The following is a 266402-nucleotide window of genomic DNA, read 5'->3' as shown; positions in this document are numbered from 1 at the left end:
TGTTGGGACTGTTGGGACTAATTAGTTCTTATCCATGTTACAGTCTCACCAACCCCTGAGCTCTGCAGCACTTCACTCCAACAAACTAAAAATGGAGCCCCATCTCTCTCTACAAGGCCTTTGAAGGATAACTTGTCAAATTAACAAATTGCACCTAAATTATTTTTACTTTTAACCCAATAACCAGCCACCCATGCCCCACATTGTGGAATTTTTTTATCCAATTACACAAAACCACCCAAACCCATGGAGGAGAAGGTGAGGAAGAAGGTGAGGAAGGTGAAGAAGAAGGAGCAGCCTAAATTATTTTTACTTTTGGCACCTAAATTATTTTTATTTTTAACCCAATAACCAGCCACCCATGCCCCACATTGTGGAATTTTTTTATCCAATTACACAAAACCACCCAAACCCATGGAGGAGAAGGTGAGGAAGGTGAAGAAGAAGGAGCAGGCTCCACCCTAAAAGCTCCATCTTTCTTTATGTATATTACTGTATTCTAAACCCTTAAACTCTAAGCTTCCCACCCTGTGATGTCCCACACTTCTAATCAAACTCCACACCCACAATCCCTGTTCCATCATTCCATTTGGAAGCTTCTCCACAGCCTCAGGTCAATGCAGTGCTCTCCTGCGGGTCAGTGCCTGTGAGCACAGAAATCTGGAATTCTCAGCAGCTGAGAGGTCACCACATGTGCCATGGGACATGGCCACAGTGCTGCCACCACTGTGTGACAACTGGGGACATCCAGGAGCCCGGGATGAGGAGCCAGCTGTGGCTGTGCCCATCTGGCTCCCAGGGTGGAGGACAGGGAACCCCTGGAGCTGGGGCTCAGAGTGCCAGGACTAATGAGAAGCTGCTCCTGCAGCAGCGGGCAGAGATTAGGAGCCTGTCAGAAGCCATCACTGGTGGTTTGGGGAGCGCTTTCTGAAGTCAGTCTGAATTAATAAATAAAGACAAGCTTCCTCTTACAGCTCTTTTATGATGGGGATGGGGCTGCATGAAAATCAGCCAAAAAGGGAACAACTTTGGATTATTAATGGTCACTTTTGTTTAACAAATGTTTTTTGTACAACCACCTTGTGCATCCTGGGAAGGAAGGATGTTCAATTATTTAACTGAGCATTGAATTATTTCTCTCTTTCGTTTGTTTTCCCAAACTAAACAGATTGTGTGTAGAAAATCACCACTCCTAGGGTTTTTATTTTGGTTTTGCACACCCATGCTGATTAAAATACTGCAACTGTCTGAGCTCTGTCACAGTGGATTGCTCTTTTTCCTTCCCAGAAAGGTGCCTTTTTCAACAAATCATGTGAAATTTAGACACGCCTTCGGATAATCCCAGTGTAATTAATATAAAATTTTATTCCTGAGGAAAAAAGAACAAAACAACAACCCACACTGAAATTTGGCTTAAACCAACAGAGGACTGGCAGTCTCTGCAAATTATCTGGGTAAATTAGAAAGTGTTCCATTGTACCTCCACAGCTCCCCGTTGGTGCAGCTCCTGTCGGATTGTATATGGCTGAGAGCAAGATATCTATTTAGTCATGTTCACAAAAGTGCTGAAACCAAAAAGTGGCAAACCAAAAGGAAGAAATAAGAGGTGCTTCAAGAGATTTGCCTTGGAGTGCTCCAGAGCAGACGTGGTAAAAGATTTTCCAAGAGAAGAGGAGAGAGCCAACAATGCCCTCAGGAGAGGATGACCCAACTTTGGGTCTGCCAGCACTCACAAATAATAAAACAACTGCTTCCTGCCACAATGGTGAAGAAAACCTTGAAAATGTGTCCCAGTTCAGTATTTTTTACAAGAGCATCTTGTGCCAGGGCAAGGGGGAATAGCTTCAGACTAAGGGTGGGTTTAGATGGGATAGTGGGAAAAATCCTTTCCCTGTGAAGGTGCTGAGGCCCTGGCACAGGGTGCCCAGAGCAGCTGGGGCTGCCCCTGGATCCCTGGCAGTGCCCAAGGCCAGGTTGGACAATGGGGTTGGAGCAGCCTGGGACAGTGGAGGTGTCCCTGCCATGGCACTGGGTGGGATTTAAGGTCCTTTCCAACCCATTCCATGATTTCTGTCTGCCTGGGTTTGCCTGAAGTGACACAGGGTGACAGGCTGGGTGCTGACCCAAGGAATCACACTTGAAATTTCTGAGTGGGACCTTCTTCTCTGCTCATCAAAGCACAGGAAAGGAGGAAATCCCATCTTGTGGAAATCTAAAGCAAAACTTCCCAAAGCATAGAAATGGAGCAAACTACCCAGGAAGGAGGGGGAAGGTACAACTTTGGGAGGTCAGGTCTTGGTGCACAGGATGCTCCAGAGTCACAGAGAGCAGTGTTGAGATGAAATATCAGCAATATCTCCTTCTCTACAGGTGTTCAAAAGCCACCTGGACACCATCCTGAGGGATGTGTGGGATGTCCCTGCTGGAGCAGGGAGGTTGGACTCCATAATCTCCAATGGTCCCTTCCAACCTGATCCATTCTCTGATTAACACAGCGAAAATACTTCCCAAAATTATGAATATATGAACGCCAGGCATTCATCTCAGGGATTCCACACCTCCACACAAGAAGGTGACTGCACCCACAGCTTCTGATGTATAATTTTTTTTCCATCATTCCCACAAAGCTCAGGACAGCTGCACATTCCAGGTTTACCTCCAGCTGCTGCAGGACACTTGCTGTTCTGTGAGTCTCTCCAGCCCAGCTGAGCCCTCTTTCACTCGGATAATTAATTTGAAATTAAATATTAAATATTAATAAATATAGCTCAGGTAATAAATTGCATATACTAATTTAATTAAAAATAGATTATGGCATATTTTACAAATGGGACATTTTTGTAAGGAAATATAATGGACTTGTTATGTTTCTACTTTGTCCTAAGAAGGAGCAAGCTTCTTGTGCATTTAGTCCTTATTGTGTCTCATTAAATTTTTAAAAACAGCTATTTTAATTGTCAAGTATTTGACAGACTGCTCGAAAAACCTGACACTTAAGTTTCAATTTTACAAAATGCATTTTTAATGAGGACTTTTGCATCCTACTTTATTATCTATAATCATTTTGAAGGTGGAAAGAAGGAGGGGAGAAAGGGGGGAAAACTCAATCAATCATAACAGAACTTCCATACCTGGCCAAAGAATCTTTTTAAATTGAGGGGCTCATTTGGGGTATCTCAGGCAGGATCTGGGATTTGCTGTGCACAGTCTGATCAGCAAAACCCACAACTTGTCCTCAAATCTGTGAGAGCTCACTGAGACAGCCTCACATTGGGGCTGGCGGGTTCTGATCCTGAAAAAAGTTTGAGTCAGGAATGCAAATCTCACAGCAGGACTGAGAGTTGTGGAATCTCCCTCTCTGGAGGCATTCCCAACCCACCTGGGCACAGGTGTGTCCCCTGCCCTGGGTGGCCTTGTCTTGGCAGGGCTTTGGACTCCATCTCCAAGGTCCCTTCCAGCTCTAACAATCCCATGAGGGTCACGGTGAGCCTGAACCATCCTGCTCTCACCAGAGGCCGTGTTTGGAACAGAATGGGTGCAAAAATTGATTTCTAGAACATGCCCTCCACACCGAGCCCCGTGGCAGAACAACGCCACCTCCTCCCTACCCGCGCCAGCGAGTTCCTCCTTCCTGAGATGGGATGGGCACAGGAAAATAAAAAAAAATAAAAAAAAAAAAGAAAAAGAGCTTTGAAGACAGGTTTAGCCCAAGAAGCCAATTTTCCCTGGAGAAAAGTAGCCCTTCCTGCTGGCAGCAGCCATTCCAGGGCACAGGCAGCACCCAGAGCCAAGGGAGAGCAGAGAGCAGAGATAGAAAAAAAAATACCACAGGGAATGACTTGGCAATGCACAAAGCAGAGGGGATTCACCCAGCCAGGGCTGGAACTGGCCTTGTAGAGGGAGAAGCATGGAGCAGCAGGGCATGGAGGGAGGTGGGGGCCAGCTCTGTGTTCCACCCTCCCTGCTGCTCTCCTGCCTTGCTCATCTACAGCTGCTGGCAAGGCTGGCTGAGCGGGATGGGATGGCATGGGGTGGGATGGCATGGCATGGCATGGCATGGCATGGCATGGCATGGCATGGCATGGCATGGCATGGCTCAAAGCTGAGCCATTCCATTCCCCTTCCTCACTTTCTTGTGCTTGTGCTGCTATTTAACTCTTTCTGGGAAGTGCATCTGCCATCAGAAGCTTCTGGGCTGCTAAAAGCAACAGTGGACTGAAAAATTTCCCCTCAATACAAGAACATTTACTGGCTGAATTCCCTCTGGGAAAAACCAACCTCACTGCCCTCCTTAAGATCACAGCTACGAGCTTCTCTTTGATCCTTCTTTCTCAGAAGGAAATGTTTCCATGTGGGCAAAAGTCTCTTTTTCCCCCCCATTTTACCCAGCTGAATGGAGTTGAACCAGGCTATGAGCCTGCAGAACTGCAGACAATTTGGAGGGAAAGGCTTTGGACATCACACCAGCACCAGGGGAGATGCAATTGATTCACTAACAAGTTAAATGGATTTTATGTACCAATTTTCCACGTGTTAAATACCTGGCAACCCACGAGGACACTTCTCCTCCTTAAGGGAGGGAGAGTCACACCCTCAAGGAAGGCACAAACACACCTACAAATACTTTATGCTGTTTTAATGTGAAATACATGTTGTTCCAAGTTAACCACTGGCCACTAATGTCAGCAGAGGACCTGTTGCCCTTCTTGGCAGCCTCTCTGATGGCCTGGCCTCATCCCCTTGCTCCTGCTTTCCCTCCTCTCATCCCTCTCTCCTCCATTACCTGTGCCCTGCAGCACTGAGGTCTGTGCTCCCAACACATGGCCCGTGGTTGAACCTGGGAGATCAAAACCAGGTCAGAGATTTCTGCCTAAATTGAAAGCTCACTAAAGATGTCATCTGGCACCAGTGACAAAAACCAACTCACTACTACACTGCTACCCAAATAATCCTGGTAAAATTCCAAGCTCTGTGAAGACTTTGTCACAGAATCTCCTGTCCAGTTTGGAGCCTGGAAAGGTTTCCCATCACCTGCACCCTGTCTAGGTTCAGGTTGCCAGCATTGAGGATTCCCTCTCTGCAAACTCCTCAGCAGGACCAGACTCAGCACCTGGCTGAAGTGTTTTACAGCCCATCTGCACCTGGAGATGGTGCTCAAAAGGCAAATCCCACAAATGAAGGGAGGGAGGGAGGGATTTATGGCAGTGTCCCAAGCCATGGAAAGGTTAGGGATTGCAGCTCATCCCCGGGTTTCTGTTCTGAAGGGATTGTAAGGGAAGCAGGGGTGCCCAGAGTGCACAAACACCCCACTGTAATGCACAAAATAAAACAAGTTTACTGATAAATTCCCACTGATTTAATCATACTCTAATCCAGGCTGTGGTGGAAACAGGTTGTCCCATGTCCAATCCACAGAAAGAAGGGAATGAACGAGAAAGGAAAGCTCCTCAGTCCTGAGCTCTGTCTCTCCCTCATCAGAAGATGCTTCTGGGCAGGAGCACCACCAGCTCTCTTCTCCTCCATCCCAGGCACTCCAGTTACACCTTTACAGTCACCTTCCATTCCGATTATTTTATAACTACTATTTTTTTTAGTCTTATTGCTAGACCTTTGTGGCTGTACTGACATCATGTTTGTCCTTGCCAGAATTTCCAAATAAAACCAGAGGCAGAGATACCCCTGCCAAACAGAGTGCAGACACCCCAGCAAGCCAAGCAGAGCAAACCCCCCAAACCTGTTCACTCCACCTTCCTTTTCCTAAGAATCACCCTCACCTAGGGAGCCCTTCATACCTGCAAACATTTCCACCTTGCAACCAAACCCCTCAAAAACCAATTCACCACTCTCTGTGTTTGATTTCCACCTCTAACCACACGTTTTGCTCCAGCCCTGGTCACATGCCAGCACCCATCTGTGTAAATACACAATTTTTCTAGCTGAATTGCACATCCACAGCCACGACTCAACCATAGAAAGATCATGTAAATAATGGAAGCTGACAGCATAAGTAATTTTTTTCATGTATCAGACGCCATGGTTGACTGCTGAACTGTGAGATCTGCTGTTTTTAGACTGTGCTAAGTTCTCCCCTTTCACCCCTGAAGACTCGAGACTAAAGGCTGGATCTTGAATCACAGGCTTCAGATGTTTTTCTTATCACACAGCTCAGTCAACACTTGTTCACATCCTGTGACCTTTTCCTGCATCTCTCTCCTGCCTTTCAGGGCTGCTTACCCAAACAGTCGCTGGTGGAACTGGGGACACAGGCAGTGACCATCACAAGCCACGTGTCCTAAAGGAGAGGGTGCCTAAGGAGTCACTAAGCCCTGAAAGAAGGAGTGGAAGCTTTGGAGCTTTTAGCATTAGCAATAGTTCCCATTAAGTGGAGAAATCCATCTTGCAAACAGGAGAAATTAAAGACGGCGAGTCCAAAGGCAGGGAGGGGCAGGAGGCTTTGGGAAAAAAAAGTGTCAGGTCTCTAGCACAATGGCCTGTGTAATTGGTTCTTTGGAAGTTTCTAATCACTTTTGGAAAGATCAAGTGGAAGTGACAAGTGAGGCTATCGGAACAGTGACTCCGTACAATGGTGGCACATGGGACTCAAACTGGTTTGTGTGGTAATTGTTAATTGTTTGGGGGCTTCCTCTAAGCACAAAACATATCTGAAGAGCTGCTATTAGGAAAAAAAAAAATTTAAAAAAAAGTCCTCACAGTATAAATTATGTGGTCAGTGTTTCAGATCTCATACAAATCATTTGCCTGTGAAAATGTTATCAAAATATGAGCTATCCCTTTCAAATATATTTTAAACAATGTTAATGTATTTTCACATGTCATCAGTTGACAGCTCCACCATCGTCGCTCGTCAGCCACCAGGGAAATTTGCATGCATTTGAATTCACCCTGCCAAGCACAGGCAGCCCAGACTGACAGCCGATTTAACTGGGTGATAAGTTAATCTGTACAACATTTGATAGATTTCTGTCTTTTACCTAAGCCAGAGTTGGGGGAAATTATTCAGTGAGGGGATTTGCAAACGGGTCGTGTCTCTGTTGAGTCTCGGTGGGAGGTGTTGTATTTCTTCATGGGTAGTGCTGATCTCCACCTGAGCTAGCCACATCAAGCTGAACTAAATACCACCCCAAACTCACCAGGAATCACTGTTTCCAGGCTTTTCCTTCCACAAATCTGAATCTCCAGCTAAAACTCAAGTTAATGATGAACCCCGAGATGGTTTTACAAGGATGGCCAATGATCTCCATCGACCACCTGCCTGCTCCTGAGGTCCTCCCTGTTCCCTCAAGCAGCACGGCACATCCAAGGGTTGGATTAGACCCTGGGGCAGGTTCACCCTGTCCCAAGGCTCAACACAACATGAGGTGGTCACTGCACACCACAGCATCTAAAATTCCAGCAGAAAGCAACACCTACCAAAGCTCTGCCGCAGCCCCCCAGAACCACACATCCCTCAGATGCTGGCAGTCATCATTAAACCAGACACCACCAGGGTTTAGACACATCCCTTGCATTGCCAGAGCTTTTCATTAAAAACATCCCCCACGTCCAACAACACCTTCTGCTCCCTCACAGGAGCCCTGATTACAGCAAAATCAGAGCTATTCATTTGCAAGGCCACCCAAACAGGGGGCTCCAGGCTTCTGCTGGGGTTGTGTGTTTAACCACAGCAGAACACAGAGGGCATTTTGATGTTTGGAAATGCCCAGAAGGAGATTTCTATTTACTTTCTCTTCCACAGTACATTACCAAAGCCAGGAGCCTCAGTAGTCAGCAAGCCATTATTTATTTATTCAAAACATCTTTCATTTCCTGAGATGCAGCGTGTTATTTACAGGGCACACACTGTGTTGGTACATGAAGTAAATTTCAACGGGCAGATTAAACTCAGGATACTTCACCCATAATGATATATCCTGATAATGGCCATTTTCAAAGAGTTGCTAAAATGTGAGTAAATATCTCTCTGGTTTCAGGAGGAAATGCTCTGAAAGGGCAGGCAGGGCAACGGAGCTGCTGCCATGGGCAGGCAAGTTTGATGAATGAAATTTAATGGATAGACCCTTTATTCCAAAGTTGATGGAGAGCTGGAGAAAGCTTTGGAAACACAAGAGATAAATCTGTGCTGAGCCCTTTGTTCAGATGCAATTTCAAATAAAAGTAGCCCATTTGCAGCTTTTGGAAAGGAGCCTTCCCTCATCAAGGCACAGGTACAGGCTTAAAATATTAATTAAATAAAACTCAGGTCTACATAAGCCTTGAAAGCATGCAGCAAGCAAAGGAATATATTGAACTTAAAGGTAGGATAAAAAGTGGGAATACCCACGAGCAAGTTCCAGTGGGGAAATGTAGGTCAGGATCCTGCTCCTCAAAATGCATCACCATAATGCTCCCTATCTAATGTACAGAGTGTCAGTTTTAGAGACAATTAGATTTTATACATTTTTTATGTGTAGAAACCCTTGATGTCAGCAACCAGACCCAGTTATCCCTCCCCAGTATTGTCACGAGTCTTTCCTGATTTCATAAGTGATATAAAGGCTGATAAAATATCCCTTAAAACTCTAATAATTGCCTGAAAAATCAGCAAATTAACCACTTCATCCAAGACAAATTCACTGTGGACATTGAACTGTCACAACTCACCACAAAAATCCCATTTCTGTTTTTGTGGTGCACACCTGTAGCTGCTCCCTGGGCAGAAAGCAGGCATGGGAATAACCTGGGAATTCACAGACCACAATAGCAAAAGAGGTGTTTAACACCAAAGTGGAGGTAATTATGATAAATTTATGAAATCTTCTATTCAGAGACCCCTCAAAATCACCCTGAGCAAGGGAGGGCAGGGACAGGGCTGGAGGGGTGGGAAATCCTTAACTGTGACCCAGGAGAGGCAAAATTCTTAAAGAAAATAACTCCTCTGTACTGGACTTTTAGAAGCACAGGGCAGGAAAAAGAAACCTGCATTGTTAAATAATGATAATAATGATAAAAACAGCACCAATAAAAATCCTCTAGGAGCAGCAAGGAGGTCCTGGGCTGCTCTGAACTGCACACACTGAAACCTTTGCAGCAAACTCAGGAAAGTGCGTGGGTCCATCAGGAAGCCACTGCTCTAAAACACTGAGGCACTGCAAATCTGAGCCCTCTGGACTGCAGAAGTGATGCTGGACAACTCAATTCACACGTCTGAGCCTTAATTTCTCCCCAAAACAGAGACAGGAGCCCTACTTTTGGCTCTGATGGTTCACACAGACGCACAAGACCTTGTACAGAGGGACCCAGCTGCTGCTTTAACAGAAATAATTTAACAGGGGATAAGAAGAGGTTTTAGGGGTGTGAAAAGCCAAGAGGGGAGGCAACACGATGAGGGTGATGGGTAAGGAGGTGCCTGCAGGGGAGGGAACGGGAGCAGGGCCAGGCACAAAGGGTTTGTGTGGCCCAGGCAGAGCAGGGAGGGAGGCAGGGGGTCCAGCACAGCTCCGGAGGTGCTGCCCTGATGCTGAGCTGTTCCCAGGGTTGGGATGTGCTGGGATGTTCCATTTCCATGTCTTGGTCCTGGGAAAGCTCCTGGCACATGGCACAGGCAGCAGCAGGACCCCAGTCCCTCTGTGCCCCCCCAGACAATGGACAAAGCAGGGAAGCCCTCGGAGCAGCTCCTGCCTTTTATCCCTCACTGCAAAGGGCACAGAGGGGAAAATAGAAATGCAGCTCCTCAAAAACCCCACAGAACGTTTGGTCCAATGGGAGGTTTCACCACTGTCAGCTGCAAATCAAGAATTAGGATTTTTTACCAAAACTGGAAAATTTCTTGCACTTACTTTTGCTTCATTCACTCCACTTCTTTAGGATAATGATCAATTAATCAGCTTTTTGCTCCTTCAAAACACCCACAGAACCTTTGATTCAATGGGAAGTTTCCCTACAGTCAACTGCAAATCAAGAATTAGGATTTTTACTAAAACTGGCAAATTTCTTGTGCTTGTTTTCACTTAATTCACTCCTCACTTCCTTAAGATAATGATCAATTTATCAGCTTTTAGTTCCCTCAAAAACTCAGAGAATGTTTTATTCAATGGGAGGTTTCACCACTGTCAACTGCAAATCAAGAATTGGGATTTTTACCAAAACTGGAAAATTTCTTGCAGTTACTTTCATTTCATTCACTCCACCTCTCTAAGATAATGATCAATTAATCAGCTTTTTGCTCCTTCAAAACACCCACAGAACCTTTGATTCAATGGGAGGTTTCCCTACAGTCAACTGCAAATCAAGAATTAGGATTTTTACTAAAACTGGCAAATTTCTTGTGCTTGTTTTCACTTAATTCACTCCTCACTTCCTTAAGATAATGATCAATTTATCAGCTTTTAGTTCCCTCAAAAAACTCAGAGAGTGTTTTATTCAATGGGAGGTTTCACCACTGTCAACTGCAAATCAAGAATTGGGATTTTTACCAAAACTGGAAAATTTCTTGCAGTTACTTTCATTTCATTCACTCCACCTCTCTAAGATAATGATCAATTTATCAGCTTTTTGCTCCTTCAAAAAACCCACAGAACCTTTGATTCAATGGGAGGTTTCCCCACTGTCAACTGCAAATCAAGAATTAGGATTTTTACCAAAACTGGAGAATTTCTTGTGCTTGTTTTCACTTCATTCACCCCTCACTTCCTTAAGATAATGATCAGTTTATCAGCTTTTTGCTCCCACGGTGAGACTGCATGGGCACAGTCCGTGTTTTCTGCACCCAGAATTCCATCTTGAGGCACAGATTTGTCTCTCCTGCAGCCAAAATTGCAACATTAAACATTATAATTGTAATCTCCTGGCCACAAGACCAGATTTTCCCCGTTTGCCTTGACCAGGGGTCAACACTGATGTGCAACTCTTCATCCAAAGTGTTTGGCAGCAACTACTGTGGGCAAAAAAAAAATAATAATTCCACTCCGCAGGATTTTCAGCCAGGACAGAAAAAATAAAGGGGAAAAAAAAAAAAAGGTGCCAATATGTGAAAAAAAATATGAAGGCTGATTTTAGATAATTAAGACTTCAGTCCTCTCAGCTCTTTGGAAGACAGCAGAAGAGTTTCCAAATATTTTCTTCTCTTTTCAAGCCTATTAAAAGCACGCACAATGTAAAATATACACACACAGTGGGTGTTTAGGATATTTTTCAAACTGATATCTCGAAATTCAGAGGGACAGAGAATCACAAAGCCTCTCTTTCCCTCCCAACAGAGCTGAGTAAATCAGGCAGCTCTCCCGAGAGCCAGGGAATGTGTGCTCCCCATGGATGCCAGGGCTGGCTCCCCCCGTGGTGACCAGGGGCAGGCACTCGCCCCCCTCTCCCATATGGCACAGCAGCCCCAGCCAGCTCAGGTAGCAGAAGGCACTCCAAGAATCCAGCCTGACTTTCCAGCACATGAAGCATGGAAGGGTCGAGCTGTGCCTCATCTGTGTCCCTACCAAACCAGAAGCCCTGGCAGCTGCAATCCAGAGCATCATTTGGCACAGCGCGGAATTTTAAAGTAATTTTCAGGTTCTTTGTGTTGTTGGTTTGGTTTTTTGGGTTTATTTTTTTTCCCCCATCCTCTCCCCCCTGCCAGTGCCACATGGTGATTTTTGTCCTTCGGAGAGGCAAAGGCAAACACAGGCACGCTCACCCTCCACTGTCAAAGGGAGAGGTTTCCTAGCAACAATGCCGGCATGAATGGAGCCCAAGTTTCCTTCCCAGTCCCTTCTGTGGCACCAGAGCAATTTGTAACACACGGGGAAGGGGGAAAGAAGGATCTGAGGAGCCTGGCTACGCAGTGTCACCCAAATCTGCAAATCACTTGGTCAAGTTTTGTTGGCACCACAACTGCCAAGCGCTTTTAAGAGTTTTTTTTTAAGGTACAGGCAGGAGAAAATCCTGGAGTCTGTTCCCATCTTCTGTCCCAGCCCCAGGAGGAGGGAAAGGATGCTGTCCACAGCAAGGAGAGCAGCTACCACCTCTGCTGCTGTGCTCTGCTTCTCAAATCACCATAAAAACTCTGCTTTGAGCAGGCTGAGCTTCAGGCAAGCACCACTCATCCAAGGCTGGCAGGATATTTGGGCTGTTTTGGCAAGAGCTGTGAAATGTGCACTCAGCATCTCCCAACTGCAGCCACGTTATTCCCTACAGAGCCCTCCCATGCCAAATGGGAAGGTGTTGGAAACAAGGGAAAACAACACTGGAGCTGGGGAGCCCAGAGGAAAAGACAGAGGCAAAGCAGCAGGAGCTCCTGGGGGCTCCCAGCAGCTGCTGCCCCTCCTTCCCTTCCTGCACAAACCCATCCCCACTGCCCAACACCACAGCAAATCCCTGCTTTGATGGCAGCAAACATCCCTTCTCCCCACACTCCTTTGTTTTCACCCCTCACTCAGTCAGGCTCCCCAGAGAGACAAAAAGGCCTCTCCAGGAAAGGAGCTGTAACAGAAATCAGAGATTTAAGGAGCCACGGAATGGTTTGGGTTGGAAGGGGTCTTAAAGCCCACCCAGTGCCATGGCAGGGACACCTTCCTCCATCCCAGGCTGCTCCCAGCCCCAGTGTCCAACCTGGCCCTGGGCACTGCCAGGGATGAGCCACAGGTGTCCCAGCTGCCCCCAGCCTCTGCTTTTAATTAGTGGTGTATGATAGGTTCCTAAATTAATCCTCTCTTCTGACTAAGCAGGAGCCAAAGTGCTGCACTGAGCCACCAGCTGGAAATGCCCAAAGTTCCAGGGTTTGAATGCTGCCCATCATGTCTAACAAGGGAACAATGACCCCTCTTATCCAGAGTGGGCCCAAGCTCCCCATATCCCAAATCCAATTGTGTGCTGCCAGCTACAACTCAGGGAAGGGAGCACCCTGCACTTGTCACATCCAGGAACAGCTTTTGGAGGCTGCAGCTCATTGTGAGCTCCAGAGCCCCGGGATGTTTATTTACAGGGCACCAGGCAAGACATCTGTTCTGCCTGGCTCTTTAACTGGAAGGGAATTTATCCTTGGCAAATCAGTTTTGGGAGTCAGGAGCTGGTTTCATGGCAGGCCGAGGGCTTGGCCAACACTATCATTTAGTTTGATTTTTGTCCCTTCTCCCAAGCACTCTGCCACAAAGAGGCCACGCTCAATCATCCGAGATGTGCAGCTAGAAGTGATTAAATAAAATTAAAACACTGATCTGAGCAGCGGTGATGCTTCTGACAGATGAGGTTTGAAATGCTTTCTATGAGTTCAACAGGGAGTAAGAATTCATGAGGAATATTGCAGGGCTCAGACCTGGCCAGGTGCCTCGTGAGCTTGGCAGGGTGGCTTGTGGGGACACCACCCTGCCCTGAACATCACAGGGACCAGGCAGGCCAGGCCAGCTGGGCCCAGCACAGCACAGAGCCACACCAAAATTGCTGCTAAACCACATGGAAATCTTCAAAAAGCCCCAGAAATAAATCTGGAGGATCTGCATTTTCTTTTTGCCACGTAAGACACAGCCATGCTCCTCTTTTTTTTTTTTTTTTTTTTTTTTTGCTCATATCTGTGGGGAAAGGGGAGCAGCCCTGCTGAGGGAGACACCACTGGGCACCAAGTTTTCCTCACCATGGCAAGTGCCAAACCCAGCCAGATGTGAGCCAACATCCCAAGGCAGAACACAGTACAAGAACCCAAATAAAGGTCATCATTCATCAAGGCATGGCTATCCCTTTTCCACTTAAAAAAAAAAAAAATCATCTAAAAGCATTCAAGAGATATAAATATTTACTTTCATAAAACATTTACATTCATTACCAGGCAAGACTTAACAAACAATCTAAGTGAATTTTAGCTGAACTTGGGAGCTGTGCAGGGTAATGACTCTGCTGACCAGCTTCAAACCACATTAAGACTACTGATTATTTATTATAAAATGCCTGCACAGAGGGAGAGACCTAATTGTGTGATGAAGATCCCAACCCCTGTGGGTATCACAGCACACTGTACCTGTAAGAGTCAGGGCTCATTAGCCTAATCACAAAGAATAATACTGGGAGCAGAGCTCTGCAAAGCCACTGATTTTTTACATCCTGCGAGTTTCACAGAAACACCCTTTTTTTTCCCAGTTTGGTGGAGCCCTTTATCTTCTATCCCTATCTGGCAACTGAGATCCTGGCCCCAAATCCTCACTGCAGACAGCAGCAACCCCAGGCTCTGCAGGGCCACAGACATTCAGCATCTCCTGCAGCCCCTGATTAATCATCTCCATCCTCTCTCCACTGGAGCCACGGAGCCCGAGCAGGGGAGGGTGCTCAGCAGATGTGTGGGTGGTGGGCTTGGACAGGGAGCTTTTCCTTTGCATTAATCTTGTGCATACAGGCACGGGTGCAGTAGGAATTTCTTTTTTTTTCCAGTCTCTAATCTGTGTCACTGATGAGATGCTTCCCTGTTATGTTGTTTTGGAATAGAGATACAAATTGGTTCAGTTGGAATCCTTGTGCCTTGCTGCAATGAGTTTGGAGTGTGTGTGAATGCATCCAGGGTAGGATTCACACCTGCATGTTTCATTTTCCTGCCCTTCTCCTCAGCCCTATTCCCTCTTCCTCCACTGAACAAAATTAACACTCATTTTTCATAAGGAGAAATATTGCCAGGCTTGTCTAATCGGGCTGGTTATCTATATCCATGTTGGAAACAACACAGGGCTGCATTTTCACCCTTTCCCTCCACCTTTCAAATAAAAAAACCTCCTATTTGCTCATCAAAGCCATTTGGCCATCAGGGAAAGGTCCCATCCTTTACTCTTGCTTCATTCACTGTGGCTGGCACACAGTGGCACAGGGACAGAGAGGATCCCAGGACACGAGGTGGCTCCTCCAGGACAGCCCAGCACTGCCCCATCCTCCCAGCACAGAGAAGGGCACTGGTTTTTGGGAGAGCCACCATAAACATCCTGGATTATGGGTCCTCACTGAGTGCAGGGGGATTTCCAAGCAAAGGGCAGAGCTGGTGTAGAATTTTTTGGACTCTGGTGCTGCTGTCACCCTTGGGGCACGAGTGCCAGGCCAGCAGGGACAGGCTGTTAACCCAGCCCCTGGAGACACGAGGAGCATTTCACTCCATATCCTCCCACCTCATAAATGCCTCTTTAACTCCGGGTTAATCCCCAACAACCCTGCTGGTGCACTTAAATCCCAGGAACGAGGACGTGTGAAGCCATAAACCCGCGGCTCCTTGGCCGGCGGCAGCGCTGGAAAGGCTTCACAGGGACCATGTGCTTTTGCAGTCAGGAGCTTTTGGCCCCTGCTCCTGGTGTTCCCAGTGCTGCCGGGGTTCCCTGGAGCTCAGAGGCAGCCTGACCTCCCTGGCAGCTCTGTGCAGCCCCCTGAGCTCCTGCCCCTCCGCTGAGAACAGCTTGGCACCACCAGCCTGACGCCCAGCCAGCCAAATGCATCCCTAGGTATGTTCACAGCCCCTGCTGCTGCCTTTGGCTCGCTCCAGAGGTGTCCCCAGGGCTCTGTGCTGCTGCCAAGAAGCCATGACATCACTTACAGGATTGATAATTGCAATGTATTCACTGCTATGTTCACAATACGCTCACAGACTCGTATGGCGGAGTTCTGCTCAAAGCCAATGCCTTCCTTATCCTCCTTCCCACACCCCCAGCTTTCCCATTTGCTCATCTATTCCCTCCCAGGGAGGGAAGGTCAAAGTTTGGAGTAGGATTTAGGAGTATTTTTCCTCTTAAACCAACAAAACCCACATCACTGAAATGATTCTTCATGTTGAACTCCAAGCTCTCTGCACAGCCCTTACTGAGAGTGCAACTTATGAATTCCTGAAGAAAGAAATCACAAAAAACTTTGCTCCTGTTACAGGATTTAGAGAAGAAAGATTCTCCCATTGAAGTTTTGGAACGGGGAATGCAGAGCAAGAGCTGCACAGAGCCAGCCCCAGTCACCCTCAGGTTGGCCTGAGTTATTTCACAGTGGCCAAAAGTCTGTGCAGAGCAAACAAGCAGAAAGACACAGCTCCTGCTGGGCTGTAAAGAGCCTGGCTCCTGGTTTTATGGCATGGAAAAACCCAGGGAGAGGAGGGGAGGGCTGGAAGGAACGGGGGCTGGTGGAGACAAAGACCATGCGAGGGTATGAGCTCACCCAGGCAGTCACAGTCTCTGTCCCAGGGCCTCCAGGAAAACACAGATTTTCAGGGGTGCAGTGGGTGCTTTCACACCCAACCAGAGGTGTTTTCCTGGATGGAATGGGGGACAAGCACAGAAAAATTTGGAGCCCATCACCCTCAGGTACATAAAAGGAGCTAAAGACCAAAGCATCACCTGCTCCAGGAGGACCAAACCCATCTCCCCCTGCCCCAAGCACAGACTTGCTGCATCCTGCCTCCAGCTCAGAGGACTTTTGGGCTGAGCTCAGCACCCCTGAGCAAACCCAGCCCCTTTGGTGGCAGGAATGAAGCTGTACAAATCCCCATTATTCCCCCAGAGTCACGGAGGGGGAGCCAAACAAGGCCCTGCTCTAAGCAGAGACTCACTGAACGTGTCTTGGCAAGTCCCAGCTTTGGTAGCCACCTTCACTCCGAGGAATTTCAACAGATTTTTGTTAGAAATTACTAGAGAGTGATTTCCCCCTCCACTCCACTCTGACCCAGCTCTGGGGTCCACAACATCAGAAGGATGTGGAGCTGCTGGAGCAATCCCAGAGGCCATAAAGATTTTCCAAAGGCTGGAACACTTCTGTTATGGAGCCAGGCTGGGACACCTGGGGATGCTCCAGGGAGAGCTCAGAGCCCCTGGCAGGGCCTGAAGGGGCTCCAGGAGAGCTGGAGAGGGACTGGGGACAAGGGATGGAGGGACAGGACACAGGGAATGGACTTAAGGTGACAATGGGTGGATTTAGATGGGATATTGGGCAGGAATTGCTCCCTGTGAGGGTGGGTAGGCCCTGGCACAGGGTGCCCAGAGCAGCTGGGGCTGGCCCTGGATCCCTGGCAGTGCCCAAGGCCAGGCTGGAGCAGCCTGGGGCAGTGGAAGTTGTCCCTGCCATGGCTGGGGTGGAAGGGGATCAGCCTTAAGGTCCCTTCCCACCCAAATCCTTCTGGAATTCTATGAAATACCTGCAGCCACCTCATTCCTGAGCTGGCTGTGCTCTAACCCATCCCAGGACACTCTGAAGGAAACCCCTGTGCACAGCCCCACAGCAATGGCAGGTGCCCTTGGGTGTGCCCCTGTGGGGTGGCACCAAGGTTCCCAGCTCCCAAAGTCCTCCCAACACTAAATCTTGGAGTGCTCCTTTGAAAGCACAAGAGTGAGAACATCTCAGGGAGATGATTAGGAAAGCAGGCAAAGAGGAAGATTACATCTTTGCTCATTAGAGAAAGAAAAGTTCGTGCAGGTTTGCAAGAATTAACATAAAAGTGTTTTCTTTCCCTTGACAGTGGGTTTTTTTTTTTCTGAAAAAATAAAAAAATAAAAAACCAAAACAAAGAAAACATCTTGCACACCTCAAAAGCAGACAAATAAACAAACATCCGAGTCACCTTGGGTTTTGGGGTGGTGGTTGTTTTTTCCTTTGCCTACTGCTGGCAGCATCACAATTTTCTCCGAGCGTGAAAATAAAAATAATATTTTACATCAAGAAAGGAGACAACTTCAGATTTGACAAAGCTCTTTTTCTTAGTATCGACAAGCAATCATCATCCATCTTACAAATGGGAACTTGCCTCAGAGCACATCCACACCATCACTGGATTTCTGGTCCTCGGAGGACTGGGATAACAAACGAATCTTCACCGGCTTCAATGATTTCAAAGCTAATCAGAAGATAAAAAGGCTGGCAGGACAGCTGACAATACATTACCAACCAACAACAGATCTGTGCAGGACATTTATGTATTTAAATTCCAGGCGTGGGGGAGCTTGGAGACATTCCTTGAATGCAGGGATGCTGGAGTGAGGGGAGACAAAGCAGGGACACCACCCTGGGACTGGGGTGCTCTCCCTGCATCCCACAGGGCTGTGCCACCAGGATGGGACCCACCCTCTCCATCATGACAGCACCCCAAGGTCCCAAAGGTAGCCCTGTCTTTGTATGCAGGAGGGTAAAACAAATAAGAGATGGCAAATCCCAACCACCCCATCCAAAAACTTCCAGAATTCCCTGGGAGATGGGAAGAGTTTCAGGATCAACACATTGCATGGCACATCAAAGAATAAACCACAGCCCTTCCCACGGTCTGAGCAGCCAGAGCAGGAGGAAAACTTCTTAAATGCAATTAAAATTTGGGCAATGTATCAAAAAATTCCCTGATTTTCCATGATCTAGACCTTGCTTCCAGGGAATCTTTTCCAGTGCCACCACCTGAAGCCCCTGCTCGTTCTTTCCATGGGGTGTGGATATTTTGATCAAGGGCAAAGGTTGAAATCCTGACTCTTAAATCAAGCACAGCTTCCTGCCTCTCACAGAGGCCCCAAACTTCTCTGCCTTAAGGTCAGCAGCCAAATTCCCATAAAACAGGCTCTGCAGAGGGAAACTGTGCTGGATCCCCATCATCCTGACACTGTTTGTATTTGGGATTCTGTATTTGGTGGCCAGAAAGACCAATTTAAGTGTTTTTAACAGATCAAGCTTTGTGCAGTAATCCCTGTTCAGAATCTGATGTTCTTTCTTGTACCTTGATAACAATGAGTAGAAATCATGGGATGGTTAAGGCTGGAAAACCCCTGGAGGTCATCTCATCCAACCCTTCACTCAAACAGGGTCACCCGTAGAGGACATTACTCAAAACCTTGTTCAGAGAGACCAGATCAGCCACAAATGCTGATGGAAAATACAAATGCTCCTTCAATATTTACTGGAAAGCTCTTAAATCTGTGGATAGCTCCCTCTTCCAAGGAATTTGTTCTTCAGAGCAAATGTCTGCACCTGTCTGACCCAAAATATGAGCAGCTATAGGAGACCCCAGTGATCCAAAGGAGTTCCTCAAGTGGAGGCACTGCAGGAGGAGCAGCCTGCATTCCCCAGTGCCAGGAGCTGATGAGAATCCTTGGAAGGGGAGCCCAGGGAGAGGAGGTTGGGGCATCTGAGTCAGCCTTTGATGAGAGACCAGCTCCCAGAGAAGAGCTACAATAACCTCCTGCCTCTGGAAAAATGGTAAAACGTGGCTCAGCAAGAACTTCCCATTGTTCCCCTTCTCCTCCTGACTCCGGAGTTCAAAGCAGCAAAGCCATTTCAAAGACAGAGGAATAAATTTAGATTTTGGTGGCTGATCCCAAGTTCCCCAAAAGCTTCTGACAGGAGAGGGATCACCGAGGGCAGCTGTAATTGGTGCAGGGGCATTTGGATTATCTGCACGTTCCCTGTTTATTGATGCAAAGAAACCTTGGCCAGTTTGCTCAGAGGGGCTCAGGAGGAATTTTGGTGGGAGCCCAGGATTCCTGATGACCCTTTCTGGCACCACAGCTCCACCACTCCATGGAGCTGGCATGGAGCTCCTCTGCCCTGAATAAACCCCAGCTCCTGAGGAGAAAACAAACACCAGCCCTTTATCACCCACAGGTCCCCTCACATGGCACTAAGGACCTGCCAAAAAAACATCTGGAAAAGCACCAGGATTGCAAGGGAAAGGGGCTGATGGGCTGAGGGAAGCAGCTCTATCCCCACACACAACAGCTGCACTAATTTATTACATTTTAGTCTTCGGTCAACTTTGAGACAACAACTGAAGAGCGAGTTTCCATTACAACATCCATCATTGTATCAACCTTATTTTTTGTGATATTTTGTAAATTACAATAAATTTGCTTTCTTCTGAATATTCAGATGCTTCAAAAGGTACCCAAAGGATGCAATTAGACCCTAGGGAAATATGCTATTATGTGCACATATCATGTTTTGCATAGGCTTTCCAGCATCTACATAATTTATGTTTTTCTGCATAATTTCCCCTTTTTATGTTTCCTATGTGTTTGTGAGATAATGCAGGAGTCGGTGCTCTCCCACCAAAAAAACACAGAGAGAACTCAAGTCTGCATTCTTACTTCACCCAATCTGCTTCCCTTCCCACAAAACCCTTGGAGAAACCCCTGGAGAAATCCTTTCATGTGCGCCAAACATCAATGCCCGAGGAAAAACCCAGAAGGTCGAGGCAGCTCTCTGAAAGGAACCAGAACCTTGTCCACTCCCAAATTCAGCTGGGCATTCCGAGGGGCCTCTGACAGAGAACGTTGGGATGGGAAAAGCTTTTAAATGGTTTCTAATCCTCACGGAAATAATTCCCCCAAACTTTCAAGTCGCTTTTCAGCTTTCCGCGCCAGCCGCTCGCGCGCGGGCTGGCTTTTAATTAAAAATAAAATAGGGAGAAGGATAAAAAAAATAATTGAAAAAAGAAAAAGAAAGGAGGAGAGTTTTCAAGCAGGATGCAGGAAAAGGTGATGCCTACTCTTTCCTTTTTAGCTCTGTTGGGTGGAATTTCTAATTTGACGATTTCAAATTGATTTGAAAAAAAAAATTGAAAAGGGAAATAAAAGTGTGGGGAGGGATGACTTCATGCAGGTGATGGCCACAAGATGAGACCCCCCACTAAAGTACTTAAATGTGGATATTCCTCATTTTTAGGATGTGATAAACAAGTTATGGGCTGGAAATTGATATTTAATGTCTTGGGTTGGAATTTTTGTGCTCTCTCTCAGGTACTGCCCAGGGATTTCTCTTCCCCAGGAGGTCAAGGACAAGAAATAGGGAATTCTCTTGCACCCCCAAACCCCATCCTCACTGCACCCCTCAGCCACAGTGGTTGCACCACATGCCCCAGGATGTGGAGTCATGGAGAGACTGAGAAAACTTCCTAAAAAGTCAATAAATACACTGAAGAATAATAATAATAATAATAATAATAATAATAATAATAATAATAATAATAATAATAATAATATCCTTGTTTTTGCATTTATATATTCTATTAAGTGCTCAGAAGACTGAGCCCTTCAGCCTTAAAAATAAAAATCATGACAGACAAATACATAATTCACCCTTTCTTGTCCTCCTCCAAAAAAAAAAAATCCTAATACAAGCAGCCACTCCCAAACATGCTCCCTGCAGGTGAAATTGGGAGGAAAAAACCACATTTCCCTTTGTACCTTCCCCAGGATATTTTGGGCTAATCCACTTATTTAAAACTCACTCCTGAGTCCGTGTAAAATCAGTCATGGAGCAGCAAGGAGACATTGTAAGAATGTTTTCTTCTCCACAAACCATGACAGCCTTCAAATTGCCAACCAAAAAAACCCGAAAAAGGTCTCATGTGAATAAAAGAAAATATTTCTGTTGTGAAACCTGCAGTGTGAAGCAGCAGGAATAAAATAATCTGGTAAAATTTAAAGAATAAGATTCTTTGTAGAAGACATAAGAGAACACCTGCTGCTTTCCTTATTTTTTATTTATTCTAATTAATAAGTTCAAACCAAGCAGTATGCAGATGTGTAAAAACAAACAGCCACCAAAAAAAAATTAAAAATGAATACTTGTCATTTAAAAAGTTCATTTGAAGCTGAGAAACTGTATGATTAATTAATCAGAACAGAATCTGCTTGCTTAAAAGCCTTTTGACATATGTTTTGAAATAATTTGTGTAATTCAAGATAAGGAAGAGCAAGGACCACGTGCTGGATTCTCTCCCAGAGCCACCACCCCCATGAGCGTCAGAGACATGATCACAGTCACTTGGTGCTGTAAAGCTTATTTCTGAAATTAAAAACACCAAAGAGCAGGAAAATGCCTTTTAGAGAAGATTTCTGTGTGCTGCAGCACCTCTTTCTGCAGGAATCAAACCCAGTGGAGCTCACTCATCCTCTCCCTCTTTTCTATTTATTTGTGAGCAAGCTCAGGTCTCCCACCTCCCACCAAACACTGATTGATTCCATATATCCAGCCTGTATTGATCAGAAAATTCCTAAGGAGCTGAAGGACTTGGCAAAAGCTGAAGGTTTGGCCAGGGCAAAAGGCACTACAAGGAATTATTTTATTCTAATGAAAGCAAACACAGTGGGTCTGGGTTTGGGGTGGTGGGGAAAGTGAAATAGCAAAAGAAATTAATTCAGGAAGAAAATCCCAGGTAGAAAGGACAGTGATGGAGGGAAGACAGGGTTTGGGAATGGGCTCATGGTGTGCCCTCAGTCCCTGCCCTCAGACCTTTCTCCAAGCACTTCCCAAGAAAACCATGGAGCAGTTTAAGCTTCCTTTCCCCACGCAATGAGTAGGGATCACCCTTCCTGCCAGCCGTGCAGAACAGAGAGCTGCTCACACTGAAATTGTTTGGGCCCAAATTTGTACCTCTGAGATGGGAAGCCAGCTCCTGAAAGCATCAATCCCCTCTCAACCCCATAAACATTGCTCTAATTTTAAATTCTTTTCAAAATTTAGTGGCTCAGGAGTCACCAGAGGCTGGACAACACCTCCAAGATCGAGTCCAAGCATTAGCCCAGCACGGCCAAGGCCAGCACTGGACCTTGCAGCTCTTCCTCCAAAGGTCAAACTCTTAAGTTTCCCTGTAAAACTGGAAAATCAAACAAATCCATGAGGATTCTGCAGATAAACCCCATCTTTCTCTCCAGGGGCAGGGCAGAGGAGGCTGCTCAGCCTCTCAGGGAGCACCCAGGATATTCCCAGCCCCCTGAGCCACGTGGGTGCTCCAGGGCTGGGATAATCCCCTGCTCACCAACAGCCCCAGAGCAAACCTGGGACAACCCCCAGCTGCCCCTGGAGGGGCATAAATTAGAATTAATCTCTTTAAATGGATTTATGGATGTAAACTACACCAGAGAAGCTGGAAAGGATGAACTTCCTTCCACCTCTGCCCTTCCCCAAAGCACTTCATTTCTGCTGCTCCTACTGCAGCATCAGCATCCAAACCAGAGCTCACCTAAATCATGGTCATGCAAGAAATAAAAATCCCTTGCAAATCTCTTTACACAAAGGAAAACAAATTTCAAACCAAATTCTTTTGAGCAGCAACCACCACTGAAATTATTTGGTGTAAAATTCCACAGGGAAAAAAAAAAAAAAATAAAAATCAACACAGAGAAAACAAAATACAACTGAGTCCCTCAAGCTTCCTGGTACTGCTTGATCATCTCAGATACATCAAAACTGGCTTTTTCTTGTGAAAAAAACACTCCAATAAACTGTAAGTTTTCAGTCCAAAAGTGTTGGTCACAAAATTCCCAGGCCAAGACAGTTAAGGCACGAAGTCAGCACTGGGAATCAGAAGCCAAGGATGGATTTCCTTTCTCTCTCTATTTCTGTGGCACCTGCGTGGCATCTCCAGGTCACCAGGATTTACAACCCAAGGAGGAGCAGCTCTCCATGTTTTATGGAATGTACACAAAGATGTGTTCCTGGCTTCCAGAGGGCTGGGGGAGAGATCCCAGGCAGTTCTGACCTCTGCTATTTACAGAGACCTTTCCTGGCAGGGGCTGCGCTCCCAAGAACAGCCAAGAGATTATTTTCTCACTCAACTTTTTTATTTACAGTATTGTAAAAATAAACGTGACATATTTAGGGGATGTGTCATATTTCATAAAAGCTCAGCCAAGGCACATTTTGGACTTTTTATTTTTAAAGTTTGTCCTTTTTAAAGCATAATTTCCTACATGGTTTTCGGTTTTCTGTTATCAAAAATTTATCTCAGTGCCCAGTTTTTTGTACCCCTTCAGTTACCATCTCAGAAAAGCAAATAAGCAGAGACCTTGTCTTACTGGACCAAGAAAAAGAATAAAATTCCATTTTATAGTAAAAAGGATCATCCTGAAAGTTAAACCTAGCTCTAAAAGGAGCTGAGCAAGTACACATTTTTTCAGGTTCCTACTCACAGTCCCCCTCCTAAGCATACAATTAAAAAGGAAAATATAAAACCCAGTTTTAAATCCAGCTGAGGTGCAATGAGTTCATCTGCTGGATAAAGATAAGTATCTGACCCAGGCTGGAGGGATCCAGCAGCTCTTTGAGTGCAAGTATCACCTTTAATTTTGGTGGGTGCAGAGGAACCTCAGGGCAGCTCTGAGAGGGAGGGGGTGGGATGCAGACTTTGGAAAAGGGATTTCTGGCCATCACCAGGGTAAATTCCCCCTGAAATGACAGCAGTAGGCTGGGCTAGGGCCATCCCTGTCCCCAGCACACTTCCACCAGAACCTCTTAACTGATGGTACATAAAAAATGGGTATTTTTAAAATATCCATGTAGGAGGGGTCTGTGGCTGCAGTGCCACAAACCCCAGGAGTGTAAATGTCTGCTCCACTCCCATCCTGCCCTGTTTGCTCTGCTCTGCCTTTGAAAGTCCCCAGCGCTGATATTTTCCCTTTTCCCTGGAAATAAGGGTGGGTTAACAGCTCCGTGTGCCGGTGCTGGCACAGCCCCATGGGACCAACCAGGACCCAGGGGTCACTGCAGGGGTAAAACCCTGCTCAGGCCTCCCTAAGCCAAGTCTAAAATCATCAATGTGGACCCCCTGGAGAGACACTCAGTGTGTGAGAAGCCCCCCAAGTCACCCAGGCAGCCCTGGCACATCCCACTGACACACCTGAAACACCCAGAATGTTCTTTTAACAATAAATCCACCCAGTCAATTGCATTCCCTGCTTTTCCAAGTGCAGATATATTCCAAAGTTCACCTGGAAAATGTGGCACCACGGCTCTCTCTGCTCGCTGTCTCTGACCAAATTTGCTCAGTTTCCACCCAGATGTTCCCCTCTTGGCTTTTCCAACAAAACTCAAGCTGGGATGGGCCCTGTTTGGATCTTTCAAAGATGCTTCTTGCATGTTACCAACACCCAGGGCTTCATTTTGGGACAGAAAATTGCAAAGTCTGACATCTCCTGACTCAGTAAATTCTCATTGGCACACGTGGGGTCATCTGGTTTTAATGTTAACAGAGAGCAGGTCCTGGAATTGGGAGCACAGGACTCCACAGTGCCCATTGCAGTGCTCAAAGAGCCTGCACAAAGTTACCCACACCTCCTCACTGACATGAAAAAAGAGTTCCTAATCAGAGCCAGTTGTAACAAAGCAGCGTGTTGAGGGGGGGAAAAAAAGTAGAATATTATAATTGATTATTTAGTGCAAAAAAAAAAAGGGAGGAAAATTATCACAGGTGGTGATGGCAGATGCGACAGCCCAGGAAACTTGGCAAAATATGGATTATATTTGATTACTGACATGGATCCTTCTATGGTGAGGGTCCAACTTCTTCTAAACCCATCCAACAGCAAGGAGAGACATATTACAACAAAAAATTGGAGTTACAGCATTCTCTCCCTTTCTTTTTTAAATGCCCAAATCAGGGCAATCAATGCCAGCTGCTGTGAGATATTCACTGCCCCTGAGCAAGGCAATAAAATCCCTTCTCTAAACCAAGGGCAGCACCTGAGTGTTCAAAAACTGCTCATCAGTGTCAGGTCTCAGACTGGGTGTGTGACCACAGGAAAGACTCCACCATGCAGAATTTACCATGGCATGGGGCCAAAGCTACTGGATTTCCAGGCAATGAGTTAAATTATATTATTATGGTGAATTAGTGATGATAATTGATTTTTAATTTTAATTTTAATTTCCTGTTCTGCAATATTTTAAGATTTTTGGCTGGTGGAGTTTTAGGGAGATGCTGGTGAGTAACCTCACCTGGGGACAGAGATTTCATCCTGATGGGTCAGGAACCTTCCAGCATGTCCCATCCCTGGCAGTGCCCAAGGCCAGGTTGGACACTGGGCTTGGAGCATCTCTGGGGCAGTGGGAGGTGTCCCTGCCCATGGCAGGGGTGGCACTGGATGAGTTTAAGATCCTTCCCCACCCAAAACATTCCAGGATTCTTTCGTCCTCTGCACTTTTGATGGACTCTTCATCCATTGTGTTGCACATTTGAGGGGAAAACCCCTATAAATATAAACTAAGGCTGTTTAATCTTTCATGTGGTGTTTTACAAGACAAAGCAATGAGAAAAATTTCCTTCAGTGACAAACCTTTTCAAGGCTGGTTTGTCCAGCAAAACTAATTTATCCTACACTTTTTATTCACCTGAAAGTGAATAGCAAACAAAGGGTTTAAGTTTGGAAAACACACATCACCAGTGCATTCATTATTATTTTAGGAAGCTTTCCTGATCTGCAGACAGGGGAAAGTCTGGGAAGCACGAGAGCATCCTTCAAGCAGTGAAGGGGACCTGAGCAAGGGCTGCAGGACAGGCACGTGCTGAGCTCTGGAAAGAAATGACTCCAAGCCCCCCAGGTTGTGCTCACCCACTTTGTCTGTCTGTGCCTCTGTTCAGAGCAAACAAATTGTTCTTCAGAGCTCCAGCTTCACCCCTAACCTCCTGAAGGATCACAGGAGAGGTGTGCCACTGGTGCCCAGCAGAACTCCCAGAGGGTTATCTGTAGGAGGTTCAGCATTTTATTTCAGCTCTCTGAAATACAGACCAAATATGAGCCCTCACCTCACACAAATCTTCTACAAATCTCCCTTTGTTCCCAGCCTTTAGGAAAAAAACCCCTAAAATTTAATACAATAAATCTCCAGGGAGAAAGGGGAGGTGGAATGGCCCAAAACCAACAGAGAAAGGTAATTCCAGGCCACAATTCCAGACCTATGTCCATCCACAAAGAAACACCTACTCTTGGAGCAGGAGCAGACAGGGTGGGCTAATCAGCCTCCCCCTATAAAATAAATAAAATAAACCCCACATTGGCCTGGACACAAGACAACCTCCATCTCCCATCACAAAGCATAGAAATAAACTGCAATAATATTTCTATTTAAAAAAACACGGTGAAAGCCCTTGAGCCATCCCTCCCCTTGTGAGCACTCGGGATGTTTTTCTCTTTCATGCTCTGCTTTTCTTTTCTGTGCCATGAATTTGCATTTTCTCGTCTGCCTAATTCCAGCTGAATTTTTTTGTTGTTGTTGTTATTTTAATATAAAATCTCTGTGGTTGGTGGAGGAGGCAGAAAGAGAAGATGCACTTCAACTCCTCATGTGTTTTCAGCATCCTTGTGGTGGAATTGGCCTCTCAGAGAATCAACTTCTGACCTGCTCTAAGCTCCTCTTCACAGAGATACACTAAAAAAAGCCAAATTTCCTCATTTTACAGCATCTTCTTTGACCCAAATTTGATTTAATTTTCTTGTTTACCAACATTCCCCCTCACTTCCATCCACACCCAGTAGGGAAACCCCTCCTTCATTTTCTCACCACTTCCATTCACTTAAGCCATAAAAGATCTTTTAAAACCCCAGAATTCTTGGACATCTCCTTTTCCACCCAGAGGTGAAATCCCTACAGCAGCACAGGGTCACTGGAGGAGCTTGTCCCCATCCTTACCTACATTACATGTTAAAAAAACCAAACCAAAACAAAACAAAACCTACCAAAATTGTGGTTTTTTCCCAAATTGAGAGCAATGCAGGGGGAAGGAAAGGTGTCTCCTGCAAGTCAGTAATTACCCCTTAATCCTGAGACATCCTTTATCCCAGAAAATTGATGTAAAGGATGTGAAGGATTCACATGAGACAAATATACAGAAAAACCTTGTCCAAATGAGGCCTACAATAGTGCATTTCCCATTATCTCCCCTTTATTCATGTCTGAAAACACTGCCCAAAAAACAACTGTGGATGTTTAACAAACCCCCAGCTCTCCTCTTGCTTTGTGGTATCCATCTCATTCCTGCCAATATCCCCCTTGCAACTCCATCTGAGCCAGGCACAGCCATTCATTCCCCTGAAAAAAACATTTTTGGGATGTGAAAACAGACTGTGATTTTTGAGCAATTTAATATTGAGTGTTTTGCTAGCACCAAATGGAGTTCTTGTACATAGGAGCAGCCACTGCCCCACCATTCACTGATAAATGACATTGAATTAACAGCAATCAAATCAGGGCTTCAGCTGGCACCAAATTGTGAATTAAACACCAGTTCTGGACTTCACTGGGCAGTGGCTGAGCAAAGGAGAGGCAGAAAATAAGGAGAAAAATGAGAAAAGAAAGTGAGAGAAAAAGAGAGAGAGGGAGAAAAGAGAGAGAGGAAAAAGAGAGAGACAGAAAAAGAGAGAGAAAAGAGAGAGGGAGAAAAAGAGAGAAGAAAAAGAGAGAGGGAGAAAAAGAGAGAGGGAGAAAAAGAGAGAGGGAGAAAAAGAGAGAAAAAGAGAGAGAAAAAGAGAGAGAAAAAGAGAGAGAAAAAGAGAGAAAAAGAGAGAGAAAAAGAGAGAGAAAAAGAGAGAGAAAAAAGAGAGAGAAAAAGAGAGAGAAAAAGAGAGAGAAAAAGGAGAAGAGAAAAAGAGAGAGAAAAAAGAGAGAGAAAAAGAGAGAGAAAAAGAGAGAGAAAAAGAGAGAGAAAGAGAGAGAGAAAGAGAGAGAAAAAGAGAGAGGAAAGAGAGAGAGAGAAAGAGAGAGAGAAAAGAGAGAGAGAAAAAGAGAGAGAAAAAAGAGAGAGAAAAAGAGAGAGAAAAGAAAGAGAGAAAAAGAAAGAGAGAAAAAAGAAAGAGAGAAAAAAGAAAGAGAGAAAAAAGAAAGAAAAAGAGAGAAAAAAGAGAGAAAAAAGAAAGAGAGAAAAGACGAGAGAAAAAAGGAGAGAAAAAGAGAGAGAAAAAAGAGAGAGAAAAAAGAGAGAGAAAAAAGAGAGAGAAAAAAGAGAGAGAAAAAAGAGAGAGAAAAGAAGAGAGAGAAAAAAAGAGAGAGAAAAAAGAGAGAGAAAAAGAGAGAGAAAAAAGAGAGAGAAAAAGAGAGAGAGAGAATAAAGAGAAAAAAGAAAGAGAGAAAGAAAGAGAGAGAGAGAGAGAGGAAAGAAAGGATTCACATGGCTGGGCTTGGAGCAGCCCGGCCTGTGGGAGGGGTCCCTGTCCATGGGGTGAGGTTGGCTTTAAGGTCTCTTCCCTCCCAAACTTTCACCATTCTAAAACTGAGCCCAACCTGTCACCACTGCCAGGTTTTGTCAGCTTTGCTTTCCCAAATATGACATTTTCAGCATCCCCACACCCCAGCCAGAGGTTGCAACAGCTCCTGGAGAAATCCAGGTAATAAGCAGATGTTTTTCAAAACTCCTCTGCTCTCTGTTATACTTTTGATGCTGGAGGGAAAAAAAAAAAAAAGGAAATTGAGAGAAAACCCCTTCTTTTTTTTTTTGCCTCATACAGAAACCAAGGATTTGCTGGCTCTGCAAAAGTTTGGGGAAAGGATTTTCTTGTCACTGCCCCCATAACTCCTGCTGGCTGCTCCCCCTGATTTTGGGGTATCTTTAGCAAGGCTTTGCCTGGATTGATTTCCATAACACACCTCAGCCTGGATGCTGCCACTTCCCAGGACAAACCCTGCTCTGCTCTGCCACAGAACCCCTTCAGCTGATTCTTTCCCTGTGCACTGAGGAGCAGAAGTTCCCCAGAGCTGGGTAAAGCAAGGCCACCAGCAATCACTGCCAGGGAGCTTCCAAAAGGATTTTAATCCTCAGAATAAGGCTCAAAATAACACAAAAATTAATTGTAACCTTCCCATGCAAGAAATAAGGAATCTGTGTGTGCTTTCCTACATCCATGGAGAAGGAAATCCTTGGATTGCAGTGCCCTGGTGCCATTCCTTCCCAGGGCAGGGTCTGCTCCAGCAGGGAACAAGGAGCAATTTCTACCCTATTCCCAACCTGGCAGTCTCCAAAGCTTCCCAATGTCATATGTGCACCTGAATTTGGGAGGTGTTTTCTAAAATACAAGGGGAGATTTTCATAATAAGCTGCCCAAATGAAATCTTCCACCAGATAAATTTTGATAAATTTCACATTTCTTTTTAATGCACCCAGGAACTTCAAAAATGGCATTTTTCCCACTTAGAAAGGAAGGGGAAAGGTAAACAAAATGCTTGAAAAGCCACAAAAAACACAAATCAAGGGAGTTTTTGATTGTTCTATCAAAATTAATTTCTTTCATTTCTAAGCCAGGCAGTTGTGCTTGCACCCACCAGCTCTGAACTGGGCTCAGGAAGATCCCATGGAGGGAGCAGTTATCCCTCAAAGGTCCCCTGCTGATGGCTGTGAGCAGAACTGAGGGGAAAAAACTGGCAGGAAAGATATTTGCAAATATTTTAATAGATGCCAATTTTCCTGATGTTGCAGAGAGCGTGGCTGAGCTGGAGATTTTCTCCAAGCCTCAGCTTTCACTGGCAGTGATTAAATGAGAATCAGAGCCTTCCTCCAGATAAGCAAGGAAATCACAAGGCCCCAAGTTGCAAAAATTCTTGCAAACGTGTTCCAGTGACAACAGAGACTCAGAAATAAAGGGCCAACCATTAAAAAAATAAATAAATGAACAAAAAACCCCACAACCTAATTTTTTGCTACTAAGTAAAATTATTTTTTAGAAGTTATTGTTGTTATCTTTTCCACTTCTTTTTTTTTTAAAGAATTTTTGGGTTTCCTTGCAGCCTGCACATATGAACACTAAAAAAAAAAAAAAAAAATAATTATCAGGCCAGAGAGTTTCTCAGTGAAGAAGCTTTTCCACAAGGAGCAGAAAGAAGGGATTTACATCCCTTGGTTTCTTCTTCTGTATACAAGGTTTGTCTTGGGGCTTCCACTGTCAGTGGGGAGAGGGATTTCTCCAGAGGAGAACCACAGCACCATTGGAGGGAGAAACCTGTGCCTAAAGCTGCTCCTTTCCTTCTCCCTGCTGAGTGCAGGAGAAGCTGAAATCCCATCCCCAATTCCCACCTTCCCAAATCCCAGCTGCAGGGACCCTGCCTCTGCACCACCTGGCACAAAGAGGATCAAATTGTCCAGTCTGGGACTGAGAAGTCACAGCCTGAATAACCAATGGCACAGACAGTGACCACTGAGTTGGGATGGAAATACAGCAAAACTGGAATAATCAACAGGGAGAAAAATCCCCAAAATTCATTCTGCAGGCGATTTCCATGTGCACAGCACTGTGCAGAGCTGGGACAGCTCCAGTGACAGATTTAAATGTCTTCCCCTCTTCTTCCCCCAAATCCCAGCTGCAGGGACCCTGTCTCTGCACCACCTGGCACAAAGAGGATCAAATTGTCCAGTCTGGGACTGAGCAGTCACAGCCTGAATAACCAATGGCACCAAAGGTGACCACCAAATTGGGATGGAGATGCACCAAAACTGAAATAATCAACAGGGAGAAAAATCCCCTAAATTCATTCTGCAGGCGATTTCCATGTACACAGAGTTGTGCAGAGCAGGGACAACTCCAGTGACAGATTTAAATGTCTTCCCCTCTTCTTCCCCACCTTCCCAGCTGCAGGGACCCTGCCTCAGCATCACCTGGCACAAAGAGGATCAAACTGTCCAGTCTGGGACTGAGCAGTCACAGCCTGAATAACCAATGGCACAGACAGTGACCACTGAGTTGGGATGGAAATACAGCAAAACTGGAATAATCAACAGGGAGAAAAATCCCCTAAATTCATTCTGCAGGTGATTTCCATGTGCACAGAACTCTGCAGAGCTGGGACAGCTCCAGTGACAGATTTAAATGTCTTCCCCTTTTTTTTCCCCCTATAATCTCATCTTTATCAGCTCAAAAAGTCCAGAGATGATGGGAATTTGCAGGGTCCTGGTGACAGGAGTGCTCAGAGCGAGCCCCTGCTGGCACAGGGGGTGGGATGTGCTGCAGGAATGTCGGGGGAATGCCTGGAAGCCATTGCTCCTGGCTCAGCTCCAGTCAGCCACTGAAGAACCACTCCCAGAAAAGTTCACGCCATGAGCACCGAGATGGGAAGAACAGGGGAAGAGCAGGGGAAATGTTACATCTGCAGGGAAGGAGATTAATGAATGTTTAAGGGAATGGCTTCTCCCAAGACCCTGCTTTTCCCCATGAAATGAAAATATCACTGGGATTGTGCCGTGGCGTTTGTCGTCTCCCAAACTCCATTGTCTCAAGGAATTTGTGGGGTCCTGGGTGATCCTCCCATGTTTACCCACCCTTGAATCCTCTCCAACCCTTTCCCTGCTCACACAGAAAACGTCTTTAGAAGTGCCTTTATTTCCAGCTCAATTTAGGCTGACGACCCCATGCAGAATGCAAATGGAAGAGTCTTTCTGGAGACACCTTTTTCAGATTTTACCCCTTCCAGATGCATTTGTGTTGGGATGTTTGTTAGGCAGAGCAGGGCATTTATGGGGAAAAAGCACATTTATGCTAAAAGCACAGTCTGAACCCATGAGAGCACATTGGGATGAGCTGTGTGTCCCCAAGAAGCCACATTGCTGTCACACAGAGCCACAGCCACGGCTGTGCCATCCAACCACTCATCTGTTAATTGTTCAGCCAGAGAGGGGCTTAGAAACAGCAGAATTCATCTGAAATTGCTAAAATCCTCATCCAAGCCAGGCTGGATGGGGCTTGGAGCAACCTGGGGTGGTGGAAGGTGACTCTGCCCATGGCAGGGGTTGGAATGGGATGAGATGAGTTTTAAAATCCCTTCCCACCCAAACCAGTCCGGGACTCCTTAATTCGTGACAAGGATATTGAGGGGCTGGAGAATCCCTGAGGAGCTGGGAAGGGGCTGAGCCTGGAGCAGAGGAGGCTCAGGGGGCCCTTGTGGCTCTGCACAGCTCCTGCCAGGAGGGGACAGCCGGGGGGTCGGGCTGTGCTCCAGGGAACAGGGACAGGAGCAGAGGGAACGGCCTCAGGCTGGGCCAGGGGGGCTCAGGGTGGATATTAGGGAAAATTCCTCCATGGAAAAGTTTGTCCAGGCCTGGCACAGCTGCCCAGGTGGAGTCCCCATCCCTGCAGGGATTTAAAATCCATGTGGGTGTGGCACTTGTGGACATGGGGCAGTGGTGGCCTTGGCAGTGCTGGGAATGGTTGGACTAAATTAGAGAGAGCTTTTCCAGCCTCAGTGAGTCTGGGATTCTGTCCTCTAAATCAAGGAGTGCCACTATGCCAAGCTATGAGAGTGAGACAGATTTAATTTCTGAATTCACTAAACCAGTACAATCAGACAATCTCCATCAATGGATTCTGCCTGAAAGGTACAAGCAGTGCAGCCAACAATTTCACAGCTGTGTCTGGATTACACATCCCTGCACCAAGTCCTTGTCCACCCTGATTCTGTGGATACATCTTCAAGGCTTTAGGACTTCATGAGCTCCCCAGTCAGTGAAAGTTGCTTGCAACCTCTTTGCCTCATGTGCAAAAATAAAGCAATATTTGGGGAAGTTGTATCTGATACACACAACACAGAACTGTCAGCAGCCCAGGAATGTGCAATCAGCAATTAGGACTATTTAATACTCCCAGATAGAAAGGAAAAAAAAAACCCACACACATGGAAAAGTGAGATTTATCAGGCAGTTAATTGCCAAGCATTTTAATTTAAGAGTTAGGAAAATGTAATTCTAATTATTACCGAATTATGCAGTCATACATTTTCATACTCATGTAATATAGGACCCTCGGAATGACATGACACATTTTAATTAAAACACAATTACTTATTGACGATTAGATCTGTTCAAACAGTGCCTCCCTTCCAGCACCTTTCCCTGTGATTTTCACCAATGAATGGCACAACAGAGACAGGAAGAGCTCAGATGTGATGGAGCAATTTTTTTGAGAGGTGTTAATTCCTTTTCTTTATAAGTTTATTTTTTGAAGCTGTCTCTCTATATCTCTGGAATGACATAAAGAGCTATAAATAATACAGATTTCTCCTTCAGTTATGGTTTTATTTGTGACTTTGTTTCTCTTTTTGCCAAATAAAAGTCACCCAGTCTTTCATTTGTTCATCACACTGAGCACACGAACCACCATAAACTTCCATTTTTCTTTTCCAAGTTAAATTTTCTGTTCACCAACAGCTCCTAAAACAAGCCAAGCTTTAGCAGGGGGAAGTTTTGGACCAAAACAAAAGAGCCAGGTGAGTTCTGGAAAGACATTTCTCCACAGGAATGTACACAACCCACACTTTGTCATCTTTCTTAGTCAATTTTTCCCTCTCTCCAGCCAAAAACCTATTTTAGATTTTCTTCGTGAGCACATCAACCTTCAGATTTTCCAGCAAAACTAAATGAAACAGATTTTTAAATATGTCCAAACCAACATAGCTTGGTTTTTAGCTGTAAGCAGGAAAAAAATGAGACACCAGAATTTTAACCGATTTTTCCCCCCTTAGTGTGTCATAGAGCACTTAAAACAGCTTCAAGACAGAAGAATAAATAAAAACCTTACAGCCAGTTAACTGAAAATCCAACAAACACGTGCAGAGGACCACTGTGATTTCCAAGGAAGTAAAAATTTAACCTTAAATTTCGTAAAACCACAACCCAAATGTTCATTGTTGGTGGAAATCCCACACTCTTTCCCATGGAAATTCTGTTTTAGTTGTCAGCCAAGGAAAGGAGCAAAAGAAACTGCAAATATTTCCTTCCTTACCTCTGGCATGGAGGATTCTCTCTCCCTGACAGCACCAGGGAGTATGAACATAGAGGAGAACACCCCAAGTATGAACACCTCACTCTTGGGGGGGTTCTCCTCCATTCAGGGGCTTGTTGCCACTAATTAAGGCAGATTCTACCTCACACTCCCAATCAATTAAGGTAATGAGCAGGTTCTACCCCTCTGCTTAAAGAGCTGTACATTAGTTAGACTTTTCAGCAGTTTAAAATCCTGACTTTTTTTTTTTTTTTTCCCTCTGTTTCATTGGTTTTTAAGGTGGTGACACTTCGGCCTGGCATGTTAAATATGTTACCATTTTCCCACCAGGTCACCTGCAAGAATTTCTGGTCTGTGTAATAACACTCCAAAGAAAATCCACCTTAGGTTAAATGTATTTAATTATTAATTTATGCTTTGGAAGCTCACACCAAAATAAAAAATATAAATTAAAAAATCCCACGCTTTACTATTTTTTGTTCAATGAGATTTTTATTTCTTTTATATATTTTTTTTTCTTTCTTTCTTTCTTTTTGGTTTACACATATTCCTTTTTTCCCCAGTCATTTACCAGATGTTTTGGTGTCCAATCCCTGGAAAACCACCCAAAAAAACCCTCCCACCTCCTCTGTTCCTTCAGGAGTGGGAGTGATTTAACTTCCATCACAAATTCGAGGTTCAGTCTGTAGGGAAAACATTTATGGAACCACGGAGCTATTCTGGGCTAAACGACAGACCTGAACTTCCCAGTGACTCAGAGGCTCAGCCAAACCTGTCCTAATTATGGAAGAGAGAATTGTAATTTCTTGGGAGATGACAGCTGTGCTATAACACCAGAAATTCACCTTTCTGCTGGGGCTGCAGATAATCCTGTTCCTGCTCTGCCAGAGAAAACTTGGGGAGCCACAAAACAGGAGTGGAAGGGAAACATTCAGGAGCACAACACCCTGGAAGTCTCCAAAGGCAGCAAGGAGAAGGGGAGCAGTTTTCCAGGGTGATTTTGGCAAGAGGGAGGATGATACAAACCTGGGAGGAGATGTTGGCTCCCTGGAGGGCAGGGAGGTCCTGCAGAGAGACCTCAACAAATCAGAGGGGTGAAAAATCACCCACCAGGTGAAGTTCAGAGAGGAAAAGTGCTGGATTCTGCACCCAGGGTGGGACATGCCTGGATTGATGGACAGACTGGGAATGAGGGGCTGGAAAACAGGGCAAGGGAAAGGGACCTGGGGGTCCTGGCTGAAAGAAAGTTGGATCTGAGTTCAGCAGTGCCCTGGGGCCAGAGGATGTGGAAAAGGTTTTACAGTGATTTCTGTGAGCCAGAGAGAAGTTTGATGAGAGGATCCATGTTTGATGAGAGGATCCATGTTTGATGAGAGGATCCATGTTTGATAAGAGGACCCATGTTTGATGAGAGGATCCATGTTTGATGAGAGGATCCATGTTTGATGAGAGGATCCATGTTTACCCCTGAAATGAAAGAATGGTCACTGACATAGAAACCAAGAAAGGAAGAAGGATAAATAAGAGAAACCTGCAACTCTGTTCCAATGAGCTCTTGGTTTGTCTTTCCTGACCAATGAGTAAAGCGTAAACTGCTGAGTTTTGCAGGAATGTATAAAAAGCAGGCATACCAGAATAAAAACAGGTTTGAAGCCTTCTGAAAATGGAGTGTGTTGCTTTGTGTTGTCTCCATCTCAACCACAACAAGAGGGGACATCCCTGCCCTGGGGGATCAGGCCCAGCAGCACCAGTGGGACAGGAAGGGATTGTCCTGCTCTGCTCTGGGCTGGGGCAGCCTCCCCTCGAGTTCTGGGGCAGTTTTGGGTGCCACAATATAAAAAAGACATTAAACTGTTGAGGAGTGTCCAAAGGAGCCACGAGGATGGGGAAGGCCTTGAGGAGAAGCCATGTGAGGAGCAGCTGAGGGCACTTGGAATGTTCAGCTGGAGGAGAGGAGACTGAGGGGAGACCTTGGTGTAGTCACAATTTCTCCTGAGGGGAAGAGGAGGGGAAGGCAGCAATCTCTGCTCTCTGGTGACCTGAAAGAATGGCTGGGGCTGTGTCAGGGGAGGGTTAGGTTGGATTTTAGGGAAAGGTTCTTCCCCCAGAGGTGCTGGCACTGCCCAGGCTCCCCAGGGAATGGGCACAGCCCCGAGGCTGCCAGAGCTCCAGGAGCCAGGGATGCCCAGGTGGGATTTTGGGGTGTCAGTGCAGGGACAGCAGCTGGACTCAATCCTTGTGGGTCCCTTCCAGGGTATTTTGTGATTCCTTGATCTTCAAGCTGGTGCCAAGGACACACTGAGATGTCACAGTCCAGCAAGTGCCACCAGCTCCCTGCAGCATCTCCTGGCTGGGATCCTTGGGAACATCCCATGGATGTGGGGTGGGACATTCTCTGCCTGCAGGTGTCAATTTTAAACTCCTCTCACTAACCCCACATCCAGAGGGTAGGCTCATGGAATTCAGGGCAAGGAGGGGAAAATAAAGAGAACATGGAGAAGGGGGAGAGAGGGAAGCTTATGGAATATATTCATTTTTGAGATTCACAAAGGGGCAGTGAGAGCTGTAGCCTGGCTGATTTCACCAGGGCAGCAATGCTTTATGGAGATGGTTTTGCATTCTCCATGTGCAGAGAGCACTGAGGGATGATGTGTTTGCAGGGATTGCATTTCTTAAAGGAAGACAAAACCAATCAGCGATTAATATATAAAAGCCTGACACTTGATATAGGGATAAAAAAGAAATTACAGCTCCCACTATGCAAAACCTGTGGGGAAGCTCTTCAGTCTTCTCAGCGTGAACAGGCTGGTGTTGAATATTCCCTAAAATCTGGTTTTACATGTTTATTTCCAGCTCCTCTGAAAATGATGATGCAGGACATGCTCCTTCCCTGGTTTCTTTCATTTAAGTGTCTCTTCAGTTGCTGATGCAGAAATTTTCCCCTGTATTTAAAGAGCTGAATGGGTTGGTTGTGATCTGCAAGATTCCCCTGTATGAATTCCAGCTCTCAGCCATTTTCAGGAAAAAATTCCTTCCTATCAGGATATTTCCTCGTTTTTGGGCAATGAATCCAGTGCACCTGGAAAGAAATGGTCACACAAACATCCTTGGAGAGCTGTGCCTGGTGGGAACATGTGCAAACCCACTTCAGCCAACTGGAAATTTGATTTTAATTGATTTAGAGTTCATGTGTGGGAGAAGTGAGAGGACTGAAAAATGGACTTTTGAATGTCTGAGGAGGAAAACAGTCAGGTTAATTGGGATATGACATCACAGTGGTCTGGAAGGGATGTGATGTCATATTTTGTCTCCATTACACCCTATCCTGCAATGAGAGGGTCAACAGCACCAGTTGTTGCCAATACCCCACTGGAATTGGCTCCAAACCTCAGGAATTTTCACCTAAACCATGTGGATTCAATACTCAGTACAAGTGTGGAGAGGGGAGAAAGCAGAGGTGATTATAATAGTTAAAATAAAAAAAAAAATTCAAAAGCAAAATGTACTGATTACTGACTAGGTTTGATTAAAAATGAGAAATATGCCCAAATAATCCCCCATCCCACCTCTCCATGGGATGGGGAATGGGGACATTGATGGATAGCTCTTGGGAATGTTTCACCTGAGAGCTTGGAGCAACCTGGTGTGGTGGAAGATGGCCCTGATTGTGACTGGGGAGTTGGAACCAGATGGTCCATGAGGTCCCTTCCAAAAATCAGCAATTTTCAGGTTTTCCACTCTGCAGCCATGGATTCCAGTGAAATCCTTCCCGTGGTTAAAAATGGTCTCTAAGCAACAAGCACTGAAATGTTTCCAAATCTCTTTTGCTTGACCCAGGATTTGTGCTGAGTTAGATGAGTAAACACTGGCATGACGTGACATTCCTGTTATTTATGTTCCATCCAAATAAGTGGAAGATAACCTAGGCAAATTTCCATTATCTAATTATAAAAACCTCCTCATATTCCCATGAAACTAATTTTAATTTGATGAAAAACAGACAACTTGGAAATGGATTTCCTACGATTCGAGAGATAAGATTCTTTCTCAGTGTGTTCTCAATTTACCAAAGACTCCAAAATTGGAGATCTCTATTAATAAACATTGCTGCTTGCTCATGCAGTGACTTTGTGTTATTACACACACACAAAAATAAAAATAAAAGGGAAAAGCTCCTCAGCTGCATTCCAGGGAAGGAGGCAGGAACTGTGCCTTATTTTCAAGAGGGAGCTGCAGCAGGTGAAGCTCCTGCTTTGTTCAAAGCTGCTCTCACCATGTGATGGTCACAGGTGCTTAAAATGTCTGCAAGAATTCCACAAAAAATTGCCTTTGGAGAGCAAACCCCTCAGCAGGGGGATTGGAACTGGATGATCTTAAGGTCTTTTCAACCCAAACCATTCTGTGGTTCTGTGAATTACAGGAAGTTCCTTATAACCACGATGTGCAGGGAATTATCTGCAGCAGGAAAAAACTGTGTTTTGACAATTCTTCTTTCTTAGAAGTCCCAATCTCCTTTTCCTTACTCCTGGAAATTCCATAGCAGAATTCACTGCATGAGTACAGGTTTGTAGGACCTTTCCTGAAACTTGTGACACTGCCCAATGTCTAAAAATCCAGAAAAAAAAGGAACAGCAGCAAAACCCTCCGTTTTTGCTGCAGTCTGGACCCAGGTTTGACCACTTTTCTTGTAAACTAAGCCACAAAACCCCCCAATTTCCTGCAAAATCTAAGAGGAAGATCAATTTAACTAATGATGTGGGGGTTCTGTGTCCCCATGGATCTCACACATATTATTTATAGAATGCATTAATATTTCATTTTTCCCATCCCTAAACAGTCTTTGAGGGCAAGCAAAAAAAGGAGATAGCTGGAGACAGGTAACATTTTAATTGAAATTAATGGGATTGGTTTGATTTCACCTCTGAGGATATAAAAATCATTCATTTTTTTGTCATGAAAAGGATCTTTATGTCTCACCAGTGCCCTGACAAGCACGACAAGCTGTAGATCACACTGAGAATCCACCTCCCACCTCTCACTAACCTGTGCCGTGTAGACCATCACCCTCCAGTGAGAAACCAGCCAGGAAAAAATGCAGAGATGATGAAAAGACAGAGATAAAACTCTGCTTTTCCTTGGGTTTTTTATGCCAGCACAAGGAAAAGCCATCCCTGGGATGGGCTGGTGCCCAGGCAGCTGCCTTGCCATGTTTCCATCAGTGCCTGTCAGCAGCTGTAACCCCTGCCCAGGAACAGGCAGTGTGAGGAGCATTTTCTGCTCCCTCTGTGCTGGACCTGGGCTGCTGAACGTGCCAAACCCGTGTGCTGAGCAATTTTTGTTCTCCAGAGGCTTCTCTGGAGTGGTGTTGGAGCCTCCACAGGAGCTTGGCCGAACGGCTGCGGAGATGAAGGGACAGCAAAACTGGCAGTGCCAGCCAGGGGCAGGAATCAGCTCCCTGCAGCCCCTTCAGCTCTCCTCAAAATGGTTCTGTGCTGCCAGAGTGGGTGCAGGAGCCTCTTGGCTGTAATTTACAGCATGAGTGTTTATTTTTCCTGTCATGGGGTAGAATGAGGTTGTGTTTTCTGAAGCACCTGAGCTGCTCAGCAGGACAAAGTGCTGAGATTTGGGCTTTGAGCTCCTCTCTGTGTTTGAAAAGCTGAGTCAATGCAGCTCATGCTCCTAAGTCACCTAAACCTCTTTCATAAATCACATTAAATCCCAATATCTCAAATCACAATAAATCACATATAAATTTAAAATGGAGCACAAACAGATCACCACCCCAACCCCAAGTTGCCTCTCAGCTCAGCCCCAATTTTCCTCCAAGCACCCTCTTTCTCACTATCCATTATGGAATAATTTTCCTTTTCATTAAAATCTGTTTTATAAAACTTTTTACTGTCCATTTTCCAATGACTAGCGCAATCCAAAAGGCCAGCAGTACCTTGGCTGACTTGCACCTACATGAATTCAGTCCCAGTGCAGAGGAAGGTCTTGAAATTATTTCTCTTCTGCTGTAATTTGCAAATTTTAAATGGGAAAATAAAATGCAACTCACAGGCAAAAGTGAGGAGTGAGTAAAATCCCACAGAAGCTGCAAGAGAGTAAATGGATGGGTCAAATATTGCATTTACTCATTAGAAGTTATAAGGAGGGCTCAAAATTTACCTAAAATTTCTCTTTATTGCCAGCAAACTACACTGAGGATAAAAAGGAATCCTACAGGATTTTGTGTTAGATTTTTAATTGTTGGGGTGGAAATACACATAAAAACACCTCAGGATTTCTCTGTGAATATCAGGATTTCCTTCCCTCAGTTATCCTAGCCTGGTTTATCAGAGTTGGGATCCTGAGCACACAGCACAGCTACTGAAATACCCCAGACCCCAGAAAACATGGAAAAATCTTTCAAAACCCCCTCAGCAGATGGTTTTGGTTTTGCTTTTATTTTATTTTGTTTTAAATTTCAAGCCACAGACCAGGTTAGTCTAATTCCTTTCAAGGAATTAATAGATAATAATAACAACTGCTTCTTCTGAGGAAAAGTGACCTAAATTCCAGGTAAGGAAATATTCCTCCCAAGGAGGAATTTCACTGGCATGAAGTGCTCTGCTAATAGCTACACTTGTATTATTTTTCATCTGGGTGCCCCAAGGATCTTCCTCCCCTATCCCTATGCCCAGGGCAGGGCCACCCTTTGTTACAACATTAAAATCTACTTAATATTTTTTTATCATTTCACATCACAGCCCCGGTAATTGCACCCTCAGGAGCAAGGCTTCTTCCTGTGTCTGCTTTTCAATATTATTGGCATCTCCCTCATTTGGGGACCTGGGATGATCTTTTTTGCATTTTCCCCGTGAAATGACAAACACTGCTGGTTGTGGCTCAAGCACTATTTGGAGCATGACCCCCTCGGCTCCTGGTGTTATCCAAATTAGATTTTGATCTTTGTCAATTAGGCTTTGCCACTGTGGACCTGCTGTGCCATTATCAGGAGAATCCCTGTCAGGGTTGGGAAGTCAGTGAACTTTGGAAGCCTTTCTCCACCTTCCAGGGATGCACTTTTACAATTGGAGCTGTTTGAAAATACAATAATAGAATAAAATTTTCTGTCCCCAGCCCCTAGTTCTGGCAATCTTTGCACTGTTTGTCCTTAAACCAAGAATCACTCGCAGCACAGAGAGCTCTGCCTTGCCATGGCAAAAGAAAATGCAAGCAATCTTGATTTCCACAAGCAATTTGGCTTTCCTTTTTCTCCTTTTAATGTTCCTGCCTTTGGTACCCTGCCACAGATTTGTCTGGGGGCCAGTTTTGCTTCTGGGGACAAAAAAAAGTAGTGGCCAACTGGATAAAAAAGGTGAATGCCAGGAAATCTTCTCAGGTTGTCACTCGGTGGGTCTGGGATGCTGCTGCAGCCCAAGGGCTGAGTCAGCTGGTCGGGTTTAAACTGGGCAGGAACTGGGGCAGTGCTGGGCCTGGCACAGCCCCTGGCCTTGCAGCCACTCACCTCCCAACAGAGCCAGCCCAAATCCTTTCATGTGGGGAGGCTGCCTGCCAGAAAACTTCCTGTTCATTGCCACATTTCAGCTCTGGGGCACTCGCAGGGTTTGGTACAGAGCTGCTGAGTGGGCTGAGGGGAAGGAAAAACCTCCCTGGCACAAAGAAATAGTGCTGCACACCAGGATTTTCCAGCAGGACAGGACAGTTCATAGGTTTTAAGGCCAAGAATGATCATCAGGACTGACCCTGTGTGAACCAAAAATTAGCAAGTTTTGCTGACTCAGTACCTGTTTGAATTACAAGCAGCTATCAAAAACTGGTTATGAGTGAAATCTCCCCAGGATTAAAAGTCTCTTATCAACCAAGGGATGGAGGGACAGGACACAGGGAATGGCTCCCAGTGCCAGAGGGCAGGGTTAGGTGGGATTTTGGGAAGGAATTGTGCCCTGGCAGGGTGGGCAGGCCTGGCACAGGGTGCCCAGAGCAGCTGGGGCTGCCCCTGGATCCCTGGCAGTGCCCAAGGCCAGGCTGGACACTGGGGCTGGGAGCACCTGGGGCAGGGGAAGGTGTCCCTGCCATGGCAGGGGTAGCACTGGGTGGGATTTAAAATCCTAAATCAACCCAAAACATTCCATGATTCCATCACCTGCTCCTGTTTTACAGCACTGAGAGCTGAAGGACATTTAAAGGCTGCTCCTGTTTCCCTGAGGGCAGCCATTCCCTCCCCTTCACCTCAGTCTCTGCTGCAGACCCAGAGCTTGTTCTGCCTCAGAGGCCTCCAACCCAACCCATTCCAGGATCCTGGGTAACTCTAAGGGCCCTCCAAGATCCAGGGGATGCAGCTTTTGGCACTTTTCCCTCTGCAGTAATTTGGGGGTTAACCCAACATCAGCATTTTTCTTTTCCCACCACCAATTACTTTTTCCAAGCTGGTTCCATTCCTTCCCCCGTGTTTTGTTGTTGAAGGAAGAGCAGAGCAGATGAACCACACGGGGTGACTTCCTTGGGAATGCTGCTGGAGCCCAGCGATGGCCAAACGAGCCCTGCAGACGTGGCTGGGGTTGGTCCCTGGCTGCCCCCTTAGCAGACAGCTCCTCTGACCAGAATACACAAAATCTGAAGAGAGGAGAGTTTCTAATACCTGCCAGCAGGGAGCTAAATGTGGGAAGAGCACTGGGAGCCAGCCTTGCACAGAACACTCCCACCCAGGGAGGCTGGGGATAAACAAGCAGATGAAACGGCTGCTTGGGAAAAGGGTTTCCACCAACTGCCCTGGATGGACAGGATCGATCTGACACGACTGGGAGGAGGCAGGGATGGTTTGAAATGGTTTGGGGCATTTTCATCCCTTGTCACTCACTGAATCTTTTCAACCAAGCCAATTTAGCCTCAATTTTTGCTATTACTATTTCTGTTTTTCTATTTTTTTTTTCTATTTCTATTCTATCTCTATCCTTTTTCTATTTTCATCAAACAAACTTGTTAATTTTTCTGCTGGTACAGAGAAGAAGAAAATATTTTTCTACAGGTTATTTTTGATAATAAAACCAAATCATTAATCCTGAAAGATCTTCTGAAAGGTACAAATTCAGTATTACTCAAACCCCATGCAAAAAGCAAAATAAGGCCAAATTTTGAAGAAACCTGGGTTTTAATTGATGAGCATGTTTGGGTTTGATCCAGTGCAGTTTGACATTGGAAGGGTTTGGTCCAAGCCCTTAAAATACACACTGCTGATAATGTTTTACCTCTCAGCTTATTCAGCATGTTCAAGAACATGAACTAAGCTGTCTTGACTACAAATTAGCTCGATAGAAAAAGCCAGGAGTAGATTTTTAGGATATTTTATTGTACAGCCTGCCTAAGACGTGAGGCACAGATTGTAAAGTTCATATATCATTTGGCAGGATTTATTTATTCTTTCTTGCCAACTCAGCTCCAAAGCCCAGAGGTCAAATCCTACAACTCTTGACATCCATAGTTTTGCCACTGACTTCACTGATGGCATCATTTCAGGCATGAAGACAAAGTTCTTGGTTGAGGGTTTTTTCCTTGTAATTTTAAAACCTTTCCAAAAAATCTCTATTAAAATTAAAATGAGGATTTATAAAAATGGCTCTCCCAACTCAAACCCCAACTATCTAAAAAATGCATTGAAGAAAATGAATGGAAAAATATCCAGGCCTGGCTTTGTCATTTCATGCTCAGGGCTCACAGCATGGTTTGGAATGACTGAATCAACTTTTGCAACAACTGCTGCACTTTATATTCTTGAGTGGTTTAAGCTGTTCTTGACAGGGTGAGATATCCAGAGCCATGGATATGAACAGTCCTGATGGAAGATTATCTTCTGGAAATTTATATTTTGCCTTCCCAGCTCGCTCCAGCCCACACCAGCAATGGAACAGGATGTCCACACAAACCTTTTGTCCTCTTTAAATCCTCTTTATGTCTTGCATGGCTCTTGGAAGTGAACACTGGACACTGTAATTCAGGGTAATTCCCACTCCACATCCCAGCATTTAGGGAGTCAGTTTCCAGATATAAGCATGGACTGAGGAGAATACTAAATGTAAAACTGATTTTCTCACACACCTGCACATACTTGTGTGGTTAAGTCCAAAAAAACAAAAGCCAAGTCAACTTCCAAATATCCAAGTGGAACTCAATAATGTGGAGGCCAAGACTTCTACCTTTCTGAAGATACATTTGATTAATTTATATTAATAAATTTAATTAATTACTTTGAAATGATCAGTTTAGGAAAGGCAGAGTACTATAAATTTACTTAAATCCTTGGTATTATTAAGAGATTCCCTCATTACAGGGAGATTATGCACACACATACAATTACATTCATATTTATATGTTTTTATAAACATTATAAATATATATTTGTGTGCCTATAAAAGCATATTCAGACTTTTATTAATCTAGGACCACACAAAACCACAATATATCTCCAGTAAATAAAGCTCCAATTCCAATGTTTTTTCCTGCATTTTGCTGATAAACAGGGCTGGATCCATTCATACCTGCTTGAACTCAACAGCAGCAAAAACAATTGAAAAAGTGCAACATCACAGCATAAAATAAAAATAAAATTAACTAATCTTGTTGCCAATAACTTCAAAATATTGGATAATTATGGCAACATTCTGGTCCATGCTGGGAAATCCTGATCCATTTGCCACTGACCAACGACACCAAGATTTTGGAGTGAGGAGCTGATCCTGCAAGTGATTTGTGTGATCTACACAAATCCTCCTCAGCAGATAAAAAAATGAGTGGACCTGGCTACAACTCAAATTCTGCTTAGTCTGCTCTGACAGCATAATCAAAGCTATGCTAGAAAGCAGGGAAAAATATACAAATATATATACATACATATATATTTTCTCAAATGACTCTAAAAACCCACAGGAAATTTTTTTTTTTACTTAAATGGGAAGGAGAAAATCTATATCTCGGAGAGTGAAAAACAAATTAAAGGTTCTTGAAGGGTGTTTCTTAACATTTACCAGTGTTTTTCCCCATGGAAAAGATGAAAAATTAGCTTGAACCCTAGAGCTTTTGGTCTTTTGTAATATTTTCCTTTTTTTTTCCCCCCTCCACAATGAATATAGATTTTTTTTAATCCTGTATGCAGCGATGTCACATATTTAGATTTGAAAGCTTTCTTATTGTTATATGAGACAATTTTAAATTAAAAATGCATTTGGGACTTACCTGTGCAAGGAGGATGGGGGAGCACACAGGCATCAGCAAACACATGAATCTGAGTTATTTTTGGAGTCCATAACAAAATAATCCTGAAATCAAGAGAAATACTCTGCTGTCAGGCTTCCCATGCTAAGATAAGGATCTTTGCTGTCTGCTCCAATTTGGCTCCATCCAGGAAAACATCAGCTGCCATTAAGGAGAGTTTTGCCTTCTCCCATCTGGGTCTCATCACGTACCCTAGAAGAGGAAATAAAGCTCCAGCAGCTCTCTGGGCAGGGGGACAACCAGATTTTTACTTATCTGTATCAGCAAAATCACTTCTGAAGTGAGATCTTAAGCTTAAAACAGTGAACAGGGGTTCAAAAATTGGGGTTCATTTCTATTTTTACCTAAACTCATCTTTAAAACACTCAATTCTCTGCTGGTAAAGCAGGCATGGTGTTGTTTCCTCGCTCTCTCACCCTTTCCCTTCACTCCTTGTTCAAATGTAAAAATCCTGAGGAAGAACTTCCTCAGTCTTTATGTTGGTGAAACCTCACACATGGTAAAATACTAATTTGAAGCCTAGAAATATGAAGCAAATAATATTAATAGATAGATTTATGAATCCCTTAATTAAAAAAAATAGAGTGGTCAAAGGAATTTAAATTTTCAAGCTGCTAAATTAGCTAAAAACAAAATTATTAGTGAGATAATCACTTTTTGCTTTTTCACACACCTGTTTCAAATCCATATTTTGATGAGAATTCCTCTTAGAGGTTTCCTTCACAGGGATATCTGTGAAAAATGAGGACCAAAAAAGGTCTGCCCCATCCCTGGAAGTGTCCAAGGCCAGGCTGGACAGGGCTTGGAGCACCCTGGGACAGTGGAAGGTGTCCCTGCCCATGGCAGGGGTGAATTAAATGGTTTTTGTGGTCTCTTCCAACCCAAACCAGGATTCTGAGATGGATGCCAGGATTTGGCACTGCTCACCTTGGTCTCCAGGAGCTCATCACTGCAGTTGGAATGACAGAGGGGATAGAAACTACTTTGGGAATATTTGGCAGTAGTGAAAGAGATGCAAGATGAGACCTGGATGGAAATAAAGCAGAGCCGCTCCACTTTTTCATGCATTATTAAAATTGAGATTTTAAAAATTCAGACTTTATTTTTACCTTTAAAAAATGCAACAGATGTGCATGAAGACAAAGCTGGTGCCTGCTCTGCCTCGTGGAAGGTTTTATGGTTGGGGGGAGCAGATTCCAGAGGAGAGCACGGCGGAACGGCCGCGAGTATCCGTCATGTGTTAATTGGGACAGAGCCACGTCTTACAACCCTGCTCCCTGTTAAGAGGTTTTTACACTTACTGAAGGCATCAAAACCCAGGAAATGCTGTGGGGATTGTCCCCTGAATTCTGCACACTGAAATCTTACTTGTGGGGCTTACAGGGAGAGCTGATTTTGTTTTGCTATTTGGCCATAGAAGGACATGGGGCACAACAAGGGATAAAACTGCAAAGCAGAGCTGGGGCAAACCACGAGGCACTCAGCAATAAACCTTAATTTGACTGCAAAAAAGCAATTTATAAGAGAGCTCTCTTAAATGTCTCTGGTTCCCCTAATCAAAACTGTGGATTGGTAAGTTCTCCATGTGGAACATCAGAAACGTGGTGTGTCCAAGGCCAGGCTGGATGGGGCTTGGAAAGACCTGGTCTAGTGGAAAATTCCCTGCCCATGACAGGTGAGTTTTAAAGTCTCTCCCAACCCAAATAAATCCAAGATCCCATTATTCTATGATTCTGTAAATTCTTGAGCAGCCATGGTGAAACTTTGAGCCCTCACTCTGGCAAAATCCCACTTTAAATCCAGCTTGTGCTTTGCCACAGGACCACAGGTCAGATCCCAAGGAAAAAGTGATCTTGGTGAAATGCCTTGGATAACAGAGGGTTGCCCTCAGAGCACCAACATCAGAGAATGAAATGCTGCAATTTTCAGGTGGTGGTTACAGCAGGAAAGACCACATCCACTTTGTTTTCCTCCTAGGAAGCATCCAATCAGCTCCAGGGGGTTCCTGCATGTCTACAGGGAGTATAAAAAACCTCCTTCTTCTGCCCAAGACCTTTCCCGTGTGGACTGGCACTGCAAGGGACAGAGAAGAGCCACCACCACCACCCCACTGTCCCACAGCACCCCTGGTACCTCCCAAAATCACAGCCAAGCTGTCCCGCAGCAGCTGGAGAGGTTTCTCCTCTGCTTTTTCACCTCCAGGTATCCAAAATGATCATGTAATTCCCAGCTGAAGACTGGGATTTTGCGAGGAAGCTGGAGATGAGGATGGAGGCAGGACCTTCTCCCCAGATGATGCAGGATGCGCTGAGGACTGCAGAGAGGAACTTGCTGGGTCTTCAGGGAGAAGGCAAGAATCAGCAGAGAGGAAAAGGTCAAACCTTGGCACTCTCCACCCACCCCCAAGGGTCACCCAGAAGGGTGGCATTGGTGGTGGCACAAACCACCAGGAAGGAAAGAAGTGACCACAGTGAGTTATCACTGCATAATTCCTGGACAAAGTCAGTTAATAAAGCCGTGGCCTAATTAAACCCCGTCCTTTGCTCCCTCCCCTCTTCTCCAGGACAGGGGGAATCATGCAACATTTTCACCTCTGAGAAGGGAATCCTGGAGCTTTTTCCCAGAAAATAAAATTCCCATTACAGCATTTCTGTATTTCTTCAAGCTGGGTCCTGCAAGACCTGCAGCTGAAATAGTCTGAGTAAGCAGAGAAGACAAAAATAAACGAAATCAACACACAGTCAAAAATTTTTTGTCACATGGTTAATGGTTACTTAATAATTGTATAATAATTTGTATAATAAATATTATGCTTAATAATTAAAATTGGGCCAGGTTTTCCGGTTAACTCCACCAAAAGTGTTCAGACCTGTGATAAGGTTTGAATGAGCATAAATTTTAAAATAAGTAGAGTTGAATACACAAATCAGGAGAGTGCTATGCTATAGAAATTTCATATTGAAATTCATCTGATATAAATATTTCAGATATATCTGAATATATCTGAAATCTCATATATCTGTGAATATGTCAGAAATGTATTCATACACACACACAAAAAAAAACAATTAAGATTTAGCACACCACCCTTATTTCAGGAGATTTAAAATGTAACAGCAACAAAGAACATGTTTTCCACAAGAAAAATGTGAATCAGCAGCTCGATCTGTTCCCTGTTTTCACAAGCAAAGTCCTGTCTATTATAATCTTGTTTTTCTCAGCCATAAACACAGCATGAAAAAAAAAAAGAGAAATTTATGTTGAATATGGTTATAGTTATTATTTCCCTTCTGGGGAATTATTAAGCATGTGTTAGGAGTTTAGGTATAAAATGAAATTGTTTTTTCACTACATGGATGTCTTCTGTGACTATCTGTAAAATTTCATTAAGGTGTTAGACTTGATATTGCAGATCAAAGTAATCCCAAGAGATTAAGGAGACCCTGCTAATTGACTAAGGTCATGTACTGCACTTCCCACTGGCACTTTGGCCTACATTGACAACAGAGGAGCAGCCCCATCTCCAAGGACCAGTCTATAAAAATACCATTTTCTTTATCTCTAGTCCAGTTTTCACACCGCTACAATAACAAGGGATTTCATAAATCCAGGTGGACTGATTAGAGTTTTGAGTATGTAACTTTCTGAGTAAAAAATATACATGATACTTTTGAACAATTTTGACATTTTATCTTACCCTTTAAAACTCCCGGGAACAGATTGCACGTTCGGTGTTTAAGAATAAAAAGTGTCAGCACATATAGTGAGTTCCATCATTCAAACTTGGCACTAAAGAGGATATTGAAAGCCTTGCTGCAGACCATTAAAACCAGCTAATTTACAGCCAAAGACATTGTTGCTTGAAGTGCCAATTTGGTCAATAATTAAGGTTTGGAATGTATATCCAGCTGAATTCCTAAAAACCTTTCCCTGTTGATCCAAACATACAATATATTACTCTCAATTGGACAGTGGCTCCTGGTTCCGTGTTGTGATATTATTGAAAATAATGGATTATCCAGAGGTGTGGGGAGGAATTATTGCTGCTGTCAGCCAGATTTGTGAACCCAGTGCTGAAATATCTGCTCCCCCCCTGGATCCCACGCCTGGAAAAGTGAATCTTGGAAAAGTTGGAGGGAATTTGCAAAAAAGCTTTGGAAAATATGGCTCTTTTCTGTCCTCATCATGGGAGAAGTAAGAAACTCAAAGCCAATTGACCAGAAGTTTAAGGACAAGATTTACAGGGAAATAAACAGGAGAACTGGGATCTTACAGCCATTAATTTAGCAGAGTATGAATTAAGAGCACTGACAACAGCAAGCTGAGTGAGAAAGATGCAAATTAGAATTTACCTGCCATGATTTGACTGATCAAGTTACACACCAAGAGATTTTGCCACTTTTCTTTCACTAAAGGTTTAAAAATCAAGTTATTTGGGTGGTTTTTTCTAAACATTATGCAGTTACAAAAAGCTTGCGGGTTCTTTTTTAGGTTTAATTCACTGATTATTTTTTGCCCAAGTTTATCCAAGTTCTTCCTGAAGGGAAGACTCCAACTTGAGGCAAAGTCATAAGCCATGGGTTTACTGGGTACATTTTAGCAACGTTAATGGATGTAACAACCACCCTCCCATTCACCAGATGAAATCCCCATCAAAGCAGAAGGATAGTAGGAGTCTTATGACATCCATAAAATGGGTGTCGTTTGCATGGAGATGAATTTCAGCCCCTAGAAGCCAACAGAATCACATTTTCCATTATGTTCAGCCAGCAGAACGGATTTCATTAATCAGCCTCTCATCAAGGGCTCAGTCCTACCACATTACTCAAACTAAGTAACACCTAAGATGCAAATAGGCCCACTAAAGCAAAGGAGGCATCTGGAGAAGTTGTGTCGTTCTCCAACTAAAGGTGCTTTAATGGACTTTGAGAAATCCCACATTCCACAAGTGAAATCCTCGTACCTTTCCAGCTCTTCAGAAATGTCCCAACTAAATAAGTCATTCCACAGAAGTATTTAATCCCTCAAATGCTAAAGAACGATGGCAAAAGTTAAGTTGTTGAAGGCTGTTGAAGAAAAGAGGTAAAATTTAGCATTTACTGCTTTTTTAGCTCAAACAGAGAGCTCAGAATTCTTTTTCACTCAGCAATTGATGTTGATCTCTTTAAGGCAACATCTTGAGTAAGATACAGGAGGCCTTAAGTCCAGGAATATGGAAAGAGTTTATTATCCTTGATTCACTGGAATTCAAAGTCCTGTCAGTATTTTTAATGTTCTCTATATCCATTTAACCATCTTATTTGATGGTGTGGCTGAGTTTAGCCATGAGAAGGGATACTTGTCTTTGTACTGAATAAAATCTTTTTTCCCTATCTTATTAATATTTTCCTGAAGTTGGTCAGATGCTGTATTTTCCTTGCTTTATATCCCAAGCAGAATCATAAAATTTGAATGACCAAAAGGACTAAACAAAGCAGGAGAAATCTCAACTTTTATTTTTGCATGGCATTGTGATTTGGCAAATCCAATGAAGATTTTTGATCTTCCTTTTGCCAAATGCAAATGAAAACTAAAAATATTTATAATTCCCAATGAACTGAACACTTGTGTATTATTCCCTGTTAAATGCCTGATGGATGTTAGTTGATCTTTATGCCCTTTTTTTCTACTAGATTTAGTTTGTTTGTTGTTTCCTATCATGATCAGTGAGAGACTCTTTGAGTTAAAACGCGGGAAAAGAACGATGTATTTGTTAATTGTTGCTGTTCTTGCTATGATCTTTGGCAACACCTGCTGGTGGTACTCTGCAGTGCTGGAACCACTCTACATACATGCCTTCAACATAAAGACCTTCAACTGGCCACACAATTCCCCTCTCCACCTGCAAAGAGCATGGACGTGGCCAGTGGGCTTAAAAACATCAGCCCAAGTTTGTGAAAACACTTGCACAGGCTTTGCAGTCTCAAACACTCTCATATTAAAATGTGTTTGGTTTTGTTTGCCAGTCCAGCTGCCATGAATTTTACAAAAGTTGTGATTTTATGGCAACTTAATCCAAAGAGAATTTTGTGCAGAACATCTCCCATCCGCTCTCTAGTAACGAGGTATTTTGAGCATCAGGATAAATAACATTTAGGCATCTAATAAAAACTACTGGGTTTTTTCTGGTTTTTTTTTTTAGGTCTCAAATCCTCTTTTTTACATAGCACAGCAGCAAAGCCTCGCATTGTAGGTGAAAAGTCTGTAAATTTGCAGTAACTGAAAAATAACAGAAGGCGCAGCAGCATTCTTTATGTTAGTCTATATTGATCGGCTCTAATGAGCACCAGTGGAGCTGTAGCTAATGGTGGTATGTCTGGTGTTAAGGGCAAATGTGGGAGAAGATTATCAACCCAAGGGGTTTAACAGTTGCTGGACTGCCCTCAGCCCTCAGGGCAATGATGCACTTGAGAGGTCACTGTATCAAATGAGGGAAAAGATTCAGCTCGCGCTGCTGGAAGAAATGCAGCAGGAGCTGTGCTTTAGCCCACACTACCGGCATCAATAAAACAGTTCTTCTCTGCCGGCTGTTTCTTCCCCTCTCCTTTCCCATCACCTACCTAGCACTGCATGGCTAATTAAGAACCCCAACACAGGGATCCAGGAAGGGATGGCACTGAACTGCTCTGAATTAGGTTGGAAAGCGCGCCTTGGCACCATCCGCGCAGAGAAGGACGAGTCGTGGGACAGAACGGTTTTACACCTGACGTCTGCTCGTTACCTGGGGGGGTCATGCTGCCATTTGATGGGAATTTGCTTGATATTTCATTCAGTGTGTTGCTGCCACCCCCTTCTGAGATCTGAGAGGGCCGAGATGAGTGACCACCAGAGCAGAGAAGGCCACCGGGCTTCAAGGGGAAGTTAACTGGCAGATCCGAGAGAGCGCTCGCAGTAAAATGTTTGTGCAGAAAGGAAGCTACAGGTATCCAAAAAGATAAAAATGAGCAGAGAAATGCCTTGAGGTGGATGGCATGTTGCACATTCCATGCTTTAATAGCCTAATGGAATAATTTTAACTGTGTGAGGCTCTGAAACACACCAAGAAGCTCTGTTGAGAACTGAGCACTGAGATTTTGAATAATTGTCACAATAAAGAGCAACATATTTTTTTCTTTTTAAATCAGAAATAGAATCTTTTACTCGATGTTGTAAATAAGCAAATTAAATATTACTTTAGCTCCATTTTGCCTCAGTAAAATGCTGTGGTTATGGAAAATTATTCATTAGGTCTTTAAAAATTCTAAGGCATGGATTCCTCTTGTTCCTTAGAGGCCGATAATGGGTCAGATTATTAAAAAAATCTTCACATCTCTATTTTTTTTTTTGCAGTGTTCACATGGAGCAAGCTGGATGTGCAATTCTTTGTTCCAGTCAGAGATTTTCCAACTGGTTTTACCTGAACAAGAAGGAAGAGTCAGGATTTGGTCAAAGAAGAGTATTTCCTACCACTATCAGCAAAAAAAAAGCGACATTTTTCGACTGTTACCGGGCTGTTGACACAAAAATACCTGAAATAAGTGGAGCAGGCACTAAAGCTGGCATGCACACTCAGTGGGAGCAACGGGGCTGGAGACGAGGAGAAACATTTTCCGCAAAGAAGCCGGAGTTGACACATCCGCCGCTCGCTGCCTGATGGGCTCCAGCTCAGGGGTTTGATGTCTGCAGCTCCCACCACTGTCCATTAGACAGGCGCCCACACCAGGGACGCTGCAGCCACAAGTGACACTAATGTGCTCCACTGCTGACACTGGGGAGCCCACAGGAAAATGTGTTCATCCCCCGGCTGCTCCACGGTTAAAAAGGGAACCAGTCTGGCAAAACGGACTGAGGGAGTTTGCATCCCCGACGCTTCATCTGTCCCCATTCCTGTGCCTTGTGAATGCTGAAATTTCTGAATATCCTAAGGAAAAAATAACCTGCATTATTTTTAAATTGTGTCCTGGAAAGCATTTGTGCATTTCCCGCTGTAGTTTGAATTCCAGTTGGTTTAGGCAAGGCCAAGCTGCATCTTCACAAAATGAGCCTGTGAGCAGACTGGGGCAAATTCTTGGCATTTATTTTCTACAACTTAAGTTCATAAGTAGGACTTGATAAATTACACAATTACTGAGATTTCCTTCAGTCATAAATGCTCAGTTGCCATGGGATGTGAAGTATGAGCGGAAGACAACCATTTTAATTAATGAACTTTTCTAATACTCTAAAACTCTTCTACACTCTGTTATTTTAGTTTTGGTCATAGTTGAGCTTAAGAAGGTCAGAGATTAACTTTCAGATGCTTTTTCTCTTCTAATGACAGAGGTAACAATCAAATTCCTAACTCAGTAGCAGAAAGTTCCATAGTGCAGAAGGATATTTATATAAATATATATTTTTAAAAAAATATCTCTATGCACTTAATTGGAAGAATTTGGTGAAATTATTATCAGAAAAAATGTGGCTAACAAAACAAGAGCTGTTCTGTAATGACTTTTTTCTTAAGGACACTACACAATTTTTTTAAGTATTATATAATTATTTCATACCTGTTGTTCCACATGCTATACCTTTGGACAGATGAATGTGTGAGATTTGAAAGAATGTGGTGGAAATGCCCATCACAGCACTGGCAGGACAGTGGGTCCAGACTTTGGACCTTGTCATATTTACCCAGCTCATGGATCTTAACTCCACAATCAAATTAGTCCAAAATTCCCCAACCAAAGTTCCTCAGAGTTTACTGATATAGGAATCTAGCTAAGGAACCTATCTGGGATTTTTTAATAGTTGGTATTGACCAGTCATTTTGAACTGTTTGTTTTGAAAAGGACATGCTATTTATTTTTTCTTTCCATTTAAATATCAAAAAGAAAGGATCTTGCTCTAGTTCCAAACGATAATCCATACAATGAATAATCACTCGGTGGCATAACAAATTTTCTCACTTCAATGAAGAAATATTTCCAGCTCTTGAGATTTAGCATCCACAAAATCTACCTCCAGACCCATCAGTTTCAAAAAATCATACCAAGTCATTATAACATCAGTAGCAAATAAAATTTTCCTGTGTATTTTCTTCCATATGCATTCATTGAATGAAGTGCAGCTGTTTAAGGGGTTCATAAGAAACGCTCCTTATTTTCTTTGCACTGGAGGTTTTCACTGTGCAGTATTCTGGCCTTCATCCCTTAAACACCACTAAATCCCATAAGTGATTCCAAGATGATGTTGTTTAGCACAGTAATATTATTTTCAATGAAGCAGCAAGTAGGAGCCCTTGGAAATGGATGAGCATGAGCACTTGGAAATGCAGGGGTCCTGCCAGGTTGAGAGAGCAGCCCTAAACTTGACCTTTGTGCATTTTATAGGAAAAAAGAGAAGGAAAAAAAAAAGAGAGGGGAAAAGGTTTCAAACCCCAAAATGTGTTAATTTAAAGACATTTTAGAAATTAGTCTGTATTATCATGAAATCTGTTTCTAGCTACAAACCATATGGAAATCTTCAGGTTAAAGCCCCTTTTCTACTTACTCATTGACCTGCTCTTGGTCATTCACTCTACTCCTTGAATCCTTACGTCTTCTGGGGGAATCCAGCTGCAAGGATCTTCCCATTCCTCATGGAAATTCATCCACATTCCAGATCACCCATGGAAGAAGGAGAAGGCTTCTTGGTCCTGACTGTCCTCTTGGACCTTGCTGGTGATTTAAAACAGATAAAGTGTCAATTGAACCATTCAAACTCAAACCAGCACAGCTGGCCAGGGCTTAGCAGCCTAGATGTTTGATCACTCACCTCCAGAGGATCTTGGCTGAACTTCCAGCCTGTTCCCCCATCACAAAACTATCTGTGACATCTTTGGATGAAGGAAATCTTTGAACCTTAAAAAGCTCTCACGAATCATTTGAGGAATATTTAATAACAACATTCTTTGGTTGCTATTTGAGGGAAATAGCCAAAAAATTCTGAATTTCTCAGTGGAACATGACCCAACCTTTTTCCACTCATGGCTTCACTTGGTTTGATCCTCTTTCATTTTAATTCTTTGCATTTCTGTGGTTCAGACCCAGCTAAAAAGAATCTTCATCCTGTGGTATTCCCTAAGTTCCCAATTCCAAATTTTTAAGAATTCAGTAAGGTGATGGTTTCAGGCCAGATCTGCAGTGGGTCTCAACCCACTTCACTAAATTATTTGAGGTAAATCTTAGTTTTTTTATCTAAACAACACTCCTTAACTTTTTGAGATAAATATAATCCCATAGTAGAAGGGTGGAATTTGGCTGAGACATGCATTATGTGACCGGACTGTTTGGCAGAGGATGGGATACTCTCATTTTCAGGAACTTTGTCCATTCTCACTTCTCATAGCCAAAAGAACAATATTTGTGCATCTATTAAAGCTCAGCATGAAGACCCCTGGTAACACCTGTTAAATGAAATTACTACCACTGGCTCCCACCACAAGTTTTGACCAAAAAATTTTCTGTCTTCCAGATTTATCCCTACATTTTTCCTTCCAAACGGTTTCATGTGGGTTTGTTTTCGTTTGGGTTTTTTATTGTTGTTTGGTTGCCTTTTATCTGGTTTATTTTTTGGTGGACCACCTCTACAGTTCTTTTCTCTCCATCCAAATCAACTAGATTTCTGCTTTTACCTTCTCCCTTTGTCCTCTGCCATCAGCTTATCAATGAATATCCTTCCAGTGAAAATTTACTGGCATGTCTTGCAGGTTTTTTTACCACCCTTCTGAAGGCTCCATATTTAAGCCCACTGCCGCTTGGTTTGGTCACTGAGCTCAATAATCTTTCATTTACCTTTCCTTTTTTTTAGCTATTTCAGAGAAAGAGTAGACTCAAAAACATGTCTTTTAAAAAATTCTCACAGCATTCATGCACAGGTTTGATGCCTTCCCAGAATATATTCCTGGTTCCCATGTACAGAAATGTTGCCTAAAATTGAAGGGTGATTATTCGTATTTAAAGAATTATCAAGAGCAGTGTCACTAATAGTGCCTTGACACAGAAAATAGCAAAACCTAATTCAACATGGTGAAAATTTTGTTGATTGGAAAACAAAGAAATGTATCACTTCCCTCCCTGATCATCTAAAATCATTATAAATAAAAGGAGAGCAAGGAGAGAAAAATCAAGTGCTGAATCATGAAAAGAGTCAGCAGATCAAGGTCTTTCTTCTAAAAAATCTTTAGCAGGGAAAAGAAGAAACAGTAGATATTATTTCCAATTATCTCTCAAATTGGAACAGAGAAAGGAAAATAAAAAAATACACACACACACACAAAAAAAAAAAACCATCCCTGACTTGGTGCTACTGGAGTTTGTAGCTGGAAGGAAAGTCCTTGCTTATATTGAAGTAAAGTTCTGAAAATAAGCAAAGAACAGATTTATTGATTTTTGGTGAAGTCTGGGTGTAAAAAAGAGAAAGAATAAAGAAGTGCTCTTTGCCCGCTATGTCCAAATGACATCCCCAGTGGCCTTCTTAATGGTGGGGGAGGGGAGGGGGCAGGTGCCTACCCCGGCACACGGCCACAACTGCCCTTAGGCAAGGGCTAATGGTATTGGCTGAGCCTGCTCTAAGCCTCTCTTTTCTAATAGCCAACTTTCTCTGTGCGAGAAGACAGACAGATATTGATTGGTCCAAATGCCCTTGAGTTGACAACATCTGAAATGAAAATCCACAAGGCTAGCACAAACTTTCTGCAAGTTCAATTCCTTGGAATCTGATTAGGAGGCTGGCCGGCACGAGCGTTTTCATGGAAAAGGTCTCCTTTTGTCGCTGCCTCCGCGCGCGTAATTAGCGCCGCGGCTCCGCCAGGTCCGTGGCACAAATGGCAATTTTGGGAAGCAGGTTAAGGATAGCAGAGGTTTGATTTAGGAAACAAAGCCAGCCCAGCCCGCCGTGAAGTTTAACAACAAATTCGCAAAGACACGGGTGCCATTCCCAGCTCTGAGCATTAATTAGGCGTAGAACAATAAAATACTCATTCTCCTTTCATCTGCTCCCAAAAGTTGTAGAAAAAGTGATAGAATTTAAAGAGTCCACCTTTCAGGGAAGTTACTTCATCCAGACTGAAGATCTAACACCCAGCAAGTCCGGGTTTATTTTCTAATGACTTTGTTTTCCAGAATTAAAATCCTGGAGTTACAGTTTGCAAATGTTACAGATAAGGAATGCAGAAGGCTGGAGGAGTGTATTTGCACCTTATTAAGGATTCTTTTTTTATTCTACAAATTCCTCCTAAATCAATACATTGACTACTGTATAAAGCTTAAATAAAGCATTATTAAAGTGGAAGCAGTGTTCCTGTCCTACTGGGTTATTTAGAAGCATAAAAGATACACTCGTAAGAATCAGGATCATGCCAGGTAAAGTACAGCTGGAATACACATTAAATTTATTCAGGCATTGATTTGTAATGTTGATCCTCCATGGCTTCATGTTTCTTTTCTCATTAATCTTAGTTAACCCTCTCAAAACAATGCCAACGTTGGCGTTTGATGTATTGAAGATCCAACCTGCAGAGGATGCTGCTTTCTGGACTGTGATCCTTGCCATCAGTGGGGATAAAGCCACAGAACCAGAGAATGTTCTTTGCTTCATTTTGTGTTAAGTATGAAAAAGAGAAGGTTTTTTTTCTCAGAGGAAGAAGCAAACAAAGAAAGAAGATGCACAGTTCCATCCCCCATGGTTGGAATGAGGTGATCTTTAAGGTCCTTTCCAGCCCAAACCATTCTAAGATTCTCTGCTGACCTAAGATAGGGAATGTGAATCTTTTGGCTGCAGAGAATTGATAGATCTGCTGGAGGTGTCCTGTGGGGCAAGGAACAAACTGCTGTGGTGTTTCCACTAACAAACAATCAGCTCAGGAGAAAGTCGCTGCAGAGGAAGGCAAAGCACTGCAAAGAATCCTATTTTAGAAATTAAGATCTCTGCCTCTAAAGCCAATAACTATTTTAGCTGCAGACTCTACTTACTAAGGCATTTCCATTTTCTGCCTGCCCCTCCCTCCCTACCCACCTGATAGAGGTGTTTTTGTAGAGAGGCTGGCTGAAGAGGAGGGGCAGGAGAGGTCATCTTTGGAGAAACCAGCAGCAAATACACACAAGTGTGCAGAGACTCAGGAGCCTGGGGCGTTTGCCATGCTGCTGGAGGTGATGCCTGTCAATAAAGCCCAGTCCATTCCTCTGTGGGATGAACTGGGCTTATCCATCACTCTCTGGACTGGATGCTGCCTGTGCTGCACCTGTACTCAGGTGGCTACCAGCCACTTCTGAAAGTTTTGCCCCATCTCCTTTTGGCAAATACTAATGACAACAAATTTTTCATTTTATGTCATGACAGAGGTGTCAAATTTCAGCTGTTTAGAACAAATGGCCCCTCCTATCCCATCTCTTGCTGCAAAACTGTAACTGGATCGTAGTCCTTCCTGAGGATGCCAGTGGTTTTCTTATGGAACAGCTCCATGGACTTGGAATTTAGCGCCCAGTTTGCCTTAAAATCCATTCATATTTTAATTATCAGGTCCACACTTCCTCATCTGATTTTTTAACAAGTTTAGAATCCCAAAGATACATTATCAATACAGGCCAAAAATGATAGATAGATAGATAGATAGATAGATAGATAGATAGATAGATAGATAGACAGACAGATCCCAAGCTACAATTTCCCCTGCAATTATTTACTGCCTGTAGGAGATCAAGACTGGGATGAAGAATGGCCACCCCCTTTCATATCCATAGAAGTTACACCCAGCATCAAGGGGGTGATGATTTAGCTGAAGACAGACTCTGGGGCAAACATTAGCAGCAAATGTGAGTCTTGTTTGTGGTAAATCCATCCCTTGAAACTATTTCTTCCTTCAGCACCAAATAGTCTTTCTAATCTTTTGTCTTTTCAAATAGCTGTGATAATATTAAAACCATGCTTCATGGCAAACAGCATTTCTGGGATTTTCCTAAGAGATGTGGCTTCGGATAAGAAAGTGCAATTGAGTTAAAGCAGTAGGAGAGCCCAGAGTCAGTGGGGTTTGTTGTGATCCGCTGACCACTTCCCAGTAGGCATCTCTGCAGTCGCTGAGAATTACTAAACACCATTTCAAGGAATATAGGTAATTCAGTCAACCAAAAAACCAAACAAAATAAGCCCAGCATAAAATACATTTTAAAAAACCCTACTGGCATGTGAAAAGCAGGAATCTGTCGAGCTTGCTTTGAATCATTCCTGGTGTACTTAGCTAAGGAAAAATCAGACGGATGAAATTTCTCAGTGTGCACAAAGATTGGAAAATAAATATTTCTGCTAGCACAGAAATGCTTCTGAGATAGAGAAATGACAAAGCTGGCTTTTTTTTTTGTCCCAATGCTTAGAAAGTGTCACACCTTTCAGGCTAATATGACACAACAATTAAGGCAGTGAATAAGAATAAAGTAATAGCAATATTTTTAAAAAATTACAATTGAAGAACTTCCTTGCTGTCACATAGAAGAGTGGCACAATTACCCTATACCAAGCCTGTCTCTCTGTGGCCAGGATTTCTGACATATTTTCCTAAAATTTTTCATGAGGAATTGAAACTGATAACAGCCAGGACAAACAGCTGAGGAGCTCTCAGTACAGCTGCCCCAATTCTCAGCCTTTTCACTGAGAGACCCTGACTTATCATCAAAAAAAAAAAATCTGTAAAAAAATTCTCAGCCGGATGTTACGACCACTGTTGTCAAGTAAATATTTATCTATATATTTGTCCCTCCAGATGTCATGGAGTTTACTAAAATACCTGTGCATGCAAAGAGGAAGGAAGAGGTTCTGCCCGTATTTTATCATTATTGCACTTCTAAGACAATACCCAGGCTCCCTCTCTAAAGAATGATAGGATGGGCAGGCTGGAGTAGCTGCAGGGGATCCTACGCCTGTTGCCTGCCAAAGCTGCTTACTACTTAACAACTGATCAACTGGCCCCCAAGGCAACAGCTTAACAAGCCCCAGTAGAAGTGGACTCAAGATTTCTTCCTCAGCAAAGAAAATGAAACCATTTACCAGGTATGACCAATATCCAGAAATCAAGGGGAGCAGCACCAGCAACACTTTATCTCCCCAGCTCTTCAGAAACAGCAAGGTGTTTTTAGGCTAGAGCCCTAAACTTGAGCAGGGTTTTATAATATTGGGCTAAGAGAGGGGAATGGGGTCCAGGGTTGCTTGGCAGGTTGGTTGTGCCTTGCACAATTCCTGCATCCCACACTGCCAGAGAGGAGGGATGCTCGTGGGTGCTCTGGGGCAGTGCTGTGCCCTGTGTGAGTGTGAAGGAGAGGCAGAGAGAGATTGAGGACTGAGCTGCAGCAATTCCTCTGGGGTGAGCTGTGGCAGCTGTTTACCAGCACAAAGCAATTCTGTGCCGCACTTTCGGGGAGGAAATGAGGAATCCTGGACTCGGCTGAAACTACAGGGGGGATTTTAGGAGAGCAGAATTTAATTACCCAAGCTGGAATTTGGCCAGGACACCAGGGCTCACACCTCTGCTCTTGTGAAAAGTGCCAAGAGGTCTTTAATAGTAACAAACAGTCAAGATTTGGGGTTAGGGTTCCACCTGAATGCCTCTGCCTTCAGTAACACTTTGCTCCTTACCAGTGTTATCAAAACTTTATCCAAAAGTCCTCGGAATTGCAGTGGGGTTACCATGAAGAAAAGCTCTTCTTATGAAGTTTCTGTTTATCTCAGGATCATCCAGAAAAACCACCTCGTAACAAGTCTTCATGTCTGCTGCAGGAAATGAAAGGAATATTTGCCATGCTCAGGTGGGGTAGACCAGGGAGATTTCCCCTAATACATCCAGATTAGCTGAATCAGCTCCATAACCTCCCAAAATCCTGACACATTTTCTGAAGAATCCATACCCCAATTCTTCCATCCCTCAAGTCATCAATGTTCTCCTTGGGAGATTTTTTTTTTTTAAAGCAGTATTTCAAAAGGAAACATGAAGCTGGAGGGAGGGTTGGCATTTTCCAATTTGTTTCCATGACCTGATTTTTTTATAGTCTTAATCCTGCAGCCATCAGGAGAGGTGTGAAGAAAACCTGCAAGGACAAACCTCATTTGAAAATTGGAACGACCTGTTGACAACTGCCCTTCCTGCACACGGATTTATGAGCACAAGTTGCTGAGCATATTTAGTGGGGGTTTACCTAGGTGACTGGGAAAATGTTCTCCAAATTTCTTCTTGTTTTCCCTGCTGCCATTTCTTCCTCAGCCATGTTCCCCAAATTAAACTTGCAGCTTTTTGAATGTTGTCTTATTCATGCCTCCAACTGTAGGTCATTATTCCCCTTCTCCCTCTATGAATGTCCTAAAGAACTTCACAATAATGAGGCTGCAGATTGCTGAAACCCCCTGTATAATGTTTACCAGGGTCACATCATTTCCTTCTGTTTTCTACTTGTAACGGGTTCTTTCTGCTTAGATTGCATTCTTCCTGAAGAAGAGCTCATAAACACTTTTGCAATGACCAGATTACTGTTTTTAATGAACAAGGTATCAACTCTGGAAGTCTGTTAAACATCCAGCCATTTGCCAAAGCTTGGAAAAAGCTAAGGTACAAAAGCTGTGTCTCACTCTTAAATGTCTGTGATGACAACTAAAAGGGTGAGAGACCTTGAGAAGAGGATATTGAATAATTTTGAGGTTTTGGAAGAGCTATTTGAGACCTTCAGAAGGTTTTATGAGGAAACTCCAGAGCTCTGAGGAACCTGGTCTAGTGGGAGATGTCCCTGCCCGTGGAAGGAGTTGGAACAAGGTGATCTCTAAGGTCCCTTCTGACCCAGACCATGCCATTCTTACAATCACATTCAACACAAGAAGAAAATATTACATCCTGTACATAAAATCATCAAACCACAGATTGGTTTAGCTTGGAAGGGACCTTCAAGGCCTTCTAGTCCCACCCCTTGCCTTGGGCAGGGACACCTTGCCCTAGACCAGCTTGCCAGGTATACAACAGAACTCAGTAAAATAACCTAAGTACAAGAGAAAGGAACAAAACAGAACAGATTCACTCAACAAAAAAACATAAACAGAAACTTTCACTCGAAATTCCAGGCATGACTGCTCTTGTGCTGCTGCAACAGTATGTGAAATGCGAGCTCCAGGTCTGCCAGCACCAAGAGGATTTCAATATCACAAGCCCTAATGATTTCTATTGCCTCATTGCAGCATCCTCTGAAAGAAAACACAGCCCTGGATCAATGCAGTCATTGACTGACTCAGTGTATGGATAAGTGATGCACATTAATACAGCCTGCATTGAACTGGAGTGGCCCTCGGAATTACAACTAAAGGTAAAACAATGCAGTCTTCCCTTTAACCTGAGCAAGAGCTGCATTGACTTTTCCAGCTCTGTTTTCCAGCAGGCTCTGCCAGAGCTGTTGCAAGGCAGCCTGGCCAGCCCCTGAGCACTTCTGCACAAAACAGGGAGCAGCATTAGGTGAACCAAGCCTTAAACACAGCCCAGCAGACAGCTGCACCATTTAAAAGCACTTTGCACTCTAAAACATCTCTGCAGAGCTCACTGATCTATAGGTGCTTCATATATTCCCTTAAAAATCTCACTGGAGATTGTGAGAGATCAGAATCAATATCTTCATCTGATAGATGAGCAACCAGATTAAACAGCAAACCAAAGGCTGCACAACTTTTTGTACCACGTGGTGCTCATCTTGAATCCTATTCAGGGGCTGGGATGGATGTAGGATTTTCTCCTGAGCTATAAAACTCCTCTTTCTCTCCACCACACTGAACTCGCCTGTAGCACAGAACTGTTCTGCAACTGTACAGCTCCTTTTTTTTCTCCTCTTTTTTTTAGAACTGACCCAGTATCACCTCTGGAACGTGGAAACTCAGCCAGACAATCAAGTCCTGATTTCTGACACAGCGGAGCAAGGGGATTAGAGAGTAACACTCAGGCTGTACAATTAAATTATAGATGCTGTCCATGCCATGGCCCATTCCATGTGCTGTGGGAGGGATCTGGTGCAGCTGAGGCCCTACATGTTCCACACTTCATTTCCAGGGAAAAGTGACCAGGAGGAGGAAATCCCAAGGCTTAATAAAATTAACACTGGAATTCACTAGTGCCCAGAGGCCAATGGCAACCCACAGGGCTTGGATGGATCCCTAGGAAGCAATAATTCATCCAGCCAGGACAATTATCCAGAATAAACAAATGGAGCCCCAAAAATAATTTTTACAATAAATGAAGCCCTACATACCTACCTTCCAAATGTTCATCTTCAACTTCCATTGATTCAGTGTTTGGTCCCACTTTTTAACACAAAAACAAACAAAACCTAACTCTCATCCAGGGGATGATTTGAAAGAGAAGTATGAGGAAACGTACAGAACTGAAGCTTTCAAGATGCAGATTTTCAGAAAGTTGTGCTTCAGTGCAATTAAGCTGCATTTTTGGATGTTGGTTTGGTACATTTCAACAGAGAAACTTTCTGTGTAATGAATTGAGAGAGCAAATTAGCAGGGTGAGATCAAACATGATTACCATTATAAAAATGCTAAAATATTTACTGTTGCAGAATTTCTTATTTGGTGAATTTATCACCTATATTTGTTGCTGATGCCATCTGGAAAATAATTAATAGGTAAATTCCTCAAAGTAAGGTTAAACTTTCGATATTAAAAAAATATTTTTAAGTAATTTAGTAAAAAGAAATCTTTTTTTTTTCTTTTCCTTGGTTTTCTAACACAGAAAACTTGTTTCAACTCAGTTGATTCAGCATGGACTGATTCAAAATTTCAAGCTGAAAGACCTTTTTCTTGATGCCACAAAAGGTCTACCAAGTTTAAGCAAAAAATATAAGATGCAAAAGCGAGTTAGAAATAACTAAATCTCTTTCCCTGGGCGAAATTTTTTAACATAGAGTCTGAACAAGTCTTTGGGGAGTCCTGTTTTCATGTAGGTACTGTGAGCCAGAGATTCATCAAGTAACACAATACACACAGTACAAACTTCAGCTCCATTATTCTTTCTAAGGAATGCTGAGAAATAATTTATCATGATCTCAGCTCTAAAAGCTTTTATTTCTTGAAAAAAGTCTCCTCACATCCTTTAATTTTTTACTTGATGTCATTTCAGAAGTTCTCAGTAATCATTTCCTGGTTATTAACAACTCTCAAGTGAGACAAAGTGTTATCTACAAGGCTAAAATACAGGTGAAAATCATACATTTAAAATTAAATATCTATTTTCTCTTTGCTTCTGTATCTTCCTTCACAACGAAAAGAAACCCCAAATATCTGTTGTTAAACACCCTGGACAGATGATATGTTGAAAACTTGTTGAAGATTTTAAAAAGAAAAAGTTCATGAGCATTTTCATGTCTAGGACTACCAACATTTTTTTCTTTTCCAGCGCAAGAATTTCACTGAACATCACAGGTCAATCAAGTGTTTCAGTCTCTGGAGAAAGTGGAAGAAATCACTTGAAAATGGCTGGAAAAAATCTTGGTTCCAGAAGGAGTTTTGAAAAGGTGGACTCAAGGTCAGCAAAGTGCTAAACGCTGTTCCCGACTCCCGCGATCCCTTGGCGATCCCGCTCCTGCAGAAGTGGATCGGAACAAGCCAGGCTCAGGATGCCTTGTCATTGACCACAGTGTGCCTCTTGGACTTGTTCAAAAAGGGATATTTTAGGGGAAGCCAAAGCACTCTTGTTTGTACAGCCTGGAAGAGGAAGAACAGATGCTCGATGCTTCGAAAGTTATAAATACATTTGCTGTGATTTAAGTCATAAAGAGGCATCAACACATAATTTTTTTAATCGTTCCCGATTTCCCTTGGAGAGCTGAAGAGCTGGGCAACTTTTCTGTCTAATTGGGGAAAATAGAAGCCTTTATATCATAAAACTATTTCAAAACAAGAGTTAACCATAGAACAAAAGCATTTCTTAGTTGGGTTGGTCCAATTTTGTTATGAATTAAGCACAATATTCAAATTACTGAATGCTGGAGGTGACTCTTCTGTCAAGAAAATAAATACAATTATTGACCTGAATCCCAATAAAATGACATCCTCATGTTCCAACTGGTCATTTTTATATTAAGAATAAGTTGGTGCAGGTAGAATTGATTATAAAAGAGAAAAGCTCTTGGGATCCCCTGCACTGAAATTAAGCTCCACAAGCTCCTAGGAAAGCTGAACAAACTGTCCAAGCTTGGGAGGCTTTGTGCACGATGGAGATGCTGGGAAAAAGGGAAAAGAGGATTTTTAGGTTTCGAAAAATATCTTTCCAAAGGATCAGGTCTCTTTTTAAAGCACCTGTTGGATTCCTTAGCTAAAAAGAGGTTAATTTTCACTTTTTTCCCTCTATGAATATATTTATTAATTTGATATATTCAGAACTAGTTCAGAATATTTTAGGCTGCAGTAGTTGACCTTGCAAATACTTAATTGCACTAAAACTCTGATTTTAACACCAACTTAGCTTCTTTTTAAATTTCAAGGGGTTTTTTACTTCTGTAGATGATCAAAGGTGAAGTCGTGTACATGAGATCGTTTGAAGACAAGAGATTAAATTTTTAAACTACAGAAGCCCAATGTATAATAGCATAATTATAATCAGGGATCAATCAATCAATACATTTATTTTTACATACATTTATTATATCTTTTCTAGACCCACGCTGTAGCTTTCAACAATAATTTCAGAATTTTTGTCCCTAAGAATTTCAGGCAAAGTTCCAAAACATATTAAGAGAATGAAATACAAGAAAATTAATATTTTTCCCGAACAAATTAATTTATAGTTTAATTAATTGGAGTCGCTGGATTTGCCACATGAAAATTCACAAACTGATACAAATTTAGGGAGTCTACAAAAGCTAAATTCTGAATTCTCCAAAAGGAATCCTACAAAGACCAACAACCCCTGAGGGGCTGCCTCAAAGTGTGAACATTCATGTGCTGATGAAAAGTCAACTCTAACCTGTCTAACAACCTAAGATGAACAGGTTTAATGGTTGGACTTGTTGATCTTAGAGGTCTGTTCCAACCTAAAAGATTCTGTGGTTCTAAGAATGAGAGTTAATTAAGCTCATTTGTACCTAAGTAGAGCAGAACAAAATTAAATGTGAGCATTTTAGGATTGCAGGGGAAAAAAAAAAAAAAAAGAGAAGTTGTGTTTGTCCAAACCAAATATGAGAAAGCTTACATAGGGATTTTACAGATATATTAAAATGTATCTAATTTAGAATTTTACGAACATTTTAGAGTGTTTAAGGGTAGAGCTAAGGCTGCAGATACCACATTGCCTTGAGAGCTTCTCTCAGTGGAGATTGGAGCAGAAGCTGCTCCTAAGAGCTCATATTTGTTTTCTTCTAGGACAATACACACACACTGATAGAAAGGTGTATTCAAATGCAAAATTCACTCCAGGCTGATAGTTCTGATCTCCTTTAATCTTCCTCTCTTGATTAACAGTAAGGGCTTCTGTGAAGGACAATTGATGTGGTGCAATAGGTCGCCTTCTGGTCTCAACCTTGGCAGAGTAATCAGATACCTGGCAAGCTTAATAGAGGTCACTTAATGCAAAGATTAAAATTAACTGGAAGTCAATAAGGGAATAATAAAGGAAAATGATCACCTTGTTGCTCCTACTTTGTAAAAGTAAACCTCACATTGCAGGCCAGGAGTGAAAAGAAATGGAGTGGCAGGCGATCCAACAGGCCTTCAAAAGCCCTCAAGCAAACAATTTAATGATTTCAGGTACCCTTTAAACTAAGTGGCCAATCACTGTTAAATCCTTTGGTATTCATTGTAATAACTCTGATCATGATGAACTCTTTTGGTATTAATGTGGATGTAAAATATACGTTTTTAATTATAGAACAAGAAAATCCAATTACCCCTTTGCCTCATCAAAGTTCTTTGCTAGCTGTGACTGTTTAAACATACATTATGAAACATTCAAACTGAGGGAGGTTTTTGTGCAAAGCAAAGGCCAAATCCTGCCGGGTGCTGACCACTCCTAACTGGCAGGAATTCTGGGAGAAGGTCAGTGAGCCAAGCACCTCCTGCTCTTAGCAGGATCAGGCCTGGATAGAGCATGGAAAAAAGCAGGGAATGCACTGATCAGCTTTGGGAAGAGCCTTTTTGAAAGGCAGAAAGAATTCATTTCTACAGTGAAGCAGAACCTGCTCTGAACAGTTAAAATGATCATCAGGTGGGACGAAATTCACTCTGTAGAAGAGGGAGGAAAAAATGATGGATTGAGCAAACTGCTTTGGTTTTATTCCGTGTACCACAGGCTGAAGTCTCCACATTCAATTCCCGTTCTCTGGGAAAACTTTGAATATAGGCTGGATATAGTGTTTAAAATTTAACTATTGGGAGGTGATAGAAGCAGAAAAATTCAAGCTTTAGAGTGAAGCAGAAGCAGAAAAATTCAAGATTTAGAGTGAAGTCCTTTTTTGAGCTGATATTCTGCTGTAAATAAAGCCACCTTCAGATGTGTAGTTATGGGGTGTGTCAGTCAGGTCCTATAAGCAGTGGGAGTCAACCTTTTGGAGGATGAGATCAGCCCATACTCAATGATGGCACTTAATTAGTTTAGCAAAAATAGGGAGGTTTGCTCAAATACATTTGTGGTTGTCCCTTCCTAGAAATTGCCCAAGCAGATGTTATGATAAGATATTTAATGTCTTAATTTTTTTTTGCCCACCCTGTCAGTTCAGCGTCATAAAAGCAAAATTTGCCAGAATGCTTTCAGAACTTCAGAACCTTGTGGAGAATCCAAAATATTGCAGAGCATTGCTGTTGTAGGGAACCTATAAGGTATTTCTCCTATTCCGATTGAAAACTACCACAAGATCACACTCCAAAGAAAATTTTTATGACACCTCCAGCAGATTAATCTCAGCACAGCTGTCCCACAGGTGAGCTACAGAAGGGGTAGCAAAGCTCAGTGCTAGCACGTAGGAGTGCTGTCTGAGTAGGGATCAGGGGAAATACAGACCACTCTGGTATATAAATATACTTAAACAACAAATGCTTTCACAGCAAAATGGCTCTGTAATCATGTCAGACGGTAATTTGTAAGATATCACTGAACATTTACGAGATAATTGCCCAATTTCTATAGTTCCATTGCTGCTACAACCAGTTCATCACAAAAGGAACATTCAGAAGGAACAAAACCAAATATTCACAATGCTTTAATGCTACATGAGGCAGTATAGGATTAATAAAGATATTTTAAATGCATTAAATGTTGCTCTTTCTTTAAAAAATTACATTATAAAAACCTTTCCTAAACATTATTTGAATAAAGCCTCATTACTCACAGTCCAGAGAAGTTCATTAGGAAAAGATCACTTTGGAAAGCATTCAACTAACTAGCCTTTCTTCTCAGCAGTGAATTACATTAGCTACTTCCTAGTTATTTAAATCTTGAAATAAAAGATGTAAACGCTACAGTGACATCTTAAGATCATTGGTAAGGCAGGTCTTGCATGCACAAAAATGCCCAGCTGGTCCGGAGATAAAACAGATTGATAATTAGTTGCAAAATGTAACATTTCATCAGGAATATTTTGAATAATCCAATTTATCTTTGTCAGATATGCGGCACATATTTTTCCTTTGGAGACTCTTTGTTCTTTAACACAACATTATAATTTCAGCCTCCTAATTAACGCGCTCGTCGGTCGGCCCTGCCTTGATGTCCCGCCGCCGAGCGGGGGCCAGCGGGCCTGTGTGGAGAGAAGGTGGCTGCCCTGAGCCACAGGCCACCAGTGGCTCCCGCTGCTCCCACCACCCTACTGGGGCCCAACTGGTTTGATACTGGCGAGATCAAAGCCCGCGGCTGCCAGGGAGGAGGGCCTAGCTCTGCCAGGCCGGCGGGGCCCGCGGAGCAGCTGGGATTGCTCAGTGCTCTCCAACAGGCTCCCAGAGCCTCGGCTTCCTAATTAACTCCTGGAAAACCGTCCTGGCCACGCTCACGGCCCGGTGGTGCGGGGGTCCTGCCGCTGCTCTGCCGCCTTTGCCGCGCTCGGCCCTGCGGCCGTGGGTGGCTGGGTGAGGGATGGCCGGCCTTGGGGAGCGGCCTGAGGGGCACAGGAGGGTGTGAGCGCTCCTGGCACTGCTCCAGCGCCATCTCCATGGGCTGGCACAAGGCAGTTCCGGCCTCACGTGTTGGCATCACCGCTCTGGTAACCTCACGAAAGGGCTACCGGTGTTTGGAGCCCCTTCTGTGACCTGGCTCCTCACAGGAGCACAGCATCTTCACACCTCCAGCTGGATGGGGTGAGGCCCGGTGGTGCAGGGGTCCCGCCGCTGCTCTGCCGCCTTTGCCGCGCTCGGCCCTGCGGCCGTGGGTGGCTGGGTGAGGGATGGCCGGCCTTGGGGAGCAGCCTGAGGGGCACAGGAGGATGTGAGTGCTCCTGGCACTGCTCCAGCGCCATCTCCAGGGGCTGGCACGAGGCAGTTCTGGCCTCACGTGTTGGCATCACTGCTCTGGTAACCTCACGAAAGGGTTACCGGTGTTTGGAGCCCCTTCTGTGACCTGGCTCCTCACAGGAGCACAGCATCTTCATGCCTCCAGCTGGATGGGGCAGAGCTGAGGTAAAACCAGCTGGAACCTCCAGGAACCAGGGCAGGAACCTCCTACCCCTCCTTCACTGGTTCCTCTGCCTGAGGGAGGGGTGCCATGCCCAAACACCAGTGCAGAGTCCACCCAGAGCCACCACCTGCAGAGCCAAAGCCATCCTCGAAGTTCCACCAGAGCCTTATTCCAGTCCTGCACAGCCAGCTGATTCCTGCAGCCCCAGTTAAATCCCTTCTGTCTTCCACAGCTCCAAATGTCAGCCCTGACATATCCCAGGGTGTTTTTTAAGGAAACACTTCTTCCAGACACAGCCAGCGTGGAGGTCAGGTTTACTCCAGAGGTACCAAAGATTTACTTTGGCAGCTCTCAAGGCAATCCTGCCCAGCACAGTCTGATTCCCCAGGCCAGATCTGCAAATGCTGCCCCACCAAAAAGCAGCTTAGAAACGTGAGGAAGTTTCCAGCCACATTTTAACAAAGTGGTTGTTTCAGAAGCAACAAACATCTCACCTGGCAGAGAGAAGGCTGGAGGGTTTCCCATCAGCTTTTGTAATAAAATATTGGCTTTTTGCAATTCCCCCTCTGCCTCAGGATTTGAGTTCCCACTGACCCTGTGGAAGGAGGTGCAAAGTGCCCCTGGGTCAGCGAGGCTGGGTCTGGGCTGACCAAGCATTTGTGACCTTCAACAACAACAATTTGTCCCCACTGCAGGTGCTTTAAATGTTCATCACCCTGTTGGCTTTACCTCATTCATTCCATTCAATAGGTGCATCTTCACGTGCAATGATTTGACTTTTCAAATTTTCAGCTGGCGTTTAGGAAAATAAAATAGTTTGGAGAGCTAGATTAAAGTTTTGTGTGAGTTTTTTGCCAAACTCTCTTCAATAAGAGATGGAAGTCATGCAGCCTTATCAGCCTGCACCTCTGATATGATAATGATATCTGTACCGCCCAGAAAGTAGGTCACACTAATTCTTCATAGCAGTTTTTGTAACCTACTCAGGGACTACAAGGCCAGCTATTCTAAAGATAATTCTGAATTTCTTTAATAAGATTTTATTGGATTCAGATAATTGATCCGATTATTGAAACCTGGGGAAAGCGCTATTGACCTGAATTTATACATCAGTAATTCATTTTTAAATGAATTTAGGTCATCACAAAGTTATTGCCTCTGCTTAATGTCAGGAAAGGTGCTCACTACAGGCCTGGCAAACAGACACAGCTCCCATGGTCCTGCCCTTCCCAAAATCCATGGGAAGCTCCTTCCTCCACCCTCAAGAGGGACTGAGGGACTTGAAGCCTGAGTTAAGCACTTTGAGACTGCTCTGACTTTCACAATGAGGATCATTTCTTTTGATTTCTTTAATTTTTTTCCCTTGTCTCTCTTTTTAGTCAGCATCAGGTGATGTCCAGAGTTTTGCAGGTGCCTGTCATCCTCCCCGTCCATGGCAAGGGGTTGGAACAAGGTGGTCCTTAAGGTCCCTTCCACCACAAACCAGTCTGTGATTCTCCAATTTCATTATTGATAGCACAACTGTTCCTGATCATCCAATTCCAGACAACTCCAATTAATTTTCCACCTTACTCTTTGCTTACTTTCCACACCATCATCTACACAATGATATTTATTCCCACAGCACTGAGCCCAACCAGCCCTTCCACGCTCCTCTTGGAGAAGGAGAAACCACTTGGAAGTAATTTTTAATTACCCCTCCATTAATTATGCCCGTTACCCACCTTGCTCCCAGCCTATTGCAGTGTGGAGACACCAGCTCCACCTTTTGCAGACCCAGCAGGTGTCCCTGGGAGGTGACAGGCAGAGTTTCAGAGCAGAGGATCCACGGCCATCCTGCCCTGAGTGGGTGGAAGAGCTCTGGCTGTGCTTCCTTTCCCGCCTCAGTGCTTCTCACACAAACACACACGGATAAAAGCTGTTCCTAGGAAGGAAAAAAATGACATTTCCCCACTTCTTGCAGTTTATAAGTCTCAGCTGAGGGTGGCTGGGCTGCTCTGATTGCCTGGAGTGCCCCGCTGGCTGGGCTATTGCTGCCCCTATTTCCTTGCTCTAATGCAATGATGTGATCTCCCAGGGCAGAGCTGGCAGTGCTGGGTGTGATGGAAATGCACCTGGAGACAAGGCTGGGACAGCCTCATTGCACTGCTCATACAGAATGGAACAGAAATTATCTGTGCAGCTGAGCTGGGGACCTGCCTCTATCATCCCCCATCAGCTCCCAGCGACTGACCTTCCACAAAATGCTGTGCTTCATTCAGGAGGAGAGAGAAGGAAAGGCACATTTTTCTTCTTTGTTATTCTTTGCACTCCTCAGCAGCATAGTTCTCAAAACAAAACTTATCCTTGACCTTACTAGCCCCCCTTTTAACATGACTATGCAGAGCATTTCTTTCCACTTGGATTTTGCTTTTTACAAATATTTTATTCTTTCTTTTGAACAAATTCCAAGCCACGCTCTTGCTACTTTAAGCTTTTTTTTCAGATACTCTGAAGCAAAAATTTTCTCCAAATAGCACAATTTTAGCCCATTAGAAGCTTGAGGTTGGTGGTGGAATTACCCTTACCTCCTCTACCAACCTCTTGGAACTGCATGAAACTCTGAAACCATAGGAAAACTTGTCCAAGTGGGTTTGAACACCAAGCTGGAATGTACACAATAATTACCAAATTCAAATTAAAGAGAATTAACAAGACTTACATTGCAAATCTTTGGATGTCTCTCTGAATCCTAGTCCTCAAATGCTGCACAGATCGCTCAGGAGCTTTTCCCTCAGCTGCACGTGGTGGTGGTGGAGGAAATCCCTGAACAGGATCTGGGGGATGGAATTGGGATTGTTCAGCGTGGAGAAGAGAAGGCTCCAGGGAGAGCTCAGAGCCCCTTGCAGGGCCTGAAGGGGCTCCAGGAGAGCTGGAGGGGGGCTGGGGACAAGGATGGAGGGACAGGACGCAGGGAATGGCTGTAAGCTGGAAGAGATTTATTTTAGATGGGATATTGGGAACGAATTGTTCCCTAGCAGGGTGGGCAGGCCCTGGCACAGGGTGCCCAGAGCAGCTGGGGCTGCCCCTGGATCCCTGGCAGTGCCCAAGGCCAGGCTGGACACTGGGGCTGGGAGCAGCTGGGACAGGGGAAGGTGTCCCTGCCATGGCAGGGGTGGCACTGGAGGGGCTTTGAGGTCCCTTCCCACCCAAACCTTTCCATGATTTCATAAAGTCCCGCCCATGCTGGAGACCAGCTGGTGACCACCACCTGCAGAGCCAAAGCCATCCTTGAAATTCCACCAGAGCCTTATTCCAGTCCTGCATAACCAACTGATTCTTGCCTGTGCTTTCCCATGATTTCTTTTGTTGCTGCTTCTTCTTTCCCTTTGCCTTGTGTGGAATTACGAGCTCTAATTACGTAAATAAACAGCCAGGAAACAAACCAAACCTCTGGGAGTCCTGAGGGGATTCCCTTCCCTGCAGACACACTGGCCATTTGCAGGTTCCCACTATCTTTGCTTTCCTCTTTTTTTTTTTTCCTTGTGCTGCCTAGAGGGGAGGATTTGTCACTGAGCAAAGCAAGTCTCTCAAACTTCTGAGAAAATCATAAACAGGCTGCAGTCCCTCATGAAAGCAAAGAAAACAAATGTGTGAGCAGCAAAATCAACTATCTCTAATTTATTTATCATTGAAAAGCTAATTGCATCCTCCTTAGAAGCATCAAAAAAGCCTCAAAGTGCTGCAAAACACACGAGCGTTTAGGGCATCCTCTGGGATTATCCCAGGCAGCTCCTGTTATCCTCCCTCTGATGCTCAACGAGGTGGCTCAACCCTAAGGGCTCCATCCTCCCAAAAAATCCCTAGATGGGAGTGCAGTTTCCCAAAAATCCCTGGATGGGGTGCAGCTTCCCACCCTCCTGTAGAGGTTGTGTATCCCTCACCAAATTCCTATCAAATATTATTTTTTTTCTCCCCCAAGACACTGTTAGATGTGAAAATAATCTTCAACATCATGAGAAGGGTTGGGATTTTTCCAAACCTCCTGAGGAATCAACTTTACCCTTGGAAGAGTCCTGTGTCATTCAACAGGTGCAGCTCCTGGAAGTATCTAAACAAAAAAATGAGTCAATTCCGCAGCCATTCCTTAGAAAAAGGACTGAACAGAAATCATAATGTTTCCTGGGATTTTTATAAAAAAACCCAAATTTCTATGGCAAGATAAAACCCTCAATTAAATTTATAGTCTGGTATAAAAAGTGCTGTCTAAAGGTTGTTATTTTCTATTATCAGTGAGTTTTCTTGAAGACACTGAGATAACTCAATGGGTTTTTCCTTAGCTCTGATTTAAGACAGCTGGAACTGAGGAAAATTTTCCTGGAAGTGAAGTAAAACATCAGAACAGAAGAGCACTGACACAGCAGGGATGATAATTTTCTCTTTCCCTGTCTTCTATCAGTATCCAACTATGAATTTTTAAGGATTTACTGCAAGCTCACAGAACTTTAATTTTCCCTCACACCATTTGATAGTGAAAGTGTTACATATAAGCTGTATCAAAATAACATCTTTTAAAATTATCACCATTTATTCTGTTTTATCTGTAAATTATCTTGCTGTAGACTCACCAAAACAATATCTATAGACTTCTAAATTTGGTTTTTTAGTTTCTTTTAGTTGCTCTTTTGCAGTGAAATTATTGCAAGTAGAGTTTGTTTGTGGCTAATCAATATCCTGCTGCCAGTGTTAAGGGGACATGTGACAACATAAGGACAGTCACCCTCCAAAACTAATTCCTGACAATTACTATTAATCATTTCTGAAGGGTTTGGGTTTTTTTTCCAAATCAAAAATAAGCCAGGAGTTTGTTTTTGGTGTGCACAGTCATAAAATGATTGTTTGGGAGAGCTGTAGATTATCTGTGAATAATCCAATCTTTCATCACAGGTTTATTTTGGGTTCCTAGAAACTGTAAATGGTGAATTTACAGTTTCAGCTGTGTGTTCAGATGTGTTGGTGAGTCTGCAGATTAACAATGTAAATGTGTGAATAGGGGAAAATCCCCCTTTTTTCACCAGACAGAAGCCATCAGCTCTTCATACTCTCAATAAATCTCCAACCTTAAAAGCTCCTTTTCAGTAAATCCTCAGAGCACAAATAACAACAGTGAATCACAGAATCAAAGAATGGTTTGAGCTGGAAGGGACCTTAAAGATCACCTCATTCCAAACCCCTGCCACGGGGAGTGACACCTTTAAAAGATTCCTTAAAAATAATTATCTGTAATGGCTTAGCAATCCTCTTTGGAAAATCCCTTTTTTTTAATAAATAAAAAGCTTCATTACTCCAATAAAATCCTATTTCAATAGATTCATTTAACAAACAGGGACACAAATATTATTTATGCCAAGTGGAGCTGACATCACCCCTTGATACCTCCTAAACTTGTGACCTTGAGTTAATTGTGAAGCAACAGCAAGTGAAAATCAGTGGGAAAAGGAACAAGTAAGAAAGAAAACAACCCCTAAATTAAAGACCTTTTCCTCCCCAGCAGTCAGGGCAGCAGCTCGGACTGTCATCAGCAGATAAATCAGTGTGCAGGGCTGTGGACAGCTCGTTAATAAGAGTTCTGAATGGTTTAATTGGGGAAGTGTGGGAGAAGCTGGAGGTGCAGAGTCAGGCTGAGTTTGGGGAATGTGTGTGTGCAGGGGTGGGCACGTGGGGCTGGGTGTGCTCCTCCAGAACTTCTCTGCCCAGAATTCCTGGGCTCTGCAGCCACCACACACCTGGCTCTGCTCATCAGTGACACTCCCAGGTGTTGCTCCTACCTGACTTCTCAAATAACAGGGAAAAAATGATGATGTGGGTTATGAAACTGATTTAAAAGTTAAATTTTACTTTTTTAGCAGAGCTTGGGCCTGTTTTCTCCTTTGAGGATGGTGCTGCTGGACGTGGGAGGGCTGGAGACAGAGCACAACTTCCAAAGGCCTTGGAAAAGATTCAGGAGTCAGCAAAGGGATGAGGCAGCCCTGGGAAACACCTCCCTCTGTCCCAGGAGCTGATGTGGAATTAGGTCCCACCTCAAGCTGCATCAGGGGAGACTCAGGCTGGATATCAGGAAAGATTTCTTCATGGAAAGCAGGGTCAAGCATTGGGAAAGACTGCTCAGGGCAGCAGTGGAGTCACATCCCTGGAAGTGTCCAAAAAGTGAGTGATGTGGCATTTTGTGACACGCTCAGTGGGCATTGGTGGGGTGAGATCAGAGTTGGCCTTGATGATCTCGGAGGTCTTTTCCAGCCCTAATGATTCCATGATCCTATCCCTTGGTTTTACCTGATCTAATGTAAACAGTGCTGCCCAAATCTCTAATTCCTCATTCTTTAAACTCTCCTGATGTCCCAGACTCCTGTGGCAGTGATCCCACATCCCAGCCCAAAGCTCTGTCTCTTGTCACCAGCCTGTGCTGTGAGCCCTGCCACATCCAGGCTGCTCCTGAATTCTTGTGTCAGCAGAAAGTGGAGGAAAAAAGGTATCCTCAACAACCTCCTGAGATATTCCCTATCAACTCTTCTTTATCTCATACATTTTTGCCATTTTCATCCTTGTTAGCCAGGAAATTCATGTTCCAAACTTGACAGGCTCTCGTCACAAGCACATCTCACCCTCTGTCTAATCATTTCCATCAGCCCTCTCTGAACTTTTTACACTTCAGCTGTGCCTTTTTTGAAATGGAAATGAAAGCAGCATTCAAGGCAAAGGCTCATCACCCCTTTATGTAACAGCATTCAAATATTTCAGCCCTGTTTTCTCTCACACATCCTGTGCTGGGGTTTGCTTTTTATCAGGGAAAAATGGGATCAGTGAAGGGACAGCAGGGTGGTGCCATGAGTTGGGATTGGTGGAGAGCAAATATCTGCTTGTCCCTGCTGTTGACCACGGCTGGGCCATTCATTTTTTCCAAATTGCAATTTTATCCTCAAAGTTGACAGTGAAATAAAGATTAAATCTTGTTGGTGAACTGCTCTGGACCATCTCATATTGGGACTGTGGGATGTAATTATCACAGGAATATAAATTCATGGAGTGGTTTGGGTGGGAAGGGACCTTAAAGCTCATTCTATTTCACCCATCCCCATCCCATCCCATCCCATCCCACCTCCCACTGTCCCAGGTGCTCCCAGCCCCAGTGTCCAGCTTGGCCTTGGGCACTGCCAGGGATCCAGGGGCAGCCCCAGCTGCTCTGGGAATTCTATTCCAGCTCCTCCCCACCTTCCCAGGCAACAATTCCTTCCCAAAATCCCATCTAACCCCAATGGTTTGAAACCATTCCCCCTCTTCTGGGCACTCCAAGCTCCTGTCTCTCCACCTTTCCATCTTTCAGGACACACATCCTACAAGGAGTAAGTTACTCTGTATAACCAATGCTTACCTTTGCCCAGGGAAGGAGGACAAGGGCTGGGTTATTCCTGGATTCAAGCTCAGATCTCCAGTATCCAAATTCTTGTGCTCCCCTGGACCCTGCAAGAAGTAAAGCCCTTTATTCTGCTCTAAAATATTGACTTTATCCCACAAATAACCCTCTCTGCTGGCTGGGAGGCCACGCTCTGTCAAAATCCATTTGTTTTCCAATGTTTAATGGAGGGATTTCAAAAGCTGCTCCTTTCCTCATCAATGGAAGTGACAAAACAATATTATTTTTCCCAAATATTGGAACCTCAATAAAGCATCCCACGAATCTCCCAGCCACAAAGGTATTTTAGAAGTAAAGCAGGGTGTTTTTTATGGGTCAGATGTTGTTGTCCTACTGCACTGGAGCTTGTATCCTCCTGATACCACACATGTTTGTTCTCTACTTAATTTTTAATGTATGAATTTGTTTTTATATTAAAATTCAATAAAATTTTAATTATAAAACATAATATATCACACTGAAGTGTATATATCTACGGAGAGGAACATCTGTGGTTTTACAACAGATATGAGGAACTCTGCAAATATTTAAGATGCAGATTTTAGCACTAAAAGGAGCTCAAACCCAGCTTGCCTGCAGATGAAAAACTCAGGTAGGCCCAGGCTGAGTGCACCTAAATGGGTCCCTGATCTCAGTGGAAGCAGAAAGTTGATGAGGAGTTACTGACTATCACCAGGGAGCAGGAGCAAAATCAGAATTGGAGTCACAAGAAGCTGAAAGAAAGGGAGAACCTCTAAGGTGCAGAACCATTTTTTTCCATAAATAAGGTTTTATAGTTCTGAATCCTTTTTAATTTGTGCCTTTTCTGACCTGTAGATCTCCCTAACATTCCCTGGCAGAAGAATCCTCTTTCTGAACTCGTGTAAGGTCTGCCCAGCAGACTTTTGTGCAATTTACTTGTTGCCAGTTGCCATTCAGGACTCTCAAGATGAAGAAATTCTCTATTTCCTTTTAATTTTTTAATCAGAATTTTTTCTGCTGCACTTGCCATGGCTGTTGTGCTTTAGAAGTTATTCCCATGAACCTTTCAACAAGAGTAAAGTGAAACAGACAATTCAGGAGAAACCTGGGGTGAGAAGAAGGACATTCAAATAATAACAAAAGATTCAATTTAAAGACTGGGTTTGGTACTTGCTCAAAGTAGTCCAAAGTGAAATTCCCATGTAGATAATAATCAAAAGTGAACAAATAAAAGGGATGGGAAGAGAAGCAGGTCCTATGAAGAGAAATAATGCAGAATTTATTAGAGAAAACTTCTATCAGGAAGGGTTTTTTTCATTTTAAACACCAGCTTTGCAGTTTTGGTGCAATTTTGGGGTGGCTCCTCTCCCCCAGCCTCAAGGTCCACACAAAGCCATCAAGGATTTGGGGCTTGGCCAGCACAGAGAGGCCACTGGAAGTTCTTCTGCAGCTCCTTTATCTCTCTTGTCTCACCAAAACTCTCCATTTCTCAGCTTACACTTGCACACAACAATGTGGAATATTGGATTCCCAATCCGAAAAATAAATGAAACCAAATCTCCACGAATTATCCAGAGGAGCTGAACTGCACACTGTAACTTGCTTTGCACTACCTTGAGCACACACAAACCCCTAAATTGGCACCCTAGATGTTGTTGCACTAAACATCACCAGCATTTTCCTGAAAGACATGGAAAATTCAGTGCCTGAAATGCAGCAGATTTTCCTATTCCCTGCCCACATCATAAGGCTGACCCACATAATTTTGAGCAAGGAGCTGAAATCTCAGCCAAACTCCACAGAGATTCCACGTGATATTGTTTTAACTGTTTGCTGAACTCTTTCTAGAATTATTTGTCCTGAGTTTTGGTGACATGAAGTGAATAAATAATCACGTCTCACCTGGGAGCAGGAAATCTGAACAATGAGTTTAAAGCAGCAAAACCATTTTTGGGGAGGGGAGAAAGGAGAAATCTGAGTCGAAGAGCAAGGTCTGCAGGTTGTCTACATGCTTAAAATATTAATCAGTTGGCAACATTTCTCCTCTGGAAGAGAAAAAAAAGCAGGAAAAAAAAAGACATTTCACAGAGCAAATAACACTCACAACTTGAGAAAGCGTAAGATGATCCCTTCCTTAGAAAAATCCATCAGCAGCTAAACTCCTAAAGCAGGGGGAGTTCTCAGGATTGGGGTTTTTTTGGTTTTTTTTTTTTTTTAAACCAAATGAAAAAGCTGCTGGTTCTCCTAAAAAAAGTAAGGAAGGGCTGATGCTAATGATTGCTTTCTGTCATAATTGCAGCGAGCTGTCATCAACAAGGAATTGCAGCTCAGAACTCCTGGGAAGTACAGCAAGAGAGGCAAATCTGTGTCAAACTTCTGCAGATGGTGCAGATTTATGCTCTCTATTAGACTCCAGTGGAACATGCTGTCTCTCACCTTTTGTTTTTTTAATTAAATTTTTTTTTTAAAAGGAAGAAAAAGGGGAAAAGAAGTGCCATTATTAGTAATCTCCTTGGCATTTTTCACTCTGCGATTTGCTTTGTAAAATGATGACTCTGCCTGAAGTTTTTAACACCATAAATAAACTGAAACCTTTCTGCTTCCAGAATGTCACTGCTGTTTGTGAGCAGCTTTCCCTTTCTTCTTTCCTTTTGCTTCTTGCAGGGAAAGCTTAAACTCCATCTCCTTGGACTTTCAAAGGTGTCACTCAGATCTATTTTTAAGCATCTATTTTCAGATGCAGAAATCAACTTCTTATTCATTTCCTTTTTTTGTTTAATATTATGGGGGAAATGTTCCCTCCATCTTCAGCACTCAGTGCAGCGCTGCAGACACTGGAAATTCTGGATGTGGGGTGAGAGCAAAGCCCAAAGTTCAGTGTCCCTCTGCAGAACAGGACAAAGGGAAATGGTTTTAGCTGGGAGAGGGTAAATTTGGATGGGATATTGGGCAGGAATTGTTCCCAGGAGGGTGGGGAGGAGCTGGGATGGAATTCCCAGAGCAGCTGGGGCTGCCCCTGGATCCCTGGCAGTGCCCAAGGCCAGGCTGGACACTGGGGCTGGGAGCACCTGGGACAGTGGGAGGTGTCCCTGGTGGAATGGGATGAGCTTTAAGTCCCCTTCAACCCAAACCAGTCTGGGGTTCTGTGATAACAAACTGGGGTTTGCCACAAGCCTTTGTCCCTTGGCAATCTCTGGGTCACAGGTACCACAGGTTCCTAAACCATCATTTTCCTGTTTCTTTTCTTCCAAACTGAAAACTGGACCCTCAAACCCCTTTGTAATTCAGTCTAGCAGCCATGCAAATACAAATATTTCCATAATCCAAGTATGAATTAAAAGTCAAATTACTTTATGGATTTATTTATATTTGCACACGAGGGACTTCATCAAAACAGACCTCAAGAGCTGAAAAACAATTTTATTTTTTTTTAAGCACAGCTTTTCTCTTTCAGTGTTAGGTTAACAGGTTCAGTTCTGTGATATTGTAAAGCCAAGAGGGGAAAAGGAACTGTGCTCTGTGAATTTAATGAATTCTCTCCTTGTGGTACAAGGCATCTAAATGGCTGGGAAGGAAGCACGAACATGTTACAAGAGTGTTTTAGCAGAATTGCTCTTCTTGGAGTGGTTGGGCAAGGCTGGAGGTGGGATTTGTATGTGGCTATGCCATTCCAACTCTGGAAAACCCCACAGTGATGCTCCTAAACCAGCCTGGGCCCAGGGCCTGGACTTGTTCCCCTCCTGCACACAAAATTATTTCAGTCATGGCTTTGTGGTGATTTGTTTCTTCTTGGTTTTTTATTTTTTATTCACAGCTCTCCTTCCATGTTTGGGGGAATTTAGTCTTTTTCACTGATTAAAATTTGGGATTCTGGAAAAAAATAATAATAGTGACCTTTTGATGCAGTCTACAAAGTACTCCCACTAAAGAGGCAATAAGTGAATCTAATAGACACCCCAACCCACGCCAAGTCCCATAAAATCAGGGTGTGAAGCATAAGGGAGAGAGGGATTCATATTAATAATTCATTCCAAGCAACCCCCTGGAGCAGTTTTACTATGATATGCTATGCAGAATGCTTCAACACACTAATTAATATTTTCAAAGTGTTCCACGAGCCCCTTTTAAAAGCACTTTTGCCATTCATTGAGCATCCTGCACTTCAGAAGGGGAAGCTCAGGCCTGGCCCCCAAACCCAGGGTTGGGCTGCAGGATTGGGGTGCACAGGAAGAACCAGCACCCCCCAAAGCTGCTGCAGCCCCACAGGAACATCCTGGGCCTTTTGCTCCCCAAATGCAGAATGAAGTGGGATCAATTCCCCTGCCCAAAATTCAGGTGACCTCCAGAGAGATCAGTGACTGCTCTGAGTCCCTGCCACACTCCCTGCCCAGATTGTTCCAGGGAAAAGCTCTGCCAATAACCTGAGACAGCACCAAGTTCTTCTTAGGCACAGATCTATTGTTTTTTTACCAGATTTACAAACCAACCCAATTTCCTGCTTCAGTTAGCAAGAAAACACAGTGAGGATGTGCCCAGCAATGAAAAAAAGTGGAGTTTTAGAACTAATGAACTTAACCCAGCGTTGGAATCTCAGTACTAAATTCTATCTCCAGCAATAAATCTCTCCAGTAGATTTCTAATAAACACACTGGAACACTTAAAAAATAAATAAAAAAGAAAAAAAAAAAAGAGCCAGAGATGACACTTGACCTGCTCGTGCTCCAAAAATCAAAACAAAAGGATCTCTTTAGGAAAAATGAGGCAGATCATACCCAGAGGGTGAGCTCTGCCCAAATCATTGTTTCCTGGTCGGTCCAAATAATCTCTTGTCTAATTAAGAGCTGAAAAATTCAAGGAGTGAATTATTTTTGACCCCTGGAATGCCAGGGATTGTTTTGTAAAGGTTGGGGGTATTTCTTAAAAAGTGACACTGAAATGAATTTCAGCGAAACCTGACTGATTTTAGAGGGAAAATGCAGAGAATTAAGGTGCCTGGGATACATAGGAATGCTGGAAAAATATGCCCAAACTTCCCACACCCATCTAAAATACAGGTCCTACCTCTCCTCTGAAGATCCAGGAGATCTACCCCAGGCTCAGTGCATCACATCCTGGGGCCAGTGTCAGGATTTGCCCCAAAGAGGTGCCACTAACACAGATTGCACCACAAACTCTCCTAATATTTGGGAAAACACCAAAAAATGGGATTGTCCAACAGCTGCTGCTCCACAGGCTCAGCAGCCGTGCAGCACCGAGCAGGGGGGGACTGTGCTTCCCCACAAACCCACAGCAGTCCTGCCAATGCAAATATTAATAATCAAGATAATCATGTTGGTTTTGGACACTCCCTTGAGGATGCCCTCTAACCCCAGCTTGGCAGATCTCGAGAGAGATGATCCAGCACAGCTCAGGAGCCTCTCTCCCCCCTCTCAGGAGAGCCCCTGTGGGTGCTGGGGGACAGCAAGCACAGGACCCCAAGGCCACAGACACCCAGAAAGCAGCAGCAAGAGTCACCAGGAAGGAATCTTCACTCCCAGCTCCTGCCCTGCTTTCCCCGACACCCCAAAGCTCACCAGGACTGGGCACATCCCAGCATGGGGGAAGAGCTCTGTCATCTGCAGAGCCCCAAACTGGTACCAGTCCCTCTCCCAGTGTGCTGGGACCTTCAGGGGGTGTCTCACCCTGGTGCCTTCAGGATGTGCATTGTGTTGGGACCACCAGTTTGTGCATTTTTGCAACTTTAGGATCTGCATTATTTTGGTACCTTTAGGATGTGGGTTACACTGGCACCTGGAAATCATCCACACAAAGGGCTCATTTGGTGTAAGAGTCAGAAATTTGTCCATTTTTTTCTAGGATTTTGTGCTCTGGCTGCCCTGATTTGGAGCTGCAGTGACCCTTTGCCACTGAGGTTTTAATAAGGGGTTGTGCCACTTTCTCAGGATTAATTCCCACTCCTGCAGCAAGAGCTCCTTGATATGAGGACAGCTGACACTGGGGCTCTGCTGGAACCTTCCAAACTTCACTCCTGCTCCAGCTGCTGATGAAATGCCCTTTTCTTTTGGATCAGTGAAAGGGTGAGGAGAAACTCTTCCCTGAGCAGCTTGGCACAGGCTGCCCCAGCAGGAGCAGGGGCTTTAACACGGGTGGTCAAGACCTGGTAGAGAATTTGGAGCTCTGTATCCAAAGGCAGAGGATCCTTTCAGGTGAAGGAGGAAACAAAGGAGCAAGGTCTTGTTTTTTCCCCTGCCAGGGAAACACAAGAGGTCAGCAACCTGTACCCAACCCCAGGCTGAGCTTTGTGAGAGGGCTCCAGCTGCTGCCTGGGCAACCACAGCAGACAGGGAAGGTGGGAAATCCTCCCTAAGCCCTGAGCACAAAGCCCAAACCTGCCTGGCAGGAGGGCAGAGGGGAGAAAGGAGCAGGAATTGCTTCCATGCCTGTGCTGGTGTGCAGTGATTTGCTGCATTTTCCACCATCCCTCCTGGCCAGGGTGATGCAGCCTTGGCATGAGAGCGCTGGGAAGGGCAGGATCTGCCCCAACACCCCCCTGTGTCCTTCCCTTCCCAAACCTTCCCTTCCCAAACCTTCCCAAACCTTCCCAAACCTTTCCTTCCCAAACCTTCCCTTCCCAAACCTTCCCTTCCCAAACCTTCCCAAACCTTCCCAAACTTTCCCTTCCCTTCCCTTCCCTTCCCTTCCCTTCCCTTCCCTTCCCTTCCCTTCCCTTCCCTTCCCTTCCCTTCCCTTCCCTTCCCTTCCCTTCCCTTCCCTTCCCTTCCCTTCCCTTCCCTTCCCTTCCCTTCCCTTCCCTTCCCTTCCCTTCCCTTCCCTTCCCTTCCCTTCCCTTCCCTTCCCTTCCCTTCCCTTCCCTTCCCTTCCCTTCCCTTCCCTTCCCTTCCCTTCCCTTCCCTTCCCTTCCCTTCCCTTCCCCAAACCTTCCCTTCCCCAAACCTTCCCTTCCCTTCCCTTCCCTTCCCAAACCTTCCCTTCCCTTCCCAAACCTTCCCTTCCCTTCCCAAACCTTCCCAAACCTTCCCAAACCTTCCCAAACCTTCCCTTCCCTATGGAATTCAGAGCTCCAGACCGACCCCCAGGACTGTTGTTTTGGAGCCCCCTCAATCACAAGCCCTGCTGAAGGCAGCAGCCCACCACTCCTGACTTTTGTACAGCTCAGGCTGTGCAGGGAAATCTCCCACCCCAGCTCTGACCTCTTCCCCACCGAGCCCGACAGGAGCTGGCTCTGGGGCTGGGGGCTCTGTGCCCCCCTGCCGTGCAGAAGGGCTCTGAACTGATTTTTGGGTGCAGCTAGAGCAGTACCTCCAGGTGTCCCTTCCCTAGCACCCTCCAGCCAGCCCAGGGCCACAGCCTGTCCCTCCCTGCCCTGCAGGGTGTCCTGCTGTCCCCAGATCCTTTGGGATGCAGCTCCCGCGGCCCCAGCAGGGGTGGGATGGGGACAGCTCGGGACTTTGGGATTTCAAGGGGGACTCCAAGTTCTGGGCGTTCTGTTCCCCCCCCCCTCCAGCTCCTCCTTGGCTTTTGGCAGGGGAAAAACTAGGTTTGGGTGAAGTGTTGGGAGCTGGGATGGAATTGTTTGAAAGCTTAAGAGTGCCATCGTGTGGATCTGGGATTGGTGCTCCCGCTCCGTGGAGCTCTCAACCCTCCTCTTTCCCCCAGAAGACACAGTTATTTTAATTCCCTAATAAATCTGTTCTTTGGGGTCCCACTGTCTCACCCACTCTGCATTTGTAACTCCTCACCATTCTTTTCTTTTCGTTAATCATCTTTTTTTTTCTTTTTTTTTTTTTTAATCTTCGTTATTTTTTATTATCATTGCACTTCATTACTGGTTTAACCTTTTCCCTTTTTTTGTTTATAGAACACACTTTGTCCTGGCACAAATCACATGAAACTAAATAAACCATGGGACAAGAAAGCAAGAAGAAAATAAATGTCTTCATTCTGAAGCCATTTCCTTTGTGCTTTTGGACTCTGGGGCTCTTTCCATTTCAGAGTTTCATGTTTTACTGGCTATTAATCGCCAAATTTAAAAATAAAAAGATAAACTGCTCTTTCTGCCTGTGGTTTAGGAACACACAAAATATTATATTTTGAACTTTACAAATCTGTAAGGATTTAAATTCCTTACATCTCTTAGTTAAAAAAAAAAAAAAAGGAAATAACTGAGATTTCCCAAAGTGAGTTACATTTTCACAAAAGAAAACCACAGGTAAGGAGTTTTTTATATTCAGATTTGAATGGGCAAGCAAAGACGTTTTCTTTTTCAGGAATGCAATGGATGTTAATTAATCAAATAGTGTTAATAAAGTATTTAAGGGCATGGAACTGATCCTGCTCTAAACTTGATGGTCTCACTTCCACCCAGTGCAGCAGCTCTGGGCTAAAATCTGTGTGGGATTTTGGTCAGAAAGTTTTTAATCCAGGTTATTGGAGTCAGGAATGACTCCCACTGCCATGACCAGGGTGGTTTGGAGCTCCCCAAAAACTCTTCCCCCTAAATATCCTTTTGGAAACAATTCAGCCCCAAAACTGACCTTGACACTGCTGTTTGCTAAAAAGCAGCCTCTGAATCCCAAGGATTTGCTCCTTTTTTAAAGAGCATTCAAACACCGCAGGGGAGTATTAAAAACATCCAAAGCCACACTCAAGGGGAAAAAAAAAAGGAAAAAAAAGCAGCTTTTTACCTAAAATATTGGTGAGGTTTTGTGTTCCAGGTGTGAAACAGCAGCTCCAGCACCAGGGCAGGTGAGGCTTGTGTGGATCTGGAGATTTCAACAACAAGAAGTGAGAATATCAGGGCAGAAAATTGCATCTAATTTGGTTAAAATTCACAGAAGTCTTGGTCTTTTGGGACATATTTTTACTTTACATATTTGTTAATGTGAAATGTTCTCATCACCAAACATGCTTTACTATTCAAGGGGAAACTGATTCTGCTTTTGCCTCCTTACTCTTCCCAAACCAAAAATAAAAATAAAGTTGGTTTTGCATCACCCAGGTTTCCCTCCTCCCCCCATCCTTCAACATTTCAGCTGAGAAAGTAAAAGCAGGAATAACCCCAGGAAATTGGGATTTTTCTTTGTTAAGAAATGTGCCAGAAAATTCCTGCTTTTCTCACCAGATCTCATTGTGGATTTGGGAGAAAGAATCCAAAGCTTTTAAAGCAGGGCACATTTATTTCCAGTGTTAAATCTCAGCCCCTGCAAGTGGCTCTTACAAACTTCATTTTAAAAGCAGGCTGGAGGCAGGCTCTGGCAGCCCTGTGGTTGAATAATTCATATTATTTGCCATCATTTAGGGAAGCTGCCGAATGCCAGGGAATAAATATTTGGAAAACTAGGGAAATCTGTCCTTCAACACCAGGGGAAAGGGAGAGGTGCCAGCAGCAGGGACCAGCCAAGCCTGCACCTTCTCTGGGTGGGGTTTGAAAGACCACATTTAAATACCAGTAAAGAACCAGTTTAAAGGACCTGTTTAAAATACCAGTTTAAAGCTCATCCACCCAGCTCTGCCAAATAAAAGTTCAGTAGGAAATCCTCCTGGACAAGCCCAAATAAGCCAGGCTTGAATTGAGCAGCAAAAAGCCCAAGTGAGGGAAAATCCTTCCCCAGGAAAAGCAATCTGTCTGCCTAAAACATCCCCCCACTTGCAAAGATTTCCCATCCAAAGCATTTGGGGTGTGGAAAAGGCTGGGTGGGGGTTTAAAGGATCAGTTTGAAGGAGAAATTTAAAATACCAGTTTAAAGGACCTGTTAAAAACTCATCCTCCAGCTCTACCAAATAAAACCCAATAGTAAATCCTCCCTGGACAATCCCAAATAAGCCAGGCCTGAACCTAGCACAAAACCCCAAATCAGGAGAAGTCCTTCCCCAGGAAAAGCCTAAAATGTGTCCCCAGCAGTGAAGTTTGCCATCCAAACATTTGGGGTCTGGAACAGGCTGGGTGGGGGTTTAAAGGACCAGTTTGAAGGAGAAATTTAAAATATCAGTTCAAAGGACCTGTTAAACACTCATCCACCAGCTCTACCAAATGAAACTCCAGCAGAAAACTCTCAGTAGAAAGGTCTGTGGACAATCCCAAATAAGCCAGGCCTGAACCAAGCAAAAAACCACAGGTGAGGGAAAATCCTTCCCCAGGAGAAGCCTAAAAGGTGTCCCCAGCAGTGAAGCTTTCCCATCCAAATATTTGGGGTGTGGAACAGGCTGGGTGGGGGTTTAAAGGACCAGTTTAAGGGACCAGTTTGGAGGACATGTTTAAAGGAACAATTTAAAAACCCAGTTTAAAGAACAAGTTTAAAGGACCTGTTAAAAACTCATCCACCAGCTCTACCAAATAAAACCCAGTAACAAATCCTCCCTGGACAATCCCAAATAAGCCAGGCCTGAACCAAATCAGGGGAAGTCCATCCCCAGGAAAAGCCTAAAATGTGCCCCCAGCAGTGAAGTTTGCCATCCAAACATTTGGGGTCTGTAACAGGCTGGGTGGGGGTTTAAAGGACCAGTTTGAAGGAGAAATTTAAAATACCAGTTCAAAGGACCTGTTTAAAACGCATCCACCAGCTCTACCAAATAAAACCCAATAGCAAATCCTCTGGACAATCCCAAATAAGCCAGGCCTGAACCTAGCACAAAACCCCAAATCAGGGGAAGTCCTTCCCCAGGAAAAGCCTAAAATGTGTCCTCAGCAGTGAAGCTTTCCCATCCAAATATTTGGGGTCTGGAACAGGCTGGGTGGGGGTTTAAAGGATCAGTTTGAAGGAGAAATTTAAAATATCAGTTTAAAGGACCTGTTAAACACTCACCCACCAGCTCTACCAAATAAAACTCCAGCAGAAAACTCTCAGTAGAAAGGTCTGTGGACAATCCCAAATAAGCCAGGCCTGAACCAAGCAAAAAACCACAGGTGAGGGAAAATCCTTCCCCAGGAGAAGCCTAAAATGTGTCCCCAGCAGTGAAGCTTTGCCATCCAAATATTTGGGGTCTGGAACAGGCTGGGTGGGGGTTTAAAGGACCAGTTTGAAGGAGAAATTTAAAATATCAGTTTAAAGGACCTGTTTAAAACGCATCCACCAGCTCTACCAAATAAAACCCAGTAACAAATCCTCTCTGGACAATCCCAAAGAAGCCAGGCCTGAACCAAGCAAAAAACCCCAAATCAGGGGAAGTCCTTCCCCAGGAAAAGCCTAAAATGTGTCCCCAGCAGTGAAGCTTTGCCATCCAAATATTTGGGGTCTGGAAAAGGCTGGGTGGGGGTTTAAAGGATCAGTTTGAAGGAGAAATTTAAAATACCAGTTCAAAGGACCTGTTTTAAACGCATCCACCAGCTCTACCAAATAAAACCCAGTAACAAATCCTCCCTGGACAATCCCAAATAAGCCAGGCCTGAACCTAGCACAAAACCCCAAATCAGGGGAAGTCCTTCCCCAGGAAAAGCCTAAAATGTGCCCCCAGCAGCAAAGCTTTCCCATCCAAACATTTGGGGTGTGGAGCAAGCCCCCTCTCAAGGAGTGACCTCCCTGCTGCCTTTGCCATCAGTCACAGGATGGCAATAAAATCTGGAGCTGTTTCCTCACACCAGCACTGCGATTTACCTACTCTAATAGACAATGCAAATGCTAAAAGGCACATATACATCTTCATTATATAAGCTGGTGCCTGAGTCATTTTCCTCCAGAGACAGTTTTATTCATTTTTATACAATTTGCCTACTGTACAGTGCAGATGGTTTCTATTAAGTAAAATATCTGTTTGCTTCCAAATTTTTAGTTTTCGTGATTAAATTACTTGAAAATGATGGTACATTGTATTACCCTCCTTCATGACTTAATGCACTTGCAATTGCACCAGGCTGAACTGGAAAGCCCAGTTTGAGCCACTCAGAAAATGGGGTTTTTTTTAGCCACATGCTGGGAATTTCTGAGGGCTGTTTTACATGTGCTGCAGCGTTTTTAGCAGAAGGCAGAACTATGGGAATTATTTAGTAAATGTATATATCTCAACAAGGAGTTTAAAGGAAAATATTGGATAGCATGATAAGAGATAAATTTAAAAAAAATTAAAAAACAGATTTATTTTTTTTTTTAATTTTCATTGGGTTTTTTGGTTGGGTTGTTGTGAGGTTTTGGGGGCATTTTGGGGGATTTTTTTTTTTTTGCTTATTTATTTATTTGTTGGGTTCTTCTGTGTTTGTTTGTGGGTTTTTTTGTGAGGGTTTTTTTTGGGGGGAGTTTTTGGGGGTTTTGTTTGTTTGGGGTTTGTTGGGGTTTTTTCTGATGGGGTTTTTTTTTTGTTTGTTTTTTTTTTGGGATTGGGTAAAAACTGCTGCTTCTGTGGGAGCGAGGGTTGGGAGGGAAGGCTGGGAGTGTGACATCCATCGCTGTGCTGCCATCGGGTGGATGGCTGGGAAAGCTGCACATTCCCAAAGAGCTGCAGGAGCAGGGAGCCAGGAGCAGCAGCCCCCAAAAATTCCCTCCCAGCCTGGGAACAGGGACATTCCCTGCACCAAGGATGGGATTGACCTCAGCTCACCTGGCTGCCCGCCTAGTCAGCATGGCCTGGGGGTGCAGCAAGGCAAAGAATCCTAAAATAGAAATGGTTTGGTTGGAAGGGAACTTTAAAGGATGTCTAGATGACCTCAGCCACAGGGACACCTTCCCCTGTCCCAGGTGCTCCCAGCCCCAGTGTCCAGCCTGGCCTTGGGCACTGCCAGGGATCCAGGGGCAGCCCCAGCTGCTCTGGGAATTCCATCCCAGCTCCTCCCCACCCTGCCAGGGAACAATTCCTGCCCAATATCCCATCCAAATTAATCCTCTCCCAGCTAAAGCCATTCCCTGGGTCCTGGCCCTCCATCCCTTGTCCCCAGTCCCTCTCCAGCTCTCCTGGAGCCCCTTTATGCCCTGCCAGGGCTCTGAGCTCTCCCTGGAGCCCTCTCTTCTCCAGGCTGAACAATCCCAACCCTCCCAGCCTCTCCTCACTCAGGAGCTGCTCCAGCCCTCAGGATCCCCAGGTCCTGCTGCACCTTCACCAAAAAGGAGCCAATCCCTCACTCCCAGGTACTCCCACACCTGGGCAGAGCCCAGAGCCCATCCCTGGGGCCTCCCAAGCCCCCTCTGCTCCCCTACAAACACCAAACGAGGCTCAGGTGTCCACAGGTGTCCCAGGACCACCCCACCCCCGAGGGTTTACCCTGATCCCTTGAAAGGACAAATCCTGTGGAGTGTGCAGGAAGTGAAGCACCAGCATCCCATAAAAAGCAGCTCTGGGACATAAATCCTCCATGTTCCACTGCTTCTGAGATTCCAGAAGTGGGAAGAGGTGCAGGAAGATGATGGGGATGGGGAGAGCTGTCCCCTGGGAAGTGACTTTGGGAACAGCCAAAAACTCCCTGGCATGAAAGGCTGGAGCAAAGAAATAAGTTAAAACAAGCTAAGGGGGGTCTATCAGCCAATGTTTGGTGCCAAACACCTGAAAATGAGGTGACAAAACATTCAGAGCTCTTCTGAACATCATCAGTACAAACTGGAGAGGAATAAAATTTCCATTCCAGGGACTGGAGAAGAGAAGCAAATCCTAAGGAAGTGGCAAGCCCAAGGAAAGCTGCTCCAGCTCTCATGGCTCATGCAAACAGTAGCATAAACCCTTCCTGTGCTCCTCCCAACCCAAAACAAAAGCTTGTGGTGTCTGCCAGGATGTGCAAATCTTCTGGAGGAGCAGAGGAGAGAGAAATAAACGTACATCTGTAACGAGTCTCCACTATCTCAAGTGAAAATCCATTTCATCTGCTGGCATTGGCAAGGCACATCCATAAATCAGAGAAAGCAAAATATTGCCTTCATATCTATTGGAGATGTTCAGGGAAATAAGGATCTCATCTCTTGGGCTGCCACAAAAATTATCTGTTCCATCAGAAATACAGATTTTGAATGTCAGCAAAAGCAACAAGAACATCTGTTCTATTCAGCTTGTCCACTGCTTTTGGCCTGGAGAGCAATCAGGGGACAAACCTCTCCTGCAGCAGCTTCTGCTGGGGCACAGGGTGGACAGCAGAGCCCAAAGGCCACCCCGAGGACACAGGAACCCCTGACAGCACCAGCAGTGACCACAACGTGCCACGAAAGAGAAAAACTGGGAGTCAAACCTTTCCTGGGTCTCCAGACTGGGAGGGCAAAGGAGCAGTGGATGAGTCAGGGAGTTGTGGTCACACACACAAAGAGCAGAAAGCAGCCCCAAGCAGCCATCAGGAATCAGGTTCTGATCTTTCCACTGTCTCATCCCCAAATTTAGAGATTTGTTGAAGATGGGAAGCAGGACATTAACATGTACAACATGCCAGCTATCACTGCAACATAAAATTCCTGGTTTTCCATCTGCCATCTCTCAACAGGGTAAAGGAATTCCTCCTGCAACATATGAGCAGTTGTCTCTTTTATGGCTTTTTAATGGAAAGCAAATAAAAACTCTCCAACTCCGAATTTATCAGAACCATCTTGAAGAGTCTTTCAGAAGAGTTTTTCAGCCTTTCCAAGAGCTGCAGCAGCTGCATCCAATCGTGGCCAATAATTCCTTCCCAGCTATCCAGTGAGCCTGGGAAGGAACCAGAGCCTGCAGCTCCAGTCCAGGGAGGGTTGGTAACCCAGGGAAGTGGGATTTCCCCCTGGAGTAACGCTGCAAACAAATTGCAGGTGACTGATATCAATAAGGACAAGGCTTTTAAAGAATTGAGTTCCATCAGGTAACAACAACAGAATAAAATCATTTCCAGGCTCTAGCACAGACCTCATTCTCTGACTATGCTTTTTTTTTTTTTTTTTTTTTTTGCAAGTGCAGAACCCAAAATCTGAACTGGGAAATTCCTCAGAAGGGTGATGTCACTGCTTCAGCTGAAGCCCAGTGTGAGCCCCATCGCTGAGGAGGAGAGGGAAGTGCTGAGTTTATACAAAACCAGCACCAAAAAACAGTGTTGGCCTCAAACTCTGAAGAGACCACTCCAAAATTTTCATTTCTGAGCCTCTGTGCTCTCAAGATAAAACTCTGAGCCACTTAAGGCACTCCCAGGACTCCCAGAACTGCAACGCTTTTGGAGGTCTCTGATCCCTGGAGTTTGCAGCAGTTTGGGCTCTAAATTCACCAGGAAGTTCTGAATGTACTAAAGAAATGGATCCTGCAGAATAAATGGAAAATACTGAGATGTCACCACAAAAACACTAAAATAAATCAAGTGTTGGCACAACAACACAAAGCACAAATACAAAGTCTTAATGCACAGAGCCCTCAGAGAAATCTCCAATAATTCCTTGGGGCAAGTGAAAGGGAAAGAAAACAACAGAGAAGTTTTACCCTGGTTTTCAGATTACAAGGAAAATTATGATGAAGGAAGGAATCAGGATTATAAAGAGGTGTGGAAGGTGATTATCCAAAGGATCTCAGCTCCTCCCCCAGAGTCCCTGGATAAGGAAAATCACAGAAATGAGGCCCATGAGTAAAACCATGGACAGGTTTTCTGGAAAAGAAATGTCATGTCTGTCCTGGAATCAATTTATTTATTGAATCTAAGAGTTATATAAGTATATAGAATGAAAATATACAGAATATAAAAATATACAGAATAAAAGCTGATGGCAAAGGGAACAGTGCTATCAAACCATCCAACCATGGGAAGGGAACTCCTGTCATTCTCCTTCCATAAAACCATGAAGGAATCAGAGAATTGGGTTGGAAGGGACCTTAAAGGTTGTGTTGTTCCAACCCCCAAGAGGACAGAAAGCCAACACTGGGATAAAGCAAGTCCTTACCTGAGAATGTGGGGACTTCTGAGCATCTCTGAGCCCAGAAAGAGCAGAACAGAACCCAATGGAGCTTTCAGTGAATCCAGAGCAGCAAAGTTCTCCCTGCCCAGCTCAAAGGGCAGAGAACACAATCACTGGTGAAGTGCTGGGGATAGAAACCACAGTCACACCCACAAAACCCTTCCCCAGCAGAAATGCTGTAAAAAAGGTGCCTTCATGGCTGCTGTCATTGCATCTGGAGTGGTTTTAAGGCATTTTTAATTGTTTGTACTTGGATGGAACAGGAAAGGGAAGGAGTGTTAGGATTTGGTGCTGTTCATTTTCAGCCCTGTCTGAGTAAAAGTCCATCTGCCAGTGAAGAATGGGCGCTGGCTGGAGAAAAAGCCCAATATTTCACTGCACAGGCTTCCTGTGGTGCTACACCATGGTGAGGATTTGGGGCAATAATGCACAAATTGGAATGTAAACACAGAGGTGGAGGAGAAAAACTGAAGAACAGAGGGAAAAAGGAAAAAGTTTAACATGATTTTAGCAGCACACACATCACTCTACTACAGCCATGTCCAACAGCCTGCAGCACTGCCAGTGGCCAGGGAGGGAATTCATCCCCAGTTCAGAGCAATCCCTGAACTGGAATCTCAGCAGGACCATCCCTGTGCCTTTGGGGCCAGGATCCTCAAGGGAAATCAAGTCATGATCTTCAAATATTGAAGCTTGAGACAAGAAACATTTTCAGGCTCTGCTCCAACACAAGTCCCACAGATCAATGAGAGCCTTACCAAACCTCATCACTGCTGGGCTTGGAGGCAGAACCCAAACACTGAGGGGGTCAGGAGGCTTTTAAGGTACCTCCTGTATGGAGATCCAGTTTGGGTTGGAACTAGAATATAAAGAGCTGCCCAAAAATAAACCCAGACCAAGATCAGAGGAGTTCTGCTGCCCCATCACAAAGGTGAATACACACCCTTGTTCACTGAATTAATCCAGGTTGGGGAATAACTTTATATATATCCAGATTTTATCTTTTATAATTATCCAGATTTTATCCTACAATTAAACCCATGATTTTCCCTTCAAGCTGTCCTGTCTTCTGCATCTTGGACTGACAATTCCAACAGTTGGGAGTTCCCCATCTGCTGAATATCCCAGGTTCCATCAGAACAAGTGGATCCGTGCTGGCTGCAGGCCAGCTGAGAAGGAGGAAGATTTATGCAAACTCTCAGGAAAACATTTCCAACAGCTGGAATGGAAAGGAAATCCAGGCAGCATCTGAATCACAGAGTTATTACTCTGCCACTCCACACAGAATCACCAGGGTCCCTCCAGCAGCCACATTATTTAATAGACCATTTAATAGACTATCAAAAATCCAGTTGTCTTCATTACAGCAAACAGGAAGCTGTGGGATAATGGAGGGATTTTGTGAGTGGAACAACTGCTGAGAACCAAAGGTGGAGCAACACAGAGAAGTTTCACACTGACAGAAAAAAGGATGCTGCACACAGGCTGAAAATTGGGAAATTTCAGGTCCTGAACAGCTTAAATCTTGCATGAATAAATAAGTGAATAAATATAAATGGGAGCATGCTGCCATAGGTCACATTTTGAAGTGCTTGCACAGATGTTGAACATTTTCCAGGGTGAGCTGAGGTGCTGTTCTTCAGGACAGGCCAACATCTGCAAGCAGTGGAGGTGGAGCCAGGGCCCAGCACTGCTCCCTGCTCCTGCAGAACCTGGGCAGTTCACATTTGCAGGGTCACAAATGACTCAATTCCACAGTGCCTGATCCCAGGAGATTCCAGACATGGACAGAAACCAGGGAAAAGCAGCTCTGGGGCCTTGCAGGAGTGCCCAGCTCAGCTCCTAAATCCCCTCAAATCCCCCCAGCCCTGCTGAGGAATCCCTGGGTTCCCTGGCTGCAGATGACCACAGGAACTCCTGGGAGCAGAGCTGAACCTAAATGCCTCAAAAAGGCAGCTGGGGTAGCCTGGAAGTCTCTCCCTGATGTAAAAACTTAAATGTTAAAAAAAAGGGTTTTATCAAATATTAAAATTGCAGCACATTTCACAGGGGGAAGTTTAAAGGGTCACTAGCTGAGAAAACACAGACAAAAATATGAATTTATAAAGAATAATTTCCTCTTTCACTGCTTCCCCCAGAGCTCAATTTAAATATTAACAAATGACCCCAAGTTAGGAGCAGCTGTCCCAGAACCAAGGGCTGGCCAGCACGACCTGGGAAGCTGTGCCAAGGTTTGACAACCCTTTCCATTCTGGAATTTCTCCTAATTTTTCCTACATTTTTCCCAAGCCAAACCTCTCCTGGAGGAGCCTGAGGCCACTTCCCCTTGTCTTATCCTGAGGTGGATCTGCCTCCCTTCCTGGAAACCCAAATCCCGTTACCAAAGGGTCCTGCAATGATACTTCCTGATAATTTTTACCTAACTAACCAAACACCACAATACTTTGACCTTTTTTTCCCCACTTTTAGTACTTCACAAAGCACATTCAAGATGACCTTAGCATTTTCTACATTTTAAAGAAGCAACATTCCAGGAATTTATAACACTTCCTTTTCCCTACAACAAATAACACAATTCTTTTTCCAGATCTGAAATACTCACGTGTTTTATGTTTGAACTCTGAACTTTTTCCAGATTTTGGAGTGGCTGCTCCATCCTGCTGGGATACCTTCCTTAGGGTTTTATGTTGAGGTCTGTGATGGGTGAGACCCCAAATGACCTGGGGCTGCTGCCAGCAGGGATCCCAAACTGTGGGGGAAAGCAGGATTCTTTTGTTGATGGTTTTAAAAGCAACATTTCAAAAGAATTACAAATTTTATAAGAACTGGTAAAGCAAAATTAGCCACTGGTTTTGGGTTTCCACTCTCCCTGGTGTGAAATAAATAAAGGTGCTCTAGTCTAGGAGTGTTTCCTCCAGGTAACCCTCTACAGCCTCAGACCTGGAATAAACAATTTGGATGTTGGGGAAAAGAAAAAGGGGAGAGGGGAAGGGAAGGGAGGGAAGGGGAGGGGGAAAAAAGGGAAAGGAGAAGGAGAAGGAGAAGGAGAAGGGAGAAGGAGAAGGAGAAGGAGAAGGAGAAGGAGAAGGGAAGGAGAAGGAGAAGGAGAAGGAGAAGGAGAAGGAGAAGAAAGAAAGGAAAGGAAAAAAAAGGAAAAGAAAAGGAACAGTAAAAGAAGAAGGAAAGGGAAAAGGAAAGGAAAGGAAAGGAAAAGGAAAAGGGAAAGGAAAGGAAAGGAAAGGAAAGGAAAGGGAAAGGAAAGGAAGGAAAGGAAAGGAAAGGAAAGGAAAGGAAAGGAAAGGAAAGGAAAGGAAAGGAAAGGAAAGGAAAGGAAAGGAAAGGAAAGGAAAGGAAAGGAAAGGAAAGGAAAGGAAAGGAAAGGAAAGGAAAGGAAAGGAAAGGAAAGGAAAGGAAAGGAAAGGAAAGAAAGGAAAGGAAAGGAAAGGAAAGGAAAAGGAAAGGAAAGGAAAGGAAAGGAAAGGAAAGGAAAGGAAAGGAAAGGAAAGGAAAGGAAAGGAAAGGAAAGGAAAGGAAAGGAAAGGAAAGGAAAGGAAAGGAAAGGGAAAAAGGAAAGGGAAAAAGGAAAGGGGAAAAAGGAAAGGGGAAAAAGGAAAGGGGAAAAAGGAAAGGGGAAAAAGGAAAGGGAAAAAGGAAAGGGGAAAAAGGAAAGGGGAAAAAGGAAAGGGGAAAAAGGAAAGGGGAAAAAGGAAAGGGGAAAAAGGAAAGGGGAAAAAGGAAAGGGAAGAAATGGAATTTGGGGTGTCACAGATCTATTGCCACTCAAAGGGAGCAGATAAAGGTGTGTTAATGACTGGGGGAGTCAAGGCAGGCTGTTCCCAAAAGGGATTTACCTGGATTTACCTCAGGAGCGTGGGGACAGCCAGGCTGTTGTAACAAAGAACACGAAACCCTATCGAGCACAAGAAAACATGAACCACCCCACAACCAAAGAAGCAAACACACAAAGGGGAATCACACAGCCATTCCAACTGACATCTAACACCTTGTGTCTCACCCACACAAAACTGTGAACCTTAAATTTCCTTCTAAGTGTAAGAGTCGGTAGTGTTGTAGAATTTTTTTGTTAGATAATAGTTTAAGAAAAATATAGAGCTCAATCAAATGTTATGCTTCTAGTTTTTTACTTTACCTACTTTTAATAATACAAATTTACCAGTTAGCCAACCTAGGACCAATATTTAGGTGACTTTAGCTAATATATCAAGTTTAGATACCATATGTCTGTCCACCACAACCCCAGAAGAACTGTTTTCCACCTCTCTCTTTAGTGTACCAGTAGATGCTTAACCAATTCCAAAAGAAATTGTTTAAGCCATGCAAAGCACATTCACAAGATCATCCACTGCTGGGCTTTGGCTTATTTTTTCTACCTCTGTGGAGGTTGGGATTGAAGGCACTTGAGAGGATAGTTCACATTCAGATTCAGGTGTTTATTATTTGTTATCAATGTTGCAATCTCTCAGCAGTGAGTTCTGCAGTGTTTCACTAACAAGGCACAAAATGCCCAACTATCTCTTGTTACAAGGCCTTTTAAGGCTAAACTGTCCAATTAAGAAATGACACCTGAATTATTTTCACTTTTAACCCAATAACTGATCACTCAGAGTCTGCACTGTGGACTTTTCTGTCCAACTACAAAACACCACCCAAAACCCATGGAGAAGAAGGAAGAAGGTGAAGAAGAACAACCTGTCTCTGTCCTAAAACCTCCATCTTGCTTCATATCTATTTCTATATTCTAAAACCCCAAACTCTATATTTCCCACCCTCTGATGTCACACACTTCTAATCAAACTCCTCACCCACAATCCCAGCTCCATCATTCCATTCTGGAAGCTTCTCCATGCCCTCAGGTCAATGCAGGGCTCTCCTGGGGGGTCAGTGCCTGACAGCACAGAAAGTCTGAAACTCCCAGCATCCAACAATCCACACAAGATCTTTAGTCCCCAGACCAGAACCAAGAGCAAACAGGCCTGGCTTTGTCACTTAGGCAGGGCTGTTAGGCTGGGTCCTGGGGGTTTCACAGGCAGAGGAGCAGCTCAAGTTCTCCAAGGGCTCGCCCTCCTCAGCACAGCCAGTGTGGCACCTGGGGTGAGGTGGATGCTTGGAAGATACTTCTCACTAAGAACACATCAGCCACATCCTCTTGCTGCCCAAAGAACAGGAAAGCTTCTCTTAAAGTGGTTTGCTGACAGGAATTTGAGTTTGTTGAAGACATGTGCCTTTAAACCACGCCGCCAGAGGAAAGCTGCTTCCACAAGTTCATCTTTTATAATAAACACAAGGAGATTCACAGCCAGGAAGGAAATTGTATTTAGGAATAAATTTGTGTTCGGATTTTATTACTAATTCATTACATTCTTAATCTGAAAAATCCTGAAGCAGCACAACTGCTTGAGAATTATCATTAATAATTACATTGATACTGAATTCTTTTATGCAAATAGTACAGTAGACTTAGAGATAGGACTCCTTGTAAACCTCCTGAGTGTTTGCAGGAAGTTTAATTCATTCCCTATCTCCTTTAGTTTGCAAATGAGGTGTGAAACAATTGCCTGCTCCTGGAAGGTGGCAGCATTCGAGTGCCACAAGCAGGACGTTGATGGGTGGGGTTGTCTCCAATGTCATCGAGTGAGGTCGCCCAGATATCATTAATTATTCTAATTTATTGAGTGCTGGCACTGCAGGGATGCTCTGGGTGGCTTTGGAGCGTGCCCAGGTCTGTAACTCACCTTTGGATGCAGAGGATCCAACATCCAGGGTTGCTCTGGGGCCAGGGATGGGCTGTGGCTGAGCAGGACCCTCCTGGTAACACAGGGAACACTTTTGGCCCATCATTAGGTCTTCTCCTTCCCCAAGGGAGGAACAGCTCCCAGGCAGGTAAACATGATTAACAAGATGCCATAACCTCCCAGACACCTCTGGTTTTGTTTTTTTAAAAAAAAACAATACATGCTGCTGCTAAATATCTCAGAGAAAGCAACAAAACTATTCTGAGAAGGAGATTTCATTTGAATATGTTGTGCCTGAGCCTCATCCTGGAATCTCTCAGCTTTCCTATCAGTTTCTGCTAATGAGTTTAGCTCCCTGGGTAGAATGTGTCTGGTAAATTTTTCAAGAACTGATCATTAGCAATGTTTTGTATATTTTATTTTCTTGTTCTTGCCGTATATAGAGTTGTCATTTTTAATTCATTGCCCACCGGAATTTTACGAAGGAAAACTCACATTCACTTAAAAATGAGATGAGGAGGTTGGCACGGATTTTAATAGATGCATGTTGTGCTGCAGGTGAAATTTTCCAATTCTAATACAAGTGGGTGAGGAACAAGGAAACACTGAGAAAGCAAAGTGGTTCTAGAGATAAGAAACTCACTCTTCCCGTGGCAGGGGGAATGGAGCACTGATAGTTTAAGGAAAAATTCCTAATTTTTCCAAATACACAACATGGTTGTTGCAGTTTCCAAAGTGCATCCCTTCTTCTGGCATCAGATTAGAGAACTTGAGCTCAGCAAATTGGGGATTTTGTTGGCACAAAACCCTGAAAACACCAGTTTAATCCTGATTTATGGGGAAGGGGGTAGCATAATCTTCTTACTTTACAGCACTTAAAAGGGCAGAGCAGAATCAAGTGGTTTAGCCTAATTTAGCTGGGGTTTTTCTATTAGATTTGTAAAACAAGATGAAATAAAATGAGCATGTCCACGCACAGAGCTTCTTCTAATGAGTTGAAAAACTCTACTGATGAAGAATTCTAAGTGTAAAACAGGGTCACAATGCAGTGAAATGCTGGTTTGAGTCATTTTACTTTTGAGTATTCTGTGACATCACAGCCCTGACCTTTTTCTATGTGACATCATAGAGATGTCATCATCTCTGAAATGTGCTCACCTGTGTGAGCACAGGAAATGTCCCCCCTCCAGCTCAATTCTTCTATAAAATTAACCCCATTTAACCCTGAAAATAACCCGTTCCAGCCAATTTTCCATGATGGAGGAGGAGGAACTCCACCTCCTGCAGATCTGACCCCTCAAGTCAGGGTTAAAAGCAGACACAGCTCTCCAAAGCTGTTTTTGTCTATACCAGGAAACTTTCCCCTCTCTTCCACTTTCTCCACTCATTTTACCTTCAAGGAAATGTTGAGGCTCATGGAAGTGTGAAGGATCCCAATCCCACTCCTTTCCATGCTGTGGGAGACCAAGGAGGAGTCCTGCTGATGCATCCCAGCCTAGAAAACAGAATCTTGGTCATTTCTTGCTCCTCCTGAACTAAACCACAGCAGCACAAAACACTGGGGCTCCTCACAGAGCAAACAGCTCTGTTCATGGAGAGTGAAAATTCACACTCATGGAATCACAGAATGGTTTGGGTTGGATGGAACCTTGAAAATCATCCCCTTCCACCCCCTGCCATGGCAGGGACACCTCCCCTGTCCCAGGTGCTCCCAGCCCCAGTGTCCAGCCTGGCCTTGGGCACTGCCAGGGATCCAGGGGCAGCCCCAGCTGCTCTGGGAATTCCATCCCAGCCCCTCCCCACCCTCCCAGGGAACAATTCCCAATTCCCAATCTCCCATCCATCCCTGCCCTCTGGCACTGGGAGCCATTCCCTGTGTCCTGTCCCTCCATCCTTGTCCCCAGTCCCTCTGCAGCTCTCCTGGAGCCCTTTCAGGCCCTGCCAGGGCTCTGAGCTCTCCCTGGAGCCTTCTCCTTTCCAGGTGAGCACCCCCAGCTCTCCCAGTGTGTTAAATTCCTACCAGACCTCAGAAACACTGACAGGATTTAGTCACTGTGCCCACCACTGAATTAGAAATTAAATTTAAAACCCATTTTTCTCTCTCCACACAGCCAAGGAGAACCCAGACTGGCCTGGAGATGCTGGTACCCAAACCGTTCTCAATATCCAGTGAAAATCTGCTCTTGTCCCATCCCATCCCATCCCACCCCAATGTTCTCATAAAAGGACCCAGATTTCACAGACCTCGGAGTGTCACAAAGGAAAGGAAGAACACCCAGGACCTCCTGCAGAGCATTTCCTGGCTTCCCACTTGAAATCAGGAATGCATTTGATAAGAGGCATTGAAAATATTGCAGCAAAATATCCTGACACCTCCAGTGTCTCTCAAGGAACATCCAGAGCAGAACCACATGGACATTTTGCAGGAAATTGTGCATTTTGAATGGCAGATAATATATTTATCTGCTTTTGTTCCCCCTTTACTTGTGCCTGTTGAAGGTGGATATGTGGGATCAGTTATGGGGTAACCAAGCCCAGATATCAGGAGGACAAGGAAATATTTGACATCCTCGTGGTAATTTTTAATCAGAAAACCTGCACCAAAAAGAAAGGAATACATAATAAAATGATTCCACAGGAGAAAAATGCCTGACTTCAGCCTTACCCAGAGCATTACAAATGGATTTTGTCAGCCTGCAGCCTTACAAGGCTCGTTGGTAGTAAATTAAATTTGGTCAGTTTATAAAGGTATTGCTTTCATGTTTCTCTCCCAAGATCTTCCATCCCTCGGAGGTTTGGAATCACCTTGCTTCTCCTCGCTTGTCTTCTATTCTTCATTACACAACAGATGACCTCTCAGATATTCTTCTTCTACTCCAACAGCTTTCCCGTTGCCAACCTTCAATGAGAATAAAGCCTGCAACCCTTTTTATCTTCATTCCACTGCTGCTTCCATCAGGGGGTTCATTTTTTTTTCTCCTCCTAAAGATCGTTTGCCGACGTTGCTTCCTCGGTTTTACCCAGTGGAACAAGCAGTGTCTTCTGAACTGACAATTCTGACTTTTTGCTGCTTGTGATTTTTCTAAAGCATGACAAGTGCTGGCATGAAGACATGGCAAACCTTTTCAGATAAGGAGCTGGGAAAAAAAAGCACGGCCTTTCCAGGAGCAGTGGTAGTTACTGCACAACAAAACAAGTCTCCCATGGATTAATTTAATTCAGCTGCACCTTTTCCATGGCAGCCACAATTAGATCCAGCACTTTTTAGATTAATTTTTTTTAAAGTCTATTCTAGCACAAAATAAAACTTTTTTTTTCATGACAACATAATTAATATTTGATAAAAATAAGCCTGGATGAGGAATGGAAATAGAAATAGACAGGGAATGGATCCCTGCAACTCTGTTAGAGGGAAAGGCAGATATGGGGGGAGATTTGTAAAAAAATTTCCACCCTGTGTGTCTCATTTTCTACTTTGCACGTTGTTCAGAAGATCATCCCAGACTGAGAATGAATAGAATATTGCTGATTTGTGAATGAAAGAAAAGGATTCTTGAGTACCTGCCCAGGATTTCAATTTCTCCCAGACGAGCTGAGGCTGCCCCTGGATCCCTGGCAGTGCCCAGGCCCAGGTTGGACACTGGGGTTGGAGCAGCCTGGGACAGTGGGAGGTGTCCCTGCCATGGCACTGGGTGGGATTTAAGGTCCCTTGCCCCCAAACCATTCTGTGATTCCATGGCTTTGGGAGCTTGCAGAATCCTAAGGCAGCAGCTGTGAGTGGGTGAGACAAGGCAGGCTGACACTGACAAATAAACAAAATAAATATGAAAACAGAAAAACAATAGATACATATAAAAATAAAAAATTCTAAAAGTAAAAATAAATAAATGAATGAATGAGCAGTTCTCAGTCCTCAGAGCAGTGGGGGTGGTCTGTGCCCACAGAGAGCTGGGCTGGGGCTTGGATGTGGCTGAAGGACAAGCTGGAGGATCCCTGGTGGATGCTGGTGGAGGGAGGGACCCAGCCAGCACAAACCTGCCTGGGGTTTGCAGCCTGAGAAAGGGAAAAGATGATGGATGGTGATGGCAGAGATGGAGTTGGTTTTCCTCCAGCCTTAGTACACACCGTGGAAGTTGCAGGCAGAGGGCTGGGTGTCTTTCCAGGGCAAAAGGCATTGCCCAAGGCTTTGTGTGTGCTCCTCAGAGCAGCTTCCATCAGTGCCCCAGCTGTGAAAGCCATGAAGACACCCAGGAGTGGGGACAGCAGTGCTGTGGGTGCAGCAGGGTGAGTCGATAGCTCCTCACACACAGAAACAAAACTCTTCCATCCCTGTTCCATAATGGATCAGGAGAGCAGCTATCAGGGTGTATTATCTTAGTGCAATGTGAATGGAGGCTAATAGCCTGCTCCAGTGCTGAATTAAAAGGAGGATTGAATCAATAGATGGGAGCAGATGAATCAAGTGTCCATTTCCTCCAGCTGATAGCAAGAATAATGTGATAATGCATGAGGAGCTCTCCTCTGACATCCCTGGGCTGTAACTGGAGAGCTCTCACTCAGTGCCAGCCAGAGATGAGGCTCCTCTGAGTCAGGGGGTCAAAACCAGCACAATGCAGAGAGGAAGGAGGGTTGTGAATCCAGCCACTCACCAATAACTTCTGCTCAGCACCAGCTCTGCTGCCTCGTTTGCTGCTCTCTCCTCCCAGCCTGGGAGCATGCAAAACAGATGCTCTGGAATGATTCATTTTCATATCTGCTGCTGCTCACTGGCTCTGGCAGCACCTCCACCCAAGCAATGGTCCTGGAACAGCTCCAAATTGGCTTTAGGAGGTGTTTTGCCAAGCTGAAAGGCAGCAATCAGAAATACATCACTGCTCTCTGCCTTTCCAGGGCTGGCCAGGACAGTTTAAAGGTGAGAGAGCAGAAAATACAGCTCAACCCCACCTTAGCTCTTCCTGAGTTTGATGTCATCAGTGCCTTTAATCACCCTCTTCAATTTGAGGGAAACCAGCAATGACTGCAGAGCAGGAGCCTTGTGCCCAGTGCTGCTTCCAGCAGCCCTGATTAATCTCTCCAGGATTTTACAAATGAGATCCTCACTGAGGTAATGCTGCAGGAGGTGAGGTGGCCATTGGTGTTATTAATATATAATATATTGGTGTTATTAGTACGTTGACTGGGGGAAAGAGCCTGGTTCTGCCTCCAGCTCTGCTGCTGGCCCTTGATGTCACCTTGAGCTTCTCCCTTTCTCCATCCCATTTCCCCACCTGCACAGCTGCAGGAACAACTCCTCACCCCTCATCTTATTGCTGGGATGGGCCACAAAGATTCACTTTGGACAGGACACTGAAGGGTTTGTCCTGAGCCCATTTTTGGTATAACACAGATATCACATTTCTGCTCTGAAAGAGAGTTTGCCTTAAAAAAAAAAAAAAAAAAAAAAAAAAAAAAAAAAAAAAAAAAAAGCAGCAAATAAATGAAAATTCAGTAGGAGAATGGCTCAGAAGCTGCTGAGTCCTCCACATGCCCTCCCCATGCTCTGATATTTTTGGTATCTCTGAGAGCCATGCAATAACTGAGCTGGCTGAGGCTGGATAATCCACCCAGAGCAACAGCTGGCAGCTTCTATTCCCACATTATACCAGTGCAAGGTTTGCCTGTGGGTTGATCAGAAATGGGCCCAGAATGGCTCAGGCAGGACAGTGCTGAGATCCAGCCCTGGGAAAAGCTCCTTCCTCAGGGGAATCAAGGGCAGCTCTCCAGCTCTGTCTGTGTCCATCTGAGTTCCAGCCCAATTCCAGCAGCCTGTACTCATCCTCTGACCAAAGCCCAGCATTCATGAGCTGCTCTGGAAATTTCTGCACCTGTTTCTCTTCCCCTTCAGTTTTATTTTCCTCTTCCATCCTCTTCACCTTCTTCTCCAGAGTATTCCAAGACAGACCTCCTGCTTCTCCTGACAGTGAGGGTGAGCAGCTGATTCACACAGGTATTTAATGTCTATTTTTACAGAAATGACTCTCAGATCCACCTCCCTGCTCCCAATTTGTCTCCTTTCATTCAGCCTTGCCTTTCTCTCTCTCTGTTGACACCTCTTCCTGCAAATTCTAATTTAAGCTGACCAAAATTGGAGTCTTGCTCCTTCCTCTTAAGCACCCTTCCTTCCCAAATTCACTGTCAGCCCTGTCAATACTCTCATTTTCCTGTCATCCAGGGCTATAAATGAGGTGGTCACAGGTGATGACAACCCATATTTAATGTTTTAGCCAATTAATGGTGACTTGGCTGACAGAGATATGAAGATAATGAGGATCTGTGCTATTATTTGTAAATGCAGCCACGAAACTTTGATTTTTATCAGTAAAAAAATGTTATGTCAATAGGAACTTCTGCTTGGATGTGCTAATTCCAAAATCTGGAAACAAGTCCTGTTACCCTTCTCCCACACACAACTCCCATGTTCCTGGTTATTAATTCAGGGTAAAGAGCAGAAAATCTTGTGAAAAATTCCAATTTAGATTAAACCACAGATCACCAAGATTTTCTGGGAAAAAAAAAGAAAAAAACAACAGAGAAATATTGGGAAAAATATCACAAGTTTTAGTGAGATACACTTATTTAACGTCCCTAATTAGGAGAGGATGCCAATGGAGGGTTTATAAGATGAAATATGAAAGTTTAAAGGTTAGGTTTGGACTTTCAGGAAGGCAATGCATTCCCAACCCCCAGGTGCATCCCTCTCCTGCTTTCCCAGCCCCAGGAGGGTGGGACAGAGGAAATAAACTCCACGCTGTATTTTGGGCAACAATCAAACTGTAAATTTTATTCTTGCCCATAAATTCACACCCCCCCAGTAACAGGGACCTAATCCAGGTGCTCCCAGCATACCAAATGAAGGGGAATTCTGTGCCCCAGGAGCTGCCTGCTTTGCTGGGAGCAGCATCAGGAGCTCAGTGGGCAGCCCAGCCTCACATCCCTGCTGGAGCATCTGTTCCTGCTCCTCAGGAGCCCAGCAGGAGCCTTGTTCTTCCCTGCTCCCTGCCCAGGTGCAGTTGTCAGGCCCAGGCAGGGAAAAGGAAAGCTCATAAATCACCAGGAGCAGAAGGAACATCAGCCAGTGTGAGACCCAGGCATGGCTCTGCCCACCTTGGGAAGGACAACTCCAGGACACTCCTGGCTATCAGGGCAGGGCAAGGAGCAGAAATTCCTGGGAAAACTCCCATTTCAATAGGTTTGTTTGTAAAGCACAGCTGCTGTCAGAGCTCCAAGGTTCTCTGCCTCCCCTCCTGCTTGCTCCTGCAGTTTTTTAAGGATGATAATTCCTGACTTGGCCTGCCAGGCTCTGTCTCATGGAGGGGCTCCTGCTGCACCTCTCACACCCCTCCTGGCTGGAGAAGCTTTTTTTTTTTTTTCAGGATCCCCCAAAGGCCTCTCCACTCTGCCAGGACACCAGTGAGCTTCTCTTTTTATCTGTACAGGATGCTGGTTTTCACACCTTCCTTTTGAATTCAGGTCCTGGAATGAAGGAAGGATTGTCTGGGAAAAAGCATCCACTGCTCTCTGCCAGGTCTTGAGGAGCATCAGCTGAAGCTGGACTTTGGTTTAAAGAGAGTTCAAAATTCAAGATAACCATGAAATCCCCACTGGCAGCTTTGCAGAGGTCGTTTCAGTCCTGCAAAGACATTTGACATAGATGAGCCAATTAAAAATCTGAGCTGGCTGATTTCATGCCCAATACCTTCAAACAGTCTGGGTGGTGCTGGCAGGGAGAGAAAGGAGGAAACACAGCTGGAAATCAGGAATGGAGCTGAGCAGCCCTGTGCAGTCAGACTGATTTGGGATCCCAGCCACGCTGGTAGCACAGAGAGAAGTCAGGTTTGTCCTGTTCTTTCCAAAAACAGAGAGCACACCCTGGCACTGCCCCAGGATGATCATTTGGTGACAGTCCTGAGTCCCTCCTGTGATCTCCTGGTGTCCCCAGTGCAGAGTTCCAGGTGTTACTGCTCAAACATGTCCTTGAGGGCCACATCCAGAGGTACTTTGAACACTTCCAGGGATGGTGAATCCTTGATCTATGTGAGGATGCTCAGGCAGTGACTGCTCCTTTAACATCAACAAAATTTATTATTATTATTATTATTATTATTATTATTATTATTATTATTATTATTATTACTAGTTAATCTCACTAATACTATTAATGTTATTCATACTACTATTTTAATAATATTAAAATATTCATTATTCTAACTATTTAAACTATTATTCATATTATTATTATTTAAATAATATTAATGGTATTGGTGACATTGACATAAATAATAATAATCATCATAATAATAAATAATAGTAATAATAATAATACTAATAATAGTAGCAATAATAATAATAATAAATAATAATAATATTAATAATAATAATAATAATAATAATAATAATAATAATAATAATAATAGAAATTAAAAGGAGAGGGAGAAGGAGCAACAAAATCCAGCAACAAAATCCAGCAGAAACAAGTGATGCCCAACACAATCTCTCAGCAGGCACTGACCAATCCCCAGTCCATCTTCCAGCCTCAACTGGTGCCATCCAGCCAGTGTCCCCAGTTTGCATTCTGGGATGCTGTTCTGGGATGTGGGACATCCCTTCCAGCCAGTTTGTGTCACTGGGAGGCCTCTCTGCCATCTCTCCATGAACCCAGAGCTGTGGCATCACTCACAAATCCTGTGGGATCAGCTGAGGGAACAGCTTGGGAAGCACTGGTAGGTGCCTCACCACCACCCACCCTGATGCCTCAGGTTTGGCTTTTCTATGTGTCACATTCTGTGCTGCTTTAGTGGGTCTGGATTCATATTATGGGATGGTGAGCTCTGTGCACAGAGCAGGGAGACAAAACAATTCCTGCTCCAGCTGGGCACCAAGGACAAATGAGCCAAATCTCAGCCCAGGAGCACAAACCCCGTGGGCTGGAGAGAGAAAAACAAGGATGGGACTGGCTGGGCTAAAGCTGGGCTGGGACAATGAACTGCAAGGTGCAAATGGAGCAGAGCTGATCCCAGGGAGAGACCCCGTGCCCGGCCGTGCATTTTGGGGCCATTTTGGGTCATCTGGGTGCAGCCCTGGCTGGGCTCTGGTGCTGCCCAAGGTGGATCCATGGAGGAGATCCTTGGAATCAATCCCTGCTTCATTCTTTAGCTCTGCCCAGCCTCTGTTCTAGGGCAGCCTGCACAGGGCATCAACCCCACAGCCCAAATCAAAGAAACCCTTGGGCTTTAGGGCTGCTGCTGGGGCTGCTGTGCCCTGGAGTGGGTGTGAGGCCCTGGAGCCTATAAATACACTCTTGCAGTTTATTCCATATCAGAGCACTTTGATTTACTCAGGAAATAAAGTGTCTCCTCCTGCTGCATTCAAATGTTATATACAGATTTAATCACAAGCCCCACGATACTTCACATTACTCACAAAGCTGAGCTTTTGTACTTCTCACATTTCTTCCCTGTTTTTTTTTTCTTTAACTACCCATAAGATTAAACTTAAAAAAAAAACCTAAAAAAATCCCCCAAACTTAAAAAAAAAGGCAGCAACCAAATACAAGGCTGCAAATGACATTTTTCTTTTAAGAATCTAATTTTTTTAGACATGATCTGGGAGACTCACCTCGATTCCTGAGTGCTTGGGACTGCTTGTGCATTGTGAGACATTCTCTGCCATTGGCACAGAGAGCACTCTAAGAAAGGACTGAACTCCATGAGTGACTCAACAGTGCAGTAACACAAAGGTGCAGTGCTTGCTGGGGGGGAAATGGGCAAAAGGTGCAGGAAGGGAGCAGAAGGAAGACCTGGATTCGATTTAGGAGAAGAATGGGGCACCCTGGAAGCAATAAAAGCTTAGGAAAAGGAGTAGAGAAAGAGGGGGGAGAGAGGAGAAGGCTGAAACCAAGATTTGAAGGGTCACACCTTTCTAAAGATACTGATGTGAAGCACCAAAGCTTTGTCAGGGTTGAACTCTGGGCTTTCTGAGGTGCCAAAAGAATCTTTCCCTTCCCTGGGCTCCAGCACCCTCCTCTGCAGCCCTTCCTCCCTGGTCAGCATGCAGGTGTGAGCTGTGATTCAGCTCCAGGAGCTCTCCTGGAGGAGCAGGAGGGAGGCAGCAGAAGGAAAAGCAGGAGCAGCAGCAGAGCTCAGCCCTGGCTGCTCCCTCTGCAAACACAGAGTTTGTGCCCTCACAGCTCTGCTGGAAGCCTGGGGGTGCACAAGGCACAGTCCCAGGAAAAGTTCTCCTGTGCCTTTATGGAGGTGTTGGCACAATGAAGAGACTGGGGGAGGATGTTGAGAAATGCCTCAGCTGTTTTCTAATTTATTTCCTACAATCACAGAATCCCAGACTGGTTGGGGCTGGAAGAGACCCTAAACCCATCTTGTTCCACACCTTCCCCTGTCCCAGGTGCTCCCAGCCCCAGTGTCCAGCCTGGCCTTGGGCACTGCCAGGGATCCAGGGGCAGCCCCAGCTGCTCTGGGCACCCTGTGCCAGGGCCTGCCCCCCCTGCCAGGGAACAATTCCCAATTCCCAATATCCCATCCAGCCCTGCCCTCTGCAGTGGGAGCCATTCCTCCTTTTCCTGGCTCTTGCAAATCAGTTGAGGTGTCCATCACCCTCAGCTGTCCTGAGCTGCCCTGGAGATGAGCTCTGGTGCAAGGCCACAATCACCCTGTGAAAAATGAGCATTAAACTATTGCAGCATTAAATGAGCATTAAACTATTGCAGCACCCCTCAGCAAAGGCTCTGCAGGAACAAAATCCTCTTTTGGCAACGAATATGCCCAAAAATCCCCCTTAGGAAAGACCCCAAACTCGGGCTGGGATGGTTTAAATCCTTCCCTGGCGCCATGGATAGATGCCACCACAAACCCCCTTGGAGGAGAACAGGGGGAAAACCCTCAGTGGAACCTTGGGCTGGCCAAGGTGCCTGGTTAGAAGATGGCCACGCCACAGAGCCAGGTTCAAGGTATGAAAACGAGAGGCAAGGATTTCAAACTTTGCTCATAGATATTCTTCGAGTGGTGTTTAATACCGCTCCTTTTGTTTGTTTTGACAATGGATCTTATCTTTTGCTGAGGGCTGTGTTCAGGACTATTATTACCCTCTATAAAAGCCTCCCAGCCTTTCTTTCCACTTGTTCAGCACACCAAAGTGGCACAGCAAATTTAATCGAAGAACGCAGCTCCAGGGAGAGCCTTTGGAGACTCTCCCCTTTTTCATAATGCCGTTATCTCCCTTTCCTTGTGTCGGGGATGCATAAAAATCACAAAAAAGTCATTCTGAGTATATTCTTCCTGATAATTATTGTCAGACTCCGAGATAAGTACCCTACGTGATGTAATGTGTGTCAGACCCGGCTCTCTGAATGCAAATCCTGCCACCCTCCAGGCCCAGACAATGGGCGCCCTGAACACCAGGGCCTGGTATTTTGCCACAGACAAGAGAGAGCTTTGATTTTTTGTGTTTCGATAAGGCACAATCTGGGTGCCTTTATCTCAGCTGTTATATTTAAAGATGACATTCTAGCCTCGCAGCCTTGCCTATTGTCTTGACCCTGATTATCTCCAAATGTTGTTGTTTAGTCAAACTCGCCGCTTTAATGAAAGGCCTGCTCCCAATTTAAGGGGAATTATTTAAATGCAGAGTATCCTATACACTGTGGTTTCCAAAAGAACTAGGCGGTTAATCAAAAGTTAATTGTATAATTCTCATGCAGATTAGGGCCTCTTGCAAATGAATCCCAGGTTGTGATTATTAAAAAAAGGGAAAGTGCTGGAGTAATGCACAAGGGTCTTCAGTCTGGTAAACAATCAGCTAAGGTTTAATTTGTGGTAAACAAAGTGCTGATACACCAGGGGTCTCCAAAGGAGACAAAAAGGTGAAAATAAATTAAAAAACAACATACAGATATGATCTTTTTGTTTTTAGGCATCTTTCAAAAACACAGGCTAAACGAACAAAAAGTAATCCATTAATATTTACTGGCAGCATCCTGGCAATATGCAAATGAGAGCAGTCCCATAATTACGCCTCAGCCCTCGGACAGGGATCCTGCTCACACAGGGTCCCTGCCACCACCTCCAGTCACCTCCTCTGTGGTGCTCCCGTGGAAAATAAACAGCTCTAATGAACACTTTGATTAATCACAAACTGCTGCTCCCCGTGCCAGCCAGCAACCTTGGCAGAAAGGGGCACCAGTGGCAGGGTCAAAGCTGATCTGTGTGCCTTGGAGTTATCTGAGGGAAGCTGTAAACCAGCAGTGATGTCTCCATGCCAAAAAAGTCATGGCTCAGCTGAAAAAAATAAAGCAAAGAGGAGTTGGGGTTCCCACGGAACTCGGGCTGGATAAACAGCTCCAGGTTTTTAACCAACAACCTCAAAAACTGAATTTTCTTACCTGGATAACAACCCAATGGGGAAGATGCTTCTGTTTCCAAACTTTCAAAGGAAGCTCCTCGTTGGAACCCTGGATGCTGAGAATTTCAGACCTTCTGTGCTGACAAAGTCTGACCCCCAAGAGAGCACTGCATTGACCTGAGGCCCTGGAGAAAGATTCCAAAATGGAATGATGGAACTGGGATTGTGGGTGTGGAGTTTGATTAGGAGTGTGTAATGTCACAGGTGGAAAACACAGAGTTTGGGGTTTTAGAATATAGTAGTATATATATAGAGAGAGAGAGGTTTTAGGGCAGAGGTTCTTTTTCACCTTCTTCTTCATAGGTTTGAGTAGTATTTGTAATTGGGAGTGATCCAATAACTTGGAGTGATCAGTTATTGGGTTAAAAGTGAAAACAATTTAGGTGTCATTTCTTAATTAAATAGTTTAACCCTAAAAGACCTTGTAAAGAAAGATATTGACAGAGGAGAAAAGAAGCCAAGAACCAGCAGTTCCTGCCCCAGGCTGTGGCCAGGATGGAAGTGGATTTCACACCTAGCAGGGTGAAAGGCAGCTCTCTGGTGACCCTTCCAAGTGGGAGCCAAAGTGAGAGCCCTGGGCTGTCCTGGGATGAGTGGGAAGCTCAGGGCTGCTCAGGAGGGTGGCTCCAGGCACCACTGAAAGCCTTTTCTATAGAAATGGTGGAAGTGGCACTGACTGGGCTGTTCTGCCTCTGATGAGCAGCAGAAGTGACCCCAGCACAGCCAGTGGAAGGTCACAGAGCTCCCTGCTGCCACGTGGGATGCAGGACTGGAAATCCCTGCCTGCCTGCCCAGGAAAAACACATTATCAGCTTAGTTATTTCCTGATGACAGCATGCTTGGTCCTGGATGGAATGAACAAAAATAAATCTTGGGAGCAAGACATGAGCTCCATCCTGGGATGTAGGTGCTTGGAACTCACCTTCCTGCTTTTCTCTTTCTAAAGGGAATCCAAGCTGTGGTTTTCTTCTGCCATGAAAGGATTTATCCTCTAAATTTAAATTAAGAGCAGGAACTTCAGCCAGGTATGGGTGATTCAAGGAAAACTTCATAGCTGGCCACACTTGGGCAGGCAGAGCAGGGTTGGATGGGATTTTGGGAAGGAATTGTTTCTGGGAGGGTGGGGAGGCTGGGATGGAATTCCCAGAGCAGCTGGGGCTGCCCCTGGATCCCTGGCAGTGCCCAAGGCCAGGCTGGACACTGGGCTGGGAGCACCTGGGACAGGGGAAGGTGTCCCTGCCATGGCAGGGGTGGCACTGGGTGGGTTCAGGGTCCTTTCCCACCCAAACCATCCCAGGATTCTAAAGTTCCATAATTATACATGTAAATTAAACCAAAATAATCCTTTAGGCTGCTCTGCACAAACACTGTCAGATCCACAATGGGGACGTTGGCAAAACTGGCTCAGGCTCTCCTGGAACTGGGCTCAGTTTCTGAAGGCATGAAATGAAATGAAATGTGGGAGAAGGGATGGAAACAGGGACCAGCTGCAAGTCTCTGTCCTTCTGCACTGTCAGAAACTCCAGTTTCAAAAGAACTGAACAGAAAACACCCCTAAATATTCAGAAATTTTTTTAAAAAATTGCAATAGTCTGCCACTTCCTATGATTTAACAATTGTGATATTTTAAAGGGATTGTTTGTGTAAAATTTGACCACCAAAGCATCCAAGCCTCAATAGTGTGAGCCACCACCTGGAGGTGAAGGGAATGCTATTTGACATTAATTAGGAATTAAGGGCAATTAAGGACACTCATGTTTATTTGCCATTAATTGAAAAAAAATTACTGAGAATGAGCAAATTTGTTTCTAAAGGGTGGTGGGGTTTTTTTGATTTTCACTTTATTATCATTCTTAGAACATTTTGTTTCAAAGGAAATGAGGGCAAATGTTGCCTTAGAAATAAAAACCTAGGAGCCATTAATTATAATGAGGAGGGGGATTAATAATAATAATAATAATAATAATAATAATAATAATAATAATAATAATAATAATAATAATAATAATGCCAGGGTGTTGCTCTGTGTTCCCAAGAGCGGAACCAAGAGAATTTCCCAGGAAAACTGAAAACCTGGAGTGCTGAGAGCAGCTCCTGGGGCAGCAGGAGCCCTGGTGTCAAGCTAGGGGGGCAGTTTTAAAGGATCAGGGAATATCAGCCCATTTCTCCACTACTCACTCCTCCAGACATGCCCAGAGTTTGGAATTATTGTTCCCTTTGCCTCAGGAACCCCAGACCAGCAGAGACCTTCCAGCTGCCCTGCCTGGGGTGCAGGTGAGGGCAACGTTGACTTTTCCCACCTTTCAATCAGCCTATGGCAGATCCCAAATAAATCTTTCCATCAGAGACAGACTTTGGGAACTAAACTGTTCAGTAATTTGCATTTTCGATCAAAACACAGGGGAGGCTTTAAAAATTTACTGAGCATAAATAAAAGATTTGATGGCTCTGATTCCCATTTTCCAAACCCTCACAGACACTCCATACTAATATTGACATTAAACTTCAGTGTTGGTGTAGGATGAGAACACAGAACTGCTCTAAATACTGGAACAGGATGCAGGAGGAAGTTTTGACAAAAGTAGGGGTTTTCCAAGAGGTTCTTGGGATTATTTCTCCTGTTGGGAGGCACAAATAGGCTCAGGGGGCTGTTCCACACCTGAGCAGGACACTGGGCTGGGGCCACAAGAGCCAGGTGAGGCTTCCTCTGTCATGGAATTATGGAATGGTTTGGGTAGGAAGGGACCTTAAAGTTCATTCCTGCCATGGCAGGGACACCTCCCACTGTCCCAGGTGCTGCCAGCCCCAGTGTCCAGCCTGGCCTTGGGCACTGCCAGGGATCCAGGGGCAGCCCCAGCAAATCTGGGAATTCCATCCCATCCATCCCCACCCTGCCAGGAAACAATTCCCAATTCCCAATATCCCATCCAGCCCTGCCCTCTGGCAGTGGGAGCCATTCCCTGTGTGCTGTCCCTCCATGCCTTGTCCCCAGTCCCTCTCCAGCTCTCCTGGAGCCCCTTCAGGCCCTGGCAGGGCTCTGAGCTCTCCCTGGAGCCCTCTCCTCTCCAGGTGAGCCCCCCAGGTGCCCCAGCCTGTCCCAGAGCAGAGATGTCCCAGCCCTGGAGCATCCACCCCATTTTGGTGCCCGTGTCCCAGCCTGTCCCTCTGAGCACCCCCAGGAGCTCAGAACAGCCTGGGAGGGTCTCAATGCCTCACCTGGAGACCAGGCTCAGGCTTCAGGAGATGTTTGCAAACCCCCCAGCACTGGAAGGCTCCTACCTTGAGAGTCTTGGTGCTGCTGGAGCATCCAGGGGCTCGCTGGGCTCCAGCCCTGGCCTCAGTCAGCCCTGGGAGCAGGAGCACCATCTGAAAGTTGTGAATTCCATCCTCACATGGGGCACCAGGTGTGGGGGTCCCAGCTGTGGGTTCCTCTGGGTCTGGACTGAAGGCACTGGAGAGGGCAGTTCATGTTCACACTCAGTGTTTGTTATTTCTTATCAGTAACACAGTCTCACTGCTGGGAGACTTTTACTTTTCATTAGAGGGCACAGATTGGCCAACAGTCTCTTGTTCCAGGGTCTATTAAGACTAAACTATCCAAGAACTGACACCTGCATTATTTTCCCTTTTAACCCAATAACTGATCCCACAGACCCCCAGTGCAGACTTTTCTGCCCAATTACAAAATGCCACCCAAACCCATGGAGAAGGAGGAAGAAGAAGCATGAAGAAGAAACCCAGGACAGCACCCTGTGCCCTCCATCTTGCTGCCATCCACAACTCACTAAAAACCCCAAACCCTCAATTTCTCACCCAGTGACACACCCACACTGCTCTCTATAATCTATTTCACACTTTTGTGGATTCCAGTCTATTTTGAAGTCTGGAAAACTTTCTCCATGGATGAGGGTCAGAGTCAGAGCTGCCCTGGGGGTCAGGGCACCCCAGAGCAGACACAGAAATATTCCCTGGGGTGCCCTGGGTTTGCACAGCCCGGGAGCACGGGAGCATTGCCACCCTGTGGGGATCTTCCACACCGTGCCCTCACCCATCAGCTGAGCTGGGAAATCTCCTGGAAGCCACAATTCTCCATAAAACACACCAGGTGCCTGCTCAACTCAACAAATAAAATAAAATAAAATAAAATAAAATAAAATAAAATAAAATAAAATAAAATAAAATAAAATAAAATAAAATAAAATAAAATATTAAAAATAAATTAGAATAAATAAAATAAAATAAAATAAAATAAAATAAAATAAAATAAAATAAAATAAATCAATAAAATAAAATAAAATATTAAAAATAAATTAGAATAAATGAAATAAAATAAAATAAAATAAAATATTAAAAATAAATTAAAATAAAATATTAAAAAATAAAATAAAATATTTAAAAATAAAATATTTAAAAATTTAAAAATAAAATTAAAAATGAAATAATAAAATAAAATAAAATCTTTAAAATAAAATATTAAATATTAAAAATAAAATTGTTTTAAATAAAGTATTGTTTAAATTTTAAAAATAACATTAAATAAGAAATAAAATAAAATATTTTAAATAAAATAAAATAAAATTTATTAAAATATTAAGTATTTTAAAATACAATTGAATAAAATTTAAAAATAATAATGAATAAAATGAAAAATAAAATAAAATATTCTTTTAAAATAAAATATTTTTTAAAAATAATATAAAATAAAAATAATATTAAAATCAAATAAAACCACAGTCTGCACAGTACTGCAAGAACACGACAAAGTTTGAAATTTCTTTGGAAAAAAAGCAACTGAAGGCACAGTTATTTCATTTCAGGTCCACTTTTGCTGTGGAGGAAAAAGCAAATCACAGAGCCAACACCAAAAATAGCATTTAATTTACCTTAAAACCAGTAAAAGTTGCAAATAATTCGAGCTGGGTTGCCCAGGAACCGTTAGAGAAACCAATATCCAGCACCAGTGGAGTGGCTACCCAGTACCAGATGGTCACGGGCAAAACCCAGAAGGTGAGAACTCAAACACTGCCTGTGCAGGGGAAAGAGATGAGTGGGAATTTTCCCTGGGGGAAGACAAAACTGATCAAAATTAAATCCGGCAATTTCCTGATGGGCTTGTTTTGCTAATCAATATCTGAGCAGAAGGGCCGGGCTGGGGGTGGGCACGTGCCCTGGCTGGGATCCCAGTGGGAACGGGCTCTGCTCCTGGAAATCCCGAGCCAAGGGCTCCTCCTGCCTTCAGGGGACTGCAGGGACAGCCCTGGGCTGAGAGAGGGAATCTGAGAGAGGAATTCCAAAGAGAGGGAACTTGAGGCACAAATTCCTCAAAAAAGAGGGAGGGAGGGAGGGAAGGTTTCTGGAAGGGAAGGTTTGGGAAGGTTTGGGAAGTTTAGGGAAGGGAAGTTTAGGGAAGGGAAGGTTTGGGAAGGTTTGGGAAGTTTAGGGAAGGGAAGTTTAGGGAAGGGAAGGGAAGTTTAGGGAAGGGAAGTGGGAAGGGAAGTGGGAAGGGAAGTGGGAAGGGAAGGAAAGGGAAAGGAAGTGGGAAGGGAAGGAAAGGGAAAGGAAAGGAAAGGGGAAGGGAAGGGGAAGGGAAGGGGAAGGGAAGGGGAAGGGAAGGGGAAGGGAAGGGGAAGGGAAGGGGAGGGGAGGGGAGGGGAGGGGAGGGGAGGGGAGGGAAGGGAAGGGAAGGGAAGGGAAGGGAAGGGAAGGGAAGGGAAGGGAAGGGAAGGGAAGGGAAGGGAAGGGAAGGGAAGGGAAGGGAAGGGAAGGGAAGGGAAGGGAAGGGAAGGGAAGGGAAGGGAAGGGAAGGGAAGGGAAGGGAAGGGAAGGGAAGGGAAGGGAAGGGAAGGGAAGGGAAGGGAAGGGAAGGGAAGGGAAGGGAAGGGAAGGGAAGGGAAGGGAAGGGAAGGGAAGGGAAGGGAAGGGAAGGGAAGGGAAGGGAAGGGAAGGGAAGGGAAGGGAAGGGAAGGGAAGGGAAGGGAAGGGAAGGGAAGGGAAGGGAAGGGAAGGGAAGGGAAGGGAAGGGAAGGGAAGGGAAGGGAAGGGAAGGGAAGGGAAGGGAAGGGAAGGGAAGGGAAGGGAAGGGAAGGGAAGGGAAGGGAAGGGAAGGGAAGGGAAGGGAAGGGAAGGGAAGGGAAGGGAAGGGAAGGGAAGGGAAGGGAAGGGAAGGGAAGGGAAGGGAAGGGAAGGGAAGGGAAGGGAAGGGAAGGGAAGGGAAGGGAAGGGAAGGGAAGGGAAGGGAAGGGAAGGGAAGGGAAGGGAAGGGAAGGGAAGGGAAGGGAAGGGAAGGGAAGGGAAGGGAAGGGAAGGGAAGGGAAGGGAAGGGAAGGGAAGGGAAGGGAAGGGAAGGGAAGGGAAGGGAAGGGAAGGGAAGGGAAGGGAAGGGAAGGGAAGGGAAGGGAAGGGAAGGGAAGGGAAGGGAAGGGAAGGGAAGGGAAGGGAAGGGAAGGGAAGGGAAGGGAAGGGAAGGGAAGGGAAGGGAAAACCAAATCCCTGAGGCTGGAAAAGCCCTCCAGGATCACCAAGTCCCAGCTGTGCCCCATGCCCACCTTGTCCCCAGCCCAGAGCTCTGGGTGCCACCTCCAGGAATTCCTGGGACCCCTCCAGGGGTGGTGACTCCAAACCTCCTGGGCAGCCCCTGCCAAGGCCTGAGCCCCTTCCTGTGACAAAATTCCTGCTGATGTCCCTCCTGGGCCAGGGCCCAGCCACCAGTGTCCTCTGGCTCTGTGCCATCACTGCACTCCTGGAGGTCCAGCAGAGCCCAGCAGAGGGAACAAGCTCAGAATTCCTTCCTCCTCAGTTTTCCAGGGTGAGACCCAGCCCAGGGGGTCTCCTTCTTGGAGCAGGATGGCCAGGAGGCCTTTGCCAGAACTCTCTCTGATTTTCTCACTTGGGCATGGCTGAAACAACCACTTTGGGCAGCTTCTGGCTTCAGTCCAGTGATAGAAAACGATGTACAAATAAACATATTTTTACAATATTAACTCAGGGTCTTCTTCAGAGTTTAAATTCCTAAACCCTCCAGTTTTAGTTATTTCAAGTGAAGCTCAGGGACTTTGTTCCCCAATTAACCTTGGAGAACAAATTAAATTGGAGAACTCTTCTTTCTGCTGACAACTCATTGTCCACATGATGCTGGTTGGTATCCTACAACATCTCCCAGAAGAGCTGTCTTTTACCAGGCTTACAAAATGGGGATTTGGCTCCTTTTCCAGCCTTTCTGATGGATATGGAAGTGTGTCCATGTGGCCTCTGCTTCTGTCTAATTAAATCCCCATTAAATAAGTGATTGCACCACTATAAATGACAGAGTGCATCCCCTGGATATTTAATCCAGAGCAACTGCTGTGACTGTCCCAGGCTGCTTTAAATGGAGTTTTAAGGAAATCCAAGGAATTTGGTGTGGCTCAGTCATTGCAGACTTGTTTCTTTGGAGCCCATGGAATTAGGACATGGAAATAAACGTGAGACTTGGAGCCCTGAGTTTGGATAAAGCAGTGAGGAACTCCTTGGGGCTGGGGCGGGGGGAGGTGGCCAAAAGGAAACTCAAAGGCCATGGCAAAATTAGAAATCACAGCTCTGGCTTTGGCAGTTATTTTAGGGGAATTTTAAAATTCAAATGTTATTGAAATGGACTGAAATTTAAATTGTAGGGGAATGTCAAAATGGAAGCAGATTTTTGGCTCCATGAGGAGGAGATCACACACAAACAGCCTCAGTTTGGCAGGAGGTTTTGGTTGGTTTTGTTTGTACCTGGATATCACTCTGAGGGGTCTGAACCAGCCAAAATCTCTGCTATTTCAGCTAAGGAATAACTCCTTTCCCAGGAAATTCGGAGCTGGACAGAGAGAGAAATGCCAAGCATATTCCTAATACAAATTGGGCCAATTTATGGCAAAGTGAGATAATTTTCATGGGTTTATATTTCTGTCAGGTTTTCAGGCGCTGAGGATTGCACATTCCTCCGCTCTTGGCTTAAGTGCAGAAAAGATGCAGAGGCATCAATTAAGAGATTTATCCTCCCCCTCCATGAATCAGTCAGAGAAACAGTCCCTGGCTGCACTTGTGAGTGTCAGGGCTGTAGAAAACCAGGTTGGACAGCAAACATAAACTGAAATTACAAAGCATGCAAGGACAAATATCCTGAAGAAGAGCCTGGTTTGGGCTGGATTTTATCTCTCCCATCTCTTGGACACCAGATCAGAATTTCTGCTATTGCAACAAAACTTGACACACTTTCAAGCTGACAGTAAATGACTGTGGCTGTGCAGCTTCAAAACAGCACCACAACCTACAGAGGGGTCACATTTCATCTTTAATTCATTTAAAATCAAGAGGCTGCATGACATCACTCTGACACTCCCTGAGATAGCAGCAGCCAGCTGACGTCACACACATTCTAAGGAAATATGTCAAAATATATTAGCTCATATTTCTATCTGGACAGCTATCAAATGAAGTCAACAGAAAACAAGCTCTGCTGAAAGCAAACATTTCCATTTTCACAGTCTCAGAAGGGACAGAACAAATTATTTATAACACTGCAGTTTGTACAGGCAGGCACGAGCTCCTCTTCAGACTTTAGGAAAAAGAAAACAAGGAGAGCATTAAAAGCCAGCTTATTTCCAAGCCTGCATTAATTCCAGTTTCAGGTGCACAAGCCAGCCCTCCCAGGAGCCTGTGACTCACAGTTCAGCCTGGAGAGGGGCTGAGTACCACTTGTTTAAACCTGGGAATCCTGAGAGCTTGGGAAAAGCCACCAGATTCCTTTCACAAAAGGGGGAACAGAACTCAAACAGGAGGAGGCAGGCAAACCCCTGACAATGGGAATTACAACTTCAGGTTCCTTTTTTGGGGAGTGTTTTCCCAGAGCCAGAGGCTGTTTCCATCCCTCTTTTCCCGGCCCCACGGGGAACCACACACACACAAAGGCTGGCACAGCTCAGATTGGCATCTCACCGAGCCTGAGGGGCAGGAGGCAGAGCCTTCTCTCTCTTGGAGAGGCTCACCGAGAAGGGTTTGACCCTCTGTCACCAGCTGGGTGAAGCTGGAGACAATAAATTCCATGGGTTTGTGTTACTGCACATTGGGCATCCCTGCCAGCCCTCCTTGGCCACTCTGTGACCTCAGAAATGCTCCTTAGGCTTGGCCTTGGTAAACAGCGCCTGAATTCAGCTCTGACTTACCTGAAACTCCATCTGCTCCCAGCAATTTGGGCTGCTAGGGATTCCCCTTGGAAATTCCTGCTTTTTCTCACCTGAATGACCCAAATGGAACATTCTTTTTATCCTCAAACTTTCCAGGAAAGCCACCGACCTGAGCTGTGGCCAGGATGGAAGATTGTGAGGACTGAAATCAACTCTCTTGTGACCCTGCAAAAATTCCTCTCTGGATTTTGGGGGAAAAACGTTAAAAAATGTTAAAAATGTTGAATTGTTTTTTGGGGCTGCCCAAATAAACCTTTCAGGATTTGATGCATTTTGTGGGCAAAGCTGGGAAGCCTCGGGTGGAACTGAGGAGCTCCACTGGGCTGCTGGGGGTACAAATAAAACCTGAAAGAATTCGGGGTGGATCAGAATTTACAAACCTTTTAGAGATGCCAATCCAGCCTAAAATTCCTCCTGGAAAGCAGCACCCCGGACTGACAGGATTTTGGAATAAAAAGCATCACTGAAAGAAATAATTCACCTGATAATTCCCCGGTGTGGCCGGTAAAAAAAGGCAACTGGGGGGCGGCGTTTTACACTTAATTACCAACAATTAAATGCTAATTCTGTGCCTTTAACTGCTGCGGTTCCAGGGGCTGATCCAGGGGATGCTGATCCAGGGGCTGCTCCTGCCCTGGATTTTTAGGACAGATTTTCTGATCTCTCATTGCCCCCAGAGTGTGAAACTGTGCCGATCTAGATAATAAAAAATAAATAAATAAATAAACATCAATAATAATAATAATAGTAATAGTAGTAGTAATAGTAGTAGTAATAGTAATAATAATAATAATAATAATAATAATAATAATAATAATAATAACAATTTTAACAATAATGAAATAACAATAATAAAAATATTTCCTAATTTATTAGGAGAGTCCCACAAAAACATACGGAAAGCATTATGTGAAGCAGAAGTTGAAATTCCACCTGAAAAGTGTCAAGGATGAAGAAAAGAAGTGAAATCTTTGGGCATTTGGTGCATCACAGGTAGCACGGGAGGTTCTTGGGACATTTTATGAAAAATAGAACAAATAAAGACCCAAAGAAAGAATTACAACAATTAACGGGAATTGCAGTTTAAGGGAGGAAAGTGGTGCCCGGATTTTCTGTCGTTTCTCACCCACTTTGCACAACTCACAGAAGGGGAAGCAGCGGGAACAGAACTCAAACAGGAGGAGGCAGGCAGACCCCTGATAATGGGAATTGCAACTTCAGAGAGGAAGAGAGGAAAAACATTTTCAAATCCCAAGCTCTGTTTCCAAGCTGCAGTTAGAAAGTCAGGATGAGCAATGATTCTCCCAGAGATGCACATTTACTCACGATTTTGGGCATTTCTCCATAATCCACCACGACAAAATCTGCTTAGATGTGATACTCAGGAGCACAAAAGTTTCTAAGTTCTTACAGTTGTACCCAATTCTAAAGGCAAAACCTTTATCAACACCTCATCTCTCATTCTGGGTAATGCAAAGACTTTTTACGTTTTCAAGTGTAATTCTCGTTTAGCTCAATGTGATTTTTTTTAATTGAAAGTGCTCTTTGAAACACAAACCAAAACAGTTTTTAAAACTTTACACTTGGTACAGACACTCATAAACAATAACTCTGTTTAAATGTTTACAGAAATGGAGTTTGCAGATCAAGCAAAAACTGATTAAAAATTAAATTCTGGCCACAGAAAGTTCCACAGCTCATTTTTGGTTTGAGCAAGCCCCAAATGCACCTCTGTGGAGAGAGGGACTCCAGCCCTTTGTGTCACCATGGATTTTTGACAGCCTTTGGTCTGAGGCTCGTGTGTGAACTATTTACATTAAACTGGTCTCATTTTTGATAAAATACACCAACTCCCCATGCACAGCAGCCACTTTTCAGTACCCTGACTTGATTATCTAATTTCTTTTTTTTAACAGCTAAGAATGCACAGTTTGCAATGGTGACAATTTTCAGTGTGGTGGTGGAGGGATGATCCTGGCTGGTGCCACCAAAGCCACTCCATCAGCTGGGCAGGGGAGAGAAAACACAACCAAAATCCCAAGGGTGGAGATAAGGGCAGGGAGGGATCACTCACCCCTCACCCTCACAGGCAAAACAGCTTCGACTTGGGGAATTTAATTTAATTTATCACCAATCAAATCAGAGCAGGATAATGAGAAGTACAAATCTTAAAACACAACTCCCCCATCCTCTCTTCCACCTGGCTGAATTCACCCCCCTTCTCTCTCCCTCCCCATTCCCAGAGGCACAGGGGGATGGGGAATGGGGCTGGGGTCACTTTGTCCCCCTCACCCCTTCCCCTGCTCAGCCTGGCTCCCTTTCCATGGGTGCAGGGACAGCTCCTGCCCCTCCTTCCTGGCTGCCTGGCGCTGCAGAGCTGCTCCTCTTGCCCATCCTCACTGCCCTGTGCAGGGTTTTTAATCCCCTTCCCAACCCTGTTATCCCAGAGCTGCTGCCCCATGGCAGCTGGGCTCACCTTGGCCAGCCCTGGCTCCATCCTGGAGCTATTTCTCAAGGTGCTGCTGGGTTATAAAGGTGGGAAACACCTGATCAGGAGGTTCATTTGATCAGGAAAAACATTCCTGTTTTCATTTTTGCCCTGTGCTGGAGGAACTGCTTGTCCTGTGCATAATTCAGGGCCTAGAGCTGGAATTGGCTCTGTGGGAAATGGGGAAAACTCCCAGCAGCTTCTCCCAGAAACCACCAAAACCTTGTCAAGCAACCCCAAAACACATGTAGGGAATGAATTCTTTTGGAATGAGTGAGCCACTGGGTTAATTTCTTCCCCACTTGAGGAAAGCTGAGGAAGGGAGCCCAGCCACGTCGATATCCCATGGTTTGGCTGCTTCTTTCTCTCTCCTGGAGGATCCCTGGAAAAGCTTCAAGCTGAGCATCTGAAAGTGGGGTTCAGGGTGTGACATCTGCCTGCAGTGCTGCCATGGCAGCAGGGAAGGGAATGGGAGGATGCTGGGTTGATTGTGTGAGAAATTTGTCCCTTTTGGAGCCAGCGCTGCTTGTCCTGAGCTGGGTCCTCAGAATGAGGTGGCCCCAACACCTGGGGGGCCTCCAGGAGTCCTGGAGCTTGTAAAAACTGGGAAAAAGACATCAGACAATGGCTAAGACAAGGTCAGAGCACTTTGGCAGCAAGCCTGGAGCTGCTTTCTCCCTGCAGGAGATCCTTTGGCATTTGCAGTGGGAAGTGATGAGCCAAAGTTTCAGCTTGGGCAGCACCTCCAGCCCAGAGAGGGGAGAAACCACCCTGAGGAACATGAGGAGTGTCCTGAGATCCAGGAAAGGCAGCATTTTCCAGAGAGAAACCATCCCAAGGAACACATTTCCAGCAGGAATGTCCTGGAGATCCAGGAAAGGCAGCATTTTTCAGGGAGAAACCCCTCTGAGGAACACATTTCCAGCAGGAGTGTCCTGAAATCCAGGGAGAGCAGCATTTTTCAGAGAGAAACCCCTCTGAGGAACACCTGGAGATCCAGAAAGGGCAGCATTTTTCATGGAGGAACCATCCCAAGGAACACACATCCAGCAGGAGTGTCCTGAGATCCAGGGAGGGCAGCACTGGGCATTTCCTGGGCAATTGGATGGATCAAATCCACATCCTGGCAGCAAAGTGGCAAATTTGTTCCCTCCTTTTCTCCTCGTGGTGAGTCACCCACACTCAGCCTGTGGTCCTGAGGGTCTTCTAAAACATTAGAAATCTTAGCTCTGCAACAAGAGATTTTTTCCATCAAATTCAGCATTTTTGAGCTTAAGCAAAACAAAGACAAAACTTCAAGTGTCACTCCTCATCACCCTGTGTACAAAACCACAGATTCTTACTGCAATTCTACCTCAGCTCTGTTTCCATGTTCTCCTGGGAACATCCTGAATATTTCCTGAGCAAGCCCAGTTACCAAACCTGCCCTGAACTCCTGCTGTCCCAGTTGTGCCTCATGGCTGGCAGGAAACATTTGTTATTTTCTTCCCAGCATGTTTTACCTGGAAGAAATGATAGGGAAAGTGGGGAAAAAAAAAAAAAAAATTCTCTTGTTTGCAGGTTGATCCAGTGAGAGCAGGACCTGGGCAGAGCAGAAAGGAGCTGCAGCTGGGCTGGTTTTAATCTGTTTGGGTTTCATTATTGTGACAATGCCTGGGACAGCCAAGGGCTTCTTGGATAGAAGGGGAAGGTGAGAGTCTCTAAGAAAAATCCTACAATTTTGTAAGATCAAAATCCTAAAGCAAAGACTTATTCACATTTAACTACTTTGGCTTTTCTGAAGACAGATCCATTCATTTAAACAAAAAAAGAAATTGTATCCATGTAATTCATACCAAATTCTTGAAATCCTCCATACCATCACACTATTTAAAAATATTTATACCTGTTTATTTATTTATTAATATTTATACCTGTGCACAGAACAGATTTTTTGACCTGCCAAGAGTAAAACTTCCATAATTAATTGTAGCAGGAAATCTCTTCCCTGGGCCATCCATAGAAATCCCAGATCCAAGCAGAGGCATTTTAAATTAGTGCTCCTAAAAAGCACAGGCAAAACAAGGGTCAATATTTTCAAAGTCAAACTATTTTTTAAAAAAATTAATTATTAATGATGAAAATGATTATTAAAGGTGTGATTTGATTCCTGCCCAGAGTGAGCACCTGAGTGTGTCCTGGGTGTCTCCTGACACCAAATCCATGGGAAGCCAGGTGGGAAATGTCAGGAGAAAACAGGAATAAAGTCCCAAGAAATATTTGTGATGTTTGTGTGTGGCTTTTTGCCACTCCATCAATACCTCAAGCAAACCAAAAACCTTGTTTGACTTTTGGCTTTCAGTTTTAAATCTTTAATTTTGTATTTCTCCTACACTGTGCGGGGGTTTTTGAGTTGGTTTTGCTCCTAATTTATAGCAGGAAAGTTTCCTGAGTGTCTCTTCTGATTTCTAAAGCATTTCTTTAATTCTAAATCTCTCTGTGTGGCTAAATTAAACTGCCAGTGGTGTTACTGATCCAGGGCTGCTGCTGCTGCCAGGAGAGAACCTGGAGCTGGGGAAGGACCAGCCCTGCAAAGCCAAGGCTGCTCCAGATCCTCCTCTAAAAGTACCACTCCAATCTAAGGCTACATTTTCTTTTCAAGATTTTCCACTAGGACAAAAACAAGACCTAATTTTTTTCACTTTTCATTCACATTTTCAGGTTTTTTCCCAGGTCAATATTCACTTACCTACCTTGACTTTTTTTTTCTATTCTGAAAAGGCATCAGTGCAAACCATTCAAAGCAAGCCATGCCTCTGTAGAAAATTAAAATAAAAGAAAGTTAAATAATGCAGTAAAATAGAGGAAAATAGAGTAAAATCATACAGGAAAATAGAGTAGAATAAAGTAAAATAATACAGTAAAATAGAGTCAAATAAAGTAAAATCATACAGGAAAATAGAGTAGAATAAAGTAAAATAGAGTAAAATAAAGTAAAATAATACAGTAAAATAGAGTCAAACAAAGTAAAATCATACAGGAAAATAGAGTAGAATAAAGTAAAATCACACAGGAAAATAGAGTCAAATGAAGTAAAATTAGTAGAATAAAGTAATGAAATAAAGTAAAATAGTAAAATAAAGTAATGAAATAATATATAAAATTAAACTAAAATAAAAATTAAAACAAAACAAAATAAAAATAAAATAAAAATAAAATAAAAAATAAAATGAAATAAAATGAAATGAAATGAAATGAAATAAAATGAAATAAAATGAAATAAAATGAAATAAAATAAAATAAAATAAAATAAAATAAATCTTTTCTTTCTGGGCAACCAGTTAAAAACCAACTTTGCAGTGGGCAATGAGAGTGTGAAGGATGTTGTTTTTTCCACCACAGCCCTTTTCTCTGAGCAGCAAAGCCCCCAATTATGTAGGACAAGGAGTTCCCCCAGCACAGGGTACAGATGAAAACAGGAATATTTTCCTGATAAAATCACCTCTGATCAGGTGTTTCCCACCTTTACAACCCAGCAGCACCTTATCAATAAATATATTGATAATATGTATAGTATCTTATTGATAATGTAGTTATATTATCAATCATATATAATATTTACTTCTATTATCAATAATAAGTATCTTATTGAAAATAAGTATAATATATTATATTGATATTATAAATATCAAGAAATTGCTGGTTTGTCCTCAGCACAACCTGCCTTGCTGCCAGAGCTCATGACAATTTAAACACCCATATTTTGAGTGGGGGCTATTAAAAACCCACCTTTTCTTGTATTTTTATTTCATTCTGCCTCCTGCAGTTTGTGTTTGGCTGTCCCAGCTGAGGGTGAGCCCGGCCTGGGGAGGCTCCTGGGGCAGCTCATGGCAGCCCTGCCCTCCTGCAGCCTCTGCCCCTCCTGAGCAGCCAGGCTAAATTGGGTAGTGCTTCTGCAAGTGAACAAATTGGGACCTGGGAAAGACCCCAAGCTCATTTTCAATTTTGTTCTGAGCTCCTGTTTGAGCTGGAGTCGTTAGGAAAGCAATAAATAGGCCAGGGCCATGGGGGACCAGCTCTTGATGTACATTTGGGTCAGGGGCTACCACCAGGATTTCCTTAGGAAGCCAGATCATATTCCATTAGAAAAATAAAATAAAATAAAATAAAATAGATCCCAACCACAAAAAAGTTTTGTGTGGAGCATTTTTGGGAAGTTGTGAATACCACAATAATAATTAGCACTGCAAATCAGAGCTGGGTGAGATTTAGAACCAAGTTTATTTTACCCTGTCACTTCCACATTGGAAATTTTCCTCCCCAAATGTCTCAGCTTGCACTTTAACAGAGGCATTCCACACACTCATGATTAATTTCTATGCAAAGGTATTAATTGAAGCAATCTGTGCACTTAAACTTGTTTTTTAGTGAATTCTCTAGTCTAGCAACATTAGATGTATTAACTCTTGTATTAATATAAATAATTTAAGTCATATAAATCTTATTAGGATTAAGTCAATAATAAAAAAAACAAAATTTCAGTCTTTATGATTTTTATATAGATCCTTAAAGTGCAGTTTTATTGCCTAAGGTTATGAGAGCTGCATAAATAAACAAAATAATAAATCTCTCTTCCTTTTTTGAATTCTTCTGCCTTGTCCTTCAGATGATGAACACAGATCATGCAGACTGAAATTTGGGTTTTTAAATGGAGATTATTCATCATTTGCATTTTGGTGGGCTTGTAATGAAGTTTGCTCTGCTCTTCTCATTCAGGGGCTGTAAATTTATATTAAAGTGGGGAAGGCTTAAGAAAGAGGAGAAATTTGGGTGGGATATTGGGCAGGAATTGTTCCCTGGAGGGTGGGGAGGGGCTGGGATGGAATTCCCAGAGCAGCTGGGGCTGCCCCTGGATCCCTGGCAGTGCCCAAGGTTGGACACTGGAGCTGGGAGCACCTGGGACAGGGGAGGTGTCTCTGCCATGGCAGGGGTGGGATGGGTGGGATTCAGGATCCCTTCCAACCCAAACCTGGGATTCTGTGAGGAACTTACTCCTGTCCTTGGACTGGAAGCTGCCCAGGTTTACCTGCAAACATTCCCTGGCACTTTGGGAAGTGTTCAACCCATGGGGCACCAGCTCAGGGGATTTGCTCCCACAGAAACATCCTTGCTGAATTTTAATGGAAAAACTTATTTATTTGATTAAAAGTATTAAAATATTAAAAATTAAATTAAAACCTATTTAAAATATTTTAAAAATATTTATTTAATTAAAAAATATCCCCTTGGTACCATCAGCTGCCATACCTGGAGCATGCAGAGCAGGACCCCAAGCTCCTGTCCAGCTGGACCATGAAGGGTGGCTCTCACACCCAGGATGTCCTGCAGGACAGCATCCCATGGACTGGGGCTGCCCCAAAGCCCAGGAGTGTGGTCTGACCCAGGGATCCCCAAAGCTGCTCCAGCCCTCCCTGAGCTGGGCAGGAGGGACAGACAGAAAGGGCCATGGGTCAGTTCTTCACCCTCCTCAGGGCCTGGAGCCCTTCCCTGCTCCAGCCTGGCTCCCATGGGAGTCAGCTCTCCATGGACCTGTCCAGAGTCAGTCCTGCCATTTGTTTCTGCAGATAGAGAGGTTCCCTTGCTTCTTCTTTAAGGAATTTTAATGATCATTTCTAATTAGTGGAGGACCTTTCTGATCATTCCTGCCCTGCCTTTTGAAACAGCCAAGGGACACTTTGGTATTCTTGGAAATAAATTATTGGTTTCTTTGATTTTATTCACATAATCAACATTTGAAATAATTTTTAATATTTTATTAAATTGATTTTATTAATATGAACAACAATGTTGTTCATTTTGAATTTTCTTTTTCATTCCTCCCCAGCTGGACACTGTTTATCACCACTCTGGAGTGAAAGTAAATAATAAAATAGTTCTCGTGGAATGAATAATTCAAAGAAATGCCAGAATAAACCAAAAACCCCAAGAAATTTTAAGGTCTTTCTCTTTCAAGGACTTTCTTTGAAAGTGGAGGAGAAAGCTTGGAAGGGCCTGCCAATATCTGCTTCAGTATTAATTAGAATTAATAGATCAGAATTATATGAAATATGGTTTGCTGCTTAGAGCAGAAACACTTTGGGAGATCACACCTTTGAATAATTAAGGGTGCAAGGGGAAAGATTGAGGTTTTTAAAGCAGTTCTATCCAGTTGTAATAATAAACAACCAAAAGTTTGGATAAGAGGAGAAATGAAGTCTTTGCTAATTGTTATTACAGTTGTTTTCTGGGGCTGAGGTCATGTCAGGATTCCAATGAATTTGATTATTTCAGATGGATGAATCACTGCCCAGAGAGCCAACATGTAAATATTGCATGTCTGGTTGTCCACTGCATCTCCTAAGGAAATAAATCTCTTTATTTCCCAAAATAATTTCTAGTAAAGGCTACTCAGCCAGCACAATATAAATTTATTTCACACAGAATCACAGAATCGTTAAGGTTGGAAAAGACCTTAAAGACCATCAAGTCCAACCATCAACACCTTGAAATAGTTCCAGAGAAAAAGACAGATTTACACTGAAAAAGACTTTTCTGTCTTCATTCCCTGAGGCAAACGTGTTTGCTCTTCCCTCCCTGCTTCTCACAGGGGAATTGGTCCTTGGAAAACACAAAAAAGGACTTGGAAAAAGGGTTTGACTTCCAGGGAAAGTTCTTACCGTGCACTCCAATGAGTTCTCTTTATTCCTCCTCACCTGTACCAACCCCCGCTGTTATGGACAGGTGTGAGAGGGGGAAAAGGCAATAAAACCCCAACAAATGCGGGGTTTGGGGCTGGAGCTGGGCAGGGACACGGGGAGGGGAGGCACAGGGGTAAACAAAGCAAGCCCAGGCTTTGCTCTGCACCCTGCAGCAGCATTTAACCCCGGGCTGGAAAAGGAGGATGCTGACAAATACAGTAAAGTCGTGTATTCAATTTTGCTCAACTACTGGTGTGAAATTTTAATCAAAAAACTAGAGAGCTCATTCAAAAAAGAAATTAGTGAAGGAAAAAAAAAAAATTAAAAAAAAAAAACTTTGGTCGTCTCTCATCAGTGAAAACTGATTTAGTTATGCAAATTACTGCTATGAATATTAAACCACTGATGAAAGGTTTTTAATGAAGGGATCTTTTGTTTTGGAAATGCAAGGGTATATGCTTTAATTTCTTGCTAATTTACTGTTCTTTGATAATGTTCGCATTTTCCCCAAAGTGCCTCTGCTGATGGGTTTAATACTGTGAATAGAACTACAGGCCAACAATACTGGTTTTGACAAGCCTTCCCCTGTGTAACTATAGATCATGATTTGCAGCCCCTTATGCACAATTCTATTAGGGTGAATTTTGTCTACAGGGCTTTCCATGAAATGAATTCTCATTTTAATGTTAGCCTCCTGCAGTTTTTAATTTTTAATCTGTAATATGAAATTGCAAATTTTACAAACATCATTTGAAAAAGCCACTAGGACAGAACCGAATGCCAAAGTTTACATATTGCCTAATTAGACTGTTATGAGAAGCAGCTTATCAATGTCAAGCCAAAGATCATCAAAAAATCCAATTACTAATTTGAAAAACACATATATTTATAGGTTCATTTTGTTTAATTTGCATCCGATTAGCTTAATAATTGTTTAAAAATTGTATTAAGGTTAATAATTTGGGTTCAGTTAGCAACACACCTGGGCTGCCCAAGTGGGTACCCCTCCAAAAACAAAGCTCCATGGTGATCTTTTCCAGCAGAAAGCACAGAGAGCTCATTACTCAAATGACAAGGCAATTTTAAATATGAAAAGTTATTAAATCCACTCACAGGCTGCTCTTTTTTCAGCTGGTACTGGTCAGGCTGCTCAGGCTGGGCTCTCCCAAACTTCCAGCAGGATTCACCTCGTTTGGATGCTGAGTCCTGTCTCACCAGCCAAGGTCTGCTCCGAGATCCTAACAGGGAATTTGGGCTTTTAAAAGTTGGAATTAGAGGGGAGCAATGGTGGGCAAGGCAATGGGGGTGTTTCTCTTTGGGGTCAGTTTTAGTGCAAGCTCAGAGTGACATTGCTAACCACAGCAAGGGACAGGTCTGGGAAATTGGTCTCGTGGCTGGACTCAAAGGTCTTCTCCAACCTAAATGACTCTAGAATTCCAAGAATTCCATCAAATAGGTGCCACAGCCAACATCACTTTAGAATTTGACTCCTGGGAAGGTTCATCCCTCCCTGGTGCTGTGATGGTGAGGGCAGTGGTGTCCTGAGGAAACACAGGAGCTGTCCAAGTGGGAACTGCTGATCCCAGGGCCAGAACTGATCCTAGAGTCAGAACTGATCCCAGAGCCAGAACTGATCCTAGGGTCAGACCTGGTCCCAGGGCCAGAACTGATCCCAGGGCCAGAACTGATCCCATGGACAGAACTGATCCCAGGGCCAGAGCTGATCCAAGGGACAGAGCTGATCCCATGGCCAGAGCTGATCCCATGGACAGACCTGGTCCCAGGGCCAGAACTGATCCCATGGACAGAACTGATCCAAGGGACAGAGCTGATCCTAGAGTCAGAACTGATCCCATGGACAGACCTGGTCCCAGGGCCAGAACTGATCCCAGGGCCAGAACTGATCCCATGGACAGAACTGATCCCAGGGCCAGAGCTGACCCCATGGCCAGAGCTGATCCCATGGACAGAACCGATCCCATGGACAGACCTGGTCCCATGGACAGAACTGATCCAAGGGACAGAGCTGATCCCAGGGCCAGAACTGATCCTATGGACAGAGCTGATCCCATGGACAGAACTGATCCTAGGGCCAGAACTGATCCCATGGCCAGAGCTGACCCCATGGACAGAACTGATCCTAGAGTCAGAATTGATCCCATGGACAGAACTGATCCTAGAGTCAGAATTGATCCCATGGACAGAACTGATCCCAGGGCCAGAACTGATCCTATGGACAGAGCTGATCCCACGGCCAGAACTGATCCCATGGACAGAGCTGACCCCATGGACAGAACTGATCCCATGGACAGAACTGATCCCATGGACAGAGCTGATCCCAGGGCCAGAGCTGATCCCATGGACAGAACTGACCCCATGGCCAGAGCTGATCCCATGGACAGAGCTGATCCCATGGACAGAGCTGACCCCATGGCCAGAGCTGATCCCATGGACAGAGCTGATCCCATGGACAGAGCTGACCCCATGGCCAGAGCTGATCCCATGGCCAGAACTGATCCCATGGCCAGAGCTGACCCCAGGGCCCAGCAGAGCCATGGCCAGAGCCTGGGGAAGCTGTGCCAGGCTGGAAGGCTGGGCTGGGATGGCGGTGTCCGTGTTCGTGCTCTCTCCGAAGCCACCTCAGCCTTGGAACCCCCCAGCCAAGCCCTGCCTGGGCTTCCTTCATTAAGCCAGGAGTGGGGCTGAGCTTAGCCTGAGGACCGAGGTTTCCCTTTAGTTAATGGGAAGCAGGAGGCTTCTCCAGAGGGAGAACAGGAGCCCCAAGCCGAGCTGCAGCGCCCTGGAGGAACGGCCACGGATCTTGGGAGGCAACTCTCCAGATGATCAAATTAGTGCCTCTGCCTGCCTAATTGGCACGGGGTGCACCAGCTAATGAACGAGGAGCAGTGCAACAAAGGAGGCACAGGCTGGAAATGAGGAAAATGAGCTGGTGCTAATTGGTGGGCTTGCCTTGGCTGGGATTAATCACACATTGTAACGGGAGGGCTACAAAGTCATGCCCACCCCCCGAAAGGCACTGCAGGGCTGATTTGCATACCTATAACGAGCTGGGTTTTGGTAAACTGACAGGATTCTGCTTCAAAATAAAAAAAAGCTGGTGGGTTTTCAGCTGGTCCAGCTGCTAAAAGTCTCAGCTTTAGTTTTAAACTTAGTTTCAGGTTTTGACTGAGGAGATGCTCTCAGTGGGTTCAATTAAAATGGATTTGGCCCCTCGCTCGCCTCATGGATGATTTCTGATCTGCCTGACCCTCCTAGAGGGGTTTCTCATTTCCCATTATTTAAAAATAGGTCATTGGGAGTTTTAGGAACACATGCAAAATATTAATTACAAAGTTGACCAGCACAGTTTTGGGCAGCTGGTGGGGTGTCTCCCCTCAAAGAAAAACAGGGATTTATGGCAGTGGGGTCTTGGGAGAGTTACAGGAGGTGGTTGAAAAGAGCCTGGTCTAATCTAATTTACAGCTCTAATTAGCTGCTTTTTAGAAAAATCTGTTTGACCTTCTTGAGGGCAGTGAAAGCTGCATCTTTCCCTGGTATTCACAAACATTGCAATTTAAAATACCTCCAGAGCTGCACAGCTGGGAGTGTCAGATCCAGAGGGAGATGCAGCTCCCCCAGGAAGGAGAAGAGGAGAAAATCAGGAGTTCATTCCTGTGCCACACAGTAGCCACCAAGATTTCCCTACATTCTTCCACCAAGCAGCCTGGAAAACTCCCTAAATTGCACAAAATCCCAAATTTCATTCCATCATGTCCTAGAAAATGTGATCCTCTCATTGAAGGAAATGATATTAAGAAAATGAAAAAGCTGAATATTACATATAGAAAGATTCTACAATAATTTCACACTAACATAACTTACTTTATTTCTATTCAAAAGCTAAATACTAACATAAAATTCGTTTTTGAAATAAACATTTACTTAGAATTCAATGGATAAATTTAGAAATAAATTTCTACTTTTCAGATGGCTGCAAAGCTGTGCAGTCCTCTGACCTCCTACAAATAGCAAAAAGTGATATTTTTCTGGAAATCCTAAGTTTTTTTGTTTAAGAAAGAGCTGCAATTGATTGTGAAGAAATTTAATATTCCACCAGAAAACAACTCCAACAAATTATTGTGTCTGTCCAGGTTGATACTTGAGTTTAAACTTGAATCAAACTGGATTAAAAACCTATTTCAAAGTGCTGTGGTTCACTTAGTCCAGGTCTCTCCTGGAGCTGGGAAATTTGTATTGAAGGATTTGCATCAGCAAATTTTAAACTGCTCAAATCAAAATAGGATTTTTTAATTCCTAAATGAACACTGAGGGGTGAAACTCCTCTCACTCAGGTTTTGTTTTAAATATCCATCCAATTTTAGGAGGGAAAACAAGCCATGAGGAACTTTCTGGCAAGATTTTTGCATCTTAATAAATTTTAAACTGTAGTAACTTTACAAAGATAACTCTAATAGCAGCACCAAAAGTGGTGCTAAAACACTGATTTTTGCCTGTGTTTCTTCCCTAATACACAGAGACACAGGAATATTTGCCTCAAAGTGCTTTGATTTCTTCTGGCTTTGGCTGGAAATATTTCCTGGGCTGTGAATGCTGCTCAGAATCAGCAGTGAGTGGGTATTGGAGCACTTCTGTCATGGTTTTATGGCACCCCACCCTTCATTCCAAATTCTGGCTGCAGAATTTGGTTTCATCTCTTGATAAAACTGATCTTTTCAGTGAAATACAGTAGAATTTACTCTTTCTGCCATCTGCCTTGTGAAAGTTGTGGTTATCAAACTTTGGGATGACAAGGGTGTATTTTAGCCATGCACAATCCTGCATTCTACTGGAATTTAAAAAACTCTTCCAGAGAAAAAAAATCTTTCTGGAGAATTTCCTTAAATTCATTAAAATAGAAAAGGGAAATTTATAATGCTGAAGATCAGAACAGGATTGGGATTTTAGCCTTCAAATACTCTGGTTTTTCCCAATTTTTAGTGTTAATTGCTTGTCACAGGCTGACCAGTCCTGACCTACCTGCCACTCACAGAACACAAAATCATCAACACCTGCCCTGAGCACCATCAAACGTTCCCAGCTGACCCCACACCCTGATTTTTAATTTCCAGTTGTTTTCATTACCTTTTTTAGTACTACAGAAGGAAAATTTACTTCAGGAGTTGTTCCTCAAGTTTAGTTTACTCACCACTTCCAGCCTCTGTTGGCAAACCTGAGAATATTCACTAATTACGACTTTTGGAGTGGCAGGGAACCTCACATGGAATTTTTTTAAAAGGGTGGGAGTTCCCACCTGTCTCCAGGATTATTTTGTGACCTCCTCTGAGTACCAGCCATAAATGATATTCTAAAGGAGCAGGGAAGGAAGCTGGAGTGGGAATCTATGGAGACAACGTCCTCAAAGATCATCAATTACCTGCTCTCTGTTAATCTCTGAGAATTGCCTCCATCAGAGCCCAGCCTTTGGGAAATTACAGAATTTCCCAAAATTCTGGGGGTGTTTACAGCTCAGCTCCAAGGTTAACAACTGCTCTCCCAAAACAGCACCACACCTCTGGGGCAGGGCAGGGGAGGAATGCCATGGAAAGAGACAAATTAAAAGGTGCAAAATCCAAGCCAATGTGAGTTTTCTTTCCATATTTCGTGTAATTAAGCAGCTTGTCTTGCTGTCAGGGAACTCTTTCAAGCCCAGAAATCTGGAAGGAAATTGGATATGAAAGAGACTGTCAGGAACAGGCAGGGCTGTGGCATTGATGGCAAGGCAGGGCTGAAATATTAAAATCCAGTTTTGTTGTCAGGAAGTTTTGAAGGTTTTGAAACTCTCTGTGACAATCAAGATGATTTTTCAGCCTTATTTATGTAGTGGAAGCAGGAAGTCCATCTATTTTTAATAAGTGTGGAGATGAAATTTAGAGGAGAGATGGAGGTTCCCACAGGGATCGGTGACAATTGACAGCACAGTGGTGACAATGCCATCAAAAGGAGGATCAAACCAAAACCTCTGGAAAAATAATGCTCCTGCTTAAATAATAAATACTCTGCAGGGATTTAAAAGCCATGAGGATGTGGCATTTGGGGACATGGGACAGTGGTGGCCTTGGAAGTGCTGGGGGTGGACTCGATGGTTTTGGAGAGCTTCTCCAACCTAAATGAGGCTGAGAGATTAAATATCATCAACAGGCAGCTCTCTAGATTTACACAAAATTTAAAATTCTCATTCTTCTTTACTATTCCCTTAAAATCACTGGAGAAATCAGCTTTAAATAAATTCAGAGACATAAAAACATACAGATATACTTATACCCAGCAACTTTAAATGCAAGCAACAATCATGGATAACTAAGAGAAACATCTGCTTCCTGATGTAATTTATGTCCCATTCCTTTCCTTAGGAAAATCATCTGCCCAGAATAAAAATAAAAAAGATTGACAATGCAGAAAGTTTGCAATTAAATTTTCCTACCATTTCCTTTTTTTTTTTAAATTTGTGCTGCCACACAACCAACAATGAAAATGTAGCTCTACAGAAATTACAGAGAAGATAATTTGGAAATTTTCCTTGAGGAAAGAGATTTGTTTCTTTGGCTGACCCCTCAGGTAAAACATTTCTCAGCTCACCCTCAGATTCATCTACCTTGAGGTAGATTTGCAGTTTCAAATTTTCAGGGTGGAAATGGAGCTGCCTATAAAATAAAATACATCTTTATCTAATTTGAATCAACAGGAATTCATGTTAAATACCAGTTCTACAAAGGAGCACAGAGTGAATCTCCCCTGGAAACGTCCTGGACAGTGAGCAAAGCCCAGGTCTGGGTGGCTGCAGGGTCCCCACAACCAAACCCAGGTTATGTACAATGAAATGCATCAGCCTCGTGCCTCAAACTCCTCATTTCCTTGGCTGGCTGTGGAACACTCCCAGAAATGACATAACAACAACATCACTTTTTGAGAGACTTCCACAAGTGAAGCTTTGCTTTGGGAATTCCCATCCTACCTTGTCCATCCCTTCACCAAACACATCTGGCCTTGCACAGACCCCCAGGGCACGTGTGTGCTCCTGGCATGACAGAACTGGGGTGAGCTCTGGAGATCCCTCCCATTCCTACAGAAGCAGTGGGACACATTCCCCAGGGAGATCTCTCCAATTCCTACAGAAGCAGTGGGACACATTCCCCAGGGAGATCCCTCCCATTCCTACAGAAGCAGTGGGACACATCCCCCAGGGAGATCTCTGCCATTCCTACAGAAGCAGTGGGACACATTCCCCAGGGAGAGGCTCTGCCATTCCTACAGAGGCAGTGGGACACATCCCCCAGGGAGAGGCTCTGCCATTCCTACAGAGGCAGTGGGACACATTCCCCAGGGAGATCCCTCCCATTCCTACAGAAGCAGTGGGACACATTCCCCAGGGAGATCCCTCCCATTCCTACAGAGGCAGTGGGACACATTCCCCAGGGAGATCCCTCCCATTCCTACAGAGGCAGTGGGACACATTCCCCAGGGAGATCTCTCCTGTTCCTACAGAGGCAGTGGGACACATTCCCCAGGGAGATCCCTCCCATTCCTACAGAAGCAGTGGGACACATTCCCCAGGGAGATCCCTCCCATTCCTACAGAGGCAGTGGGACACATTCCCCAGGGAGAGCTCTGCCATTCCTACAGAAGCAGTGGGACACATTCCCCAGGGAGAGCTCTGCCATTCCTACAGAAGCAGTGGGACACATTCCCCAGGGAGAGGCTCTGCCATTCCTACAGAGGCAGTGGGACACATTCCCCAGGGAGAGGCTCTGCCATTCCTACAGAGGCAGTGGGACACATTCCCCAGGGAGAGCTCTGCCATTCCTACAGAGGCAGTGGGACACATTCCCCAGGGAGATCCCTCCCATTCCTACAGAGGCAGTGGGACACATTCCCCAGGGAGATCTCTCCTGTTCCTACAGAGGCAGTGGGACACATTCCCCAGGGATCTCTCTCCCATTCCTACAGAGGCAGTGGGACACATTCCCCAGGGAGATCTCTCCTGTTCCTACAGAGGCAGTGGGACACATTCCCCAGGGAGATCTCTCCTGTTCCTACAGAAGCAGTGGGACACATTCCCCAGGGAGAGGCTCTGCCCACCTTAGAGGAGACTGCCCAGGATTCCTGCTCAGTCTCCAGACCAACTCCAGCGAGGCACCCGGGGAAGTGGCAATGAGAGGAGACAATTCCTGAATTTTTAGTACTAGAGAAGGAGAATTTGCTTCAGGAGATGTTCCTCAAGTTTAAGTTTATCCACAAATTCCATCTTGGGGAGAAATCTCAGCTCTGGAGGAGAATTGAGGCATTTAATGTGAGCTGAGTTTTGTTAGATTTGAACTAGGACCAAACCTAAAAGTGACAGATCTGAGTGACTGGAGAAAAAAAAAACCCAAACAACTTCTTAGAACCAGAAAAATATTCCTGTGGATCCCTGTATTTCCCAACCATGGCATTGCTTACACAGAGGAGACAGTTTTGATTTTAGGGGAGATGGGAAAATTTTACTTTCCCCAGGGATTTCAGGGTAAAGTTTTAGGAATGTCTTGATTGGGAAACAGGGTTAAAAAATCCACAAAAAACCCAAACCAAAAGACCCCCCCCACCATAGAATATTCCAATTCTCATATTGAGCCATGTGAAGTTTAAGGGAAAGTACCAGATTCTGCACCTGGATGTATGGACAGACTGGAATTTTCACACTAGAATTAAGTAATTAAAAAAAAAAGTGCATTATAATTCAATAAAAACCCTCTGTGCATATGGGTACAGAACACTCCACATGGTAAAAAACAGACAAGCAAAAAATCCAACCTAAATTTAAAAAAATTATAATATTATATCAGTTTTGAGGTTTGGAGTCTTAGGGTCTTTTCCAAGCTGAACAATTCCAACTCCAACTGCTCTGCTGCAGAACCACCCCCAATGCCTCACACCCCACATAAACAAAGGATTTTAAGTCAGGTCTAAAATCTGCACGAGTTTGATGCCCAGGCTGAATTTTCTCTGTTTCTGCATTTAAGAAGCCTCAAGCCACGAAGACAAATGATCTGTAAAAAGTCCTAAAAATTCTGTCTCCAAACCACATCAACCACCGAGGCTGAACCTTAGAAATGACCTTGTAAGACAGCAGCAATTACTCTTAAGCATTCTTAAAACCAAAAAACCAAACAAGTGCCAAACTGTTTACAAGTTTAATGACTTCAGAACCTGCACTTTTCAATACAAATTTAATTTTTTAAAAAAAGTTATTAAAAATTTAGCATAATACTTCTGCTAATACAACTATTTTTTTTAAAGAATATTTACAGAACTCCAACGAAAAATAAAACTTAAGCATAGGAAAATTTCAGCAGAAAATAGCTTTAGCTGGCAGTAATATGGCTTCCTGATTGTTGTACTGATCAACAGGAAAAAGGGGAGAAACACTAGTAAAACAAAATGTAATTTATGTTTGCAGCTTTGCACAAGCACCCCATGGTTTAGGAACCACCACACACTGGCAAAGCTACTAAAGAAATATCTACTGCCTACCTGTAGACACATTAGGAAATATATGTTGTAAAGCAACCATGGAATTACCAAAAATCTTAGCTTAAAATCAGAGTGCAAATCAATTCACATTAAAAAAACCTGTAATTGGAATTACTGAATTGATTTAAAAACTGGTGCTGGGACTCCTAAGGCTATTTCCTTGTTCTTGTGCTGGATCTTGTCCTCCTCTCCATCCCTCCAGTGGTCTGAGCTGCCCTTGCATCCTCTGCTCCAAGTTTAGTTTTGTTTCTTCTTCCTCTTTGGAGAGACCCATTTTCATCATTCCCTATTTGCACACGGAGAAAATGTCAATTTGTATCATCAATCAAACATTTCCCACAAAATTCCATCTTCACCTACATTGTTTTGAAAGGAAATGTCCCCAATGACAACATTCCAAAGATTACATCTCTGAATTCAACAAACCAGATACCAACCCCACACTCCTGCACATCCAATAGCCTTTAAGTTGGATCCCTGAGGACTCACAGCTATTTCTGAAAGTAGGTTAACATTAATGAGAGCACCAAAACCAATTAGCTGCCGTTTTAGCTAAAATTCCTTCCACTGATATGTAAAACTAAAAGAGAACCAACACCAAAGTCCTGCACAAATGAAAACAGAGGAAGTTTTATGGCAGGCAATTCCTTGCTGTAGCACTAAAGAGTTGGTGTCATTTCTACTTCAAGGCATTCATTTGATAATATTTTCCAATTGGGAGTTTTTAAGTCAAGCTGAAAACTCCAGGGAATATTTCAGGTGGCAGCAGGACCAGGGCAGTGATTGTCCCCCTGCACTGGGAGGCACCTCCAGGGCTGTGCCCAGTCTGGGTCCCTCAGCTCAGGAGGGGCTGGAGTGGGAGCAGGGAAGGGAAGGGAGCTGGGGAAGGGGCTGGAGCCCCAGGAGCAGCTGAGGGAGCTGGGATCTTGGATCTTTTCCATCAGCAGCCCCAGAGCTCTGCACACCATTGGTGTATCTACACAAACTCAGCCAACCTTAGAGAAGAGAAAGCCAAGCCTTGCCTCACCTGATTTTAATTTTTTGGGTGGCACATCCTCTGCTGGCAGCTGGCACTTCCTTCTGCGAGAGGTGGGGGCTGCCTGGGGAGCAGGGTCACCCTCCTGGCCCTTTCCTGACTGATTTTCTTCAGAACCAGTGGATGCTCCACTCCAATCCCGAGTTCCCAGAGTGCTGCCTTTTCCTGGCAAGTCACTGCTTTCATGGGGAGAAGCAGCAGTAGCTGCCTCTAATGACACCTCCACCTTCCTCCTGTTGTTTCTCAACTGCCTTGTTCTTCCTTGGCATGGATTATTTTCTGGAGATGCATCTTCACTTTCTTGAAGAATCCTCTTCTGACCTCTGCCTCTGGGCAGGTTGGGTTTTCCCCTGAGAGAAGTGGAAATTGTTTCTTCAGAAGCGGAAGAAGCTGTTTTCTTCCTGCCCACTCTTGATGGATTTTCTTTTGCAGGTGGAGCTATGTCCAAAAGTTTACCTTTTTCTTCAGGAATTCTGTCTTTGCCATCTTCTGGCAAACCCTGAAGTGAGGAGGGACTAAGAGCCAGTGAAGTGGTTGCTTGCACCAAGCTCCCTTTTACAAGCTCTGTATTTTCTTGGGAAGAATTGTCCAAATTCTGGTTAGCTTTCCCATTGTTATTTTTTCTGCCACTTTGTTTTGACAGGACCTGGTTTCCCTGAATACAACTTTTGGCTTCTACCAAGGGGGCAGTCTCCTTCCTCCTGCCTCTTCTCAGTTGATTTTCTTTTCCAGGTGGATCACAAGTTTCTAAGGGAACATTCTGCTCTTCTTTGGGAGCTTCTTCTCTGTCACCTGCCGGCGACCTGCGCTTCCCTCGAAGAGAGATGGAATTGGCTGTGTGTGATGCCAGAGCAGTTTCTTTCCTTCTGCCCCTTCCTGGTGGCTTCTCCTTGGCACAGGACACTGCTTCCAAAGGCACACTTTGGTCTTCCTGAGTACCCTCATCTTTAGTCTCTGACAAGTCACATTTTCCATGGAGAGGAGTTGAACTTCTTGCCTCTGCTGCTGGATCCATCTTTTTCCTTCTGTCCCTTGCTGGTGCACTCACTTTTGCCTGTAAAGTTTTATTACCCAGAGCTGGATTTTCCTCTTCTCTCTGTGCCTCCAGCAGCCCACGTCTCGTTCTGACAGAAGGAGATCTGGTCTGTGGTGCTGCAGCCACCTCACGGCTCCTGCCCCGCCTCGGTGGATTGTCCTCTGCTGAAGAGGGAGCAGCTTCCAAAGCTGATCCTGGCTCTTGTACAACAGCCTCATCTTTCCTAGGATCTGCACTTAATGTTTGTTTTTCCATGAAGGCAGGACTAGCTTTTTGTGGGATGGAATCAAGTTGTTTTCTCCTGCCCCTCCTTCCCTGTGAAGGAGGATTTTCAGAACTCTCATGTTGATTATCTTTGTCAGTCATCCCTTCATCACCCTCAGGTAAACTTTTTCCTTCAATTGCTTTGGAACTGCTTTCTTCAAGCTGAAAATTAACTTTTTTACCTCTTCCTCTTCTAGTCACCACTGCATTTCTTTGTGCTGGATTGCTCTGCAGGATTCCAGTTTGCTTTGCTTTAAGTATTCCCCGTTCATTTCTCGTCCTCCTCCGAGTGCCCTGAGCAGGACTGGCACTGTCTGCAGCAGGGACTGATGGGGCACTTGGGCTGGGCTGCTCCTCCCTGCCTTGGGCTGCACTGACACAAACAGAGCCCACAGAATCCTGCAGAGAAGATTCACCCACTTCTGGTTCTGACTTAAATTTGGGAGTAACTGGTTTTAGGTTGTTCACAGTCTCAGTAAATTCCTCAGCTCTTTGCTCCAAAGAGTCTTTTTTGCCTCTCCTGTTTCTAGCCCTGTTTGCTTCCATGTTCTGAGCACTGACTGGCATTTTGTTTGTCTCTGCAGAAGGTGACTCTGCCTTTAATCTTCGAGCTGCCTCTGTTGTATTTTCCTGAGCATTTTCTGTTTCATATCCCTGAGATCCTTTCATCTTATTTTTCACGTGGGATTGTGTTTCAGCATCAGTTTCAGTTGATGTTTCCTCAGTTTTCTGAATGTTTTGTGTATTTTCAAGTGCGACCCCATGAGTGTCAGCTTTTATTTCAGCTGAGTGCCTTCTGTTTCTAGTACTTCTAAGAGACTTAACTCTTCTCTCTGTTGCCTTTAGTTCAAGCTTAGTGCCATTTTCAGATTCTTGTGCTGTGACAGCCTCAGGAGCTTTGTCACAAGCCTGCTCCTGTCTTTGTGAAACCTTTGGGGACAGGTCTTTACGAAGCTTTCTGGTTGTTCCATGAAGGTCTCCTGGAGAAGCTGCTTTACCTTGGTCATTCCTTGCTCGTCTCCCTCTTCTTGGTGGAATCACTGGTTCTGTGTTCTCCTCTCCTCTGTGCCTCCTCCTCGGTGACAGGGGCACTTCTTCACTCTCCTCCATCCCACTGTCAGCAGCTTTGCTATCAGGATTATCCAAACCTGTTTGCAGCTGACAGATTTCACTCTGAATGTTTCCAGGTCCTGTCTTTGTGCCTGGATCATCTTCAGTTTCATTGGTGCCACAGTCCTGCAAACTCTGTTTGGTATTTGCAGGTGCTTTTTGTAGCACTGAGGAATCTTCAACACGAAACTCCAGATTTTCATTTGGATGTTTTAACTCCTTCAGCTCTTTCCTTTTACCTCTCCCTGGTCTCTGAGCAGCTCCAGGTGGTTCCACGGATGAAACAATGTCAAGCCCTTGCTGATCAGGGCACTGTGGAACCACTTCTTGCATGCAACGCTTTGGCCTCCTTCCTCTTCCCTTGTTTTCAGCTGTGATCACTCCCATCTCCTCTTGGGTGTCAGGACTCTGCAACTCCTTTAAACTCACACCATTTTCACTTGGCTTTGCTGCAGCAGGAGGCACAGCCCTCCTGCCCCTTCTGGGTCTCTGGGTAGGCTGCTCTTCACCAGCTGAGTCCTTCTGTTGGGAATCTTCACCTTGGGAAACTCCTTTCTCTTCTAGAACAGGGCAAAGAGCACAAACACAAATGAGACATGCCTGTGCCTGATCAAAGCATCTGTGTATTTCCATTTCCCTCACAGAGGCATCTTGCTCAAATAAATAATAAAATAAATAAAGAAGTATTAACCAATTCTTAGATTTAAGGTCAGGCTTCTGACTGAAGTTGTTTAATTTATTTGGATAGGTCAAAGGGAAAAAATGATCTTAGCTCAGGGAATAGCTGGGCTTACTGAGAGAGGTTTGAACAACGTTTGAACTTCATGGTATCATTTATGATTTTATATATTCATTATTCCTCTAAGCAAAATACTTGTTCTTACCATGTTTACGACTGGAATTAGAACCAGGAGGTGAAATTTCTCCCTGAGAATCCGCAACATTTACTGATCTGACCTAAAGGAATAATAAAATCACAAATAAATGCATGTCTGACAGGACAAGAACTTGTGGAGCCAACCAATACCAGATGAATGTACAGCAATGTTTATAAAAATGTTTGTGAAACCCTTTTCCTTACAAATTAGATTAATTAGTCTTATAAATACATCATCCATTTATCTGATATAAGCCCACAAACATAGCAAATTCAATTCTTGCCATCTAAAGTGAAAGACAACATTGTGGAGAGGTTGAGAAGTGCCTAAATAAGTGCTCAAAGGGAATCAGGGGTATTGAAGAGAAATTGAGTGTTCTGTAGTGTTTTATTGTAGTTCTAAGCACTAAGCCCAGGGATATTATGGAATATGAGAAACAAAATAATTTTTTCAGGAAATGATAGTGGCAGTGATGCCAGCACATCTCCACTGAAGACCAAGATTCTCCTCACAATAAAAAGCAGCACCAGAACAAACGAGGCTGGGCACAGACATCACCAACCCTGACCCCACTGATTGGAGAACTCACTTCTCCTACCTGTAATGGTCAGTGTGGAATGGTGAGTGAGATGCTGGGAATGTCACTTTTAGATTAACCTTATCACTTTTATATCAAGCCTGTTTTTAATGATACTTAAACAACCTTAAAGCACTGGTTTGTGACAGGTCCTTTCAAATAAACACAAACAAATGCAGCAGTCCCTAAAAAATGTTGCAAGATAGAAAGTGTCATACTAGAAAGTCTAAATTAATTTCAAACACAGGTTTCAAAGTCTAAAAACATCCTTTCCAAAAGTTGAAGTATTTTACCTTCATTTCCTCTGGGGTACCAAACATTTCAGTCACTCCAGCGTAGTCCACTTCAGAATCAGAAGATTTCTGCCTGGGTTCTGCCATGAGCCTTTGCAGCCCCACAAAATCCTCAACTGGCTGGTATTTCTCTTTAGGAGACCTCATCAATCTCCTAATTCCAAACATGTTTTCCACAGGCTCCACCTTCTCCTTTGGTGTCTGGAAAATGCGGCTGATGCCAACCATGTCTTCCACGGGCTGGGATTTCAGCTTTGGGCTTTTCTTGGTTGAAGTCACACCTGGCACAGCTTTTACTGCTTCCCTGCTCTCTACTGGAGTCTCCAGCAACCTTTTCAAGGCAATTTCATCTGTGACTGGTTCCAGCTCTTGCTGAGGGGTCCTCAAGAGCTGCTTAATGCCTGACAAAGCCTCCACAGGCTCCAACTTCTGCTTTGGGGTCCTCATGAGATCCTTGATGCCTGACAAAGCCTCCACAGGCTCCAACTTCTGCTTTGGGGTCCTCACGAGATGTTTGATGCCTGACAAAGCCTCCACAGGCTCCAACTTCTGCTTTGGGGTCCTCACGAGATGCTTGATGCCTGACAGGTCCTCCACAGGCTCCAACTTCTGCTTTGGGGTCCTCATGAGATGCTTGATGCCTGACAAAGCCTCCACAGGCTCCAACTTCTGCTTTGGGGTCCTCACGAGATGCTTGATGCCTGACAGGTCCTCCACAGGCTCCAACTTCTGCTTTGGGGTCCTCATGAGATGCTTGATGCCTGACAGGTCCTCCACAGGCTCCAACTTCTGCTTTGGGGTCCTCATGAGGTGCCTGATGCCTGACAAAGCCTCCACAGGCTCCAACCTCTGCTTTGGAGTCTTCAAGAGCTGTTTGATGCCTGACAAAGCCTCTACAGCCTCCAACTTCTGCTTTGGGGTCCTCAGATGTTTGATACCTGACAGAACCTCTGTAGGCTCCAATTTCTGCTTTGGGGTCTTCAAGAGCTGTTTGATGCCTGACAAAACCTCTATAGGTTCCAACTTCTGATCTGGGGTCTTCAAGAGCTGTTTGATGCCTGACAAAACCTCTACAGGCTCCAGTTTCTGCTTTGGGGTCTTCATGAGCCTCTTGATACCTGACAAAACCTCTACAGGCTCCAGTTTCTGATCTGGGGTCTTCAAGAGCTGTTTGATGCCTGACAAAACCTCTACAGGCTCCAGTTTCTGCTTTGGGGTCTTCATGAGCTGTCTGATGCCTGATAAAACCTCTACAGGCTCCAACTTCTGCTTTGGGGTCTTCAAGAGCTGTTTGATGCCTGACAAAGCCTCTACAGGCTCCAGTTTCTGCCTTGGGGTCTTCATGAGCCTCTTGATACCTGACAAAGCCTCTCCTGGTTCTGACCTTTGTTCAGGGGTCCTTAAAATCTTCCTTTTGCTTGACATGACCTCAACTGGCTCAATTTTCTGCTTTGGAGTCCTCCTTTTACTTCCTGACTTCAGAGATGCTGGTTTTTCTGGAGTTACTGCCAAACTATCCACAGGATCTCTGTGCACAGCTTTTCTCTTTTCAGGAGATTTTGTGGCTATTTCATCCAACATAGATGGACATGACTCCTCTCTCAGAAGGTGGAATATGCCTGGACTCTCTTGCTTCTGCTCTGAAGCATCTGAATTATTTAATGGTGACACAATCATCTCTCCTGAAACAAGCAGTGGACTTATGTCATTTGGAAAATAAATTAAGCAGAAAACCCAAACATTTTAATTGCTGCATAGTAAAAACAAATCAAATTCAAATATACCCTTCCAGAAATCAAAATCCAAACATGTGCATTGGGCATTCAGTGTTGGAATGTCTCATCAGCAGTTTCAACTTCCATACCAAACAGAATTAATAATAAAATATCCCACTCAGAAACTAACTGGAACTACATTTTCTTTTAATACCTGGTAAATCCCAATGGTTCCTCTCATGGGCTGCTAGATGCTTCACCTAAGTTAAGTCTGCCTAGGCTGAGGCTGCTGCTTACACAGATTATACCCAAATATTCTTTTTTTAAAATACCAAACCTACCAGACTCCTCAGGAGTGTGCAAGTCAGAAATGTCCCCTGCAGCCCATGGTGGTGTAACATCAGCATTCTGAGCAGCAGCCAAAGGAAATGTTCTTCCTCCCTGATTTTTTGGGGTTTGGAACATTTCAGACACCCCTAGAAATGACATTTGGAGAAATGAGCAGATGGTTTGACAAAAGAACTGCACAGCAGGCAGACAAAGCAACAGACTTTGAAATCTCACCTGTGAAACTTTCATCCATATCCATGTTTAGCTTCAGCTTGGGATTTTTTACCACTTTAGGGACCTGTCCAGCTGACCTGACTGTGGTGGAATAAGCTCTGCCCACAACTATGGTAGCAGGTGACTCTGCATGACCTGTGCTGAAGTGACCTTTTATCTTCTTCTCTGGAGTCTGCAGAGGGAAAAGAAAAAAAAGTTATTAAACAAAGATTCATGGTGGAAGAGGTGGCCAAGCTCCTTCCATAATTTCTCATCAGTCATGGTTAACTGGGAGGCTCCAGAAGGCTGGAGAATGAGGGTTGAAGGTCTAGCCAGCCTGAGTTTAGGAAAGGCAGGTCCTGATTTTTATCATCAGAGGATAGATTCCAAGATCTTGGAGGTCTTTTCCAACCCTAATAATTCTGTGATTCCTTTTGTACAAACCTCCATTTCCCACATGCTGTGGGACACACTGACTCCCAATTTACATCACACCAAGAGCTCAGCTTCTCTATCAAAATCCATACAAGCTGCTTGGTGGATTTGTAAGAAAATAAAACAAGGCAACACAAAACAGACCAGGATACCTTTGGTGGGTGCTTTAATCTCTTCAGGGCTCTTCCTTTACGGACAGTTTTTTTAGCAGTCTTTGGCTGTGGTCTTGCAATCCCCAATTTTACCACTTCTGCCCAAGATTTTGCAACTAGAAGAAGAGGAGAAAGAAGCAATTTAACTCTCAGCTGTGTAAATGGAAGTTCAATTATTTCTTTATGATTCCAATACATTTTCTGCAGTCTGGCAGAGGAAAGTGACTGTTATTATCTGATAACACCTGAAGTGTTCTCTGAAATATTCTCAATTTGAAAATCCAATTTCAGCTGAAGTTTAAGAAGACTCCAAGTACCCAGTGTGGCTTTCCACACCAAAACAATGATCTTCACAGTGTCAAACACAGCTCAGATCCTACAGCTGAACACTGACCCAGTTCCTTCCTCTCTCTGTTGGAAGGAACTCATTTTTCCCAACAGAAACTTGCCATGAGCTTTTCAGCCTCGTTTATTATAGATGAGCTTTACTCTGGTGAGATTTAACAACAGAAATGGTTTTTAAGTGAAGTTGCTTTCACCGTCTTCCTGAGGAATTTCAGTTATTTATCCTGAATTTAGATCTATACAGACAGACTTCCCATAATTTTTCTTGTATCACTTTCTCCTTGTGACACACTCCCAAAATTCCCAAAGCAAGGTTATCTTCATCACAGCATCATTCTGTACACAGCAGAGGGAGCAGGGAATTACAGCTGTGGAATAAATGAAGCTGGAAGTTGTAGGACACCTGCCTTGTTTACTTCAGGAAAAAAAGCTACCAGAACAAAGGGATCATATAAAAAAAAAAACTTTTAAAAACAGAGATAAAAAGGAGAATGCTGTTCCTTTTCCATCCAAGAAAAGGATGCTGTTATTCTCTTGTCAGAATTGCTATGTCAGTCTGTAAATAAAAAGAACTTTGAAAAGCTGACATTGCCAGGGTGTGCAGGATGCAGAGGAAAATGCCAAGCATCCAGGAAATTATCTGAAACAGCTCTGGAAACAGTTTTATTTGGATCTGAAATTTTTAAGAGCTGTGATGTTCTTTTCATATTACAGAAGGAACTGATGCAGTGATATTAAAAAGCACATTACAGAGGTGGTGAGAAATGGAATGCCACTGGTATTTGTCAAGAGCTCTGCTGCCATTAAAATGGACAGAATAATAAAGTAATAAAAACTCCTGGGTGAATGGGGAATTTGACTTTGTCAAACTGATTTAACTGTTGAAAACAGGTGACAAATACACCCTACTTCAAAGTTTATTCAAAAGTCAAAACTTGAAGAACCAGAACTCCCCTATTACAGTTTCCAGTACTGCCAAAACTATTTCCAATCAGTGCTCAACACTGGGAATTCTGAAGATTTGAAGGTAACACCCAGTTATGATCCTATTTTTTATGTCTATCACTTATGTTCCTCTTTGAGTAGTTAAATACAGCCCAGCTCCTGGACAAAGTTTGTGAGCCTTGTATAAAAAGAAGGCACAAAATAACCAAAGTGAAGGTGCATTGCTATAAAAGATTAAGTTTTTCAAAACTAAACTGATGTGATAAACATGGTTAAGTTTAACATTACTTGACAGATTTTAGACATCATGACTCTAACCTTGCAAAGAGAACATTAATTTTACCATTTTTAAACTTCTGAACATTAATATTTGTCTTTAATTATGCTTACAGATGCTTTAATAAATTTGCTTTATGAACAAAAATATGCAACACTTTGCACTTCCAATAAGGCCAGCAGATTTCAGAAGATTCACCAATTATCTGGTGGCTTCTGCAGAACAAAACAAGCCTTTTCCAGTGTGGGTCCTGTATTTTAAAGCATGAAAATGAGTATTAAAAATTAACTATTGAAACCAACCTAATAAATTGGCACTGGAGGCACCACTTCTCCTCCTGGCACTGATGACAGCCACAGCCCCACCTCTGCTCCTCATGGCAGAGCCCTTCAAGCGCAGCTGGGCACCTCTGGCTGACCTGGCAGGTGTCCCTGTCACCAAGGCTTTGGCATCTTGGGCTGCAGGGGAAGATTTTGGGGTTTTCCCCTGGGCACCACTCTTCCCCTCTGGATCCATGTCTTCTGTGCCAGCATCCTTCTCCTCTGCAATTGGGAATGGAGTGGGGGGCTGGGAGATGGAGAAACGCCCTTTCCTGAAGGGGGCTGGAGAGCCTGCAGGGGTTCTGGGAGTTGAGACAGGGCTTGAGGCACCTGGGGGCTGCTGGCCTGGGGAATTTTTGGGTGATTTTTTTTCTTCCTAGAAAAAACAAACAAACAAAGAAAACCCCCCAAAACAAACCAAAAAACCCAATTAGTGAATGGAGGATGTTTCCTTCTTTTGAATGAAGTGATCAGTCCAGGCAAACCCTGCCTGAGACTTGGATTTTACTTTTTCAGGAATGATAAATGATTTCTAAACTGTCAATCAAGTCTGGGCTAAGTTTGGCAGGAGGGTTTACTTTACTTTTGATCCTCACCCTTTCCCATCCTTACCCTTCATCCACCCCCAGCCACCAATTAAATCTTTTTATGTCCATTTTAGTTTCAGATTGATTGATTTTAAATTTTTAGCCTGATTTTTCCTTGTGTGTTTTACCCATCCAGTAAGTAGCAGAGTGACCTTGCCAATGAACTTGGTTGTACCTTCACTTTATAATAAACCTGTTTTAGCTGATGATTCCTTGAGCATCCCCAAACACTCATGAGTGACACCAGCACGCATCACACAAGGGTTACCACTAATTTTGAATTAATAAATAATAGAATAAATACAAATATAATAGAATTTCTAAATTCTGATCACAATAATGGACTCAGCAGCTTGATGACTCTGAACATTTACCTGATCTATCAAGTGCTTCAAGGCCTGAGCCTTTTTGAGCACAGCCCGAGGAGAGTTTCCATGGGGTAAGCTCCTCCTGGCAGGGAGGGCTCCTCTTTTCAGGGGAGAGTTGGGAGGCAAACTTTTATCAAAGAGTTCTGGGCTCAGATGGCCACCAAAGGACACTCTCTTTCTTTTGCCCAAAGTCTGAGGGAGGGTTTCACCACTTTTCCTCTTCTGAGAGATTCTTTTTTTCTTGCCTGAAAAGAACAATGGAAATGATTTTTAGATATCCAAGAATCCAAGGCAGCACTTTAACCTTTCCTTGTGCATTTTGAAGTTGGAAACAAAACCCAGAGAAACTTACCTTAAAGGGAAATAAATTAAATCCAGGATATTTTATACATATTGTGTATTGTTAAGGTCAAAGGTAACTCCATGATAAATATTTTTCAATTAGTGTCAGTAATTGGTTCCACATTTTACCCAGGGAGAATTCTTAGGAAAGTGCTACAGAATTTCTCTCATACAAAAAACAAGGCAGGGAATCCAATGTATTTACCTGAGTCTTCTCCATGCAAGAGGCCCAAAGTTTTGGTTTCTGAGCCAGGCTCAGTGTCCCCCAGCTCAGCAGCACTTCCAGGAGATCTCTTGCCTGATGGTCTCCGAGGTTTTGTAGCATCTTCCAAATCCTGGTCTTGGTGACATCTGTCCACGGCCAGCTCTGCTGGAGTTCCACTGGCTTTTCTGCCTGGATTGTGCTGTTCCTGAGCAGTGCTTGTCTCCAGTGCTGTTTCAGCCAGCACTCCAGAGCTCCTTTGCCTTCCCCTTTTCCTTCCAGGTGTCTGACCAGCAGGAGATGCCAACATTCCTTCTGCAGCCAATGCCTCTGAATGGGCACTTTTGTCCAAGAATTCTTTACTTTCCCTGCTGCTTCTCCTGGGACTCTTGGAATCAGAGAGAGAGGCAGGGGTTTCACAATGCCCCACCTTTGAGTTATCCAGGTTTGCCTGATCCCAGATTTCTTTCAGCACCTCTTGGGCAGCTTTTCCCGGTGTCTGTTGTTTGCTGCTTCGTCTTTGCTTTAAGCTTTTCTCTTCTGGCAAAGGCACTTGTGTGTTCTCAGTTCTGCACACTGGGTCTTCCCTTGGAGCTCCAGCTGGGATCTCTGGAAGTGACTTCAGTTTCAGTGACCCACGCCGTGGGGTCCTTGGAGTGCCAGGATTTCCAGGATTCATGCCAGTGCTTTTTCTGGGAGGTGACACAAGAAGAGACCGAGGACTCCTCCTCCTGGGCGTTGGTGTGCTCAGCACACACGGACCTCCTCCAGAAGCACTGCAGCTTCTGGGGCTGCACACTGTCCCCTGAACTGGACAGTCAAACCTCTCGATGGAGCACTGCTCCAGCAACACCAGGGAGCTCCTGCGGCTCTCCTTGCTGGCTCTGAGTGTAGCTACAGCACCTGTGGATCTGCCTGGTGTCCTTAATCCCTTGGGATCCTGCAACGGACTCTGACTGGTATCTCCTGACACCTCCTCTGAAATGGGAGCTCCAGGACTCCTGCTAAAACTCCTGCTGGGAGTTCTCCCCCCAGGTGACAGCCGCTTAAACCCTGGGCTGTTTTCTTCTTCTCGTCTCACAATTATGCATTTTTCAATATTTCCCATCCTGCCTGATTCCCTTCTTTTAGCCTGGCTGCCCAGATCCGAAAGACAGCTCTGGGATGAAATGGCAGCACTTGGTTCTGCCAGAACACTCCCAGGGTCTCCTTTTGTAGCTTGCTGAGAGGAACTTCTCCTGTGCAGAGGTTTTTCCACTTTCAGCTCATTTTTCACACTTTCATAGAGTTTACTAAAGGGAGACATTTCATTTTGCTTTTTAAGAACACGATGTATTCTCTGTGAAGATTTGGGTGTTTGGAGTTTGACAGGGAAAGCTTCAGGAAGATTTTTCTTTGGAGTTTGTTTCTTTTCATTGGCATTTTTTTCTTCACACTCAGCATTATCTACAAAGAAAGCAAAGCAACACAAAAATACAGATGCAGAGTTACTTTAAAATTGCAGAACTACAAAGAAAAGTTCCTTAAATACAGACTAAAATTCCTTATTTTCCCTCCCAAGGGGGAAGATCCAGGTCAGCAAAGATCTTCCTGGTCAACCAGGATCTACCAAAATGAACACCTGGAAGCAGCTGGGACTTTTTGCTTAGGGACAAAAATCTGTCAGAAATGATAATAAAAAGCCTTCTCTGGAAATCAGGATTGTTTAATACAAGAAGGATGGGAAGGGTGAAGTCCTGGCATTTAAGCAGTCTATGGTTTATAATTATCCAGAATTAGCTGCTCTGGATTGTTCTGTTTCTATAGGAAACAGTTCCTGTAAACAATTATTTCAATATATACCATGTACCTTCAAAATTATCCTTGTTTCAATTTTTCATTAGGAAAGAATGCATGAGATAATGCAATATTTGCTAAAAAAAAGGTGTAGCTGTAGGTCAGCAGAGCAGTTCAAGTTAAGTTTTAATGTCTAAGGTGAATGCACAGCATGTAAACACAATCAGACAATCACTGACACAGCAAGGTGCACTCAGATTGGAAAGTCTTTAAATGCCTTTTCCTCCCTCTTTTAACTTGGGTTTAATTCTAATGCCAATAATAAATGCAGTTAAGAGGACAAAAGCAAACAAAGCCCTCATAAAACAGGCACCAACCTGAAGCATCAAGACTTTTAGCTCCTGGAGGTTGTTTGTGTAATAATTCCACTTCTGCCACCTGCTGAACATGAAGAACCTGTAAATTTGTACAACATTACAGCAGAGCAACAAATATTTCATACTTCAGCTTTCAATTCTACACTGAAAAAACCTATTTACAAGAGAATATTCACTGTTCCTAAACAAGCTTTAAAGTATTCAAATTAAATCCTTGAACTTTTCAATATTTAACATTGGCCAATACACTTGAGGCCCTAGAGGGAAGTTTATCTTGTTTTATCATTTAAATTCTGAGCTGTCAAAGCAGCTGTAAAATAAGAATAAAACCACTTGAATCTCCCCTTCTTACCAAATCCAGTGGAAGATTTATAGCTCTTAGAAACATCATGAATTATTAATTATCTATTACCAAACACTGGCAAATTTCTGACTAAAATTTACTATGTTTTTCAAAGTATTTATCAGAAAGAGTTGATTTGAATTTTAAGACAAAAAAGTAGTTTAGGGCTGGAAAGTTACTTTTAATAAGAAAATAGGACAAGGAAATATAAAATTCTGCCACTACTACCAATATATTTTGCAAAGAAAAAACCCACAGCCACAAAGTTACCTGCAGAGTTTCATCTTTTGGAGACCTGGAACGCTTCCTTTTCGGTGTTGATTGCAGAGGATATTCAAACCTGAAAAAATATTTTAAAATACCATTTTTTGTCATGTAATTGATGACTCAGTTCTGATTACTAAGAGGAATGACCTAGGAATAGTTGCCCCCTCCAACAATGCACACACCTCCATTTGGAAGGCTTTAGCAACTTAAAACCACTTTAAATTTCCCCCTAAAACAAATTCAGAATGATGTCTCTAAATTTAATCTTTACTGATTCAGTTTAATGTAATATAAGCGATAAAAAGATAACTTTTAGCAATCCTGCCTTCTGCTGAAGCCCTGTAAGGCTTTGTAAAGAAGTCAGAACTAAATTTCTTTCATTTCCACTGTAGAATCAAGTAACTGAAGAGCCTGGCACCCACCTGAAAGAACGGTCGATAATGGTTAACACATCTCCGTGCTTCAGGGCAACAGGCTGCTCCAAGCACGCCCCGTTCAGCTGCGTGGGGTTCACTGAGCTTAGATTGGTCAGGACTGCCTGGAAACCAAACAGAAACCTGAGTGAGCTGCAGGGATGCAGCAAGGCAGTGCATGTTTCAGTGCAGCACCAGCAGCTCACCTCCTTGTTCTCGTTGATCTCGATTTTGCAGTGCTCGTTGGACACCCAGGGCAGCCGCATGCGGATGTCACACTCTGTTTTCCTGGGGGAAGCACAGGTTCAGTTCCACACAAACACTGGCAGAATCAGGGCATTTCCCAGCATTTCAGCTAGTAACGGTACAGCAGCGTGATGTCTCTAATTTAAAGGAAATTAACTACCTAAGTCTTTTTAAACCGGTACAAAATAGCAGCTCACACTCCTCCAGCACCAGAGAACTGAGATCAGAAACACAGAGAAACACCCAAACTGGAAAAAGCAGATCACAGCAAGCTGAGACAGGACTACAGCACAGCTGGTGCTATGGGATTAACTTCCTCCAGAGCTTCCTCAGACTTGTGGAATATTTTTAGACAAAATGAGCTGTGAAAGTCATTCTCAGGTTTACATTTCTGACCTGAGACTGCAAATAGGTACCTGGGCCTTGGTCTCACCTGCAGAACCATTTCCACCTTCTTAAAAGTTATTAGTGAGTTAAAACGTGTTTATAAATGTACAGACTTTTCCTTTCTGTCCTTTTCTGAAGCTAATCTCCAAAGCTCTTGACTTGCTGTTGGTCTTATCACTTAACACCTTTAATCCTTTCTCCTGATTTCCAGTGGCCAGAAACTTAAAAATCAATCAATCAATCAAAGCAGTTCTGGCAAGGAAAGGACAAAAAGCAGGAATAAAATAAAGTTCAACTTTCTATTCTTACATTAACCATAGTCCAGTATCACCTTCCCTCCTCTGCACAACATTCCTAAACAGATGCTTATTTTTGTAAATAAGCATTAAAATACATGATCTGCAGAAAGACAATCATTATTTCAATGTATGCAAGCAAATTCTCACCTTCCAAACAAACAAGAAGTTGAGGTGAGTGGAAAAACAATTCCATCAGTCCCATTCCTTTTAATGACAACGATTGTTCCATAACGAGGCATCTTCAAACGTAAGGAACCTTACCTATAAAAAACACCCAGATTACTTATCCTAATTATGATTTACACGTTTATGAGAGTAAATGGATGTAAATTTTTATGCTTTATTTTGTACCAGCGATGAGATATTTTCCAATAGACAGCAATGCTGTTTATATGCGTTTCTCTGCGTAAAAAAATAAGGAATATGTTTATATAAATTGTCAGACTAATGTTGGTATTCAGGTGGCTTTTGTCATCCATCATAACCTTGGAAAGCTTCAGGAGCAACAGAGATTTTATCCCATAAACAACTTAAAAACTCACTCCTCTTCACCTAAATCTAAATCTTTTAGTCTCTTACCCAAAGGGAAATTCTCAGATTTGGATTTAAAACAGGGACCAGCTGATTGTAGTTCTATTCTCCTGGGAAAGGAGGGGAGAGCGGCAGAACAGCTGGGAAGGGGCTGGAGCTTGGGCAGCCCCTGTGCTCCGTCGCGACCGTGCACAGATCACGACAGGAGCACTGAACCGGCATAAAAACCCCAAACCCACAGCGCAAGAAGATACCCTTTCATATAATTCATTATTTAATGTATAATTACAATTACCGTAAGCGATCCTCAAAGAAGCATCTTTATTATCACTCTATTTGAAAGCAGCAAGGTAAAACAAGGCAATTAAATGCAGTTAAGAGAGACTCTCATGGAATTTTTGAGTGGGTTTCATGCGATAAAACACTTGTTGGCAACGAGACACTACTTGGAGGGGAAGCCGGCGGTCCCTCAGCCTTTAGGGCACGCAAACATTCGAGGTCCTGCACCTGGAGCGCCCTGGCCAGGGCAGCCACCAGCTCCCACAGGCCAAACAAGCCACAGGAGCTGAAGAAACCGAAATTGTAAGCCCGGGCTTCAGGCGGTCACAGGACAGGTAAGCACCGGGGGAGAAAGGGGCAACAGCCACCATGGCATGGGCCTAGAGCCACGGTGGGGGAGTAGGTGGCAGCTGAAGCGGGGTGCCAGGCAGCCCAAATCCTCCCCGCCGCAGCCGGCACCCCAAAGCCATGTCCCCCCGGCCCTACTCCCCTCCCCGCTGGCCCACCCGTACCTGGGTCAGCCGGAGCGCTGGCGGCCACTGAGGGGCCCCGTGTGGCGGCGTCCGACGCGCGCTCCCGGCACGGCGCGGCGCCGACTGAGCCCTTCCCGCGCGCGCGCGCCGACCGCCGAGCCTTCGCACTACGCCCCCCCTTCCGCCCCGCTGTATCCCTCCGCAAGGCACCAAAACAGAACCCCCGGGAACGGTGCAGACGGACGGACCGGGAGCCGCCGCCACCGCCCGCGCCTTCCGGCAGCAGCCATGGCGGCGGAACAGCACCGACCCCGCCCGGCCGCGACAAGCGGCACCGGGCAGAGGGACTCTTTTAGCTTTACCCCGTACCGGATCGGCGGAAGCAGAAACGAACGCACCGCGCGGGCCGTTGAACATTCGAAAAGGAGCGCGGTGGCCTCTAATTGGCGGAGGGGGCGGTGCGCCACTCGCCGCGCAGCCAATGGGAAGCGGCGAGGGCGGTTTGAGTTCAAACGGAGGCACCGCCCCGTGGAGCCGCTCGCGCCTCAGGCGCTGCCCAGGAACCACGGCGGGACCGGCCGGTCCCTCACGGCGGGACGGGCCCGGACACGGACCTGGCACCGCTCCTGTGCTTGTACCTGTGCCTGCATCCGTACCTGTGCCCCCTCCTGAACCTGTGCTTGTACCTGCGCCTGCATCCGTACCTGTGCCCCCTCCTGAACCTGTGCTTCTACCTGTCCCTCGAGCTGTACCTGTGACCGAACCTGTGCTTGTACCTGGGCCTGGATTTGTACCTGGGCTTGTACCTGGATCTCTACCTATGATCGCACCTATGCTTGTACCTGGGCCTGGATCTGTACCTGTATCTGTGATCGAACCTGTGCTTGTACCTGTGCCCCCTCCTGAACCTGTACCTGTGCCCCAACCTGAACATTTTCCTGAGCCTGTACCTGTGACCAAACCTGTGCTTGTACATGAACTTCTACCTGTACCTGTACCTCTGACTACACCCGAACCTGTACCTGAATCTGAACCAGTACACGAACCTGTGCTTGTACCTGCACCTGTGTCTATACCTGTACATGAATCTGTACCTGAACCCGTGCTGTACCCGTGCCTGAGTCTGTACATGAACTTCTGGCTACACCTGTACCTGGATCTGTACCCACAACAGTGCCTGTGCTCATACCTGTGTCTGTACCTGAACCTGTACATGAACCTGTACCTTTATCTATATTTGTATCTGAACCTGCACCTGAACCTGCACCTGAACCTGTCCAGGCTTATCGAGCCCCTCTCTGAGGGAGGGGACTTTCAGGGAGCTCAGTCGTCTCCAATTTGCACCTCCCCAGATCAACAAAACACACTCAGATTCACTTTATATCAATTGAGCTTCACTTAGGCTTTGTAAAGTGATTTCAGCATCTGTGTTTGATCAGATTAAAATACTACTAGCCACAAAAATACTATTAATCACAAAGGTAAGGGGGAGTAGAATAAAGGGAGCAAGTGAGCAGCAGTAAAAGTTAAATTAGTATTTTAAGTCCATTTTCATCAGCAAATTAGTTACCTTCATTTAGATATAAAGTTGATCCTCATCTCTGCTCCCAAACAGGAATTCATTGCTGAGACTGGAATTTGAGGATCTGTGAGAATTAACATGAACACTGTGTTTTCCTGTGACTGAAGACAGAAGGAAAAAAGCTATATTAATAACAACAACAACAGTGCATTATTGAGATCTGAAATGTGACCTTCATTCCAAGTCTGATACTTAGGAAGGTGATACAGGACAAGGTCATCCAGCCCTTTGTGCTTTGGGGCATAAAATTCTATGATTCAGATCTTTTACAAAGCAGAACTTTTGATTTTGCTCCTACTTTATTATCTAGCTTGCCTCAAAGACTATTTTATGTGCTGTGATGACTTTAGATGTGATACAGTTAGATGTAAGCAGCTTTTTAAATGTTATTTTTTTCAAATAAATGACTGAGGTCTATTTTGTAAGCTTTGGTGGGCCTTTAATTTAGCTCAGAAGAATATTATTATTATTATTATTATTATTATTATTATTATTATTATTATTATTATTATTATTATTATTATTATTAACAGTAGCTGTGTGCTACTGGACAATCTTTAATTTAGATGTAAACCCTACCAAAATCAGGATTCTATTTGGTATCTAATTGGGTATCATTGTTAATTAACAGGTATTAAAAAAAAAATCCTTCCTGGGGGTCCTGAATGATGTATCTAAAAACAATTTCTAGCAGAAAAACTCTTGGAAATTGAATTTATTGCAGTCTCTGCCAGCCCACATGTGATCAAACAGCACAAATAAATAAACACACCTGTACTGTGGCAATAATTGTATTTTCTGGCATGATTTACAGTGGTGCCACAGCTTTTGTGATGTGCAATATTTAGAGGAAAACACAAATTATAACAAAGGTTTTCAATGTCTCCAAGAGCAGCATCTGTACAAATATTTACCAAAGCAGATTTACAGGAGGGGAAAAAAAACAAAGACATTTTCTCCAAGGTTTAAATTTGCTGGTAGGTTAATTTGGAAACATTTAATTTGGACAAATACACCTGAATCCACCATGAAGTAAAACTGTCAAAAATGAGGAGAAAAATAAAGTCAGTGCTTGAAACTCCTTGACAGAGAATTAAAAAATCATCACTTTAATTTCTCACGTGAGGATCCTCGTACAGAGTTATTTATTCCAGTGTTGAACAGGTTGGGGAGCACTGAATGAAGCTCATTTACAGATTTGTGCTATCTGTGGTTTTTACTCTAAAACCCACAAATTCTGGTGAAAGCTTTGCCTAAATTAGGGCTTTTACAAGGTATAAAGTAAATAAATATTCAGGATACTCACACTGGGTAAAGCCAAGGCCAGAAGTTTCATGGTGACCCCTGAAAATTTAAAATTTTGCAACAAATCTCTCTCTTAAAATCATAATTTATTTCACTGACACATTATTGCCCCCAGGATTTTTGGAGTGCTGCTATTCATGCACAGAACCTGTTTTTGACAAAGGATTTTATGTGGGAGGAATCTGCAAAAATTTAGGCACAAATGGCATGTTTCCAAATTTTATGGAATACTTTGAAATAATTAATTTACCTTAAATGATGAAAGAACATAAAAATACTAGCATAAAAGCTTTTTAAAATGATGGACACACTGATATTTTAAAGTCAAATCTGTATTTCAAATAATCCAGATTAATCTGGAAAAGGAGCTTTCCACTTGTCCTTCAAAGCCAGGGAAGCAAAAGGCACAATGTCCCTGTGGGGGCTTTTGAGGGAGTTTTGAGGAAGTTGGAGATGGGACCTTTGAGTTTTTTAGATGATGTGGTTTATTTTCCTTTGTTTTATACAGGTAGGAAGGGTGAGTTTGTTTTCTATTGCTACAGGATGGTTTAGAAAGTTGTTAGACTCTGAGTTATAAGAGTTTTTAAAGAGTTATTGACTAATAAAACACAGTTAACGAGGATATTTATGGTTTTTACTTAAGTTTTAAATATTTTATGGATTCACACTACAGTGTAACTTTTTTTAGTTAATTTCTTATGACACACAAACTTATAGTTCTGCATTTTAATCTTTTTACTTTTGTAACTACTTTTTCTATATCTTAAACTCTAAAGCTCTAAACTTTCCTTAGCTTAACATGTCTCTGCTTTAAACTATAAATCCACATTCTCACTTCCAGCACCTGAGTTTGGAAACCTTTTCCAAGATCAAATCCTGGGTTTAATTCCAAGCTTTGGCTTACAGGCCCAAAGTTCTGAGAGTTCCCTGCATTTCAGATCCCAGCAGTCCCAGCGAAATATGTCAGGTTTAAAATGCAAATGAAAACTTTGCTGTGTGTTCCAAGTCTGTGTGACAGACCTAGAACACAAAAGATGACAAACCCACCTCTGAGGATGATGGGATCCAACTCCTGGCCCCAACAAACCCACCCTGTGCCCAGCCTGGGAGTGCAATCCTTCATCCAGGAAATTGCCATCAACTTCAGCAGATCACTTTTAACCCCAAAGGTTAAAATCCCATAAGGGGGATTTGGCATCTCCCAGCCAATCCTTCTGCACAGCTGAGTTAGAAATTTGTACATTTTATTGGGACAGGGGCAAGATTCCACTGGATTCAGCAAATTAACTCAACCTCTGAAATTCTGGAGTTCCATAATTTCCATGAAATTAACTCAACCTCTATGAAATTCTGGAGTTCCATAATTTCCATGAAATTAACTCAACCTCTATGAAATTCTGGAGTTCCATAATTTCCATGAAATTAACTCAACCTCTGTAAAATTCTGGAGTTCCATAATTTCCATGAAATTAACTCAACCTCTGAAATTCTGGAGTTCCATAATTTCCATGAAATTAACTCAACCTCTATGAAATTCTGGAGTTCCATAATTTCCATGAAATTAACTCAACCTCTGAAATTCTGGAGTTCCATAATTTCCATGAAATTAACTCAACCTCTGTAAAATTCTGGAGTTCCATAATTTCCATGAAATTAACTCAACCTCTGAAATTCTGGAGTTCCATAATTTCCATGAAATTAACTCAACCTCTATGAAATTCTGGAGTTCCATAATTTCCATGAAATTAACTCAACCTCTGTAAAATTCTGGAGTTCCATAATTTCCGTGCACACCTACAAACAAGGGAGGGGAGCAATTCCATGGGCTGCTTCCCTGGAAACAGCCTCTGCTCCATCCATAGGCTGTCACATGAATCATAAAACCATGGAATGGTTTGGGTTGGAAGGACCTTAAAGCTCATCCAGTTCCACCTTCCACTGTCCCAGGTGCTCCCAGCCCTGTCCAGCCTGGCCTTGGGCACTGCCAGGGATCCAGGGGCAGCCACAGCTGCTCTAGGCACCCTGTGCCAGGGCCTGCCCACCCTCACAGCCAAAAATTCCTTCCCCAAATCCCATCTATCTCTGGCACTCCATGCTCTCATAACCATTCCCTCTCCATCTTTTCCACAGTTTCCCTTCAGGTTTTGAAAGGATAAATTTCTATAAAAACCTCAACTAGAAAATCCCACACTCAGTAATTCCTCCACAAGCTCTTCCCACCTGGGAGAGTTTTCCTTGCTTTTTGTCCACCCAGCTGGTGAGAAATCCCAGCTTGGATCTTCTCTTCCATGCTTATGGATAGTTGGAGTTCAGGAAAATTCAGGAAAATGCTGGAGCTGTTTCTCGTGAATGGAAACAGGTGAAAAGGATTCTTTGCACAAAGAACTTCCCTGGCAAGGTGTCAACTCGATTAATGACTGAGTAATTCCCCTCCTCTGTGCAAAGCAGCACAGCAAATGGATAAAAGTCATTAGAAGGAAGCTCTCACCAGAAGATCTAAATTACATCCTAATCCTTTAATTCCTCAGATGAAGAACACTCCCCGGGAAGTTCAGTGGCCCGGAAAATTCTCAATTCAACAATTTCTGCATCAGGCAAAACAGAGCTTGACATTCGTGCACAGCAAACACCTCTGTGATCTGCCTTAGTTTACACTGTTTAAATATCCCATTAAACTAAATATATTTCATGGATAGTTTACAATTAAATTGCATTTTTTCCCTAAAAGTTGAGTTTCTAAAAACAGAACCAGATTAGGAACCAGAAGGTCTTTATGTATCTTTTTTGTAATGTTTAAAAGTAGAAGAAAACCAACTGTATCACCATCAGAGTACAGAAATATCCATGTTTGCTATGTGATCAGCTAGTACAATTATCACTATTTATTTAAATTAACCAACAATTAATAAATAACTGATAAATATTTGAGGTTCTTCTGTTTTCTGAGAGCACACCAAGGCACCTGCCTGTCCTCACACACAGTTACCTCCCAGTGGTCACACAAGCTGCATAAAAGTACATCACCCAATCACACAAAATATTTTATCAGCTCCTCTGGAATAATTAAAAAAATTAACAGCTCCTACATGCAATGGCAAACTAGAATCAGATTTGTTAAGTTTGGAAAAGATCATCAAATCCAACCACCAACCAGTTCACCACTAACCCGTGTCCTCCACGCCACATCCACACAGATTTGAACAATTCCAAGGATGGGGCTCCACCACTGCCCCAGGCATTTTCCCAATGCTTTAAAACCCTTTCCATGAAGAAATTTTAGTTTCCAAACCTCCTCTGGCACAATTTGAGGCCATTTCCTCCCATCCTGCCAATGTGAGAACAATCCCCAGGAAGGACATGCAGAAAAGTTCTTCCCAACAACTGTGGAAAAAAAAATCCTAAAATTACCTCCCCTGAAGAGGCATCTCCCAAATGTGGAGCAGGGGAGACAGAAGAGGGTCACACAGAGATCAGGCTGCCTGAAATCCTATTTGATTTGACATTAGCGTGGAACCCCTGAGCAGCTACTCCTGCTGTACACACACCTCCCCCCCTTGTTACAGCAGTGGGGCCTTCGGGGTTCATTTTAGCAAGATGTCCAATGCAAAACTTGTCAAAATGAATTAAGAAATTGCTGTTAATTAAAGTGAACTTTCAATTCATGATTGGTGACACAGCTGGAAGTTTAGATTCTATTCTAATCTTAGTATGACACCACAGTTTACCACAGGATTATTTTACTTAATATAAATATTTACTTAATTTTACTATATTTATTTCATCAGATCTTACTTATCCAGACAGTTAGGGAAGACCAGGATTCCAACTGCTTCCATGAGTTTCTACACCCTTTATATGCACAACGTTCAGTCCCCAAAATAAATCAAAATTTTACTCCCAAACAGCTGCAGATAAGCACTGAAAAATTACTTATCTAGATAATGGATTTCAACTCTTTTAGAATGCTTCATTCAAATGAACACACAACACAGGAATGAAATTAAAAGATTTAAAGGAAATAATGCAGGTGGAGAATAAAAAGGAAGCTTTTGTTCTTGCATCAGAATGTATTAGATCTTGCAATTTGCATATACAAATAATTCAGCCACATTCACCGGCATTAAAAACACAGCAAGATCAAATTAGAATTGTAAGAAAAGAAAATAATAAGAGTTGAAACTGTATAATACATACATATATTATAAAGATTTGACAAATTAAATACATTTTGGTTATACAGAAAAGTTCCAGTAACTTTACATGAAAAATGGGACAAGGGAAACGCAAACATTTCAAAAGACTGAACACGGGGTGGTCAGGCTCATTTGAAAAGTTAAAAAAATACATAAAAATAGCCTAAAAAACACTGCTAATTACAGTATGCATTCTTCATTAAGGCCCAAGTCAGCCAAGCACTTTTAAGGGATTGCTCTGGGGATCCACGGCATCCATGGATGGTGGGATGAGAGCGTCGGGAAGCGAACGCTTCCCAGCTGAGCTGAGCTGGGACCTTCTGAACACATGAACAGTCCAAGTCACACAGTGACCAAAACACAGACAGATCAGAAGGACACTTCCAATCCAACTATTTGGCCTTTTGAAGGAATTCCACGCGACGGACGGAGAGTCAAAGGAAAATTCCAATCCACCCAGACCCTCCCCCGAGCCCCAGCCAGCCAGCACACACGGTGACTGCCAAGGCAGCTCTTCAAATTCCACAAAAACCTTCATGGAGCTTCAGCTGGGAGCCCTGAATTCTGCTCTAGGCTCTTCTCTTTCCTCCTCCATATCTCAATCTGGTTATCAGCTAAAATCTGAGTACCCACCGAGGATTTGGTGTTCCAGCTGAACTCCATCCTGCTCCTGGTTGGAAGGAGGCCTTTGGGAATCCTGTGGGAGGTGTGCTGCAGCTCCTGGGGGCTGTGGGACCCCCACACCCTCACACCCCATCACTGCTGCACTGAGATCGACCTCGTGGCCAACTCAAGCCCAGGTTTTACCTCAGGGGCCCCAAAATCTGCCCAACACACAAATGGTTATTGTTCAAATGCTGGCTAAAGGGTCAGAAAGATCCTGACAGCAGGATCATAACATGGGAATTCCTTCATTTTCCAATCTTTTGGATCTCCCTGCACTGAGACTGACTTCAGGAGACAACCCCAGTTTTCACCAAAGGGACCTACAAATCTGCCCAACAGACAAATTATTATTATTACTATAATTATTATTATTAAAATGCCCTCTAAATGGTTGGAAAGATCCTGACATCAGGATCAGAAAATGGGAATTCCTTTGCATTATTTTCCAACCTTCTGGAGTCTCCCTGCACTGAGATTGACCTCATGGACAACTCACCCCAATTTTTTACCTCAGGGACCCCAAATTCCGACAAATTATTATTCAAATGTGGGCTAAATGGTCGGAAAGATCCTGACATCAGGATCAGAAAAAGGGGAATTCCTTTGCATCCTGCTCCAGCCTTTGGGAGTCCTGCTGTGCTATAAATGAGACTGAACCCCCTTGTATCATTTCCAGGCTGAGTTTATTCTGGCTCTTTCCATTTGGGTGGAATGTCAGGAACACGCCCTGCCTCAGCTCCACTTTCAGTAGCCAGCCTTGAGTGTTTCCTCTCACAGAGACTCACGAGCAAGGTTTAGTCTTGAACCAGTCTCGTGCCTGAAGTGCATCATTTACTGTACAAATAAATACAGGAGTGCAGCCCTGGGAAGACAAGAACAGCCAATGGCACTGTGGGGGCTCAGGAATTCCTATCCCAAACCTTTCCCAGCCAGGCTGGAATGGAAGGAGACCAAGGGACACCTCCCCATCCCCTTGCATTGCTCCAAGGTGCAAGGAGATTCTGCTGGAATGGGATAAAATAGTGCAAGAACAGCAAGAAAAGCTCAGGTTCAGCTGCTTGTGTGAAATTTGATGCTGCATGGCCAAAGCCCTGCTGGACGAGACAGAACTGCTGCATATTTGTTATTTACTTAATTCCAGATTCACCCCTTTGTGCTCAGTAAGTCAGAAATGCTTTTGGAAGAGTGGGAGAGATAAATGTGGTAATTATTCAACATTCGGGTGCCCTGTGAGTTTGGGGATTTTCCAGCCTCTGGTCAGGGCTATAATAAAAACTTTTGTAGTTTCTGTCACCAATTCTCTTCTCAGTAGTACTTTCAATAAAAATATATCTCTGTACACAACCCTAAACCCCTTAAGGAAAGTCCTTTTCTGATAACATTTCTGGAAGGGAAAGAACCTGGAGGAACTTTTGCTACAATACTCAATATTCCTGGCATTGAACTGTTCATAAAATGGTTTTTTTCCAATTTTTACCTCTTAATTATCCTGCTGAGTCAAATCAAGGAATAAGAGTTCATCTCTTATTTTAAAGAAGTGGGAAATTACGCAGGTTTATAAAGAAGAGATGCTTTTAACTTAATTTCTGGCCTTTCCCTTCAAGTAGACAAGTTCAGGTGCTGCAAAATATACTTTTCAAATATGCAAAATACTCTAAAAATCCCATTATTGCCTTTCTAAGTTGATTTAAACATTATTTGGGCAAAAACCAAATAAACAGGGCTTTGAAAATTCTGTTAATTCAAAAATTCAAATCTGTATTTCTACTGATTTTTTTCCTGTAGACAGACTCAAAATCCAACAAAACCTGGAGGCTCTTTAAAACAGCCTGGAAAAAATAAATATCTGTTTTCATGGTGAACATATTTACCTGGTGAACAAAATGTGTTTAAACATGTGCACCCAAATTCCCTGTTTTAGGATGAACTGTAAATCACCTGTCAAAAAATTCAAGAATTGGGAGATAACATTGTTGATAAATATTTATGAGTGGCAAAATTCAAAGGAAAAAAAAACCCAAGAATTAATTTTTTGTTATTTAGAATAAAGATTTCTATCCCATCTTACAGTGCTATACAGTATAGGAACATTATACTTTACTTTAGAAGATATTTAAGAAACAACTTTATACAGCAAATGCAACTTTTAGAGCCAGCACAACGTTGTATTTACAGTTCAGTCAACAATCCAAGTGACAAAGAATAAATTAACATAATATACAACTATTTATACAGACAAATTAAAAAATAAGGCAGAATTCTCATTTGAAATTAGCATAATCTGAAAAGATGTCGATGAAATCTTGTACCACTCTGTAGCAGAATTCATACTGTTCCTGGAAAACAAGGAAAAGAGATCAAAATGTGCTTTTGGATACACTAAAAAACCCGAATTCTGCAAATCCCAGTGGGAAATTCAATATATCCTAACTGGGACCAGTAGCTGGGGACTGGTCTGTTCTGATTTCTGGTTATTATTTTAAATAAAACCAATGATTCCTCTTTCTTTGCTCAGACAGAGGCTGATCCTGGCTCTGGTTCAAATGATTTCTTGAGCTTTTTCAGAGATGCTTCTTAAACTGAGTCAGTTCTTAGGCCTGGCTTTTGATTTAAACCCAGCTGCTCACAGCAGAAACTCCTGAGCACTGCCCAGGGATAATCAGGGAATCAGAAAATCCCAGCATGGTTTGGGTTGGAAAGGACCTCAAATCCCACCCAGTGCCACCCCTGCCATGGCAGGGACACCTTCCCTGTCCCAGGTGCTCCCAGCCCCAGTGTCCAGCCTGGCCTTGGGCACTGCCAGGGATCCAGGGGCAGCCCCAGCTGCTCTGGGCACCCTGTGCCAGCCCAGCACCCTCCCAGGGAAGGATTTCTTTAGCAAATAATATAAAACATGACAATCATGCTCATTCTGGAGCCTGAGAATTAATTTCACTGAGTTCTTCTCATTCTGGATACCTGCCCAACAGAACCAGTGGGGGATGTGGGAACCCCCAAATTTAGGTTATTGATAAAGCATCACTTTCCTTCAGCAGCTGTGGGAGGAAACTCCACAGCTGCTCTGGGAATTCCATCCCAGCCCCTCCCCACCCTCCCAGGCAGGAATTCCTTCCCAATATCCCATCCCTGTCTCAGCCTGACCATGGATAACCAATTCCATTTCTTCATCCCCTTTCTTCCTATCTGTGGGATGGAGAGAACATCCTCCTGGAAAAAGGGTTTGAGGTAATTGTTTCTGAAGAGGTTTCAGATTGCTGAATGGAAGCTGCTATAGAAATCAAAAATATCAATATTTCTATGTATTTTCAAGTTCAGAAAAGTCTCAAGAAACATTTTTATGGTTACTCAATAGGGAAAAGCATCTGGACTAAGCTTCAAATAGTAGCTGTAGATGACTTGAAGGAAAACTTTAAAGATTTTAAACAAGTCAGAGACATTTCCAAGGATTTCCTCATCCCTGGGAGTGTCCAAGGCCAGGCTGGATGGGGCTTGGAGCACCCTGGGATAGTGGAAGTTGTCCCTGCTCATGGCAGGGGTGGGAATGGGATGAGCTTTAAGGTCCCTTCCAACCCAAACCATTCCATGATTCCAATATGAGCCAAGACATTTTAAGGTAAGAAAGAACAACTGATAAACAGCTTGAAAGCCATTTACTTAATACATTCTATCACCTGCAACACTCAAAATATTTAGTTTCACTGCCTCAAGTTCCTAAAAGTCAAAGAATATTTAACCAAACTGTACTTTAGACATGCTCTAAAACCCCTGTAAAACCCTGATCATGCCTTGTACACACACATCCACCACGCATCATTTATGCCAGCCTGCAAAAACCCCTTTTATTCTCCTTTCCCAAGGATATTGACAGGCAGAACTCCCTTCCAAAGGCCTGCTAAATGCCATACCAGTGTTTGCACCATGTGTGGCCTCTGCAGCCTCAAGCTCTTCACAGCCTGGAACACGTCCAGGAGCCCCTCAGCCTTGACCCGCTCCAGGATGTTGCTCAGGGCTATGAAGGTTCCTGTTCTCCCTGCTCCAGCACTGCAATGAAAACACAATTTTTTGGCATGAATGGGGTAAAAATGGGAAAAGAGCATTGGAATCTGAAATGCAGGGAACTCTCAGAACTTTGGGCCTCTGAGCCAAAGCTTAAGATTAAACACAGGATATGAGACCTTGGAAAAGGCTTCCAAACTCAGGTGCTGGAAGTGAGAATGTGGATTTATAATTTAAAGCAGAGACGTGTTAAACCAAGTAAAAGAAAGTTTAGAGTTTTAGAGTTTAAGATATAGAAAAAAATAAAAGTAGTTCCAGAGGTGAACCAGGAGTTCAGAATGCAGCACTGTGGGTTTGTGTGCCATGGCAGGACTGGCTAAGAAAGCTCACACTGTAGCACGGGTCCTTAAGATGAAATATTTAAGGACTGGGTCAAAAACATAAATATCCTTGTTGGCAGTGTTTTATTGGTCAATAAATCCTTAAAAGGTCTTGTAACTGAGGGTCTTGTGACCTTCTGAGCCATGCAGTGAAGATGTGAGCCGAGCTCACCCTGTCTATGTAGAAAATAAAAAATAAATGGCATCATCTAAAACAATTCAGAGTTTCTGTCTCTTAACTCATTCAAAACTTCAAAAATCCCCAGAAAAGAGGAACGCCAGGGGCACAGAGCAGCCAGGTTGAGGTGCAGAGGGGGCTCACCTGCAGTGCACAGTGATGGGGTGGTTCCCTGTCTGCTGCTGCTGCTTCTGCACAGCTGCAATGAGGTCGATCATGCCCTTCCCTTCGGCAGGAATCCCGATCTCCGGCCACCCGTGGAAGTGGAACTGCCTGACCAGCCTGCTCTGCTTCTCCTGGTTGCTCTGCCAGCAGGAAAACACCCTTCAGCCACTCGTCACTCCCAGGTGCAAACACAATTCCTGCCTGGAACGTCTGCAGCAGCAATTCTGCACTGCAGAATTTGCAGCCTGGTCCTCACCATATAAAGGACCTTGGTGATTTTATTCCCAGTGACATTCCGTGATTCTATCCTGGCAGCTCTGTTTCTGAATTCCCCACCCACTGATAATTTCCCCCTACAATTTTCCTTTGCTTTGCACAGCTGTTTCCTCTGGGAAGGACTTAGGATTCACTGGAAGTGCCCGAGGCCAGGTTGGACAGGGCTTGGAAAAACCTGGGACAGCGGGAGGTGTCCCTGCCCACGGCAGGGGTGGAGTGAGATGAGTTTTAAGGCCCCTTCCAACCCAAACCCAAATTTTGTGAAAAATCTTGAATCAAATTTTCTTTGATATCTATGTGGGAGATGGCAGAAAAATCTAGAAATAACAGCAACAACAAAACAGTTTAAAAAACCCCCAAACCCACCCCTATTTTGCGACCACCTGTTTCAACTGATCAGAATTTTCAGGGACTTTCAGCAAAATTATTTCATACAAGCTTCCTCTTAATGCCAGCTTTTGATTAACCACATTTAAGTTTAGACAGAAATCCCAGAATTTAAGATACATAACCAGATTTGTAAACACCTTCTGATGGGGAAAAAAAACCCCAAAAAAGCTGGATTAGTAAAGATTTACCGGATTATAGGTGACCAGGAAATCCCTCACGCTGATGGCATCCATCAGGCTGTCACTCTTGATTTCCACCGTGATCTCTCCGTGAGTCACAGAGCCCTCTGATGGCCAGTACTGGCAGCATTTTTCCTGCAGAATCCAGAGAATTGCAAATATTCCTGGATTTATTTTCCCCAGTTATCTACATTGGCATGAATCTCTGGCATAAGAAGCGTCATCCAGCATAATAAGGGTGTTCAAACACTAAGAATACAGTGATGAAATTTTTCTTGAATGGAAATCATGATGATGAAAAAGGCTCAGGAGGCCCCAATAGCAAATATTGCTTTAAAACAGAGTAGAATAATAAATGGAGTTCCTGAAAGCAAGGTAATGTTGTTAAAAAACTCCCAAAACCACCAAGAAAAAGCTTTTCACAACACCCTTGTTGAACCCAGAATTTTCAAGTTGCAGCACAGGACTCTTTAATTAATTAATGACATCAATTCTCATATTTAAATCGAATAATCAATTAATTCTCAAATTTTAATCAAATTAGGGCAGGCTCAGAATGAGCAACAGGAGCTTTTACTGGGACAAATGGGATAAAAGTTCACACAAATGTTTATTCCCAAATCCCAAAACTCTGTCTCGTATCAGGCATCCCTTGATACAAACTGGAAGCTTTTAAAAATCACAATATTCTGCAGGTTTTTTGTGTTTCCTGACAATTCCAAGAAAAAGCAGCAACACTGCCTCACACCAAAGAGTGAAGCAAGTGCTCCTTTTAGGAAAAACCAAGAAAAATTGAGATTGCTGGAATTTTTAGGCAAAAAAAAAAAAAAAAATAGTTTCTCCAGTATTGCTGCTGGTGGTTTGCAGGTGGGAAGGGGAAGTGTGGGGCTGCAGGGTGGGCACGTGTCAGACCAGGCCCTTTTCTGACCCAGACAGGGGGCAACTGGGAGGCCTTTTAAAAACTTTGATTCCATTTTCAGTCTTGTGTGAAGGGTGAGGTAATACAGATGTTGTAATTCACACCACCACAATCAGAAGCTATTTCCTAATTACAATGCATTATAAGGGTTTCTTGCCCTATCACCTTTGGCCCTACCATGCTGGAAATGTCTTAAAGCCAATTTAAAATTACCCCTCTTGTGGAAGAGGTTTTACAGTGACTTCTGTGACTTCAGGAGAAGTCTGATCCATGTTCACCCCTGAAAGAATTTCCTACCAAGGGTGTTGACATAGAAACCAAGAAAAGGAAGAAGGATAAATAAGAGAAACCTACAACTCTGTTCCAATGAGGATTTTGTTTGTCTTTCCTGACCAATGAGTAAAGTGTAAACTGAGGAGTTTTGTAAGAATGTATAAAAAGCATGCTAGAATAAAAACAGTTTGCTAGAATAAAAATGCTATAATAAAACTAGTTTGAAGCCTTCTGTAAATGGAGTGTGTTGCTTTGTATTGTCTCCATCTCAACTACAACAGTGGCTCCCACTACAATGCACCTTTCATGGTTTTATTTCTCCAAAGTATCCAGTCTTATTGGCAAGGCCATCTTTTGAAACTTGTTTCTATTTCCATTTCTCTCTCAGCAATGCCTGTCCTGTTCCATGGCGTTTCTAAGTCAGCATTTCTCACCTCAAGGTCTGCCCCCTGTGTGAGCCTTCTGCCAGGCTGTGAGAGCTCTCTCCAAACCCATCTCCCACGTACCTGCTCCCTCTCCTGGACCTCGGTGAGCATCACGATGGTGTGGCACTTCCACTCCCACACCATCCTCCAGAAATCCTCCACCGTGTGAGGGAGGGGGCCCTGGGTGGCAATGAAATAATCCTTCTGCCGATAGCCCTGTGGGAAGAGAGGGGGTCACCCAGGGGACAGGGGTCACGGGGACACCACGGCTTAACCTGGAGCTTCTCCCCCAGGGAACGGCCCCAGGCTGCACCAGGGAAGGTGGAGCTGGGTACTGGGGGAATTTCCCCTCCAAAAGTGTCAGTGAGTCTCCATTCTGGAGGGATTTAAAGCCATGTGGAGGTGGCACCTGGGGACATGGGGCAGTGCTGGGGGATGGCTGGACTCGATGGGCTGAGAGAGCTTTTCCAAGGTTCTAAAATCTCCCCCACATTCAGGATGCTCAGGTGAATTTCTCCAGTCATGGCTGAGGGGATGAGATGCTGCAGGAGCACATTTCACAAGATCATCACAACAGCAGCTCTCAGCTTTCCTCTAGAATGAATTTCTGCCTCAAGTTTTGAGGTCCAGCTTTATTTCACAGAATCAATGAGGCTGGAAAAGACCTCAGAGACCATCCAGTCCAACCTGTGACCCAACCCCAAGGCTCTGAGGCCACATCCAGCCTCTCCTTATTCCCATGCAGGTGTGATCTGTGTGGAATCCACAACCCTCAGTCACTAACGTGGTTTCACTGCTTAAGGACATGATTAATTCTCACATTTCAGCAAAAACAAGGCACAATCCCGTGCTCAGCTTCCACCAGGAAGCTGGGAAGAAAGCCTGGAATTCATCCAGCTCTGCCCAAGTAAAGCCTGGCTGCCAAACACTGTCACAGCTTTCCCTGTGCCCAACACTGACTTCTCTGTTTCTCAGAAAAGCAAATATTTACACCTGTTAACCTGACCCAGATAGTGGAATCACTGGCTGTAATTGTGCAGCTGATTTGTTTGGTCAGAACTGAGTAAAAGGTTTGGTTTACAAATCTAACAACAAGGTTTAAATTGCACAACCATTTAAACTGAAATTAAAAACACCAGATAAGAAATGCATTTGGAAACTCCCACAAACAAAGCTCATGTTCTTTGCAATCCAAGCTGATTGTGCCTCTTTAAAAAGACCTCTCAGCAGCAGCAAGATCTCTGATTTGAAGAGGAAAGGCATGAAAATGTTGTATACTTACATCTATGAAGGAAGCATTGATGTAGTCTGTGTACTCCTGCCCTCTTTTCATGGACAGAATCACCCTGTTAAAATCATCTGGGGGAAAAAAAAAAAACCTGGGCTCAGTTTTGAGTGAAGTAAAAAAAGTCTGGTCTTAATTTTGAGTCCAGTCTTACTTTTGCCAACTGCCCACGGAAGAACAAACCCCACCCAATCTTTCCTGTGGAATGTTCATTTTCAGGTGCAAACATTCCAGTGCTGCCCAGACCGTGCATGGCATCACACAGAAAAGGGGTAAGGGGTGGTTTAGCAGGTGAAACTGCTGAGATACTTAATTCAAAATCCCTGGCTGTAACAGATTTTAGGGTGAGTCAGTAAAAACCAAATCACTGAATTTTTTACAGTGACAGTGTATAAGGGGAGCTGTGCTCTGCCTGCAGAGTGTGTGCTCCCAGCCAGGGATTCCTGGCCTTCCCTGGAGAGGAGGAGCTGGGCTCTTACAGGGGATGATCTGGATGACTCTGGCTTTCTTCATGTTGGCTGGGAGGTTGCCAGTCCTCATGTTCTCCTTCATGATGCGCACGTTGGTCAGCTTCTGCAGAGAGCACAGGGGTGAGCACCAGGGCCAGCACATCCTGCATGCCAGGGCTCTGCAGGGCCTGGGTGGGCTAAAAACCCCCTGCCCCACTCACAGGGAGCCTGCAGGCACTGCACTGTCCTGCCTATAGAAACTGAGAAGGAATATCAGCCACAGCACCCCAGGATGGGTTGGGTTGGAAGGGGCTTCAAATCCCATCCAGTGCCATGGCAGGGACACCTCCCACTGTCCCAGCCTGGCCTTGGGCACTGCCAGGGATCCAGGGGCAGCCCCAGCTGCTCTGGGCACCTGTGCCAGGGCCTGCCCACCCTCACAGCCAAAAATTCCTTCCCACTATCCCATCTAATCTTCCTTCCCTCAATACTATTGATTTTGGAACTTGTTGCTCTATCATCAAACTTATTTTTGCATAATTTTTTTTACCCAGTTCCCAATTTCTGGTTAAATTAGTCTTTTAAAGCAAAGAGAGAACTCCAGTTAACACCCAGATGGCAATTAAAACTTTAAACCTATATAGAAAACAAATATTTTACCATAAGGAAAATCATTAAAAATTCTAACCATTCCTTCAAGGAACTAAAATAATTTAAACAATGATCACAAACAGCCAGTGTGGTTTTCTTCAGCTGGGGTTTCTCCATTGATAAGAAATGGGGTTATTTGGGATTTTTTTGAGGTTTTTCTCCAGCCCTGTACATTCCCTGCTGTCAGATACCTCAGAGTTAACAATCCCACTGGGATGCAGATTGGGAGCACCTAATCCAGTTTCCTCTTGCAGCATTATCTGATCTGGCAACCACACCCCACTCAGAGAACTGCTCCACTTTTCTTTTATAAACAAACAAAAAGCATTTAGGGAAAGGCCACGGAATGACACAGCTCTGAATGAGGGAAGGAGATTAAAATCTGAATTTAGGGAACAGGATGTTCAGCAAGGCCCCATTCACAACAACCACCAAATAAAACAACTCCTTCCCTTTTAGGCACCTTGAAGGTTACACTCTTATCCTCCTGGCTTACATCCTGGAAATCCTATGGGAAAAATTTCCATACTCACTTTAAATTCCTCTTCCAGGCCTATTTTGACCAGGTTTGGGGCTGCATTTTGGGAAGTCTGGAGGTGTTTTTCCAGGGATGACACATCCAGCTCTGTGTCACCATAGAGGTAGTACTCGAGTAAGGCTTGGTAAATGAAGGAATATTGCATCTGGAAGGGACAGAGAGGAAGAGGAAGGGAGGGAAGTGAGGAATTCTGGGACTTGTTTAAAAATCACAGAATGGTTTTGCTTGGAAAGGACCTCAAATCCCACCCAGTGCCATGGCAAGAACACCTCCCACTGTCCCAGGCTGTTCCAGCCCCAGTGTCCAGCCTGGCCTCGGGCACTGCCAGGGATCCAGGGGCAGCCACAGCTGCTCTGGGAATTCCATCCAGCCCCTCCTCACCCTCACAGGGAACAATTCGTAATTCCCAATATCCCATTTAACTTCAAAACCACTGCTTCTTGTCTTGTCACTGCTTGGTGACAATCTTCTAATTATTAACAGAATAATTAGAAATTATTATGCTAAACCAGAGTTTTCTTGTTTGCTCACATTCCCACTCATATTCTCTGACATTCCACTCTCATGTGCATGGGAAAACCTGGAAATGACTCCTAAAAATCAAGTGTTTCACAGTGGTCTTCTCCACCTTTATCTCTGCCCCACCCCACATCCTTCACTGAGCTTTGTGCATTTTTGAATTAGAGAATCCCAGAATGGTTTGGGGTGGAAGGGACCTTAAAACTCATCCATCCACGGCAGGGACACCTCCCACTGTCCCAGCTGCTCCCAGCCCCAGTGTCCCAACCGTCCAACCAGTGCTACAACGGAGTGGGAGCACAGCAGCACTTCCTCCCGTGCCCAGGAAAAGCTGGGATCCCAGGAGATGGAGAGCACTCACATCAGTCTGCACCATCTGGGGCCGCTGGTTGCGGATCCTGCAGACGAAGTCAAAGACATCCACCCTGTGCTCGGCGTGCATCATGTCGATGATGGCGTCGATGACGATGAAGGTGCCCGTGCGCCCCACGCCCGCGCTGGGAGGGAACACACACCTGCTCAGCACACACCTGCACACAGACACGCTCCTCTCACGGCAGCTGCTGCCAGCAGCTGCGAGAAAGCTCAGAGGGAGAACTGGAACAATTCTCATCTCCACTTGCTGCACACCTGCTGTTGGGCACGTGTGTGTGGGGTGGTGACTGAGGGTCCCCTGGACTAGGGCAGAGATGAGAATCTTGACTCCATGCTTCAGAAGGTTAATTTATTATTTTATGATATATTAAAAGAAAATTATATACTAAAACTATGGAACTAGAACAATTCTCATCCCCACTTGCTGCACACCTGCTGTTGGGCACGTGTGTGTGGGGTGGTGACTGAGGGTCCCCAGGACCAGGGCAGAGATGAGAATCTTGACTCCATGCTTCAGGAGGCTGAGTTATTGTTTTATGATATATTAAAAGAAAATGATATATTAAAACTATAGAATTAGAACAATTTTCATCTCCACTTGCTGCACCTGTTGTTGGGCACACGTGTGTGGGGTGGTGACTGAGGGTCCCCAGGACCAGGGCAGAGATGAGAATCTTGACTCCACATTTCAGGAGGCTGAGTTATTGTTTTATGATATATTACAAGAAAATGAGATACTAAAACTATAGAATTAGAACAATTCTCATCCACAACTTGCTGCACCTGTTGTTGGGTACGTGTGTGTGGGGTGGTGACTGCGAGGGGAGAGATGAGAATCTTGACTCCATGCTTCAGAAGGTTAATTTATTATTTTATGATATATTAAAAGAAAATGATATACTAAAACTACAGAATTATAAAACTATAGAATTAGAACAATTCTCATCTCCACTTGCTGCACCTGCTGTTGGGCACGTGTGTGTGGGGTGGTGACTGAGGGTCCCCAGGACCAGGACAGAGATGAGAATCTTGACTCCACGTTTCAGGAGGCTGAGTTATTATTTTATGATACATAAAAAGAAAATGAGATACTAAAACTATAGAATTATAAAACTAGAACAATTCTCATCTCCACTTGCTGCACCTGTTGTTGGGCACACATGTGGCCACATGATTGAGGGTCCCCAGGAGCAGGGCAGAGATGAGAATCTTGACTCCACGTTCCAGGAGGCTGAGTTATTGTTTTATGATATATTATAAGAAAATGAGATACTAAAACTATAGAATTATAAAACTAGAACAATTCTCATCTCCACTTGCTGCACCTGTTGTTGGGCACATGTGTGGGGTGATGATTGAGGGTCCCCAGGACCAGGGAAGAGATGAGAATCTTGACTCCACGTTTCAGAAGGCTAATTTATTATTTTATGATATATATTATATTAAAAGAAAATGATATACTAAAACTATAATGCCACAGACACGTTTTATGAAAAATCCTTTCCTTAGGATTTTTCCTCCTGAGAAGCTGAGAGGCCTCAGGAACAAAATGTGACCAAGGATTCTCTGCTGCTGTGGGATGCAGCAGGTGGATCTGGGATTGGTCTCATGTGGTTGTTTCTAATTAATGGCCAATCCCAGTCCAGCTGTGCCTCTCTCTGGGCAGACACAGGATTTTGTTATCATTCCATTCATTCTCCTTGCTTGCAAGCCTTCTAATGAAATCTTCTATTCTTTTAGTATAATATATATCATAAAATAATAAATCAAGCCTTCTAAAACATAGAGTCAACATTCTCATCTCTTCCCTCATCCTGAGACCTCTGTGAACACCACCACACTATAGAATTATAAAACTATAGAATTATAAAACTATAGAATTAGAACAATTATCTCCAGTTGGTGCACCTGTTTTTGGGCACGTGTGTGGGGTGGTGTTTGAGGGTCCCCAGGATGAGGGAAGAGGTGAGAATCTTGACTCCATGTTTCAGAAGGTTCATTTATTATTTTATGATATATATTGTATTAAAAGAAAATTATACACTAAAACTATACTAAAAGAATAGAAGAAAGGAGACATCAGAAGGCTAGAAAAGAATGAATAATGAAAATCCTGTGACTCTCAGAGCCTCGACACAGCTGGACCACGATTAGTCATCAAGTAGAAACAACTCACAGGAGACCAGTCTGTTGGTAAACCATCTCCAGACCACACTCCAAGCAATCAGATAATTATTGTTTACATTTCTTTTCTGAGGCCTCTCAGGAGAAAAATCCTGGCACAGGGATTTTTCAGGAAATCTGTCAGTGACACCTGTGGAATGTGTTATGGAGATGGTTTACCAAAGGGTGTTTGTTAACTGGACACTGGGTGGTGTTTGGGGCATTGACCAGTGAGGTCAAAGCTGTCTGGGACAGTCAGAAAGGGCTAGGAGTTTCTTAATAGTGAAGTATAATACAGTATAGCTTAATGAAGCAATGGATCAGCTTCTGCAATCAGGAGTCAGCACTAATTACTCCCAGTTCAGGGGATCCTTGCCACGATACAAACACACAAAAACCTCCTGGAATCACCCAAATCTGCAGGAACTGCTGCAGCAGTGAGCCTCGTGCTCAGACTGGACTGAAATACTCCATGGGAAACATTAAATCTCACAGAATCATGGAATGGGTAAGGCTGGAAAAGCTGTCTCAGATCCTCGAGTCCAACTGCCCCTGTGCCCCCAAGTGCCACATCCACAGGGCTTTTAAATCCCTCAGGGATGGGTGCCACCCCTGTGGCCAGTCCCAATGCCTGGTCACCCTTTCAGTGAAGAAATTCACCCAATTCCCAGAATCACTGGGCTGGAAGAGACCTCCAGGATCATCGAGTCCAACCCATCCCCAACACCCCAACTGAGCCCTGGCACCCAGTGCCACATCCAGGCTTTGTTAAACACACCCAGGGATGGGGACTCCACCACCTCCCTGGGCAGCCATTCCAGAACTTTATCCCCCTTTCTGTGAAACACTGTTTCCTAATATTCAATCTAAACCTCCCCCTTTTTCATTTTAACAAGGACAGCAAAAAGAGGGTTGTTTTTAGCATAAAACCCCAGCTCTCCCCAGCTGATGCCATCAGAATTAAATTTAAAAAGATGTTTGAAAAGAAAATCTGCCTGACCATCTCTAATAATTCTGTAATAACTCTATAAGGCTGAGATAAAATAAATAACTATAATAATATCTCCAAAGGTTAAGATAAAATCTTAATTATTCTTTCAGGAATTTTTAGCTCCACATTTCCCAACGTTGCCATCCCTAAACACTTTTTTATATCCTTCAAAGCCACGAGAGGGAGCACGACTGTTAGAAATGACAAAATTCCAGCGACTTTCAGCTCTTCCTTCCAGAGGAAAAGGGCATGGCATCCTGTACTAGCCATGAGCAGCTCTCCTTTAACCTCTGGGCAGTTTGCTTGGCTGCAGTGGCCACAAACACCTCCAGGAACACGATAAAAACATCTCCCCTCCCCTCAGGGGCTCAAAAATACAAAGCAATTCTCATCAAGGCAACATCAGGTTTTCAATAACACCAGAAAAATAAAGTTATTGCATTTATGGTACAATTATTTCATTTCCACACACTCTTTACCAGCAGGGAAACCAAAACCCACGAGCTCCACTATATTCCAGAGGTCTGGAGGGATGATGGAGACTCCCTTCCCTCTCCCTTCCAGCCATCCACATTGGCCATCTAGGAATCCCCCTCAATGTCCCAACTCCTTAATTCCCACTGAAGAGATTGTTCCCTGCTGACAGCCCCAGAAGCCACCTCTGGATCTCCCCTCCCCATTCCCACTGGTCCCTCACTGCTCACTCCTGGAGTTTCAGCCCAGCTCAGCTCCTCACTCCCTTTCCAGCCACTATCCCTTTCTGCACATCCCTGTTCCCCCTCTCAGTTCCCAGATCAGCTCTGGATTCCATCCCTGCTGAAGCTGGTGACTTCCCTGAGGGTCTCCATCCTTAGCCTGCTTTGTGGCATCCCTTACTCAGCCATTCTTCAAAATCCTTCTCCACCCACTGAAAAAATTCTATTTCTGAAAAAACCTATTTCTACAAGCTGACAGAATACAAGAATCAGCAGAAAATCCTGCCACTCCCCATGTTCACTCCTTGACTTCCAAATGCTCTATCTGTGTTTTATTCACTTCCCAAACCTCACTGCAGAGCTTTTGGCCAGGGTGGCTGGGGCAGATTTTCCTACAGGCTCCCTAAAAATGGATGGTTACTCACTGCTGATGGGCTTCCCTTTCCTCTTCCCAGCAATTCAGTGGTGTCACATCCTGCAGTGGGACGGGAGCTCAGTGTCACCTCTGTCCTCCTCCCCCTCTCACCCTGCCACACAAGGGCCCCTCGTGCTCTGCTGGCCCTTTGCACTGAAATCTCTGCAGGCACTGATGAAATTATTTTGAATTTTCCTTGCTTTTGGCTTTCCTTCTGCTGGTGAAACCAAGCACAGCATTTCCTGCTGCTGCCAAAACAAGCTCAAGCCCAACATGAGACTCCACACACGGCAAAGGGCTATAAAATATTCTCAGCTGAGACAATTCAAATCTGCTTTTCCCATCTCAGTGGTTTTTTATTCGTGACACCTGAATGAAGGGGAGAAGGTGAACCCCAGCAGGACAAACACCCTCTTTTTCTAGCACACATTTCCAGGGAGTATTTCTAGCAAGGAAAAAGAGGCAAATACAGGAATTTACAACTTTTTCTTTGCTTAAAAACAAGACCCAGGCAGTCAAAGCTGCTCTTCTTTCCTTTTCATCCTGCTCTTGGGCTCTTTTTCCTCTAACCCTGCAATGAAAATTGCCCCTGAAAAGCCACTTCCTGCTCAGGGGTGAGCTTACAGCTGCTACAGAGGTTGCAGTTATTCTCTTCAAACTGTTTGGGAGTTTGGTTTTAGTTTCATTAAAGATTTCAGCAGCTTGGCAGCAGGATGTGCCTGTGTGAGTGACCAAGGAGTGGGAACTGGTTCTGGGCTGGGATGAAGCACATTTTTAAAATTGCAGCATTTAAGTCTCTTGAATTCAAGTCTTTCTTCCAAACTTTTCAGGCATTTCATGGCTAATTTCCATTAAAAAACTGCAATTTGACTGTGGGAGAAGTGGGGGAAGAATTCCCAGAGCAGCACTGGGTGGCAAAGGCCACAGATTTCTATCACCAGGCTGTTTTTCTGACAAAGAACAGATTTATACCAAACAATGGAGATCCTTCATAAAGAAAAACCCCAAACAGCAGAACAACTTCTGTTTGAGTATTAAACTGGCAGCAGAGACAGAGCTTTGGGGATTGTTTTTACTCTCAGCTCTCAAAAACTCAGCAGATTATTACCCTTGAATAGAAATATGTGAGTAAATATAGCTATAAATATAAATATATATAAAATAGAGATAAAAATCTTTAAAAATATATAAAAACATGCAAACATTTTAAATATATATAAAACTAACTCCAGGCCAAGGCACAAGAGTGGTCTGAGGAGCACATACATACCTGCAGTGAACCACAATGGGCCCAGCATGGGCAGGATTCAAGGTCTTGACTTTTTTCAGGAATTTCAGCATGCCAATAGGTGTGAAAGGTACCCCAAAATCCGGCCAGCTGGTGAAGTGGAGCTGGGTGACCAGCCTTGGAGCTTTGCATCCCTCCTGGAGCTGCAGGAACACCCAGACTCTCAGTCTGACATCTCATTTTTCATGTTGGTTTTGTGGTTTTAGCAGTTGATAATTACTGATTTTTTAAAAAAATGTTATTTAAATATATAGAAGTTATTAGTTATTTTACAGATATGTTTGAGTTGCTTTTATTGTTAGTTACAAAAACAAGAACATCAGTTATTATTTGATAGTTATAGCTATTTTTGTAAAAGGTAAATGTATAACACATATTCTATATTTTGCAAAAGTTAAAAGTATAATAAAATAATAAAATAATAAAAAATAATTTAAAATAATAGTTAAAATTATAATATATTTATTACAGTGGTCATAAATGAAAATATGATTAATAAATTATATTGTGAGAATCCAAGTTCCACAGGGGCCAGATCACAACTATTATATTAAAAGCAGCTAAAAGTGACTATAAATATATTAAAATCCTTGTGATTAACAGTTGATAAAAGTTAATTTACAACAGCAAAAGCCAAAAACCACACAGTTATTTACCCTAAATCACTATGTGGCTGTTTTAAAAACAGAAGTGATTATAAATCTATTGAAATCCTTGTGATTAGCAACTGGTAAAAGTTAATTTACAATAGCAAAGCCAACAAATAGTTATTTAGCCTAAATCATTATGTAGCTGTTTTAAAAGTAGCTAGAAGTGATTATAAATCTATTAAAGTCCTTGTGATCAGCAACTGGTAAAAGTTAATTTACAATAGCAAAGCCAACAAATAGTTATTTAGCCTAAATCATTATGTAGCTGTTTTAAAAGTAGCTAGAAGTGATTATAAATCTATTAAAGTCCTTGTGATTAGCAACTGGTAAAAGTTAATTTACAATAGCAAAGCCAACAGCCACCCAGTTATTCAGCCTAAATCGCGCTGAGGTTTTTGGCTAAAATCAGCCCAATTTGGGCCATTCTGATTTCTCAAAGAGCCTCAATTCCTTCCAGGGGACACCTGAGATTCCCTCCAGGCCGGGAGCAGGCGAGGCCTCACCGAGTGCACGCAGAACTTGCGGACAGTGTAATCCACCAGCACCACGGAGTCCTCCACGGACACACGGACACTGCCGTACGTCCAGCAGCCCTGGTCGGGCCAGTACTGGAAACACTTCTCCTGCACAAAAACAGGCAATCTCAGGGCCAGACACAGGGAGCTCCAGAACCAAACCCAGGGAACTTCAGAGCCAAACCCACGGCATTTTAGAACCAAACGTGGAATTTCACAACCAAACCCAGGGAACTTCAGAGCCAAGCACAGGGAAATTCACAACCAAACCCAAGAAATTTCAGAACCAAAACCACTGAATTTCAGAGCCAAACCCCGGGAACTTCAGAGCCAAACCCAAGGAACTTCACAGCCAAACCCATGGGATTTTAGAACCAAACGTGGAATTTCACAACCAAACCCAGGGAACTTCAGAGCCAAACCCACGGCATTTTAGAACCAAACGTGGAATTTCACAACCAAACCCAGGGAACTTCAGAGCCAAACCCATGGCATTTTAGAACCAAACGTGGAATTTCACAACCAAACCCAGGGAACTTCAGAGCCAAGCACAGGGAAATTCACAACCAAACCCAAGAAATTTCAGAACCAAAACCACTGAATTTCAGAGCCAAACCCCGGGAACTTCAGAGCCAAACCCAAGGAACTTCACAGCCAAACCCACGGGATTTTAGAACCAAACGTGGAACTTCACAACCAAACCCAGGGAACTTCAGAGCCAAACCCATGGCATTTTAGAACCAAACGTGGAATTTCACAACCAAACCCAGGGAACTTCAGAGCCAAACCCACGGGATTTTAGAACAAAACATGGAATTTCACAACCAAACCCAGGAAATTTCAGAGCCAAGCACAGGGAATTTCACAACCAAACCCAAGAAATTTTAGAACCAAACCCAAGAAATTTTAGAACTAAAACAACTGAATTTCAGAGCCAAATCCAGGGAATTTCACAACCAAACCCAGGAAATTTCAGAGCCAAGCACAGGGAATTTCACAACCAAACCCAAGAAATTTTAGAACCAAACCCAAGAAATTTTAGAACTAAAACAACTGAATTTCAGAGCCAAACCCAGGGAACTTCAGAGCCAAACCCACGGCATTTTAGAACCAAACGTGGAATTTCACAACCAAACCCAAGGAACTTCAGAGCCAAACCCACGGCATTTTAGAACCAAACGTGGAATTTCACAACCAAACCCAGGGAACTTCAGAGCCAAACCCACGGCATTTTAGAACCAAACGTGGAATTTCACAACCAAACCCAGGAAATTTCAGAGCCAAGCACAGGGAATTTCACAACCAAACCCAGGGAATTTCACAACCAAACCCAAGAAATTTCACAACCAAACCCAAGAAATTTCACAACCAAACCCAAGAAATTTCACAACCAAACCCAGGAAATTTCAGAGCCAAGCACAGGGAATTTCACAACCAAACCCAAGAAATTTTAGAACCAAACCCAAGAAATTTTAGAACTAAAACAACTGAATCTCAGAGCCAAGCACAGGGAATTTCAGAGCCAAGCACAGGGAATTTCAGAGCCAAGCACAGGGAATTTCAGAGCCAAGCACAGGGAATCTCAGAGCCAAACCCAGGGCATCTCAGAGCCAAACCCAGGGCATCTCAGAGCCAAACCCAGGGCATCTCAGAGCCAAACCTAGGGCATCTCAGAGCCAAACCCAGGGCATCTCAGAGCCAAACCCAGGGCATCTCAGAGCCAAACCCAGGGCATCTCAGAGCCTAGGACAGGGAATCTCAGAGCCTAGGACAGGGAATCTCAGAGCCTAGGACAGGGAATCTCAGAGCCAAACCCAGGGAATCTCAGAGCCAAACCCAGGGAATCTTAGAACAAAACCCAGGGAATTTCAGAGCCAAAATCACAGAATTTTATAACCAAACCCAGGGAATCTCAGAGCCAAAGCCAGGGAGTTTCACAACCAAACTCTGCAAATTTCACAACCAAACCCCGGGAATTTCAGAACCAAAACCATTGAATTTCAGAACCAAGCAAAGGAAATTCCAGAGCCAAACCCAGGGAATCTCAGAACCATACCCAGGGAAACTTAGAACCAAACCCTGGGAATTTCAGAGGCAAACCCAGGGAATTTATCACCCTGACTTAGCCTTCACTGCCACGCTCTCCTAGCAGGATCCAGGGAAGGTGAGCACAGCAGAGTGTGCAGAGCTCCTTAACTGGCTCAACTTCAGCACCCTGCTACTGCTTCTTCAATTGGTGCAGAGAAGGTGAGAACAGCTTTGAATTGTTTTTTAACCAACTGAGCCCCCACAGCTTTTGTTTCAGTTTGGCAGCTTTGTTACAGGGCTTTCAGCTGTGGGGACCGCGAGGTTTTCACTCTGCTTTGGAGCCTGAGCTGCAGACTGTGAGAGATTCAAAGCAGCTCTGCTTTGGAGCCATCAGGAATATCCAGATTTAGCAGTTCTGCCTGCTCCCACTGGGAACTGGCCCTCATGGCCTGGCTTTGCTGTTTGAGATTCATCAAGCTGCAGTGAAAGTGCAGGAAAATCAAGTCCAGGAGGAAAACAAGGGATGCCCATCCTCAGGGGAGGAGGGGGGCACAGGAAGGAACAGCAGCACCCTCACAACACAGCAGCTTTCATTTCCCTTTGTTTAGCTGACAAACTGTGCATTTTGAAACCTAAGACTCAAGAAAATGAGCAGAGTTTTTATCTTATTCCTAATCAATCCATCCCCAGGTGCAGCCCCACACTGGGATAAAACCACAGGAGTTTTCCTTTGGCCCTACAGGACACACCTGGCCATCAGAACTTTCTCCTTGAGATCACCAGACACAAATGAGTATTTTAGAAATGCAAACTGTATTCTGGAGCAGAAACTCAGCTGTGCTGACAGGGCCAGGGCAGCAAGGGGTGAGAAATGCACCTGGTCAGACCCTGAGCAGCCCTGACTGCTCCTGGAGCACAGGGACAGCCCAGCAGGGGGAAAGCTCCTCACCTCCTTCCTTTCTTTCAGGTTGGTTAACATGACAATAATGGCTGACTTCTGCTCCCAGATCATCCTCCAGAAGTCATTGACTGTTTCCTGCTTGGGTCCTGCAGGCAGAGCAGGGAAATGCTCAGGAGAGGGGCTGGGGCAGGTCCCAGAGCAGTCCTCAGCTGTGTTTGCTGCCCCTGCACAGCTTTGGAATCCACATTTCTATATTCATGTATCAAATAGCCTCCCCTCATGTCTTCTTTTACATAACCATGCACCCAAATCTACATTTTTAGAAGGAATCTGCTCTCTTGAAATACATAAAATTGCAGAATGGTCTGAGTTGGAAAGGACTTTAAAGATCATTTAAATAATTTAATAATTTACTTTCCACTCTCTGCCCTGGCAGGGACACCTTCCCCTGTCCCAGGTGCTCCCAGCCCCAGTGTCCAGCCTGGCCTTGGACACTGCCAGGGATCCAGGGGCAGCCCCAGCTGCTCTGGGAATTCCATCCCAGCCCCTCCCCACCCTCACAGGGAACAATTCATTCCCCAAATCCCATCTAAATCTATCCCTTGTCAGCTTGAAGCCATTCCCTGTGTCCTGTCCCTCCATGCCTTGTCCCCAGTCCCTCTCCAGCTCTCCTGGAGCCCCTTCAGGCCCTGGAAGACTCTCTAACACATTAACTCTTAAATATTGTTTAATCTTTTAACTACAGGAGCAGCATTTAGAATTCCCCTTTGCAGCTCTTCCCCATGCCAAGGTCCAAGGCTCCCCTGGAATGGCTCATCAGGAGACACCAATTTCCAGCCAGGAGGGTCAGGAGGGGGAAGTGAGCTCAGAGCAGAGCCTTCAGAAGTGCCTGGAGGCAGCAGGTCACCTCCCACACACCTCAAGCTCATTTCAGCTGTGACCTCAAACCCAGCCTCCCCCCTGACCACCACCTGCAGCTAAAAACAGCCCCTCAAACACAGCTGTAATTAACTGTGCTCAGCCCTGAGCTGGGGAGGAGAGAGAAAGGAGTTACCTTGTGCTGCTATGAATTTATTCTTTTCTTTGTAACCCTGTGGAAATAAATGGCACAGCAGTTAAAGGGTGCAAGGCTGAGGTGTGCTGCCACAGAATTACTTCTTTAATGCCCCAAAGTTTGGCCAGCTGTGGGCAACCCTCAACTCACATCTATGTATGAAGCATTGATGTAGTCTGAAGGTGGGACTCCATCAATTTGGGTCAAAATCACTCTGGAATGGTCATCTGAAAGACAAGAAGGACAATGGCCAGTTATTAAAGCTGAAATTGGGTATTTCCTGCAAGCAGGAGGGCTGGAAAAGCACAGAGGTCCTAAAGCACAGACAACACATGAACAGCATTCCTGAGCACTGAAATTGTTGTTGTTTGATGTTTTCAGCACATGAGCAGCACCAGCAGGCTGCTCAGTGCCAAAATGAGTTGGCTGGTTTGAAAGAAGAGCGATGGCTTACATGGCAGGATGTTGGGATATCTGTTCTTCTCCCTGTTCTCCTCCTTATTTGCCATTTCAAACGTTCCCTGCACATATCCAGACGTTAATGACTGAAAAAAAAGATACAGAGTCAATGTGTTAGAAAACAAATAATTCTGACTGCACACAGCTTAGGGAAAATTTGCATCCACCAGAACTAAATATATTTCAACTTCTTCCCTCCCAGTAACTTTAATTCCTCCCTAACAGGAACTATGTCCTGGCAGATTTGACTCCAGACAAGGAGCTCAGCAGCTGGGGAGGGAGAAGGAATCTTCTCCCTCTGAGATCAGTTACTGAGCAAATTGTTCCACTCTGAGCTGCTGCCTGGAGCTGCACCTGCCACGGTGCCTCAGAGCACTGGGGGCAGCCACAGGGGCTGGGCTGGGCCCCTCATTCAGTGCTCAGGGCATCACACAGCCAACGTCCTGCTCAGCTCTGCAGGGGAGGGCAAATAAATTAGAGAATAAATTAATATGAACTTGTTATATTAATTTTTATAATATAAGAAAAAATATCATTATTTATTAGATTAGAAATAATTCTAATAGTTTTATTGTTACACAATTTATATTGTTATATATAATAGGACAATATTATATAATATAATAAAATAATAAAATAAAAATAAACGAAAATATTATATAATAACATAACAGTAAAATAAAAATAAATTTAAAATATAATAATACAATAATAAAATAAAAATAAATTTAAAATATATAATAATAAAAATAAAAATAAATTTAAAATATAATATAATAATAAAATAAAAATAAATTTAAAATATAATATAATAATAATAAAATAAAAATAAATTTAAAATATAATAATAATAAAATAAAAATAAATTTAAAATATAATATAATAACACAATAATAAAATAAAAATAAAATTAAAATATATAATATAATAATAATAAAATAAAAAATAAATTTAAAATATAATAATACAATAATAAAATAAAAATAAATTTAAAATATATAATATAACAATAATAAAAAAATAAAATTATAATATAATAATACAATAATAAAATAAAAATGTAATGTAATATAATATATAACTTTTATCTATTATATTATATATAATATAATGGATAAAATTTATATCATATAGTATAATATAATATAGTATAATATAGTCGAGCATAATATAGCATAGAATAATATAATATATACATTTTATATTATTACTTATTATTAATAGATAATATTATTATATTATTTATTAATAAAATATTTTTTTATTATTGGGTAAAATTATTTTAACCCATAAAAATATAACAGGGTTTTACACAGCATGACTTGAGTAAAATTATTGGGTAAAATTATTGGGTAAAATTATTTTAACCCATAAAAATATAACAGGGTTTTACACAGCATGACTTGAGTTCTGAGTGCAGGTAGAAGAAAATAACCAAGCAGTCATGGAGGGCAATAAACCAAAGGGAAAAACAGAGAGGAGGGTGAAGATGAAAGCAAGGAGTGCCCAAGGTGGAGCTCCTGCCCAGCTGAGATGCTGCCACTGCAAAGGCACCAAAGCAGAACCAGATTTTGAGAAGTTCTTTAAGGAACTTCCTGAAATTCACCAAACTGAGCTCCAAAAGTGGCAGCAGGGCGGATCCCAGCGAGGGAGAATCCCAGCAGTGTGGGAAGGCAGCAGCAGCCTGTGCCCCCCTGTGCCCCCCTGCCAGGCTGAGTCACACAGGGCAAGGACAGACGTGGGCAGGGCTGGGGCAGAGAGCAGGGCTGGAATCCCCCAAACTGCACAGGGGACACGGGGGGACACAGGGGGGGACACGGGGGGGGACACGGGCAGCCCCGAGCCCCAGCACACAGGGAGCACCACCCTGCACTGAGGGCTTGGCTTGCTGGGGCTGTTGTGGCACAGGAAGCTGTGAATGGAAAAGAGAGGAGGCTGAAAGAGGGCTGAGGAAGAAAGCTGCTGTCAGGCTGCTTAATTCCTCATCTGAATGCAGCTCGTGGCTTTTATCAGCCCATTTTGCTGATTAAAGTGCATTTATGAAACACAAAGCCAAAAGAGAGGAAGGTGTCCCTGCCCATGGCAAGGGGGTGGAACTGGATGAACTTTAAGCTCCTTCCAACCCAAACCCTTCTGTGACCCTATGAAATAATTATCTTTTTAACCAGTCTCTTCAAACATCAAGTCAGACACCCAATTTTCAATTAACAGCCAGAGAAGTTCTGGATTTTCCTGTGAAAAACACATAAAAAGGGATTAACTTTGGCCAGATCCCCTCTGCAGGGCCTTGGCACCTTCCCAGGCAGCTCCTGGTGCCCAGGGGGGGTGCTGAGCCCAGAGCAGAGCCCAGCTCCTGCTGCACCCACGGGCAGGATGTGAATCACCCAGCCCATCCTCCCAAATCCATCCTCCCAGCACCCCAAACCACGAGGAGCTGACGGGTCCTGCTGGCCCTGCCTCGTCTGTGCCACCCCACCCTGAGCTGTCCCCCCCCCCAGGCAGTGACCCTAAACTCCCACTGGAGCCTGGAGAGGCTCAGCCCAGCCTGGATCTGCACATTTCCTCCTTTTTTAGCACTGGAGGAGCCACAGGGATCTCTTAATCAAGGCCAGTATTCAAATTTCAAAAGAAAGCTCTCAGGGAAGCTTTCCAGTAATTAATCTGAAAATCAAGGTGGTAATCCCAAACTTCCAAGGATGATCAGCAGAGGTGGGGCTTTACAGAAAGGAATCAATTTTATTTTAACTTTTTTTTCTTGTGAAGAAAGAACACACTCTTCCAGTGCCCAGTGTTGACAAAGGAATCATATAAAAAGAGAAGGAGCCTCTGCTGTTCTGGTCAGTGTCCAAGGGGTGCCATGGACCTCTTAGGGGCCAGGCAGGCTTTAAGGACAAAATCAAAGGTGCTGGAGAGAACACCATGAGGCACATCAACCCTGTCCTCAAGTCAGGAAATGTCCTCAAAACTCTTTTCTCCCTGCTGGGTGTCTTCATCTTTTAATGTCTGGTTTCTTTTTACCAAAAAAAAAATCACTTGGGACCAAACTCCTCAGGTTGGTGCACGTGCCTGCCTCCCAGAACTCAGAGTTTTTGGCCCAAATTTGTCCCTAATTCCCACTGGAGCTCCTGCAGCTGCGCTCCCAGGGATGCCTGGCCCCTGACCTGGGGGCTGTGGAGTGGGCTGAGATCCCTGGAGCATCCCCCGGGCAGGGCTGAGGCACAGAACCAGAGACTCATGGAATGGTTTGGGTTGGGAGGATCTTTTAAATCCCACCCAGCGCCACCCCTGCCATGGCAGGGACACCTTCCCCTGTCCCAGGCTGCTCCAAGTCCTGTCCAGCCTGGCCTGGGACACTTCCAGCCCTCCCAGGCTAGAGCAGACAGCTCATCCAGCCACAGGAAAAACCCACATTGAGCATCAACCCCATCACTGCTCATTTTGGGGGATCAGAGCCCAGGTTTTTGGGTGTGGACAGAATCCCACATGCTCACAGCATGGGGCAGAAAATTACCAAAGCAAAGAGGGGCTGAGAAATGAAAACAGATGGTTTGTTTCACTCTGAACCTCAGAGCAAATTCATCGGGAGAGTCAAAATTCACCAGCACACTGTGTCAGGCTGGTCCTCACCTTCATTTTCAGCTTTGAGAAGGATTTCCACAATGCTCCCTGTCTGATAAGGCAGAAGTCTGTGGTTTAAATTTATCATCTCCCAAAGTGCAGCTCTAAATATGCTCCCAATTAAGAAGGTAGCTCAGCAGCTTGCCTAATCAACACGTGCCTTGGCTCTCACCCATCCACGGCTGACATTTCAACTCCTGCTTCGCTTCTGCTGTGCAGGGAAGTGAAGCCAAGTCATAAAAAATCTGGAAAAGGCCCCAGACTCAGGCTCCTGGTGTTGTGCTTCTCCACAGGAGTCCTGCAGGAGCTCAGCACGGACTCCAGGTGCAGCTCATCCCTACAACCACAAAATCCTGCCCCAGGCCACACTCAACAGGAAAACCCTGAGAGCTGAGACACCTCACAGAAACTCTGTGCTGCAAAGAGGGGAGTGCTGGGGTGGTGACCAAGAGCAGAAAGTCAAATGATCAGGAAAAAAGAAGTCAAATCCCACCAGGGCAACGTTAAGGCCACGCTGTGTCCTCTCCTCTAAGTACTTCCCATGGAGGTGAAGCACCCAGATCCCCCCAGCACCATCATGAATATCAGTGCTGAAGAGGTTTCTAGTCAATGTTCCTCTCCTCCAGCTTCAGGCAAACACTAAAGACTTTCTTAAAATGCTAGCAAGAGGCAAACAGTTCATGTAATACCAATTCAGCATCACAAATCAGTAAAAACTCCAGGTTTTATCCAGAGGAAAGGTCCCCACACACGACAGAACCCACAGGAACAGCACCAACCACGCCCCAATCACAGAATTATTAATGCTTGCAGATATTTTGGTTTTTCCCCCCATTTTCAGCCATCCATGTGCAAAAACTCACATTAAACTCCTCCCTGAAGAGCTTGCCCTCGTCGGCCGAGCGTATCCGGATTTCCTCCTCCAGGTTTTCCACAGGGATGGGGAAATACTTCCTGGGGCCCGAGGGAGACCTGCTGAGCAGCATCACCCGCTGCTGTTCTGTCAGCACAAGGCAGCAGTGTTAAAGGCATGGCCAGAGCCACAGATCCAGCTACAAATTCACCTTGGTGCTGGGAGATGCCAAAGCAAACTGCTGCCATGGCACTCAGAGGTGCCACGGGGGATTTGAAGGGAATGAAAACACCAAATCCTGGGCCAAGTGGCTGCTTTGAGAGCATAATGGTGTCAAGAAGCACTGCTGGTGAAATGAATGATTTCCCTATTTACATTGGATTAAAAAGTGACCGAGTTTTATTCAGAGAAGGTTCTTCCTGCTGACAGGGCAAGGACAGCTTTTGGCACCTATCACCAAGGAGGTGCTGCCAGATTATTTCATTTCGAGGGGGAATAATGCTAATACTAATAATAATAAAGAATTTATCTTTAACTTGGCAGCCAGCAGAGACTGTGCCCCCAGAGGAGCTGCTGCCCTGTGCACAGGAACACCCCAGCAGGAAGCTGATGGGTATTTTTAGGGTTTTGACTTTTCCTCTGACTGTCACCCTCTTCAGCTCACTCATCCCTTCACACGTGGCCAAGTGGGGCAGACACAAACCACAGACTGATTATTTTGTCTTTAACTTGATCATTTTTCTCTGGGTTGGGATTAAAACAACTTGGATCCACAGAGGAGCCAGCCCCACGGGCAGAAACAAACCCAGCACAACTCAGACCAGGGGAAACACTTGGAACTCCTCAGAGAGTTTTATTTCAGTGCCTCTGGCTTCAAACTGCCCCACCTCAATCCCCTGCCTCACATTCAGAAAGCACCCAGTGTATTCACCAAGTGTTAAGGACTTTCCCCCCATTTTAGGAAGAAATCCTGCAGTTCTTTCTCCAAACACAAAGACCACAGTGTCCCAAACGTGGATCTCAGCTGGCACCCTGGTACAACACCTCCAAAGAGCCCAGGGAGGTGTTACACAGAAACATTTGCTGCATCACAAAGTGAAACCCATCTCAAACCAGCAACTGAAAGTTAAGATTTTCCATAAAACTGCTTGGGGATGATTTCTAAATATGGATCTCTAGTCCAAGGCCAGCCTGGAGGGGACAGCCAAGGGCTGGAAGATGTCCCTGCACATGGCACGAGGTTGGAACTGGATGATTTTAAGGTCCCTTCCAACCCAAACCATTTGTGACTGCATTTTTTCAGACTATTTTCTCTTTAAAAACAACCCTGTCACTTGTATCAGAAATAAAAGCAAACCCTGAGTAATTCTGAATTAAAGGCAGAAACAAAAGTGAGAGTTTGAAAGCGAATCTCCCCGTACCTTGTTCTTCCAAGATCCCATTTGGCATCTTCTTGTCCCCAGAGCTGACCACAGCTTTCCTGTGTCTCCTGAACCTGGAAGAGAGGCACCACATCAATCCACAATTCTGGCAAGGGCAAAGCAGCAGCATTTCCCCCCCAGACCCTTTTCAGAGACCATGTAATTCTGGAGAAGCTCTTTCTGTTCATGCTGGCAGCGAGAGCAGGGCAGGCACGAGGCTCTGCCTCGCTTCTGCTTCCGTGGGAGGGCTCCAAGAAAGGATGGGCTGAGCCCACAGAAAACCACCCACCTGAAAAAATACCCCACCAGCACCACGAAAATGATCACCACCAGCACCAGGATCAGCAGGGAAGTCAGCAGCTCCTTGTGCAGGGTGTTCTCCTCGGTGGAGTCTGGGGATGGAAGGAGAAATGTGGAATATGAGATGGGGATTGCCTCATCTGGCACCAAAACTGTGCTGCAGGCACCAAAACTTCTGCCTCATTATCTGCTTCTGCTTACTAAAAGCTTCAAAATACCTGACACAGGCAAAGCTCAAACTGAAAGTTAATTTTTATTATTTTTTAGTCTTTTTCTCCCTCGTCAAAAGCACAACCAAACCACTGCTGCTGAGAAAATCCAAGATCTTTTCCAATTTCCCTGTAATCAGAGAAAGCTGAACAGCTCTAAGGCACCAAGCTGAATTTGAAGCCCATGGAAAGGTTTGCTGCAGTGCCCTTATGCACATCAGCTGCTTCTCTACCACCTTTCACATAGGTACAGAAAATGCCACCTTTCACAGAGATTTTATTCACTGCAATTCCATATAAATATAGGAACAAGCAGGAATAATGACATTTTTCTCAGAATGGAGATTAAAGAACATCTTTGTTCTATCTGGTACAAACTCTGAGTCTCACCCTTCTGTTCACTGTGTTCTGTGGAAGTGTCTCTTTACCTTTCACTTTCATTATGTTTCTGTAACCTTTTCGTTCTACTGAATAATTCAATACAGAACAGATTAAAATCATTAAAAACCCAACTTGTTTTATCTAAGGAAGCCAAAGTCCCAGTCTGAACCTTCAGCAAAAAACCACAACCCTACAAAACCACTCCTCCAAAATTAAGGCCATTTCTGTTGCTGCTGGTATCTGGATTTTTTTTTTCTCTTTTTAACTATTTTTACACACATTAAGGAGTTTTTTTTCCCCATTCCTACAGTGGTCTTTCAGAGCTGGCTGACAGAAGGGTTGGATGGGATATAGGGAGGGAATTCCTGGCTGGGATGGAATTCCCAGAGCAGCTGGGGCTGCCCCTGGGTCCCTGGCAGAGCCCAAGGCCAGGCTGGACAAGACTTGGAGCACCTGAGCCAGTGGGAGGTGTCCCTGCCATGGCAGGGGGGGCACTGGGTGATTTTTAAGTTCCCTTCCATCCCAAACAATTCTGGGATTCAAAAGAAAAAAATTTAGGAGTAGGCAACACCTGCAATCATCCAGAAAGGATTCATGTGGATCAAACCAACACCCAGAATTGATGGCTACAAAACCATCTGAGTGTTGGGGGCAGCTGGAAACTCTCTGGGTGCTCCACAGGGTAAGAGGACATGGGGAAAATTCCTGGAGAGGCACAGGTGAGCTGGGGACACACAGGGAAAAAGGGCTCATAAATCAACAGCATGATTCCCAGACAGGGAAGGCAATAAAAGGCATGAGGGATGACTGCTAGGTGGGGTATAAAGATAAAAGTGACAGGCATGACAAAACTGCAGTCAGGAGCTTGGCAGGGGTTCAGGAAATCACTCCTGGAAGGAGTGGCTGGATGAGGATGAACAACCACCCAACAGCTCCTCTGGGGTGCTCTGCAGCTCTGCCTGGAAGCCAAGGCTGGCAGGGAAACAAACACCACAAAAACCCCAGGTTTTGTCCCTCACAGACTAAATGCAGCCACTTGCATGGAGTTAGAAATGTCAGAGGATGTCAGAATGCTCCAGGCTTTGGGGGTTTGTGCAGGTTCTCTTTAGCTCTGGGACAAGACCCGTGACATGGGAGGGGAAACAACAAGTTTGCATCACGAGGGAGTTAAAATTTCCCTCAGACAATTACACAATAAAAAAAATCACCCCTTTCTGGGGTGTTTGTGGAGAAGTGATTCCCAGGCAAACACTGAAAGCTCAATCCCAGCCAGGAAAAGAGAAGCTGAGCCACCAGTAAATGTGAGTTTAACATCTCAGAGCTGAATGGCACTGGGCAGAGCCAGCACAGCCCCCTGGCACTGCAGTCACACAGTCTGGGTCTGGCCTGGAGGGACCTTTAAATGTCACCCAGTCCACCCCCTGATCTGAAACCACTGATTTCTGAAGTTCTGCTTTGCAAACTAATTCTTGGCATTGAGTGTCTGCAGAGAATCCCTGTGGCATTCAAACACCAAATAAATGAGCCAGATTCCTCCTCCACAACTCAGTTTTCTGATGCTGCCTCATTTTCTCCATGAAACCACCACGAGTCTCACAGGGAAGTCCCACCCCGGGTCCTCCTGGGTGTGACAGAGTCACACCATAGTTTGGGTGGGAAGGGACCTTAAAAATCACCCAGTGCCACCCCTGCCATGGCAGGGACACCTTCCCCTGCCCCAGGTGCTCCCAGCCCCAAAATCCAACCTGGCCAGGGATCCAGGGGCAGCCACAGCTGCTCTGGGAATTCTGTCCCATCCCTTCCCCACCCTGCCAGGGAACAATTCCCAGTTCCCAATCTCCCATCCAGCCCTGCCCTCTGGCAGTGGGAGCCATTCCCTGTGTCCTGTCCCTCCATCCCTTGTCCCCAGTCCCTCCCCAGCTCTCCTGGAGCCCCTTCAGGCCCTGCAAAGCCACAGTGAGGTCACCCCAAAGCTTCTCCTCTCCAGCCTGAGCAGTCCCAGCTCTCCCAGCCTTTCCCCCATCCCCCTGAACATTTGGGTTCATCCCCACAGCTCCAGCTCCTCCCCGTGCTGGGGACCCCAGGGCTGGACACGGGGTCCTGGGTGGGATCTCTCCAGAGAGGAGAGACACTAAATCCTATTTTCACATGGCCACTGACCTGTTGGAAGTTGGAACCAGCACCAAAGAGGAGCCCCAAAGCTGCCCCATTTCCCTGCCTTTTAACCTGCAGCTCCCCTGATGAACTCATCCCCTCTGAAGGTTCAGACATGGGAAGGGATCTCAGGAGTCAAAGGCACCAGGAGCCCTCAAGCAGTAAATACCAGAGGAATGTCAACATTTGGAAAGGTTTTTAAAGGTTTACAACTGCAGCTCCCAGGCACATTTCAACAGCTCCACAAGCAAAAAGACAAGAGGAAGTAAAACAATCCAGACTATGATTAATCCTGGGGAATTTACAAATATTTGAATTACCAGGAGTTACGGGATGGTCACGGACAATATCATGAATAAACATCTGTAACAAGGATCTGGGAGCATTAAGGTGTCTCTACTGGAAATATACATTTATTTATGCAAATCCTAATAAATATGAGCCTGGAAGTCAGAACCAGATGCTCCCTTCCAACCCAAACCATTCTGTGGTTTGATGGTTTGTATTTATTTAATGCAGTTGAATAGCTGGAGTAAAGATCAGGGCAAATTTCCAGTAAAGGGCAGTGCAGTAAAGCCCAGAATATTCTCATTTTCTGAAAGGGATACCAATTTCATGGCTGCAGTTTCAGAGTGTTCTTGCAGGAGGTAAAATGGCAGCAGTGCTAAAAATTGACCCATCCAGACAAGGTAACTGTGTTTTAAATAAGAATAAAGCTGACATTGTAACTCAGCAAATCTTTGAAAAAATCAAGGCAGCTCAAAGAATGGCATGGAATCATTTATACCTACTCCTTTCAGAATCAAAAGCATCTTTTGGGATCACTCATCAAATTAGCATGCAAAAGGAAAGCTGATTTTTTTTAGGCTCTTTTAGTTCTTTCCATACTCTGTTAAATGGAGTTCTCTTTATGGCTCAATCAAAAATCTTTATTTTTGTATTTTAAAATGCTGTGTTAATTCAATGGCTATCAAATTTTATTAGATAATCCTATTATCTTGGTTCTCTTTCTGCAGCAATGTAACTTTCAGGGTGCACCTAACCTGCCTGTCAGACAAAACTCTTCCTCACTGCAAAGCCAGGAAGGCTTTGATATTTAGGAAAAACACTTTAGTCACACCAATCATTTCTGAATCATATCACTGAAATTAAGATTTAATTAAAATAGGGATGATCAGATTACTCTTATCCATATTATCAGACTTAAATCCAACACAATTTGGAATTAAACTCTGAAGATGAACAACACTGATGGCAAAACTCCCTTTGTACTCCTGTTAGTAAGATTCTGGGAAGTGATAAAAACAACCAGAGACTTCCCCTTCTCAATTCCCATATTCTGACACATTCAGCCCAATATTAGTAACTTGTTTTTCTGCAGCTCCAGGTGCCAGACCAGAAGCAGGGACCAAAAACTACCTGACAAAACTTCAACCAGATTAATTAGCAAATCCACACTGGGCTAAAGCTTCATTCCTGTGAATAATCTGTTTTTTTTGGAAGCACTAAGCAGAGCCACACTCAGATTGTCACTGCTGATGGTGGGGCCCCTTGGTCCCCAACCTCCACTGCCCCTGCTGAGCTCTGCAGTGCTCCAGGCAGAGTCTGGAGAAGGAAAATGCTCACACCTGAATTGGCAGCAAATCCCAGACTGGTTTGGGATGGGAAGACCCTCAGAATTATCCCATCCACCCCTGCCATGGCAGGGACACCTCCCCCTGTCCCAGGAGCTCCCAGCCCCAGTGTCCAGCCTGGCCTGGGGCACTGCCAGGGATCCAGGGGCAGCCCCAGCTGCTCTGGGCACCCTGTGCCAGGGCTGCCCACCCTCATTTTCTTCCCAATATCCCATCTAAATCTCCCCTACTTCCATTTACATCACTACAACCAAGAACCAAAACAATCCAAGGGGCCGTGAGCCAAGCCTGGCATTTGATTCCTCTCCTTCCCCAGGGCTGTAAAGTTCACAGACAGATTAAAAGCAAATAAAGCAACAAATCAGCCTTCTGTGAAGCACTGGGTGTCAACAACAGTGACCTGAACAGTCATCAGAACGTGCTCACATTGCTCCTATGGGACATCAGCAGCTTCACTCCCTGCTTTGGGCTGGCAGGGGCCTCAGAGGTGATCCCATCCCATGGCAGGGACACCTTGCACCATCCCAGGGTGCTCCAAGCCCTGCCTACCCTGCCCCTTCCTCAAAGCCCCCAAATTCCCCTGCACAAGCCCCTCCCCAGGACTGGCACGTGTCAGGACGTGGTTCTGGGAGGGTTTGAGGAGGAAGAAATTCTGCAAACAGAAATGAGGATGAACATGAGGGGCTGTGGTGGCCCAGAGAGCTGCCTCAGGTTTGGCTTTTCTATGTGTCACATTCTGTGCTGCTTTAGTGTGTGAGTCTGAGCTTCACATTATGGGATGGTGAGCTCTGAGCACAGAGCAGGGAGACAAAACAATTCCTGCTCCAGCTGGGCACCAAGGACAAATGATCCCAATCTCAGCCCAGGAGCACAAACCCCGTGGGCTGGAGAGAGAAAAACAAGCAGGGTGGGAGTGCCTGGGCTAAAGCTGGGCTGGGACAATGAACTGCAAGGTGCAAATGGAGCAGAGCTGATCCCAGGGAGAGACCCCGTGCCCGGCCGTGCATTTTGGGGCCATTTTGGGTCATCTTGGGTGCAGCCCTGGCTGGGCTCTGGTGCTGCCCAAGGTGGGTCCATGGAGGAGATCCTTGGAATCAATCCCTGCTTCATGCTTTAGCTCTGTCTGGTCTCTGTTCTAGATCAGCCTGCACAAGGCATCAAGAGAGGAGGAGATCACTCTCAGCTCCTGGAACAGCTCTCCTGTTTCTCACCTGGCAGGACCCTCCACAGGACACCTGCACCTCACAGCCTCCTCCAGTCTTGGCATGAAAACACAGAACTCCTGCCAAGGCTCCTGCCGGTGTTTCAGTCTATTCACCCTGCTGTCTAATGAAAATTCATTTCCTGTTTTCAGTGCCCACATCCCCTCAGATCCCCCTGGCAGCTCCTGGCCCTGCAGCTCCCCCACCTCTGCCGTGTTTTCCCCTCCCAAGGCAAAGAGAAAGTGAAACCCCAGCACCACCCATGGGCAGACCCAGCCCAGAGGACACCTGGCACCAGCAGAAGTGTGTCAGTGGGGTCAGAGTCCTGCAAAACCATCCTGGACTGTGGCCCAGGGACACCCCCTGAGCTCCGTGCCCATCCTGCCCCCCAGGTCACTCCTTACTGGTGGCTGTGGTTGTTTTGGGCAGTTCTGTTCCATTGGGTGGCAGAGCTCGTGCAAAAATGAAACTAACACAGAGCAGCAGGAGTGAGCAGGAATGTTCCATCCTGGACCTGGAAGGAAGCAAAGCAGAGGATAAATTTTCAGGTCAAATCGATGTAATGTTGTTTGTTTGTTTGTTTTTTTTTTTGCCCCTCGTGGCAGAAGGAAGCTAAAAGTAAAAGCAATGTTTGCTTGAAATTGAAATTTATTTAAACCCTGTTTTATACTCTCCCATCACCTTAGCACTGAATGCTCAGTTTTGATGCAAAAAGAAATAGGAACTACAACTTGTGCACACCAAAAATTCACTAAGGAGGTTTTAAATCCAGCAGCAGAACAGCAACACTCAGGCATGGTTCACAGACAGCACCAGACATCAGGGCAAAAATGCTCCCTCCATAGAAAAAGCCATCTGAGGGCACTGAGGAAACAATCCTGGGAGTCACTCCCAGAGATAAGAGGAAAATCCATAACAAAGAGGAGAAGTTTTTTACCACAAGCAGCCCAGTGACACCAGAAAGCTCTGAGTGCCTTGGACACCCACTTTGAGGGTTTCCTGATCCCACCTGCCTCCCTCAGCCACAGGTGGATGGATTCCATGGGGGAATGTTTGCCACAGCTGAGTCTGCTTTCTAAACACACAATTTCAGCATTGGTGAGACCAGAAAATAATCCCCAGTATTCCAAAGAAAACTGGAGGAAAAGTGTGGTGAGAACGTGCTGTCTCTGGATTCAGGAAAACTCAGAGATGGAGACCAATAAACAGGTCCAGAAATACTGCAATCCCTCTTAGCAGAGGTGGAAAATGAATGTTGTAATTAATTTGTTGTGATTTATCCAATCCCTAATGAACAGATTAATTAGGAGAGGCTCCCATCTCAGCCATCAGCCAGCCCTGCTTGATTTAGAAACAATTTCACACAACCTTTGCTTTGTGGCAGGATTTATCCAGATGGTGGCTCTGCAGCCACTACTGAAATTCTGTCCCTGGAAATGCTGCTGCCCAGAGCTCCCTGTTTCAGGGTAATACACTGAATTTAACAGTACAATTTCCACAGGGTATTACACAGTCCTGCCTGACAACGCACTAAAAAAACCAGGAATTTGGCAGTCATTAGAATAACCATTAGAAAATCCTGCCTTTCCATGTAAAGTGGGATAATCCACCAGAAATAATCCCTGGATAAGCTCAAATACAGAAAAATCTCCCGTGACCACAACTTTCACACCACCTTTGCACCGCTCTCACAGCTGTTACTCAGAGGTGAAATATTCCCAGCCATCCCCAGCCTCTCCAAACCTGGTCCTACACCCAGGAGTAAACTCAAACTCAGCACACAGCTGCTACTCCTTGGATACACAGTTGGGAAGCTCAATGGGGTTTTTTCCCTAATACAGTGAGTGAAAAAAATAATAATAAAAAATATCATTAGCATCAAACTTTATTTTCTTTTTTTTTCCCCAGTCCAGCTTCCTACTAATTTACTCCTTCAATTCCTTCTACTACTGTTTCTAATTTACTCCTTCAATTCCTTCTACTACTGTTTCTAATTTAAGCAGCCTAAATGTCTTACAATCTAATCCCATTCCTGGGGTTTTACAATCCCATTCTTTCCCAATCCCATTCTTGGGATTAGACAGCTCATTGTGTTCAACACCTCCCTGCAAACTGTGCCAGCATCATTTTGAGCATTATATAAATGTCCCAAATTAACTATTTATAATTATATTATATTTATAATTAGAAAGCTTGGGACACACAACAGCACTGAGTGGAACTGAAGGGAAGGGAAAGGAGGGAGGATTTGGAAATGAGGAATAAAGCCAGAATAAAAGTGGAATTAACAGGGAAGTGGTGCTGAATGCTGGGATGCTTCCCACCCTCAGCAGAGGCTGCTGAAATCCACTGGAATTTCAGGTACTCAATCCTGGCAGGGGCTGATTTTCCAAGGCAGTGCTGAGTTCACTTTCTCATCCTTAAAATACATCCAGCTCCTTAAGAAAAGAAAAAGAAAAAATCTACAGAATAATTGAAGTTGCTGGAAGGTTTCCAGGAGAGCAGAAAGGGAAAGGAACATGAGTGCTCCTCTCCAAATCCCTGTCAGGAGGGTTTTCCAGATGCCAATTCCCTGCCAGACCCTGGAATCTGTTCTCTGGGATGGGATAAAATAAAATAAAATTCTCTGGGATGTGATAAAGTGTGGCTGGAACACGCTGTGGTGTCCCTCCATTTATCAGAAATAAACACAGCCACGAAGATTATGCAAATCCTGAGATTTTGGGTTTGGCCAAAGCCCTTTGCATTCCCAGCTCCTGCAGAGAGGAGGAGGAAAACTCCAAGGGAACCCAGGAGCTGCAGCTGAGGTGGGTGCAAAGGACTGGGCTCAGCAGGACCAAGCAGAAAATCATGGAATTAAGGCTGGAAAAGACCCTTAAGATCATCAAATCCAACCATTCCCAGCACTGCCAAGGCCACCACTGCCCTGTGTCCCCAAGTGCCACATCCACATGGATTTTGAATCCCTCCAGGGATGGGGACTCCAAACTGCCCTGGGCAGCTGTGCCAGGCTGGACAAACCTTTCCACAAGGAAATTTTCCCCAATTTCCAATCTAAACCTCCCCTGGCACAGCTTGAGACCCTTTCCCCTCTGTCCCTTCTCTTCCCACTGGGGTGGGTGGGGAGGTGCCCAAGCTGCAATCCCACAAAAAACCCCACAAAACCACTGGGAGCTTTACTCTGTATTTATATTTATGGCCTTCACCTTCAGGCCTGCAACATTACCATTTTCTGAACAAAAAAAAAAAAAAAAAAAAAAAAAAGCAAAAACCCACTGCTGCAGGCAGAGCAGCATTTCCCACATTTTCCTTACTCACAAAGGCACAAAGTCATGATACAGCCTGGTAAAACAAGAAGGAAAAAATAGTAACAACTCTCCTGGGAGAGCAGGCAGGGAGAAAAGCAGGGCTGAGCAGGGAAGGACAACCACGTGCTACAGAAGAAGCCTCTTGTTGATAAAAGTGGAGAGGAAAAGATCCAGGGAGACACAAATTGTTATTATTACACAGCTCTGCTGTAGGGCAACTCCTATAAAAAGAAATAGGAACTGCCTTTAAAACAAAAAACCTGAATTTATCAACTCCTGTCCCACTGCATCCAGCCTTTAATCCCTGGATGTGCCTGGGTCGGGCTCTGCTCCCAGGGAAAGAGCAAAGGGACAACTGGATTGGCCTCCAACTGTGCCAGAGGGGGCTCAGGGGGGACATCAGGAGGAATTTTGTCACAGAAAGGGTGCTCAGGGAGGTTTGGAGTGCCCATCCCTGGGGTGTCCCAGGAATTCCTCAGTGCTCTGGGCTGGGGACAGGGTGGGGACGGGGCACAGCTGGGACTGGATGATCCTGGAGAGCTTTTCCATCTGAAATGATTCCATGATTCTATTCTGAATGGCTCAGGCACCTCAGGTTTAACCCCATGGACTGACTTCTTCTGCACTTTATTACTGCTCTGGGACACCTTCCTACAGCAATGTGCTCCCTGCTGACGGGGGGACACACCTATCCTTTGTCCCTTTAAAAAGGAAAGGAGCTCTGAAGTTTCTCTCTTCACTTGGGTAAGAAGACATCTCACAGGTCTGGGGGACTGCACCTCTCCACCATCCCAGGCTGCTCCAAGCCCCATCCAGCCTGGCCTTGGGCACTGCCAGGGATGGGGCAGCCACAGCTTCCCTGTGCAGGGAGCCAGAGCAGCTGGAATGGAGCTGCAGTGGCTCAGGGCTCAGCTCAGGGGTCAGGGCAGCCTGGGACACCTCTGGCCAGCTCCTCCTGCAGCCCCAGGACAGCCCAGCTCCCCAAAACGTGAATAAATGGCATTCTTTCCAGGGATTAATGGATTACCACACATGGCTAATTTCTATTTTGGCTGCAGAACCGGATCCTCATCTGACCTGACAGCTCAAGAGTAAAACCTGGGCTTGGAGAAAATAGGCCAACAAAACCTCTGTGTGTCACGTGGCTCTGCCACAGATCTGGAGTCCTGCTCCTTTTCCCAAGGATGCACCAGCTGCTTCAGAGCAGGTTAAAGTGACACCCAGCCCTTGCATCCTCCTAAAGCAGGAAAAAAAAAATATCAGAGAAACATCCCAGGTAACACAGAGGAGAGTGGAGAGACTGGTGGGATTTGTGTTTTCCCCCCAGCTCAGGTCCTGCTCCAGCCTCTCAGTGCTACAAAAGTCACGTTTGCAAGGGTAAGCACCATCAATTCAGAAAACAGAATTAAAAATGAGAGACACAGCGTTGTCACTGCAGAAAATCCTGCCTTTCCATAGGCCACACCAAGAGCAAGAGCCAATCCCCAAAATTTGGTAGTTTAATTCAAAAAACCAACAAAACACCAAAAGGGGAATGAGGAGACAACAGTCACCCTCTCTTTGCTCTTCCTGCTTTCCACCCATAAACCCCCACACCCTGCTGGTCCCTGTAAAGGTTCCCCAGAGAAGCTGTGGCTGCTCTTGGATCCCTGGAAGTGTCCAGGGCCAGGCTGGATGGAGCCTGGAACACCGTGGGACAGTGGAAGTTGTCCCTGCCCAGGGATGGAAGGGTTGGGCTCTAAGGTCCCTTCCAACCCACAACACTCTGTGATTCCATGATAAGAATCCCAAGCCCCAGTGCCTGTTTCTCCAGCTGCCTGGAGGTTCCCCTACCTGGAGCAGGTGAGCTGGCACAGCAGCTCCCTCTTGGCTGGAATCCCAGGCACCAGGAGCTGCTCCCACTTCCAGCTGGGCTGATTGCAGCTGTTCTCTTTTTCCTGAAGCCCTTCAGGAAAGTCAGGGACTGTGTCTGCTGACCCATGCCAGGCAGTGCCAGGTTACAGTTTAACTGGAATTGCTCCCCATGACCTCATTTGTGCTTAGGGCTTTATTGCCCCATTATGTCATCAGGGCAAGCAATCCATGCTGGTGCAGCATTCCCAAAACTGCTCCCTTCAATGACGTGTTTGCAAGACACCTGGGAAGAGAAGTGCTCCTCCTCTTCCCAAAGGAATGGGGGAAATCAGGAACTCGCATCAAGATGGAACCACGAATGGTTTGGGTTGGAAGGGACCTCAAAGCCCATCCCACCCCTCCCCTGCCACGGGCAGGGACACCTTCCACCATCCCAGGGGGCTCCAAGCCCCATCCAGCTGGAGTTAAACCTCCATTCCTTGTGTTTCCAAGGAAAACAAACAGCTCTGGGAGGTGCCAGGTCCCACAGACCCCTCTGACCACAGCCAGCCCTCCATCCCCATCCCCACCCTGGGCACAGAAGCCTGTGGAGCAGCAGGACCTTGGGTTCCTGCCCTCAGCTCACCAGGGACACCCCACCCTCCATGGGCCAGCAGCTGGGACCAGCTTTTCAGAACTCCAGGATTTCAAATTCCAGCTTTTGAGAATTACCCTCTTGGGGTACCCATTCCACAACCATCTGTTACTTGGAGTCAGACACTGAGCCCCAAATCCAATTTCCAGAAGTTTGATCAAGTCCCATGTTTTGACACTGCTTTAACATTCAGAAGCTTTAAAAAACCCAAACAAATAAAATTCCAGTTTTCTTATTTTTGAATCCCTGTAATTCTTCCTCAAGACTCAGGATCTCCTAAAATCCAGAGGAGAAAAAACAGAATGGAATTTGTGGCGATGTTTGTGCATGTGTTCCATGCAAGAAACTCAAGAAGGGACCTCTCCACTTAGGAAACATTCCTCAAAATCCAGCCACTGATAAATTAGAAAACACTCCATTATGGACATTAAATTTCACCACAAACCCCTTAATTTTAATGGAACTGTTTACAGCACACTCAATGTTGCTGTAAATGTATTTGCAACGTTGCAAATAAAAACCAGGCAAGCTTTGTTTCCAACCCCTTCAGAAACAAGCAGGGAATTTAAGGGACAAATATATCATTTTATAATGATCTATAATTTAATATAACTGCCCACAAAATTGTATCTGACTGTAAAAATTCCTCACGTATTCTATACAAATAGCCTCGGTAAAGATCATTTCAAAGAGATGGCAATAATTAGATTAAAAAATTACAAATCAGAATAATCATTTACACGTAAGAGACCGAGCGAGGCAAAGCACCCAATTAACTGAGTAAAATCAATTTCCATTTGGAATAATCAAGCTTGATAGACTGTCTTGCTTATTTAGTCACTTTGTGTCTAATTCAGGTGGACAAATTATTATATTTGCTTTGATTTCCATGGAAGGAGAGGTCAGCAGATGTGGCAAATCCATTATTTGTTCCAAAAAATGATACTTAAAGAGAAATACCCAAATGCAGACAAAAAATTACCACTTTTGTAATACCAATTCTTAAATTCTACCCAGCTCAGCTATTTCTGAGTGTGGTTCCCAGCACCCTGAGTGTCCAAACCCAGCCCATGATGGGGAACACGAGTTCCAATCCATTTCAATTAGCAAGGCTGGGATCTCCCGGGAATATAAATCACGGGTTGTCAGCAGCAGATTAAGCACTGCATTAACAGGGCTGCTGCAGCCAGGATTAACTGACACTGCCGGTGACATGCCACCCTTACAAAGTGACTTTGCCACTTGAAAAGCGGTGGGGGAATTGTTCAGTCAATGGGATTTCTACAAATGCAGCCAGGAGTGAATGGGCTGGAGCTTCAAAGGTCCCCTCCAACCCCAATTACTCCGTGGTCACCAGGAGGCTGCAGCACTGAGTGCAACAGGGATCCCTTTCCTTTTATTTCCTTTGCTCACCAGGATTACTCAAAGCAGTTGTGTTGATATTCTGTGACATTCAGTGAATGAAAACCAGGAGCATAATGAACTCTGCAGCCTTAATTTGGGAAAAATATACACTGCCTGCTCATGTGTTGCACATCTGGCTTATCTGCAGCCCCACAGATCTGGAAATGAAGGGAAAAATAAAAGAAGAGAGATTCCTTTTCCATGCCTGAGTGGCTCTGAATGAAGCAATGCCAGGGCTGTCGTATCTAGAACTCCCCAGGTCAGCTTGGAATAGGCAGCTGTCAGACCAAAAAACCCCAGCACAGAACCATGGAAGTTCTCAGGTTGGAAAAGAGCTCTGAGACAGAGCCCAGCTGTCCCCACAGCACTGCCAAGGCCACCACTGCCCCGTGTCCCCAGGTGCCACCTCCACGTGGATTTTAAATGCCTCCAGAGATGGGGACTCCAAACTGCCCTGGGCAGCTGTGCCAGGCCTGCACAAACCTTTCCATGAGGAAATTGTTCCCAAATTTCTACCCTGAGCCTGCCCTGGCCCAGCCTGAGGCCGTTCCCTCTGCTCCTGTCCCTGTTCCCTGGAGCACAGCCCGACCCCCTGGCTGTCCCCTCCTGGCAGGAGCTGTGCAGAGCCACAAGGGCCCCCTGAGCCTCCTCTGCTCCAGGCTCAGCCCCTTCCCAGCTCCTCAGGAATTCTCCAGCCCCTTCCCAGCTCCTCAGGAATTCCCCAGCTCCATTCCCTTCCCTGGATGTGCTCAATGTCCTTCTTGTCACAAGGGGCCCAAAGTGCCCCCAGGATTCCACGCTGCCCTCCCCAGTGTCCAGCACAAGGTGACCACGTTAGGAAAAGTGCACACAAAAAAATGGAAGGAACTGCTCCAGAAAGAGAGAGAGAGATGAGAAGTGTGTTCAAATTCAAAGCTGCTTCATGCTGCAATAAAAGAGGTCAGGATGACTAATGCATTCTCTCACAGATGTACATTTACCCTCAAACACTTTTTGAAGAATTTTTTTGCCTTTTTTTTTTTTGCACTTTCCTGACCATCTTTTGCAGGAAATATCCTGCAAAACTCAGCAGGTGCATTTCTGAAGTGATCATACAGTTCCAAAGTCAACACGGTGAGGACACTGTTTCCTACCTGATGTATAGAAAATTGTTTAAATATTCCCAAAAATCTCAACAAATTTGCCCCTAGTTCCTTCAGTTATAAAAAAACCCCAAAAACAAAACCCCAAACACAAGGTTAAAGTCCCCTTACCATATATTTTTTGAAGGTTAATTTGTGTTGTGTCACGAACTGAGGCTATAATCATTAAAGGAGATAAAATAACTCCTACCTAAAGTGAAGTTGCACAGTCCCATGATTTCAGCGTAATTAATTAAATGAGTCATGTTTTATTTAGGTGCTTACACAAGTGCAAGAGGATTAATTCTAAATAAAACCAATAGAGCAGTAAAATGCTCATTTGGAAAAGGTCCTTTACAAGTCCCCAAGGCCAACCCCTCACCACAGGCTGGCAGTTCCTGCCCCATTCCTGGTGATCTGGCCTGAACTGCCCATCCAAATCTCCACTTTTGGAGTCTCCAAATCTCCAATTCTCAGCAAATCTCCAGCTGCTCAGCATCCCTGGCAGGGGCTGCCCTCTGCCACCTCACACATCATCTCCTGCCCTCACAACCTCCCAAAGGCAGGGATGCTCCAGCCTCTTCCCAGATCAGAGCTGCAGGGGCCACCCCAGCTGCAGAACACCCAACTCCATCTGAAGGCCACTTTGTCCTTCCCCTGTCCTAGCCCAGGTCCCCTCCCTGCAGCCATGTCACCACGTGGCTCTGGCAGCTTTGGCTGCCCATCCCCTGCTCCCCCAGGAGCCTTTCCATCCCCTTTGCTGCTGAGGAGAGCAAATCCAGCACTTTTCCATCTGTTCCTTCACCCACCTGCAGCGTTCAGAGCAGGAACGTCCCCTCGGGGACACACAGACCCAACCACGCTCAGCCACTCGTGCAGCAGCTCAACACCACCAACCCCACACGCCCAGAAGTCTTTTCAGAAACCACAAAATTCACAAGAAGCTGATTCTTCTCTTTTCAGGGCCAGAGAGAATTTCCTTTGTGTCTTCACTGCAGTGCCCAGTTGTGCCTCAGCAGCAAACCTCAGCTCTGAGGGGACAGCTCCTGGCTGCAGTGACAACCTTGCTCTGAGATGCCAGCTCTGCTGGAAAAGTGCTGGATTTGCTCTCCTCAGCAGCAAAGGGGATGGAAAGGCTCCTGGGGGAGCAGGGGATGGGCAGCCAAAGCTGCCAGAGCCACGTGGTGACGTGGCTGCAGGGAGGGGACCTGGGCTAGGACAGGGGAAGGACAAAGTGGCCTTCAGATGGAGTTGGGTGTTCTGCAGCTGGGGTGGCCCCTGCAGCTCTGATCTGGGAAGAGGCTGGAGCATCCCTGCCTTTGGGAGGTTGTGAGGGGCAGGAGATGATGTGTGAGGGGGCAGAGGGCAGCCCCTGCCAGGGATGCTGAAGAGCTGGAGATCTGGATGGGCAGTTCAGACCAGATCCCACTGCACAACAGCTTCAGCCAGAGCAGAGCAGCCACCAGCTGGGAAGCAGGACAGCAGATCCCAGAGCTGGATGCCACCATCCCTCCCCCAGGTCCCCTTCCAGCATCCCACCCCCCTAAGCTCACCTTGCCCCCCATCCACGCTCGGTGTCACACGCCAGCTGCCAGCAGGTGACTCCACACACAGGTGCCATTCTCAGCCAGCTGCTCCCATGAAAACAAAACCTCCTCCAGAAGTATTCCTGCAGCTAAAGAACGTTTCTTCAGCTCCAGGAACAGCTGAATTAGCTGCCTGCAGTATTTAAACCCCCATATTTCGTGTAATCAATCCCCTGAGGTGAATCTCTGCTGTATGAGATTTTTGCAGGAAGAACTGACTCTTTTCAGTTTGTGGGGTTTTTTTTTTACTTCTGCCCTGCAGTTGGGCTTGGACTTATTCCCTTTTTTCAGGCTGTTTCACCATTTCCTCCCCGCTGCGGGTTCTGCAGTGCAGGGCTGAGTGCCTGCAATTAAGAACTCGCTCTCAATTAACAAAAGGACTTGGGGAGAGCCAGTGGCACCTGCTGAACCTGCTGCTGATGGCTGAAGGAGTTAACAGGGGGTTTCATTAGTGCTAGCAGCAGCAGCCACGCAGTTTTATATAGAGCAAAGCTTATCATGAGCGAGGAGCCAGCCCGCCCTGGCCCCCCTTCCCAGCAGCTCTGAGGAACATCTGACTAAGCCCAGCTTTCTGACTAAGCCCAGCTTTCTGACTAAGCCCAGCTTTTGGAGCCCACAAAAAGGAGCCAATCTATTCAGAGGGAGTGTGGAAGAAAAGGCCTGGGCTGGTTTTGGGCACAGGAGGTTCAGGAATTGCCTGGGCTCTCACTGGCTCGCTCTGCAATCCCAGTTCACCAGGAATTCTGGATCAGAGGCAAAAGCCTACAAGGCATTTGAAAGGTTTGAGAGAGAGGCTCAGCACAGACAGGATGAAATGGAGATAATGAGTTCCAGCTTGGAAGGGGTGACTCTGCAGGGCTGCTGGCTGCAGTCAGTGAAGGGACAGCGGTGGCACAGCAGGATGTCACTGCTGAGTCAGCAGGAAGCCCCAGGCTCTGGCCACTGTCATTGTCCCCAATCCAGAGGAAATGGTTGTGACTCCAGGGCTGGGGTGGCAGCTGTGACACCCAACCACAGCTGCCACCTCCACACCCCCGCTGCTGTCACTGTCCCCAGGGCACCTCACACAGCCCCGTGGGAGACTGAGCTAAGATGAAGGCACTGAGGGATTTTGTGTGGAAAACGAAGGAAAAACCATTGGATTGTTTTCTAAGGACTTGCTGCCTACTGTCAGGTCTGTGCCACAGCCATTTCACACTCCTGTTCCACATCCAACTGTGCCTCTCGCTGTACATTCACTGTCCATCTTTGCTGTCTCATTTTAGTTAAGAAAGTCTCTGCAGCAAGGCTCTACTTTGAATTATTTACTGTTTCTCTCACAAGCTCAGCAAAGGACTGAGGTCAGCAACACAAACATGGAGAAGGAAAAGAGACTCATCAGATTAACCCAGTCAAATAATTCAACACTGGCCAGCAACAAAGCTCCAGGATTTGCTTTAAAAAGTCTTAGAAGAACAAATATTTCAGATAAAAACCCCGTGACTGGTTTTAACATCTCATGGATATCTTTTATAATACTAAAGAGCTACCCATACCCCAAATTAATGGCATTTTACTGAACAGGGATGGGGAACCTTTCAAGCCAAAGCAAAACCTTGTAGTTCCATTTTCCCAAGTTTCCAGCACCCCCTGTCCCAACAGGCCTGCTGAAGTCACAAATTAGGGTCACCTTTCCCCATGCACTGTCAGCAAATCAATCTGGGCTGCTTTTCAAATAAATAAATTAGGCAGTCTGCCATTGATTCACACAAGAAACCCTTGAGCAGTGGAGTGAAACACCAATAAAATCTTACAATTAACTTGAGGAGTTGCCTTTGGTTCCGTCCCAGCGGCCCTTCTGCTCCTCAGCTGCACAAAACATGTCCTCACACAGATGCTCCCTTGTAATGGCTCTGGATGAATGTTCAAAATTGCTCCTTGAACACAAAAACCAATTACAGCCAAGGGGAAATACTCACAGAAGAGTTTTCTGCTGCATCATGGCCAGCCTGAACGCTTGTGTTTCAGCTGCAGTTTCATTTTGGAGGGGGGAAGAGGAGGAAGGGAGAAAGCAAAGCAGAAGTGTGCCTTGCCTGACTCTGTAAGTCACAAAAGGAGAACACACAACTGCAGGGGTGAGAATTCACTCCAGCACGCCAAGAGGTGCAACACAGGAAGGAAGGAAGGAGGGAGGGAGGGAGGGAGGGCAGCAGGGCTGTGGCTGAAAGGTTTGCAGCCCAGCAGGTTGGACCCCTCACAGGTGTACCCAAAGTCCAGCAGAAATCCAAATCCAAACATTGCAAGGAATGCTGGGGTTGAATGAAGGATTTGAGTGTGCATGGGGAGCTGTCTCACTGCTGCTGGTGCCAGCAGCAGTCACTGCACACATGCAGAGGCAGCAGCTCACTGCTGGCTCCCTGAGCTCCCCCACTCCAGGTCCCTGCAGGCAGGAGCCAGCACCAGGACACCCTACAGGGCTGACACCTGGGAAGGAAGTTCAGCAGCACAGCCTCTGGCACATCTTTCAGTCAAATCCACTGCTTGGCCAAATTTAAAGACAGAAGGATCTTTTCAGGGCTGAAGATGGAAATGGAGGCTGGTAATAAGGAAGTTAACAGCAAAGGTTTTCCTGGGCTGGTCAGCTTGCTGGTGGGATGGCTCAGGAATTCCCAGCACAGAACTTCTCAGATCTGCAGCTTCAGGGAACCCAGCCATGCCCCTCTCCTCCTCCCTGTGCCCTTCACGGAGTTCACGTGTCTCATGTGTCCCTTGAGCTGCAAAAGTTCTTGCTTTTAAGCCTTCAGCTGCTTCCCAAGCACAGTGACACAGACTTTTAGCTGTGTAACTGGAGAAGCAGTGATGGCACCACTGTTTCCAGGTTTCTAATTCCTCTCCTCACCTCTGCAGTGCTGAGACTCCCCTCCAGCAGCTTCCCTGGCCATGGAGCTGCCAAAGGAAAAAGCTTTTGATGATAAGGTGCTGAGGCCCTGGCACAGGCTGCCCTCAGAAGCTGTGGCTGCCCCATCCCTGGAGTGCCCAAGGCCAGCTTGGACAGGACTGGAGCAGGATCATCGTTCTGATGATCTCAAAGCTCTTCCCAATTTAAATGATTCTGTGATTCCATGTAGCTGCTCCTCAGGGGCTGGATTAGGTGGCCTTTAGAGGTCCCTTCCAACCCAAACTGTTCCAGGTTCCTGTGGCTCCTGCTGCTCCCAGCACACAGGGATCAGCTGCTCCAGAGCACAAAGGGTTTGCTGGCACAGCCTCTGCACGTTCTCATTCCTTCTGTCTCCCACCAACACCCCCACACATCACCCTGCAAACGAGGGGGAAGAGCAAGGGAAATTCACTTTTCCCTGAAATCTGAACCAGTTCAATGATCAAACTCACAGGCATGGCCCAACCCGTGGCTGAGCCAGCAAAACTGGGGTGCCAAAACCGGGGTGGGCAAGGGACAGCAGAGCAGCAGCAGGGACAGCAGGGCAGCACCCTCCCTGGGGTCTGGAGTGCCACATCTCTGCTTCCAGGGACTGTCCTTCCCCTGCTTCCTTGTGGGTCAGATGACATCTTACTGATGTCAGACACACACAGACAGACTGACAGACAGGATCTTCTCTTCCCCCTGAAGTAATGCCCCACAGAACTTATTCCCTAAGGCCTCCACCCCAGGTTCTCCCTTTCTTTAAGCTCAGGGTATTTTCCACAGCCCTGCTCAATCTTGTTCTCAGCTCCTGTCATGACCTGGCCCACGTGGCCCATCCACATCCCAAGCTGGCAGCCAGGCAGGAGTGACTGTCACAAACATTCCCCAAAGCATCCCAGCAAAGTGCCCCTCTCTGGAGGTGTTTGGATAGAGCTCCCTCACACTGAGCCAGCTGCATCCACACACTGACAAAAGCATGAACCAGGATCCTTCCAAACACAATAAAAGCCACTTTGGGGCTTATTTTGAACGGCAAACAACAGCTCTTGATGTCCAGACTGAGCCCCTGATCTCCTGAGGTGAGCACAGGACCCTGCTCACTCTGCACATCCCAGGGGCTCTCAGGAAGCATCAGCTTCAAACCAGCACACGCTGCAGTTTACACCAGGAAAAAATCCACAGCCTTTGTAGCCTTTTCCCCCTGCAGCTTGCACTTAGCAAGTGTCCATTTATGTGCATTTCTACATGGACAACTCCCTCTCCATTCTTTCACAAGGCAACACTAAAACTCCAACTACCAAAAGCCACCCCAGCACATTTCTGCTCCCCAAAGCCCCCTGAGAGCAGCAGCAGTCACAGCACAAGGGATGCTGACAGCACAGCCACGAGCTCCTGCTGCAAACCTGGCTTCTCCAAGCCCTTCCCACTGACCAGCAGGGAAATTCAACAAGTACAAAACAATTACAGAGCTAATGAAGCAAATGCTGCCAGATGTTGAACTGATGCCCAGATAATTCCAGGGAACACCTGTTCCCTGCCTGGGGCTGTGTCCCAACAGCAGTCTGTGCAAATGTGAGCAGGGATTCAGGGGAACATCTGGTTTTCCATGAGTTGCTGGCTGAGCATTCATCAAAAGGCTGATATTCCAATTATTTATTTGGAATGGCTGCTGTGGGCACAGACAGCACCAGGAACTGAAGCAACAGCCTGGCCCGTGGTACAGATTTAGCACCTGCCTTTGCTATTCCTCTTTTCCTCTGACATTCCCAAAGTTAGCAGATATATATTTACTCCCCAGAACGAACTTATGGCATCAACAGCACCAGCTTTAATTCTAAATCTGGCTCTGGGACACGAAATGCATCTGATTTTCTCATCCATTATTAAGTCCCAGGCATGTTAATAAGGCATTTATCTCTAAAAAAGATCATTACCCATGCGGGTTTCTAGGGGTAGTCAAGTTCTTTACAGCCTGGAGTCTCAGGACATAAATAGAAACTGCATTTACTATTAAAATTAAACCAGCAAGCCTGGGAGTTACTAGAAAAGTAAAAGCCAAGGTTGTGCAGGCAGGTCTGGGAGCCTGCATCAAATCCTAGGGATGCAGGCCCTGCATTTCCTGCACAGAAACTGCAGGAATGCTGAGTGCCTGCATCCCAGGGACTGCCCTGCATCCCAGGAATTCTCCCCATCCCAATTTCACACAGGCACTGCTGAAAGCATGAACAGGAGCCCTTGGTCTGCAGAGAGAAAATCAAATCCCCCCTGAATAAACCATCTGCAACTTTTCATGCATAACACGGGGTTAGGGTTTCCTGGCAGGAGGGAGATTTTTCTTTGCTCAAGTCTGGAAAAGAATTCCTGTCATAAAAGAGGAACAGCATCAACAATAAAACCCCAAGAGGAAAATGCTGACACATGCTGAAAAAGCCACTGGAGAGAAAAATTACTTTAGTGCTGATGTTTCTGCAGCAGTTGGGGGAGAATAAATGCAGCAAGAACTGCCTCCCCCTCCTGTAATTTAGATTTTGAGAGAATTCACCACACCTCTAGGGGACTGCATTAAATTTTCCATCATTTTGGCTCAGACCACTCTTGGGCTGGGAAAATTCATGAAAAGCCAATGAAACAGTGTCAATCTGAGCTGAGTTTTTGGAGCATCTTTTAAAGTCTGGAGACTTCTCAAACATTTAGCTTGCCCTGGATTTGGAGAAATGGAAATACAGTGAAAGAGAAAACCAAATTAGTGTCATCATTTTGGAGATGAATCCTACCTGAGATGCTGGGGGCTGGGAAACCAAGCAGCCAGAAATCAACTGGAAAATGAAGGAGTGAGGGGCAGGGCTATAAGACACGACTTAAATGTTGGGATCCCCATTTAGATCACCTGTATTCCATTCAAAATTCATTATGGTGGCCACAATCTCCAACTTGAATGTTGTCATCTCCATTTAAAACACCTGCACTCCATTCACTCTTTAGCATCAGCTGCATGATATAAACAATAAGCTTTTAAAATACTTTTACATTCAGCTCAGAAAAATCAATGAAGCATTTCTCAAGCTGGTGCCACTTCTGGTAAAATTCAGCTTAAAAATGGAGCTGAAAATTTAAAAATGTTGCTTGGTATCCCCTGCAAATCACACAACAGCTGAACACCACTTCAGGTAAATGATTCTGACAGCAAAGACAGAGCTGGGCTAAAATCTCCCCAAAGAGATAAGGATCCCTGATGGCTGCACTGATAACAGACACAGAGCTGCACAAAGCACTGACAGCTCCACCACCAGAGATGTCCTTCCCCCGTGCCCACCTCACCTCCCATCCATCATCAGCAACATCTCACTTTCACAGCCCTAAGAAGGGACAGGTTCATGTCCATTCCTTGAAGCAGTGACATCCAGAGAGCAAAGGCTCCTGGTGAGTTTGGAAAAAGGATTTGTCACCCCTGCAGGTCCCAGCTGGAAGTGGGGGCTCTTCCCCAGTTCCCACCAAAGCCAAACCAGGTTTGCACTTGGGGGAATGGTTTCCCAGTGCCAGAGGGCAGGGATGGATGGGATTTTGGGAAGGAATTGGGAGGGTGGGCAGGCCCTGGCACAGAATTCCCAGAGCAGCTCTGGCTGCCCCTGAGTCCCTGGAAGTGTCCAAGGCCAGGCTGGAGCAGCCTGGGACAGTGGGAAGTGTCCCTGCCATGGCAGGGGTGGCACTGGGTGGCATTTTAGGCTCCTTCCAACCCAAACCATTCTGGGATTTTATCATTCTCTGAGGTGAAATCCAAAGTCTGAGCATCTCTCATGCTCTGCTCCCTGCCCCACTTTGGGTGCACATCCCTGGATTATGCCTCAGCCTGAGGATGCTCTGATCAGACAGGAAGAATTCATGTGGAGGATAAAAAAACCCCAAAAGCAAACAGATCAAACTCCCCAATAAAAGAACACACACACCCCCAACAAGCCATCAACCACCTCCCTTCTTCTTTGTTTGGGACCACTAACTAATCCAGATAGAAATCCAATAAATTATAATGGCAGCATGTCCAAAGTACAGAATGCAAGTTTGAGAAATGTGCAAAACCCATCAAAATGAGATTTTTAAAAACCCAAACAAGCAAAACCTGGAAAAAATTACTCTCCAGTGACTCCTCTTGCCCCACTGAGTTTCTTGGTGTAAATTCCCAGCTCCCCTCCAGGTCTGGCCCTTTCCCCTCCCAGGCTCCCCTGTGCAAACCTCATCTCCATCAATCCAGGGCTGTGCTCTCTAAGCCTCTGGCCTTGCAAGGCTGCAATTTTCTCACATATAATCCTTCCAGTTTCATGCTTTTGCATTATTCTTGTCCAGGAAATGGCTCAGAACAAAACTGAAGGCTTCCAGTTAGATATTTTTGTTTAGCTCACCACCAAGCCCACCATTGCTCTGGCTGGGTAACAGAATTGTTGAAATATCCATCAGAAGCTTCTAAAAGCTTCTGAAGCTTCTGAATTACTGCAGAACTGCCTTTTCCCCTCCTATTAAAAGGGAATTATGTGATTATATTTGATACAGAGATATGACAGACACCCCCATTATTCTTCTGATTCCAAGAGTTTCTGGAGCAGCAGCTCGTGGGGCTCTGACAACAGTGGCTGGAAAAATCCTTTAATTTCCACCTCAAGCCCCTGCTGAGGAATCTGGTGCTGCACATCCACTCCCAGGCTGGGGAAAAAGGGAATTTCCCTCTGGAATAAACCCGGGGGTGGCACTTCCATCATCCTGTTGTCACAGGAAGCAGGATCACAGTGCTGGAACACGACCAGAGCCACAGGTCACACCCAGGCCCTGAGCAGAGGTAAGGTGCCATCTGTTTGGATGCTGTTTTAGAAATAATAACCCAAACTTCTTTTCTTAGCAATTAAAAAAGCTGGAAGATCAATGATTTTGTGCTGTTGTTCTCAAGCAAGACTCACCTGATCAATAAATACCAAATTGCAGGATTTTAATGGGTTTTTTAAATGTATTTTTAGGCAAAAGTGCCCCAAGCCAGGCTGGATGGCGCTTGGAGCAGCCTGGGATAGTGGAAGGTGACCCTGCCCATGGCAGGGGGTGGAATTGAGGATTTTATGGCTCCTTCCCACCCAAACTATTCCATGATTTAATGTAGAAATTCCAAGTGTGTAATGATGCCCCTGCCCATCTTACACTGAACATTAAACTCTGTTATTTGGAAATAACTCTGTTGATTTCCATTCTCAGCTGTGAGACAACTCAGAGAGATCCATTTGCCTCCAACAATTAAATTGCCCCAGTGCTGCACACTTCAGGCAGAAAAAGGCTGAAGCACCAAGAAACACACAGGGAATTTTCCCCTAACTTCTATCTAATGTCTGTTTTATTCCTTCTGAATGAAAACATAAATTTCATTACTGGAACATGAATAAACTTTGGTTTTTTCCTATCTGAAAACCCAGTAATCACCACCTGAGCATCCCAGCTGTCAATGACAACAGCCCCAGGCTCTGATCTGCAGGAACTGAACAATTAGTAATTAATTAGAACAAAGCTGAGTAGTACAACACAAGCTGTATTGGCAGCTCGAGTTATCAGAGAAGCAAAAATTAGGGCTGGGCCTCCTGCTAGGTGTGAGCACAGCAAGCTCATGGTTTCTTCAGCAAACTCACAGAAAACTTCCCTTAAAAAAGTGATTTTTTTCCTTTTCTCCTTGACATGACAGCACAAAGCTTCTGTCCCCAGAAATACCCCTGTTCTCCACACCTCTGCAGGATGACAGGATGCCTTGTGACAGGCAGAATTTCTGCCTTGTCCAGTCCTCTGCTCCTTTCCACTCAATTCTCTCTCTGAAAAAAAATTTCTTCTGCTTCCAAAATAAACCTCTGCTCATCCTTGATATCTGGAAAATTTTTCACAGAGAGTAAATTGTGACGAAACTGTTCTTTAATTTAATTTTCATTCTTTGTTCACAGAGAGTAAAATTTGACAAAATTCTCCTTGAATTTGATTTTCATCCTCATAAATTCTTTACTAACAACTCCTAAAGCCACACCCTGTGGGACAGAGGGAAGGAACAGCAAGGATGGAGTCCCCAGCTGATATCCCAGTTTTTGGCTGCTGATTGTGCAGAAGAAGCGAGGATTTGGCACACACACCAATCACCATTCCTTGTCCAAGCACAAGCAGCAGCCTCGGGGGTCTCTGGGGATGGGCAGGTAACAGGAGCAGGGCAGAGAGAGGCTGGCAGGCAGCTGCAAGGGAGCTCAAGTGGAAAAAAACTAAAACACACCCCAGAGAGGACCTTTGCAGCCACTTTAGTGCATTAGAGATGCCACTTACAAACGTGAGAACAGCAGAAAACAAAAAGTCTCTGTTCACAGCGTGGAGAAATTATTGACAGAGTGGCCTGAGTAATGAAAAATGTTCCTGCACGTGGTGCTTTTGACTGTTAAGGAAATCTGAATTGTTACAGCCAAAAAAACACCAAAATATTAATGAAAAACGGATGAAAAGTTTGATATCAGATCTACTCCATACCTTCACACTAATTCCCACTAAAATATATAAACAATCAAACCAGTGATAAGCTGAAAGTGTGCCATGAACACAGAATAAAGCACAAAAAATCCCTGCCAATTTACAGGGTCCTGTAACCTTGGAGCTCTCCCAACCTGCTGCTGATTGAGAGGACTAAGATTAAGATTAAAACCCTCCTTTAAAGGAGTAGTTCTCAGATAAACACATATTTAGATCAATGACTTCCCCTCCTATCCCAAAATCTGTGCCACTGATTCCAAACCCAGGAAATTCTGGGGTGGAGCTGCTGCATCTTTGGGGAATGTGGATCATCAGATCAGGCAGCCAAGGGCAGAACTGATTTGGTTCTGGTGGCTCTGAAGAACTGCAGCAGGATTTTTCTTCCTTCACTCACACAAAAATATAGGTTTTCTGGCCAGCTTTGGGATTTGAAAACCTGAAAGGAAATAGAATCAGGAAATGGTCTGGGCTAGAGGGGTGTTAAGGATTCCTGGATCCACCCCTGCCATGGCAGGGACACCTTCCCCTGTCCCAGGTGCTCCCAGCCCCAGTGTCCAGCCTGGCCTTGGGCACTGCCAGGGATCCAGGGGCAGCCCCAGCTGCTCTGGGCACCCTGTGCCAGGGCATCCCCATGATCTCACCTAAATTTCCCCTCTTCCATCTTGAACCCATTACTCCTTGTCCCACCACTACAATTCCTGATGCAAAGTCTCTCCCTGATTCCTTGTGTTCCCTTCAGACCCTGGCAGGTGCTGGGAGGTCTCCACGGATCCTTCTCCTCTCCAGGCTGACCACCACGATCCCTGTGGATCCACTGCTGCTCAAAACCCCATCTGGGCCATAAATGTTGTGTTTGGGAGACCTGATTTGGCATCAGGGACCTCACAGCTGTGGAAACTCTCCCATAAAACCAGGAGATAACTGCACAACCTTTTCCAGGTTCATACTCTCTGCATAATCAGAGAAGCTTCATCTATTTTAAGCCTCTTTCCAAAATGTTGATTTGTCACCTCTTGCTTTTAACCATTCAATGTTTATCCTATGAGGTTACACCTCCCCAAAGAATAAAACTGTGCCAAGGGGTGCAAATTGTCTGAAATGCATCAATCTATTGACAAGAAAGCCAGGAAGAGCCATCAGGAATATCTGCATTCACACAGCCAAAACTGAAATGCCAAACCATTTCTGCAAGAGCTCCTGTTAAAAAAAAAAAAAGAGGTTTAAAGCTCTAATGTGGGACTCAGGGCTAAAGCCAAGTCTCCATAAAGTCACTCCTGCTTTCCCAAGCCGTGTCCTAGAGCAGATTTCAGTGCAGGGACATCCCTGCAGGCAGGATTCCTCCCCAAAAGCAGGATTTAGCACATTCCCATTGGGATTCTCCAGGTTCCTGCAGGTCCAGGCCTAGCAGATTTACCAGCCCCCTCCCAGTTTGCTGCTGGGGCTCTGCTCCAGGGCCAGGCTCAGGATCCCACAAATCCCTCAGGATTGGAGCAGGGTGGGAGAACAGCTTGGAAAACTTGTGTACAACCTCCAAACCTCCAAATGACTTCCACTGCTGCCCACACGCTCGGCAGCCAGATTCAGCAGCTCAGAAACTCGAGGAGAAGGAGCTTTTCTTGCCCCAAAGAAGAGGAGAGAATGATACATTAAATACCAGCACTATATTTAGAAAATAAACTCTTTCCGCTGCAGTTCTAATGCGCCGAGTGTCACAACATTTTGAGTTTCCTTGGAAATATTATCTGCAGGGGAAAAAAAACCACATTTAAACACGGCACATTCTCACTCACGTTTCCAGCTGCAGCAGAGGACAGCTCCAAAACCCTTCCCAGGAAATCGTGGCACAAGGATTCAGTGTCAGTCACTGCTCCTGCCCCTGGGCTGCACCAGCCCTGCATCCCTGACACTCCATCCACACATTTCCCAACTCCCACCTTTTACTATTCCTAGCCCCACTAAACTGACAGATTTTGGGTTTAGGTTGGTTTATTTGCATTATGAAAGGAAAAAAGAAATGTTTTTCTCTTCAGAGAGCAGCAGAGTGAAGGTTGGGAGATGCTGAATGGCCTCCTTTGATGTGAGAGGTTTACACTTGACCTTCTGCTTTCCTTCCTGGATATTTATATCCCGTTGGCTCCCACAGCTGAATAACAATGAGATGCACACACTGACCTGCTCAAGTGAAGCTTCCATCCCTCTCCTAAAAGTGAATCCATGGCACTCGGTTCCAACAGTTTTGGGGAGATAAATGACTAATTTTCAGCTTAATTTAGCTCTCTTGGCATTTCAGCAGCTAAATAGATTATTCCAAGCAAAAATTCATCACTTCAGTAAATCCAACGCATCGCCTCAGAAGGCAGGGATTAGTGCTTCAAAGCCACAGAATTAATCCCAAAAAATTCTTCCCTGGCAGGGTGGGCAGGCCCTGACACAGAATTCCCAGAGCAGCCATGGCTGCCCCTGGATCCCTGGCAGTGCCCAAGGCCAGGCTAGAGCACCTGGGACAGTGGGAGGTGTCCCTGCCATGGCAGGGGTGGAACAGGATGGGATTTAAGGGGTTAAAGGTCCCTTCCAACCCAAACCATTCTGGGATTCCATGATTCCACCCAGAACACCAATGTTTTGACCCAACATCAAAACAAAACCTTGAAGAGACATCAAAGCAACCCCTGGAAAAGGAACGTTCCCATGTCATTCCTAAAACACACAAATGGATCTGAAAGTAAAACTTTATGGCTCATTTCTTCCTCACTATGAAAACTACTTAGAAAACAGCAAATTTTCTATGGAAATAACTGTCAAAGCACACTCTCATGATGCCTCAACACTCGTTTCTGAGACATTTCCAGGATTTTTAGTTGTCTTTCTACTGCTATAATCTTTAATTCCTTTTAATCAACATGAAGTATATTGTTTAGATGAAAGTAAGCCAATTTTTATTTGGTAATAAAGCAGAATACATACAAGAGAAGCAAGGCACCAATGAAAGATGGGGAAGAGATTTCATTTAAAACAAGGACAAAAACTTTGATTCAGGGAATCTGTTGCTTCCCAAGGAAAGTGAACCTTGGAGCATCCTGTCATAATGTGATAAATCCAGATTTTGGGGACTCCACTGCAAACTATCAAAGAATTCCCAGAAATGCTGAGGATCAGCTGGGAATGTTCTGGTTTGATGTTAACCATGTGGTCATTTGGAACAGGAAAACCCAATATTTCATGTCCATCTGCATTACAGAGCAGCTCTGCAGCCCCCACAGGGTGAATATCCAGTACTCAAATTATTTCATTGCAACCACATTGAAATTGCTTCATTATGTTATTTTAATTGTGAGTAACTTCAGGGAAATCCATAAAACAGAAAATAAAATAAAAATCTAAAATATAAAATTCTGCAGCAGGGCAGAATTTTTGAATGGATCTGCTGAAATGCCTCGAAAATAGCAAAAAATAAAAGGGATTTCCTACATTCAGCATTTCCATCAACTTTAAGGAAAGCCTGGAGCCCCTGGCAAGAGAAGAGCTAAGCCTGTAATACTTTTCCCTTCTTGTAAACCCAAGGATTACAATCCCTTCCCATGCCTGTGTTTAATGCAGCTAATACAGCCAATACATATTTATTGGAATTCTCCATGCAAACCCAGCAAAGCCCTCAGAAGTTGAAGCCAAAAAGCATTAAAATGATCTTTAAGTCGTCTTTAGGGCTGATTCAGACATGTATTTTATAGGGGCATCACTAATGTGATAATCCCAGATTCTGGGGACTCCACTGCAAACTCACAGAGAATTCCCAGAAATGCTGAGGATCAGCTGGGAGTGCTCTGGTGTGATGGGTAAAATGGTAAAAATGTCATTTCAAACCCTGTTCATACTGGAAAGTGTCCTTGGAGAGCTGCTCCTTCCAACGTGCCACAGCCTGAGGTCACAGCCAGCACCCAGGCACTTCCCACTGAAGTGTGCCCAGGGACCTTCTCCATGCCCTGGGGAAGGGAATTACCCTGCCCTGCAATGGGAATGCTGGGCACAGCCACAGGGACTGGTGGTGCAAAACTAGAGAGGCTTCAGTTCATGGAATCATGGAATCATCAAGGCTGGAAAAGCCCTCTGAGATCATCAAACCCAGCCTCACCTCTGCCCCGTGTCCCCAGTGATGTCCCCAAAACCACGAGGATTTTAAATCCCTCCAGGGATGGGCACTCCAGCACTGCCTGGGCAGCTGTGCCAGGCCTGCACAAACCATTCCAGGAGGAAATTGTTCCCAATATCCACCCTGAGCCTGCCCTGGCCCAGCCTGAGGCCGTTCCCTCTGCTCCTGTCCCTGTTCCCTGGAGCACAGCTTCCCCCGGCTGTCCCCTCCTGCCAGGAGCTGTGCAGAGCCACAAGGGCCCCCTGAGCCTCCAGGTCAGTGTGGAACATCCCAAAGTTCCATTTCTGAGCATTGCTTAGGTTGGAAAAGCCCTCCAAGATCACCAAGTTCAACCCCAGCACTGCCCAGGCCACCACTGCCCCGTGTCCCCAAGTGCCACCTCCAGACATCTTTTCAATCCCTCCTGGGATGGAAACTCCACCACTGCCCATCTAGCAATTTTTAAAAGAAGAGGTTTGAATGATCAGAATGATGAAATTCAAGACTCATTTTATCTACAGATTCATGGGAAAAAAAAAAAACTCCCCAACCAAATTCTCCACGTTGTCAGGAAGGAAAGGCACAGGGAGCTGACTGATCCCTCTGTCAGGTCATTGCCATGGATAAAACAAACAGAGGAAAACCACCACAGGTTTCCAAAGTTAATCATGGGAGCAAAGGGGGAGAGGTCAGGGCTTTGTGGCCAATTCCAACTTCTTCACCTTCAGAAAGGCAGGTTTAATTAAATGTATGTAATTTAAACAGAGTTCTTGAAAAGAGCCCAATGCTGAGGTTACACTCAAGAAGAAATTCATGTGTTTTCCTGAGTCATGATTGTTCCTTATCCTCCTGAACTCACAGTAAATCTTGGAAACTCTTTTTAGACACTACAGCGAAAGCAGAACTTCCCAAATCGTGTAGAGGGCTAAAAATATTTCAGCAAGTTCCCTCAAAGTCCAAAGTGTCAGTGAGAAAAGTCCTTTTCCCACAGATAAACTCACAACATCTACCATTCATAACTAGTTCATAGTGACTTCAAAAGAGCTCAGGTGGGAATCACCACATCCAGTCCTCAAATAAAGTATAAATGCAGTTGTGGAAGGGTAAAAATCATGGAATGGGCTGGGTTGGGAAGGATCTTAGAGCTCATCCTGCCCTGGGCAGGGATGATTCCACCATCCCAGGGTGCTCCAAGCCCCAGTGTCCAACCTGGCCTTGGACAATCCTCTTCGATCTGAATTCTGGTGCTTTGATACTTTGGAAAGTTCCACTGGAGCTTTAAGGGTCTTTAATAACTAAAAAGGTTTGGATGTGGATTTGAATAATCCCAAGGAATAGTTCCCCACTTGCACAGGACTCACTCCTCTTAAAATAAATAAATCTACATAAAAATAAATCAAATAAATCAAAATCATGATCTAGCTTACCAAGCAAACTTGACTTTCCATTGGAAATTCCAATACATCTCCCCAGCTCTCCATCTCACACTACTGGGCTTGGCTAGGCAGCAGCCATGTGAAATAGGTGTTATTAAAATGCCATATGCAGCATCAGATGGTATTTCCTTACACAGTTCAGTTTCTCAGCTCTGGAGGAAAAGAAATGGTAATTCTATGCAAAATAAGCTGTGAGTCACAGCACACAGCTCTTGCAATTATCAAATTCCCCACTTTTATTGACACAGGTTTGAGTTCCCTTAGACAGTTTAAAAATGTCCTGATTCAAGGAAGACCAAAACCAATCTCAGAGATTTCTGGATGAAGGAATAGAGAGAACTGGTGCCATGAGGACTGGCCAAGGAGCCCAGTATTGACAGTAGGGATTTCACATGGAGGAAATGATGGGATGCATGGATACTTCCTCCAGAGCTGTAAAATACACCCCAAAAGCTTTCAACTTTCCAGAAAGACTCAAAGTGTTGTGTTTTTATACCCCCCTCCTACACCCCTTTTATGAGGGCTGTACACAAAACTGAGGACTGCAACAAACTTTTTTAATTTTGCAATTAATGCCTTTATAAATGCAATTAATGCAGCATTTCTTCTATGTTTTTTGGCTTAATCCCAATTATTTCTCTAAGTTTGCAAGCACCTGCACCTGGCCATTAGAGAAACGCCCACTGCCCTTTGGTTTTTTGGCTGAAAAAAAAAATTTAAAAATGAAATAAAAAAAAATAAAATAAAATAAAATAAAATAAAAATAAAATAAAAAATAAAATAAAATAAAAAATAAAATAAAATAAAAAATAAAATAAAAAATAAAATAAAAAATAAAATAAAAAATAAAATAAAATAAAATAAAATAAAATAAAATAAAATAAAATAAAATAAAATAAAATAAAATAAAATAAAATAAAATAAAATAAAATTTCTTGACTACACCAAAATTTGGCATGTCTTCTTTTCCCACAAGAGCCCATATTCTCCCTGCTTGCTGTGGCAGTGCTGCAGCAGAGCTGCTGTGGGTTGCTTTCTGTGGTTTCCCACCTGGAAGTGGGAGAGGAGGCTTTGATCCAGGGCACAGCTCCCTCCAGAGCCTCTGTGGTCCTGTTTGGCTCAGGAGTGGCCAAAATGGAACACCTGGAATGGTGAAATAGGAACCAAACCTCTAGAAAAGATGGAATTAATCCTTTTTCGTGCCTTCCCCTTGAGTTTGCCCCCACCAAGACAAGGTTTGCAACACTCCTGTTGTCCTGCACAGCTTGCACACACTGAAATATCAACTTTCAATACAGTCACATCTTTTCAATTAAAAATCCATTATTAAACAAAGGAAGGGCAGCCTAAGCATTAACTTCAACTCTCCCTGATGCCAAACTTAGAATAACTGCATGCCAAGGCAGGCTTAAGAAGTTGAAACTCCAAAAAAATAACCCCACAAACAAATCTAAAAGTCCCCAACAAGCAGAAAGTTCCCCAACAAGCCATGGGTTTGGTTTTGTTCTCTTTCTTTCCTGAAAATGAGAAATCAGGACCCCGGGGAAGTCCTGAGGCCCAGGGCACTGAGAGGCACCTCTGATCCTCGGGGCAGCTTTGGGTCACAAAAAAAGGACCTTGAGGGGCTGGAGCACATCCAGGGAAGGGAACAGAGCTGGGAATGATGCCTCAGGTTTTAGATTTCTATTTTTCACATTCTGTGCTGCTTTAGTGGGTGGGTCTGGGCTTCACATGAGGGGATGGTGAGCTCTGTGCACAGAGCAGGGAGACAAAACAATTCCTGCTCCAGCTGGGCACCAAGGACAAATGAGCCAAATCTCAGCCCAGGAGCACAAACCCCGTGGGCTGGAGAGAGAAAAACAAGCAGGGTGGGAGTGCCTGGGCTAAAGCTGGGCTGGGACAATGAACTGCAAGGTGCAAATGGAGCAGAGCTGATCCCAGGGAGAGACCCCGTGCCCGGCCCTGCATTTTGGGGCCATTTTGGGTCATCTTGGGGGCAGCCCTGGCTGGGCTCTGGTGCTGCCCAGGGTGCATCCATGGAGGAGATCCTTGGAATCAATCCCTGCTTTATTCTGAAGCTCTGTCCAGCCTCTGCTCTAGGGCAGCCTGCACAAGGCATCAGGAAGGGGCTGGAGAATTCCTGAGGAGCTGGGAAGGGGCTGGAGAATCCCTGAGGGAGCTGGGAAGGGGCTCAGCCTGGAGCAGAGGAGGCTCAGGGGGCCCTTGTGGCTCTGCACAGCTCCTGCCAGGAGGGGACAGCCGGGGGGTCGGGCTGTGCTCCAGGGAACAGGGACAGGAGCAGAGGGAACGGCCCCAGGCTGGGCCAGGGCAGGGGCAGGGTGGGCACAGCAGGAATTCCCCCATGGAAAGGGTTGCTGAACCCTGGATTTTTCCAAAGAAAATGCTGAACCCTGGAAGAGCTGCCCAGGCAGGTTTGGAGTCCCCATCCCTGGAGGTGTCCAAGGAACCACTGGAGGTGACACTTTGATGGCTGAGTTGGCACGGTGGGATTCAGCTGAAAGCTGGGCTTGGTGGTTTTGGAGGCCTTTTGGAGAATTTTTCATCTTTCTGTGGTCTTTTCCCACCTTAATGATTCCGTTGGAAAGCCAATGATAAATCCCTGATGAAGTTTTGTGCAGCACCCCCTGCCCCAGCTCCACAGAGCCTGTTCACCACGCCCCCCCCAAACACAACCCTGAGGGGGCTGGGCAGCCTGAGAACAGAAATCACCAAATAAAGCTGCCTCCTTGCCTCCTACTGATCACAGGGAGAAGAAAGGAGGTCACGTCAATTCAGCTGAAGCTGGTTAGAAGTGTGTTTTTAGGTTATCCTGCACATCAGCACTGTCAGCACGATGAGCAGACGCCTGGCTGGGCTTGGGCACAACCCCCCCTTTGCTCCTGACTCCTGCACCTCAGAGACATCATTAAACATCAGCCAGGTAGCACAGCAGTAACCCAAATAATCCAATCATAAATCAGAAATTTACTATATAAGCAGAGAGTCACACAGGGGTGTAACCAATGGTATGGGAAAAATCCTGAAGGAGCAGCAGGGAAACAGGAATTCTGCTGCAGCCAAAGCTCTGAGGGCTGCTACAGCCCCTCCTGAATGTACAGAGCCCACAGGAGTGGGTTGGTTTGGAACATGAAGGTTTTCCTCTGCAAGCCAAGCTGACAGCAAACATATGCTCAAGTGCTGCTGCAGCAGCCAGTGAAGCCTGGTTACTTTGTAGCAATAAATATTAAATAACTACATATGTTAAATAAATATTTTTCAATTATATCACCAGAATTATATCTAGTATTTTTAACATATTTTAAATAAGAATAAATAATGAATAACTCTTCTGGTTTTTGACTTCAATTGGGCACAGACAGGGTTGGATATCACACATGGATATCACAGCTGCTTTTCTGCAGGAGAGAAATGCAGTACAAGGTTATCATCATCAATAAACCACCTGGAAGGTCGATATTCCCTGAATTACAATGCCAGGGCTTTTTCCTGACCCCACAGAGCAAGAACAAATAAAAATGAACGGTTCTGCTTCCTGCAGACCTTGTTTGTACCATTCCACCACCCTGGGCCACTCCTGTGCATGACATTCCCCTTTTCATCCCAAATTCGCCCATCAGCTGCAAACCCTGCAGGTCTGCAACTGAACACACATTTAATTATTGCTGCAGCTCGAGCTGGCAAACAAACAGGAGGGGCTGTTCTTTATCTTCCTGCCCCACTCCAGCCTGGCCTCAGCTGGGGCTGGTATTTGCTGCCCTCATTTCTCTTCTAGCAGTCTGGGCCTCCCAAGCAGTACAGCAACCTCAAGCCATTCTGAAAAGTTTCACCTGGACAAAACCAGCAAAATTCCTCAAGCCAGGAATAATTTGTGATGAGTCACAGTACAGCAGAGCCAAGGAAAACCTTCAATGGTTTGGGCAGAAAGGGACCTTAAGGACCATCCAGTCTGCCCATTCTGCAGTTCAGAGAGAAGAGAATTCATCAGGGAAAATATTCAGCTGCTCATCATGAGTGATGGTTTCTCCTTTCAACTCAGACCTTGCCCCCTAGGCAGAAATCCTCAAAATCCTGACACTTAGAGAAACATCTCCGTTTCGGGATGGGAAGAATTCACTAGAATAGCTGCAAGAGCTCAAAAGCTGTGTTCTCCATTTACGTGGAAAAAACCCAAGAAGTGAAGAAAAACCTCCTCAGAACAGCGTGACCCTGCTGGAGAAAAGGGCTGCTGTGTTTTCCCACCGCTGCCTGGAACAGACAAAAGTGGAAGCTGATGACTAAAGGAACAGCTAAAAATACCCCAAGTAGTCTGGATCTGAGAGTTGTGCGCCCTCCCTGCAATTAGCAAATTGCATATTCAGTTTCACTGACACTAATGAGTGCAGCCGAGTTCATCTACACCTCAATTAACTTCAAGAGACGCTTCTTTTGCACAAATAATGGCAATTCCTCCTTGCCTTTGCACAGTCCCTCTTTCTGCCTGACCCCTCCGGCTGTAAATCACCGCCTCGTTTGCTTCAAATAGGGTTTGGAGGGATTAAATGGCTGAAAGAAAAGAGAAAAATGCACTTCCAATGCAGGGAGGAAGGGAGAAGGAAATCTTGCACTGGATGGGAGCAGATGGATGCCAGCAGGCTTTGGGATACAGCCCTCATTGTGTGCATTTAAGGAAAATCAGGAAGATTCATTGAAGGAAATGTCCAGGCAGCCCTGGTACTCTCTAGGACCTTTCCAGGTCTGACCACCACGTTGTATCAGAGGTTAAAAATCAGTTTTCACCTCAAGCTGGAAGAGAAATTCCAGCCTGGACAAGAATTGCCCACAGCAGGATTAGCAGGCGGGGTCAGAAGGCTGCAGTTTGCCACTGCTTGTGCTGAACAAAGTCCTGGTAGAACCTTCTCTACTTCTCTCCTTGAAGGAGTCAAGAAGTCCCCTTGGTGGGGAGTGGACTTTAAAAACTGGCAATGTCATGTTTGATCAGATCATTTTTACAGTTAAAGCAATGAAATAAAGGCATCGTTCAGAGGGGAGGAAGAGCAACTGGATTGATGATGCCTGGGAAAATAAGATGAGAAATAAATCAAGAGAGGAGATTTCAAGCCCAAGCCCAAGCGAGGATGATGCTGAGGATCACCTGGATACCCACGGGAGCAGCAGCCTGGGGGAGGACACAGGGATGGGACCAACCCTGCCACCACCAGAGCTCCCTGCTGGATTTGCTCTTTGTCCCACCTGCTCCTAACACACAATCATAGAATCATGGAATGTTTGGGCTGGAAAGGCCTTCAAAGGCCATCCAGATCCACCCCCAGCCATGGCAGGGACACTTTTCCCTGTCCCAGGTGCTCCCAGCCCCAGTGTCCAGCCTGGCCTTGGGCACTGCCAGGGATCCAGGGGCAGCCCCAGCTGCTCTGGGCACCCTGTGCCAGGGCCTGCCCACCCTCACCATCAACCTTCCCTTTTGTTCAGATGCTGACAGCACTAATTAGCAGAGAAGTGTGCAAACAGATGCTAATTTGAGGCAGTATCACTCCGTTTGGCAAGAGGCAGTGGCTGATGGAAAATCCAGCCATTGATTTTCCTATCGGCTGCTGCCTGGGAATAAACAACCCCCAGAATATTTGCTTTCCAATGACAGCTGGTGTCAGCATCAGTATGCCTTTGCTGTCGTGCTTCCTGCAGAATAAACTGATATTTTGCTATTTAATGTGTTTCAAAATCATCACTGGGATTCCTGACAGCATTGTGCTATGGAATACACACGGATCTTCAAGCCCTGGCAAAGCACTGAGCATCCACAGCCAGCTCCCATTCAAATCCTTGCAAACTCTTTTCAAGGCATGGCATTAAAAAGAATTGCTCCTTTTGAACATATTTACTAAGGGACAGAAGAAAACTCTCTGTGAATAGCAGCACAATAATCACAGCAATAACACAGAAACATCCTCTTGGGAAATACTTAGCACAAGTGAGTTTTGAGTGCTGCTCGGGGTATTTACAGCTCACAAAAACCTAATTTGGACTTGTAAGGGCTTTCTATAATTATTGATTTCTCCTCCTTACTTTGCAAGTTGGATTTCTGCATAAAGGGCTAGGGTTTTTTTGAGGATGGGGATAAAAAAAGTGGAGTGTTTTCCCTTGACAGCTGCCTCAAAGGCACCATAAAACACAGAGAATGGTCCCACTTGGATCCTCCTTGGAGTGAAACTCATAACAAAGCTGTGGATTTGACCATCACAGTCAGAGATACTGAAATTCCATCCAAAAATACTTGTGGGTAGAAAATACCCCTTGGTGAAGTGTGGCTTGTTACCATGGGAATAATTCTTTGGACTGAGCTGCATCCTGGACCTAAGATCAAAGAGAATTATATTTCTATTTTGGAAATAAGAAGTGGCTTAAAAATAAAATAGAAATGCAGCATTTGTGCAGGACACGGAGTCCCAAATGTGCAGGTTTTATTTTCCTAAATAAACCAGGAGCTGAGCCAGGGCAGAGCCCACAGCCTGGGCCAAGCACCAGCAGCATCCACTGAAATCCTGCCCTTGGAAAGCTCCTCCTGGTGTAAAACCAGGAATATTTTATATATAAAGCCAGTTGTTTTCTCAGAGAGCATTTTTGCTTTTTGTTTTTAATTAGAAATGAGCCATTTATCTCTCCCAGTGTTTACTCAGATCCCAGAGAGCTGCCAGGGCTCTGCCTCTGCCCAGACCATCTGGCTGTGCTCACTGGGACCTGCTGGTGGCCCCAGTGCCACAGAGGAGCCACAAACACCCGGGGCTGTGCCCCAGACAGGGCTGGGGGCCACTCAGACCCCGATGTGGCATTTGGGGCACTCATTTCATGTCACACATGGAGGACACAACACCAGCAGGGGGACAACGGGGGGCCAGGTGGAAAGGACATTTCACAGCACAGCAGGAGCAGCAGCCAAGGCACCACGGGGACTCTGGGAATGGATCTGTCCCCTCTGCCAAGAGGACACTGAGGTGTCCTTGGGGAGCTGCTCCTTCCAACGTGCCACAGCCTGAGGTCACAGCCAGCACCCAGGCACTTCCCACTGAAGTGTGCCCAGGGACCTTCTCCATGCCCTGGGGAAGGGAATTACCCTGCCCTGCAATGGGAATGCTGGGCACAGCCACAGGGACTGGTGGTGCAAAACTAGAGAGGCTTCAGTTCATGGAATCATGGAATCATCAAGGCTGGAAAAGCCCTCTGAGATCATCAAACCCAGCCTCACCTCTGCCCCGTGTCCCCAGTGATGTCCCCACATCCACGAGGATTTTAAATCCCTCCAGGGATGGGGACTCCAAACTGCCCTGGGCAGCTGTGCCAGGCCTGCACAAACCATTCCAGGAGGAAATTGTTCCCAAATTTCCACCCTGAGCCCCCCTGGCCCAGCCTGAGGCCGTTCCCTCTGCTCCTGTCCCTGTTCCCTGGAGCACAGCTTCCCCCGGCTGTCCCCTCCTGGCAGGAGCTGTGCAGAGCCACAAGGACCCCCTGAGCCTCCAGGTCAGTGTGGAACATCCCAAAGTTCCATTTCTGAGCATTGCTTAGGTTGGAAAAGCCCTCCAAGATCACCAAGTTCAACCCCAGCACTGCCCAGGCCACCACTGCCCCGTGTCCCCAAGTGCCACCTCCAGACATCTTTTCAATCCCTCCTGGGATGGAAACTCCACCACTGCCATCTAGCAATTTTTAAAAGAAGAGGTTTGAATGATCAGAATGATGAAATTCAAGACTCATTTTATCTACAGATCCATGGAAAGAAATCCTGCTCTGGGAGGGTGGGCAGGCCCTGGCACAGAGAAGCTGCCCCATCCCTGGAAGTGTCCTCAGCCAGGCTGGAGCAATTTGGGATTGTGGAAGATGTCCCTGCCCGTGGCTGGAGATGGAACTGGGTGAGCTCCAAGGTTCCTTCCAACCAAAACCACACAGAAGGGCTCTGAAATCCCTTGCATGACACTTTTAGCCTCAGAGCTATGAAATTAAAGCAGCCAACCTGACTTTCTTCTGAACAACCCTTCCAGATGAAAGAGGTTTGAAATGGCATCTCCAGAATCTCCAGCAGGATCAGTTATAAACACAACCCCCCCAATATTGTCACTGCTTCTGTTTGTTTTACATTTCCATCCCATGTTTTGACTAATCCTTCCCACACCCTAACAAATCAATTCCTCTAAAACACAGAAACTTTCAAAGCAAGTCTCTTTCTGTGGTTCCTAAAAGACACTTGGAACTCTATTTCAAGCATCTCTCCAGCTCTTTGTGTGCCTTGCTCCAGGAATTTTGGGGGTTTTTCCCCTGCACCACAATCTCCAAAGCACAAACACATCCTCCCCATCCTTTTAAGCCCAAACCCCAGTCTCAGTTTCACAGAAATAAATCACACCCAGGTACATTTTAGAGTAAAAAAATACAGCCCCAGGAGACTACAGAAAGAGATCCTCCAAATGACAGTTCCCCCAAATTATTCATATTTTGCTGTTCTACTGTTCTCCCCTAATATTTTTAATTTTTATTTAATATTCCTGGAGCACTTATTCCAAATCAATCAACACACAGCTTATCAAGGTAATTCTGATTAATTTTCAGTCCTTCAACTTAACCAGATGAGCTACATTTCAGCAAGATTTAAACTTTTTTTTTCCCTTTATTTACCTCCTTTCCACCTGATGCAGAGATGCCCAAGAGCTGCTGCCCCACAGGACCCATTTTTTCAGATCAGCTGAACTCTGCTGCCTGTCAGTCTGGTCTTTGAGGACAGATCAACCCCAAAAAGAGAGGAGAGCTTTTTATAGAAGAAATTCAGATAGTGCAGCCCCAGAGTGAGGATGGAAAACCTGACTGCTGAATATTTTGCTTGTGGCTTTAACATGTGACAGAAGCTCACCCCACGGATTCAGTGGAATAACCTGACAGGCTCTGGCCATGCTATAAACACCAAATTCTTCCTCCTGTGACTGGAAAATAAATGTTCAGGCTGATCAATGACTGGCTGAAGCTGCAACAAAGTGAAATCCCCTCTTATTCACCAGAGGATCTGGCCACGTATTTGTATCCCAGGAAATACCAGAGCAAATCTACTTGTGGTAGTTTTATATAAATATTAAAATAATAAATATATAAATAATACATATAACTATAAATATTAATAAATAATCCTTAAAATATAAATATATAAATATTCAGGCTGATCAATGACCAGCTGAAAGTGCAACAAAGTGAAATCCCCTCTTATTCACCAGAGGACCTGGCCACATATTTGTAACCTAGAATATAGCAGAGAAAATCTACTTGTGGTATTTTTATATAAATATAATAGAAATATATAAATATTTAGGCTGATCAGTGATTGGCTGAAGCTGCCACAAAGTGAAATCCCTTCCTTTATTCACCAGAGGACCTGGCCACTTATTTGTATCCCAGGAAATATCAGAGCAAATCTACTTGTGGTAGTTTTATATAAATATTAAAATAATGAATATATAAATAATACATATAACTATAAATATAAATAAATAAACCTTAAAATATAAATATATAAATATTCAGACTGATCAATGACCAGCTGAAAGTGCAACAAAGTGAAATCTCCTCTTATTCACCAGAGGACCTGGCCATGTATTTGTATCCCAGGAAATATCAGAGAAAATCTACTTGTGGTAGTTTTATATAAAAATTAAAAATAATAAATATAAATATAATAAATATAAATATAATAAACATTAAAATAGAAGTATATAAATATTCAGGCTGATCAATGATTGACTGAAGCTGCAACAAAGTGAAATCCCTTCTCTTATTCACCAGAGGACCTGGCCACATATTTGTAACCTAGAATATAGCAGAGAAAATCTACTTGTGGTATTTTTATATAAATATAATAGAAATATATAAATATTTAGGCTGGTCAGTGACTGGCTGAAGCTGCAACAAAGTGAAATCCCCTTTTTTATTCACCAGAGGATCTGGCCACATATTTGTGTCCCAGGAAATATCAGAGCAAATCTACTTGTGGTAGTTTTATATAAATATTAAAATAATGAATATATAAATAATATATAACTATAAATATAAATAAATAAACCTTAAAATATATTTATATAAATATTCAGGCTGATCAATGATTGGCTGAAGCTGCAACAAAGTGAAATCCCTGCTCTTATTCTCCAGAGGACCTGGCCACATATTTGTATCCTAGAATATAGCAGAGAAAATCTACCTGTGGTATTTTTATATAAATATAAAAAAAATATCAATATAACAGAAATATATAAATATTTAGGCTGATCAATGATTGGCTGAAGCTGCCACAAAATGAAATCCCTTCTCTTATTCACCAGAGGACCTGGCCACATATTTGTGTCCCAGGAAATATCAGAGCAAATCTGCTGGTGGTGCAGTTAAATAAAATATTCCATGGACAGCCCTGAGCCTGATCACACCCTCCTTGCAAAGACTGGGGGAGGATGGAAGGGGAAGTCACAGGAATTCTTTTTTCCCTGCAATTTTCCCTCTTCCCTCCAAGTGCTCTGTCAGCAGAATCCCCCACCAGCTCCCTGGGCAGCCCAGCCTGGGCAGCTGAGGCTCTGCTCCTTTCCCTCTCCCCTAAAGCTGCTTTGGACACCTGGTTTGCAGGAATTAAATCCCAATCCCATCCCCACATCTTCAGGTGAGATGGAAAAGGGAGACAGAACAGAAATTCTGCGTTTGGAGAAGATGTACAAAGCTGAGCCAGCAGGCTCCCTGGAAAAAGCAACCAGGTTTTAATCTCCCAGGCAGAATAAGTTTAATTATTTTACATGTTCAGGCTCTGGAGAACAATTTCCAGGTGTCTGAAAGGACCGAGATCATGCTCTGAGATGGCAGAGGCTTTGAAAGCCTCTTGGAGGTAGCAGAGCAAGGAGATGACATGCTGATTTTGAGCAGGGTGATGGGAAAGGAGAGCTGAGAGCTCAGCCCTGCACTCTGTGCCTTTACCAACCACGAGGCCTCTCCTTTGGCACTGCTAACTGAGGAAAAACCAGGAAAGCAGCAGAAAAATCTTCCTCAGTAGATGGAAGAGCTGAGCTGATTTGCTGGCCAGGAATCATCCTGGCAGCTGCAGAGCCCAGCACTGGTAGCTCTGGTTTTGTGAGCTCCAAGTCAAGCTCTGCCCACCAGGGAGGAAAATGAGAATCATTTGCTCCCAGAGCTCTGAGCTTGGCATGTCTGGCAAGACTCTGAGGATTATCCCAGAGATCTCAGCCTTGGGAGGCACTGAGAGCTTCTCACAGACTTTTCCACAAAGAAAAAGTAAAATAAATATACGAATATATAAACATAGATAAAATATATAAAAATACATAATATACAAAAAACCTATATAAAATAGAAAATAAATATATAAAAATGATATAAATATATAGCAATACAAAATATATAATCTATAAATAATACATAGAATAAAATATAGAATATATTATATATACCTATAATATAAATTATATCTAAAGTAATCGAAATATAATATAAAGATATAAAATATATAAAATTATATATGATATACATTGTAGATATTATACATTATATGCACATATAATATAAATTATATAATATATTAATAGATTATAATATATAAAAATATAAGTATGTATGAAATATAAAAATATATACAAAATAGATACAGTATATATTAAGAACTGTATCTTATAAAATATATATAGAATATAAACTATATAAATATAAATATATATAATATATAATAGAATAGAAAGAATATAATAAGTATAATATAATAACTATAATAGCTATAATATATTATATAATATAATATATAATAAATATAATATTAAAATATTATATAATAACTTATAATAATTATATTATAATTAATTTGGACATCAGGGACAATTCCCTCATGGGAAGGGCTGTCCAGCCCTGGCACAGAGTCCTGAGGCACTGCTGGAGTCCCCACCCCCAGAGGGATTTCTAGATAAATATAAATATACTTCTATATAAATATAGATGTGGCACTGGGGGACATGGGCCAGCGCTGCAGGAATGGTTGGACTGGATGATCTTAGAGCTCTTTCCCAACCTTATCAAATCTGGGATTCCTAAATATTCCAGTTGTGCCACGATCCTTTCCTGAAAGGCCACAAAGAATCACACTCAGTGCTGAAAACGAAACTGGACAAAACAATGGGATTGTAACTCATTTCTGGCTGGTTCTGCACTTATTTCACTGGCTTAACTTTCTGGTCATATCACAGAACTCAGCTGCATAAAGATATATAGATGTATATATAGAGATATAGATAGATGTATAGATAGATATAGATATATATACAGATAGAGTTATATCTATATTTTATACTTATCTAAATGTACCTGTATATATATGTATATGTGTGTGATGTATAGATTTATATATGTATTTTATATTGTATATATGTACAGGTGTATATATGTGTATATGTGTGCATATATGTATAGATTTATGCAATTTTTAATATTGTATAATGTGTGCATATATTTGGATTTATATACTTTTATATTTATATATATGTACATATGTATATATATATATACACGTGTGTGTATATATGTATAGATTTTTATATATTTTTAATATTTATATATGTAGAGGTGTATATATATGCATATGTGTGCATATATATAGATTTATATATTTTTTATATTTATATATATGTACACGTGCATATATGTATAGATTTTTATATATTTTATATTTATATATATGTATATGTGTGCATATATGTATAGATTTATATATTTTTATATTTATATATGTATGTGTGCATATATGTGTAGATTTATTTTTTTATATTTATATATATGTACACGTGCATATATGTATAGATTTTTATATATTTTATATTTATATATGTATATGTGTGCATATATGTATAGATTTATATATATTTTTATATATGTATATGTGTGCATATATGTATAGATTTATAAATTTTTATATTTATATCTATTATATCTAAATATCTTATATTTACATGTGTATATACTTGTATATATGTGTGCATCTATGTACAGATTTTTATATATTTTTATATTTATATATCAGTGTGTATAGATATGCACATGTGTGTGCATATATGTATAGATTTTTATATATAATACTTATATATGTACACGTGTGTATATATGTATAGATTTACATTTATATAATATTTATATATATGTACATGTGTATATATATGTGTATATGTTTGTGCATATATATGTATAGTTGAAGTATGTATTTCTGGGGATTTAAAGTTTGTATTTCTGGAGAGCAGAGGGCCAAGGCTAATTATCACCAAAATTCATGGTCACTAAACCCAGGTCAACACCAAGTCAATGCTACTCTGCAAAAAGAAGCATTTAAAAATCAGAACAGGCCCCAAGCCCACACAGAATGGAGCCAAACTGGCTCCCAAGGGACCTTCTGTCCACAGGTCAAGTACAAACTCTAAAGTGCTTTTGTAGAGATGAAATTAAATCATAAACATCCTATTAAATTAACCCCACCATGTCTGAACAGAACCTTTCCAACCAACTTAAAATCCTGAGAGAAACCTCAAATTTTATCTCATGGAAAATTCTTTAGTGTTACCATCCACTGACCCTGGAAATGTTGGTTTCCCTCTCGCACACCCAGAGCTCTGATTCTTTCAGGAAACCAACTAAAGGCATTAACTAAAAATAAAAAGCAAACGAGATCAGCCTAAGCAGCTTCCTTAAAAAACATATTCTATTTCACAGCACGCTCATTAATGGAACAGAAGTGATATTTTGATACCATGATTAAGAACAGTTCATTTTGAGCATCTTGCTCACCAGCAGATCAAGGCAATTAACTGGCAATTTGCTCACTAAATGACTTCCCAAGATGTGCTACTGAGATAAGGCAAAGCCCTTTGAAAAGTGACTTTGAGCCAGCAAAAGATGGACCTGCAGGGAGTGTTTTTATAAACAATGTACAAGTCGACTCTTCAGCAGTCAAGGAAAGCTTCTGCTTCAGGAGTAATGACAAGAAAATATTAATTTATGTGGAACAGCAAGACACTGGGGGTTTTCTCCTTATTTCCCAACCTACAACCACTATAAATAATGCTGTGATGGAGAACACGTCCAAAACATCTTTTTTAGAATACATAAAACTGAAGTTCTTGATTTCTTTGTATTTTAACCATATGACACAGGTGGGAGCTGGGGACAGATAAATCCCTTTTCCTGCCCTGTAATCCTTCTGCCCCAGCACTCAGTGCTTTTCCCAGTGCTGCTTCACAAGGAGCTGGGCTGGCTCCTGGGTGACAGAAATAAAAGAAATGCCATCCTTCAGGGGCTGGGAAGAGGACCAGTTTTTTGTTCTGCATTTTGAGCTAGAGCTCAGTTTGGTGCTCTCCATGACTTTCCACCCCAGCTCAGCCCTCACCCTTCTCCTCCAGGTTGTTCTTCACATCCTCCCGTTGAATTTGGCTCTGGCCAGCCCCAGATTTGGATGTCCCCGTGCAGAGCAGCCCTGCCCTGCAGCACAGCAGCTGCTCCCAGGCAGAGCCATCTGGCACCGTGCTGAGCCAGCACTCGGTCCCTCAGCCAGAGGTGCTGCTCTGCTCTGCTCCAAAACGATGAGCAAAGACCTCCCTGGCATGTTTGTCTGCACTCAGAGAGGCCAATCTCCTGCAGAGCTTGCTCCTGCTGCAGCACACACTTGGTCTGGAGCACCCTCGTTGGCAGTGATGAGGTGAGATGTGATGGTTTCAGTTTGAAACCAGGCAGAAACACTAATTTTGTGCAGTGGTTTTGGTTTGCTAATTTGAGATTTGGCTCATTTTGAGATGTCTCGGTTAATGCACTAAGGAGTGTGGTGGGTCAGGTGTTGGCTCATCACCACTGCCCTCACTGCCTGCTGGGAGGTCGGTGAGCAGAAAGGCAAAACAGGTTCAAAACTTTAAAGGGTATAAAGAAAAATATATCAACAGTAACTAAAGAAAAAAGTAATAAGAATTAGAACAAAACCTTTAGAACATTTCTCCTCGCTCTACGTTTTCATTCTCACTGACAATGTAAAGAAACAAAACTTAATTTTCTTTTTTTTTAGTTTATTACCTCTAGAGGTTTATTACCTCTAGAACAGTCTTTGATGTTATCACTCCAAAGTCCTCAATGAGCTCCTGGAAGGTCAGGAACCCACAGAACCGTGCCAAGTTTCAGTATCTACCTCACACAAGCTTCCACAGATGTGAGCTTATTTGGTAATCGTCTGCACGACAAAACAAATCATTTTTTAAGGGCCTGGGCCAACATAAACAGGAAGAAAACATTGTGTTCAGAGGTCAGGCTTTGCATGTTTTCCAGGGTTTTGATGTCCTAAGGATGTTTGTTAGGATGTTTTGGATGCACACAGAATACAAAATTGGGACTTTGTTAACCGACATCCAGCCCTTGTACTGAATCTTTAAAAACCCCAACAGAAATTGCTTTTTGATGAATATAAAAAGCTTTACAAGCCTCACTTATTCCAGCAGACTGCAATTGCTGATGTTTTGACCATTTGCCTCAAGCACTCAAGGGAGATGAACTTGCAAATGCCACCACGAGTCACTGCAGCACAAATGCAAACAGCTCAGCTCGGATGCTCCCTGACAGGAGTGCAATTACATCCCAGAGAGTCCACAGCCTCTCCTCAAAACATCAAATGAAGAAATAAAGAAATGCTTGGATCCAGTTTATTTGTGCTCCAAAAGGTTTTTTTAATCCCCCTTTCCACCTGACATGAATTAATTGCTTCTACCATAAAGGCTGCATGTCCTGCAAGAAACCTTCCAAGTGATTTAAAAACTGGTCACAGCAAAGCTGAGCTTGGCAATGAGCTCTGGACACCACTCAGGCCAATCTTCCATGGAAAGCTGGGCTTTAGTTTAGCTCTTCCAGGAACTGTCAAGCAAATTCATCAGTATTTCATGAGTGCCTTTTAGAACAGCAATTATGAAAATGACTTTTGCTCCGTGCTCGTTAAGGAACTTCCTTTCCTGCCCGACTGAAATGACAACTCTGAGGCACTCACTGCTCCTCCAGCTTGGGGTAAAGCCACAGAGGAGCTGCAAGAGCTGCTCCAGACCTGAGCTGGCCAAACCTTTCCTGGGTTATCCTGGGAATCTCCTCACCATGGAACTCCCCCTCACCTTTAAAACTCCAGGGAATGCTGGTTTGGGAAAGCCTGGGAGGGTTTTATCAAGACTGGAAAATTTACAGGAACTTCTCTTGTCCTGAAGCTGCACATCAGGACAGCAGGAGGTGACTCATCAATGGGATTTCCACAACGCCCATCTGAGGCTGACACCCTTCCCTGGGTGTCAGAAATCCCATGTTCCTGGAGATCCTAATTCACTCTGACACCACAGGGTGGTAGCACCACGACAGGGATGGAGAGCAGAGGGCTCTCACACAGCTTTTGGGGTCCCACTCAGCTGCCAGCTGGGGTGTTGGATGTTCCACCAGGAACATCCAACCTTTCATCCATTCCTCCATTTCACCCAACCTCCCCAGAGGCAGAAGTCACAAAATCCTCATTTCCAGGACAATAACAATTTGTGCTGGAGCTCCAACTCCTTTCAGTCATTTCCCAGCATCTGGGCTGAAACAATGGAACACAGAGATGCCACACAGATGGCTTAAAAGCCATTTCAAACACCCAACTGTTGTGGGTTTTCACCACAAAGGCAGAAATTGGCTCTTAATAAAGCTGGGTGTGGATGTCTGCCGCCAACTCCATCATCCCAACAGCCTAAAATTCCACAAGAATCACCCTGAACATAGCCCCAAACAGACATTTATTATTATTTACAGAGCAACAGAATGCAGTGGTTCCAGAAGATGGTTATAACCATCTTTTGAATTTTTACTCAATGTAAGAGTACATGAAAAATAAGAAAAAAAATTAAAGGCCTACCCAGCTTTACTTTCCAAGTGTCATTTGTACTTTGAATGTAGAGTTTTTCTACAGCCTGATGTATTTCTACGTGGATTCTCAGGTCAAAGTCTGCAAGCAACTTCTCATTAGAAAAAATGAGAATCCACTCCAGAGCTGAAGAAAGATTCACCCATCAGGAATCTGCTCCAGGAGAGGACACAGCAGGGAGAAGAAGGAAGGAGACACTTTGCCTTGTGTGCCTCACTGATGTTGTTCCAGCTTTCAGCTAATCACCTTTACTGATCAGTTTTAGCAGAAAAGAACACTGAGAATTCATGGGTTTGATCGTAGAGCAAGAGATGAGCATGAGGTTTGGGAAACGAGGGTGGAACAAAAAGAAACAAACCCCAAAGCCTCAAACTGAAACACTCAAGTGTTGCCCCATCCCTGGAAGTGCCCAAGGCCAGGCTGGACAGGGCTTGGAGCAACCTGGGCTGGTGGAAAGTGTCCCTGCCCATGCAAAGATTATTACATTTCAAAGTTAAATCCCCAAAAACCCAAAATCTCATGCTCTGCAAGTGCTGAGCACAGCCCTGTGCCCTCCTCCAAGGATCTGAGCAACCTCTGTGACCTCCTCATGAGCAGCTCCTCCGTAGGAGCAAACACTGCTGCATTCATTTAGGGAACAAAAGGAGTACTATGGGAAAATCTGCTGCTTGCAGCTCGGGTGTGACATCCTCAAAAAGGACTCTTGCTTCCCCAAACTTCAACAGGGGAATTTCAGACACTCTGCAAACCTGAAACTTTTGCTTGCTTTCTCCTTTGAGAGCAGAAAAGCTGTTTTTTATAAGACACAACTTTTTTAGGAAATAACCATCTTTATATTGTGCTTAAGGACTTTGGTCTGGTTTTCCCTCTCGAATATCAGATATTAGGAACTCCTAGCATCTCTCTGAATTTCTACAACTGCCTGAAAGTTGTAGAAATTCTGCCTCCAGCAGACTGGGGAGAGGCCTTACAAAATGTGCCAGCCCTAAATCAGAGCTGTCCAAACTCACAGAACCATGAAATTGTTTAGGTTGGAAAAACCCTTCAAGATCATCAAGCCCAACCATGGCCCCAAGGCCACCCCTGCCCCCTGTCCCCATGTGCCACATCCACAGGGTTTTTAAATCCCTCCAGGGATGGGGACTCCACAACTGCCAGGGCAGGAACTCCTTTTCCTAAAGGAATTTCCCCAAATACCCACCCTAAACCTCCCCTGGCACAACCTGAGATAATTTCCTCTTGTGCTGTCCGTGGTTCCTTGGCAGAAGAGACCAATCCCCACCTCAAAAGAGCAAGAAAAAAAAAAATCTCAGAATCTCCTCTACCAAGATTTGTTTTTCTCCCAAAACAAGAATGTAGCAACTTTTCAAGGCTGTGAAAAAATTCCCTGCTCCTGCCAGCCTCACCCTCTCCGTTGTTCCTCTGCCACCTCATCTGGGGCATCAAATTCATCCCTGAAACTGCATTTTCCATGATATTCCTTGGATTTTTTCAGGTTTCTGTGCTGATCCAGGGTTTATGCTTCAGCAAATAACCAAAAAGAAATAAACCACCAAAAAAGTAATTTTAAAAAAGAAAAAAAAGCCCTATTCCTTGTCCTCCTCAGTTATTGTGAAGTACACAATTAAATTGTAGCACAGTCTTCTTTAGGAAAGGGTTCTCTTCATTTTTTAATGTCTACATTGCCTTAAGATCAACTATTTAAAGATAATTAACATAACTGTATGGACAAGCTATTCAACACTTTCCATTTTAATCCATCATTTCCTTTGGGAGTTTCTGCAATAGGTGCATTTCCTTTTTGAAAAAATAGAGAATGAAAAAGGTATTTACGTGACTTTTTTTTTTTTTTTCCCCAGCTGAATGAGGTTGCAAAAACAAAGCCCTGGCTATTTAAATCTAGTATCCAGATAAGCTATTTATGGCAGGGCAGTGTTTACACTTTGGACTACAACTCATTGAGAAGATGTACAGCAGCAGTGCTTGCAAAGCTGCTCTGCAATTGGGATCTGAGGCTCTAAAACAACCAGAAAAAAGGTAAAAAACTCTCCTTCATCCTCAGCTTGCAGGTGAAATCTCAGCCCCACACGAATATGCATTTGGTGTTTTATACACAGCATCACAAGTTTGTGCGGCGCCTCGGGACCTCTGAAGAAGGCACAGAATAAATGAAAATCATTTTAATTAAAAGCAAATTAAAGGGTCCTCTAATCCAGGCAGCGGCAGCAAATCCGTGGAGAGTTTTTAGGCTGAGGCTCCTTGAAGTTCCCTCGCTTCCAACCCTCCCTAATTCCACTTTCCTTCCCTGATTCTCCCCAGAGGAGGCACGGAGGCGGCACGAGATCAGGTTTATTATGAAAATTCTGCTCCAGTTGCTAAAAAAAGCTTTTGCTCCAGTTTCTCAGTGGCCAGGGGCGCTGGCACCCTCGCAGAGCAAATAATAAAGGAATGACAAAAGCAACGTTTGTGCTCTCTGCAGGGGGAAAAGAAGAGATAAGATTCCCTTTTCGGCTTTGAAGAAGTGGTTTCAGCACTGATTAGGAAAGTTGGAGTTCTCCTCCTTGTCGGGAGCCTTTGGAAATGCAGCTCAAAAAAACCAACTAAGTAACCACGAAGGGAAATGTTATCGCAGGAATGGCTTCAGATTAGAGAAGTCACAAGGAAGGAGAACGTGGACAACTGAAATGAAATTATTCCTGTGTCCTTTTTCACTGCTGTTCCTGTGGCAGGAGGACGTTACTGGGAAAATCTCCCAGCTTTCCCCCTGCCTGTCCCCAGTTCACTGCTGCCAATCCAATAAATTCCAGAATGAATTTACAAACGCTCCCAAAAATAAACAGGAAGCTAAACCCAGTCATAGTGTTTATTTCTGTCTAAAAGGCATTTTAATATGTATTTATCTCCTTAAAGAACTGAATTCCTCTGCTACGAGAAAAAAAAAAAACCCACAAAAATCTCAACCTTGAGGGAAAGAATCCAAACAACTGAACAAGAGGAACAGAAAAAAAGAGAAAAAAATGGGCAAAACGCCTGGAGAAACTCTGCTTTGATTTTGACACATGGGAATAAATGGGAAAAAAAATATTCAGCTAACCCTTCTTTTAATCAAAACATCTTCCATCTCGTGTGCAAATTTCAACAGCTGAGAAAGCATCCTACTCAATCTCCCCAAAGTGGTGTCAGCATGTTTTATGTAAATACTGCTTAACAAGGGAGGGGTGTTTGCAGCAAACATTCTGAGCTCTGCTTTAGGAGCTCTGAATGCACCTCTGGATCAGAAGAATTGGAATTCTGGAGAGGATAACAGGAGATGAGCACACAGGAAAGTTTTTCCTTTAAATAGTCAAGACATATTTGTTAATGAAGAGTTTTCAGTGGTTATTTAATAAATTAACAGGAGGAAAACTCAGTGACTCAGCTCAGCACCAATCTGTGGCACAGAACATCTTGGGAACAACTTTAAAAGTCTGGAAATAAATTGGGGTTCAATGACACTGTCACCCTGAAAGGACCCTGGGACCAGAGCAGCTGCCTGGGACAGTCAGAGATGTGACACAACAGGACCAGCTCCTGCTCTCCAAGGGGACATCCAGGGAAAGCAGCAAATTCCTGTCCAAATTTGGGGTTTGGGCAATGCCCCACCTGCCCAAGGGCACTGCTGGCACTGCTCCCCCCAGCCCCTGTGCCCTCCCAGGCACAGCTCTCCTCTGGTCCACAATGACCCAGCAAAAAGGGGAATTTATTCTTCCTGCTCTGCTTCTGAGCCTTTGTCTTCATGGGCACCTACAGATACCAGGGCACCACTTGGGATGTGGCCATATGAACCACCCCACAGCCATCTACAGCAGCCCATGGTAATCCCACAGCCATCTAAACCACCCCAAAGCCATCTACAGCACCCCATGGCAATCCCATGGCCATCTAAACCACCCCACAGCCATCTACAGCACCCCATGGCAATCCCATGGCCATCTAAACCACCCCACAGCCATCTACAGCACCCCATGGCAATCCCATAGCCACCTAAACTACCCCACAGCCATCTACAGCACCCCATGGCAATCCCATAGCCACCTAAACTACCCCACAGCCATCTACAGCACCCCATGGCAATCCCATAGCCACCTAAACCACCCCACAGCCATCTACAGCACCCCTGGGCAATCCCATAGCCATCTAAACCACCCCACAGCCATCTACAGCACCCCATGGTAATCCCACAGCCATCTAAACCACCCCACAGCCATCTACAGCACCCCTGGGCAATCCCACAGCCATCTAAACCACCCCACAGCCATCTACAGCACCCCTGGGCAATCCCATAGCCATCTAAACCACCCCACAGCCATCTACAGCACCCCATGGTAATCCCACAGCCATCTAAACCACCCCACAGCCATCTACAGCATCCCATGGCAATCCCATGGCCACCTAAACCACCCCACAGCCACCTAAACCACCCCATGGCAATCCTATAATCATCTAAACCACCCCACAGCCACCTAAACCACCCCATGGTAATCCCATAACTATCTAAACCACCCCACAGCCCTCTAAAGCACCCTGTGGTAAAACTCTAACCATCTAAACCACCCCATAGCCATCTAAATGACCCCATAACCATCCCATAACCATCTAAACCTCCCTACAACCATCTAAACCACCCCACAGCCATCTAAACCACCTCATGGCAGCCCCATAACAAACTAAACCACCTCATGACCATCTAAACTACTCCACAGCCACCTGAAAAATCCCACAGCCACCTAAAACACCCAATAGCCACTCCACAATCATCTAAAACACCTCATAATGACCTAAAACACCCCATAACCACCTTGGAATGATCTAAAACACCCCACAGAGAGCCCATAACCATGTAAATCACCTCATGGCAATCTACAACACCCAGCAGCCACCTCCTAAGGATCTAAACCACCCCAGAGCCACCCCAAAGCCCTGTAAAGCACCCCAGAGCCAACCAAGAGGCATCTAAAACACCCCATAAACATCATAGAACATGCCACAGGCACAGAAAAGCCATCTCAAATACCCCACAGCCATCTAAAACACCCTAAAAGCCATGTAAAACACCTCATAGTCCCCTAAAACACCCCCTAACCACCCCATAGTAATCTAAAACACCCTAAAAGCCATCTAAAACACCTCACAGTCCCCTAAAACACCTCACAACCATCCCAAAGCCCTCTAAAGCATCGCACAGCCACCCCACAGTCATCTAAAACACCCTAAAACACCCTAAAAGCCATCCCATAACCTTCTAAAACACCTCATAGTCCCCTAAAACACCCCATAGCCCCCCCAAAGGCACCTGAAACACCTCATAGCCACCTAAAACACCCCAAGCATTAGGGAAATGTTCTTTCACTGTCACACAAAGCAGGAACAGCACCCAGCACTGGAAAAACCAGCGTGCAGCACGTGCAGGAATACAAACAGCACAAAAACAACCACCAAGATCAAAGGATTTCTGTTTTCCAACCTTTCTCTCCTGTCCCCTCCCCTCCCTCTGCAGCTGAGAACTCCCTCAGCCACCCTGCACCAGTGTTTGCTGTGCCAGGCCAGGAGAATATCTGGGTTAAAAGAAAAAAAATCATTTGAAAGTTAGGATGGCAAAAGCCCTGCAGAAGGAAACATTTCCCTGATGGGATTTACAGCCCTAAAAAAATGTTCTACATCCTCAGAGAGCAGCAGCTCAGGGGCACGAATAAGTAGCTGAGAAGAGGCAAAAACCTGTTCACAATTTTTGGAAGGCAGAATTCTTCTGGAAGAAGACACTGCCATAACCACAACATCCTTCACTCAGAGTGGCAGCAGTTCATTTATTTCAGGTCTGTCTCCTCTGGTTAGTCTTTAACATGTCCTGCCCAAAAATCTCTGTCCCATCCTGGCTCCAGGGGACACAAGGGAAGATAAACAGAGCAGGCAGGGATGGGTGAGGCAGCCCCTGATGGAGCCAGGCAAGGGCAGGTCCTGCTCCCACCCCCACCTGCAGCTCAAGGAGGGCCCAGACTTCACAAAAATTTTGCCCAGTGTGATGGAACAGAAGCACAAAGCCCCCTCCCACCCTGCTGCAGCCCGGGATCCACATCAGATCCCTGCTAGGAGTGAATTTCCTTCAATTCCCCCTTCCACCTCCCACATAACACAACTCCACCAACAGCAGAGACTGTTCAATGTGATTAAAAGAAAGCATTTTTCCATCAGCTGGAGCCATGGAAAAGCTGTTCCCAGAGCGATAACACCAGGCTGGGGATGGCAATTCCTATTTTCACTCTGCTCAGAATGTTATCAGCGTGGAGGAAAGGGAACTTCCAGATAAGCACACACAATCTCTCCTGCCTGAGGCACTGAGTTTCATCTCCGAGGGTTTCTCACAATCACACACCTCAGCTGCAGGAAACGTTTGAGGATCGCCCTCATCTCCATCCTGCCAGCCCCTCCTCAGCCCCAGCCATTCCAGGATCCACCAGCAGGACTCAAGGAGCTGCTCTGTCATTTTGTGACGTGCAGGAGATGTGACTTCCCCCCAGAATTGTCAATTTTCATTACCCAAGTCCCCTAATGCCAAGTTCACCCACAGCCTTTCTTCCTTTAGGATTAACATGATGTGAATAAATGGTTTCTCTTCCTTCCAACCTCCCATACTGAACCCAGTGGAGAGGACCTTTCCTTGGAGACGTGCATAGGAAGGAGGACAGCATCCTCCAGAGATGCTTTGAGGAGCAGAAATGAGTTCCAAGTTTGTTTTCTGTAACAGTGAGGGGATAAATTAAAAGTTATTGCCCTCAAGGAACATTTCTTGTTTGCATTTACATAAAATTTCCTTCATTTGAAGATTTTGGGTATGTCCTACAGGGATTTGACCTTTTTGCTTAGATGCTGCTATCCTAAGCCCTTCCTGCAGAAGCCACCCCAACTCTGTGTCCAATGTGAGAGATGAAAACTCAGATTTGTATCAATTTTTGCTTATTTCAGCCATTCTTCAGTACAATGACCCAGAAAGAAATGGCGAACTCCATTCTTCCTTAAGTCCTTATTCCTGCTGGCTGCAGGAGCACTCAGATGTTCCTGTTCAAAGGCTGGATAAACAGCCAGAAATCCAGATGCAAAACAAAAACGACCAGTGGGAGGCTGAAACAAAAATGGATAAAACTCCTCACAAAAACACAACACTCTCACTGTTCTACAAACTCTGAGGAAGAAGGAGCTGTACAACTCCAAGCTGAAACACAAAACCTGTTGGAACCCTGGATGCTAAGAATTTGAAACTTTCTGTGCTGAAGGGCACAGACCCACAAGAAAATACTTTATTTGACCTGAGGCTGTGGAGAAGGCTCCCAGAATGGAATGATAGCACTGGGATTGTGGGTGTGGAGTTTGAGTAGAAGTGTGTGACATCACAGGGTGGAAAAGTTACAGTTTGTGGTTTTAGAATACAGCAATATATACGGGGGAAGATGGAGGTTTTAGAGCAGAGGCTGGTCCTTCTTCACCTTCTTCTCCATGGGTTTGGGTGGTGTTTTGTAATTGGACAGAAAACTCCACAGTGCAGACTCCGAGTGATCAGTTATTGGGTTAAAAGTGAAAATAATTCAGGTGCCATTTCTTAATTGGACAGTTTAGCCTTAAAAGGCCTTGTAACAAGAGATAGTTGGCCATTTTGTGCCTTGTTAGTGAAATACTGCAGAACTCACGATTTGTAAAATAGAAAAGAAATAAAAAACACCCGAGTCTGAACCTGAACTATCCTCTCAAGTGCCTTCAACCCCAACCTTGACAGAAGAAGAAAAAAGAAGCCAAGAACCAGCAAAAATGGATGTGGAAAAATCTTCAGAGAGCTCCAGGAGCTGCTCAGGGCTGAGGATGACAATGAAGGCAGAGATTCCTGTCACCTGCAGACTGCCAGGACTTCCAGTGCATGACACATTTTTACAGAGAGCAGTCCACAAATGACAGGGATTTAATCTAGAAGCAGACTGGATTCTCCATATGGGAGAAATCGAAAATTAGAAATGGATTTATAGAAGATTTTCAAAGCTTGATAGAAGTTTCCCATAGTATATATCTGTATGTAAGCTTTGAGATAAGAAATACTAATTTAGAAATACTGTAGAATAGGATAGACATTAAGAGAGAAATGAACTTGTACCAAGTTTTATCTTTCACGATTCTATTTCTCTAAAGTATCTAGTCTTAGAAATAAGACTAGATACTTTAGAGAAATAGAATCGTGAAAGATACATTGTAGTAAGACTCACAGAGAGTAATTTCAAATAATTAAAGCATTTACAACATAGTGTAACTGAACTAATAAACAAAGAAACACTTATAATGTGTTGTAATTAAAAAATAGTTAACTTCTAATTGCAAAAGCATAAATTATAACGTCTGTATTGTCTCACCCTTCACACAAAACAGAAAAGGAAATTAAAGTTTTTAAAACACCTCTCAGTTGCCCCATCTCTAAGTCAGGAAAAGCCTTAATCCAGCATCCCTAGGCTCCCACTCCTTCAGTGGTGGAGTTATGCCCAGCTTTTGGCACAGGCTCTGTTTCTCCACAAAGAAAACACCCTCTGTGACTTTGCTGCTTCTGAAAGGCTCAAATACCAGAGCTTGTCTTTCAGATGAACTTTTCTCTCAAAACCTGGCAGTCAGATGTGCCTACCCAGATGGATTCAGCTATGAACAGCATAGAGCTGGAAATCCAGCAGCTCAGAAAGGCCTGGGATGCTTTTGGGCAGCCACAGCTTCTCTGGGCACAGTGTCCAAGGCCTTTCTGAGCTGATGGATTCCCAGCTTGGAATGATCGAAAGGTTTGGGTTGGAAGGGACCTCAAACATCATCCACTTCCAGCCCCTGCCATGGCAGGGACACTTCCCACTGTCCCAGGTGTTCCCAGCCCCAGTGTCCAGCCTGGCCTTGGGCACTGCCAGGGATCCAGGGGCAGCCCCAGCTGCTCTGGGCACCCTGGGCCAGGGCCTCAAAGCCAAAAATTCCTTCTCAGTACCCCATCCATCTCTGCCTACTGTCAGTTTAAAGCCATTCCCTGTGTCCTGTCCCTCCATGCCCTGTTCCCAGTCCCTCTCCAGCTCTCCTGGAGCCCCTTCAGGCCCTGCCAGGGCTCTGAGCTCTCCCTGGAGCTGCTCCTCTCCAGGTGAGCCCCCCCAGGTGTCCCAGGCTGGCTCCAGCCCTCAGAGCACCTCCACAGCCTCCTCTGGCTCACTCCAGCAGCTCCACATCCTCACCCATAAACGGTTCATTCCCAACTCCATGAATTATTTCACAATTAAAACAACACAGAGTAAATATTTCATCCCAGGATCAGCACAAGTCTGGCTGAAACGGAGCCTGCACAGCCTCAGTTGGCTCCTGGCGGGTCCGCGTGGGCCACGGGCAGCTGAGGTCAACTCAGCAAGAACATGCAACACATTTGTTCCATTTGTTCTGCACAAACACCAGGACAGAACAGCAAAATGAAAACCAGCAGAGTTTTCCTTTTCAATGCCCACAGTTGAAGCCATCGGTGGCCAGGAGGTCTCTCCCAAAGAGAGGAGCAGAAAACGAGGTGGGACAAGGCCCAGGCCCAGCCCACCCACACACTGCCCGGCACTCCCAGCAAGGAAACTGCTCCTTCTCCTGGAAAACTGCCTCAGAAAATGCCCCAGATCTGCTCAATTCAGCCAGGCTGGAGAGAAACCCAAGTGCTTTCCTTGAGGCTGCAGCGAGGGAGCCCTGCCTGCTGCAGCTCACACCAAAGTGCATTTAAATAAAGCCCTGCAGGAACCCGCAGGAGAAATTTGCTGACATTATGAGAGGGTGAAAGGAGAAATGATTTGGGTTTGGATCTCTGGATTGCAAAGCCAGGGTATAATTTTAGGCCCCTCTAGGATCCAGGATTTTGAAGATTCCTCATCCATTCAGATCCCAGTGGAAGATCTGAAAGAGGTTTTAAAGGCTTGATCCTACCTGGCCAAAAGCTCATGGACAGACTCTCACACAGTCTCAAACAACACCAGCAGAGACATTCCCAAAGTAAGGAAAATTCCCAAAATAAGGAAAGCTAGCAATCCACTTGGAATTTTCTTCTCCTGCCCAGGGCATCAGGTCAGTTATATTAAAGATATATTTCAAAATAAAATGCAGTAGGAGCATCCCAGAGGCCCAATAATAATATCCTTTCTCCATTGTCCAGACTTTGTTTGCTTGGAAACAAAGCACACAGATGATTTTAGCATTCCAGAAATTTATAAACAGGGGATGCCTTGTTTGCCTTTTCTTCCAGAAAGCCACGTCAGCAGAAATGTGTTTAATACCTGCTTGCACAATTTGGGAAAAATGAGATAAATAAAAAGCTCTCAAGGAATCCAGGAACAAAATGGGCTGTGGGGATTCTCTACGTAGAAATCCTATTTTTGGGACCCAACAACACCAGGGCATTGCTGCCATAAACACGAATCTCACTCAATTATTTAAATTTGACCATAATTAAAATAAATTTTAAAAAATCCAACTAAAGAATCGCACCAACACTGCTGCCCCAACGACCCCAAAATTCATTTTACTACAACAATTACGGATTGCCACTATTTACTATCCTGATAGAACCAGAATGAATTCTGCATTTACCATGCCTGAGGCTGGAAGCTATTTTAAGGAGCTGTTATTTCCTAAATTCCTACTGCAAAACATCCCGTGTTGCAATTAGAGAAAAGAGTTACAGCATTTAAAGCCTCTGATCAAAGAGCAGCGACATGATGCAATTGTTTAGATGTTTCCAGGGAGACTTAAAAAGCCAGAAAACACCTGGTGGTTTTAAGAGGTCCTCATGGGAGTTCTTAAACACAGAGCTGGAAATTACACAAATGCCTCTGTGGTTTCTGAGTGTTTTCAGCCTTGCAAATTAACAGAATCTCTTTAATACCTTTGATAATTTATTAGCTCCTGCTGCAAACCCCTAACAGCAAATCCCTGATGCCGCCAATTCTGCAAATGCATTGTTGCCTGTGATATTTCTGGGCTGCAGCACTCTAATTATTCATCTGAGGGGCTGAAAGCAGCTTGAAAAGTTCCTCTTCTGCCTGAAATCAGAATATGTTGCCATGTTTACATCCCACAGACACAATTCTTCAATGCATACAGACCTATATAAAATTATAATAACTATAATATATAACAACTATATTATATATAACTATATTATAATTTAATATATAATAACTATAATACATAACAGCCATAATATAATATATAGTAACTATAATAGTTACATATATAACTGTATAAAACTATAATAAAAACACCAATACTACAAGGAATTCTTAAGAAAAGCATCATGCCTGCCTGACCTAGTGAGATTAAGGAAAAAAATAAACCTCAAATCCATAAAACACAACCACAAGCCCCCAAAACCAAGAAATGTCATCACCTGCCTTGGGCTGAGGGAAGATGGGACTTCCCTACACTCCTGCCCTGCCCTTCCCAGGATGGAACAAGTCCCTGCTCATTTCCCCCTTGGGCTTTGTTGCTTCTGTCCCCAGGAAAATTCCAGTTTCCCTGCAGGGATAAAGGTTCCTGTGAGCCCTGAGGCAGCGCCCATGAATGGCTGCAGTGTTCAGTGCCAGAGCCAGTCATGCTCCCCAAACAATTGGTGTTTGTGGTCCTCAGGCAGCAGCCCACTGGGCATCAACAAAGGGCTGGTATCACCTCGGGGAGAAAAGTTCAAGAGAAATACAAAATTTTCCCTAAATTCCACTTTTTTAGTTTTCTATTTTCTCCAAAAATCCACCTTTTTCTGTTTCACATTTTCTCCAAAAATCCACCTTTTTTGTTTTATCCTCACACATTGAAGCAATTCTCAACAACCACCACCAAAGCCATGGCGGGTCTCAAACTGAAAAGCAGGTGGGAAATGAGCTTAACTAAGTGAAAGCTACAGCTCAGCCACACTCAAGTCATTAAAAAACGAGGGCAGAGCTTGCTCTGAAAATCAATTTTTATGGCAAAGTCTTTTATGCACAGAAAGCCACACGTGCAAGGTGTTTTCTGTGTTCAGGCTCTGATTATTCCAAGCAGAAATTCAAAGCCCTTCGCCCTGACCAGCTCTGAATCCTTCCCTGGAGCTGGTTATCCTGGGAAGGGAAGAGCAGAGATGGATACTCCAAACCTTGTCCTTCAGGTGGGATTCTCATCCCCACTCGCCCTGGGCATCCCTCAGCCCTCACTTCAATTCCTGCTTCTCCTCATTCCTGCCTTTCTCAAAACCTCTGCTCCCCCACAAAGCCACTTCCTCCCCTGGGAACTAAAACCCAACTGGCTAAAGTTTCACTCCAATCAAATCCCCAAATCCCACCTTGCTTTATTCCCATTTAAACCATCCATGGACTTTCTGTAACTGTTGTTATTTGTACAGAAATCACACCTGAAAAATATTTTTCTCTATTTTGTCTTGTTCTGTTGGCTTTGATTCATTTCTTTTGGTGGTAAGAGTCGATTTCTTTGTGCAGACATAAATATGGGAAATGTACAATACCCAACACTGAAACCCTACCAGTTTATCTCCCAAACTCCTTTCCCCCATCAGAGAGAGTGAATCAAATATCTTTGAATAATAAAAAGGTCATTTAAGATGGTTAAAGGTGTCCAAAGCACTGCTGGATGGACACAAAACAGCCCAAGACATGGTTTGTGCTTAGCTTCAGGAGAGCTGATAGAAAGCACTGAATTTGAGTTTCAATACATCTAAATTCAGGAAAAAATTAAAATTGTTAAAAACCATTTACCACACTTCTGAAAAAAGAGTAATACCCAGCTGTGGCTGCATTTCTAGCTGAAAAATCACCCCCCCCTCCATTGCTGTGTCCCTCCCCCAGCCCTGCACAGCTGGGCACAGCTCTGCAAATGCTCTCTGGCAGGACAGTTCCTGCCTCTGCTCCTTTCCCACGCTCCAGAGCTGCTTCCCACTGCAGCTCCCAGTGCAGCCCTTGGAATGAGGGGAAAACCCCTCAGGGATGGCCTGGCCAGCCTTAAATCCCATCCCAGGAAAAGTGCACAGAGCAAAACTGCCCTGGAAGAGCCCGGGCAGCAGCAGCATCCTGCAGGGATTAACTCCTGAAAACAGGAATGCACAACTCTGCTCACACAGAAAGGGCCCTGGGATTTTCCAAGGATTTTCCAAGGAAATTTTTCAAGTTTCTTCCTTGGGAAGTTCTGGTAAATGAGGCTAAATTTCAAGGGCAAATAGTTTGATGCAGTGCAGCAGTTCTGGAGCTCCTTCAGGACAAATTACAGCTCGAGTTACACAGGCACAAAACTGATAAATAATTTGGGCAGTTCACAGTCAAAGATACTGTCTTGAGGGGCCCAAAACTGACCCCAGGATTTGAGGTTCCTCCTTGAAAAATGCCCCATTGTGACAGAAATTATCTCAACACCACAAGCTCCTAAGCCTATTTCTAATAGTTCAAACTATGTAATGTAAATAGGTCATTATTTAAATATAGTTCTCTGTTTCCACCTTTTCCTTTCCTCTCTGCCTTCCCAGAAATATTTAAGTCTCTACAACTTCCTCTCCCCCCACTTCTGCCAGGAACCAGTGCTGGAGTGGGAGGTTTGCCTGTGGAAAACAGATTAGAATTAAGTGTTGGATCTGTGGCCTTGAAATGTGCCCTCAGCTGAGTTTTTAATTTGGGCTTTTCAAGATTGATCAGCACACGTGTAATTTAAAAGCAATTTGAAGCAGCAAGGTGGGGAGTTTGACTTAAAATTAATGAGTTTTTGACATCTGCAAACAAAATGATAACGTGAACCCATTTAAACTCAGGCCTGTGTTTAACAGGGAGAGCATCTATCATTTTAACATGGTTACACAAAGGCTTTGCTGCTGCTGTCCAGAAGCTGCTCCACACAATCCTGCTCCAGCAGCAATTTGCAAACTTTGTTGTATCAGATTAGTAGAAAGACAGGCTGCAGATCAATTAATATCATTGAATAATTAAATGTTTTAAGTGACATTCTGCAGCATGATTGAAGACATTCATGAAACCCAAATTTAAATTAATCAGACTCAGTCCCTGAGACATCTAAACCCACAGAACACGAGGTGCAAACGTTATTTATGGCTTGTTTAAATCAGGGTTTTGCTACTCAGGAGAGGCCCAGCATTGCAGCTCCAGCAATCCACAGCATATTCCAGCAGAAACCAAGGCTAGGAATGCAAAGGAAAATAAATCCTTCAAGGACAACCAGCAGAGATGACAAGATTAAAGGGCAAAAGACAATGAAGATGGAATTTACCAAAAGAAACAGTGCACAGGGTGAGGGAAGGGTTAGGAGTGAAACTGCAGCTGAGGAATTACAGCTCTTGCTAAAGAAATATTTACAGCTCCTTTATCAAATATCCTGCAAACCAGAGGGTCTGGAAGCAGGAATTCTCATCATTGGCTTCAAGTTGTGATCATGCTGCCTTTCATTTACCAGAGTTAGATTTTCTTTTGGACAAAAAAATCCCATTCAAAGAACCAAGGGAGGTAAGAATGACAGGAGCAAAGGCCAAGATCAAAGCAGGTGTGGGGTGAACCTCGTGGAGCTTGGTCCCACCTTTGGGAATTCACAGACAGGACAGCAGCAGCCCCTGGGGCACCTGTGGGATTCAGCACCTCAGACAGGGAAGCATCAACTCTTACAACCAACCCAAACTCAACCACTCCAACCCAATCCTCATAACCAACCCACATCCTCACCCCAACCCAATCACCCCACAGCCTTGTAGAAGATAAGAAATTTCAAGATTACAAATTTCCCTGGGTGGCTGCTATTCATAAGAGCCAGGAGAGAACTGGTTTTTCTTATAGAGAAGTCTCCATAACATTACCAAGAAGGAATGCTCTCAGTAAATAAAGGAAGACTATTCTAGAAGTAATAAACTGACTAAAATTTTAAGTTTTGTTTCTTTACATTGTCAGTGAGAAAGGAAAAAGTTGTGGGGGGAGGAGAAATGTTCTGAAAGTTTTGTTTTAATTCTTATTACTCTTTCTTTTAATTACTCCTAATAAAATTTTCTTTATGGCCTTTTAAAATTCTGAGCCTACTCTGCCTTTCTCCTAATCCTACCTCACAACACAAAGTTGAATTATTAACCAGCACTGAACCCCCACACTCATTGCTGTGTTGGAAAGGGGGGTTTGGAACCCTGGAGTTCCCAGTTCATCCCAGTCTGGCTCGACCAAAATTGCTCTGCTGGTCTCCAAGGGGCTCTAGGATAACCCCCAGCAGCTCCAGTTCAGCTCCCTCCAGAAGTTATTCCACGGCAAAGAGATGGATTTTGGTGGAAGGGAAGAAAACTCAAACCCACAGCAATTCAGGGAACACCAACCAGCAGCAAACCTGGAACTGATGGAGCTCAGGAGGGGCAGATCTTGCCATGGAGGTGCAGTTGGGTATTTCATTCTAAATTGTTTTCTCCAGAGCAACAAAACCCACAAGACAGAGGTTTATCCTCCAGCTGCCCTGATTATTGTGTCCTGATCTCTTAGAAGTGACATGAGTAACACACTTTTCACTTCTTCCCTTGCAAATCTGTTCTTTGCTCTCTTTAAAATTCATTGTCCTACTAAACCAAAGCCTCTCCAAGCCCTCATTCTTCCTGGGGATTGTTGCTGCTGCATCCCTGTTTGTGTGTTATCTTCAGGGAACAGCTGCTCTTGGCCCAGCTCCTTCCAGCTGCTGGGGCATCCTCACACTCCTGTGGGAAAGAGCTGCCTCCTCCCAAGGCAGAAAACCCAAAATTGTCACTTCTATCGCTCAGATATGTTTTAGTTTATGTCTCATCTCACTTCTGCCTGATTTACAGTTTTGGTTTTTGTCAGACCTCTCATTCTTACCAAGAAACCTCTCGCTGTACATTAGAAAAAGGAAATCTCAGATAAGACAAGCTTTCAGGACTGAGAACCTTCTCCTTTTTACAGAGGGGATAAAAGTGATAGAAAACCCCAGAAGAGAGTTGTTGTACATTTCCCAGTGACAATCCACCATCACTGCAAGCAACAAACTAATCCAGCACATTTCTCCCCAGTTTTATTTCTCCCTCAGCCAGGAAACACCTTTGAACACAGGCAGATCTCTGTGAGCAGATCTGACTTTGCCATTTCAGCACTGAGTCAGTGCCAGCAGCCAGAGGGGAAAGGGCACTTTTGGGGCAGGGGATGTCACTGGCAAGGCATCCTCTGCAGGAAACACAGAGGATTTGGGCAGGCAGAGGGATTTCAGGGATGGAATTATTATTATACCTGCAGCAAGCTGGCTGAACATGCCTTAAAAATACACTCCATGATGTGAATACCTCAGAATTAAATCCTGTACAAACACTTGAACAAAATGCTGCTGCTGAGCTCCTCCTAATCGCTGCCTTATCAGTGTCTCATTTCAGCTCTGGCTTGCACAAGTATTAAATATATTTGTACAACACACCTGAAGAGATAGCAACATTGCAGCAAGAAGTTTGGAATAAATACAGGCAGGTTTGTTTTTTTTTTTTTACTATTAACACGTAGAGCATTTGGGATTGTGTAATTCAGATCAGACAGGACAAAAACAACACCAGGATGAAACCCTGTGCAGAAAGGAACAATGAATAAAAACCACAAGATTAGAGTTTAAAAAGATGCAGAAATCCTGCACAGAGCATCCAGTCCTCATTCAGCCCAAATTCTGCTGCATCACATCACACATCAGCTCAAGCAACACCCAAATCATTCCCTGAGCCCAGAAAACCAGAGCCACATCCAGGGGAGCCATAAATGCTCCACCAAGACCACACAATTCCAAACTCCTTCATAATTCATGGAGCCAATTCTCAGCACTTCCCATGCTGGGCACAGAACGATATTGCAGCTTACAGAGGGATTTTCTGCCATTAATATTGCAGCAGGAGATCAATAATGAAATGCCCAGCAAGGAGCAGAGAGGGGCTCACTGCGGCCATCCAAACAGCATCCCTCAGCTCTGGCTGCTCTGCTGCTGCTTCCCAACCTGCAGGGATGCTGGAAAAATGCAGCCTCCCTCAAAAAACCTGCATCCTCCCCCCCAAAAAAACCTGCAGCCTCCATGGGAAGACTGCAGCCTCCCCGCAAAAAAATGCAGCCTCTCCCTGGGAAAAATGCAATCTCTCCCCCAAAAAACTGCAGCCTCCCAGCCTCCCCCCAAGAAAAATGCAGCCTCCCCCCCAAAAAAATCCTGAAGCCTCCCAGATAAACTGCAGCTTCCCCCCCTCAAAAAACCTGCAGCCTCCTCCCCCAAAAAGCCTGCAGCCTCCCCCCAAGAAAACCCTGCAGCCTCCCTGGAAAAAACTGCAGCCTCCCCCCAAAAAAAAACCTTGCAGCCTCCCAGGGGTGCTGGATGAGGAGCAAGTGACAGAGTTGGAGTCTGATTCACCAAACCCAGCCCACTGTGCTGTTTAGAAAGGAAATGTGGTCCCTTCCTGGCAGCCCCCCTGGAAAAGGGTTGGAATTGCAGCTTCTACCCAAAACATCTGTTTTCAGCCTCTCCTCCTGAGAAATGTTCATTGCATGTCCAGATCCAGAATAATTCACTTTAAAGCCCATGTAAAGGCAGGTTTATTCCACCAAAACATCACCATTCACTGATGACACCACACCCGGGATCTCCAGCCCTGCCATAAATCCATGCTGAGGAATATTTTGGAAACAGAGACTGAAAACACAACATCACATTTACAAAATGCCAACATCATTCCCAGGAGGGACCAGCACAACCCTCAGGTTCCCTAGAATTGAACCATCTTCCTGCAGAAGCTCCCACTCCTCCAGCAAGGGCTCTGTGTGCTCCCAGCAGCACGACAAACAATTCTTTATTCCTTGGGATCTTTCAGCTTTTCCTCCTCCACAGCATTCCATGCTTGCTCTTTTTTATTTTCCACTGCAGCTGACCTGCTCCAAAACCTTGAACAAATTTTCCTGGCATCACCAAGCGTGAAGAACACGAACACTTTGCTGATAACAAGAGCTGGAGAGGGGCTTTTGATAAGGGCATGAAGTGACAGGACAAGGGGGAATGGCTTCAAACAGAAGGAGGGGACATTTGGATGGGATATTGGGCAGGAATTGTTCCCTGGGAGGGTGGGAGGCTCTGGCTGTCCCTGGATCCCTGGCAGTGCCCAAGGCCAGGCTGGAGCAGCCTGGGACAGTGGGAGGTGTCCCTGCCATGGCAGGGGTGGGCTCTGAGGTCTCTTCCAAGGCAAACCCTTCTGTGTTTGTGTAACACGTGGATCTGGCTCTCAGAAAACACCAAGGACATCTGTGACAGGGCAGAACCACTCTGGCTTCCTCCAGCTCTATTTCACAGTTCTGGCAGTTTGTCAACCCCTGTCCACTCATTTTTCTTCACAAAACCTCTTAAATGAGTAAGAGAAAGGTCACCCAGTCAGCAGCCAGAGCTCTGCTGGATCACACTCTGAAAACAGCCCAGTTAATAACACAGCTCTGCAGCTTTGGGCATGACACCACCAGCTCCAAAAACCCAACAAACTCCAAAATCCTTTCCACCTTGCTGAGAAGGTGCAGAGCCCTCTCTGTGCAAGGCAAGGTACAGCTCTGCCTTCTGCCCCAGCCCCACGGGAATCTGTGTGGGACAGGGGGGTTTTACACAGGTATTCAACCTGCTGGGTCCCCCAGCAATCCTCTTCCAGCTTCCCACAATTTCAGGCCACACGGTGCACTCCTGACACCAGGCAGGAGCTGGGAATGCCATGGAGGGGGAGGGAAGGAGAGTAAGGCTAAGAAAATGCAGGGATTCTAGACAACTCTTTATGAAAAGCCAGCCCTTACTCAGAGATGAAAAACCTTGAGTTTGTTAACAGATAAATAACCATAAACATCTGAGGTGGAGAGCAAGAAAAAAATTCAAAATACAAACACACAGGACCCAAATGTGCTAAAATTCCCCACGTAGCACCTGAGGAGAAATTCCTGCAGCCCAACCAGCCCCAGCACCCTGTTTTAGGCAGATAAAGAAGTCTGGGTTTTTTAAAGGTGCCAGCAAAGCTTTCAAAGCAGGAATTCAGTTTTCTCTGTGCTTGGGAGAATCCCTGCATTTCAGGAACACCAAGCACAGCAATCCCTTTCTTTGGGAGCACAGCAAACACACCAAACACTACACCCACTCCATTTTGTTTCTCACATTATTTTCTTTCCCTTCTTCTCGCACATTTCTGAGCTCTCTCCACACATTTCAGCTCGTCCTGGCACTTGAGAAAAGAAATGTTTTCAGCTGAATTCGCTGTGCTGGGCGGATCCGTCACCCCACAGGTGATGCTGGCATCCACACCAGCACGGTCCCCTCCTCCTGGGGACCTCAGCCTGCTTGTCCCACTCCATCCCCACCCTGTTCTCCCCAGTGCCATTCCCCAAACCCCACAGACTGCCCCATAAACACCTCGTTACCCCCATTAAGGCTCCTCTCCAAGCCCAAATTCCACCTGATCAAGACCAAGCCGGTCCCCCTAAATCACCTAAACTTCCCACTCCAAGGCTTAACTGGTTTCATTTATCCCCCAGCAACGCCAGGTGGGGGATAACGTCCCTGCAGCATGAGGAAAGCACATTTTATCCACATTTAAATCTTTACTAAACTACACCCAGCTTCCAGCTGAACGTCATTAGTTTTCATCAAAAGTTACTTATTTTATTTATTTATTTACAAGCCCCAAACACAACACAGACAGAATGTACAACTGTATCTCACTTTAAAAAGATGTATCTTTTCAATTTTCTGCATCCTTATTTCTACTTTCCACAGATTATAACATCTAAGGAAGAAAAATCTCAAAAAAAAAAAAAAAAAAAAAAGCTCGATAAGCGCTGCCTTTTTTTTCAGCTCAGCAATGTCTACCCCATCCAAATCAGACACAGACAGCTACACAGCTGAATACACAGAAAATCACTTCACGCTATGGAAATAAGCCACATGGAGAGGAGCCTCACAGAAAAATTGGGATAAAAGCAGGAGACAGCCTTTCACAATCACAAAACACTGTTCCATCCTACAGCAAATACCCGTTAACCCTTTCCACAAAGCCGCGAGTAAAGAGAAAAATAAAATCCCGTGATGGGAAGCAGTGAAAAGCCACGTGAGACAACTGATAAACGGAACGAATTGAAATAGGGGGAGTTTAAAGAACACCAGCCTTGACCGTAGGGGACCACAAGAGTTCGTCCACAGCCACCGGTCCCGCTCACCTGAACGCGGCCGCCGGTCCCGCTCACTTCAGGAGAGGCTGGGTGGGAACCGACGGCAGAAAATCACTTTTAAAGGCGCAGCTCAGCGCCAGCCCCATCCCGGGAGCGGGGCAGAGCCCGGGAGCACACCTGGGGTGGATGCGCGGGAATGCCCAAGGATGTCCGGGGATACCCAGGGATGTCCAGGGATGCGCGGGGACACCCAGGGATGTCCAGGGATGCGCGGGGACACCCAGGGATGTCCAGGGATGCGCGGGGAGCCGGCCGTGCCCTTGGCGCTGCCGCTGCCGGCGCGTCCCGCATCTCCCGGGCTCCGCGCAGTCCCAGCCCCGCCGAGGAGCCGCGGCCGCCGCTCCGCCCGCTCCGCCCGCCCGCGCTGCCCCCGCCGCGGTGCCGCTCCCGGGATGTCGCTGCCGGGATGTCGCTGCCGGGATGTGGCCGCCTTGTCGCGCCGGTGCCCAGGGCCGGCCCCGGGCAGCACCGCGCTCTCCCCGTCCGTGCCCGGCTTGAGGCTCCGGAGCTGCCGGAGCCGCCCGGCCGCTGCCGGCACCTGCGGGCGGCGGCATCCCCGCTCCCTCCCTCCTTCCCTCCCTCCGCGCTCGCTCCTCCGCTCACCTGCGCGGCTGCGGCGGCTCCGCGGGCCGCTGGCGGCGCGGCCGGGCCGGCCGGGCAGGCGCTGTGGGCCGGGGCGGCGGCTCCCGGCAGGAAATTTCCCTTTGGCCGCCGCCTCCTCCCGCTGCCGCTGCCGCCGCCGCTGCCGAGCCCCAGCCCGCGGCCGAGCCCGCGCTCAGCCCGGCCCGCGCCCCCCGCCGCGCCGCCTGGCGGACACGGCGCGCACTGCAGCGGGAGCGGCCCGGCCGGGGGACGCGGCCTTGGGGCTCTGTCGGCGCCGCGACAGCGACAGCCACAGCGACAGCCACAGCCACAGCGACAGCCCCGCCACCGCAGCCCCGCCGCACACACCCACTGTGCCGCGAGCGCCCCGCTCCATCCCGAGCTCCCCCCGAGCTCCTCCCGGAGCGCCCGGCTCCAGTGATGCCGCACCTGCCCGTGTCCCCGTCCATCCTGCGGTGTCCCCACGTGTAGCCCCTGGGGACGGGATGCCCCGCACGCTCCGTCCCCTCGCTGCCCAGCCCGCCCGCGATGTGCCGCTGCCTGCGCTGGGAGGGACACACCTGGGGCTGGCGGTGCCCGCTGTCCCCTGCCAGGGACGGCGAGGCGGGACGGGGACAGCGGGACGGGGACACCCGGAATAGCAGCGGCAGGTGGGAAAGTAGGGCAGGGAGGAGGGGATTTGCGGGAATCAGGAGCCAGCGCGGCTCAAGGCACATCTTGGCTCCAGTCCCAGCTACACACCTTTCCCAGAACCAGAGGAGCCTCCCAGCAGGAGAAATCCCTGCTCCAGGAGGGATCCAAGGGATCTGAAAAGTCTTGCCCAACGATTCTCTGCGTTGCTTTCAGAGACCCCCATACCCATGCACACCGTGCTTAAGTTTTCCACAAGATGTCCCAGAGCAAGAAGAGCATCCCAGCAGGAGAAATCCCTCCTCCAAGAGAGATCCTAAAAGTCCTTCCTAAAATTAATCAAACTCTGGAGTACTTTCAAACCCCTCAATGCCCGTGCACACTGTGTTTAAGTTTTCTTAAAGATGTCCCAGAGCAAGAAGAGCATCCCAGCAGGAGAAATCCCTCCTCCAGGAGGGATCCTAAAAGTTTTCCCCAACCTTAATGTTTCTGTATTTTACTTTCAACCTCTCCCATATCAATGCACACGATATTTAAGTTTTCCACAAAATGTCCCAGACCAAGAAGAGCATCCCAGCAGGAGAAATCCCTCCTCCAGGAGAGATCCAAGTGCTCCTAAAAGTCTTTCCTGACCTTAAGCAAATTCTGGAGTACTTTCAAACCCCCAATGCCCACGCACATCATGTTTAAGTTTTCCAAAGGACATCCCAGAGCAAGAAGAGGATCCCAGCAGAAGAAATCCCTCCTCCAGGAGAGATCCAAGCGATTTTAATAAACTTTCCCGACCTTAATGATTCTCTGTGTTATTTTCCAAACCCCCACACCCACACAGGCAGCATTTAGGTGCTCCAAAGGATGTCAGACAGCTGGGAGGTGTAAAGAAAGACCCACCAGAAGAAAAAAAAAAAAATCAGAACATCTGTGAATGTTTGTGTCTTCTGCAGGAAACTTCATCAGGGCCTAATTACATCCCTTTGGCATCGTGTTGACAAGGAAACAGCAATTTAGTGGGGGCTGAAATCCCCTGAGCAGACGTGCAGGGCACAGCACCAGGGAGGAGCTGGATTTTAATGAACATTTTTTGCAGATAAATGGCTGCAAATCAGCGATTTTCTCACTGAGAACCATTTGCAAGGAGTTGGATATTAATTTAAATGAGTGCTTATAGCCAGGAGATAAAATAAATAGAATTATTATATGTGTTGGACAAAATGACCACATTTTCTATTAGTGCAGGAATTAAAGATACTGTTAGGCTGTGTGGTCCCAAAATTAATTAGTCATGAGACAGAAATGGGAAGCCAAGTTGTTCAATAAAGTTTTTAATGTGTTATTTGGTGTGAAGGGATTTGCTGGAGAGAAGGAGAACATCTAAACAATATCTCAATAAATTGTGCAACTGTGAAATAAAGCTGGAAAAAGAACATCCAATCCTCCCCACTCACGCCCATAACTGATGATTTTGTTGATAACAGCCTCATTAGTCCCCAGCTCTGCATCCTCCCAGTCCCATCCAGGATGCTCCAAGCCAGGTTTATGCCACTTGTGTTTTCCAGGATACATCAAGGAGCTGGAGCCAACAGCCTGAGGCTGAGTTTTTGTTGGCTGCAGGAAAACAACCCAGGGTGCTGCTCCAGAGAGCTTCAGCCAGAAATCCAGATCTAAAGTCCAGGAGTGGGGATCTGAAGGATGAAATGTCTTGAAACCCAATTTCAGATCTCTCCAGACAGGGTCTGAAGGGAATTTCTGTGCTGGAATGAGAGATGGATGACAAACAAGGCTGCTCTGAGATTTGTAGCCATTTAGTAGCAATTTAACGACCTTGACAGAAGGAAGACAGAACCTGCATCAAAAAATAAACTTAAGAAAGGGGAAGGCTGAAATATTGTGCAAAAATAAGACAACAACAAGCAGCTGATCCCACATTTATCCCAATTCTGGGATAATCCAATATCCCACAGGGACTTTCCTTCCTCCACCTCCCAGCCCAGGTGTCTTTTCCTCCTTTCCATCACAAATCCAGCCCCTCTCAGCAGTGGCAGCTCCTTGGCAGCCCTTCCACCTTTGCTTGCAATTTTCCAGAGATGCTGCAGGGCCTCCCACAGCTCCTGGCTGGCCCCAGCCCCTGCATCCCTTCCTTGGAAGGAATTTATTCCACCAGAATTGCTGGGAACTTCACTCAGAGCAATTCCAGTGCTCTCTGCCTCAAGCTCAGGAAATAAATGACAGGAAAAATGCAATATTTGAACACCAACATTTTATTTTGGGTATTCCAGCATGCTGACCTTGGTGGCAGGGCAGTAAATTGGTCTCCTTGCTGATGTACTGGAAGAAAAATAAGATTTCTTATTATTTTATACAAGGTAAGAAATTTCCCTTTATTCCTCAGAACCTCAATCAGATCCTGGCTGATTTCCACTATGTTAATGAAGCATTTTAATTATTTAGGAATAAAACTTGAATAAGTCTTTAAAATTATATTTATATATTCCTATAAATAATGACCTTAAAGATGTCATCAAAGTCTCAAATTCCCCCCAAAAAAAACAGGAAATCAGAGGCAGAACAGCAAAAAACTGACACAGACCCAGGATTTCTGTGGCTGCAAACACATCTCAGCCTAAAAAGCTCTTCAAAGTAGAAATATTTGGGTAAGATCAAGAAAATAAATGATAGGAAAGAGGCAATATTTGACCACCCACCTTTTATTTGGGTGTTCCAACATGATGCCCTTGGTGGAGCAGGGTGGATCACTCTTTTTGCTGATGTGCTGGAAGAAAAACTGTGAATTGCTGAAAAGATCAGGAAATCAGAGGCAGGACAGCAAAACACTGACACAGACCCAGGATTTCTGATGCTGCAAAAACATCTCAGCCTGAAAACACAAGGAAAACTCTTCCAAGTAGGAATAATTGGGTGAAAGCACGAGGCTGTGTGATATTGCAGCAGTGGGTAATTTAATGACTTCCAAGGGCTGTTTGTTGAAGGTTTTTCCATTTGGAATCTAAAATTAGGAGTCTGTAGGAATAGATTGAAGTGTTCAAACCTGCATCTCTTTAGAATTGTTACAGAAATGGCAATAAGGGAAAGCCTGCCCTGCCTGCTCTTCTCTCCACCTCCACCCCAAGGGCTTGTTTTAAACACTCCACACCTTGAAGCAGCTTCAAAGCCACATTTTATTAAAATTAAAATATTGCAAAGGCTGTACTTGCCATTTCTTCAAATGCCAGGAGTGGTTTTTGCCCCTCACCCTTCAATAAACTGTACCCGACCACTCAATTTTACTATTCAGGCATAAATTAAAACATTTTACCAGCAAAACATGTAATTTTAAAGCTGTGGCATCTTTCAGGGTATGGAGAAAAGACACCCTGAGAGATCTTAAAGGCTTTAGTGGAGCTCTGTGCTTTGGGGAAATGCAGACACTGACTTCTGGAGTGAAAAGATAAAAAGGAAAATGTCTCTATAATTTCAAGATTTCATTTTCAAACTCTTTATTTGGCCATTATGGCCTGCAGACATTGCCACCAAGGATTTTCCAGCTTGGAAATGGGGAGAAACAGGACAAAGAAGGAGTCAGGTGCTCAGGGAGCTGCTGCTCCCCTTGCCCTGCCAGGATGGGTGTCCTGGGAGAAGCTGGGGAGGATTTCCATGGAAGGATTGATTTCCCATTCAGACTTACTGCTGGATCATTTCTCACCCCAATATCTTTGGGAAAAGGCAATTTCAGGGCTGTCCCTGCAGCTGCCATGTGGGCAAGGGCTGTTCCCACTTCCCAAAATCCCAGCTAACCTGGAAGCTTGGAGCCATTCCCTCTTTTCCTGGCACTTCAGGCCTTTTTCTGAAACTCCAGAGTGGGCACAGCTCACATCCAAGGGATGCCCTGGCAACAATGATCACTTTAAATCAGGATTTTGCACATTTGTGCTGATTCCAGTCTGCTGGCTTTGGGATCTTCCATTTCTTTTCATTCCCAGTTGGAAATACTCCTATTTTTTTTTTTTTTTCACCTCTTTTTTCCCAGTTGCTGCTGGGGTGAGAGGATTGAGCTCTGAGGGGTTGGTGACAACATTCCAGCTGTCTGAGGGACAACATTCCAGCTGTGATCCCCCTCCAACATCAGAGCTCAGACATCCACAACCATCCCGGGATGGAGCTCTCAGCTGAGAAATTCTGGGCATTTCCTGGCAAGAAATCCAAGCAACATTTCAAAGGTGTTTGCTTTGTCTTTCAAAAGTGCTGTGGGAAAAAAATAGTCAGAAAAGACTATTAATAAAATAATCAAAAAATAGTCAGAAAATGCTATTAATAAAATAATAAAAAATAGTCAGAAAATGCTATTAATAAAATAATAAAAAATAGTCAGAAAATGCTATTAATAAAATAATAAAAAATAGTCAGAAAATGCTATTAATAAAATAATAAAAAACAGTCAGAAAAGACTATTAATAAAATGATAAATTAATAAGAAGCTAGTCAGGAGAGAAGAAATCAGGAGATGGAATTGTGCAAACCCAGCCCACGGGCAGGGATCCATGACAGTGCTGCTCACACCCCTCTCTCCCAAGGAGTTCCAAAGTTTTCCAAGGAGTTGTTGCAATCATTTTGCAGATCAGTGCAGCTTCACATTTCTCAACCCCAGCTCCAAGAAAATCTTGCTGCTTTGTCCCATTTCCCTCTGCCAGACCAAACAAATCCCTGTTTACATCTGAATGGTGCAAAGTGCCAGAGGAAAACCCCTGGATTTTATT

General features: G+C 44.6%; 2 protein-coding genes and 2 long non-coding RNA genes across 14 annotated transcripts; all 4 read right to left on the bottom strand.

Annotated features, from left to right (window-relative positions):
* Nucleotides 1-77755: 77755 nt before the first annotated feature.
* LOC132329597 (uncharacterized) lies at nucleotides 77756-82999 on the bottom strand. The gene is made up of 3 exons (XR_009487111.1): nucleotides 82820-82999; nucleotides 79661-79803; nucleotides 77756-77844 (listed from the first exon to the last, which is right to left on the bottom strand). It is a non-coding gene; the product is annotated as an uncharacterized LOC132329597 (long non-coding RNA).
* A 55650-nt stretch (nucleotides 83000-138649) lies between these two features.
* Nucleotides 138650-156724, bottom strand: MKI67 (marker of proliferation Ki-67). Of its 5 annotated transcripts, XM_059852230.1 has the most exons (17): nucleotides 156621-156702; nucleotides 155446-155559; nucleotides 154573-154654; nucleotides 154376-154491; nucleotides 153957-154026; nucleotides 153344-153422; nucleotides 151194-152636; nucleotides 150653-150891; nucleotides 149674-150067; nucleotides 147805-147920; nucleotides 147239-147410; nucleotides 147016-147150; nucleotides 146028-146641; nucleotides 144960-145967; nucleotides 144096-144168; nucleotides 140793-143771; nucleotides 138650-140051 (listed from the first exon to the last, which is right to left on the bottom strand). In XM_059852230.1, exons 2-17 carry the CDS (start codon nucleotides 155535-155537, stop codon nucleotides 139918-139920), a joined length of 7746 nt encoding a protein of 2581 aa, XP_059708213.1. In that variant the 5' UTR covers nucleotides 155538-155559; nucleotides 156621-156702; the 3' UTR covers nucleotides 138650-139917. The 5 variants fall into 5 exon arrangements, with proteins under 5 accessions (XP_059708213.1, XP_059708210.1, XP_059708211.1 ...); XM_059852227.1 differs by having other exon boundaries at nucleotides 144960-146641; nucleotides 156621-156724; XM_059852228.1 differs by having other exon boundaries at nucleotides 144960-146641; nucleotides 153344-153407.
* Nucleotides 156725-163515: 6791 nt separating this feature from the next.
* PTPRE (protein tyrosine phosphatase receptor type E) lies at nucleotides 163516-261677 on the bottom strand. Of its 7 annotated transcripts, none has more exons than XM_059852221.1 (20): nucleotides 261451-261677; nucleotides 198661-198770; nucleotides 192666-192768; nucleotides 192377-192450; nucleotides 190966-191102; nucleotides 186480-186570; nucleotides 186176-186252; nucleotides 186026-186062; nucleotides 185020-185117; nucleotides 182031-182150; nucleotides 180860-181020; nucleotides 175312-175447; nucleotides 174427-174576; nucleotides 173273-173366; nucleotides 172791-172867; nucleotides 171590-171724; nucleotides 169901-170026; nucleotides 169026-169186; nucleotides 168233-168368; nucleotides 163516-166663 (listed from the first exon to the last, which is right to left on the bottom strand). In XM_059852221.1, exons 1-20 carry the CDS (start codon nucleotides 261468-261470, stop codon nucleotides 166589-166591), a joined length of 2118 nt encoding a protein of 705 aa, XP_059708204.1. In that variant the 5' UTR covers nucleotides 261471-261677; the 3' UTR covers nucleotides 163516-166588. The 7 variants fall into 7 exon arrangements, with proteins under 7 accessions (XP_059708204.1, XP_059708206.1, XP_059708205.1 ...); XM_059852223.1 differs by lacking the exon at nucleotides 261451-261677 and adding an exon at nucleotides 261022-261069; XM_059852222.1 differs by lacking the exon at nucleotides 261451-261677 and adding an exon at nucleotides 260407-260520.
* Nucleotides 261678-263889: 2212 nt separating this feature from the next.
* Nucleotides 263890-264883, bottom strand: LOC132329596 (uncharacterized). The gene is made up of 2 exons (XR_009487110.1): nucleotides 264354-264883; nucleotides 263890-263976 (listed from the first exon to the last, which is right to left on the bottom strand). It is a non-coding gene; the product is annotated as an uncharacterized LOC132329596 (long non-coding RNA).
* Between the last annotated feature and the right edge of the window lie 1519 nt (nucleotides 264884-266402).

The sequence above is a fragment of the Haemorhous mexicanus genome, chromosome 7 (assembly GCF_027477595.1).
Source record: "Haemorhous mexicanus isolate bHaeMex1 chromosome 7, bHaeMex1.pri, whole genome shotgun sequence".
In the NCBI taxonomy this organism is placed as follows: Eukaryota; Metazoa; Chordata; class Aves; order Passeriformes; family Fringillidae; genus Haemorhous; species Haemorhous mexicanus.
The sequence above is the reverse complement of the archived record's forward strand: the minus strand, read 5'-3'. Positions and strand labels throughout refer to the sequence as shown.

Bases quoted from the DNA above. Each gene is read 5' to 3' on its own strand.
- MKI67 (XM_059852227.1), bottom strand. From the start codon at position 155,537: ATGCCTCGTTATGGAACAATCGTTGTCATTAAAAGGAATGGGACTGAT. The intron at 152,637-153,343 runs GTTGGTGCCTGT...CTTTCTTTGTAG, and splicing joins TAAAAGTCTTGATGCTTCAG to ATAATGCTGAGTGTGAAGAA. The intron at 147,921-149,673 runs GTTGGTTTCAAT...CTCTTCTTCTAG, and splicing joins CTCCAGTGCCAATTTATTAG to TTGCAAAATCTTGGGCAGAA.
- PTPRE (XM_059852219.1), bottom strand. From the start codon at position 208,198: ATGGCACCTGTGTGTGGAGTCACCTGCTGGCAGCTGGCGTGTGACACC. The intron at 186,063-186,175 runs GTGAGTTGAGGG...TTATTTCCACAG, and splicing joins TCAATGCTTCATACATAGAT to GGTTACAAAGAAAAGAATAA. The intron at 168,369-169,025 runs GTGAGCCCCCTC...TTTTCATTGCAG, and splicing joins CCCATCACTGTGCACTGCAG to TGCTGGAGCAGGGAGAACAG.